Raw genomic sequence first — 288358 nt, forward strand, 5'->3', positions numbered from 1 at the left:
TTATAATAAAACATGATTTTCTGAAGTACTACCTCATGGAAGGCAGTTGTAGTAATATTTTTTTCTCTTTTTCTCTCTGTTCCTCATCCTATTGTATTTTAAAATAAAAATTGTCCTTGATAAATTCTGGAAACTTGTTCCTTCCTGTCCATACTCTCTGGTTCTCTTTTAGGGTGAAGATTTATGGAGATTTAAAATTAAAAACAAACAGACAAACAAAAAACCCCCCACAGAAAAGAAATATTCTGAATTCACTATTAGTGTGGAATTGTTACGTCAATGTGTGCTGCTCCTAGCTGCCCTCTGTCATTGAGTCTGACTCTTAGTTGTGCATCTCAGAGCAGGTGGGTGGTCTCTGAGATCTCTGATGTACGTCACAGTTGACTAAAGCCAAAGTGAGTGGTAGAGAGTGGCTGGAAACAGTCTGAAAAGCTAAAATAATTAAAGTTAATGTTTGTGACACATATTTTATTAGGATGTTCAGAATCACAGTGTTCTTTTAAGTCACTTTGAATGTCTGATAAGACTGTCCGACAGAATTACTATTCAATATTCTTCCTGTTTACTTATGTTGTAGGTTGTGCATTACAAGAATATGCTTGTGTTTTGGGCCCTCTAGGACTAGGGCTCTATGATTATGAGTGTTTATTGCATATGAGCTCATTGGCTTCCATTAGATAACAATATGGGCTGAATTAGCATTATTACACTGATGTGACTTAGTTCATCATTCATCGTTTTGCCTCCTCATTCTATTGCGGATGTTCCGGTACTTTTGTGCCAAGTGGAGGTTCCTAACTGGTTACTAGGGTAAAATATGCCCCTATGCAAAACTTTAGGCCCTGATCCAACAATATTTATGCATGGTCTTGAATTCAATAGGACTACTCACATATATGTTTGTAGAATCAGGGCTTTAAAAACTGAATTTATGCTAATGATGGGGCCTTCCTGTGAAGATAAGTGTGCTGCTTTCTTAAATCTGTAGCCAGACAGCTAGATGTAGGGATCTGAGGAAGATTCTAGGCAGAAGCTTTACAATGAAAACAGAGAGATTAAGGGAGAGAGAGTCTCTGTGGTAATACCAGTATTGCCAGCCCCAAGTGTTCAAAAATCATGCATCAGCCCCCTGAAAAATTATGAGATTGGCTTGAAATTCATGATTTTTTTTTTTTTTAAACATTACATTTGGGTTCTTTCATTCACCTTCTGTTTTTGAGCCCTTAGAGTTCATGAGAATGCTTTTCTCCAGAATCACAAGGAATAAAAATTTTATTATTATTTTTTTTTTTAAAGAGAAAGCAGAGATTCTCTCATAATCACATGATTCCAGAAGCAAGGGCCATAAGACAAAAGCACCAAATATCAAAAGACTTGCAACAAGATTATGAGATATGGCAACCTTTATTCTAATACAATTATTGTTCTGTGTTAACAGAAAGAACGTATGCTTCTGTGCTTCTTTGTCATTGTCACATGATACTATCCCTGCAAGTACTTCTTTTGTTTTGTGAGCATGAGTTGCAAGCGATCATGTTGCTATAAGTATTTTCTCACATTTATCCATCAAATCCCAGTTATGGCCCCAATCCAGCAAAATTGTGTATTCATAGTCAACTTTACACACTGTGAGTAGTATCCCATTGAAATCAAGGGGACTACTCAGAGTGTGTGTAAAGTTAAGTTTGTGCATAAATCTTTGCAGGACTCAAATATTTATTTAATGGACTAAAATAGAGTCTTTTCAGTGTTATAAAAATGCATGAAGGGGTACATTCTGTCCTCTATACACATATCAACTGGAAGCAAGGACAACTCCATGGGACCCTAAGGGATGCTTCAGAAAAAAGCACAAGGAAAAGCTGTCATAAGGAAGGGGAGTATTAGCATAAATAGTCACCCATAATGACTGCAGGCTCTGGGCTGCAGTGACATTTGCTCTTATTGCTTGCTCTCCCTTTCTCTACAGAATGGGGGACCTCTTTATAACTGTGACTGCTCTGGCCAGATTCAGTTACGCTACCCCCTTCTGCATTAGCCGATGGTCAAAGTAGATTGAAAGAGGAGGGAGAGCACTCCCTGCACCAGCCAAGGAGGAGGGAGACGTTGCAGGAACACGTAGGGTGACCAGATGTCCTGATTTTATAGGGACAGTCCCGATATTCAGGGCTTTTTCTTATAAAGGTGCCTATTACCTCTAACCCCCATCCCGACTTTTCACACTTGCTATCTGGTCACCTTAGGAACACTGCTTGCCCAAGCCAGGGAAAGAGGAGCTCTCTCTTATTTTTAGCAGAAGAAGGGGGACCTTGCTTCCCCCTTTCCTCCTACTTTTACCCATCTCAGTGTAGAAACAGCCCCCAATGTGTGGTGGTCCTGCCCCTTCTTCACTACTGGGCCAAAGTGGTGCGATTCCATGGGAGTCTGTAACTGCAGGAAGGAGAAGAGGAAGGATTTCCCCCATAACCTCTTTATTTCCCCTAAAGGAACTGAGCCATAAAAGTTCCCCTCCCCCTAAACGATATCCCTATAAAAATACAATGTATAAAATAAATTCTAGTCCTGACTTCCATGGGGCTCGGTGCAGGTGCAGGAGTCATCCTATATGGACTCAGGCAACAGGACTGGGCTCAGTGACTGGAGCCACAGAAACTCTTTGCCATTGAGGTTAGGCGGAGCCTCAGTCTGGAATAATTCTCTCAAAATAAGAACATAAGAATGGCTATTCTGGGTCTGACCAATGATCCATCTAACCCAGTATCCTATTTTCCAACAGTGGCTGATGTCAGATGCTTCAGAGGGAATGAACAGAACAGGCAATTTATTGAGTTATCCATCTCCTGTTATCCAGTTCAAATATCTGGCCATCAGGGGTTAGGGACATCCAGAGCATGGGGTTGTTTTCCTGACCATCTTGGTTAATGGCCATTGATGGACATATCCTCCGTGAATTTATCAAATTCTTTTTCGAGCCCAGTTATAACTTTGGCCTTCACAACATCCCCTGGCAATGAGTCCCACAGGTTGACTGTGCATTGTGTGAAGAAGTACTTCCTTTTGTTCATTTTAAACCTGCTGCCTATTAATTTCATCGGGTGACCCCCGGTTCCTGTATTATATGAAGGGGAACTATATATAGAGAACTTTCTCCATACCAATCATAATTGTATAGATCTTTATCATAGGACCCCTTCCCACCCCTTTTGCCCCCCGCATCCTGACTACATGCTATTGGGATTGGTTTTCCCACCCCAGAGTGAGCAAATGACAGATCATTAGTCAGTTTGTGTCATAATCTAAAAGTGACAGCGAGATTTTTAAAAAAAATTTAATTTCTTCTTTCATCTTTCCCTCCTTTCCTTTCTTCATCCTTTCTGAAGGTCTTTGTTGGATTAACAGATGAGCTTCTTGTACTCTCTTAAACTTTTTCATTGTGTAACCCTTGGCTTAGGGGGGAAAAGAGCTGCAGGGAAATTGTGGTTCACTTAAGGTGACCTCACTGGGCTTTTACAATTAACAACTGAATGCACCAGTTGCTTTAAATAGATTGACTACCGTCATTCATAACTATAACAAAAGGTAACTAAACTGTTTAACATTTGCTGGAGTTTAAGTGTTGAACTATTTGAAATTTATTGATGAGAGTTTGGGCTGAAATCATTCTCTAATTCACTCACATTTGTTCCTAGATTTTAATTCACATTTAAGATCATTAACACAGAATGTTTAGACCAGCCACTTTAACCAGCTTTCACAGTTGTAACTGTTTTTAATTGTAACTGGGTGGTTTCACTCCTTTTTCATTGAGCTTCCTATATTTCTGCATTTATTTGCAAATATTGTGGCAGCCTAATGAGTTTGAAGAAGTTTGCAGATGTGTTTCCAGTCTAATTTTGTTTGAAAAATATCAAGGGGAATCTAATGAATAGAAGTCTTGATTTTAAATTATTACATGTAGGAAAGAAAAGTGACAGACTATCATGGGAGAAGATGATGAAACAAGTCTAAGAATCAGAAAAATGGATTTTTGGAGATTTAAAAACTATTTAGATAATGAAAAACTGCTAGGCACCCATACCTGGTAATGAACCAGGTGTAACTCTAGCTATGGACCAGATTGTGATCCCCTTCCCTCACAGTTAGGCAGAAGCCCACTTTATCTGATCACTAACATGCATTCAAGGATTTCATTGTGGCTCTCAATATTTACATATAGGTAAAAATATCAGAACCTGGCCCAGTCTGTGGCTACTTTTTATCACTATATGGAAAATGACTGCCAGCAGCTGGGACTGGATAACAGGAGGCGGATCACTGAAAAAACTTCGCTGTATCTGTTCATTCCCTCTGAAGCACTTGGCCCCAGCTACTGATAGAAGATGGGATATTGGGTTAGATGGACCACTGGTCTCACCCAATATGGCCATTCATATGTTTTTTATGAAACAGCTGGTGTTTCCTTTCAAGAGCAGAACAAATGGGAACTTTGTGATCTTCTCTGGCTGCTTGTCTGTATGTGGATGGAGTTTCTGATGTTGTTTTCTCTTTATAAAGCCGTGCATTGTTTGGGATTTGGTAACCTGGGAGGCTGCCTCTGTTTTCAGATGATACTATTCAATTGTGATTCGTGGAAGAGCTTGAAATAAAGCCCTAGGGGATTGCGTGTAGGGCATTCTTCATGAAGGCTCCTCATTTTAGGAACTTCTTTTTGCCCTTGGTCTACCACAGCTTAGATTTTTTAACTTTCTGGGCTCATTCTCCAGCATTCAGGGATGGAATATCTGGATATCTAAATATTTAGATGGTTCGTGGGACACCTGTGTGCTATACTACCTTTATGGTCATGGTACGAGCACACATTTGCATTGTGATATTGTGCAGGCAGTCAGTTATGCCATTATATGACAATAGTTTTCATTGTATTGATATTAACTTGTTCCCTATCGTTTAAATTTGCTAAAGTGCTAGAATCTGGGATACGCATTTGGTCAGAAATCAAGTGAAACAAATAAGTCCTGGGAAACAGCCTCTGCCATCAAAGCTCCTTTCACTCCAGCCTCTGAACAACCCATATCTTGGAGAATGTTACATTTCCTAAAGTGAAAATTTTCCTAAACAGAGGTCATTTTTTACCATGAACACACATTTCAAATGAATTGATTTTAACAAACGAGAAAAGCAGAAGGTCTAGATTTAAATGCACAATGTAGGAAGATGCTGCCATGAAATCTGTAGTTCAATCTGTTTATTATCCTAAATAAAGAATGGATTTCTAGTAATGGATTGTCAATTTTAAACCATGCTATGTGTTATTAAACAAACATGAGTAGATTCTTGTCAACTACACATGACTATTTTGCTGCATAACTCCCTTTCCTCCCACCTTTTTTCTGTTGGCACCTATTAGCTATTGGCTGCAAGTTTTAACTAGAAAACACATGTATTCTAAATTAGGGTAATTGCCACCATTGACTACTGTGATTGGAGAGGAACTGAAAGGTTTCATACTTTTGCCAAGGAAAATATCTATTTTTATTGTAATGTTTGTTATGCAAGCAGGGCAGTAGTCTTTAATATTGCATTGAGCAATATTTTTAATTGAAGCTGGCTCACTTCTATAGTATCTTCTTGTTACAGGACAGATGGACCCTGCAAGTCAGAGGTTAAAATCATGGAAAAAGCAGGCAGTAATTACACTTGTTAGCATTTCCCTAGGGTAACTGATATTAGCCTACCACAGGTAATTGACTGCCAGAAGTGCCTCTTCTCAGATGGTGGATTTATAAAATCAGCAAAAAGAGGGCTGGGAACTTGTGAGGGTACATCAGGTGTGTGTAAGTGCACAATAATTAGAGTAAACTGAAACAGGACAGGTATACTGTGGGAGATAAGACAGAGAAAGGAGGAGGTATCTTTCTCTCCCTCTCTTATCACAGGAAGTGGAAGTGTGCTGCTTTGTATTTTAATTCACTGGAGTGAAGATATTTATCTTTCGGTTACAGCAAAGGCCTGGGAGTCAAGGGGTCAGTGTTTTATTTTTGGTTCTGCCCTCTCTGATTGTAACCTCTGTGCTTTGGTTTCTCTGCTTATTTAAGTGTTTAATTAATATAGGTAAAGTGCTTTGAAGCCCTTGGATAAAAGGTGTAAAGTAACTTTACCACGAAGTATGGTGAACTGTAGGAAGTGCAAGCATTTTTGTTTCTGTTTTGGAGATTGACTGAGACAAGGTTTCATGTTATATAAAGGATCAAAATGGACTATGCAGAGTTCTTTTGTACTGTTGGTGAAATCTATACATGTACAGTAGAACATCAGGGTTATGAACACCAGAGTTATGAACTGACTGGTCAACTACAGACCACATGTGGAAATGGAAGTATGCAATCAGGCAGCAGAGACAAAAATAAAAGGCAAATATTGTATGGCACAGTACTGTGTTAAATTCAAACTACTAAAAAAGTAAAGGGAAAGTTTAAAAAAAAAAAATTGACAAGGTAAGGAAACTGTTTCTGTGCTTGTTTTATTTAAATTAAGATGGTTAAAAGCAGCATTTTTCTTCGGGATAGTAAAGTTTCAAAGCTGTATTAAGTCAGCATTCAGTTGTAAACTGCTGAAAGAACCATAACGCTTTGTTTAGAGTTACGAACATTTCAGAGTTAGGAATAACCTCCATTCCCATGCTGTTCCTAACTCTGAGGTTCTACTATATGTAGGTCCTTATACCTCACTGTTCATGGCAACATCTAAGTGGTCTGGTAACCTCTCCTCACAATGACTGGCCCATGCTCTATGTGCTAGTGGGTACTTCCAAAGTGACTGAATACTCCACATGTACGCTGAATCTCAATACCAAGGCTAACCAAATATAACACAGTGTTTCTGGAAGACGATACTGCTGGGGATTACTCCCTCCCAAAATATGCCATTATCACAGCAAGCAAAGGCCATCAGTATCACAATATGGATCCAATTCACATTCCTTGGGCCAAAAAGGGATATCTGTGAATGTTATAAAACTGATTCAGGTAGAGAACACTACATACTAGTTGCTTGACTTAGGATAGGGGGTAGAAAATAGAGTCTGATTAGGGGCAAACTTTAAAAAAACTCTAAAGTGCTGATAAGTATACAAGTCTGGATTCTTTATCCAAAGTTTTGAACTACTGTATTCAGAACTCATCTGTAATATTAGGAAACTCTGCAAAAACAGCCTCTCTTGCTATATGCTGAACTTCTGCCAATCCCACTTGGAAACCAGAAGTGAAAAAAACCCTTATCTGATAATTTCAGAACATAAAATGTTATTTTAATTCAACTCCAAATATATGTGAAGCCATTAAATGTCTCAGGGCCTATTGGAAAATTTTTCCACCTAATTGAAAGGAAAATTGGGATGATTTTCCTGCCTCTAATGAAATCCACTTCATCTGCAGATACTTCTAAACCCCTTTAATTGAATTGAATTTTTCCTGGGGCTCAAAAAATATTTGTTTATGAAGAATTTTTTGCTTTTGGATGGACCAGATTTCAGTAAGTCGCAGGTATTTTCCAAAGTATCCAAGGAGAGGATGCCCCTAGATATTCTGTCTCTCCATAATCTCTTCACCCCACTCTCTTTAAATTATGACAAGTTAAATACTATAATATCTATATATTCATTATATTAGTCAAGAATGAAGAAGTAGGAACCCTTCTGGAAAAACACCATTTGTTTGCCCTGTGTGCAGTCTCTTCCCTTGGGGACGATCATAGGGGGAAAAAAGTTGTATAAATAAAGAAGCAAATATTTATGTTGGAACTTATGTACATAGCAATTGTTCTACTGGATCGGACTAGTGGTCCATATAACAGTGTCCGTAACAGATTCTTCCAAGGAAGAGGCAACAATTCCCAGAGTAAAGAATTACAAAATAACTTCCCCAACCAAGAAGCTTCTTCCTAAACTCATCAGTTAGTGATTGGTCCATACCCTGAAGCAAGAAGGTTTATATCCCAATATTTTTAATCCTATTTAATGTAACTGTGTGGATGATTTCATTATCCATGTAAGTGTTTAATCCTTTTAAGTCCTCAATTTCCTTTCTGCAATAACCTATACACATCTAGTAGACAGAGTTTATCACAGCTTGAAAGGCAGAAGGGAACTTCTGGGGAAGTGTCTTTTTTATATAGAGATTTGACCCTTATTTTTCCTTAAATTTGTGCATTCCCAAAAGGGATTTATTTGACAGAGTGAAATAAATTTGAGGTCTTTTGTCTCCTTTTTGTTTCTTTTCATTCTTCTCTCTTTAGATCCTCTCACATTTTGAGAAGTGGCATGTCATTATAAAGTTCAGAGCCCTTTTCCCCTAGGCACACTGTTAGACTGAAGTGCATCCAGCTTTTCAGAGCTACACTAAAATAGCGAAAAATTGTTTAGAGTCAGGACTTAAATTAACAGTTTCCCTTATTCAGTTTCCAGTGCCCAAAATAAACAAAGCAATGATGCTTCAAAAGTTAGAGACTGGCAAAATATCAAGCATATCTAACTAATCCTTCCCCCCTCAAATCTGTTTCCTAGTACAAACTCCTGAGGTGGTTTGACCATCTCCCTTTATATTATCCTGGGAGAATTACTTGACTCTTGACAGCTGGCTCAGCCATACTCTTCTGACAATCCCTGCAATTAAAGCAGGCAGATAAGGGTTCACATCATCAGATGGTGTAAATCAGCATAGCTAAATTTAACCTATTGGAACTATGCTGATTTGCACTAGCTGAGAATCTAGCCTATGGTGTTTACATGAGTTAGAGTGTTAACTCTCTCTCTGCCAAATCCTAGATAGGGTCTAAAGTTCAGTTACCTTTCTTTGAGCACGCTAATAGCTCCTCTTTGTTTTTGCAGTGATACAAAATACTATTGGATGGCACATTTCTCCTTGCATATTGCACACTAATTACAATTTTTCTTCCAATTTAATCCTTCCTCTACAGCTAGATGTTTGTATCTCAAGGTATGTTTAAATATCTCAATGGATATTATTGTTAACTAGATTACTTGAATTTTAAAGTATGCAAACACATTCATCCAAATTATCAACTGCAGAATTGAGGTTTCAGAACAGATTATTTTATCTTTCAGGAGCAGAAAAGTTGTGTCCTGAATAGCATCTGGTATATAAAAATACCCCCAAAAAACCTTATGAACAAAAATATTTACTCTTTAAACTATATAGACTGTGCTAGCTTTACCTACTGTGACTTTAATTTAAAAGGCATAGAAAAAAGGGAGCACAAATGATGGTTCCATGTGGAATTTAATCCACAGTATTTGCATGTTTCTAACACTTGAAGAAGATTCCCTTGACTCTCATTCCTCTAAATTCATTTTATGATATTCAAGAGGAGGCAGGGCTTTTTTGGTTAAGACACAGGAATGAGAGTTAAGAGAATATATTCATGGCTTTGTTACAGACTTCCTATGTGACCTTGAGAACATCAGTCAAGGCCTCATCAAACTGTGATAAACCTCTTTACCATTGACTTTAATGAGAGGCAGTTTGAGCTGCTTACATTGAACAGACACGCCATAAAAATGTCATAATGGGATTTTTGTCTTGTAATTTGATGGAAACCAGTGAAAAGAATATTTTGTCTAATGGCCAGCACTGCAAACCCAACCTGAAACCCAAAAGACAAGCTTGTTTCTTTTTGGTTTGTGTACAATCACCACGAATAAAGATTTTTGCATTGGAACTTTAGTTACCAATTCTGCTACCGATAAGCAAACTAGAATGAAAGTGTCATCACTCTCCAAGATCTGGCGTTAGAGGGCTAATCGGAGCAAAACATTTAGCTCTCTCACTAAGTAACTGATGTGGTTTGGAATGCACACTGGGAATATACAAGTGAGAATTGAGGGCTGGAGGACATAACTGCATATTGCATAACTGTAAAATGCTTCAGGATCACTGATTAGAAAGAGGTAGGGCCAGAATTTTCCGAAGGGCACAGCACCCAGAGTCCAGGCCAGGTTTTTGAAAGAGCTCATCTCCCAATGAGGCCTCAAAATAAGTTGCCAGATTTCCCAAAGAGCTCAGCATGTTGGGTGCTGAGCACTTTTGGGATCTGGCTAGAATTGTCACAAGTGGACTAATGGAGCTGCTGTTACATGTTGAGCAATCAGAAATCCGGCCCTGACCTCTTCTGATCTCTTTCTCTCCATTCATATGCTCAGTATTGTATTCTTGTTTATGCGTAATAACACCTTCCCATTCCTGCCATATGTTGATCAGTGAGCAGATGGTCGGAGAGTCAGAAGCTTGGTCCTTGTGTGGTCCCTTTTCAGCACTCTGACGCAGAGATCATAACGATGGTTTCACTGGCCTTCTGAGGATTCCCTTGGTGTATAAGAAATCCCCAGATGTTGTACCCTCCTGCTTAGAGCAGAGGCTGAAGAAAAGGAGGCTAGGTCAGAGTGCTGCTGTGCTTTGGTGAACCCTGATTGCCAGAATGGCCCCTTGGGTCATACACAGCGGGGTACAACTTAGAACAGCACTGACAAATTTGTTAGGGGCAGAATTGGCACCTACCCTGTCCTAGGATGGGGCGTAAAGCCACCTCTACCACCTCATAACCTCTGGAGGAGCATTCAGTGAGCCTTGGCTGGACTGGAGGATCTGGCGCAGAGAAAGGCTTGTGACTCAGAAGGGCACTGTTTAACATTCACTTTGCCAGGAGTAAATGGTGGCCCTAGGGCTCAGATCTTCAAAGGAATGTAGGTGCAAACTACCCTAGAAATCAATGGGGCTTATGTGCCTAAATACTTTTGAGGATTTGGGCCAAGGTGAAAGGCATAGGATGGCCCAGTATTTCTAAACTAGCTGTAAACATTATGGTCCAACCAATGGCTAATATTCCTCATGGCAATGAAATCCTAACTATTTGTTTCCATGGCAAAATAAATAACCAGAAATCTGCCCTTAAAGAACACTTTGCTCTCTGAAAAGATATGATACTAGACCTGATCCTCATTACCTTTAAAAATTGCTGAAGGAATGACTATGTTCAATTAGTATTCTTGATGCACTTCACCACACAATTCTTAACCTTCTCCTCCCCCCACCCCTGCATTTAAATACTCAGCTCAGTGGACAGATATTTTTGGTTCTAATCTAGGCCCCCAAATACATTCTTATATCACAACAGAATCTGTGCAATAAATAAACTGTTGCACTGAGGAGAATCTAAATTATTAAGTAGTGCCTATTTGTCTTGGTTAGTGTGGGGATTTTTTTCTATGCCTTGCTGGCTGAGACAAAAACTCTGAAATATTATGTTATTAGGACAGGACTTGGTTTCCTGAACAGCCCACGTAATTAATTCATCTAGCTGAGCTGTGGATGTGTATGGTCTCTGTGTTTTTAGGATACTTGAAGTAACAAAAGACAACTAGCCGTTGGTTACTTCTCACACTGAATCAGCCTTGTTTTGCAAGTAGAAATGAACATAAAACAGAAACAGTGTGATCTATGCAGTACTTCAGTGTGAGTAAGTGAATAGCATCAGAGGGTCACAGAAATTCATGGAACACAAGATGGACTTAAACTCTTTTGACTTCTTGTTGCTGTGGTTTTCTTTTTTGTCATCAAGTAAGACTTATTATTGGCACCATTATTAGTGCAATAATAATAATAGCCTGATTGTTATTTTAGGTTTTGTCAAGGTGCTTGGAGTGAAATCCTGGCCCTATTGACATCAATCGCAAAACTCACATTGAATTAAATGGGACCAGGATTTCACCCGTACAGCCTGAGATGCACAGGGAACATAGAGTCATAGAAATGTAGATCTAGAAAGGACAGTGATAGTCCTACGTCAGTGCAAGGGACTGGACTAGACGATCTAAGTATTATCTAGACCATCCCTGACAGGTGTTTGTCTAACTTGTTCTTAAAAACCTCCAGTGACCAAGATTCCACACCCTCCCTAGGTAATTTGTTCCAGTGCTTAACTACCTTGACAGTTGGGAAGTTTTTTCTAATGTTCAACCTAAATTTCCCTTGCTGCAATTTTAGCCCATCACTTCTTGTCCTGTCTTCAGTAGTTAAGGGAGAATAATTTGTCACCCTCCTCTTTATAACAGTCTTGTATGCACTAGTAAACTGCTATCATGCGCTCCTCGGTCTTCTGTTCCCCAGACTAAACAAACCCATTTTTTAACATCTTTCCTCATGATAACATGATGAGGAGGAGGGACCATATTCTAGTGTAAGGACCCTGCAGTTGTGGTGTGTGTGGAAGCTAAAGATAAGGCATAATCTATCTCAAGGGCCTAGCAGCTAAGCCTGTGCTATAGGTTTCAGCTCACTCTCCCTGGCCCAGTTCTGCATCTACTAACCAGTTCATATGCCCCTCTCACACCCAGTTGTACCCCATTTGGAGTACAGGCTGCTGCTAGACCAACACGCAAGTGCTTTGCAGGCAAATTCGTGTTTTGACTTCTTGTATAAAGTAAGATTTCTTCAGTTTTAAAAAGTCCTCTTCAAGCAAACCCCAAATTCCCAGCTGAGTTTCATGTCATTTCGCATTCAAACCATGCAAAGCTGTACATTTTAACAGAAACACACACAAATTGGGCCAGATTTGCCTAAAACTGGGCCCATTTGAAAACGTTAGAAAACATCTTTAGATGGATAAAACCTGATTTTCAGATTTGTAATGAAATAGGAGATGTGGTGAATTTCACATGGTTTGTGGTGTGTTTGCAGTCATGTTTCACAGACAAAGGGAAAAGCCCTGATCTTTTTCCGCTGAAATCAATGGGAGTTTTGCCACTGACTTCAATGGGAAGCGGTATGGCCACAAGATTTGGAACAAGTCCATGGACCAATTTTAAGGCAGGCAGTTCTGACCTGGATTTTGAAATAAATAGGAAGACAGTGAAGGTGTCTTGCAACAGGGCTGTGATAAGAAAATGAACAGACATCACCTTTGATTATCATGGAATTAGCCACAATTAATTGCAATTTCATTGAGAAACACATTGCATTTCCCGTTTATCTCAGTGAGGAATGTGTGTAAAATCACAGCTGCAGCAAACTATTTGTGAGCCTCTGGGGGCCCTTCCCAAATGTAATGAGTTGGGTTATGTGCCCTGTACAAGGCTGGTAGTAATATCAAGCTTTCTAAGAGCGGGAAGTGATAGAGGAGCACAGGAATTAAGATGGTAATTGACTTCAGAGTAAAAGTGCAGCACTGCCATCTAGTTCAGAGTGTGTTTTTCTCCCTGATGTGAGCAGGTTGTGTGGACCATTGAGCCAGAGAGATACAGACCGAGCTGAAAGCTTCATAAATTAACAGCTCCAGTATTTGGATCCAGCTGAACACAGCTCAGCAGAGATGAGGGGTGAGCGGAAGGGCAAAAGTGGCTGTATTCTGCCTAGCACTCCTCTGATTCTCAGACTGTCTGAAGAGGCTGGTGTGGTGCCCAGCATAAACTGAGCTGCTCCAGTCTAATGTATATCAGCTTGGAACAGCCCCCGAGTGGTCATTACATTAGCTAGGGCTCACTAGAGTGGAGCAGCGCCCTGGTCATGCCCCCACCCTGATGGACACAGTCGGGGGCCTGGATGAGGATGGCCTACAGTTGGTTGTCGGTCATGTGGGGATTACCCATGCCAGAAGAATCCTCAGCTGGCCAGTTAAGGCAGCCATATATCCCCTGTGTGCCACCAATATGCCACTATCTGGTCTGTAATGTTAGTATTTTAAGTATAAAGCTTTGGGAAAGGTGGGGAGGAGAATGAAGGTGGTGCTAAGAGCAGCCTCCATGGCTGCGGGGAAAGGATTTACCCCCATCTGCTTTTTTCTTGGAGCTTTTCTTTTCTCATGTTGTTTATGAGAGCGGCAAAAGGCAGGGCAGGAGGATCGTGCCTTTTCTTGGGACTTTTATTGCCTTTTCACCAAAACCCTGTTCCGGTACCATTTAATGAGTGCTACTGAGTCCAAGCAGCAGGTCATCCTTGGAAGGACACAGAGCATGAAGCTGGAAATGTAAAGAGAGAGATTTCTGATTCTGCAAACTGAGATAGTTCCAAACAGTCTGTGGATGGAATCTTGGCCCCATTGAAGTCAATTGGGGTTTTCCCACTGATTTTAGTAGGACTCAGATTTCACCCTGTATTAGCACTTCATTAAAAAAAATCAATTAAATGATACTGCTGGCACGTGGCTAGACAGGGCAATTCTGTGGTACAATAGGCACAATGGCACAAAAAGGATGTGATTTTTCTTATTCTTGTTTTCTTTAGTTTTGATTTTTCTCTTCTTCTATTGCTATTATTCTATTGTTATCTAAGTGTAGCTGAGATGATGATCTGGCTCACTGACTTTAAAACTGCACTGGCTTGCATGTTTATGCTTAGACAGTACTTAATTATGGGACTAGCATGGGACCCTTGAGGAATTTCCTAAAAGGCAACCTTAATTAATGTCACCCGCTGTATGGAAATGTGTACGCCCCTGGCAATGTAGGGGAATGATACTGAATGATGACAACGTCCTCATCCTCGCAAGTATAATAGCTCTTGATCTCTCCTATTTCAGCCCATTAAGGCGTTGAACCCGAGCGGTAACATGGCTGAATTGCAATGCATCTGCTTGCCCCCATAAATTATGTCTCCTGTTCTAATACTTGTGTTTGTAGGAAGATGCTAGTAAACATTCTTACCGAATAACACATACACTAAGTGCACTGCTAGGATCTCCTGTGGTAAGCTAAGGTCTCTTTGATTTTTAAAAAGTCCTAATCAGAATAACTGAGCATCTGACAGTTTTCAGGTGGTATTTCATCAAAATTAACGCAACCCAAATGTCGCTTCTGCACTTACTCCTCAAAATAAAAAAGGCTGGCCATGCAGGGGGCAAATGCCGGATGCGGTGTGGGTCGCCTCTTTTTGGAGGTGCGCCGGCTCGCCGCCTTTGCACCAGCCATGAGTGCCGGAAGCTTCCTAGAAGTGTGGGGGAGGGGGCCCACTGGTGCCCGGTCCATAGCCCCATCTGCGCTTTGCCCTGAGGTTCCTTCCCACTGTGTCTCTTCCCCGCTGCCTGTCCCTGGCATGGCTTTCTGTCTCAGCCCACCCACAGGCGCATCTCTGGGCTGTCCACAGCACAGCGCTTGACCAGGCGGGGAGCCCGGGGCAGGACACTTCACTCATTTGGAGCCCAGCGTTCCTCGGCGGTGGGAACCGAATGCGCCACCCTCCGCGCTGCAAGGGGAAGGGGTGGCAGCCATGGAGCTCCTGCCTCCTGAAGGCCAGCTCCACCTTAACCCGAGTTCCCTGGGCAGCCACACCCCCAAGTCGCCCTGCCTCCCCGGCTGCAGCCCAGGCCTTTCCCTTTCCCCCTCTGGGGCCTCACCGGGTGCGAGCGGAAGGAAAGAACGGGACTGATCCCTGGGAGGCATGATGAGGGAGGAATAAGCCCTGGGAGGGGCAGTAAGGGGACTGGGGGGCAGTGATGAGCCCTGCAGCACAGCGTAAGGCTGGGGCCAGGCAAAGGAGCAAGGGGGCCTTGGGAGGAAGTGGGAGTGAGGGTGGGACCTTGGGGGAAGAGGCCTCACAGGGGTGGGACTTCGCAGGGGGTTGGTGCCAGTGGCCTCTCCACTTCTAGGGAGCTTCCGGCGCTATGTTGACTCCCCAAAGGAAAGATTCACATGCCGCCTAAGGGCATATTTGCCTATTTTACCAGCTTTAGGAAAGCTACTCCTACGTCGTTTACACTTAAACAATTTATCAACGTTACCCACAATCCTACTGGTAATGGAGCAATGGGTGTTTTCTGTTCCTCTGACTGCAGTTATATTAGCAGTGTGAATCCTTTTAAGCAGTGGGATTGCTGAAAGAGGCCATTCACACAGGGAAAATTGCTAGAAACTAGAATTGTGTGAATAACTGCTCTTTCAGTTCACTGGCTGAACTGCAGAGGGAAAATAAAATTCATTTTGGGGTAAGCAAAATGTTTCACTTCATTTTTGAGTTTGACCTTTTTCTTTTTAATTGAAGTAAAATTTGAAAGAAAAAGTCATCCTGAATAAAAAAAAAATCAAAATGTAGAAAATGTGGAGACAAAACATTCCCCCTCCCCCCCCCTTTTTTTTTAACCTAAGACATTTCAGGAATTTAGCATGAACATAAAATGTTTTGGTGGACCTGAATCTGCATTTTTTGTTGGGAAAAAAGATAAAGCCAAAAATATCACCCCATTCTACTTGTAACACCCTGAACTTCTGCTAAGCTCCCCATCGCAAACCCAAGGGATCTTTGCAGCAGTTCTAAGAACCTACGTCTTGCTAGAAAGGATCTATTACTTTTTTCAGACCCTTTCTAACTACACTAGAACGAGGACTGTGAACATACAGCTGGAGTTAGAACCTTAGATATTATTACACAGGCTGATTTTGTCTGCTTCCTCTGGTATCCTTTGGTATGATCAGCAATTCACTTTGTCTTTGGCTGCTGAGGGAAACTCATCCACAGTTTCTTAGTCACAAGATATATATTTTTTACTGAGAATGCTCAACAATTTCTAGCTCTTCTCTTTCACAGCCCTGTTAATCACTATTCCTGCTTCACTATGCAAATCTGCCATATAATATAGAAATTCCCTGCACTTCTGCTCTTCTTTTCGCTTATCCCTTAAGATGGACTCTGCCGCATTTGATACTGATAATCAGACAGAGATTGAGGCAGACTTAGCAATGGATTTCCCCATTTTGCAGATGGATCCTTTGAGTGTTTATTCTAACATAAGCGCTGCTACCACCCAAACTCATTTGTTGTTTGGGAGCGGCCCTGTTAAGCTCCCGATCCCCCAAAGTCTTATGCATGTGCTTTGTATACTGAGTCAGTATGTAGTCAGTGGGTCTACTTTCAGTGCATAAATTTAAATACACGTATTGAAGGATTTCCACTATATAAGCTGAAATGAAGCAAACCTCTAGCCAAACTGTGCTAAATTTTTTCTCTGCTGGTAAGTAGCTTTCTCTGGATATTTTACACTTCCTTCCTTTTCTTTAAGCTACATTCAAAAATTGGTCCTAGGCCTGGTTATGGAACCAATTAATATTGCAAATAAGTCAAATAATACTGGAGTCATTCATTGAAATGACCTTCTGGTCACACTAGTTAAGAAGCTGTTCATTCCTGCTTAGGCTTGGCATACACTAGACACATTTGCATGTACAGTAATATCAAATGGAGAGAGGGACATTTTAGGACATTTTTATACTGGCAAAAGCCCTAGTGAGGACCCAGTTATTTTTGCCAGTATAGCTTTTTTTTTCATCTGGGGAAATGATGTAATGATATAAGCTATATTGGCCAGCTGCATAACTACACTGGCAAACCCTTTCTAGTGTAGACAAGACTTTCCTCTGCTTCATGAGTGTGGCATGGATTTGTATTGAATAGCATTTCTCTACAACGTACAGAATGGACCAGATTCTGCGTCAAGTGAAGTCAAGAGCAAAACTTGTATTGACTTCATTGGGTTTGGAAGCAGCTCTTTGCTTGCCCCCTTTGTAGCTTACCAGTGTGAAAAATACTGTGGAAACTTACATCTGGAAAAGCTTTACAACAAAGTTGAATCTGAATTGTAAGCTCTCAGCAGTGGCTTTTAAATCACCTTTGTAGGGATGCAGCAAACTGTGAAAACATAGAGATTTCTGTATAGCTGTTCTTGGGAGCTATAGTGTTTCATGAGTTATAGCAAAGTCTTTTATAAAGTGGAACGTTCATAATGGACTCTAGTGGAGCTCTGAGACAGAGGCTAGTAGCATTATAATGCCCTTCAGAGGTTCATACTAAGTAATTAGGGGCCTGATCCTGCAGTCCTTATTCAGTCAGACTGCTCACATGAGGAAGGGCTTCCAGACTGGACCCCTGGTTACTTTTGAAGCACAATATCATTGTTTGCTTTATTGACATGAATTCCATGGAGTTACTTTCCGACTAGGAACTCACTGAGCGCAAGTGTATCTCAACAAATAGGGAAGTTTAAAAAGGAATAAGAAAAAAAAAGAAAAGAAGTTGGAACCATCAGGTTATACTTTTAAAACAAATACATATTTTTGGCCAAAAATTCTTAAGCCTAAACTATGTTGAGCACTCAAAGTAAGTTAAGCACCCCAAAACGTAGGCAAAAGCGTGTCATATTGTAAATGTAGGTCTTGTGTGCCTTACTTATAGGAGGAGATCCATTATTCACTATTATGTAATATTTATTTTTCAGTGGCACCCTCAGGCCTCAGTCAGGATTAGGGCCCCATGGTGGTGAGCACTGCACTAACAGTCGGAGTTATTCGATACAATAGGAGTAAGGCAAAATCTTGAAGGGACAAACGCTGTTTTCACTGCTTGGGTTTCATTCAGGGGCACTCTCTGAGGTACTAGAGTTGTTGGAAGTGCTTTGTGTGACAAGTTGTGTTCAGAATCAATGTCCTTGCTAGCTGGTGGAGGCCAGTTGGAAAATCCTGGGCCCATTGCGGTGAACTGTCAACATTTTTATGAAGGAAAGCAGATTGCCTGCATCTCTTAAAGAAACATCTGTGTGGGTACTGCTCAAAAAACATCCCTTGACACTAATAATCAACTATTACCCTGCATCTCATCTTCTGTTTTCAGTTAAGATTATCGAACAGCTTGTGGCAAGACAGCTTTTAGATATCTAACTGCCTCAGATGTCCTGAAAACTTGTCAATCTGGATTCTAGTTTGAGTATGGAATGGAGCGTGTGCTGGTTGCATTATTGGTTCACCTCTTTCTGACGATATCTGAAGAACAGATATCCATAACTGCACAAGGCACAAAGCAATGGGGCATAGAGGATTTGCCCTCCAATAATTTGGAATATTTTTCAATATTGTTGTAGAGATCTTTGTATGGACTCTGTGTGGATCTACCTATGGCTAACCGTAATTGGCACACAGTCAAATGTAACATCTGATCACGTAAGGATGAGATCAAGTCTAGTATTCTGTGTGTCAGATCACATCACTGCTCAGGAGACAGATTTTATCATTACAAACTAAATACCAGAGCAGCACTTTTTTGATTTGTTTAGCATGAGAATAACATGAAAATTATTGTAAATGGAATTTAACCATTTGGCAGTACAACCATCTTTATTGGTAGCTTCAGGCTAGTGATACTTTTTCTTGTTGATATATATGCTATTCAAGGCAAAAATGTCTGAAGTAATATGTTTGTAAATGTATGGCTATAAAGCAGTTGTCTTCAAACTGCATCCTCTGGCTTTGTAGGACACTGGCTGAGATCCCCCTTAATACAGTATGTTTCACCCTTTTCTAAACAGATTTGAGTCGTAAAGAGCTTTGTTCTAACAGGCCTTACTTAAAATGCCATGTCAATAATATTTATTGTTATTGCTACCAGCATTATTCATGCCATAATATTATCCTTACTTTAGACAGTTTGTAATCCTAAATACCACATTCACATCTAGGCAGAGATAACTGCCTATGAAAAGGTTTGCATACAAATTGCTCACGGCTGGCACAGAATACATATGTTTTAAACAAAACCATTTAATTCTTGCGATAATAGTTATTCTTAGCTTTAAAATCTAACTGTTTAAAAGACAGAGTTCATTATATTAATTACAATTTCTTGGTGCCTAATTACATTGGTGGCAAAATCAGCCTGCATAGAATACTTAACAGTTTAAATTTTATCAGATGCTGCTACAAAATGTGGTGATTTAAATTGCTTCATTTTTAAACACAATGCAAAGATGGTATGTGCCAATCTTAGCTCTTCTCTGTCTTTCCTTTTGTCAAACAATTGATTTTTCATATTGTTTTTAAGTCTACTAGTACAATAGGTAATTCATCATCACAGTGAGATATAAACTCGAGTAGCCTCCAAAAAATAATTGAATTTTGCAGAAATTCTCTAAGGAGGTAAAAAATCCATAACATCCATTAAATTCTTTGTAATTTGTAAAAGCATTCTGAAATATAACTGTCTTTAAACCTTTAGATACTGAATCTAGTAGGAATACTTTGGCCTTTTGTTAATTTACATTTGATCAATTGTAGCTAAACAATTTATAACAAAAAATATTAATACAGATATCAGTGTCACTTATGAATCTTCTTTTTCTCCCATTGCAATTGTCCATATGCAAGAGATTCTGGCCTTCACCCTCCACTAAATCTAGTATTGGCAAACAAAATGGTGAACAGTTTGTAGCTATCAGTGTTGGGACAGCTGGTTTGGCCCTGGAGTAGTTTAGAGTTTTCCCAACGTCCATTGTTTAGAGCATCTCCAAGGTTGCTGTAAACTGTGCCTGCCAGGCTTTGATCCCCAGGGTCATTCTGTGCACCAGGGATTGTTGGAATGCAGTGCTTGCTAGCTATGCCTACTTCCTGTTGTCAAAGCTTCCAGTGGTGGGAGAAGTACAGCAGCCATCTTTATACTAGTGGAACTCTCACCCATGCAAGAGAAATGCTCAGCGGGAGTGATCCAAACAATTTTCAGCTTCCATGTCTTAGGGGAATGGCAAAATGGACCGGAATGTGATTCTAGAATAAGCCCTGTATCTTTAGGTAGATTTAGTGGAGATACAATAAATATTGTGGAGGAGATTTTCCAAGGCAGAGATGGGAGTTAAGCAGCCAACTCCCATTGACTTTGTGCCTTTAAAATTCTGCTCTGATATCTACAGTGCTCGACTTTATCATCACGTTTGGAGACGGATGGAGATTCATTTTAATGTTAACACATATCAATAAGATTTTCAGGGAGAGTGGTCAAGTATTGAGTTTACCTTGCTGAGAAAACTTTCTATCATCCAGAGATATGTCAGCCTCCTATGGCTCATGATGACAACCAGCTCACAATGATTAGGAAACAAATCAGCTTTTCTGCAAAATGGTCTTGCAGCCGTGTGGTTTTTTTTTTTTTTTTTTTTTAAAGAGCAAACAGATACTGCGATAATTTATTGCAATCTGATTTTTTTTAAAAGCAGACTACCATGCTGTAAAGAAATTTATCATGTCAAATGAAGCCATAACATGACAAGATGAATCATTTAATATATCAATTAATGCCACTTTGTGTAATATTGCACCCAAACTGTAAAAATGGTATCAGCCACTAATATTTTTTTTCCAGACACCATTGTTTGCCAGTTTCAGGTCTTGTAAATCTATTCTATCCTTGGTCCCCCCCTGAATTCAGCACTTAGAATAGCTTTTAGTTTTACCTCATTCTTTTCTTATGATGAACAATCATTTTGTCAGTGTTAGCAAGAGGACATTTGGAAAGAAACAAAGAAAAATACTCCAGAGGGGTTGCCGTGTTAGTCTGTATAAAGCAAAAATGAGAGTCCTGTAGCACTTTAAAGACTAACAAATTTAATTTCTGCTGAATCCCTTCCTGTTTAATAAGCATCCATATCCAGCATTAGCAACGGAATGGCGTCTGCTAAATCTGTAAACAAAGTGAAATAATTTAGCTCTGGTTCAGGTCATTTAAAATCCTTTCCCTAGACTCCAGTTGTGTGGTTCTTCATGTCACTCAGTGTGTGAACTGTCACAAAGAGTAGGAAAAAAATGAAAGCAGAGCGGGGAAAGGCGACATCCTTACAGGGTTTGTGTTATTACCATTGCTAGGGAAACCCCTTCATTTCTTGTTCATCTTGAAAACAACCATCTCATGTGCAATTTAACCCCAGGCTGTTTCATCTTGCGTGTGCACATGCGTGTACAGAAATGGGTGCCTCTCCATACTTAATCACACGAGTCAGAAGCCAAAGCCTCAAAATAAAATGTATTGTTCTTCCTATGAGTGAGATACAATATAATAGAGTTCTGTCTCATGTTACTGTCATTTTATTGCCTTACAATATGGGGGAGGGGGAAGCCTTGTGACTTCAAAACTGCAAAAATGATCTTTCCATAACACCAGGCAATACGTGTGCATGGTTGGAGTCCAATAAATTTCACAGCATCCTAATCTGAATATTCTCTGCTTCTACTTCAGACTGTAAATGCATTTTTAAAAGGGCTGAAGACAGGGGGGAATAGTGATTTATATTGATTTGCTTGGGATGACCTAACATGACCCACCCATGACTTCACTTTGCTTGGTAATAGATGAGTACTGTGGTTTATCCCAAACTCATGAAAATAAATAGCATAATGTAAATGTTTCGGACCACGTTCCTTGCAGCAACCCACAGCAGATTAATGTTAACTGCATTGCAATGTGTTCTTTTTTTTTCTTTTTTTTTTTTGCAGTGTCTCCTTGCAACTTCAACTCTTGAATATATGCAAGTATTTATGTTACCCTGAGAGAGTGAAAGATATGGATAGACAGAAGAGGCCAGATTGTTCCTGACTCTTGGGAGGGAGCATGGGGAGGGGAGGCACCAGGATCCTTTTGCTGTATTTCCCCAGCCCCTTGCAAGATACTTGCAAGGGCCAGGGATAATTGCTTGAAGGAATGCAAGGGCTCCTTTCTCCGTGTGCACCTATATGTGCAAATCAACATAGAGGAAGTTTGGAGGGGTGGAAAGCAGGGGTCCAGATGTGGAGAGGAGTGCCAGCTGCACCATTTGAAGGGATGCCAGTGAGATCAGAGAGAGACTGATTTTGCCCAGGAGTGTTGTTCAGGCATGCATGTCACATGTCTTATGTTTCTGTACATGCACATCTCTTGACACCTCATGACATACACTTCTATGGTATTATGTAAATAATAACACTATCAGTAATATATAGTGATTGCTAAAGTGATCAGCAGCTCCTGAGTCCAAATGTATATAGAAAAGCTGTATGTTCTTCTACTTGGGTTATATGATGATCAAGGAGATGATTATCTCTAGTGCATTTCCCAAAGACTGAGAGGCAGGAAAGAGAAGAGCAATCAGTGTGTTGCAGTATAGGGGGATGGGAGTGTCATAAAAGGGATAAGGCATAGAAAATGTTATTGCAATCTAAAGCAAAGATAGTACATTTCCCAGAATACCAGTGCAGCTGCCAAACCCTTCCATGTCTGTGAGGTCAAATGCAGTAGTACTAGCTCTGCCTCTTTCACGTCTGTGCAGGCAACTTGCTCCTGCTAGTTTGTTCCGCCAGGCTCCATACACCCATGTCCTTCAAGGACACACACACACGCCATTTTTTTACTCTTACTTTTATAGTAAATTCAAGTGGCTTGCAAACATTTTTGGCTTTAAATAATGGGTCACCAACCCACAAAAGGTTGTGAATTACTCTTCCAAAGCCCATTAAAGTCAGTGGAATTATCCTAATTCACCTATCTGGGCATTGGAACAGCCTCCTATTCCTTTTCACTTCCCTCTACCTCTTTTTGTTCTCTGATCAGGTTGTTTGGTTTTGTTTTAGTTCCTTTCAGTTCCTTCCAACTCAGCTCCTTACTTCTACCACCCCTGCTTAGCAGTCACAACCTCACGCTGCTGGAATACTACAGAGGTACTTCAGACTAGTGAAGCAGGCACTGCTTCTGTTGTAGTTCATTCAGCACTGCACAGTATGGCATTTGCAGTGGTTTTATCGGTCCTAGGAGAGAAGTGTTACAGAAAAATACTCAGTGCTGAAAGCAGATACATAGAAGCGAGCAAGGGACAGAATTTTAACATCTGTGATGGATAAAGTGTTAGAAAACTATTCTATTTTTCATTTCCTCTTAATTTTCTCTTTGCATGCCTAAATCTGAGTGCATCTGTATGTCCATAATATCTGCACTTTGTGTGTTTTAATGGCTGCACTAATGTAAGTTACACAACGAGCTCTGCAACTTTGTTCTTTGCAAATCCTTATCTGAAATTGCTAACTTTGGTCCATGTCCATGAATTAGTTATCTGAAATGCACCTCAGCTCTAGTATATCACTGAAATTAGCATACAATGTTTATTGGTTTCAGCTCACCCTATCTCACTGCTGAAGACCTTGCCACTGTTATTCATGCCTTTGCTGCCTCTCGAATGGATTATTGCAAAGCGCTCTCATTGGGACAAGGCTTGAAGACCACTCAGAAGCTTTAGCTAGTACAGTATATGGCAGTCCATTTATGTGATAGAGTGGCTCTGTATCAATACAGTATATCTGTTTTCCACACATTGCACTGTTTTGTCCATTAGCTTCTGGTTTCTATTAGTTTCTATTCCACAACTAGTTTCTAGTTTCTATTCCACATGCTAACTTTAATCTGCAAAACCCTATGTGATCTGAGGCCAGGCTATATTGGAGTACATTTTCTCCCTAATGACCTAGCAACAGGTACGCACAGGTGAGCCATGTTGCTGACACTCTCTGGTTGTGTATTTTTTATATTTGGTCAGGACTTTTGGTTCAATTTTTGCTCTCGCCAGTATAAGTCTGGAGTAACTCCACCAGGTCAATGTAACCATACTGATTTACACAGGTGTGTCTAACAGCAGAGTTTTCTACAGTGAGTGCAGGAAACCTTAGTGTGCAACAACCCCCTTCTCACAGCCCATCAGGGCCCACATATGTTAGCATTCAGGGCATGCCACAGACTTTATTTCTATGGCCAGGCTTTTGCCTGATGGGTCTGAATTAAGGCACCATCTTCCCCTTTCCTACTTTTCCTACTTCTTTCCTGGAGAGTAAGAAAGGTTTATTATTGAAATGGACCCTGAAAGGGCCATTATTAGCTCTTCAACAATGGCTGAGCTGCTGCAGGTTTGGGTAGAAGTTCCCCTAATCCTGCTGCCTCCAGATGCCACACTCCCTGCCTGAGTGATCGACCCATTTTTGAGAACCATCCTTCCAGCTGCCATGGAAGTCTCCCAGTCTCCACTGACCCGAGCCTGTGTGATACATCATGGTGATAATACATAAGCAACACCCCTGCTTCATACTTAGTACATATTTTATTTTATTTAAGTGAACATATAAAGTTTCATAAACACCCCAGCCTTGTAGAGATGCTCAATCTTTACTGCGAGCTGAGCTCCAACCCCGTCCCCTGTGCCTGTTCGTCTCCCTGTTGTACCTTGTTAAAATCCTAGATTGTGAGCATTCCAGGGCAGGAAATGTCTTTTAGCTTTACTGTATAATGCGTAATACAATGAGGCCTCGCTCCCTGAGTAAGGACTCTAACTGCTATTACCATAGTGTAGTTCTGCTACATGCCTGTAACCTCGCCTGCCAATGCCTCTCAGTCTCTTCTGGCTGGGCCACCCAATGTGTCAAGAGGGTCATTCAATCTCTGTCCTCTATGCTCCTGCTCAGACAACAAGACCAGTTAGTGTTTAATTATGATGTCCCTGCCCACTAGAAGCTAGCCTGAGACCATCAACTCATTTCACAAAGGCCACTGAACAATTACTCTATGGTAATAAATTTCACCCACCATTGAATAGGGCGTGATTTGAACTGGTGACCTGGCAGAGAAAAGTTCTATACCACTAATAATCACCTGCACTATTCAGTTCCACTGTGATTACATTTTTAGCCAGTGGTACTCTCCTCTTTGATAAATCTAAGACTCTTCTCTTTTGCTGCCCTAAAATTTTAAGTCACTGTCTTGTCCCACTCCCATTTTCTAACAGTATTTCACATTACCTTATGTGCATTATGAGGGCAGGGGTTGTTTTCCTCTAACTCATTATCTATTGGCCATTGTTGAAAGAAGGATATAGGATTTCATAGACCAATGAACTGGTGAGGTATGTCCAATCCTATTTTCCTATCTCCAAATGTGCACAGGATTCCAGCTTAAGTTACTTTATTGTTGCCACCTATTTGTATTGTCAGTATTTTTGAAGAGACATCATACTCTCCATTTCCTAATGATTTTTGTATATTCAGAGCATATGTTTTCCGTACTTCACTTTTTTCCCATTTCAGAAAAATAACTATGATCCAGGGTTACAAATTATTATTTAAATTGAAACACTAGAAAAAAGAGACATTCTGCAGCAAAGAAATAATGGGACAAAATCTCAGCTGGTGAACAGCTCTGTATAATTTTATCTTCTGTGAAGCAGAGAAAAGGGAGTGTTTAGGACTATCCTTGAAGTAGGCTCACTTCTGCTGGTCCAGAATTCTGCCTTTTTTTTTTTTTTTTTTGATATGCAGACTGAGAACAATCTCTTGTTCCAAAGACCTGTTCATAAATCCTGCATCCTGGTCCTCATGTAAACAGTCTGTTGATTCAGTGCAATCAAAACCACACACACACACACACACACACACAATCTTTTGCATCATTTCTGCATCTGGACTAATAAATGGCAACTGCAGTTAATGCAGATAAATGTAGAACAATGAATCTTGGAACAAAGGGGGGAAAATAGCGCATCTGCTAAAAGGAAAGATGCTGCTGAATACTGATTAGGAAAGAGATCTGGTAGTTGTGGAAAATCTCTAAAGCATTCAGCTTAATGTGCAACTGTAGTGAAAAGGGCAAACAGAATGCTGGATTGTATTGCTAGAGGAGGGCAGTATAAATCAAAGCAGCCGGCATTGTTACTATAAGACATCATTTTGACATTACCTAAAGAAATATACTTTATTTGCCAGTGGTCACTATAGCTTCAGAAGAACATATTTGCTTCGGGAGGTGGTTTGCTGTGTGTAACCAAAATACCATCTTCTGCAATTTAAGATAACATAGGTAACAAGACAGAAGATTTCAGCTCCTTAAGAAGAAGTAAAACCTATAACCTGACTAGACAGATGCTTCGCTTCCCACACAGAATGGTGTATAGCATGACCTCAGTTCCATTTGCAAAAGGGTGGGGGAGGGGAGTGGGAAGAAATGGACACATCATCTAAAGCTTAGTTTTGATTCAGATTAAAAAATAAATGTTTTGGCCAAAAGCTTATTTCACACTAGTTCAAGCAATGGTTAAGTGAGTTATTGATAACAAGAAAGCAAACAAGAGAGAAAGATGTAATTGCAAGTGAAGGAAAGGGGCAGCCATAATGGGCTCTGTGGTTTTCTATTGTTAAAAAGCATTTCAGTTTTGCTATGTTTTAATCTTACAAGATTTCCACAAGGAGCAGAAGAGAATTCACATAAAAATTAGTTTTATAGAAGAACCCACAGAAGCTTTTACAGATTGTGTTCTGTCAGCATTTTCATTATGAATTCTTACTTTCAAAAGTTTATAACTCAACCATAATAAATTACTACCAGCTAAAAAACTGGTATGTAAGCTTCTTATCTAGAAGAAAGTCATATGACCAGCATTTATAAAGATGTGTGAAATAATTCTTAAATTTTAATTTAAAATAGCAGAGTGTAAATTTGCATCATCCCTTATGAATGGTTAAAATCTCATTGCATTTTCCTATAAAATCCAGCTATATCCAGGAGAATAACCAGATCTAATAAATTTTACTCTTAAATCCAAACTTTAAGTCCCAGGGAAATTTTTCTATATAATGAAAGACTCGTTTTTTCCCCATAGCCGGCATTAAGCTCCAGTTAAATGGAAGCTAAAAGGCACATCAAAAATCATATGTGTATTTCCATACACTGCACTGAATAATTTTCCTCATTCCAGTCAAAATATTAGATGCCATTTACACTAGAGATGTGAAAACCTAGGCAGCTCTCTTTATGGGGATATGTTTCTGTGCATTTTATTTTTTAGTTCAATTCGCTTTGGTTTACACTCTGTGAGTTACACTCCACCCAACCCCCAAAACCCTGTCACCACTATTTAGTATCCTCACAAATCCCCCAGGTTCTCATGAGACTAGGTCAAGGTTTTTAAACCTTCATGGCTCAGGGCATAAACCAACCTCTAATTAATGGAGGTTGGAAAGACACTTTCTCTATGGGCAGGTTATTTCATAATTGCCTACTGCAAGGTTATGTGCACCTTCCTCTGAAGCATCTGGTATTGGCCAATTTCAGAGTCAGAATGCTGGACTAGATGATCTACTTCTCTGATCAAGTATGGGAATCCTACATTCATTAGCCTTAATAATTATCCATAAACCATCCTATGCCTTTTATTGATTTATCTAGGCATTTACATGGTAGAGAGGCAGCATAGCCTTCTGGATAGAGCACTGGATTGGACCTCAAGAAAGTTGGGTTCTATTCCCAGCTTTGCCACTGGCTTGCTGGGTGACCTTAGGCATGTCAGTTCATGCCCCATGTCTCAGTTGCCCCATCTGTAAAATGTAGATGATGCTTACCTCCTTTGTAAAACACTCTGGGCACTGTTATATAGAATCTTCACCACCATAATGTCTGACCACCTGTACCTGGGCTAGATTTCAAGTTAGCGACAATCAGTTTACTATTGTGAGGCTTCCAGTTTCATAACAAAGAATTGGTTCAGCTCTAATTACAAACCATATATGTTCAGCTCTGGTTCAATTGCTTCAGCTCTAGCTACAAATCACATACACAGACGTGTAATAAGGAAGTTTCCCATACTACAAAAGTATATACTGTGAAATAAATATCAAATGCTTTTGTTTGGACAGAGGTCCATTTTCACAGTCTTGGCTGCCGGGTCTCAATGGAACTTTATCATTTCCCCTAGTTCTCATTCTGCAATGTAGTTCTGGTTTAGGATCAGATTCAGAAACGACATTTTCAGATTGTGAGTACCTGTCATATCAATATACTGGTGTCCATAGGCTGACTATGGCTACAGGTATATCTACACTGGAGCTGGAAGGTTTAACTTCAAGTAGAAGGTGTAAGCCCAAGCAGACATACCCGCACTAGCTCTGATGGAGCTAGCGTGCTAACAGACGGAAGTGTAGCTGTGGCCGTGCGAGCGGCAGCATGGACTAGCCACCCCAAGTGCATGCCTGGAGTGTTGGACGGGATTGTGTTTGGGGATGCTCACCCATCCTGCCACTTGTGCCTCCATGGCCACACCGCTCTTTTTCTTTTTTGGCACGCTGGCTTGATCACAGCTAGGACAGGGATGTGCACTTGAGTTGGAAATTACACCCCCAGCTCCAGTTTAGACATACCCTAAGAGAGATCTGCTCTGCTTTTGTACGCTTCCCTTCAGCTGTGCCCAAGTCAGTATGGGACGTTTCCACCTGGTGTTGTGAATTGGCAACAAAAGTTGTATTGTTAACAGTCAGAACGGAATCCTTTAAAATAGAAGAGCTTCCATTTCTTGAGGCCGGTATTGTGAGACAGATGCTCAACTGGTGTAGCTCCATTGACTCCAGGTGAGTATTTCAGACTTAGCTGAAGTCATTCTTTGTTTGTTCACTGTCCTCCTGGGTGCCTGTATCTTCTTTAAATACAATTAACGTATAGAGTATTTTGTTACTATTGTATTATCATAGCACCTAGCAGCCCTAGTTTTGTAGATGCTACTTTTCTTAAGCATCTATTTCCATATCCCTCATGTTCTTCCAGAGTGTTTCAGATGCTGCCACTTATCAAGCTGGCAGTTCCAAGTGCCATGAATTCTGTGTTTTCCTTTTCCATTTCTTATTTATTTCCCTACTGGAGTTCACTATTTATTTACATAACACCAACAATATAGCAGGTATTTTACAGACAACTAGTAATGAAAGATTCCCAATGATTTTACACTCGAATTAGACAATATACAAACACAGGAATGGGAAGATAGGTTATAGAGGTGACATCACATACGATCATCCATAAGATGTACATGTCAACTTCGATAAAGTACAGAGGAGGGACATCCTGCAGTAGATTCAGCATTTGTGGTATTATGCATGTTGCCTCTCTAAGACCATCATAGTTTTGCACTTATACCTAAGGCCAGGATACAACCAATTTATGTAATCCTAAGAGATGAATATGAGTGTGAGCAGCCAAGGGAAAATCTGTGTTCATCAAGTGTATTTACTGAAGATGGATTCCCCAGTGGGAACATCACAGCAGCTGCCATCCTCAGTTTGCTTGCCCCTAGTTAAAGGGATATGGCATCACTAATCCAAGTTTAATATGGATTAATTCTCAATTAAAATCTACCTTTCATGTCCATCTGAAATCAGTGGCAAAACCCAACCCTGGTCAAGACCTGCAAAGGAGAACAGGCTACATGCAAATTTCTCAGCAAGAGGTAATGCCAGCAAATTCTCCCCAGATGCCAACTGCCCACCCTGACTACCTCAATTTCCTGCCCCAATTTCCAAATCATATGTATTATTCTGTAGTTTTACTGTGCTTCAGGTCAAATAACAACAAGAATAAATTAGATGGAATGTGGTATACACTGAACAGTTTTCAATATAACAGTATTTTAATAATCAGGCAAGTCATTCATGTATAGTTATGATAAATTGCTTTGCTACTAGGTAATATAAACTTTAACAAGTATGATGAATATTTCTGCTTGGCCAAGAAAGCTGAAGTAGTGGAAACTGTTTAAATATGTGCATCAGAATGAATGAAAATGAAAAAGCTGGAATTATTCCAAAAGTAGCTTAGCAGTTTTATATATAAAATCACAAAATGGTTTTATAGGTAAATGGTTTAAAAAACATACCTGATGAAAGGAAATGATGACAAATGGTTTTGTATCCAAAGGCAACGGAGGCCAAGATATTAAAAAGTGACTAGTTATTTGGGGGGACCTTAATTTTTGGGTGTCAAGCTTGAGGTACTTTGAAATTGCCTGATTTTGAACAATCAACTTCTGAAAATCAGGCCCCTGAATCGTGCTTCCAGTTGAGAACCACCCCAAGTTACCCGCACCCCAAATTACTATTCACTTCTGAAAATCTTGGCCAGAACAACAGAATGGATAGAAAAAGAATAATTAAAGAAAATGGGTCTGAGTCCCCCCTCATTCATACTGAAGTAAAGCAGGAATAACTCCACCGAGGTCAACAAATGGTGTAAGTGAGGGGAGAATTATGTTCTGTTATTAAGGTATTTCACCTCTAATAAGAGGAATCAAATGTAGGAGTAATAGCTTTTCAAAAGTCCACTTGAATATTAATTGTCAAGATTGTGGGCGCATGAAGAACTATGACAAATTAAATACTTAGGGAATCTCTGCTCATCAAAATACTGTACATTCTTACTCTGATTGTGCATTTGTTGTGCATCCAAAATGCCCACTAAAGTCAAAGGGAGCTTTTGTGCAAAAGGGGTTTGAGACTCGGACTTGGTTCCTCACATAACTGTTGCAGAAATATAGTGGGATTAAAAAGCGCATGGTTACTAAAACCAAGGTTTCTCATCTTAGACTTTTAGACTGATACTTTTTTAAGTTAGGGGCCAGTGCAGTGATTTGTTTGAAGGAGACTGTACTGCTATGTAGATAAAAACATCATCCATCTCTGAAAGAAAGCTCCTTCTATGACAGGAGCACATATTGTCCCCAATGAATGTTGGCATAGAGGAGTGTATTGTAGTGATATCCATGTAGGATGAGATTTTCAAAGGAGCCTAGCAAGTTAGCTGCACAGCTCCCACTGATAGCCAATGGCAGTTGGGAACATAGCGTAATGAGGCCCTGACCCATGATTGGGACCTCTAGTCACCACGATAATACAGATAATTAATAATAATCATTAATAACTTCCTTAGGCCCCTCTGGAAATCCCAGCTGTGATTAACTACACAGCCATGTGATTAAAAAGTAGAATCATGTGCTCAACTGAAGAACTGTGTGTTAAATTGTATTTATCGTGAACCTTTGACCATCTTATACATGCTATGCCCATAATCAACCTCTGACTTTTAACTTTCCAAACCTCTAAGCAGCTTCAAAGCAGTTGTTTTGCTTTGCTTTTTAGACAACAACTTGCATATTTCCCTTCTTCTCACCCACTCCCTCCCGCCCATCTGTGATATTCTCCTCCGTATGTGAAGAAACCACTTATCTAGCTGGGATCACACAATAACATTGATCCCTGTCCCTATCTCCTCCAACCACTGTGATGCCTCAGCTTCCTCCCTCCACGGCTGGAATGCTCTGTACCCTGACGAGAGGGTGGTGGATGAATTCCCAGCCTCTGCCTTGTGACTGCTTTATGCATCTGCAACCGTGTAAAGGAGGCTTAGCAGGGGTTGAGAATCTGGCCCTCTGTGTTATTGTGTGGTCCAACTAGATGAACATAATGGTCCCTTCCGGTCTTATAATCTATGAATCTATATTTTTCCTTCAAGTTATTAAATTCATCCCCTAGAACTTGTTTTCATTGTGAAACAAAGAACTACCTGGTTCTATGGACTGATTTGTCACAAATTCTGCCAGTGTTTTACCGCTGGAAACAACCCATTTGTCACATTTCAAACAAAATCTTTGAGTTCTTCGCTCGGTCTGTGCCAGCCACTTTACTGACAAAGAGGAAAAGTGCTACAAGAAGTAACATCCCAGTTACCACCCATTTGACCAATGTAGCTCTGGAAACCCTTCCCATTCCTTTCCAGAGCTCCTGAAATAGCTGCTCAGTAAAGCCTGCTTCCAGGCGGTGAAGAATTAGGATTGATTTCTGCACATACGGATTCACCTATAATTGAGGGATATCTCACTGACGGCAGAATTAAGATGATTATCCGGAGCAAAGAAATGTTCTTTTTTTTTTTTTGCCATTCAGTCATCCATCCATATGAAACCTGTCCACATATAATTATTATTTGAATTAGCATAACAACTGAAATCAGGGTGTCATCGTGATAGCCACTGTTTAGACCCATAGTATGAAACAGTCCCTGCCCAAAGAGCTTATTTGCTAACTGGAAAAGACAGACAAATGTTGAGAACAGAAATAGAGGTGAAGAGAGATGAAATAACTTGCCTGAAGTCACACAGCAGGTCAGACGCAAAGTTAGGAATAAAACACAAGTGTACTGACTCCTTAGGCCTGTGCTCTATCCATTGGACCCCACTGTCTCTCTAACCAATAGAACACTGATCTCTCCCCCCCCGGTAATCTAAAATATGCCCCATCTCTATGTTGTCTTTAAAGAGTTTGCTTTGGGGGTTACAGTTAGTGAATAGTCAGTGGATGAATAATGAAAATCTTTTTTAAAAAATAGATACAGATTTGCAGACTTTGTGCTTAGGAAAGGTGCTAACAAAGCTCTTATTTTGCTGAATAATGCTGTCTCTTGAACAGTGGCGAGGTGAAATCCCACAATGCAAACGCAAATTAAAAGAAAGCTTTTCCCATCATTTATTTGGCTATTTGAAAGCTTTACAGTAAATGGAGTTTTACTATGCTACATTTACATAAGCTCCTTATGTGAGACAATACCATTGTTATTTTCTACATACATTATCTGTGGCATTTTCTTCCCTATGTTTAAATTTGGATTCACATTTGAGTGTGATAAAAAGATTCAAAATTAAGCTGTTACTATGTTAACTACAGTACCTTGTTTCAATTAGGCATTCAGGCATTATAATAATCCTTATTCAAAGACTATTCTACTATGTAAATGTGTGATTATAAGAAAGAACATCTCTACCCCCATAATAACATGTTATACTCCCAATATTTTCATGTAATACCCTCCAGTCTATTAGCACCAACTTCCAGTTTTACCCCAGCTAAATCCCTCAAATGTAACACTCTGATAGAATCAAGGGCAGTCATGAATATTTCAATACAATTATTTCTCAGTTAAATGTTAGTTACCTTTACTGTTGTCAACAGCACCAGAAGTGTGAAAGTCAATATGAGGAACAGGTTAGAACCAGGATCTAGAATGTAATTCAAGCAATGTTGTGCCTTTGTGGCTAGCTTTATTTTATCAATATTCTGTTGTGCACACACACACAACACAAGCCTACTATAAACATGAGAAGTTTACTGAAACTTAACACTGGTTTCTTTGGCTATTTTGGTTTAACATTGATCAATAACAGGCCCACACAAAATACATAAAAAAATCTTTAAGTAAACTGGACTGCTGCTTAATTTTCAAGTCCAAGCCCTGGTTTATGGGGCAAACAATCTTTTCACTGGAGAAGGGAGCCCTATATCACCTTCCCTTCTCTCTGACTGGTTAAAAGCAGCTCCTAAGTGGTACACTTGTAACTCATATTAGGAGAAAGTGAGTCTTTGTCTACCTCTATTGGCTATTCCACACGTATTGAAAACTGCTTCTCGCTCTAGGAATTCGTCATGTAGATCAGGTATTAATTGCTCATACCACTAGTGGTGGCTGGCTAGGGTTCAAATCCTGTTGTTGACCCAGGCAGGATCAATTATATGTTTACACATTTTGTGGCTCTAACAGGGAACATGCCCCTCTATAAGCTAGGAGACTTTGGGCCATCCAGGACTGTTCAATTAATCGTGATACAGATAGGGTTAGCTGCCTCTCAGCCTGAGGAGGTGGGACGAATGAGGTCCAGTGTTAGTATGGTGAACACCTGGGCCTCATAAACAGGCTTGGATAACACAGTTAGGAAGAGGAAGCTGTAGAGAGAAGAAGGCTGCTGCAGGGAAAGGACCTGTAGGGTTCTGTGGGAGACACAGAGGGAAGGTTTGTAAGAAGTATGAGCTTCCTGGAGAGGAGGCAGAAGGAAACCTGCTAGGAAGAAAAAAACCTCCAGGGAGAAATGTTGAGAGGTAGTGGTCAGCTTAAGGAACAAAGACTGACTCTGCAGATACTGGAGTAGGAGCAAAGAACGGGGAACTTCAGGGTAGCCCAGGATGGGGAAGAAAACTGTTTAGATGTTTATTTGGATTTTCAGTTGGACTTCTGTTACCCTGGAAGGGGACTGACCTGAAAGGGTGACCTAGGCAGAGGGCCGGGCCACGGAAAATGCAGACTGCTGCAGAACCAGACTGATTAACAATAGCAAGTAGTAGACTGGAAGAATTGTGGCTCGAAGGGTTGCTCTGGTAATGAGTTCCCTCTATTAGAGTGCCCCTTATTTCTCCCACTGGTCGATGTCCCCAGTGCTCCAGAGAACTGGGGCATTGTCAGACCTCACAAAAATATGGGGTTTCTCAGGGTTGTCCCGCTTTGACACCCACAACTCTCTGCCCTGGTTGAAGGGGAACGTCTACATTCAAAGCCACTGGGTGCAAAAGGTTCGGCCTGTTGGCCCCTTTGTAGATGAAGACAGAGAAGTGGACAAACCAAACCTGACTGGTGGTGAGCCCTGCTTTAGCCATTTGAAATGTTGGGAGGTATGCATTGTAAACACTGGGGGCTCTTAATAGAGAAGAAGTTTGGGCAGCTAATGCTGTCTTAGCTCCTTAGGCTGCTGCTACACCAGACTGAATCTCTTGTCTTCCTGAGCCTGTAGAAACATTGAGGCTGAAATAAAAGAGCCAGGAAAAGTGGTGCCCAGTAAGAGGTGTTTACTGGGAAATCTGCGGGAGGAGGTGGAACTGGAGCCCAAACTCTTTTTCTGATTGGATGTCATCTCCTTGATGCATAGCAAAGGAAACACCTATTTTCCACATTGGTTCCAGCTAAGCCATAGAAATGTCCTCATAGTTCATGCAATCCCTTAAACAAATAGACATGTAAAAAATAGAACAGTGTACATGTAAAAAAAAACCCTAACCTTATCTCTGCTGTCCTCACCCTCCGACAACTGTGTTTTCTCTTCCTGGCTTTTGCTCTTTCCCTCAGTACTCATTTGCCTCAGCTCAGTCTATTTTTATTCATCCTCTTACTGCAAGACACCGGCTGCTGAAAACTGATTTTTGCAATTAGAACAATCTTGCTCTTGCATAGTCATCTTTTCTCCCAGGTGCAGGCTGCCTTGTGAAATTAGCTTTGAACATAACTGGTCCTCCAGTTCAGTTCCGATTAGGTTAGGGTAGCGCTGCTTTTCAGGAGCAAACACGAGATTGCACTGCTGAAAAATATGGTCAGGTTTTCCTTCTCAGACTAGGGACAAAAAAGGCAGTGGCAGATTTGAAAATATTGGATTCCACTGATCCTGCACTGAAATTCAAACCCTATTATTACTATAAGGTACAGTCTCTTTGTCTTAGGGTTTTATATTGCTGCCCATCACCACAGCATCTTAGACCTCAATTTACAAAAGTGCTTAGATGCCCGAGTCCTGTACTTAGGCTCCACTGCAATCCACAAACCTCTGCATCCCCCCCAAACCCTGTAGGCACCTAAACTCATGCAGCATCTATAGGTATGTCTACACTGCAATAAAAGACCTGTGGCAGCGTGTCTGAGAGCCAAGGTCAACTGACAGGCTCACACAGCGAGGCTAAACATAGCAGTGTAGACATTAATGTTTATGCTGGAACCTGGACTATGAGAACCTCCCCTGTCATGGAGTTTCAGAGCATGGGCTCCAGCCCCTGCCTAAAACGTCTACACTGCTATTTTTAGCCCCACAGCATGAGCCCATGTCAATTGGCTTTTATTGCAGAGTCGACATATGCTAAGTTTTCAGGGTAAAAATTCCCTTGGTGCCTAAGCTTCTGCCTCTTGGCATCTCCATTGGCTGCCTCATTCTAGATGGCCAGATGCATATCTGCCACCTAAGCCCCCAGCTAGGTGTTCGCCCACCTATCTCACATGGCATGTTCACAGGTCACCTACTGGATTGGATCCCATTCTATATCTGGCAAGATCAGGTGCTGCTGCCACCAGCGGCTTGTAACTTTTAGCTCAGCGGTTAGCATGCTCAGTTGAGATAGGGGAGACCCAAGTTCAAGTCCACCTTCAGACCAAGGGGGAGAAAGGATTTGAGCAGAGATCTTCTTCCTTTCAGAAGCGTGCCCTAACCATGGGCCAATGGGATAGTCAGATGTGAGGCTTCCTTAATCTCTTTCCTGTTGAAGCTTTGGATACATACCTAAAGAGTGATTGGAAAGCAGGGATTAGACCCTGGATCTCCTACCTCAGTGCCCTAACCACTGCACTATAGAGTCAGTCTCATGCTCTCTGGTCCAATGACTTATAGGGCAGGCTAGACTATCTGATAACTCAGTGGTTAGCGCCCTCTCCTGAGATGTGTAAGGCCCTTGTTCAAATCCTTTCTCCCCCTCTAGCAGAGGGGGGAATTGAACCTGGCTCTCCCACATCCCTGGCAAGTGTTTTAATCAGTGGACTAAAAGTTATAAGGTGGATGGCATTGTCACCATCCTGTCCTCCTGCCAGATTTAGAATGCAACCGACTCTAGCAGGTGACCTCTGAGCATGCCTAACGAATGGGGTCCTGTATGTGAGAGAGGCGGGCACCAAACTTCTTCTCACCAGAAACGACGTAGGTGCCTAAGCTGCTTGACCCTAGCAGGGGAGTTCCCAGTCGTGGATTGCTCTCAGAGGTAGGCACCTCCCTCCAGCCCAGACTTAGACACTTATTGAGAGATGCGGACTTAGCATACATCTCCCATTGGCTAGCTTAGGAAGTTCCCAACCTAGTATGCTGCCTTTTGTGGATCACAATCTAAGGTGTCTCTCTCCCCCCATTCATTGTATAGGGAACGGAGGCACCTAACTCAGGCTTTGTGGATGGGTGGTGTTCCTGTGATTTTCTAGACCCCTAATAGTTAGGCCTTATGATGCTGAGCATTGCAATACCTCCGTCCCTTTTTGGATCCAGGCATGTGACTGTCACATACATTAAATAGCAACAGTGAAATCCCTACTGATCTTCATGGAATCCCTGGCGTTTCTCCCTTTTGGGGGGTCAAACCTGCTTGGGGCAGGGTTTTAATTCTTAAGAATTTATTAATTTCCTCTTTTTAGGGTGTAGGAGGGCTAGGTTAGGTTAGGGATAGAAGGGGGTGTCAGGGCTGTGAGTATCATTTTTATGATTCAAAAGCTTTTTCTATCTTTGTATTCCCAGGAACCCACTAAATTACCAGCCTTTTGGAGATGCCTGGGCTTGCTTCTCAATCACTAAGACAGTCACTGATGCCTGAATTACATGTCTAATGAACATAGGGCTGATCTATTTGGTAGATCCCCCAAACTGGGAACAGCTCATAGGCCAGACTGTGAACCCCTTACTCCTGAGCAGCTACTTGCATGAGTAGTCCCACCGACTTCAACGTGGCCAAGCAGGAGGGAATGGGTATATAGAAGTGTATTTCCAGGTGTCATAAAGCTGGCATAGCAAGAACTACATCACTGCTTCCTGGTTCCCCTGGTTGTAGGAATGCTCATGGTTTCCTGGGGCCAGGAGGAAGCATTAGAAGCCCCAAGACTGCTCCAGCGTGTACCCTGAGGATTGGGAGCATGTGGTAGAAATGTGGCAGAAAACCACCTGTGTATGTGTGTGTGTTGTCCCCGGAGTTCAGACACACCTGAGGAGCTAGCCTTAAACAATTTTTACCAACCATAGTTCTCCAGAGCCCTGCGTGAGTTGAAGTCCCCGTCTCAGACCAATTCGTCATGGAGAAGTGTTCACATAACAAAACCACCCCCAGAGCTGACACTAATTGGCACACCGATTAGCAATCTCTGCAGAGAGGCTGAGGATTTAATTGGTCTGGAGGATGAATTACAGGCATTCTCACTTTACTAAAGTTGTGCGAGGATCATTAGCAGGATGGTGCTGGACAGCTTGTCCTGCCTCTGCTGTGCTGTACCTATGGAGTGATAGTGGACTTCAGGGCCACAAAACTGATTTATCATGCTGTGGTCACTTGAAGGTGGCTACTCCAGCTACCCTCCCGACGCCCAGTCTCACCCTCCCCATTACTCATTGTGCTTCTCATTCTCACCTCCCTCTTTTCTTCCTTCTACTCTACCTCTTTCCCCAGTCTCCCTCCTCCTTAACCACTCCACTATGTTACTTCAGTGATCCCTTTCTTTCTTGTACCCTGAATGCATCCCCACAAAAGAGACAGAAAAGAAACACCCACTAAAGCTACATTCAAACAATATGTAAAAATCAAATATATTTTAAAAAGACCTGGAGCTACTCATGGGCCTTCACCACCTTGAACCCTTTGTATGTTGTCTCTCTTTCTCTCTCCCCCCCACTCTTTGTATGATATTTGTCTTTTTTTAGAGTATATGCAGTGTAATTATAGCCATGGCGGTCCCAGAATATTAGAGAGACAAGGTGGGTGAGGTAATATCTTTTATTGGACCAATTTCTGTTAGCATGAGAGAAAAACTCTAGATTATAAACTTCGGGACAAGCACTGTGTTTTCCTAAACTCCTGTACAGTGCATAGAATAATGGAGCCCTAATGGACACTGAGGTCTATGGTCATCACTGCAATATAACTGATAATAATAATAACAGTTTTGTGTGTAAAATGAAATCCATTTAAACTGGCACTTGAAAAATTCAGTCTGTTCTTGGACATATTTCAATGGATATTCTTTTCCCTCTTAAAACAAAAGGGATGTGCTCATTAAGAAAACATAGGCCTGATTCTGATCACACTTGTCCCAGTTTTATACAGGTCTAATTTCAGTGGAGTTATTCCTGATTGACACCAGTACCTGTGACACAGAATCAGGCACAGTCTCTTTTTTTTTTCCAGCTTCACTTTGCCCTTTTAGGGATCTGCAATTCCTGGAGGAGAGTATTTTATGCAGTTCAGGTGAAAAGGGCTTTGCTAATTAAGGACCCTTATTCATCGTCACTCCTACATGAGATAAAGTCGGCACTAGTAAAACAATTAATCTTATTCACTATCTGCGTCACAATCCAAGCTACTAAACTCATCAGAATAAATACCCATAATCATTCCTTATCCACTTCATCACAATTCAAACCATATTTTGCTCTCACTTGCCTTTCAATATCATGCACTCTGAATGCACTTCATGAATTTCTCTATTGCATTGCAGAACTCATCACAATGGCTTGCATACATCTCAGCTGAGGAGGAGCTTTGTCAGTCCAGACAGTTACTGGAAATTTATGGCCTTTCACGTTTCTTCCTGGTAACTTTGTCTTCTCCTGCACACTAGAGGTAATACTTTCCTGGGGACCTTTTCTTGGGGAAGGCAGGTTGACCTACAATTGGGATACCTTGATTAACAGCACATCCTCAGATCTGAATACTTTCTGTAAATCAATATAACAGGGAAAATATAGTATTATTTAATCTGTATCAATATTGTAATATTCATGGCTGTTGTACTGAAATAACATATGCTGCGAAGATATTTTAAGGAGATAGCACCTGATAGTTATGTTCATTCCATTTCTATTATTAGACAGTGTAATGGATAGTTCTTTGTTCATATTTACAGATGCTCATAAGATCTTTCTGACATGTTCAACTTGACTTACAAAAATATTCAAAATCAGCCTTGGTTTGAACATTCAGAAACCCATAGTGGTTCATTGTTAGAACGTCTGTGTTTCCAGAAAGTGTCCATTGATGCTTTTTACAAACTCATTGCTCTATCTTGAAACCCACAAACATTTTGAGGCTCCAGGTTACTGGTGAATTTTAAGTTCAAATGATGTTCACTGCTGAGAGAACACCTAGGTCTAATCAGATGGTATTTTCCCATGTGATTATTAGTCCACTTCTCATCCCAGTAAAGAAGAGAATTCCATGCTAACCTGTATGAACCAATGAGAACACTCATAACTCCATTTCTTGTTTAGAAGTTTCCAGTGAAAACTTTTGAACTTCAGGATGTCAGAACCAGTTCTGACACTAGCAATTTTCTCACCCATTTCTCATTAAAAATCAGAAACATTGACATCTTTCATATTCATTATCAACTACTCAAATGTGTAAGGTACATTGGTATCTCTGCTATTTATATATATGTACACATTCTATCTAGAATATAAGTATGGAACAAAACTTTTATCTGACTCAGAGGGCTTAAAACAAAACGATTTTAATAAACAACAATAATACTAATCTATAAATCTAATTTGAATATGATTGTTCAGTTATGTATCCTCTTGATTGGTATGTAAATCAAATAAAACATGCAACCAACACTTCCATACAGACACAAACACACACACACTGATTGTATTATTAGATACATATTTACAATGATCTATTCCACCCAAACTAAAGTAAAATGAAATATAAACAAACTCATTTGATTCTTTGGGTTGCTTGGTCTAACTGTTCTCAATTGCTTTCTTAGAGCCCATTGACATAAACACAAACACTCTCCTGGGCATCAAGGAGGCTCTATGTGCAGCAAAAAGAGACCATCATTTTAATCAATATGTGAGCCTAACTACCTGCATGGTATGAGGAGAGAAAGTAGAGCTATATTCCATGAACTGATCTCTTACTTCTATTATGTTCAATGGCATGGGGACCTTATGGACCAGTGAATTGGGACTTAGGACTTCTGCCACTGACCTACTGTATGCTTTTGGGCAAATCACTTCACCCCATGCCCCTTCCCCCCCCCCCTCCTATGTTTTGTCCATCTTGCTTATTTAGACTGTCAGCTTTCAAGGAAGGAACTGTCTCTGTAAGGGAATGTCTACACTATGAGCTAGGGGCCTGATTCCTAGCCATACTCATGCTAGCGATCATCGGTGCTAGCGTTCTAAAACTAGTTATGTAGCCATGGTAGCACAGGCGGCGGCAACAGTGTCACAGGCTAGCTGCCCTGCGTACACACCTGCCCTATGGGTACATACCTACGATGGCTAGCCCCTGCCGCTGCTTGTCACTGTCCATGCTACCATGGCTGCACTACTATTTGGATGATGGTAGCCAGATGACAGCTGGCTCGAGTAGGTCTATGCACGCTGGGAATCCTGTGCAGAAATAAAATACAAGATTATCACAGTGCTGGAATAAAATCTTTCTGAGAACTGCAATCTATTCTCGTTCTCTTTAGACTGAAAGCTTCCCAGGGTAGGACCATATCTTCTTCTGTGTCTTCAACAGTACCAAATAAACTGTCAATTAGTAACAAATAAAATAATTAATCATTAATGACTGGATGGATGCCAGAGATGTTTGTGGACAGTTCCCGGTTTAGAGCAAGTTGATGAGGTTGGCACAGCAACTTTTGTAAATCTAGTCCCTTAATGAGTACATTAGTGGCATGAGTGGCATGAGTAGCATTAAAAGACTGAAACACAGTGCCAGATGTTAGCCAAGGCATTGATCTTCCACTGAGTTTAGTGCAGCTTTGTGCAGGCACTGGGTCCATCAGGATGCAGCAGTTCCAGGGTCGAGGCCCATCCCTGCATCTGTTCAGAGCCCCAGCGACACTGATGCACATTTGCAGATTTATTTGCAGTTGATAACCTTTGTATTCTGACTCCCTGTCTTCAGACGTTTGGGTTTGAGACCTGTGTCTAGTTAAGCTTAGTAATGGAAGTACCACTGCACTTGTAGATACCCAAACCTTAACATACTCAAACAAGCTGCAATTTTATATACAGTAATCTATCCCTCTGTCTCTCCATCCTTCCCCCTTTCTCCCTTGGATAAACAGGTTATCTTGCAGAGGGTTCTTTTTTAATGACTAGTACCTATTTCTCTATGGCTTCAGTCTTACTGCAATTGCTGCATTTAACATCCCCGTCTCTGTATTTTCACTTGAATCCAATCTCTTGGGAATCAGGGTTGAAAACAAAGTCATCCATCTTCTACAAATATACAAGATTATATCTACTGACTGCAGTGAGGAGAGAAACTGTGATGCTTTCTGCAAAATGGGAGGATAATATAACCACCAAACCCTGCAGGAGGTTGTGATCATATGGGGGAAACCAAAATACTTAATGATTCTGTATTTTATCTGTGCTCTGAAAATATTCTAACCACCACATGTTAAAACCAAAGCTCTTTGACATATTTAAGCACATTGTGGCAAGAGAATCACATAAGACTTGCACAGGATGTTTATTCCAAGAAAGGTAAAAGGAATAAGAAATAGTAAGGATGACCACACAGCTTTGTACATGAGAGAGAGTATAACCCATCTATAGACAATTCCTTTTAGGAAAGATCCCTATTTTATGTTGGTACTCACTGTCACTAGTGCAGAGTTATGGCTTCCTTGCATTCCTGTCCAGAGTTTGAATGTTGGCATGGGGATTCCTTTCTTTATTGGTCATACAATGGATGTGTGCAATTCATCAAGTGTGGAACATATGCTAGGCTGTGTTCACAGACCTTTTAAGAGGTTGGTTTTGTCAGCAATCATAATGAATACCGTGCAGAGGAACTTGTACCCGAATGTAGATGTACTATTTCTTTCTTGTCATTACATCGCTATTCATTTTTCTTATAAAATACATTTAACTCATAAATGAAGCAAGACATTTTAAAAGTATACAGTCCATTGTGCCATTCACTACAGTAATATATTTTACAAAAGCACTGTCAGGGTAATACATATAAGCACAGCAAAAAAGCAGTTCACAGTAGGATTGAGAGAGCAATTTCAATGAAATTAGAAAAGCCATTGGAAAAGTCTATAGGGCAAACCCTCACATGGTGTAAATTATTAGAGCTACATTGACTTTGAAGAGAATTCATTGGCGCTATGATCAGTTAGACCGGCTGAGGATCTGCCCCATAGCTTTAAAGCACTATGGAATATAGCTCATCCATGAAAGCCCAAATGCTGTTGGATTTTACAGTTATTTCTCTCAATTTCTCTCAGATATCACTGTCAAACCCAGCACCAAAGGAAAACATCTCATCCAACTAGTCTGCATACACAGGAGATGCTTCAGACCTACATCTTTTTAATACTGGTCATTGCACAAAATCCACTATCAGTGCTACAGGAATCTGCTTTGTTCATAGATTATAAAGGCAGAAGGAACCATTGCATTCATCCAATCTGACTTCCTGTGTAACATGAGCCATAGGACTTTTCTGAATTAATTCCTGTTTCAGCTAGAAAAACATCCAATCTTGATTTGAAAATTGCCAGTGATGGAAAATCCGCCTTGGTAAATTGTTCCAGTGGCTAATTACCCTCACTGTTAAAAATGTGCACCTTATTTCTAGCCTAAATATATCTAACTTCAAATTCTAGCCATTGGGTCTTGTTATATCTTTGTCTGCTAGACTGAAGAGCACTTTTATTATCGAAATTCTAGTCTCAAATAGGTACTTTCAGACTGTGATCAAATATCACCTTGCCCCACTGTTTCCCAAATGGTAGGTCCTGACCCACCAGTGGGCCATGGGAAGCATCTAGGTGATTCTCTCCATGTCACCCCCTGCCCTGTGCATGCCCTGGAAGCATTCCCCCTGCACTCTCACTTCTGCTGGTCCAGTGCAGCAGGCAGTGGGGTGCAGAGTAGGATCCAGGCAGCAGCACAGAGGAAGTAGATGGAACTAGTGAGCAAACAGCAGCCTGGTAGCAATCATGGCCCAACGGGGCGGAGAGAGGGGCCCACTGAGGCTACAGGAGGGGGCAGGGCTGGGAGAGCAAGAGCAAGGAGGCTAGAGGAAGCCAAGCAAGAGTCTTGGTAGCTGGGTTTGGGGAGGGTGGGAGAGGAGAGTAGGGAGCTAGAGAGAGAGGAGCGGGGGCTGGAGTTACTACAAAATTAATATTGCCGTCACATAGTTACAGAATTTTAAAAATAGCAGTTATATAAATGTTCACACACACACTATAGATGTAATGGCGGATCCCCAAAATAGACATAATGCAGTTAGTGGGTCACTTTTAGTAAAAAGTTTGGGAACCACTGCCTTACCCTTCTCTATGTTATGCTCCTTGGGTTTTCAATAGAAGCCATGAGTTCCAATCCTTTGTGTTCCTTGTTTTTGTGTCTCTTCAATGAACCCTCTGCAATTTTTAAAAATATCCTTCTTGAACTGTGGACACCAGAACCAGACACTGTATTCCAGCAACAGTTCAGCTGTGCCAAATACAGAGGTAATATGACCTCTCTAATCAGACTCGATATTCCCCTCTTTATACATCCAAGGACTGAACTAGCCCCTTTGTCCACAACTTCATACATAGAGCTCATGTTCAGCTGATTACCCATAAAGACCCCAAGTCTTTTGCAGAATTACTGCTTCCTAGGATAGACTCCCCCATTCTGTTAGTATTGCCTCTATTCTTTTTTCCAAGGTGTATGGCTTTCCATTTGGCTGTACGGACATGCATATTGTTTGTTTGCATCCAGTTTACCACGCAATCCAGATCACTCCGGATTAATGACCTGCCTTCTTAACTATGTACCACTCTTCCAATCTTTCTGTCATCTGCAGTAATGATTTTATGTTTTCACCAGATTATTGATAAAAATGTTAAATAACATGGGGCCAGGAGCCAATTTCTGTGGGACCCCACTAAAAACTGCTGAGTGGCAGATTCAGAACCTGTACTGCGACTAACAGATGTAATTTCTGGCAGGGGCACATCATTTGGCATCTGCTTTCAGCCTCTCCAGCTAAGTTTTGTTAATTTAGCTTTAAGGAATTTCTCTGGGCTCCAAAAATATTAATTTAGAATTGTATTTTGGTAAAATCTCCTGGGTAAGGAATTGGAAATATACTTGACTTTTTGCTAAGTTTTCCCAGTTATTCATAGTTCTTCTCTTTCTCTGGAGTCTAATGTTCAGAGGAGACTGAAAAGAGCTAAGCCATTTATATGTGTTCTTTGCTATATGAGAACTGCCAATATTTTTTTAAAGTAATCCTTTATTGGAGAGCAAGTTACTGTGCACTGTTGCTTCCCTACTTGTGTTAATAACATTGCATGGCTGTTGATACTTTGGACTGTGTGACAGACATTTCATACTTAGTATGTAGATATTTGAAGTCTGCCAGTTTCCTGAAGATTATTAGGTCTTTTTTTTTTCCCCCTACAACTTTATCTACCCAGTAGGCTTGGAAAGTGATCTGAAATTTAATTGGAAAGTGTGGGTTGTTCCAGGTTGTATCTAGAAACAAGTTGTCTAGATAGAAATTGGCAATGTTCTTGACATGCTGGAAATTACCATAAGATATGGAGGTCAGGAAGAAAAGTCAAGTGAATGCAAGAGTTCCAAATGGTTCAGTCAACATCCTATCTATTCTTATCCAAACTGGGATATAGCTAGTTTTAAAAAATAACAAGCCACTTTGTGAGAGGGTAGGTGTGGAAAACTAAATGGTTAGGTGATCACATTTGTCCAGATGGCTATGGTGGGTTTTGTTTTGTTTTTTTGTATTTATTTTATTTTTTTCATCACATCTTATGAGATCAGTGAAGTTGTTTCATTTCCTGTAGAAAAACAAAACAATAATTATCTTGATCAGTTGTCTGTAAAGCTGATCGGGGGCCTCCACTAGCAATAATTCAAGATTATATGTTCCTTTTTATAATTGTGACACTACTCAGCATTGACAATGATAGCTGAAATCATCTTTGTATATTGGTTTTTTATTATGATGTGATCTAGATGCAAGTAATTCTGAGTGGAACTCTGTGCCCACCATTTTCTACCAAATATATAAATCCTTTGTGTATATAGAAGGGTAGACATGGGTATTGCCCTGTATAGGTTGGGCTTTTTGGATGTATCCATTAAATTGAATTATTCCAACTGATTAAGAATCCCAAATATAGAGGAAAAGGGATCATTTGAATCCAGTAAAAATGTAATTAAAGAGCCTGGATCATTTTGTAGAAGGAAAACACCACCTCCTTAGAAGATTGACCTTAAATTCTGTTTACCTGATGGAGATGCTTTTAATTTTTGGCTGCTGTCTTCTTCACAAGGGTGATGTCATAATACCAATCATTAATACTGATGCAAGTGGGGAAATTTTCTACCCATGGTAAGAAAACTGGACCGAATCCAAATTTTCTTAACACTTAAATTGAATAATGTTGTTTGATCCTGTCAAAGGCATCTTCTGCATCAAAAAACAAAGCTATAGCTGGAGGCTGGGATTTTCAAAGAGCCTAAAGGAGAAAGGCACCCAAACCCTATTGAAATTTAATCAGAGTTGGAAGCCTAATCCCCTTAAGCCCCTTTGAGTATCTCAGCCAAAATGCCTAACTGTTGTACCTGGTCCATTGAATATTTTTCACGTGTTGCTCTCTGCAAGCCTTTGTTTTACAACCCCCACCTGGACACCACATATAAATATAGGAGTAACCTCCATAAGTTGTGTCCCTTTCATTTTGTCTGGTGTCTAACCTTTCAGGTTCAGGAGGAAGATGCACTGTAAATCTCCACAGCTCTGCCCTTTTTTTATCTTTCTTATAAGTAAGATCAATGCCATACTCATGTCATGAGACAGGATTCCTTTCTGATAAATGTCCTTGATCACTTTTTTCAGGATTAGTACCAGCTGTGCTTGGAATATTTTAGCAAAAACCGCTCTAAAGGCACTTTCACATGGAGTTTTTCCTGCACAGACCTCTGGTACAGCTTTGTCAGTCTCCTGAAATGGTTTAGACCTGTCCAGCTGATACATCTGATCTTCCTGAGACTGCGTATTAATATCAAGTTTATTCATGAGGGTCAAACCTACTCAATGTTTGGAAGTGCTATTTAATGAAATAGTAAAAAAAAGGTAAGAAATCGATGGCTGTTTTAACTATAGTGGTTTGAAAACTCTTAATCACTGGAAAGGCCAGGTAATAATCCGTGTGTATGTATTTCTGCTCTCTTGTTGCAGATGGGAGCACTGAGTGTAGACTGCAGCCATGCCACCTGAAGTTGTCTGTTTTCCCCCACAAGGCAGCATTTGGATCATTAGTTGTAAGAGAAGATCCTTAAGGTACTGAGGGAAGTGGTGTTGAGGGTATACTAGTTGTACTAATGGCCCATCATGATGCTGCCTTTGAATAAGACTTTTAAACAAGGTTCTGACTTCATGTCGTTATGACATATCCTGTGGCACTTTTTCACAAGACTAAGAACCCGGGTGTCCTAGCCCGATTCCCAGATGGGGATTATTTTCTGCCTTTGGACAATTCCCCAGTGATGTCAGTTAGATAAAAGAAAAAAGAGAGAAAGTGAAAAACACCTTACATAGAATAATGTGGTCCTGTTAATGTTTTTGCGTCAGAGGTGGTTGCACTTCTGTGGTGGTTGAAGCAGTGTTATATTTTTGTTCCAATGCACACCGTCAGTTTATAAAGCTCTTAGGAATCCATTTTGATGACAGATACTATTTTAATGTAAGATCATTCTGTAGTTTCATAACGGAACACCATCTTTTTCAAAACTCCGCTTCTTATCTTTATCATACAGGAATTTTATTTTAACTTTCAAGTACAGTTCCCTACATTTTAGTTCTGTTTTGTTTGTATTTTTAAAAAGAGAGTGGATTCATCTAGGGCCAGATCCAGTTCCTATTACAATAAGTGGAATGTTTCCATTTACTTCATGGTAGATTGGATCAGGCCTCCTGAACGCCATATGATATTAATAATCAATGTTAAATGTAGAGCTTTATCAATTCTTGCATCACCTGATAAAGGGTTTGAGATACAACATTCACAGTTATCCCCTTGAAATAAGCAACTTTTCTTAACAGGAATCTTACAGGTACCAAATATTATTCAATAGTATTTACCAACAGATATTTATGATTCTCCACTATTATTATGAATAATTATTATGAAACTCTACAATGGTATGCACAATGTTGGTTTGAGGCTCCAGAATAGGATAGTAGACTAATTCACCTTGGCTGTTTCTATCAAATTAGTATTATCATCATCATTTTACATTTTAAATTGCATTTTGTGTTATATGTTAAGTCCTGTAGCTTTATTAATTATGCTTTGCTTTCAGATTCTAATTTTGAGTATTTTGCATTCTAAGCAGCAAGGAGTGAGTGAACTATAATGTTAATGATCTGTTCTTAGCCATGTAATGATAGTAGAATTTGGATCTGAAAGGAGTGTTCTCAGACTGATCTAATTGGCCTGATCACTCTGAAAAAGTGCTGTACTTAATTGGCCGTCTGTACTAGAATCTTCCTATCAAACAATATAATATGCCAATATTATGTTAAAATGCTGTATCTTACACTATATTTGTGCACATGCATCACATTAGAAAAATATTGGTTTAGTGTTGTGATTTCAGTATGAGTACTGTATTACTTGGCCATCAGGTTACAAGTTTTGTATTCTATTGGCACTATTCACACTGCTGTTTTGTTAAAGGTATGAAAGCTTTCGGGGGGTCTGTAGTTTGACTGTCCAAATTGGTCTTAGAATGGAACCAAATAAGCATACAGAATTCGGGTAATTTTTTTTTTTTTTTTTAATTTCAGAAAAAAATCTGCCTGACTTCATTGAAGTTATAAAATAGCAACAGAGAACAAAACCTTTTTCAAATTAGTGTGTGTGTGTGTGTGTGTGTGTTCAACTGATGTTACTTCATACTGGCTTTTCTTTATAAAGTGAACCTGGCCCATTCTCAGACATATGAATGGACACACTCTGTTCTGGCGCACAGGCCCTAGGAACCTGTATTTCCATTTCAGACCCATGTTCTGTAGTTCCATGCTAAAAGCTGGCAAACGCCAACTAGATAACTGGGCAATGCACCAAAAGAGGAAGGCGTCTAGGGCAGAGAGACTAACTACACTGAGGCAGCAAGTCTACCCTTTTAACACATGCATGTACTTGGAACCCATGCTGTGGAGTTACTGTACTGTAAAATCTCGTATTGAAGTGTTTTGTTGGGAATGTCACTCTTACTCAGTACAACACCCTCCGGGAATGTTAAAGGTCTCACTTAACTTCCCTCAAAAACAAGTAATGTAACATAATGTAAATTACTACTGGAGACTATTGTATTAATGCAGAGAAGATCCTTATAGACAATCCTAGTATCATTTCACCAAGTTTTCTGAGAAAATGAATTTTACCTGAGACATACGTCTTCTAATTAAAGGAGAACAATCAGCTTAAAAGTCACACTTCTTTCTACCTGCTCTTGTTACAAGTGACACCAAGGATCATTGTAACTGAAAGAGATGACAACAACAAATAATTGTTTCTTTTTCGTAAATGTCTTTATGCATTGGACAATACTTTATGCAACTTCATTTAGCCAATTTCAAGGCTTCCCCTGTACAATCAGTTAGTTAGCTTTTTTTCTATTATTTGTGTGGGTTTTTCATAAGAGATGAAACATTTTTAAAAGTAGGAGAATGTGACTGTAAAATCACAGAAAATTGGCAACTAGACTCTGGTAGATGTAGTGTCACCTGAAACTACTTTTAATTCATTTGAAAATTGACTAGATTTCAAGCTGATGGTGTCCCTATAAGTACAAATCTAATTTTTTAGTCAAAGTCAATAAATAGGACTAGAACTTATGTTTGTTAGCTTCCCCAAAAGAGCATTGGATTTGTCAGATAGATCAGAGCATTGGTACATGTACATCTACAGTAGCAAAGCCCTCTTGTTACGCACCTAGTCAGTTGTGCAATCCTATACTCGGTGGTTAAAAAAACAACCCTTCATGACCCCCACAAGTAATCAATTTATGCCCTGAAGCATGAGATTTGATTACCTTTGTTATTATCTTAGCTTGCATGGCTACAAATGTTATTAGCTGTCATAAAATTATCCAGCCTTTAAAAAAAAACCTATAGTTTTAAAAAGCTGCAGTGTTTGACTCAATGACCTCCGAAGACTGAATTCCAAGGGTTGATTGTAAATGTGTACAATGGTATGTCATTTTATTTGTTTCAAATTTGCTGTCCTTTAGTCTCATTGACTTTGCCCTTGTTCTTATTATGAAGCAGGAAGTAAGCAGTTTTCATTATGCCCTACTGTAACTTTCAATATCTTAATCAAGACCCTTATAACTTTCTGCCTTTCAAAGATAAAGATGAATGCTTTACAGTAGTATGCATATTTATTTTTTAAAAGGACTAATAAGATGCGTACCAATCATTACCTTGTTCTCTTTGCCCTGTGTGGTACCACTTTCCTTGTTTCTCCATCTGTGCTTTCTCTTTTAAGATTAAAAGCTCTTAGGGTCTGAAGATAGGTCTTCCTATGTGTTTAGAGACTTCCTAGAAGATTTTGGGAGCTTCTATAATATTTTTAATAATTTGAAATGGTATAATGGCTACAACTGAACTGCATTTTCATTGGTTACACTCAATTCTCTAATTCATGCGGATACTCTGAAATGCTGGTCTGAAATCCAATTTCCACAAAAAAGTCATTCTCATAAAACGTTTGTAGCCATGATGTTATTTAAGCTAGCCAATAAACTTCTCAATCACCACAATGTGATTCTCAGAAATGTTGCTTTTGGGAGTAATACTTTTAGGAATTACTTCAAATTATGGCTATATTACCCGTACCAAAGTGCATTTCACTGTTGGCATTCCTACCTACTCATACACTGAAATGTTTCTGAGGTGGTTTGCACTCAGAGATACAGAATCTTTCTTAACAACCGTATATGGTAGTTGTGTGTGTATTGAGGATTATGAGCAGAACGATTCTTCCTCCAAAGAAGACATTATCCAGCTCTTCTTTTGTCCCAAGTACCCATCACTCACACTGGACACTTGATGATTCAGGTTCAAACCTCTGGCCCTCCCATACGACTTTGAAATGGCCTTTTTGAATGATGGATATTACTTTCATGTAATAAGTTACATTTTATAATAAAGTTAGATATAACTCGACCCTCTAGAGCTCCAGGTATCTTTGGTGAAACCTTGAGCTAAATCATCCAACCTTTTATTCTGGCATTTGATTTGGGAAGATAATACATTATTTGATGTGCATTTTTAAAATTTAACCAATAACCAAAAATTCAGCACCTCTGAAAATCTAGCCATTTTTATTTAGGTGTGTAGTATGAATTTAAGAGTCTACATTAGGTTTGACAGATTTGGCCAGTGTGCCTATCAGTGTCTGTCTAGCTAAATGGATAATATTTTGAAGCACATCTTTTATTTTCAGGCAAGCAAGTCAGGGAGAGGGAAGCTAGCTCTTTAGAGGTACCCCACATTGTTGAACTGTCTTTGTGTTCCTCATGTATCTTTCTTTTCCTCACATATTAAGAATAATTTGAGTGCATGTAGCATTTGTTCAATTTCATTATCCACTGAAGTCTGAAGCATGATGGAATGTGTCTATTTAAACCACATCCAAGAGAAACTGTGGCCTCTAAATAGAAAAGTTTTCGCTGGTTTCTTATCTTATTTTTAATAACGATGTATTTAGCATTATAATTGTAAGCCAATTATTTAGTTAGCTGAAGTATTCTTGATTTCCCGCCCCCATCTGTTTTTTTTTTTTTTTTTTTTTACTGGTAAGTGAAACATAATCTGACCCCAGAAAAGTAAGCAAAGGAGTCAGTCTTCTCAGTGTAACTGGGAGTGAACACAGAAAATCTGAGGCTGAATTAACCAGACATGAAATTGAAGCTCTGAGGACTCAGAGAATCTGCCTGCTCCTGCTTTCTACATGAGGAGAGGGTTGGGTAAAGGGTATGGGCTGCTATTTGACTCCTACACTGATACTGGCCCATGTGGATTCAGAGCCCATTCATTGGTCAGAGCCTTAACACTGAGAGTAAAATGCTTTGCTAACATGTCCATTGATCCATTCACATTACTTTGCAGAGGTTTCTTGTGCACAAAGGTATGGAGAACCACTGCATGAGGCTTTGGAGGACAATGCCATATGAATGCAACATTTTCACTGTGAAGTCTTGATCCAGTGTCCACTTAAGTGAATGGAATGACTCCTGTTTCCTTTACTGGGCTTTGGGAAAGGCCGTAACTGCAGGGAAATCCAGGAACTCAATACTGTGATTTTTACAAGCAACCGAAACTTAGTCCCTTTGCACCGTGGTCTGTTCCCCCCTCTGCATATGGTTGTAAATTCTGACAACCTTATAGCACAGGTTTGCTGAGTTACAGTTACTGAGAAAATTCTGACTGTATATTGGTTGATTTTTACATGATTGAAAGGCAAACCATAGCACTGACTCAGTATAGATTTTTGTGTTCAATTTCCTTATGCAGAACACATATATTAAATTATAGCACCATCTTTCTTATTAAATTGCAGAATTTCTCTCCTACGACCTCACTTGCTTTATAACATCTTTGCCTAAACCTACGTGCCATTTTATTCACTTCCTATCTAAAAATAATCTCACCTAAACTATTTTGCCTGAGGTGAACAATGATGTTCCCCTGGCATGTCAACAATTTCTAATTGTTACTCTTTTAAAAATCTTTAACCCCAGTAGCAATAATCCCCCTGAGTGCTAGCACCCCAGGGTTAATGTGCATTTATGATCATTTTTGTTCATCGCATCAGGTCAGACAAAGCTGGGTAGTGAAGCAGGAAACTCCAAGAGAAGTTGAAGCACTCACGAAATCCCTTCTCCCGTTTCTTGAGTAAAGTCTTTAAGATTCACATGGTTGACAGATTGGTGATAGTGTGTCACCTGCCTACCTAACACAGGAGAAAATTCTGTGTTCCTCTGTGGAATAATCAGGTTATTAAAGGAAAACACACCGAGGTAAAAGCCAACCTTTCCAGTCGTTCAGTGTGCTCCAGAGATTCCAAATGCTCATTAATTCAAAAGGAGTTAATTTGGCTACGTGGGCAAAAGAAAGAGATGAGGGGGCAGCGTAGGAAAATGAGGCTGGAAGGCGTCTCAAATGATGTGGGATTAATTAATGAATCAGAACAATCCAATTTAACTAATTTGCTGCGTTAATAATGGCTTACAGCACCTGCCTCGGACGTGGGGGGCTGTGAAGTTCTCTCTCTGATGGACGGTGGAGATTGAACTACCAGAAAGGAGCGTGGTGGTTTGTTCAGTCCCAGTGATTGAATTAACTTGGGGCGTGGGCGCCCCACTGTGTCCCGTGGGATTTCAGTCCATCAGTTGAAGAGTCGTGCCAGTACCCCCCAGTTCAGCCCTTATTTTCCTTGTCTGGATCGGTGTCCCTTTTCTCCCAGTTGTGCAAACGGCAGCTTTCCGCCCTGCCCTCCGTTGGCCCGCTGGCTGCAGAGGGAAGGAGCCGCTTCCAGCCAACAAGGTGCCACTTCGCCCCCGTCTCCTCCCAGAGCGCTCCCGCAGGGGATTTCCCCGGCCACCCCCAGTCTCAGGAGCGTCTGTGCGGCTTGGGCCCTGAACTGGGCGTGGGTCGCTTTCAGCCCCTGATTCTCAGAGGGGAGGGGGGGGGTCCCTCCGCCCCAGCCCTGCGCCCTGCCCGGGCGGGAGGTGGGGCGCGCCGGGCGCTCCCGGGAGGCGGCAGTGGAGCGCCTGGACATGCCGGGACGGCACCCTGCGCTCCTCGCCCTCCGCCAGCGGGGGGGAGGCGGAGGCAGCTAGCCGCCGCCCGCCCGGGGAGCCGCCGCCAAGGAAGAGCCGCCCCCCCGCTTCCCCAGCGCTAGAGCCGGGGGAACCCCGCCCCGCCCCGCCTCGCTCCGCATCCCGCCCGCCGCTACGCTGGAAGGGACCCCCCCACCCCCAGGTAGGGTGAGCGCCCCACGCAGCCCGCGGCTCCTTCCCCGCCTCCAGGGGCTGCCCTCCCGCTGATCCGGAGGGCGGGCTCCAGCAGGTGGGGAGCTCCCCACCGGCCCTAGGGACCCGGCGGGGGGGGGGGGTTGCACGCTGCATCCCCCGCCTCTCCGGCCCCACCTTGCCGCCGGGTCAGGTGGACGGCAGGGTTTGCAAAGCCGGGTTTGCTGCTGCCCCAGCTCCCTCCGGGGTGGGGGGAGAAGCCCGCAGCCTCCCGCGGCTGCAGGAGGGGGCGTGGGCTGGGGAAATTGCAGGCTGCCACCTTCCCCCGCCTGGCTGGATTTGGGGGGGGGGTGCGATCTGCCCGGCCATCCCCAGAGCCGCCGCCGGTGTGTGTGTGTGTGTGTGTGTGCGCGTGAAGCGGGGAGCGACTGGGGAGGTTTCGGGGCTCGTTGCCATGGTTCCCGGGAAGCGCCGCCGAAGGAGATATTGATGCCAGTCACGGAGGGAGCCTCCTTCCTCTCAGTGCCTTTCCCCTTTTCGGCGGGGGAAGGCGAGGTGATCGATTGGGAGCGCCGGGACGCGGCGGCCGGGGAGCTGCTGCCCAGGGAGCGCGGCGCCAGCCGGACTCTGCGCCTGGCCCCTGCGAGGAAACTCCGGGATCTCCCCAGAGAGCCCCAAAAAAAACCCCCAAGCCAACCCCCTCCCTGAAGTGAGACCAGCAAGCCCAGGCTCTGAGGTACTGGTGGGTAGGGGTGTGGTTGGGTGGGGGTAGATGGTGGAAAGAGGGGTGGGGGTGTGTGTGTGTGTGGGGGGGGGGTGGTTGGTCTTTTTCTTTTTTAGGAGGTTAAGACCAGTTGGTCTTTTGTTGTTTGTTTTTTTCCCCCTTGCGAACAAGCTGATCTGTCCAGGGGAAACATCAGATCCGATACACGGGGAAGGCAAGACGACAGGGGGAAGCTGAGGCAGACACGCTGAGGCTGGGGGTTTAAAGAGCTCGAAAAGCAGCTGATTGCATGAAACGTGTGTGTGTGTGTGTGTGTGTGTGTGTGTGTGTGTGTGTGTCAAAGCAGGCGCTCCCAGCTGCAGAGCGGCGGGGCTGGAGTTAAACCCGGAACAGTGTCCTCGCTTTTCTCCGCTTTGAAATAGATGTGGCCGGTAGCTGGATGCAAACTGCAAACGCTTTAAGGGTCGGCGTCGCCTTTGCAAAGTAATGAGGGACTTCAGATCAGTGCAGCTGAGCTGGGTTAGAAGGGCTGGGCTGGGCTCTGGAATCTGTTTGCTCTTTGCTTTAGTTCGGAGTGTGGCTCTAGGATGGAGATCATCACTTCTCATCTTTTGGGGGGCAAGAAGCTAGCTAGCTCCTTCTCTTTACGCATTTTCTGGGGCACAGGTGTTTTGAAATGGTCTGTCCCTACTGGTCAGGCAGTTTGATGGGTTTTTTAAACGTACATGCTGTAGATACCATGGAAAGCAATAAACTGTTGCCCAGCTAAAGTTTGCACTGCAGTGCAGTTGAGTGCAGTGATCTGCAAAACACAAGGGGAAACTTTGAGAAGAATAGTAGGTGAAGAAGAGAAGAGGTGTTTTGTGTGTATATCCATGTTTGCAAACACACAAAGCTTGAGATGATTGTTAGTTTGAGGATTGTTTCTTTTGAATTTCACATTGCTTTGTGAAACTTCAAATGTGCAAAACCTTTCATTTCAGTTTGCTATAGGGATATATTTTCTTATCCTTTTGGAGGCAGGTTTCATTTTTTCAATAGTCATCTCTTTTTCTTACAAATATTAAACATCTTTCTCTAGAGTTGTGTAATTCATCGTTGCAGTAAAATGTAGCTGAATTCACCAAAAGTAGGGAGATGTGCAAGAACCTATAGGCATTCATGATGTATGGTAGTTTATTAAGTGAATTGAACAATGAGACTATCATTGATCAAAAGATGCATCTGATTATTATAGCTTTAATAGCCACGAAGTTTTGTTCAATAAATGCTTCCACTTCCATTTTCTGATTGCATAATTTCAGTAGGTTTCTATGCAATGGAGTAGAATAAATTGACACACAACTCACACAAGCCTTTGCACCAGGAAACAGAAGTTGCCTTTTCACACATAGCTCATAATTAATATTATTTGGTCCAAGTTTTTGACATGACATGTTTTAGACAGGTAAGTTGCAAAATCATGTCTGAAAATGCCGTACATTTTTATACATCATTAACCGATGCATACATGGCTTTTTATACATTCTCAGTACTACTAACTAGAAGTAGTTTAGTCTCATACCTACTGTTTGGAAATTTCACAAGTGATTTGACAAGTTTTATTTTGTTTAACTCTGGAGTGCTATTTTATCTGATGAAGTTAAATTACCTTGTAGAAAGTAAGTGCTAATGAAATAGTATTTGGAAGAACCTCATAAACACCACAGAGCCCTTCTGAAGAAATGTTATGAATTCACCCCTAATATTAGCCAAAGAGAAAAATAGTGTCTTATACATTAAAAAAATCTTCCCTAAAATGAATAGTCTGTATTTTTCTTTAAAAAGATGGTGACCAGATTTGGAAACATTGATGTCATAGCTTTATTGGAGCTGTTCATATGATCAGTGTCACATTATAACCCATGATCCTTTGCATGAAGATTGTATTTACTTGACAAAATTTTGTTACTGTGATATATTATTGATCTCCTAACATGACCTTTTTGTAGTTTCTTCAAAATTACTGGATGATTGCTCTTAGGAAAGCAAATTGTTTTTAATGGAATGGAAAATGCTTGTGAACCAACCTTCTGCACTACTTACTCAAAACAGGATCCTTTTGTTGTCAATGGGAGTTTTGCTTGAGTAAGTTGATTACAAGACCAGATCCTATGATGACGAGCAAGGCATGAGACAAAATAATTTATGCAAGAGATGCAATAGAGAAAATAACTGCAGGGTTTGCATGAAAATTCTGGGAAATGTCCATGACCAAAACATTGTAAGCAAATTGGTCTTGTAGAAGTTTTATCATAAATATATGAACAGCTTTTACATTAACCTTTTGAAAGTGATAATACAGCACAACAGTTTAAACACTCAAAATATGAGGAATTGAATTCTGAACCAGAGACTGAAACAAGACAATAAGGATGCTGTATCTTCAATATGTGCATTTTGATTACAGTTTTAGCCTTAACTCTCTGACTTTGTCTATAGAGAATGTAATTACTATGGGCATTTACTGTGTGCCACATTTATAATTAAACTTAATGAGTGAAGGCATAATAATCCATCCCTTTATTTCAGAAAGCCTAGAGATAAGCATTCCTTTAAATGAAAGATTATATTATTCACAGCATTTTATGTCTACCTAGTGTGGTTTGGACTGCAGCCATTTTGTTTGCCATTAAAAATGTAATTTATCACATCTCACTGGGAAAAAAATCAACAAAAGCTAGCTGTAAATTACATATAGTGATTTTGTGGACAATTGTTTGCATGATAAGGAAGCTTGCTTTCTCATTTTCCCAGTGGGAGAGGATAGTGACTATTTTAGCAGTGCTAATTACTCCATTTTATCTTGCATGTGTTACAATGTAGTTAGTTAATTAAAGCTTTGCCCATTAGTAGTATGTTAAGAATAATGAATTAACATATCACATTTCATCAAAAGAACATCTAAGTTTATCTTTTAAGAATGAAAGTGTTGTTGTGTCGCAGGAAGTCTCTGTGGCTTTCCCAAGGAACAAATTTGTTGGAATTCCTTAGCATGGTGCTTCAGAGCCTGATGAATGACTTGAATTGATCACAAACAAGTGACACCAGAACTATTGGTTGCTTAGCAACCCAACATGATTCCACAATTTTCTTCTGGTATTTGTCCAGTAAACTAGAAAATTCTGTTTTGTTAAAGAACATCTTTTGCCAGTACAAAAGCCACACCATAACTAATTCAGATTATATGTTACTAGAGCCGATGTGCATTGCTCTGGTATGGTAGCTGGACAGCAGAAAGTATAAGAAAAAGGGGAAAGGGATAAAAAAAGATTTACTACAATTGTTAGTTGGAAACAATTTGATATTCTTGGTGTTTTGTAATAAGTTGCAATTAAATATTTGTCCTTTCTCAGTCAGACATCTGTTGGAAGGAAACCATCAGTGGGAAGCGTAATCCCAACAAAGAAACTCATCCACTGAATGTTTTTGTCGTGCCGTCTTGAAATGTGAGGTCCTGCTAGGTCATGTTGAGTTACATCATACTTCATTATGAGTAAATGGAACATAATATGGAACATGCAGTTTGATGATTATATGAATTATATCACAGCAGTCTGGCACATCCTGTAGATCATATGACTGGAGACCTTTGCAGGGTAGTTCCCAGTAGCAGAAATTGGTTTCCTCAGATGCATTTTGTGTATTGCTTTGTCCAAAGGAAACAATACATTTAGGACTCAGCAAAGTGGAAGAAAGATAAACGTAGACAGTCTATATTACAGCAGGTGACAAAGATATAACTTATTCTTTTAAAATGCATTATGCAGTTAACTTTCCTATCAACATCTAACAATGACGCTATAATATAGTTCTTCTCAGTAACATTCAGGATCTGGGCCAATATTTGTGAAGAGAGTCTTTTAAGACCATATCCCGCTATTGTGTTTGTTTTTTGTGGTATACAAAATTCCCATAATTCTAACTGGATTTCCTGCATCTGGAATAATGGTGAGATGTGGCCTTATATTCCAGATGGATAATTCCTTCACATGGAATGCAGAAAATTGCTTTGTGTACCATTTTAAAATAGATCAGAACTGATTTTTGTGAATTCAAAACAAAAGGTGGGATTCAATGTAAAACTAAAGTTTAGATTTTGATTGAAGAGAAGTCAGGAAATTCAGGGTGAAAAGGTTGCCACAAAAATATTTCTGTCCCCTTAAATGCACTGATATATGACCCGATTCTGGCTGTCTTATGTGCTTATGCACACCCTGTCAGCCAATGCATGGATGCTAGGCGTAGTATTAATAACAGTGTTGAGAATTTGTTATTTGAATGTATTATACTCTCCCCATAATTCTGTTCACATATGTAAAGCATCCCATAATACTTTGCATTAGCTGCAGTAAGCTTAGGAGTAAATAGTAAAATCAGTCAGGATCAGGACAGGAAGAGATAAGGAGTTATTCTCACAGGCCAGTATTGGAATATCCCAAAGGAAAAGGACAAGATATATGAATGTTCTAGCCTGGTACAAACCTAGGAGGTGCCCTCATGTACCTTGGTACTAGGAATGCATGGGTTCATAATGAAGAGATAAGGGGTACACCATGGTACCCAGGGGTGCTGGAACAATTTGCATAGTTCAATACTGATAGCCATTGCACCAATTGGTAAACCCTGTGTATGATGGAAACCACTTCATGGCAGGGAGGGCGGCAACACCCTTAGTTCCAGCACCTGTGATGGTACCAAAAAACCAGGTGGAAAGCTAATTGGTTAAGTCTAGTTTCAGGTGTCACACCCAGTGACACCCTTTTCCTTGTAAACAGACTGGATATAAAAAGATAGCTTAGGGGTGTAACTTTGAAAGCACACCTTCTGTGTAAGGCAAATGTAACAACATTGCATATGCAACAGCATCCTGGAGACTGGTATTGATTTGAACCTTTTCTCTGTACTATAATATTATTATTGGCTTATCGTAATAATTCTGACTGATATTATTTGGTCTCTTGAATATATTTCATAATGAACCCAAGCAATCGACTATTCAGTTTATCAACAATGCCAAAATCATGTGGTTTGCGGTAGAATGCTGGGCAGAAGCTTTCTGTTCAGATTTGGGCTCCAATCAAAACCTCTGGAGTGATCTGTCCACATGTGGTCCCTGGCTGGAATCATGAAGAGATTTTCCAGGGTGGAGCTTAGGGGTTTAGGACGGTAGTTCTCACATCTGTGTGAGTATGTGATATCAATGTGAATTGCACATCCCCAGCATTTATCTATGTACTTCTGTAGCTCTCATCACGGTGGATTTCGAGCACTTCTGCTCATCATTCTTGCTCCTAGTAAAAATATTCCATGTGGTTAGAGTCAGGGATGATGGTGGCTACAATAATGTTGCTTTTGTTAGATTGGAAGCTTTTGCGGGGTGGGATTGTCTTTTTGTTCTATGTTTGTACAGCACCTAGCACAATGTGGTCCTTGTCCATGACGGGCTTATGGACACTTCCACAGTATAAATAACATTAATATCCACTTGTTTTGCGTCCACTTCCATGATGAACTAGAATCTGATCCCAGCATGCATAAAGAAGAATTAATAAAGCTATTCTTGCTGGAGATTATTACAAATTGTGCACATATGGTCATGTTTCCAAACCACGGAGATGTACACATAGCAAGAAACTTTGGACTGGATCATGGCATCATTCTGCTGTTAGCTCTCCCGTTAAGGTCAGTGGGAGTTTCAGAGGTAGACTGACAGATCTGAACTCTGCAAAATAAAATAGTGGTTAAAAATAACTTTTAAAAAAGCTGTTGTAACAACCCAAAGCCCCAAAACAGTGAAAAATCACAAGACCCCAGTTCATAACAGTCTTATGTGGATGGATATGGATACTTTAGCCCATTAAGACTCCATATCTTTATTGTTAAGGGAAAACAAAAGACCTTCTTTGACATGATAGTTGCATCTGTAGAGCTTTCCTTGTTAATGTAGGGAACTTCTGTTTATTTCCCCATCCCTGGAACAAGCCTTATCCCTCATGTGGTATAACTGTGCTTGGTCAGAAAGCATTTAATGTCCTTGTCAAGAACCTGATGCAGCCAAATGGAGTAGGTGGGGTAATGGAATTTGGTCTGCCAAAGAGGGTAGCGTAGAATGTCTAATATGTCATTTTGTGACCACCGAAGAGCAAAGCATTTTTACACAGTCCCCTGAGAAATTAAGAATAGCCCCAGTAGCTAAAGTAGTAAAGGAAGGTACGATGCAACTTAAGGTATTTAGCCCTTATTGTTAATGACGGGGATGGTTGGAGCATTGGTAGACAGGAATCGGAGCTCAGCATCAGAGCCGGTGCCAGAGCCTAGAGACTTAGCCCATGGTCAGAACCAGGTTACCTGGAGTGAGGCAACACAGGAGCAGGGCTGGCAACAAATAGGCAGAGGAGCTATGGTAGCCATAGGCAAATGCTTTGAGTAGCTGCTGAATGGCAGCTTAAGAGCTTCCACGGTGGTTGGAAGAGTCAGTAGATTAGCTCTTTAGAGTTGCCAACTTTCTAATTGCTGAAAACCGAACACCTCTGCCCTGCCCTGCCCTTCCCTTGAGGCCCTCCCTGTCCCCGCCTCCCCATCGCTCACTCTTTACCTCCCCCCTTTTTCTCATTCCCCCAGGACTCACCTGCTACCTGCAGAGCCGGATTGGGAGGAGCTGATGCAGAGCCTGCCTGCTTGCCCAATTGAAGCACAGCAGAGCACAGCAAGGATCAGTCCCTGGAGTGAGGGGTTGGGGTGGGGAAATCTGGGCATAGTGGGCTCCATCAGGCTGAGGGGTGAGAAGAGCAGCAACTGCTAAGCAGAGCTGTTCCTCCTGGCTCCAGCAGCAGCTGCTGCTCTTCCCAGGCCCCCCCCCCCCCCCCCCCCCCCCGTGGCGGAGGCCGGTTACCAGATATTACCAGACTTTTAGCTGACCAGACACTGCCAGGTTCCCGGTTTTCAACCTGATGTTCCAGCTGAAAACTGGACATGGGGCAACCCTACAAGCAGTGCATCCAATATGGCGGCCTGTTGCACTCCTTAGGTGACCCGGGAAACAGTTCTGCTGCAGCCCTCATTCCTGCCACTTATTTAGGAAAAGTACTACTTATATTCTAGAAAAAGCCCATTACAAGCAGTTAACGTTAGTGCTGTCTTGACATTTGAGCATCATTTAAGGTTTGATTTTTTTTTTTCTTCCCCCCCTATGAAGCTGAGGCGCCAAGAAACAGAATTTTTGTCTTGCTCTTTTTTTGCAGCTGGTTTGTGCATGCACTTACATCGACATGTCTTATTTATGTATGCAGTGGCAGTCATTGCCTGTGTATGTTAGGCGAATTCACGTGGTAAAAAATGGTGCCGAATCCAGGTTATGCCTGTTTATTTTCTTTGCTTCCTCCAGGTAACTGTACCAAATATTCAATGTAGTTAGAAATACAACTGACTTTTATGGTGTGTTAATATTTGTTGAGGATTATTTTGCCCTGTAGGTGTGGCTTCCAAATGTTTGTTTCCCTTTCTCCACCCCACTCGCTATGCACAGTGGATTGAGTTTGAAACTGGTGTGTGTGGGGGGGGAGCCATAAATTATAAATGGTCTCTGCCAGATGAGCATTAGTCTTATGTTTATATCATTATACAGTGTTAGTTGTTCTAATGTTGATCAGTGTCACTCATGTAGGCCCCAATCCTGCAAGCTGTTCCATCCAGCAGACCCTCACAAAGCTTCATGGAAGTCACTAGGGTTTTGCGCAGATGGAGACAGAATCAGGCTTTAGTTTAGAAGCCGTTTTAGGCCTGTGAATAGTACGTTGACTCCATTGTTGTTGTTCATGTGAATTTCTTTGTGTTCATGATACTTTTAGGCTAAATGATGAGATGCAGAATTTTCTCATTCTCCCAGCATATTGAATTAGCTGAATAATTTGCTAATCATGGCTAAATCATGTATTTGAAAAATGTCTTTTTTTGAATACACTATTGGATAAAGCTTAGCTTTCATTATTTGCCCAGTGCAACTCTGGACCACCTCCAGAGAGTGAATTCTACCAGGGCAGGGCATGTGAATAATATTGCTCTTATATGAGAGCCATGTTGTTGTCTGTCCTGAGGTGTACAGACGCCATGTGTCCCATCTGCTTAAGAGTTAAAAGGGAGATGAACTGCCCCCTCAGCTGGAGCTGATTGGTGGCCCTACCACAGCTGAGGAGGCTACAGGTCAGAAGGGAGTGGTGATGGCCAGAGAGGCTGAGGAACCACAGAAAGCAGGCTACTTCAGCAGTGGACTGGCAGGAAGCTCTCTAGGTAGCTGGACTCTAGAAAAAGAGAATTATGGAATATGTGTCTGGGAAACAGCTGACAAGAGAGGTATGGTGGAAAGCAATAAGGGCTTGGGAAAAACCTGTTCTAACAGCTTCACACAGGGTCTCTGGACTGGGACCGAGTTGGCGGTGGACCTGGCTTCCCCTACCAATCCAGCAGAGGGGTTAGTGAAGCCTGAAGAACAAAGGGGGCTGAACTCTAGACAGAGCTAGTCTCAGGGTGGAGACTGTTGGCCCTTTGCTAGGGTTACCAGCCTCCTGACCCACCAGACTTTTTACTGCCCCAGGAAGGGAGAAACTATTAATTATCCTGCCGGAGGGCTGGTGTTATAGGGAGAACCAGACAAGGGCCTAGACAGCAATTGGCTGAACATAGGGGGAACAATCTGCTCAACTGTGAGGGGGCACTGGTGGCTGAAAAAAGCCCCAGATACCTTTGCATTAGGAGTCTCAAACTTTCAGAATGTTCCCTGGCATTCAGTCTGTGGGCTCTTCTTACCACCTGGTGAAAAACCAGCCCTCGGGGCTTCTGGCAGGTACCTCCAAATAGCTGCATTCCGTGCAGAAGTCAGGCCAGTGTGGAGGAATTCCCCAATAGCTCTTTCTGTCTAGGTTTGTGAGAAAGAAAAGTGGAAAATGAGAGCTATAGCTTTGTTATGGCCTTTTCAGACAACCTGCCGCCTACTCCTCCTCCTTCTCCTCCAATGTCTCTTTGCTGGGGAATTCTGAATAGTAAAGGAGGAAGAAATTCCTCTGATCCATGGGCTTTCACATCTCTGCAGCTGAGGCTCCCTTTTGATCGGCCTTTTATTGACTGCTCGGATAGTCCCTTCTGTAGCTGCTGGCTCTTGCTCCTGCCTCTGGGAGCAGGAGGCTACATAAGGGTCACATATTTATGGAATAAGTTCACTTGTAACCATTAATCTTGGTTAGAGGTGGCAAAATTTTTGGCTTTTGGGGGACATAATGATTCCATGTTCAAGGTCTGCATTTCAGTGCTAGGCTGCTGCTAAGCCTCACTGGCCTCTTGGATAAGAAGTAGATGTGCACATAGCATGGAAATGCAAGACCAAATTCTTGAAGATTTGGGCTTTTGGGGTAAAATGCAAGACAGATGAGATTTTTTTTTCAAAAGCTCGTAAATGACTTAGGAACACCAGTTCCATTGACTTTCAATAGCTTTCTATTGGACTGGTGCTTTCTAAATTCGCACCCCAAAGTGTCTATAATTAGCAACAATCATTAAAAGCTAGTTGGCTCAGCATACATGTTCCACAAGTCAAATCCTACAATCTCTACTCAGGCTAGAATTCCAGTCAAAGTCAGTGAGGTTATTCTTGTAAGACTACTTCAGTGAGTTGCAGGATTGGGCCAACCTCCCTTTCACTCTGCTTCTTCCTCCCCCTGACTCCCCAACTGTATCTCTCCCATCCCTCTTGCAGTTTGATATAAGACTTTCTCTGTCAGACTTCTCAGCTAGTTAATACATAAGAAGTGGCCTCAAATGCTGCATGTTGTGCTTCCACGGCACTTTAAGAGAGAAAAAGAGCTAGTCTCCTGGGGTGTATTCCCACAGCTGGAAAGTGCACTTTTTAAAATGCATCATGTAGTTTGTCTCGAGCACATTGCATTGTTACAGGTCTGCTGCATCTTTGAAACAACACTTCACCTTGGGTTGCTCTTGCAATTACCATATCTAGCTACCCAAAGGTGTTGGAAATAAGGTTCTCTTTAATGAAGAATTGGCCTGTTCGCCTGAGTGAGGAGAGCAGGATTTGGCACTCAGAGGGCTGAACAAAAATGTGGGTTTTTTAAAGCTAAATGTATTGAGTAAATCGATGGCTAAGTTACAGATGCTAATCGAACAGATACTTTTACCTTCTCAATCTTTCAGGTAGCTTGCTGCTGATAAGAATTAGCACCTGTAAAATTCTTCAAGGATTTATTATTGACCGCTCTGGTCTAAGACATTTACCACTGTCCTATCTAAATGTGGCATGACAGTTAAACAGAATGCTCAATGTTCTCACAACTTCCTTGTTCCCGTTGCATGTTTGGATAAGTCTGTATTTTCTCTCCTCTAGGACCCTGCTTCAGCAAGGTATTTGAGCACGTGAGTAATCTTTTTGATTTGATCAGGACTACTCATGTACTGAAAGTTATGCCTGTATGTGTACCTTGCTGAATTAGGGTCTAGTTCTTTTCTTTTAGCTTTCTGCTTCATTCCTTCATATCTTTCCAGTAGTGAGTTGGTCCTTCATTTGGACTTGAAAATGGTCCAAACTATGCTTCATCTGATCTTTTCTGGTAAAATGAAGTTCTGATACTGAAAATACTCTACTCCCTGTGCCCAGATCACTTCTCCTGAGTCAGTCTAGCTGAAGTGTCCATCAGGAGCATCACTGCTTTCGCATCTACGGAATTTAGAGGTGGGGGAAATAATCCTTTAAAAGTCATTCATTTAAATTGCAACTAAAACTAATTATGGACAGATGGGGAAAAAATTAACTGGATGCTTGTTCCAAGTTCCGTAGTAATGCAGAATAAGTTTATTTTATCAGACATTTAGGGGACATGGAGTTGCTGAAGTAGTATAGGTATGGTAGGCATAATGTAACAGTGGCTTATCTATATGACTTATTACACATTGCAACTAAAGATCCACACTGAAACACGCACAGCTGCGGAGCTGTAAAATTGCTGGGTGGGACAGCCTGAGCTCTGGGAAGCCGTGATGGGGCGGGGCCCATAGCTTGAGCTCCAGCCTGAGCTCAAACGTCAACACAGCAATTTTTAGCGCTACAGCCTGAGCATTGCGAACCTAAGTCTGCTGACCAGGGCCAGCCGTGGCGGTGCCGTGGGTCCTTTATTCCAGCGTACAGCTACCTTAAGGGTGAAATCCTGGCCTCATTGAGTCAATAGTCAACCTCCCATGATCACTGAGATGAGGACTTCGCCCCAAGAGCAGTAACAAAATATAACTTACAACCTGAGCAGTTTGGAAAAATAAACATCATGGTCCAGATCCTCAGCTGGTATAAATCACTATAGCACCATTTAAGTTGATTGATTTGAGCCACACTTATCTACACCCTTCAGGGATCTGCCCAGTTATATCATGGGCACTACATTAGTCTCATCACATCTGAAAGCATTTTGTTCATGCTGCATTTGGATTCTTATTATCAACTGTCTTGTTTTTTTTTTTAAAATACTTGTAATGTCTATTTTATTGGGGTTTAAACTTGCATCCTATTTTGACTGAAAATAAAAAAAAAAAACCTAGAAGGGAATAATGTGCAGTTTTTTTACTGAGTCAGATGAGTAACCACACTGCTGTTGTGTGACCCATAAAAACGGTACTGATTAAATCACGCTCTCCTGAGTTTTACAAAGCCAGGTCCCATACCAGTATTCACAAGACTCTCAATGAAATCAACAGAAGCTCCTCAAATGGAGGCTTTACTACATTTGTGGCAAGCACACATTTCCATCCACTGATTGAGTCAGTTTTCACTCAAAATCCCGGATTTAGGTAAAAGTCTATTATCCCCTGATTATACTATTGGATCCCAACATCCCTGCTGTCTGTATCTGGATAGCCTGCTACTAGAGATTCTACATGCCCTGCTGGTAGGTGCTTTTATGATGATACCTACCCCAAACAGAGCGCACCTACTGGGAGACACTGTAATTGGAATGCTGAGCTTCATCTCCTGTTACATCCCAGTGAACTGCTGGAAATCAAAATCAAAGTTTTAATAAAGAAGTATAAATCCTGTATATACTAGTACTCGCAAAAAGCAACATGTGAAGTCCAGTCCTGCAGCCACTTAAATCAAGGGGATCTCTTTGATTTACTTCAGTGAGAGCATGTAAGCCTTGTATCTAATTATTTTATTAGTAGAGCAGGTTTTCATTGTCAGTATTTCAGATTGCTGCTTCATTACTATGTAGCGAAAACCTTGTGTAATTCCAACTACACATCAAGATAAAAATTTAATTCTCTGTGTATCATAAATATCTGTGGATGTATTTGACGGGGAGGAGGGCAAACGAACATCGTGTTCAGCACTCTTCTCAGGACTGACCTTCTGTATCAGAAAATATTGAAAGATCTATGTTTTCAGAAGGCAAGTGACAGCCTAAATAAAAAAATGTCTACTAGGATCCTGCCTTCCTCCAAAATGTATGCTAAGCATTCTTGTAACAGGGCACGGTGTGACCAAATATTTTAGCCTTGTACTACCATAGAAAGGACTAATTTTTTTGTTCTGTCATTTACAGCATTCATTATTGGAATAAACAATGCACATGAAACTCCTTTAATGCAAGGTGTTTGGCCATCTGTGGTTTTATGCATCTTTCAACCGAAAACTCCAAACTTAAAGTTATCCTGAGAAAGAGGATAGTTCCGGGAAGATTTTAGATACACAAACTAAAATTCAGTGCATTAAAACTCATGCATTCATGTGCAACTGTTTGTTTTCTTTTCCCGTCTGAGTCAGATAGTGTCAATAAGTCAACTGTGAGTCCTGTGTAAATAAGTAGCATAAGCCAAGTTCATTTCAGGGTTCAGGGCTGCACACTGGTGGCACGGTTCTAATCCTCCATCTCAATATTTTATTCTTTTGGGAGAGGATGATGCACTGCCATTTCAGGATCACTGAGAGTTGCTACTTGTGTCAGATTTCATGAGAGCTATTCGTGTGTCACGCTCAGAGCAGTTCAAGGCTGATATTTTTAAAAGTGCTGAACATTGGCCTAATTCAACTCCCGTTCAAGTCATTAGGAGTTTCAACATTGAGACCAATAAGAGTCCTTAGGCCAAAGTTGAGTGCTTATGAAAATCCCACTCCTAACACTAGACTCTCTACTAGTATCAGCTTTCCCATACAACCTCCGGTGGTTGCCCTCTTTGCATTTGCTAGCGTTTCTAGCTATCATGTTCGAGAGTTTCTGCAGTTAGTATTTACTGCTAGAAGAACTCTGAGGAGAGTGACAACAGCTGGGGTAAGAGAATGTAAGTGGTGGAGCTGGGATGAGTTAGAGGTGATCAGTGAAAGAAGTAATATCAAAGGGTTAGAATAATGGAAAGGGAAAGGGCAGGAAGAAACGGAAGATGTGTAGAGGAAAGGAAAAAGAGAGGTAGAAACAAAGAAAGAATAAGTAAGTGTATGGCAGCTGGAATGGCGGCACCTCCTGTCAGTACTATATGGAAAATAGTCCCTTTGGTAAAGCTAGTTCTGGCACTGGGAAAAGGCAAGAGTGCTGGAGGAGCCTGGATCATCTGTTTCATGCTAAGCAAAAGCATCAGGGCAATTCTGGACTTTGTTGATGATGATGGATAGTATCCTAGTTTGACAAACTTCTGAAATGCATCCCATGTAAGTTTTTAAAAACATATTTGTTTAACTTCTGTATTCTACTATGTGTGAGAGAAGGCAGCAGAATTAAAATTGCTTGCACATGATGTAAAGGGAGGGTTGCATCATATTATGAACTCAAGGGCATGACACACATTGCCTAGAACATACTGTAAGGGGAGGGTTGTATCATACTGTGAACTGAAGGGCATGACACACACTGCCTGAAATGTGACACATGTTGCTTTTTCTGCTGTGCTCTGTCACTGCTGATTCTGGTGTGCCCTTCATTCTACTGACAGAAATGCTATGTACCATGAAATATTACAACCTCTTCCTGATTTTTTTTTCATAATGTGACTTCTTGAAGTCACTAAGAATGATTTGCTGAGGAACCCAGAAAGGAAATCCATGCTGTTTCATCTATATTTCGTCTGTGGCATAGGTTTATCTGGGTCCAATTATGAAATAATTTCACACAAACAGTAAAACCTTGACTTGTTTTTGGCAGAAGCATAACTGTGCTTCAGATAATGATAGTCTCAGATGGGGGATCATTATGTTTAAATTGCTAAAGAGCTGTTTCCGTGTTTGGAAACCAGACTGTAAGAAAAGAAAATGCTAAGGTGAAGACACCCGGTACAGGTCCAGTTACTGGTTCAATCGTTGTACTTTCCCCGCATAGGCAGTTGCCCAGAAAGTGATACAGATTTCTTAAAGGACTTAGTCAGTGCTGGTTCTGTAGAAGTTCTTCTACCCAGATTGTGGACATGGATATCTAGACATTTTTTCACATGTACTTTTATCTTCATTTGAGGAGAACATCATTGCAAATGCTTACTTATTCTTACAGCAGCTATGCAGAGAAAAACAGCTAGAACCTTTCGTTTCTCATAAACCTTAAACATAGCAATTAGTATTATTATTTTTTTTTTAAGTGTATAGAATGATTTGGCCAATATCCCTTCTCTCAGACCCAGCCCTCTTACAGGTTACAGCATCTAAGCCTGCTTGGAAGCTGTTGCTTAGGGCAAAGTTGCACTACCAAGATTTAAACTCATTACATTGTAAAGTTCTTTGGGAACATAGAGAGGTAGGAATTTCCATAATCGATTTGACTAATGGAGCATCTGACCCACTGTCCTAATTCTGATCATAACCAATACCAGGACTCAAAAACAGTGTAAATTCCTCATATTGGACAGTCATGCAATAACATGCCTATGGAGGAATTTTCTCCTTAACTTCAACCACTTCGCTGTTGGTGTACATCCTTAGCATTGGTTTTTGAAATGTGAGTAGAACTCTTTTACATTTTTATCCTAGCTAGAGAGGGTGTATTGATTATCCATATAAAGGTCTAATTCTTTCTGAACTGTTATGCTCTTTGTCTCAGTAATGTTTTGTGGCAGTGAATGCCGTGGGTTAATTATTGTGAATTTCTTTTCCTGCTTTAACATTTGCTATCTTTTAATTTAACTGTGTAAACAGAATTCCCATGTGACCTTGTCTATATCATTCATTGTTTTATATCAGTGATATCAACATCAATCGTGTGACCTCTTTAAGGCTTTTCTTTCTAAACTAATGGTCCTAATCCTTTTTGTTTGCCTCTTACAGAAATCTTTGCTACTGTCATGTTTTGCTGTGTTCTCTAGTCCTTTTCTATGTCTGCTCTATCATTATGGAGGTAAGGTGAGCACAGCTGAACTCAGGATTCCAAGCGAGGGCCTATCATCAGTACATATAATACCATAATAACCCTTTTTATTCTTCTCTAACTCTTTCTTCATGCAGCCTATTAGCTTATTTGCTTTCTGGCCCCGCAGTGCACATTGAACGGATACTTTACATAAAAGTATAGGTTTTGCTGTCTAAAAAAATCAGTGCTTCTTCTGTATTGCTGGCCTTCTGGGGAACCCCATGCTGTTGGGCGAACTAATCTTTTAGAAATAAAATGCAGTCGTTCACATAATTGCCAGTAATACATTGAAAGTATAATAAAAGGTCTGACTGATATTTCTGAAGGTAAAATTTAAGAAATTTCAATCCTAGAAATAGTGGCTTTGAGCCATTGAGTCTTGTAGGTTCATCTCACCCTACGTACAATTGAATCTACTACCGTCCTCTAAAATCCTCATATTTTAGAATATAAATCAACCTCTAACTAATGGGGGGTTGGGAAGAAATTTCCCCCTAGCAGATTATTTCGTAACTGCCTTCTTCAAGGTTTCTTACACTTTCCTCTGGAGCAGATAGTAATGGCCAACATTAAAGACTGGATTCTGGATTAGATGGACCACTGATGTCATAAAATACAGCAGTTTCTATATTAGATTACTATTTGTTAAGTAGCCTAACAATTACATGTGTGTGGCTCTTTTGGTTGGAAGTACGCTAGTTCCCAGAAGAAGAAAAGTAGCTGGAAAACAGAAGCAATGCATGAGAAACTTTGGTGTGGTGACACTGAGTGCCACAAAGCCTGAGTTAGTTGCCTAAGCTCATTGTGAAATAGGTGAGATGGGTGCCTCAGAATGGGATTCACAAAAGCCCCAGCGCACAAGGCGGCTCCCGGACTAAGGTAGCAAATGGGAGATGTAAACTGAGGGGTGTGTGCTAGGCCCTGCCGCGCTCTCCAAGTGAGTACTGGGAGCCCCATTGCTTGGGCTGAAAAACCCTCTCTTGGCTGTAAGCACCAATGCAATTTTTGCAAAATGCACTGTGTGTGTGTGGGAAGCAGTTAGGAACCTCCCTCATGAGCAATGTTTAGGGTATTCATCGGGGTTGAGGGAGATGCCTGGTTCAAGGCTTCACTCCATCTGAGTGGGAGAAGGGATTTGAACAGGGATCTGTGACCTCTCAGGTGAGTGCCCTAATCACCGGGCTATAGGATATTCTGAGATGAAGTGCCTTCTGTCTCTTAGTTCAAGTTGTTCCACTGCAGCTAAATAATCTTTTTTTTTTTTTTTTAGTGGAGCATGGGGACTGGATTCTGGGTCTCCCAATTGCCAGCTGAGTGTGCGAACTAGCAGACTACAGTGTCATTCTCTCTCTCTCTTTTGCTATCTCTCTTCCCCCCCATCCCCTGATGATGCTTTCATATTTAGCCACACAACAATAACTTCGCAGAAGGGGTGGAGAAAGCACTCCTCCCCACCCCTCCACTCCCCCTGCCCCAATCAGAATATCCTGTAGCTCAGTGGTTACGAGAGGTGGCAGAGCCCTGTTGAAATCCCTTTGCCCACTCAGGTGGAGGAGGGATTTGAACACATGGGGGGCTCCCAGAGCCCTGGTGAATAGCTTAACTAGTGGCCTAAAAAGTTATGAAGGAAAGCTGCCTTCTCCTGCTGCTATATAAGCTCACCTCTGGGGGTTTGATCTAGTAGGTGAGATCTGAGCATACATACTGGATCAGGCATCGTGGGCGAGTTAGGCAGAGGCTTGTCCCTTTGTTTGTGCTTTGCTATGAGGCGTAGACATCTGGAGGCCTGCTCCGAGGAAGAAACACAAGAGCTCAGGGAAACTTTGCAGCAGATATTTAGGCACGGAGCAAGCTGAGGCGCCAATAGGATTGGGTGCGTCTGGGCAGGAGTTTTGTGAATCCCACTGGGCCTGATTCTGGGATTTAGGCACCTAAGTCCTTTTGTGAATTTAGTCCACCGTTTATATATTTTTCCAAATTTTTGGGCAATGTGCAATGGCTTGGCTTTTGCCTCAAATATTACCTTATCTTCCTGGAAAGTAATCAGAGTACTGGCAGAATCCCACATGACTGAAAGGAAAACAAACCAAAAAAATGAAGAAACCTGATATGGGAGCATATCAGATTTTTAGATCTAATCCGGGTGTGTGTGGTTTTTATACTTTAAATAAATAAATAAATTGCTAGTCCTTCTATCTTGTACAGAAACACTATGAAGTGCTGGAAGACTACCACACCGATTTTGGCATTGTTGGCTGATAAATCCCTTCTGACCATCAGTATAACGAAGTGGTTCAGTTCTGCTCAGTCTCTTGGATTGCTTCCTTTTGGATTTTTCATCTCCATAAGAGGAACTGTGCAAAGAGAGAGCTCCTGCATTTGGCAGTGGAGGCTCATTGTGGCAGATGTTATGACTCAGACTAGACACACTGAGATTCAAGCTGCCTTTTTTCAGAAGCGGCTTGCCCCCAGGCATGTTCTGACAGGGAGGATATGATTTCAAATTAGAAAGTAAATGTGAAGGGCTAGAAACCATAGCCACAAATTGCAGAGATTTCTCAGCGTGACTCAAGGAGAAAAGTCTTTTGCTTCTGATCATTTTCTGTAGTGGCAGGGTATTGCTGCTGCTGTGTGATTGTGAGCATTAGAACTAGTAGTTTATTGCTCCGCTACTGCCTTTTGAACACAATTTCCCCTCTGATCTGAAAGCCAATATTATTTAGACCACAAGAGAGTCAGTGTTTATCAGTGCACTGCCCCCTCTCCATCCCACTGTTGATAATTTTATTTAAACCACTCACTGATTTGGCTACTTTCATTAAAATTTCTTGTTGAAATGGTGAATATAGTGGAAATTTTTGATTTACTCAAATTAGATCCTTAGAGGTATTTGGGAACAAATGGAGTGCACAGAACTAGAAATTCCAAGAAATATAGTGGGGAAGAATCAGAAGAGCTTCAAAACTGTATGGGGCTCAGGGTGAAGAAATTAAAGAGCGAGTGAGAGACCCAGTAAGATGATGTCAGAGTCTGAGGGCTGCACAGTGCTTCTGTTGACCCACCGTGTTAGCTAGAGTGGGAACCCAGTTGTAAGCTACTTGGTAAATTCTGCTCACTTGTTGTGGCAGACATGGCTTGTTAATGATGTGAGAGGCTGGTGTGATTCTTTGGTCAGAGGGAACTAGTGTGAGGAAGGGAAGTCCTGTTAGGTTTGTGGAAAGAGGTTTGTGGAGGAAGATTAGACTGAGGTTTATGTTCTATTAATATTGTTTCTTAACAATTAAGCCAAACACAGGAAGGAAGTAGGCTTGACATTTCATAGGATGTATAGCCTTTATTTGGAGCAGGCTCAAAGGCTACCTGTTCACAGATTCAAAGACACAGAAGAGCCTGCTCCCTCTGCCCTGTCTTTATTATTATTATCTGATATCAGTGGCCAGTGTTGGACTTCTTCACCCTAACGTTTCAGGTATTTCATAAGAAGTGGAATCTTTCCAAAAGAATATGAGAATTCTCCTCCTGTCTAGAAACAGCTGAAAGAAGAAACCTGAAAGTTGACAAAGAATCACCCAGAAACAGGTGACCTAGACTGACCTGATCAAAATAAAAGAGCAAAGTGTGTCAAAACCTGGATTCATAGTAGCTTATCAACAATGTACAGGTTTCTGTAGATCAGGATTGTGACTAGTGATAGAATTTTTTTTCCCTATATCTTTTTTCACATTAGAGATTTATAACACCATTTAAAACACAGGAATATTTTTAATCAGGGCAAAGAATCTTGCCTAGTAATGTAAGTTCCATCAGAGGTTCTCTCTGGAAAACTTTCCATGTGACATAATGAGGGTATTGTCAATATCAAGACGATTTTACCTTTCTGGTTTGAGAGATGCAGTGTGCATAAGAATTCTTGTCCAGTTAGGTTTTTCCTTATCTTAGGCAAATTTAAGAACACCAGTGCCAGCTTTGTTAGCTATCAGCTTTCACCTGTGACAAGTCCACCTATTAAAATTAGAACTTGTTTAAAAAAAAAAAAACATTTTCAGAAGTTGGAGTTGTTTCACAGGATTCAAAATAGACCTATTTTATTTCTGTGAAATCTTTTAATCCACATTTTTATATCTTATATAAATGGTTATTGAAGTGTTACATTAGGTAAAAATGGGTTTCAGTATATGGAAAGTTTCAAAAACTGTTTTCAGTGGAAAAACAAAAATTATGTGAAAAATCTTACATAAAACGGAAAATGCTTAAAAACTTCAGTTTTTCATGAATTTTTTTTTTTTTTTTTTGATAAAAGAACATTTTTCAGTGAGAACACATCTTGTTTGAATAATTTTGACTACCTCTAGTTATATTTTGTGCATCTATCTTGGATATTATTATGCTTTAGAGAATAGCTTTAAAACCTCCGTTATATATCATAATAGACATTGTTTATTAGTTCTATTGCTATGGCACCTGAAATCCACAATCAGAGATAAGGACGCCATTATAGTAGGGACTATACAAAACTGTAAAACATGAATGGCTTCTGCTACTGAGAGCTCACAGTCTAGAATTTTAAGAGGCAACAAAACAGAGAAATAAGGAGGGAGACAAGGCAACAGTAAGGTTGGTTATGTTTTCATGAGAAGCTGTCTCCCACTGGTTTGAGTTTTACTTTTTCCCACTCTTGCAACTTTATTATGTCTTGTAATACCAAATGTTTTTCGTAAAGCCCTAAGAAATGAGTGATTATGTGATAAAATCAGCTTTTGTTTTTTTAAAAAAGTCAGATTCTAGCCCTCATAAGGAAGAGCACAGTCTGAAAACATGAACCCTCAAGGCAAAGAAGCCAAATAAAAAGAACCCAACCCTATTACTTGACCTAAAGATTATTGAGGCCAGACTGGATTTTTGAATATTTGGATTTGACAATACTGAAGTAGTCCTACATGCCAATAGTGACGCTTGAGCACGCACAGGGTAAATGGATGGTGGTTTGGCTATAACTGTAGCCTCAGCAGTTCCCAAGTCGGTATTCTGTACTTGAAGTGGCAGAGAGGCTCTTGACAGCTGACAAAAAGGAAAAGCAAGAACTCACAGGGATAGAGCAAGTCCCCAAAGCTAGAAAGTCTAGTAGGCTTAGCACTAGCACCTTTCCTATTCTTTTGCACTCTGGTGAGGGCATTGTACTCTTGCTTTTTGAGGTTAGACTCCAGGATGTATTTTTGATTCACTCCCACCCTCTGTCACATAGGCCCACACTCCTATTATGACCTTCCCTGTCCTTCATGCTTCTTACCAGCCTTCCTTCCATCCTTTTCCTTGTTTTTCTTCTTTGTCTCCCCTTTCAGTATCCCTTATCCTGTTCATTTTATTCCCAATCCTTTGCTTCTTTAAATGTATCCCCTTCCTGCCTTTCTCCTCAAATTATGTTCTAGGACACATCCCCCAACAAACAAAAATAAATAAAAACCGTGGAACCACCTGATGTTTGCCAATCACCACTGTGATCACTTTGCTTTTGTAGGGTTTCCCTTTCCACCATTTTTCTGTGTGTCCTATTTTAGGGCCTTTTTTAGAGAGATACTTAAGCATGTGTGTAGTCCGATTGACTTCCAAATGGAAAAGAGAGCGTGTTGTTAGATTCAGTGGGACTATTCATGTGCTTAAAGTTAGGCACGTGCTTAGATACTTTGCTGAATCAAGGCATTTTATATTCAGTTCTTCAAACAGGTGCTGTGTCTTGCTATGTGTTTGTATAATACCCATTGCCGTAAATTCCTAATCTCGATCAAGGCCTTTTAATGCTACAGTGGTACAAATAATAAATATTAATAAGAACAATCTTGGCCAAATACTGATTTCATTTACACTGCAGTAGCTTTGACTTGAGTGGTGTAATATCGACTTACACTAATGTGAGATCACATTCTGACTCTTTGAAGTCACTGGAACTGAAGTGAGGATCAGAACCTCTATTTTTTATCCATTATTTACAATTTCCTATTATCTGACTCTGGCTATTCACCCTTAGGGAGACATGGTGTTCTATTTCCTTTGTGTCACTATCTTTCCCCTTCTTTTCTAAACAGAGGTGCAGGATAAGAAAGGCATTAAAGAGGGAGCTTTAACCCTTCATAGGCCTGCTGTCCTAGGGGAGTATGGAGATTAAAGAATAAAAGTGCTCTAGGAGATTGTCACTCGGCTAATGACGATGCTAGCCTATGGCATTCAGGAATGATATGACTGATACTTAGCAGGGGTTGTGAACCAATTAGTCTCCTGGAATAACACTTGGTCCATTGGGTGAGAATGTTAAGAATATTTATAGGACAGGGGATAGTCCTATCATCAGAAATATAGAGAACCTCTTAAGAATAGGATGTCCAAATTATCTAATGATAAGAAGATGTGGTTAACAGATAAACAGATGTTTGCCTGTGTAACTCTTAAGATTTGGAGATTATATTTGAATTCTCTGTCTATTTCCAAGGATCATGAAATCAATTAGAATCAATTAAAACACATTTGAGTCTGTTGTTATATTGAAAACTGACTTCAACTGAAACACGCGTCCTAGGTATGTACTGCATTCTAACATGAGGCCAGCAGGGCTGGGTGCTTACAACAGGTCTGAATTTGACCCAGGGTGTCTACAATTCTCCTGTTGTCACTTCTGGTTGCCCTGCTATGGAATGCCAGCCTTTTTCAGAAGCACTTTTCCTCTGTTAGTAAGATATCTCTTACAGGTTTGTCTAATTAGCATGACGGTAATAACCATCATAGCCCAGATTCTGATATTATTATTCACATTAAGTAGCCACTTAATCTATGAGTTGTTCCATTAGCTCTACAAGGACTGCTCATGAAGTAAGTACTATTTAACATCAGTAAGGATATCACTAGCTGATCCAATTTAATGAATAAAGAGAAGAGTGCATAGCAAACCTTCCACCGATATGTATGACCGGAGGAAAATGGAGTACTCGGTCATATAAACAGATATCCCTAATAGGTGTATAGGTCTTTTTTTATACCATTTCATCACTATTGTAAAGGGACAGAATCATTTTATTTTATTTGTAACCCCCAAAAATCCAAGACATCGCTTAATAAAATTTTATTAGAAAGATAATATGAAAATAAAGAGCATAAGGCTTAAACTGACTAGCCTTTCAAACCTTCAGAGTACTGCTTGCTTTAATTTCAGAGGTTTAGTGTTTGCATTTTTTTAGAGACGTTTCAAACAGAAGCAAATGAAAATGTGGGATTTTGTTCTACTATTTCTGATATTATCACTACAGTACAATCAGTATATTCTGCTCCATTATTTTACAGCACATAGTCAACTTGAAATACAGCCATTTTGAAGGTAAGCCTGCAAAAGATTCATTTTAACACCTGTTTTGAAAATTAAATTTTGAGCCAGGGCATTTCTTGCGCATGGCATGCTGTATCTATTCACGTATCGATGTATGCAAGAAATTAGAACCTTTGAAAATATAAATGACAGATTATGATGTGGGCAACTGATTTTTGTCCTGGTGCATTATGCTCTTTGTGCTGCTGCACTGTCAAATGCTGCTCTGACTGGTAAATGCTGTTCTTTTTAGTATGCACATGGTATTTCTGATGGATCATATATATACTGAAAATGGCATACTGTCTTTTTGATCTGAGAAGCACCATACTGATTGGTGCTGATAATTGTTTTAATAGCTTTTTGTTCATGTGTGTATGAGATATAACATTGTGGCAGTTAAATGGGGTAAAATGTTCTTTTCAAGAAGAAGAACCAAGTCTGTATAGACTCTCCAGGGATCTCATTAAAGTGCTCTCTCCTTAATATAGTGTACTGCAATAACAGCTATCAGAATCCCCACAGTGTGGTTTTTTGATAGGTTAGTTTACACAGAATTAATTGTCTAATTTTGCCAGCAACCAGTGCAGTGAACATTGATTTTTGCATTAGCCTTATGTGTTGCTCTTGTGAATTCTGCTTCCTGTTTTTAAGGTAGTCTTAGCTCTCAATTCTCATTAATATAATTTTGTCAGAACATGTATTGCATGTGAGGCATGATTTATTCATACTATTTATTTTTTTCTTCCTATGTATCAGAAGAAATTGGCTAATTTAGAGGATTCTTGCATAAATGCATGAAAAACATCATTTGCAAAAGACCCTTTGCAGAAAAACAAATTCAGACTTTCATGGGCTTATGTGGCTTTGGTGCTATGGAGCCTAATGTTGATCCAGGAATCAACACAATTGATTTCCCTTGTTGTGAAAGTTCAGTTTCCTGTATTTGTTTTCTGTAATGTTGTAGAAGATGAGAATCTCCAGAAAAACAGAAATCCCCAAAAGAGCAATAGAACCCCATGCTGCAGTCAGGCATTGCATAGAAGTGCAGAGGAATCTAGCTAGATTATTGGATATGGTGGGAATTTGGATGAAGAAAGATTGCAAGTGTGGGCTCATGAAGTAGAATCATGGAATTCTAATTTTGCATGTTGTTATAGACTTTAATTCCACTTCACCATTGGCATCTAACTATACCCAGGAAGGGTTCCACTACTAATGACCATCATAAGGCACAAACAGCTGCGTATAGTGTATAGTGATTCACCTCTGAAAACACAGCTTTGTTTGTAGACTTTACAGGCCGCATCTTCAGCTGCTGTAAACTGGTGTAACTCCATTGGAGTCAGCAGTGTGAAAGTATGTCTTCCCTGACTGCAGCAAATTTGCCACTGTCCAATCGATTTATCCGGATCGATTGAGTGGAAGTGAAGACCCGCTCAATCAATTCGGAAATTGATTTAATAAAACCACCTCCCCAAAAAGCGTAGCGCTGCATTGATGGGTACGCATTTCCCATCATTGGAGCCTAGCGGAGACGGCGCAGAGAAGGGAATTTAGGAAGTCAACGTAAGTTACGCAAGCTACTCTATGTAGCTTGCGTAACTCCCGTCAACTGCTGCCGAATTTGCTTGTCAGTGTAGACCAGGCCTGAGTTGCTGTCCAGGCTGAATTAAGAAGGATGTGTGGAGTCTAAGGTATGTCTGCACTTTATATTCATTATGGAGGCATATGGAGTGCATCCAATGCATGCCTCCCTAGTACAATGTAAACTCACACCTGAACCTTCAAGAAAAGACTCGGGCAGCGTGACCATTGTCACATTCCTGGAATACCAGACATCCTGGTGCTTCCGGGAATAGCGTGACCCTGTCCTGCAGGCATGACCTGCCCCTTGCATGCATGATGCATGTGAGGTCACACCATGTGGGAGGGGGTGCTATTTTGAAGACTGTACAGTGCCATCCTGCTCCTGTTGGCGTAACCTCTCATGCACAGTGTGTGAGAGATCATGATGGTGGGGGTGGGGTGGTGCAGTCTCCATTATGGTGTCCTCTGTGTGATACACATCTTGTTTTGTCTCCATACCAGATGGGGGATGAACGTTACAGAAACAGGATTATTCAAATGAGTGGCCTGCCTAGGTAGGGGAAGGCAGTGGACCTGCTGCCAGAGCCCTGCCTTGCTGTTTCCCCCCCACCAGAGCCTTTCACTGATGCACATAGCTACACACTACAGTGAGGAGGTTGCATGCTTCTCACTGCAACATGTAGCTACATGGCCCATACATACTGCTGCCAGTGGTAGACATAGCTTAAGAGTGAATCACAGTGCCCTGAAAGTCAATCTTTCTTAAAGGGAGACTTCAGGATATCTTTAACATGATAATGAATAGGGCATCTGATCACAAGCATTGGGAGAGAGCTGGACTGGAGATGGGCTGGATGCTCTGAAGCGGGGGCTAAATAATAGGCAGAGATTGAACATCACTGTGGAGTGTGTTGGAGGAAAGATCCTAGGTTGCCCAAGTACTTATCAGATCAGTGTGGTGGGAGATGGAGGGAAGTATTCACTGTTATAGAATTCCTCTGACGTCAGCAGTGACTATTTTAAAAATGTCTCCTGTCTCCATATGATGTGGTAGGGGTGGGCAGTATGAGGACTTGTGCAAAAGAGGAAGGTAGATTCTCATCGAGGAGGTGTAGAGTGAGAGGCAGAGCTTGCTTTGTTAAAGGAGGACAGGAGTCATGGGCAAGGTGAGGATAATTTACCTACTACTAGAATAGGATTAAATGACCTAGGATTTGAAAATAGATAGCTAAAGCGGTTGAAGTTTTTAGATGAGGGTTGGGTCAGGTGCTAATAATGGCCAAGTGATCGGGCAGTTAGGCATGTTTTATATTAAAATAATAATAATTAATCAAATCCAAGTATAGAATTAACAAGATGTATCCATCACAATCCTGATCATCTTGCTTATATGTTACAAGTCCTTCTATCTTTCATCTATCTTTTTTACTTAAACATTTTCCGGGGTAAGGATCATGCCTTTCTCTGTAGAAAGTGCTTAGCACATTTTAGGCCCTATTGTAATTCAGGTGTCTGTATGGTCTAGTGGCTAGGGAGCAGGAGTGGGAGTCAAAAGATCTGATACCACTGCCCTGTAGTCTAATCAAGCAAGTAACTTCACTTCTCTGTGTTTCTATTCCTTGTCTCACACATTCTGTCAAATCAATTTAGTCTGTAAGCCCCTTCCTTGCCGAGTCATCTGTTAATATAGCACAGTGGGGTGTAGAGCTCCTAGCTGCTATGGTAATACAATAATAATAAGTGTATGTTGCTTAGCACATTGGAGTTCTCATCTCAGCTGGTATCTTTTTTAGGTGCTACCACAATATGCATAATAATATAATAGGTTTTTTCCATATCTAAACTCTAGGGGTGAAATCCTGACCCCATGTAAGTCAATGGGGTGAGGATTTCACCCCACGATTTTATACAGATTAACATTTAATTGTCTAAAATAAAATGTAAAGAATAATTAACAGTGTGATATGCAACTGCTTGTAGTTTGATGCATAATAGAACTGAGTACAAGTGATATGTCACCTTGTGAGTAGGCAAAATGGTCTTAATGGATTAATATGAGTGTAGGTAGAAACAAAGTATGAAAACCAAGTTTGAGATGAATTCTGGACAATAGATATCAAAATAAGAGTCCATATGGCTTCTAACATCTACCATATGGTTTTAAGTTAAGGATTAAACTGGATTAACTTTGGGAATCATAACAAAACCAAAACCACACAAGGCAAGTTTCTGTTTTGTTGAACTGGGATTAGTGTTCCACAGACAAATATGAGCGGTATTAAAATTAACTTTGCATCCTCTTCTGGTTTGTTGTCAAATGGACATTTGGAACCTGTTACAAAATGGTTTTAATTCTGCCAGAAATATAATGTGAAAGTCAAAAGGATAAGGTGTCATGTAGTATGCAGCTTCCATACACTAAGATCCATGAATCACTTCTTTCAAACTGGGCACTGAGTATAGAGTTGATCAGTTCGAATCAAAACATTGAGGGCTGGATTCTCAGCCTGATGTGTTCCACTAATTGGAGTGAGGGAAATAGATGAGTACGCTTGAATAAGTAATTGCCTCAGTGGTCAAAGGACGTGTCCCCAAATGTGCAATAATTAACATAGAAAATAGAAAAATGAACAACAATAGTTTTAGTTAATAGTGTCAGATCATGTTTGGTCCTAAAACCACATTTAGCTTTGTTTGTTCTGTTCTGTAATAGCATAAATACAGCTCTGTAATACCATGGCTTTTTGCTAGATCTTTTTATGCGTTGTGATAGGCCAGGCTACTGATTCTCTATTCTTTCATGTTCTTTATGTTCTCTTTTGTTTTTATGTTACCATGAAGTGGTCTTACGTATGCATTAAACAAGAGATTACTTCAATATAATATGATCAAAGGAGATGGAGGAACACAGGGTCACGAAGAATATATGTAGAGCTCTGGAAGAATGATAAGTTGAGTTTAAAAGCTTCGCAGGCTGATTAATTCCATTCTTAAGTCGCCCTCTTAGAAGATCCTGGTGCCCCCAATAGGCAACAATCTTCTTTTGAATCTTTCACTAGGAGGTTGCCTGGGAGAACTGCTGCTGTTACCATAGTTCGGGGCCTAAAGAGGCCACCCTGAAGGTCAGCCCCGGAGAGATTTTCTCAAAGAGTTTATTGATTCTACTGGATGTCTGAGTTGAAAAAGACTGCTCCCTCCCAGATCTGCTACTGATACCAGGGTCTCCGAGCACTGCCAGCATAGAACACAGTAGCGAAAAGCATAAGTGTAGGGAAAGATGTCCAAAAAAAAAAACAAAAAAAAACTGTAACTGAGTCATACAGACAGTGAAAACTCCAGTCTCTTTCCTTTACAATTTACAGTGAGTGCCATTTTAGCGACTGCTCCATGAAGACAGAAAACGTTTTCTTATTTTATGGAGGTTGGAAATGGACTATATTAGCAGGAAAACTGGGCAGAGTAAAGACTTAGGGTCAGATCTTCAGTTGGAGTAAATTGGCGAGCTCCATGGACTGTAATGGAGCAATGCTGATCTATACTAGCTGAGGATTTGGACATGATTTTTTCATACATTTTTGGTAATGTGTGGAACAAAACCCGTGTGCAACGGCGCTGACGAGGTGCGCAGATTTGTTGTGTGTGTAATCCCATGGATTGTACACAAAAATGAAGCATACATATTTTGTCCACCTAATTGGTCTGAAATTTGGCCTTGTAAACGGCCAAAAGGCTATAGGGAGCAGTTAACACACTGAACGTTCATCTGGATGTTTTTCTCAACCCTTCTATTGATGATATTACCACTTCTCCCATTCTGTTGATGTCTCTATTGGAATCATTTAAAAAAAATGGCGCATTTCATGGTTTAGGGAGATATTTGTTGGTTGTATCTTTTTTGACTTGTAGGCATTTTTATAGCTCAGTAAAACTGAGCTGAAATGAAACCTGCACATGAAATGGGGTTGTTTCAGAGGGAAAAAGATTATTTGGATAATAACTCAGTCGATCTGTTTATTTAGTTAAAAAGAACAACAAAAGAATTAAGATCTGTGTTATTGACAGTACATCTGTTTTTTTAAATAGCTCAGGACACCACATTTTTTTCTTTCAGCTATTTTGGCTTTTCCTAGAGTAACTATATTTTTAAAGCTGTCACACACCCTCCATAATTTCTTTGTGATGTGAGGGAATTGTAATGAGTGAATAATAATGAATACATTATTCAGTATCTATACATATCTGTTTGAGTAATTGATTTTATCATAATTTGCTATATTTCCCTATGTCAGTCCAAATGTGTGTGCAATATAATTAAAAAATAAATTCATTGAAGTAATGTTTTATTAAACTGTAGCCATTCATTCAAGAACAACTTCCTTTTTATCATGTTATTCTAATGAACCCCTTGCTTTTGAAGTTTGTTAAATATGCATGTGTGCCATTCTTTCTCTTTCACTTTCTGCTTTTGCAGTGAGGTGAAGACGGGTATCTGACTAAAGAGTGGAGATCTTTTTCCTGCATCAATGACTCTTTGATACAGTGGAATCCAGTTATGAGAACCAATTTGGGCATCTTCCATTTTGATAGTTAAATCTGTATTATGTTACAATGGGCAGATCCACTGCACTTACCAAATCAGGTTTCTGAAAAGAAGAAAAATTTCCATTTTGCAGAGTCAAAGTTCAAAGAGGCATGTCAGTGTCATGGCAGGTTGATTGGGTTTTAATTGGCCTTAACTGGCATTTCCACTGGTTGTGGTATTCTTTACCGGCAGTTGAGTGACTCTTAAAAATGTATGGGGTTTTAATTGCCTTTGGAGCATTCTACATTCTACAAACTCAAAATAATAACTTCCAAATTGTTCCTTACAACTGAATGCCCTGTGATCAAGACAGGTGATTGGAAATCACATTGCTTTCCAAAGAACTAGTGCTAATCTGAATCATTAGTCTTTCCTCAGTTGGGTTGGGAGATTTTGACCAGATTCTGTATTCTGGGAAGACGTTTTACCAGTTTGTGATCCTGTAGAATGATTGTACCAGTAGAAGAAGATAGGGTTTGGAGTTTTTTGTTTTTTGTTTTTGGTCTATAAAGCCCTAGTCCAACAAAATATTTAACAGTGTGTTGAATTTTAAGCATAAGAGAAATTCCATATTTAAAGTTAAGAATTTGCTTAAATGCTTTGCTGGATTGGGGCCTATATATAAAATATGTATGCACCCCTGTGCTGAAATATGAAGAGTAAATATTATGTTTGCAGTTGTAAAGGAAAATATAATGCCACACACTGGCCTGCTGCTTCAAGGATTTTTAAATGACCCCTTTCTCATCACTTTCATTCTATTCTATCCCCCAACTGTTCAAAAGCTACAAAGCTGAAAGGTTCCTCTTTACCAAATATCACATTGTGTGATAGTAAAACTCCATGGGCATATCTTGTTATAAATAAGAAAGGATCTGATTGCCACATCAGGCTTAGAGCTGGGCAAATGATTCATAACAAACAATTTATTCAATGCATTTCACCTCTTTCTGTTTGCAGATTATCCATGAACAAATGAAAAAAAAAATTTATTCTTCTGATTTGTAATTGTCCTCATAGGGTAATTCTTGATCTATAAATCACTTGCCAGCAGTGTTTTGGAAATATTCTCAATTCACACTAACTACATAACTTACATGTTAAGGTTTCTTTGGCCTGATATTATTTGTGTAACTGACCAACAACAGCATTAATTGACAATTGCATATTCCAGTGTAAATTTGCAGCTCAGCATTGAAAATTTTCAGTAGGCAGTGATACCATTTGGAATGAACTTTTAGTAAAATATTCAAAATTCAGTCTTAAAATTAACTTTACGGAAGTCCTTGAACTAGCAAAAGTTATTCCTTCACTAGAAACGCCACACACAGTGAACGTGAAAGGGATGCTGACACAGTGAAAGTAAGTTAGTTGTACAACTTGAGTCATAAATATGAGGAATCTTTTTATTATATTATTCTACCAGATCTAGTAAGATGATAGTTTGATAAATACAGTACTGTAAATGGAAGAAGGGAAGGTCCTTTAATAATTCTATATAATAAGCTTGAAGTAGTTATCATATGAATTACTTTTATGTTGTAGACATAGAAAAGGACAGCCTCGAACTCATACAGTTCTGCTTAGTTGTTTTTAAAGAAATAGGAAAAGTTAGAGATCCAGTGCCTCAGTAAATTGGTATAGTTCCACTGAAGTCCAATGGAGTTATGCTGTTTTATGCCAGCTAAGGATCAGGCCCAGAATATTTATCCATAACTGTTTTTAGAGGATTGTGGTGAATAATAACCGCACCTAACATAAAGTCATAGCGTACAGCATCATGTGACTCTATATTACCAGTCCAGAGGGAATCTCCTTTTGATATATAAAAGAAAATACATACCATTCAATTTCCATATGCTTTATGTTCCAAAGAGTCCAAGGAAAGGCAGTAGCAAAGCAATAACAGTAGAAATTACTTAAGGTTGGTATGATATTAAAAGCAAATGGAAGTGTGCCGTATACCACAGGGACTCTAAATGCAAAATCATTCTAACTAATAAGCAGATACTAAGTGTGCCAAATCTTACCCTAAGGTATACCCAGGCAATCCTCATGCTGTCAATTGTGCTTACTGACTTTTATTGACTATCAGGATTTATTGACCCAGGAGGTAAATATTGACAGAGGTGATTCTGACCATTCAGAATTTTCCTCAAGAGACAATAAATCTTGGTGTTCGCTGAAATTTAAAGTCAATATATGTACATGTGTCATAGAATTAGGTTTAACTGATGATCATTTACCATAATCATTAAATATTGTTACATATAGGGCATGAATTTATTTGCCCAAACCTAATTGACATGAAAACAATACTCCACATGTATCTAGCAAGTAAGAAGCCTAAGTGACCATATGCATGTGTATTAATTGCACCTGATTTCCTTCTGGTATGTGACAGAACAGCTTTTAGTATCATGTTTCTGCATGGTAGAATGGGTTATGTAGCATATAGAGGTAATAATCCCTTTTTTCTGATTATCGGCCAGTGTCATTCTGCATTGTCTTATTTTATTGGTACTATAAACCAGAGATATGGAAATTGGTAAATTAAACTATGTATTGCTATTTCTGCTTATACAGCAAAGTTGAACATTTCAAGATTCTCTTCAGTTTTAATAATGCTCTGGACAGAAGTAAGAGGAAGATTTTAGATACTTAGCTGCTTTGGGTTTTTTTGCCATGGTTGTTAGAAGTTACTACATTTTAAATTATTCTCACTATTTGTTACATATCAGAGTTTTCAATATTTATCAACTTTCAGTTCAATTTAGGTAAGAGTAAGTTGGTGATTTGTACAATCAGGGGAGGGTAGTTTGTTGAAAATAGGAATTTCTGTCCCATAAAAAGTTCTGCTATTTCTTTATTTGTTTTCATCCTGAATTGAGACAAAAAAGAAATTTCAAAATTTTTCATGGAACAGAAAGTTCCAAAAAACATAAATTGGAAAATATTGAAATGAAACATTTCAACATTTTTGATGGAAATGAAAGTTTCCAACATTCCTTAATTCAAACATTTCGCTTCCACTTGTTGAAACAAGTTGAAATGTTTTGTTTAGGCTTGGTTTAACATTAAACTGTATCCATCTGAGCTATTAGGGACGCCTCATGGGAGATATAGTTCAGGTGTCCCATGCCATCATTCTCCTCTGTTGTCAGAGCTCCCTGGTCAGACTACATCTCCCATGAGGCTCTCATGGGAGTCCTGGAATGAACCACACTGGTTGAACCAGAGGGCAGACCTCAGTGCATCATCGGATATGTAGTCCAGTCTGGGAGTCTGGCGCATACAGGAGATTGGGGATGTGGGGTACTGCGGCTGCTCAAGCAGAGAGATTGATGCTGGACTGATCTAAAACACAATATTTTGTTTGGATGAAAATGGAAACATTTCAACAGAATAGAAATTTTCCCACAGAAAATTTCAAATTTTTCAGAATCTACAATTTCTGTTGAAAAACCATTACAACAGAATATTCCCAACTAGCTCTTCTGGAGTGATGTAGAAGAGAATATTTCGCCCCGGGAATAAATTAAAAATAAATGGGGCTTGGATAGAATCCTACAAAATGGTTCTTTATTTACCAAGGAGCCTTCAACAACAAATGAAATAGCCAATTCTACTCTTAAATATGCCCTGGATTCATATGCACTTGCTATATGACTTTGAACCACAGACTTCATTTTCCGACTCCAGTCAATGCTAATTGATTAGCAAGCAACTGTTTCAAATTGCTTTTATTTTGAACCCTTTTTTCTGAAAACGTTTTACAGAAACATCACAACACTTGCATACAGCAATATGAGCACAATGTGGTCACAATTTCATAAGACTACTGTATCTAAGTTAAGTCTGTGACTTTGAGAGAGCTTCTTATCATATTTGTACTGTTACAGTTTAATGGAAAATGAAAGAAGACAAAAATTGAATTCAACTGAAAGCAAATCTACTGATATTTGGACCAGATTCTGCTCATCTTGACATGAATGGCCAAACCCTGCATTGAAAGAAAGACCATTAAAAAGAAATAGCTTTTTTTACTATGAAGTATATTTTTTCAATACTCTTCACTTTGTACAAAAGTGGCATGACAAATGTATAAATGCATTTTAGCAGTGGACTTGCAATTATGAATTATAATCCATCACTATTTTTACTTTGCACGTCAACTAAAATGGATGTGTTCATTTTTCATTGTTATAAAGTTAGCTCTACCCGACTCTTTAAAGATTAAATAATCACCATTAAAAATGTGAAAACCTTTGCTATTGGGTTAGCAGCTGTCACCACTGCAGTTATATCATGTCTTGCATTCATAATATACATGGATGATGATTATTTCTAAAACCTTGGCTTCATGTTTTTCTTTTAAGGGTTTGAGCCTCTTTTCCTTTTTTTCTCTCCACTTAATCATTTTACGGCTTTTGAATTAGACTGTAGACCTAATCACAAAATGCTCTCCAGTTCATTTCTCTTACATTGAATCCAAAACACCACTAAAATGCTTTATTTCAAGGACATTGACTTTTGAAGGGACTATGGTTTATTCAGGTGACGCTGCACTGTTTACCAAGTTGGTTCATAAATTGTTTCCTACTATGACAAACCCTCACACAAAAAATTTTCTATATTAATATGCAGATTTCAGGCTCATTCCATTATAACTCTTACTAGAATCAAACCCAAGTAAGAACTGCAGGATTTGGTTCTTCATCCTCCTGTAATACATAGAGCAGTGGCAAAAGATTCTACGGTCTCCCCTATAGGACGTACTCTGGTCTCAGAAGATTGGGTGTGAGGACCCAGATGTACCAGGCCGTGTGAGTGAGTTGCTTACAGGAGTGGTTTACTGCAGCCGAAGCAGCAGACTGATTTTACCATTGGCAACCACTCCCCATTTCATACCTTGATCCTTTGTTAACGCTTCAGTGCCAAAGCCTATTCACCATTTTCTTCAATAATATAAGGCAACGTTGTACGTGGCCTCCTGTGTGCAAAGCTGAGAGGGAGGGAGGGAGGGTAGAACTTCTCCCTCTATTCAGTCCTGGGAGCACCCATTGCCCCAAAAGGCCGGGAAGGAGGCAGGGCCATGTCTCCTCCTAGTTTCCTCCATAGCCAGCGGAATAGAGATGGCACATAGGGGCATTATTGCTCCAAATGTGTGGTCAGGCATTTCCAGAGCTTATCTGCTCCTGGTGCTCTTTCAGGGACAATGCCATTCTGGACCACCCCCAAAGTAACGTTGGGCCTGTCAGGAACAATGTAACCCATAACAATGATGGCAGAGGCCTTGGAATGTTAGCATTTTGTGGGAGGAGCTCACAGATGTGAGTAAGAATATGGGAATACAACATTCCACAGCAGACCAAATTCAAACAACATTTAAATGTTCTGCTTCCCTTTGGCATAATGTAATGTATCTCTGTGCCCCTCTGTGGTACACTGAAACACTGAAGAGTCAAGGTGGTAGAGAGCCAGTAACACAGATCTATTGTCATCTGTCATGTGGCTTAGGGAAAGGGAGTGTGGCCAGAGCAGTGTTGCATTCCAACTGGAATTGCCCCTTGTGAGCACAGGTGGCTAGATTTAAGTTAGAGATTGGGCTGCTCTAAGATAGACCAGAGGACCCCCCCCCCCAGCTCACTCAAAAATAGGGGAAACACAAAGATGGCTTAAAGCCACCTTTGTCCCCCTCCTTTTCTAATTTCTGCATCAGGCATAACTTGGCTGGAACAGAGAATCACACTCAATGAGTAAGCAGCTGAAATGAATAAAACCCTCAAATGCACAGTCTCCCACTTGGAAATCAACCTAATCCCTGTAGCCCTTTGGAAAATTGGAAGATATGAAGCAATTCTAGCAATAATAATAATTTAATAAAAAGGTGCAATTGCAAAGCAGGGAGCAAAAGTAGCAGCGTGAATCCAGTTAGTGTCTGTCTCTCTCACACACAAACACACCCCTTAGACTAGAGAGTGTTTATTTCCTGTTTTTATTTAATCCCTGCAGATCTAAAAGAGAGGTGTATTTCACCACTTAAAATATATATTCTAGTCACAGCAAACTTTGAACAACAGCTACAGTTAAAACTTAAGCTTTTTTTCTCTCTTTAGCAACTAGGGTTCAAACAGCAAGACAAGTTTTCAGCACAGTTCCGCAGACATTCTATTCTGTCAAGGAATAGATTGTTCCAGTAATACTGCTCTTTCTAATACCACCCTAAATGCAATCAGTTGGATTTTGCAGCTGCAAATTCATTTAAGCTCTGAATCAGCCACATGGCTACTGATACACACAATGGACACTTATAATAATAACTGTCCTTTCTCCATTTAAGAAATCATAAGCTCATCACACCAAGTCTCACAAATCACCTCCTTTAGCCCTCAGTAAAATAGGCACTTGACTTTTAAACTCAAGCAGATTTTATTTAGATATTTATGCATTTCCCTTAGCAGGAGAAAACAGCAGCCTGTCTGTGCCTGCTCTGTAACCCTCGCCCCCAGGAATAACAATGGCGCCTTTCTGTGGAAAGCATCATTCCACACTGAATAGTCTCAGAAGTAGATCACAGAATAACATTTCTACATTCAGATGACAAAAGAGACACGGGGAAGCATGATTCAGTTTGTGCTGCAGACAGGTGTACTCTTGTAGACAGTACATTCCTTGCAATGTTTCCAGGAACTCATCTCATCTTCCCAATGAACAGTATAATACACAGTCCCATATTCCGTCAAGTGCTACTAGATTCACAGAGAGGTTGAAGTGGGCGAGTGGTAGAGCATGTGGAGTAGGAATGGTCCCTTGACGGCTAATGATACCTGAGGATACCTTAAAATGGACACCCTTGTAAAATCTTTGGGCCAAATTCTTAGTTGGTGTAAATTGGAGCAGCTCTATTGAAATCAATGGAGCTATGCTGGTTTACATCAATGGATAATTATGTCCCTTTTTAACGTTAAACATATTTAGAACCTAAGCTCTTCTAAGGGACTATCTCATATTCTGTGTGTGTAAAAAGGCTAACATAATGGGATCCAATCTCAGATGGCCCGTAGGCACTACATGGTGGTAATAAATATACCCTTATGGAATTGACTACCAATTTCACATATCTTGTGCCTCTAAATCTCCCATTGCTATATGTGTTGAGTTTTTTGGAGGTACGGAGGAATGCAGGATCAGGCCCAAAGTCGCATTCATTTCCCGAGGCTGTGAAAGTAAACTCAGTGTATTGTAACAATAGAGAAGCACTTGACTGATTTGCCATGGTGGCTCTGGCCTCTGCATGTGGGTACCTTACACAAATTAAAAAGAATCAGAACATTAAGCAAAAGCCATTTAGCATAATACTTGCTGATCTAATACAATAAAATAATGGATATATTTTCTACTGTATTATAAACTCGTATACTGTCATACATTGAACTTAATTTTATATTAATGATGATGATGATCCCCTTTTAGGAACATCATTGAAGGTGATTAAGCATAATAACTATACTAATATCCAGAGTAAATTTAGACTCCTATACTCTGATTCTCCACTGCCTTTTATCTTGAATAGTCACTTATGCCTAAGCAAAGAGCGTGCCTATTGTTGCCATTCTCATATTTTTAAACCCGCTTTGTACAGGTGTGAATGGCTTTGTATCGCTTATGACCTTCTCTGTGATGTCTCTGCTGGATTAAACAGCATATTGGGGGCATGGAGGCAAGGGTCCACCCACTCCCTGTCCCTACCCAGCCATCTAATGGGATGGTAAATATAGTCTCTTTACAGACTACTCTCCACCCTGGGAGCAGGTGAGCAATGCAAGTGGCCCAAGCAAGGAAGTAAGGAAGCTCATTACACCCCCTTACTCCCTCCACATCTGGAACTTATACAACATAACTGAGTTAGGGCCTAACCCTTCATAGCCCTGCATCTTGGGTGGCCATTTAAACCTATGGGGCATGGTAGAATGCTACTGAATTACATCGGACTACACAGAGTGCAAAGCAGCGGGGATGCAGGCCCTGAGGTTCTACCCCTGCACTGGTGGCTACAATGGAGATGAGGCCACTATAATCTCCAGGGAACTGATAAGGAGTGAAGACTATGTTAAGAGCACGATGCTTAGATTGGCTCCGTCTGGCACGTCTTTTGTCATCACTTGGGTTTTTTACATTTTAATTGTATGTCATTTGGCATAGAGGGGACCGCATCCTCACCTGCTGTGAAATGATATAGTTTATTGTTTTCAATAAGCAGGAGCAGATGGTTCAAGGTGGAAAGCAGGGTTCTAGGTGTGAGTTTTTTATAAAAGGGAAATGATGGGCTCTCCTACCTGTGCCTCTGGTGGAATCTCGGCTGGTATAAGTTTGTCATGAAGCGGGTAGTCATTTTCCTAAACCTACCTTGGCTGCCTGCATTATCTCTTTAATAAAATAATTTACTTCAGTCCTATTACCTGTTAACCTTCTTATTTCCAGCACATTCAGTTAAGGCCTGCCTTCAGCTAAAGTGAATACTCCTGCAGAGTTCCTTCATATTGTGCTCTGCCCCTCTTCTGCCTGCCTCTCTATGCTCTTGTCACGGGTGGCTCTGAGTTAAAGGTTGATTGGTAGGTCCAGGTGCTCCTTATTTAAATATGAAGGAAGCAGAGGATTTGTAAAGATGACTATGTTTTATGTTTGTTTTGTTTTTTAATGATGGGCTCCTATCTGGCATTTCAGTTACTTTCCTATGTGAGTTACAAGTAAGGTTAAAAAAAAACAAAACAAAACAAAAAAACCCACAACCCTTAACAGATTCAAGCAAGCAGCTGAAACCAGCAAGCTGGGGTGTTAATCTGCAGTGTACTTGCATGCTGTGCCCTAAGTTGCCATATGGACCCTCCTATTGCACACTGAAAGTTCTGTAGCATGCTTTGACATACTCCTGTTTCTAACAGCAGTACATCATGGCAAACTGCAGAACTATTAATGTGCAGTAGTGTGCTGCAGACTGAGCCCAGCTTTCCAGGTACTAAGTCTTCACGTATAGGGCTTCTGTACAACTCAGTACATTGTGTCTGAGCAGGATTTCATTCTTCATTTGAAGCAAAGACTGATGTATGTGTTCTGTGTATGATGATTATTTTTTTTTTAAACTTCTATTGACTATAAGGGGAGTTGGATCAAGCTCTTAAATAACAAGGCAACGGATTGATTTTCAGGGCTTTGAACTAAAATCCACAATGCATCTGGAAATATCAAAATTGTGTACTCAGTCAGGAATCTAAAATGCCCTAAGTGAGGCCAGATAGACGGACAGACAGACAGACATACATTCTCTCTCTCACACTCTCTCACACACACACCTCAATGAGGTGTGTATGTATGTACCTAGAATTTGGCCATTCATATCAAAGGAGTTAAGCGCCATTTAAAAATGTAGCCATCAGTTTGAAGTGTGCTGGAGGTTGAGGGGTGGAATTTGTCTGTGGGGAAATAACAGTCTGCTGTAGCTCTACTGAATAAGACCAGATAAAGAGATTATCGAATAGTGCCAAGGAAGAAAATAGGTTAGCTGAATTTCCCTTTATCACTTTTTTTCCCTAAAGCTATTTCATTGAATATCTTGTCACTCATGCAAAGATTCTTGATAGTAAATCACTTGTAAAGGTGACCTGCACAGGAAAAAAAACCATGGAATTATGTCCTCCTTTTGCTCCTTATGGTATATAGAAATAAGGTCTGAAATGTATATTATTCTCCCTGATTAAAATACGGGATCTGGGAGAGGTGGTTTTAAGCCACTTTACTCTCCCCTATTCCAGGATCCAGCACAAATTAGAGCAGCCCGAGGGTGAAAAGCAGTGGTTAACATGACCTAAGGTGTGAAATATCCTTTCACAAAGAACCCAGTAGTATAAATGCTAAGGGATAGGCAAAACAGCAAAGAAATATGGGGTGTGTGTGTGTGTGTGTGTGTGTGTGTGTGTGTGTGTGTGTGTGTGTGTGTGTGTGTGTGTGTGTGTGTGTGTGTGTGAGAGAGAGAGAGAGAGAGACACACACACACACACACACACACACATGAAAAGGTTGATCACTGAAGATGTATTTTGAAATGGAGAGAACATGACTGAAGAAAATAGTAAGAAATATTCCCTAATTTTTTTCTTGATCATATACTTTTTCCATAGCATCTTTTATCTGTTATTTTAAATGGAACACCTTTCAAAGCCTGCTCCAGATTACTGAACTAAAGTAGAACAGACAGGAACAATATAATTTTGATACCTTGTCATAGTCAGAAGATCATAGGTCTCCCAAACCATTATTTTTTACCCTGTTTGAAGTCTAGATATCTTAAACAGTTATGTAGATTGAAAGATAGAAGCATGAAAAAGGGAATTCTACCTTGGGGTGACTGACATGAATCTTCCCTAAAAATACACCTTTCTAGCAATATCAGAAAGATTGAGAGAGGTTTCCTATTTGGAATAACTGTAACAAATAGAGAATAGATGCCTCACAGTCTGGATTTCTTCACAGTTTGTATGACTACAGTGGGTGTTGGATGAATAGCAGAAACCATTTTTTGCCAAAATGCATGTAGTTTCATTACTGGGTTCAGTCACCTCTCAGGGACCTACTAAGGGAATTCAGTGAGACTACAGTGGACTAGATGATTTAACAGGTCTTTTCCATCTCTACCTGCTAAGCTTCTTGGGATCATACTCAGTGTTTCATAATATTGTTCAGGCTACCTGTTGTGATGGTGTGAAAGAAAAAGAAAAATGACTTTTTTCATCCAAAGCTTTGGAATGTATTATTGCTGTTTAGTATGATGACTTGTTATCTGTATTGCAAAAGTATCTCTAGGTTTGCATGAAAGCTGAGGCTCCATTGTGACAACTCTGTTCCAAAGAGCTTGCAATTTAAGTAGAAAAGGCAGATGAACAGCGATAAAGGGAAACAGATGCACAAAAAAGTACTTGCCCAAAGGTCACAGAGCAGGTCAGAGTCAGAGCCAAGAGTAGAATCCAGGTCTCCTGACTCTCTCTCCACTGGACCATGTTACCACTCTTATTGTAACATGGAAAATCGGCCTTCCTTTCTAGTTAAATGGAGGGGAAAAGAGGATGATCTCAGAAACAAACTCTGTGATCTGATGAAATGGGACAAGAACAAAGAAGTTCTATCGCTACAAAAGCTATGTCTACATATAGACAAAGACATATTCTTAGTTGTGGGGTTGCTTGTTGAAGTCCTTTTTATTATTCAAATTACAACTGTGTGTTTGTCCCTAGATGCAGTAAAGTGGGGAGAATGATCCAGATTTAAAACTGCAGATTGCAGCAGGAGTCGATGAAGGAGCTGAATTCACTGGTTAGAAAATCTTTCTTTTAAATAAAGATTTGTGTCTTGCACATATTTAGTTAATATTTATTTCTGGAGCATACCAAACACATGGTTCTAAGTTCATTAAAACAACTTGCCTTTGACATTTTCTGTACTTGTGTGTGTGTGAGATATATATACATTTTTTTCTTGCATACATAGCATATAATTTTTAAATGATTGGAAAACACTTACAGCCTGAAAGCTGTATCATTTGAGAATAAAAAGTTTTGTGCTTCCAAAATCTAGTTTAAAAGTTTATTAATCAAACAAGTCACAGCTACCTTTGTAAGACTGTAACGAAGTCAGGACGTCTAGCCTATTATGGCATCTAGTTTGTCAAGGGATAGGGGTTTTCCCTGAAAACCAAATTTTGCAGTCTGATTGATCGACTGAACCCTATAGTGATTTGGTGTAACTCTTCTATTTTGGTTACTTCAATGAAAGTCTGCAGTTCTCTCCTTGTGCTCTGCTTATGGTTGTTATGTAGACAAATGAGTGACATGTACATTATTCCAAACATTTGAGAAGACTGGATCTGAAGTGGTGGCTCTAGGATTTTACAAAGGACTCCTGAGGCATGCTGAAAGGGGAAAGAGTCAAAAGCATGCCCTTAGTGATGGCATTGCCAACAACTGTCGTTTAATGAAAGAGGGTCCTGAGGAGACGGAATTGTTTATCTGTCCTAGGCTTTTCTAGGATACCCCCATTATCATAGGATTTAAGCACCTAGGAATCCTTAATATAGCTAGATATGCCACTTAGGAAAGCATTTATGCTGCCAAAAGGTGTTTTTCTTCCTTAGCCTTGAATTTAATTGTATATTTTTGTGTTAGGGTTTATATTATGACTAATTAAATAACATAAAAAGAAAAAGTTAGGCTTAAATTTTCAATATGTGGATACTTAACCGTGCAGCTCCTGTTCACCTTAATGGGATCCATGTGGCAAAATCCTCTCATATCGTGCTGATGATTTACCCCTTAACTTTCTTTGAAATGCCATTTATGAGATTTTCTTTATTCAACTCCCCAGCCTTCGCTAATGCAAACAATAACACAGAGAGAATGAGGACTAAGAACTCTATTCTTATCTATATTATCTGCTTTGAAGCTCACTTTCCCTATTTTAGTGAACAGCAAAATACCACATATATTGGTAATATGCACTTTGTCAGACATTGCTTTGTCATTTTAAAAAGAAACAAATGTTCATCATTTGATTCAGCCCATTGGCAAACCTTTGATGTTCTCTCCAACAAATAAATGTCAAGTAATATGATAAGTTAAAGATATCCCTTTAGGTTAAAAGTCCCAAATAATCATAGTAGATATAGGACCAAGCTGTGGAGGTCATTTGAGACGCTCTCTGAATCTGGACTTCCACGAAGGTTAGGTATGTTCCAATTCTGTATTTTGATTGAGATCAGTATTTAAAAAAAAAAAAAAAAAGGTTCATTTTCTTTGTTTTTTTTGGGGTGTAAATTAGCTTGCAAACTAGCTCTCATTCATGACTAGCCACCTGGAGAAGTCAGTATGTTAAGGTTGTCCATAATTTAGTTATACATGAATGAAGAGAATGAAAAAGTTATTCAGTCTTTATGATGGTAAAATATATTTATTCCTCCTGATGTAACTCAAATGTGTGAATGGATTTTTCTAAAATGTTGACAGAATGTTCACCATGAGACAGAAATCCAATCTAGAATGCTTCAAATGATCAAGAGAAAAATACTTACAAAGTTGGAGCAGGTGACATGAGGAAAGAATTCAGAGTGTAACCTTAACTGTAGTTTTTGATGTTACAAAAGCTGTAATGTTAGGTAACATTTGCAATACCTAACTTTATTGTCCATGTACCCAGTTATACACCTGGGTCTAACTCATTAACTTGGTTTAGTTTTCCTTTTATTCAGAGTTCATGACGCTAATCTCTTTCAAAAGGTAATGGTTAATAAACATTTGTAGTTGTCAGCTTTTAATATTCATTTATGTTCTTTCTAATTCAGGGTATAATTCAGGTAACTGTATTCGTGGATATGAAATATTGATATGTCCTTTTCTACATGCTAAAGAAAGCAAACAACTGGTCTAAGAAAGTGAGTAGCTCTGGTCTTGGGAAATATGGCTCATGTATTCACCCTTGCTCCTCCAACTGATATAGGACAAATTGAGCTTCAATACCCTGCGTAAGGGTCATAATAACTATAATAGCAAATGAAATAAGGCATTAAGAGAGAAAATCCTTTAGCCGGATCTGCACGGTAATATGTATCACATGGGCTAAAGACCTTAAGTGATGCATTCAGGATTCTTCCACACTTGAAAATCTGCTAAAATCCAAATAGGTATTTAATGATGATGCCTCAAGGACAGTAGTGAAATGACTAGGGCTGTTTAGTGTTTGCAGCCTAAGAGGCGGCTCTCTGATCAAACAAATCAGTCTTCATTATAGTCCCAGGTATTGAGCTATCTGACTACATGCTGGAGAAAAATAGATTTTTCAATCCACTGCCATGGTCTATCCTCAGCTACATGAACACAATGGGGATGCACCTGTGGGTATGAAGGAATCTGATAAAATTTAACTGTTCCAACGTACAGGGATATCTTCACAAACTTGGATTTGAACACAAGGATGTCCAAGACAGAAGCATTATCCCCTTTGGGTGAAATTCATATCTGCACAAGATCATGGCCATACCCTCCCTCCAACAGCTGCACAATGGCGATCATACAATTTACTGTCCTAAAAGATGGCATGGTGAATGCACTCCTCAGGGAGACAAAACACCTCCCAAACTACCTTTGGAGTAGCACAAGTATGAATTACAACTGTCCAGGGCTGTGTCCTCATTGTACAGACTGGCCTGAAATGTGTGGCTGAAGTGGTACATAAGGCCTTGTGTAGGTCATATGAACAAGGTGAATTTCACCCTTAGCAATCAGAGCTGTTGGGGCAAAATTTTCAAAAGCAGGTAAGTTGCATTTTCAAAAGTGATCTAGGCTTTAGAGAGGCTCTGGGACTTTAGGCACCTTTGAAAATTTTACCCTTAGGTTCTTAAGTGACTTAGGTGCTTCTGAAAATTTTACCTATTGTCAGGAGTCGTGTGAGTGGAGATGTTTGTCTACATTAGAAATCATTAGGGAAATCATTGTTTTTAGGTTAAATATGCAAGAACCTTGGATTTCATATACAGAATACAGGGGAAATGTGTCTTTTTACCATTCACTTTATGTACTCATTCCCACTTATACTTGTTGACCTTTCACATACGTACTTGCAAACAAGTGTTTGTGCTTTCACAGTAGATGTATGCACAACTACCCACCCGGCGTGTGCAAGTATTAAGCTTTGCATGTGCAAAATCTGAAAGCAAAAGAAATGTTGAGGGTATGTTTTTGGAGGAACTTTGAAAATGTGGCCCATTGGGCTGCTTTTTAGAGCAAAATGCCCTTTAATGACAAATGAGACCAACAAGAGGAAAACATAAAAGATTTGCCTATCAATGAATTGCCTCAGCCAAGGACTATAGCCAATGGCAAATTGTGTAAGTTTGAACATAACATTTCAAGAGCATTGTACTGGGACAAGGGGCATTACACTGATCAGCATTCTAGAGGCTTCACACTCTAGGACAAGGCTATAGTTGGATTGTAAAGTAACATAATATGTGGCCTGGTTTATTTCTAGCAAACATGACAGAGTGCAAGCAAATAGCTGTTACATCCTTTCATAACCTGGATCGACCCACTTCCCCAACATACAGCCTGAATTTGGCGCATTCTTTTATTTGATACACAACTGCTGCAAAGGTAAATTGTTGAATGAATTGAATGAGTGAAGTGCTCTTTTGAACTACCCAACTGTTACGGAACAGATAATGTCCGTGCAAGTTTCCTTCACATTGCTCCAGAAAGTCTAGCCTGAACAGACTACTGAGGACATTTCAGACCTCCATTCAGCTTTTGGCCTCTATGCTGAGAATTTGAACAAAGGCATCAGCCAGCACCAATTGCGGTAATGAATTTTTGAGCTGAGGCAACCAGCTGTCCACTAGGAACTGGATGAAGATTTCAAACATCCTCCACCAAGCAGCTCTCAATCACTACGAACCTGAGCTGAGTTTGAACTGATGACCTTGAGGAGAGAGACTCTTTATCCCATTACCAATCTCCTGAGCCATCAAGTTTTTAATATGGCATATAAAATCAATTTTCAAATGGCATTTATATGATTATTTTTATTAATAATAATCATTGTGACATATTTCATAATTAGGGTACATAATGGGTGCAAATTTTTAACAGTCTGAGTAATTAACAGTGGAAACAACTTATCATGGGTCTTTGTGGATTCTTCATGGTGGACAATTTTTTAAATCAGGATTGGATGTTTTGTTTAAAATATATGCTCTAGGAATTACTGTGAGAAAGTTCTGTGGCCTAAGTTATACAGGATGATCACAATGGTCCATTCTGGCCTTGGAACCTATGAAAGAATAGCATTTTTGTGTTTTTTCCCCACACATCTGCTACAGTCCTATAGAGAGCTATACCAGGTAGATACATAAAGAGACACAGAGTAGATTGCTAATATACTGTAAATCAAATACATAGAAAGATGTTAGTGAAATAACAAAAATATATGAAACAAATACTCTTAAAGCTTCTATGTTGTTTTCAATAAATTGAAACCTGGAATCCTATTTTGATACTGAAATAAGCATGTCTCTAAATACCCATATGGGAATGTTGAATATATTGGAGTTAACCAAGAAAAAATCAGTAAGAATATGCAACACAGCAATACAAATCACCAGGGGAAAATTCGATGAAGAAAGCAAATTATATATCCCACCACTGGTATGGCTTTTTGCCCTAAGGAAATCCAGAGCAGGCCATGCTAATGGAAAATTCCAAAGAACTGCAGTTTATAACTATGCCAATTTTTTTTTTTTTAAGAAAATCAATTTTTAGAAAAAAAGTTATTGAGTTGAATGAGTCTTTAAGCACTCAAACCCCTAGCAAAAAAGCAAACAAAATGGTGTATATATAACAAAGTTTTAATGAAATAGGAAAGGCTACCGAGTAGATAAAATACTCGTGGGGCAAGTAGCTGATCAAACAGTGACTATAATAAATCAAAGCCCCTGATCAAAGTCTAATACATCCTCCCACAAATGACCCAATGGTAGAAGTGTATGAACATCAAAGTTCAGTACCTTTGCACCAAACAAAAGAGAGGAGTATAAATGAAATGTATATGTATACACACACACATCAAAGTAGCCTTTGAAAAATACATATTACTCTTGCTTATGTGTATTACATACAAGGGGATGAAAATAGAGACGAAACTTGTTGTTTTCTTATGTTTTTTTTAATGTTTGAATGTGAATCTCAGGAAAATGAGACTGGCAATATTGACTTAGGAAATACATTTTGTAAACAGGTGCTGAGCAAACTCAAGCGAAGGGCAGTAATAATAAATCTCTGATCTGAGCTGCAAAACACCTACCACATTACAAACCTGGCACTATGTTGAGCAGAGATAGCCAGTTGTGTTTTGTTTTGTGCTTATTTTTTTTATGCTATGTTTTGCACTAGAGACATTGCTGATGAGGCCACCAAGATTTTGTTTCCTGCTCTTTCTGACTTCAGGCATATTTCAGCCCAACTTTTAATGAGCTCAAAGCTAGTCAAATGCATTAGCTTACCGCCTCCTATCAACCTTATAATGAAACTTGTTTTAATCAAAGTGGTGAGGATGGAAGCTGCTAATTAACTTGATCAAAACAGCTCATTATGAGGCCTTGGGTCTTTAAAGAAATGAGTTTATGAAGGAATGTTTCCACTTCTGAAAAAATACGCAGATATACAACCCTCCCCTTGTCCTCTGAGAAACTCTTATAAGGGCCCTTGCTGTACATGAAAAACACACCTATATTTCTCCTCTTGTGACTGTCAGTCTCTGTTGTGTATATTCAGTCACAAATTAGAGTTTGTGCTCTGCTCTGTGCTGATGTACAATGGAACTGGAACGCATACGGGGTTCAGTAAGTGCAGAATTTGGTCCTTCATGGTTTAAAAAGATCAGATGCTGCTGCTCTTTTATGTTGTCTTCTATTAGCACCATAACTTTTTGTAGACTCTGCATTGGTCTGATCTACCCTAATGATAAGCAAGCCAGAGCCAGCAGAGAAAGACACAGAGCATCTCAACAATAGCTTCATGGTCACAATCCATGGGGCTGATGTATGGGGATGCTAACTAATGCAAACATGCTCCCTGTGCCAATTACCAACTGTCTGTAGGTCCTTCCTTGCCTTCTCCCTTGTGGAAGTCATGTGGGGCTGGAAGAAACCCTTTTGAGGTGCCTCAGATGGAGAGTGAAGAGAGAAAGTAGGGGTGAGGAACAAGGTGACACCAGTGATTGTGTGTGGGGGGTTGGATGGAAAGTGGGCAGAGGGTCACTGTGACGTCCCTTCATTTTACTGGGGGCTTGAGAAATTCCTTAATCCAGCTGAAATCTCCTGTTGGCCAGCATTGACATTTAACTCAGAAGTGTCTAGGGGAAGTTGACTTTTCATATGATCTCCCACAGTATTCTTATCAGCAAGTTAAAGAAGTATGGATTGGATGAATGGACTATAAGGTGGCTAGAAAGCTGGCTAGATCATCGGGCTCAACTATTAGTGATCAATGGCTTGATGTCTAGTTGGCAGCTGGTAACAAGCAGAGTGCCCCAGGATTTGGTCCTGGGGCTAGTTTTGTTCAACATCTTCATTAATGATCTGGAGGGTTGGGTGGATTGCACCCTCAGCAAGGTTGCAGATGACAGTAAGCTGGGGGGAGTGGTAGATGTGCTGGAGGGCAGGGATAGGATACAGAGTGACCTAGACAAATAAGAGGATTGGTCCAAAAGAAATCTGATGAGAAATCAACAAGAACAAGTGCAGAATCTTGCATTTAAGACGGAAGAATCCCATACACTGCTGCATACTGGGAACTGACTGGCTAGGCAGCAATTCTGCAGAAAAGGACATGGGGATGGACAAGAAGCTGGATATGAGTCAACAGTGTGCCCTTCTTGCCAAGAAGGCTAATGGCTTATTCGGCTGCATTAGTAGGAGCATTGCCAGCAGATCGCGGGAAGTGATTATTCCCCTCTATTCGGCACTGGTGAGGCCTTATTTGGAGTATTGTGTCCAGTTTTGGGCCTCCCATTACAGGAAGGATGTGGACAAATTGGAAAGAGTTCAGCAGAAGGCAGCAAAAATGATTATGGAGCACATGACTTATGAGGAGAGGCTGAGGAAACTAGACTTGTTTAGCCTGCAGAAGAGAAGCGTGAAGGGGGAATTGACAGCAGCCTTTAACTACCTGAAAGGGGGTTCCAGGGAGGATGGAACTAGGCTGTTTTCAGTGGTAGTAGATGGCAGAACTAGTAACAATGGTCTCAAGTTTCAGTGGGGGAGGTCTAGGTTGGATGTTAGAAAAACATTTTTCATGAGGAGGGTGGAATCTCCTTAGAGACTTTTTAGGGGCGGCTTGACAAAGCCCTGGCTGGGATGATTTAGTTGGGGTTGGTTATGCTTTGAGCAGGGGGTTGGACTAGATGACCTCCTGAGGTCCCTTCCAACCCTAATCTTCTATGATTCTATGACTATCAGTCAAATGCGGTGACTTTCCCCTAGCTCCGGGGTGTTGGGGTGGCTCTGTGCATTTACTAGGCCTTCTTAATTGCCTTTGGTGGCAAAGGCAAAAGGCAGCATTCAAGGGCTGTGTAACCACTTCGCAGCAGCACTGAATAGGGAAGCCCTCCCACCCCCAAGATTGCCATTGTGCTCTGTGGCAATGGAATTAGGCTATTCTGTGGAACTCCAGAGGGCTCTGTTCCATGGAGCAGAGAAGAGGCAGGAATTCACTCTTATTGCTGTATTTGCACTTCCTTCCTAGAACAACTGTGGTTTTTCTCAGTTGGTATCATACATGTTTTTTCTGCCTGAATTTATGTTGAATAAAATAGAAAATTTTAACCAGTAAATTGACAGAAAGGGAGGAGACGTAGTTTATTTTTCTGTATAGCTGTGTCCATCTACTTATATATTAGTGCTGACCAAACATTTTTGATGAATGTTTTTGTACAAAAACTGCTTTTCAATCAAAACGTCACACAGGAGCTCTGTGGCAAAAGCAGGGATAGAATCCAATTTTCCAGGGCAGCATTCAATTGTCTTATCCATGAGAATGTCCTTTCTTCCTGCAGTCCCTGCCTTATTCACTACAAAATCTTCCAGCTTCTGCAACAACGAGGCAGAGGACCTACTGGCAATGCGTGCCTTCAGTACAGAACCCGAATTCACCCCCAGATCAGGCTGTTCCTATGCACTGAATGAGTTAGGGGCCCTGTGGGGAGAAAAGCAGCATGTGATCATGTAATCTTAGCTTGACATTCCAGTTTTGGAGGGGGTACAAATTCTTCTGGCTGTTTTTCCCAAGTTCAACCCCGTCTGTCCCATCCTCTCCAACTGGCTCTGGCCCCATCCTATCTCTTCCCCACCTGGGCTCCTTGTCCCAGTCTCCACTTCCCAGTGTCCTTGCCCAGCCTTCCTCCCTGCACCAACTCCCAGACCTAGTTTCCTTGCCCAACCAGACCCACCCCGCTTGCCAGCCAACCTCAGTGTCCTTCCTCCAACTCCCATTCACAGTTTCTCTCCCCTGCTCCCCACAATCTCACCAGACTCCTCAATCCAATCTATTCCCCTCTTCTCTCCCAACCGTTCTAGTTCAACCTCATCGGAGTCAAATGCAGAGGGGACAAATCTCCTCCCACTGCTGCCTGACCACCAGCAAGGGGGACATTGAGTGTCAGGAGACACAGGCTTCATGCTCTCGGTTCTGGTGCCAGGCCCCTGCACACCTTGTTAAATTAATAGGAAAAGTTATTTGGGTCCCCATAGTCCTGGGCTGGCACACGCTCAGTAGCTCTGTTGAGATGGGGCATGTAGTCGGGTCAGCAGTAGGAGCTGTGAGGGGACGGAGATACTCAGTTGCTGTATGGGGATGGTGCATTCACTGTAGTCAGTATTAGGAGCTGTGAGAAGTTAGAACATGCCTAGAGGATGGAATCTTCAAAGCTTTTAGCTGTAAAGCTCCAGCAAGTCTCTGCTGAGCAAGTGTGAATGGCTATTTTTCAAATGCTTATAACTTGACTGAATTTGGTTGGATTTTCATGGGGACAGCACAAGGCACATCCCTGACACAAAGGTCACACCCCTGACTAGTTTTCCAGTCTCTGTTCCAAAACACGGGTGTGCATTTCAAAGAAAAAGTTGTACAAATTTTCAACATGGGCAAAACAACATTTTTTCCCTAGTTTTGTTCTTTACAATGATTGACCATTTTTGGCTGAAATTTTCTAATAATAACAATAATTAATCAGCTGCAGGTAGACAGGCAGCATGGAAAATTTCAATTGAAACTGTTACTTTTGCAAAGTATAAGCAACTGAAAACAGGGTCTTATATTGGGAAGGGCCATGTGTGTCTGCATGCGCACGCGCGCATATGAAATAGATGGGGCTGATAGCACCACCTATAAAGTTTGCCTGATACTTCCCATTGCGTGTGTGTGTGTGTGTGTGTGTGTGTGTGTGTGTGTGTGTGTGTGTGTGTGTGTGAGAGAGAGAGAAATAAAAAATAAACACCTCTTATCCATTGCTTAAGTATTGCATTGGATTGTAAATATTTGTGTTGAGTTTGTAAATCTGTCCTTAAGTAGAAAAATAAAGGAAAGAGGTTTGTACAATTAGGAAGTAATGAAGAGCCATTAAAAGTAACTATTACTAAAAAGCAAGAAAGGGAATGCTTGGAAAATGTGAACATTTACATATACAAATTGGCTGATCTGGATGATTTGCATCTTATGGCATTAAGGGAATTAACTAATGAATTTACCATTGACAATTATTTTAGCTAAATCCTGAGGCCAATTTATGCAACTCTTACTCAAGTTAAAGTCTGACTGAAGACATCTTCAGAAGATTGTTTAAAGGTATGCTCTAATTTATCTCAAGATTTGCCTGTTTTTTTCCCAAAATTATGGTCAAGTGGTGAATTGTTAAAATGGTGGTTTGAGAAATGAGTCAACTGCAGTCTGAAAAATGGGATACTATAATTTTCTGTGAATTATGTTAATAACAAACAATTAGGAAAGAGATGTAGATAAGAAATTTGATATATGAGGAGAAACGCTTTGTAAATTAAATTTATTATTTTCAATATTTTCCATTGGGCATCAGTAGCTTTTTAATCTTTAATGTATGGAAAATTGTTTTGTTTTCTGATAGTTTTGAAAACCCATTCTGACTGCCTGATCCATTTTTGATTGAATTAGCTGAACTGACATTTTCCAGAAATGAACAAACAAAACGCTGCATCAATCTGACTGTGTTGATACAGAAACTGTCTATAATTTCAGCCCCTGTGCACTGTAGTTATCCTGGATTGTAACAGTATGTCAGCTCTTGTTAGTATCAGTCCTCAGTTTTTCCTTTTGAATCACTTGAGCTTTATAAAAGTGCTCCTGACTCCATGTATAGCAAATTAAATGGGGATTTTATCCAAAAATTATGTGGCTTAAAGTCTGTATAAGTAGACTTTTATTTTTCTCAGTCATTTTATGGTTCATTGTTTCCACATAGATTTTTTCCCTGCCCCAATAGTTAGTTTTTACAGAAATAATAATAATCTGTAGATAGACACAGACAATGGTTTTACTGACTTGTGGTAATTGTGACTACGGTATATGAATAAAAAAAAAAAACCTAGATGCAAAAATTCACATCCTGTGTATACACACAAAACCATGTGTATACACTCCTGTATCAGTTCATCTTTTAATTGGATGAAGCTAAATTAAAACATCCCATTCATAAACCAAAATAATTGTCAACACGCAAACTTGTACTGGTTTCACTAAAAAAAAAAACACTTTAAAGTGGTGTAAGCTTGTATGTCAAAAAGACCCAAATAAGTCCCAATAATTCTAATAAAATGCCCTAAAAGAAAATGTCTATTCACATGCAGCATGTGTTCTGAGACTCACTGTCTTTGGAAAAACAGAGAATCCTGTGGCACCTCTCGCTGTTTTGCCAAAAACAGACTCCTGTGGCACCTTAAAGACTAATAAATTTATTCGATGAAGTGGGTTTCTGCCCACGAAAGTGTTTGCCCAAATAAATTTGTTAGTCTTTAAGATGCCACAGGAGTCTGTTTTTGGCAAAACAGCGAGAGTAACATGGCTTCTCCTCTGGAACTCATCAACATGCAACGTCTTTGGAAAGCAAACATAGCATGTTCATCTGTACAGTTAAATATTATCATTTGTACAGAAATGGCCCTACACTTGGCATCTAGGGGCCAGTCAGACAAAGCTGCCCCACTGAAGACGATAGGAGTTCTGTGCAAGGAGGATTTGTCCCTTAGAATCTGTCCCAGTATCCCTTGCACACTCAAAGCTCCCATTGGTTACACAGATATTTCTGGGTGCACAAATAATGCAGATTGAGGCATTTCGGATTTACCTCTCTGCTTCCCCACACGGAGAAGAAAAGTGAAATATGTAGGTTCAAGAGACAGCAGGAAAGTGTGGGATAAGGCAATTGTTTTCCTGTTCCCTTATCCTCTGACCTTTATAAGAATTCTGCTTTTCACATTGGGCTAGTGACCCAGGTGAAGCGCCTCAGAGATCCAGAATGCCTGGAGTAAAGTGGGTCCCAGATGGATGGAGACTGCTCTTTCATTGCTGCACTCTGTCATGGATCGCAGTTTATTCCACCACCTCACGTGCATAGGGAAGTAGAGCTATGACCTTGACTTTTACATGCCCCTCTTTGTCCTTTATGGGACGTCAGAATGCCCAGGTGAGGAAGGACATAGGAGCCCCTGTGTTCTCCTGAGAATAGGAACTACAGCTGTGCCTGGTCATTTATGCGAACGTGAAGGTTGGGGATGGGGCAGACTCCTTATACTCTTCCACCCGCCCCAACTTCTCACTGCTCATCTGCACTGAATAGGAGTTAGGTACCTAACCTGCTTAGGCACGCTTGTAAATTCCACTAGGCACATACTTGTCTCTTTAGATGCCTAAATACCTTTGTAAATCTAGCCCTCAGGCATTTGGGCTCCTAAGTCTAAATGAAAGTCTGGGGGGAGTCTTTCTCAAGCTCTCCTGTTGAAGCTGTTCCACTGTGTATGAAATACTTAAATACTCATTGGAGTAGGGGCTTGAACAGAAAAGCTTGAGGAACATTTCCCCCGAATACCCTATAGCTCAGAGCACTCCTGGGAGGTGAGAAACCTGGCTTCAAGCTTCTACTCCACCTCAGGGACTTGGAGGAAATTGAACTTGGGTCTCCTGTCTTCTAGGTGAGTGCTCTAACCACTGGACTATTGGGTATAAGGGATGGGCCTCAATTTTTTGTGAGAAAAGACTGACCTGGCTTTGACACCTAACTCCTGGAAAGGGCTCATTGCTATGAGTCCTAAATGGAGGGAGACGCCTTCTGTTAGATGCATTATTCCCTTTCAGGGTGGATCTTAGGTGCATTTCCTACTGTAGTGTAGGCAGCTCCATGATCAGTGTGCTGGCTTCTGTGAATCCCATTCTTAGGTACGTAATTCTTTCCATGCATCGTACAGGGAGCCTGGGAGCCTAATTCAGGATTGTGGATTCCCCTAGATGGCAAGGTGCCTAAAAGTTAAGGGTCGCAACACTGTGTCTGAGACACCTTTGTGAATCTAGCCTCTTAATGCCTAAGGATCTTTTGAAAATGGGATTTATGTTCCTACGTTATCTTCCATTGTTGTTTGCAGTGTTGTAGCTGTGGTCGTCCCAAGATTTGAGAGAAACATTGTGGGTGAAGTAATATCTTTTATTGGACCAACTTCCATTGGCATGAGAGACAAGCTTTCGAGCTACACAAAACTCTTTTTTCAAGTCTGACCTGAAGCTTGAAACCTGCTTTATTTCACCAAAAAGTTGGTCCAATAAAAGATATTTTCTCACCCACCTTGTCTCACTTTTAAGACAGGCATTTTTTTGAAAATTGTCATAATTCTCATATATCTCTTTTAAAAAATTGCTTCCTGCCAGCCTAGATTCTCATTCTTTACATTCTCATATTCTTTATGTGAAAGAATCATGGCTTGTTTGCATTTGAGGTTTGTTCATTAATTTGGTGATTTTACTGCATGAAAAGGTGACAGTCCTCCTTGAATGATAAAATAGGATTACTGAGTGGATAGAGAAAATGAACTCTGAGAGATATCTTCCTCTGCTTATTTCTTCAGTCTTATCCTATGACAAAAGAATGTGTTTCTATACACTCTTCTGCTGGGGTTAGTTTTATGGGGTACCAGTTATTTTTAGGTTGAGATCTCTTGGGGAATGATAGCTTGAAAGAGTGAGCCCCTAATAAAAGTGGTTTGAACACACCACCTTCCCCTCCAGAGTCGTCGTGGTTTGGTCCTGCCACACAGAGCATAGTGAAAATAAAGCTTTGTAACCATTTAATGGCAGAAGTTAGTTAGTATGATTTATCTAGTATATTGAAAGGGAAAGCCCAATTTCCATATAAATACATTAGAAGTGAATTATTTCCTTATATACCTGTATTAAGAGTGAGCCCTAAGTGATGGTACCTCATTAAATTGAAGGGTTTGGATACTATTATGATTCCTCCAGCTAGAATAGGTGGGCTTTTTTTAAAGGGTGGGTTTCTGTAAACTGCTGCATAACATTTAAAAGTACCTGACAGATACTCCAGGTATTCTTGCATGTGATCAGGGTTTTTACCTTGCTAAATTTAGAGATGGGACTGTTGGAAAGCCCTGAGATGTGAGAATATAAAGATGGTACAAAGGAGATGTATGTATAGGCTAAGAACTCAGAAGAGGCTGCTGTGAAATGAATAATTTCTGGTAACCAGTCATGACAGTCTCCAGTGTCTGGAAATCACTACTAAACTATTCTCTCTGTCGTCATAAGAGAAATCTTGGCTCACTGCTAGTGGTCAGAAACACACCCACTAATAAGGCATGCAACATTGTATCCCAAATGTGCAGTACTGGAAAACAAAGGCATACTGTTTCTGCTCATAATCTGTTGTTTGAATATTAACGAACAAATAGGAGCCTACGAGCATGATGCCTATGAAACTTCTCATAGTAGGCAAGCATTACTTTACCACTAAGTGATTTCTGGTTAATGATTACGTCTAAAATTTGAGTCAGTCTTTGTTGCTGGAAGCTGGCTCTGGATGAACTAGTTGGGGAGGTATACCCTTTGAAGAATGCTTTCTGACGATAGTATAAAAAGTGCATAGTCTTTCGCTTCCTCTTAAATTTTTAAAGGTGGCACCATAAAATCATGCAAGTTAGAGATGGGAAACACCTAGCTGATCATCTAGGCAATAGGTCTGCCCTTGTGGGATTGTTCTTTACAGTGTGTTGATTTTTCTTTACATTTCTGTAATTCATATTTATGTAAAACATTATCAATAATATCTCTTGGTTCTGATTTAGACATAAAGTAGAGCAATTGCAGGCTGTAGGAGCCCTCAACATAATTAATAATGCAGTCCAACTAACACATACAAGCAGCCCAACTTTCTCCATACCACAGCAGCCCTTTTAAGCAAAACTAAAATGTCCCTATCAGAGCACTCCCCACAAAGGAATCCCCTGAAATAAAAATCCACGTCCCACAAGAAGCCCCCAGCCTTTCACAACCATCCGTGCAGCTACATTTAGTGTGCTAGCCCGAGCCACTCTAGTGTGAGTCTGTCTACTTGGGCTGGGAGACTCGCTCCCAGCTGCACGTAGACACATGCTTGGGGCCTGCTCTAACTCCCATTGAAGTTATTTCTGTTGATATCAGTGAAAGTTGAATAAGATCCATAGGGTTTAATGGATCAAAACCATCCCCTTAAACTCCACTGGGAAACTGAAGAGAAGCCCATGAAGATTCTGGAGAATCATGTACTCATGGCAAGACACACCACTTACCAGGCAAACTGCCACCTTCTGCACTAGCTTCAGTTTCTAAGCTGAATCAAAATGCAGCCCCAAGTAGCACTACACGAGGGATGTCTCCAGTACCCCCATTGCAGTTTATGTAGACATCCCTGAGCTAACTTTAATCTAGCTGGCTTGGATGTCAGAGCAGTGAAGTTTCGGCAGCACATGTTTCAGTCCAGGCTGTACAAACCCGCTTGGAACTCTGGTTAATTAATTACAGGGGGGGCGGGGAGGAGAGTGAATCCATGATGAAGTTTGCACTGCTGTAGCGTCACAGCTCCAGTACCTGAGTTAGCTAGATTAAAGCTAGTTTAGGTATGTGTCCATGTGCTGCAATCAGACCCTCGGTCAAGAAAGAGAGTAGATTCGAATTTAATTTACTAAATTATAAAGCTTTACTTCTAATATGAAAAAAAGCTAAATCAAATCAGTTTCATTGGTATTAATCAACTGGCTTCAGAGGAGTTACTCTGGATATTCACTGTGGAAATGGAGAACATAATCTGGCTCTCTGTTTTTAATAAAGTATTGTGTTTGATGTCTTGTCAATCTTCCCAACTGTGCTCTATTATAAATTACCATCATAACTGAAAATAGTTTCTTTCCGTGGTTTTATTTATTAGGAATTTGCTGCCTTTTGGTAGACCATAGAAGTAACGATTTGAAGGTACAATGGGTAGGTGGGCTGTTAAAAAGGTTTTGGTTCAAAGGGACCTGGAAATAGAGCTTTCAAGCTCACTTCTACTTGTATTGAGTTTTGCCATTGACGTCACCAGAAGTGGGATTGGTCCTTTCATTACTCTTTAAAATGAATTTTCTAACAAACTACTTTAATAAAGCTTGTAGTACAGTTCTTATTACTACAGAGGAATCGAGAGGCACAAAGATGGTAATATTAAGAAAGTGCTTCCAAAACTTTTCTCATTTGTTGCACAGTATACCACTTATTAACAAGTGAAACCAGCTTTAGTTGCCAGTCATTATTAAATGCTTTCTTTAGCAAATGGGCTTGAAGACAAGCATAGTCATTCATCTTCCTCTATAATGCTAATGCTTTTGGCATATTTTTTGTTGTTCCAATGTAGAACTGTAGCCAGTGGACTCCCTGCAGTTTACTGACAATTTGTAGACCTGAAACTTTATTTTATGCAAAAAGTATTAAAACTGAGACGGGGGGGGGGGGTGGAGGCTAGGATGGGATTGTTCAGCACTAGACTGAATTTGAGCTTAAATGTCTCTTCAGTCTGGTCCATTTTGTGTTCATAGTCATTGTGACACTTTGAAAACAACTAAGCTGTCTTTTTAGAGTAGGGAATTTGAATGAATAAACCTGTGTTCACTCCCATTGAAGTCAATGGCCAAAGTCTGATTGCCTTCAGTGGAAGCAAGATGGTGCCCTGAGGAAGCACATAAATATTGTTCCCATATTCTATAAAATATATTAAAAAGATTCACTGCTCAGCCAAAGTAATAAAAACTGGAGAATATGGTTAAAGAGGAAAGGTTAAAGAAATTGAATTTATGTAGGGGTTATTTTTTGTGTGTGGAAGGGTGAAAGATATTTTCACTTCATGCTAGTAATGACACAAGGAGTACAGAGCTTAGGTTATAAGAGGACCAATTAATGTCCTGAATTCAGTTGTTTGAGACATCTTAGAGATGACCTTTAAAGATTGTATATGGGATAGCAAGAAACAAAGATTGGTCTTGGGTAACTTATGCATCTCCCCACCCCATAGTCTGAACCTCTTGGATATAAGATTATATCATGCAATTTTTAATGTGAATCAAACTCTGACCTGGAAAACACAGGTTCATGGCACCCAATTCTTCAAGGACCAATAACAATATAAAATATTTCCCTGGACATACATCATATCCTAGTCCATTAAAAGCTAGTAACCAGATGCTATGGGTATGGCTTGATAAATGTTTACAGATCAATATTTTCTGACTTCCTCAATCTATACTCCGGCTAAATTCCATCCTGAAATTTAAGACACTGTGAGTGTGGCAGCAATGGCTCAATCAGTGGTCTTCACACACTTTATGACATCATCTAGTCATTACAGCTAGAGACAGAGACTCAGGAGAGTTGAGTTCTAACATTGCCTCTTTCAATGATTTGCTGTTTGACTTTGCACAAGTTACCTGACTTCTCTGGACCACATTCATTTCTGAATTCAAGTCTGCGGCAGTTGCACCCACCTAAGCCCTCTCTCTGTTTCCATCTCCAAAAAAGAGAATGGTGCGCACAGAGTGTTGAGTATAATCTGATTCAGATTCAGCGGGGGATGGGCCTCATGCAGTTCAGTATTTAGAAGTGTCATGCTCTGCCAGTTTTGATTGAGCTGGGTTTCAGTAAACTGTACTAGTGGACCAGTAGTTCCAGATTGCAGTGCAGCTACTAACAGAAACTCTCCCAGAAGACTGTACCAAGAACAGGTAATGGGGTGCTGTGACTAGTGCAGGGAGAGGAAAATTTGTGGAAAGAGGGGTTCAGGACAGGCCTGATTCTTTATAGAGATTTATTTTAATAGCAAAGACAGAAACCAGCTGTGCTGCCTGGTCTGGGATTTCATTATGAAATGTTAATTGTTCTGTTGCTCTGGTGTAACTGAGGATACTCTTTTAGAGTAAGGGCAGCTGGCCTTTGGAACAGTTTGCATAATGAGGTGCTTTGGACAAACTCAGCAGTGTTCAGGTCAGGATTTGATATTTACTCTATATGGAAAAGTGCATGTTTTCTACTTGACAAATGAAGTTGGACTGGATGACCCGACAGGTGCACAGTCTCCAACCCTATGAAAGATTCTTTTGAATTTTCAAAGTTTGGCATTAAGAAACATCTCTCTTACAAAACATACCAACTGAGGATAGTGTCGCAGTTTGTAATTAACCCCAAATGGCTGTTTTGCTAGTGGAGATCACTAGAGTGCAGCTTGCTCAAACCACACCTCCTTTTGCACCAACCCAACACACATCCTACACTGTGGGGCATGGCTTGGGAATCAATGTGTGGCCCTCCTTCTTTCTTTGATCTTTTCTATTCTATCCAGTCCCCGTGACACCCATAGTTGCATATTTTGCACCACCCCTATTAGAGGATCAGTGTTCTTGTATCAAGATGGAAATTTTGGATTTCTGCGTGATCACAATGGGGTGTGTGCACCTCCTGCTATGTCTTCTTTGATGGCTTGCTCTCTTGTGTGTATGTGACATACTGATACTTAGTAGGATTCGTGAAAATGCATATACCTTGTCTGGTCTCCGTAGCTGAACAGGCAGATAGAGCAGAGGGAAAGTGAAACATGCTGTTGGGCTAAAACAAAGCCTAAGTTTATACCTATGAAGCTAATCAATACCCTTTAGTTGTGCAAATATATATAGTATCACATTTCCTGAGGCTGTTTCTTTGTTTGTTCCTTTAATTTTTGCATTATAGGGATGGAATTAGTCAAAGCTTTGATCTTACAGGAGGAAGCCGACAAAAAAGACCAGAACCAAGTTTTTCCCGGAGTGGCTAGTGATATTGAATGGCTCAAAATTTGGGTGCTCAACGTGAGATGCCTTAATGGGGGCTGATTTTCAGACAGTGGTGAGCCACCCACACTGTGAAAAGCAGATCACTTTAAAATGTTTCTAGATGGGGAACCCTAAAATTCAGGAAACCAAACTTACTAGTCAGTTTTGGAAACTTTAGCTTAGTTCCTCCCATGAACAACACACATGACCAAGTATTTGCAGGATTATGCACCTAATGTGCTAAGAGCTGGCAAGTGTGACACATTCACGCCAGTTTTGACTGACAGTGCTTTTTACTTCATTGCTTCCTTGTGAGTGGAGCCAGCTTCCGTATTTCATTTCAATATGTGGAGATAGTAGCAGATTGAGGCAATATTTTTGTGGCTGCTTCTCACTGCTTTTTTGGCTTCTGGGCCACATTGAAGGAGCGGTTATTGAATTTTCAGTTTGATGATGTGCAGTGATGTATTTTTGCTTGATATATTTAATCTATTATTTTTTCCTTTACACTACAGCAAAAACAAGATTAACCCAGTTATAAGAACTTCCAGATTTTGTAATAACACCAAACAGCTTTAGGTATGGTCTCTTGAGATTCTTTACTGAGCTCTCAGGCAAACCACAGATAAATCAATTAGAGTCTTTCCACTGACTTGAGTGGACTTTGGATCAAGCCATGTACGTATGAATAAATAATAATAATAGATATATTTGCTAAAGGGGTTGTTTTCATTGGTAGCCTACTAGATACATGTAAAATCTTAAAAAACAAAACAAAACCCAAACCCCCTCCCTTCTCCCCCTCCCCCCTGCATTTTATGCCTGCTCTTTAAAAAAAAAAAAAAAAAAAAAAAAAAAAACATACCAAAAAAAGTCTGTGGAGGGGGAGGGGTGAATTACACTATTTAGTCATGATCAGGGCAAGATATGATTCCAGCATGATTCTTAGTTAACTGGTTCCAGCACTCTGAGTTTTAGTGGCACCACAGTCAACAGCTTTTGAGTTCAGTTCTCAAAGGAAGCTGACCACTGCTAATTAACATGTAAATAACAAACAAACAAAACCACCCCAATCAATTTGGTGTAGAGGAGGGGCTTGTGGGAAAAGTCAGATAGAACTTAGAGATGAAATCAGTGGGGATCTGTAGAAATTGCTCTCAAAACCTCTAGGATTTAAGAGCATGATATTCTTTCTTTAGGATATAATTTAATAAAATTATTATTTAAGGCTTTTCCATAATGGTACTACTAAAAGTTAAAGATAAAAAACATTTGATGACCTCTTATCAAAACCTGTAAAACCCATTGGATGCTAGGAATAATGTCCTACATATGTAGCACCCTTCATCCACGTGCATCCCAAAGCACTTTACAACTGTGTGCAGAAATCACTTCACTCCCCATTGAAATGCAGCCCAAGGATTGGTGAAACCTATTAGTTGCTCAAATGCACACAGCAGCGTTGAACAAGATGAGGAAGATACGTTATCTGCTGCACTTGAATTGTCAAAGGAGAGGCGTAGGTATAAAGAAACTTCAAACTGGTGTTATACTCCACTTCTGATAATGCCATGTGTTTTCTAACAATTAGTGGTAATTAAGCTGTTGGTGTTTTACATCTCACCCCACCTGAGACGCTTCCAGAAGCACATTGTAACACCAAGTTGAGATATAAGTTCAGGGTAACTGCATCTCTGCTCCCCTCCGTGGCTCAGCAAGGGCACTCATTCTCATGCTTCCAGCTCCCCAGCTATTGCCTTTCTGGGTGGGGATCTGTGTGTGTCTCCCTTCTGATGGGATAGTTCCAGGCTGCACAATTCTCTGCCTTCAAGGTGGTGTTCCCAGCTTAGACAGGTTGACAAGGATACCTGCTTGCTTTCTCTTCAGAGATAACAGGTGTAATTGTGAGAGGAATAAGGTACCTCACAGCAATTCCTATGCAACCCTACTTTATTCTTAAAGTAAAAACATTATAGAGAAAACATATTAAAATGATTAAAAAAAAAACCACAACCCTACACACATACTAATAAGCTTACCAGAGTTAACTCTAACGCTAACATGACAGGAGCAGTCCTTCAAACCCCCACTCAGAGGGGATACCTTGTGAATAACAAGCACACGCATAACATAACAGCTATGGGCACCCGCATGGCCCCACAATATGCCAACATTTTTATGGCTGACCTAGAACACCGCTTCCTCAAAACTCGTCCCCAAGCACCTCTCTTTTACCTACGCTACATTGATGACATTTTCACAATCTGGACCCACGGGAAAGAGTCCCTTGACGAATTCCCCTGGGATTTCAATAATTTCCACCCCACCATCAACCTCAGCCTGGACCAGTCCACACAAGAATCCACTTCCTGGACACTACAATACAAATAAAGGAAGGTCACATTAATACTACCCTATACTGTAAACCAACTGACCACAATTTACATATCTTCATGCCTCCAGCTTTCACCCTGGACACATTACACAATCCATTGTCTACAGCCAAGCCTTAAGATACAACCAGATTTGCTCCGATCCCTCAGACGGAGACAAACACCTTCAGGATCTCCATAAAACATTCTTAAAACTACAATACCCACCTGGAGAGGTGAAGAAACAAATTGACAGAGCCAGACGGGTACCCAGAAGTCACCTACTACAGGACAGACCCAACAAAGGAAACAACAGAACCCCACTGGCCACCACCTACAGTCCCCAGCTAAAATCTCTCCAACACATCATTAAGGATCTACAACCTATCCTAGCAGATTATCCCTCACTCGCTCAAGCTGTGGGAGGCAGACCTATCCTTGCTTACAGACAGCCCCCCAACCTGAAGCAAATACTCACAGCAAGCGTATACCATACAACAAGAACACTAACCCAGGAACCTATCCCTGCAACAAATCCCGTTGCCAGCTCTGCCCACACCGACTCTAGTGACACCATCACAGGTCCTAACCACATCAGCCACACCATCAGGAGCTCATTCACCTGCACATCTACTAATGTAATATATGCCATCATGTGCCAGCAATGCCCCTCTGCCATGTACATTGGCCAAACCGATCTGTAACAACACAAAAGAATAAATGGACACAAATCAGACATAAAAAATTGTAACATCCATAAACCAGTCGGAGAGCACTTCAATCTCCCAGGACACTCTTTAGCTGACTTGAAAGTTGCCATACTTCTTTAAAAAAAAACTTCAAAAACAGACTTAAAAGAGAAACTGCACAGCTGGAACTCATATTCAAACTTGACACAATCAAACTGGGTCTAAATGGGGACTTGGAATGGTTATCTCATTACAAGAAGTAATTGTCACTGTTCACACATTCTCACCTCCTAATCAATGGTTGTGAATAGGCCGCAACTACTCTAACTGAATGGACTTTGCTTATACATACTTTCCCCATTGTTGTTCCTTACCCTTGGATGTGTATATATATACCTCCTATCTGATTTCTATTCCTTACATCTGACGAAGTGGGTTACAGCCCATGAAAGTTTATGCCTGCAGAAATTAAATTTGTTAGTCATTAAAGTGCTACAAGACTCTCGTTGTTTTTGCTGTATACAGACTAACAAGGCTACCCCTCTGGAACTTATAACCTTTTATGTAGTTCATGGGTCTTTGATCTGGAGTTCACCTGGTCCTGGGATTAGCAGACAATGGCTTTTCCTCCCCAGGTGGTAGCCTGAAAAGGGAGTTGAAGTGGGTCATTTGCATTCCCTGTGAATACCACTTCACAGGTATTGTTCCAAAAAGTCCTTTAAAGTTCCTACTACCTTCCAGAGATTGCATTAGTTGGTCTCCTACAGAAGATACATACAGACAATGTATTACACAATTGCATTTTGAATGCAATTGGGCTGCGAAGATGTTCAGTACAGTTCATTTAGGATACTGTAAGTTATTGTCAGTCTGTCCCAATAGGATCCATGGTAAATCAGCTGGTGGAGTGACACCTACTAAATCAACATCAACACTTCTATCGGCATCCTCGGTTTTGCTTGTGGGTGACCCATCAAAATATCAACCAGAACCCATCATTCTTAAGTTATTAAATCTGATTATAAGATGCAAGTCTAAGTGGATATGGCTTTATCTTCAAGCTATCAAGCTTTTTAGGTGGAGTGTAATACAGGATGGGAAATAGACAGTATGGTTTTTGATATCTGCTAATAGATATGTTTGAATAGAAAAACAGTGGAGTATTTTGTTCAAGACTCTTATTTGGCCCTGACTTAAGGAGAGAAAGGAGGAATCTCCACAGCAATTGTAGAATTCTTTATATTTTCAGTTATTAAATTACATGTATCTCTGAAAATATATATTTTCAACTTCCCTGTTTCACAGCCTGGAATTCTGATATTTATACAGAAGATCCCTTTACATTTTTCAGATGTATTTATACCATAGTATTAACTGAGTAATTTTTCCCTTGCAAATTACAAGCAGAGCAAATTGCCTCAAATAAATTCTTCTTTGTGGAAAACCCATTCAGTGGTGTGTCAGGGCCTTAGTCTCAAGATAAAAATGGTCTTTTCTAAAAGTTAGATGTCAGTAGATTTTCATGTTTTATGATAACTGAAAGCAAAATCAGCAATTATAATTTCACTTTTAACTAGAAAAACTGAATAGAGAGAGGAAAACCTAAGAACATTTATGCACAAAATACTCTGCATTATTTGGTTAGTTTGGGCAAAAGAAGTGTCTGACCAGACCTCTACTCCTCTGAAGAGAAGCCAGATCTTTGGATCATGTCTTCTCCAATACTTTCTGGACCTCCCTATCCAATCCTATGGACCGCCCCCGCAATCATTATTTATTTCCTGATTTCTTCCCGCCTCTCACCCTGCCATGAATCTTTCTCTCAAAGTTAAAGTTCAGTACCATCTCAGACCAACTCCTTATTCTCTTTCTGCTTTTGGCTTTGTAAGATTGGAGACCCAAGACACAACGGCCAGCCCCTGATGCCAGGTGGGAAATCTTGGGTACTCTGGGGATTTCCTTGTGTCTCAAGAAGCTGGGATGTCAGAGTTCTGTGACTGGTGTTCATACCCCTCCTGAGTGCGTATATTAAATGGTGTGGTGTGTAAAATGTGAGTTGGTATACAGTTTGATATTAGAAAGAAGAGGCATGCTTGTGGCAATGGATTTTGGTTGAGAGATGGGTTCTGTGTACACTGGGGTCACATTTGGATCCCCAGCAGGTGCAGGGATTGAGAGAACTCTGTTGGGGAAGGAAGAAATGAAGTGGTTTCTGCAGGTTCTGAGGTTTGGCTAAGATTTGAATAAATCAACCAAAATTTTCATGTTTCTTTTAATCTGCCAGCAGCAATTTTAATCACTAGACATTATAAATGATCTTTGATCTTCCCGCGTAGTCCATGTAGCATTTCTCTAGTCCTGTTCTGGGGAGTACTTATTCCTGGTAGTTTGGGATTGCAAATTTCTGTGACAATTTCAGCAGGAAGCCTCGCATCCTATCTAGGAGAATAATCACCTCTTTCTCTGCATTATTACCATTTTGATATGCAGTATCGCTATGTGAAGTCAAACTTACTAGATGTAAGGCATAATGCAACATTCTAGCACAACGAGGCGCCAGGATGACATTCATTTTTCTCCTGCAACATTCAGACCAATATAAATATGAGATTACAGATACAGATCGACAGACGAGCCTGTGATCAGTTTTCTTTGTGTTTCCCTTTTAGGCAGGGGAATTGCATAACTTAATTAATGTGAGTAATACTAATTATTTTGGATCTGTCAGTGCACATATAATGATGAATAATGCAGAGACCACTTTGACACTAAATATTTATTTTTTTATTTTTTGCTTCCTTTGCCAGAAAAATCTGACTTGAATTCTTGTGACATTCGATGACACGTATAAACCTAGATACCCTAATTGCTTCTTATTTTAATAGCACTTCTAGAAAATACTGAATTGTGTATATTTCTCGGTGGAAAAGTAGTTCAGTCAGTTTTCTAGTTTTTCTATATGTTTAATGATATGCTGACATTTCTCTGTGGAGACAACAAGATGCAAATTGTGAGATGCTTCTTTAAAATCCTATACCCAGGCATATATGTGTGTGCATGCTAATGGCATGATCCTGCACTACTGGATCAATGGGAGCCTTTCCATTTACTTCCATGAAAATAGGATCAGGCCACACAGCTAAGGAAATGCCACAAAAAATTCTGTGACGAGTCAGTTGATTTAATAAATTACTTTGCTTCACTTTCCATGAATGGTGAGGTGATTGGATTTTCTTTGCATGACTGCTTGCAGAAAGTAAATTTTAAGCTTGCAGGTGTGGGTATTCACACTTGGTATATTTTATAAGGGATGCGGACAGTGCTTGGCACAACAGGGTTCTCAGATCCTCACCAGAAACCTACACACACAGTCAATTAAACATGGAATCAGACAGAAGAGTTACAATCACATAGGTTCCTCACAGTTCTTTACATATTCAGGAAGTACAGTAACTGGCTGCCTTACTGCCCCCAAAGAGAAGCTGGGATGTTTAGTCTTGATTACCGAGGGAAATGGGCTCCTAAACTCCTCAGTGGAACATTGACATTGAGCCAGCTAAGCAACCCAGACAAGACTGTGTTTTGCAGTGACTAGGACCATGCTCTCACAAAGTGCCAGATCCTCAGCTGATGTAAAGTGGTATAGTTCTAGTAGTTATAATGGCACCATGACAATTTATACTAGGTAAGGATCTAATCTCCCGTTGCTTGTGTGAAAGTGTGGTGATTTTGGGGATCTGTCTGTACAATTTATGAATTCTGGTTAATATTATGAAGTTACTAGGAAGTTATTGTTCTGAAAATTGCTGTATTGCTGAATGTCCTCTGTAAACATAGAATCCACCATTGCTTGAGTGATCTAGGACCAGCCACTCTATCCTGGCCCAGCTGGCTGGAAGTAGGCCACAGGGTGCATCACCTGCTGCTGATTCCTGATGTCAGAACAATTCTTTGGTGACAGCTGCAGGTAGGCAAAATGTAGAAGAGCCCTGAGGCTGCTCTAAGTTTTACCATGAGCCAAACTGGTAGCCTGAAGGATTGGGGAGAGCACAAAGGTAGTTGGAAGATATATTTGCTCACCCTCTGAGCTGTGAAGGCCTGTGTCAATGAGACACAGCCATGTATGCTAAATTTTTCAACAGTATCATCTGATTTTGCATACCTCAGCTTTTTGGTTGCCCAAGTGGAAACATTCAAAATCAGATTAAATCATTTTGAAAATTTTATTTCAGTGACTAACCCAAGGCCCAATAACCCAGTGTCAAGATGAATACTGGATGTCTTTCACGCGTAGAACATCAGACAAATCTGATGTAAGGTAGGAGTTATCAGTACCATCCCAAAAACTTTTGGTATACAATTAAATCATGTTGCACTGAGTATGTATGAATACTTATATTTCAATGGTTTGAAAATTTACTATCAAACTGACAAAAGCAGCATATTTTAGAAAAATTCAGCACTTTGTCTCTGAAAAGTAGATCTGTAATTCATACTTCATGGGGTAAAATGGCAAAGAAAGTAAACTTATAGCTAGACATCCAATTAAAAATCCAGCTAGACCCACATCCATTTAAAACCAAACAAATAATATATAATTTATTTATTTTATTTATTGTTTTAAATGGATGTGGGTCTAGCTGGATTTGTAACATTATTCTACCAAGGACTTTATTATATGTTAATAAATTCCTTTTTGTCTCTGTTAGTGATTTCGTAAACTAGAAGTTTACTTTCTTTGCGTTCTTTTTACGAGGTATGAATTACAGATCTACTTTTCAGAGACAGTGCTGAATTTTCTCAAAAACATGCTGCTTTTGTCAGCTTGACAATGAATTTTCAAATCACTGAAACAAAAATATTCATTCCTATTAGATAGATAAATGCAATATCTATCTATCTATCTATCTATCTCAAAAAGAGATGAAGGCCTCAATCCTGTGTAACGTCTGGTAGTTTTACTGGTGTAAGGACTGCAGACCTAGGTTTAATTAGCATAAAAATGTTAATTAAGAAGCTTTTCTAAGAGCAAAATAAAGATTTAAGCATTAAGATATGTGATGCAACCAATTTTAAAAGAAACATTAAGAACATTTTATGCAATAGCCAAAAAACAGACATTGACTCAATAGTCTGTTAACACAAATAAAATAAATTACTAGGGATTAGAGACCAGTTTAGTAGGTATAAAATCCAAATGTAGAAAGCTTTAACTATTTAGCCAGCCTTCTTGAATTCTGTTATCACTATGTCTTTTACTCATCATGCCTGTCTTCTCTGTTGAAGCAATGAGACTCGCAAGGGACATCTTTGGCCAAATTAGTCCATAATCTCTGGTAATGCTCTCTCTAGAGGGTCTTATTGCTAAATGCTCTTGCATTAATGGTATATGCAAAATAGATCTGCACTCCCAGGTTATGCCACATAATAAATGATCAAGAACGATAACTGAAGAGAAGTACAGTACCATAAAACCTTGATTATCTCAACGACAATTACTAAAATTCTTGCTGAACTGAAATTCATTTGCATAATACCAGGTTTGCTTATCTGCACAGCCTCTTTTTTTTTTTTTTTTTTTTTGAATGGCTCTTTGGATCAGGTCCATGACACGTTATTTTTGTTGCTGGGATCTGGGCAGGGGTGGGAGGGCAAAGAAAAGGCTCAAGAATAGAAGAACAACAAAAATCTTTCAGCTCTGATAATCAAGCAGAGTGGTGGCAGGGGGGTGGAAAGGCAGTGAGGAGTTGCTGCGTTACTCAGGTTCCCATAAAGCTATTCACTGTGCACCACAGAGTGATATCCTTACTCACCTTTGGTAGTACCTTTCTCCATGAATCAGCCTATTGACTTCAATGGGAATTAACAAAGAATAAGGTCCAGGTCAGTGTGAGTATCACCACGTGGCTCTGAGGAAGAATACGTGAGGTCAGGGAGAGTGGAGCGTCTGCCATTCCCACTGGTTTTCTGCACTTTCCTCCACTCTCCTCAGCAGAGTGGCTCCTTCAGAAATAAGAACCCCCAAGACTTTCTGCTAAGCAGTGTCCTGCAACCTGTGGATTCATAGTCCTCCCTTAGCAACAATAACTATTAATAGCCTGAGCAGATGGTCACGTACATCTAGTTCTAAAATGTTTTTTGATAAGCACTCCCAGCCGTGCTTGCTGTAATACGGGCCCAGTCCAAATTAAGGGCTGCTGCAAGCTAGGCAGTTTCAGAAGTTACTCCATGTTTCGTGCCCACAGAATGCTGCGCCATCATCATTCCACAGTTGCTTCTTTACCAAGAGTATACAATCCACTGTCCCACGTGGATGGATGCTGGCTTCTGGGGAAGTGGGAATGATCTGAGGTACCACTTCACATGCTGGAAATAAATGGTAAGCTATATTGCTCTCTTTTCCAGGAAAATTCACATTACTGTATATTCTTAATTCTTCTACTTATTGCTTCGAAATCAGTACTTTCTTCTACAGACCCATTCTTTTACAGGTCACAAAAGGAACATAGACATCAACCAGCCTCTCCTTAAATCTCCTTGTAGTGTTAACTGCCTGTTACAAGGATGATCCCATGATGTACATATGCCAAAATTTTAACAAATGGTTGAAATTTTATCCTTTTATTTGAATATTAAAGGACCAGGTTTTTCAGAAATGGTAGGTTCACATGATGAAATTCATGATGTCTATACACCACTTCAGTTCCATAGAAGCCATCAAATAATGCTGAAATGGAACTTGCCATTATTATTATTATTATTATTATTTGTTGTTTATTTACAACAGTACCTAAGTATCCCATTTGAAATCATGACTTCATTATACTGGACACTCTATATACACAGAGGGTATGTCTGTGCTGCAGCTAAGATTTGTAATTCAGAGTTTGAATAGATGTATATAGACATCTTGAATAGACATCGGCTCGGTCAGTAGCATGGTCACAGCAGTTCAGGCTGTGATGTCGGAGTACATCCCTAATATCTTGAATGTGATTGTATGTGATTTTACTCACTTGGCTAGCTCGAGCCACCACCTGCGCTGCAATGGCCACACTGCTATTTTTAGTGTGCTGCTTTGATCAGAGCTAGCATGTGTACATTTACCCAAGCCTGGAATTAAACCTCCCCATTTCAGTGTAGTCATACCCATAATAAGAGACAGGATATATCCTGAAGAGCAACCAATTGGAACATATAAAACAGGCAAAGGATGGGAGAAAGGGGTACAACATACAAGCAGAAGATTGGAAACTGAGGCACTAGGAGATAAAGAACTTCCCAAGATCACATAGGAATTTTGTGTCAGAGCAGAGAATTGAATTCAGCCTTCCTAAATCCCAGACTATACCTTAGCCACACTGGTAAAATCTTAAAAAGCACCCAAGTGACTTAGGAAACTAAATACTATTGAAGGCCAAGGGAACATAAGACTCCTGAGTCACTTAAGTACTTTTGAAAATTTTACCCAAGATCATCCTTCTCTGTACTAGTTTTCAGCACATGAGCAAATTTCACTCAGAAAGCACAGGAAATTGTGCACCCATTTATTTGTATATGCAATTATGATGATTATACATGTATAATTGAATAATTGCACTTGAAAAATGACCATCGCTGGGTGCTTATACACACAGTTGCTCAGTCCAAGAAGAACATTTGTTTAGGTCCAATTTACAACCTTTTTCCTTGCACACTGCTTAGTGATTAGGAATTATTAGGCAAATTTCCTGTTTCATTATAGACGGTGTAATAAAACATGAAATGGATTGGAAATAATGAATATTTAACTTCCTAGCTCATATTAAAAATTCCTATTAATATCAGTTAGGTATTAATATGCAGTAACTTGAAAACCCCCCCTCTATGCTCCACATTTCTCCAACTTTGGTTCAAAAGTTTAAGGTACGATGGGCGTCACTTTGGTTCATTCAGTCCTCTAATTTCTCATCAAAGTCGTATGTAGACATACATATGCTTGTGTATGATCATATATTTACTGCACACAATTAGAGTTCTACATGGAGAAGACTGTCATGTAGTTGCCCAGGCCGCCTCTAGCAGGGCTGCTCCCTACAGTATATCCTTGAGAACTATGTCCAGCCTAAATTTAAATGACTTATGTGATGGCCAGCAGCAATTCTGGTGACAACTGAATGTGAACAGACAACCTGGCATAGCAGAACATATTGTAGTTTGTATGTGCATACGTAACCAATTTGTCAGTGTGTACTACGTGAGAGGGCTGTGTTGTGTATTAACCAGTGGGTTAAACGTATATACAGATGGGGTAGGAGTGGTAGTGGCATTGGATGGGGAAGATAGTGCGGTGGCATAATGACTTTCCAGTCCTGGTGTTCACACCCTTTGATTATCTATGAACAGTTATCTCATTCCTGCATTCCTTAATAACTATATTTTATTTAACTTTTTATCTTAAATCCTTCTTTCCAGATTGTTAATGTTGTTTAATTTAAAGTATCCATGTGTGCTTCTAGCTGAGTGCATAGGGAACACAGACTGCCACATTGTGTCAGATATGACACGGTAAATGTCAGTACAAAGTGATTTACTCTACAAAGTACAGTCAAATGCCACCTACAGTTTTGTGGCATGTTTCCACAAGATATAAGCAAAAACCATATAAATACATACATCAGTCTTACTCAGTTCTGTAATAGCCTTTCTCAGAACGTCGTCATAAGCAGTTCTTGGCTATTTGAGAGTAAAATAGCATGATTGTTTATTTCCTGTGCTGTCTCATCTTGTGTTATATATGTTCTTAGTTACGCTGGTGCAAATCAGCAGTAACTCCATTGCAATCAGTCACATTACGCTGAAGTAAACCCTGTGTTCATGAGAGGACGATCAGGTGCATAAACTGAGGGTTATTTCCCATGGATAGTCAAATAAAAGGCAAAATCTTAAAGTTCTTGTTCAGTTTCATTTACCCTTTCTCCAGCATTAGTTCAGGGGAAGTTTTGCTAGAGCTAGGGCTGAATAAAAACTGAAGTCTTCACTTGACTTCATGATTTGATCCAAAGACAAAAGGTTGGTGAAAAAATTATCCATTGATACTACGTAATAAATAATTAAACATTAATGCCAGAAGACTTTTGATTTGCATGCTATATTTTCATTTCATTTTTGAGACATCATAAGGATTCTGCTTGCATTCAAGCCTGCTTGTCATGCAAGTTATAAACTTTGGAACTTGGACCTTCAGCTGCAGCAAGCTGAGGAGAGGGATAAGTAAAGTTAGGACTATGTCACCTCTGCATCCCCCCCAACCCTAAGGCCGGCCAAGGATTGGCTGGAGCATCATGCACTCTAGCTCCGCCCTAACATGTCTCCTCCCTGCCTATCTCTGGCCTCCATACACACTTGTATGAAGGGTGTGGGTTGAGCCTGCTATTCTAGCTTTACACCACCTGTGTAATTCCCTTATGCTAGGGGAGTCTCCTGATGTCCCTTTAGGTCACCTTTCCATCCATTTTGCACTGCTAGGTGCAGTGGATCTGAGGATCCAGCTCTGAATAAACAAGGGGCATGTTACTTTTCAAATTGTCAATGTAAATGCAACTCATTGGCCTGGAACTACAATGTTATAAGCATTGGTCTTAGAGCATTTTTTTTTTTTTGGCCACTTTCTTTTTAAGTGTATCTGAACTTCCCTTTCCTCATGTCTAAGTAAAAGAGAATTTTTTATTAGTTTTTTTTATCTCTTTTTTATGTGTAGGGAGACTACACATATTGCTTCCTGCAGTGAAATATTTCACTACTGTAGAGCAAACTAACCATTAGGTTTTGTACAATGGCTTAGCTGTGGTACTGCAGACACTTCACTAGGAAGTTGATTGCTTTATTCCAAAGGTCTGACTTGTTTCTCTGCATACTAGTATATCAAGTGGTAAAATTAATTAAGTTGTCACTATTGATATATCCTTAGACTTTTCCTTTTTGTAGAATGAAGGATATTTTCTTTCCAAGTAAATTGATGATCCACAGATGTCTGCATTTTTTAGCATAGAGCAGAAGCAGCAAATACTATTCAGCATAGCGTTTACTGCCACGTGTAGTGCTGTTGACCACATATATTGGCTTCAGTGGAACTACTCATGGTAGTAAGCATTATGTGTGGTGCTAAGCTGTAATAATAGTACTGGTTGAAATAAGTTATATCATTTGATGGAAAAAATATAATCAAGTATTAAGTTAAAGGTTCTCAGAGATGGAAAGTCAATATTAAATTTATTCTGACATTGATAAGATTAAGCATGTGATTACATACATACAATGGAGGCACGATAGCAGCTCCATAATTAAGTCTGAGTCTAGCATTTTTGTTTGGAATTTTTGAAACTCATCTCAGTTATCACCAAACATTTCTTTTTGTAAAAGAATCAAACTGTGAAGAGTACTCTTTGCATTGTCTATAAAGTTTTAAAGGGTTTAAATATTGACAATGAAATATAATCACAGGAAAATACCTATTTCTGAGATTGGAGGGCACAGTGTCACTTTGTTTTGTAACCCTTTTGTAACAGAAAGGTAATGCACAGAGCATTAAACTTTACTATGTTACCCTAAGACACTCGGGACCCCACCTTTACCCCAACCCGTAGGTCTCATGTCATAACCTGGCTAAGGCACCTTCACCCTTTCCCAATCCATAGGGCTCCGGGGAAAAGGCACCTACTTTCAATCCAATTCACACTCTGGGGGTCCGGGTCACCTATTTCCAGTCCGTAGGGCTCTGGGCGTAACCTGGTTAATTTAAGTACCCACCCTTTCCCAATTTGTAGGTCTCTGGGCATAATCATCTGTGGACTTGCAGAGTATTTTAACAGTGAAGGAGCCTTACACAGTAATATCCTTATTCTCTATTAACAATTACCAAAACAGAATACATCCGCTAAGCATACAATGCTCACCCCTCCCAATAATGAAGACAAACTTCTCCTGGTGGCCAGTCAGGATTAGATCATGTGGGGACTCAAGCTTCTGCAGATGGCAGGGATTTGAGGTCTGGCAGCTCTGATCTTGGGCTGTGTCCTGGAGTTAGGATCCAAAGAACTTCCTTTGGGACCTCAGTTTATCATTTTAAACTAAAGTTCTATAAAACACCAATCCTTGTCCTTAAAAAATAGTTCTTTAGCCAATCATATCCCATAACCTTAGTTGGTTTAAATACTGCACAATTAGTTTTGCAACTGATAGGAACAATAAAGGAACCAGAGAGAAATCATTCAGATAAACAGTAAAGAAGTGGGAACCATAAGACAAAAAAATACAGAAGTGTAGATTTTACAGCCACTACTGTTGATAAGTAATTCCTTGCCAGACAGAATGCTATTAAACAAAGTTATCTTTAAACATCTTGAGATCTGTTTCTTTATCTGATGGTGGTAGGTACTATTAGGGCAGTAGCACCTTCTTAACAGCCTGATGTTACATTGTTTGATGTAATTTAGATGGGGATGTGAAGATGTGACCACATGCTTCTTGGCTTATGGCTGCTCTCTTTCCTAATATGGCTGCTGTTGCTTAGATAACAAATAAGGCCTCAGACCTTACAGCTATGCTTCAGAAAGCTGAACTGTGTGTCAGACTGACTTTGAAAACTTTTACATTGATAATGAATGAAATATGTTGTTGAGGTTCTTATCCAAAGTAATAACAAACTCTTCCAACACAATTTCAAACACTATTAAAATTTAACTTATGACTTTTGAATATTTACTCTCATTCAGACTCTTATTTTTGCTACCATGGTGCCATGTTAAGTCATATCTAGCCAGGCTGTTGTGGTATTTAATGGGTTAAATAAGAAAAAAGTGAGTACACAAAGCTCCTTTTTTCTCTCCCTCTCTTTCTCTCTTTGTGTGTGTGTACACTAAATACTTTGAAGAGAACAGGGCCCATGTTTAATTTATGAAGATGACGTCTTTCAAATACTAAATTCCTCTGTCTTTTATCTAATCAAGCATCTTCTTTTCAGAGCTTTGTGTATTTCATAGCTCATTATTGTAAATTGCATTAACTGTTGCAAACTACTGTAAGACTGAGGTTTGATAATTAACTTTTGTGCATAAATATAGACTATAAGATGGTTTGACTTATTCACTTCATTGTATTGTTTTGAAAGAACTTGTCTATTGTATCACTTAAAGAAATCCATCCTCTACATCTTTCTCTTTCATGGTTTCTCACTTTGAATCCTACTTGCATCCTTGTAATCGATACAGATTTGGGTATTCTGTTGAAGAGCAAGTGAATTACCTTATACTCTGTGTAGTATATCAGAGGTAAAATAGTTATTGCTTCTTTACAGTGTTGGTGAGAGCTGGATCAGGAAGAGTGAAATTTCAAGAAATTGCAGGGAAGAACCAAAGTAGAAATGTTACTAAGCAGTGGCTCCTGCTATGGGAAAACATAAAGAAATCACATAAGTATCTGAATTGGTGCCTCTCTCCTCATCCAAAGGTTAAGAATCCTAATTTCTTCATTAGATCCTTCCTCCCTGTTAAAATCTAGTCTCCCCGCATACGTTTAGCTGGGAGCTACCTTCAGGGGAGGTACCTTATGAAGATGTCTGGGGGAGATATAGAAGACTACCAGTGTATCAGGTTACCCTTTTCTGTGATATTCAGGAATGGATGGTTGGCCCACTCTCCTCCTCCATGTTTAGGGTATCCTTATGACTCGGGTTTCTTTCAATCCAAAGCTCTTGGTAACTTTACCCTGGACAAGGTGGTGTCAGGAAATAAATCAATGGAGACACGGCCATCCGACTGATAAATGGCTGGCACAAAGAGTACAACACAAGAGTGCTCTCACTTAAAGCTATACATGTCTGCTACAGATTAGTAAAACACTCCCAACTCTCAATAATTACCGAAGTTAGGTGTGGCTGTCGAGTGGTACAGCGGTGGCCATCTGATCAGCCCGTTTTTCAGATGCTGTTGGGGACCTCATACTCTGTCCATGAAGTGATCCCACTAGTCCAAACCCTTCCCCCCTTATTTATCCTTGTTAGTAGAAAATAACACGCCAATAAAAAGCGAAGTAAGAGGTTTCTTCAGCTCACTAATTAGCCATATATCTTCCTGCAGAGTTTGCATGCCTTGAGGCCCCGACAAACACATCCCAGAAGGCAAATATAGATAAGCTGCTTATTTTTCTCCTAAAACACAGACCCCAGCACATTGAATGGAGACTTCATCAGGAAGGGGGCTCAGGGTCATGCAAAAGTTAAGCAAGAGGCTCCTTTCCCATGGTTACCCAGGTCCTGTTTCCTCCTGGCTTACTCATGCTAAGCTGCACGGGCTTGCAAAAAGATCTACTAGTTTGGCTGCTGTTAGCAACAAGTCCGGTCTGTCAAAATCTCCCTATACACCACCCCGCAGCCAAGTAGATTTTCTTTCTAATTTTCAAACCTTTTTAAGTCCACTTGTTTGTGCTTGGGTGTCCTCAGCATGGTTGTCCTACAATTCTTCAAAGGCAGCCTCAGGAAATAATGGCTTTGATCCAGCTAAACTGACTGCAATATTTTTGGGCTCAGATGCCCAACGAGGACTGATTCATAGATTTCAAAGCTAGACGGGACCATTGTGATCATCTATTCTTACCTCCTCTACAACAAAATCCATGGAACTTCCTCAAAATAATTCCTAGGGCATGTCTTTTAGAAAAACATCCAATCTTGATTTAAAAATTTTCAGGGATGGAGTATCCGCCATGACCCTTGGAAGCTGGTTCAATGCTTAATTACTCCCACTGTTAGAAATGTACACCTTATTTCCAATCTGAATTTGTCTAGTTTCAACTTCCAGCTCTTGGATCATGTTATACCTTTTTCTGATTGACTGAAGAGCCTATTATTAAATATTTGTTCCCCATGAAAGTACTTACATACTATAAACAAGTCACCCCATAACCTTCCCTTTGTTAAATTAAATAGATTGATCTCTTTGAAGCTATCATATGTTTTCTAATCCTCTAATCATTCCCATGGCTCTACCCAATTTATAAACATTCTTCTTGAATTGTAGTCACTGGAACTGGAGGCACTATTCCAGAATCAGTTGCACTGATGCCAAATACAGAGGTAAAAATAACCTCTCTGCTCCTACTTGAGATTTCCCCTATTTATGCAGCCTTGGCATCCCTAAGTTCTTAGATGGGGAATATCCCTGAAGTAATATCTGGCTGACTTAATAACAATAATATCTGAGCTCTTTTGGTAAATTTCCTATTAACTCATCCCTGATGGTAAGTCACCAAGATAGATATTAGTATTGTCCTAGATAATTGTCTCCGTAGTAATATAATAAATAAATACAGAGGGCACCCCCTTTTTTATATGAGCCAGACTGCTACACATGCATCAGTTTAACAGATATTTCAATCCTTTTCCTTTAAATCCATCTTCATACCAGTGAAGATACTTTAGTTTTGAAAACACAACTTGTATGCCCCAAGCCTTCAGAAAGACTTTTCCCCCCTCCAGTCCTCATGCCCAGTGCTACCTTATTTCAGCTCTAAGGAAGAATTGCAACATTTTAGACATAACACTGAGTCTTTTATTCTACTAACATTCCTGAAAACAGTCCAGGAAGAAAATTTGAACTTGTGAGAAGATCCAAAGAGACTGCAGTGTTTTGCTTGTATTCAAATGCCACTGATTGCTGGCATCAAATGTTTAATTCTTTATATTATCTGTGTTTTCTATCGTAGCTTGGTCATGGGAATACGTGATTGGGACGTTGTTTGTTGCAGTTCACTTTGCAGTCAGTTATCTTATATCATTTGCAAAACACACACAAAATCTGTAACTCTAAATGCCCACATCTAACATTCCATCAGCTAGAATTAAAACCTTTTTGATCTGAAGGTGTAAGTAGAGTTTCTTTTAGTCTGAAGCAGGATACCAGGACATTGGGAGGCTAGAAACGAGGAAGAAAATGCAGTGAAATAGAGAGATGGCTTTGGAGGAAATACAGTTTTCCTTATTCAAATAAAGTTCCTTGCTCAGTGTTAGAGGAAAGTGACTCTTCTGTCAGGGTTTTCTTGAATAAGAGTCCTACAAGGAACATGAATGACGGGGAACGTAGAAACATGTAGCTTGATAAAGCACAGTAAGGCTATGTCTACACTATGATCTAGGGGTGTGATTCTCCTGCTTGTGTACACATTCTCAAGCTAGCTGGTAGTACCGGCAGATACATGGCTGACCTTGTCAACTACATAGCCACTGGTTTCAGGTAGGTTTGCATTTGGCATGGTTCAGCCATGCCTCTGCTGCCATTACCCTTGTTACTGTAGTACACCTCTATTTATACTTGCGCTAGCTCAATGAGAACTAGCATGAGTATGTGTACAGGAACAAGGCAACCACACCCCAGCATGTAATGTAGATATAGCCTTACTCTACATGGATGCATTGAAGCATCAACATAACTGGCTATCAGACAAGCTAATTTATTCAAAAATTACATGCCTGTGCATACATAAACAGCAGATAAAGATAAGCAATTTCTCATATCTTTGATTTGTAATGGGCTTACATTCCGGAAACAGTGGAATAATGCAGAATAAGATATGAAGAATTAGATGTATAATATGAAGAATTAGGTTTAAATGGCAGCTGGATTAATACAATCTCATGATCACTTCTGTCGTTTACTAAAGTTTATGCTCTGCGTTTTGAAGAATCTCAAAACCAGGCAACAGCCCTCGTTACAGATCATGTTGAGATAGTGGTGAAAACAAAAGATGGATTTATTACAGTGAAAAAGAAAAGCAACAAAGAACGTTTTTCTTTGAAGTCAACATTCTCTTCTGCTTTTAAGGCACTTGACTGGAGGCTAGTGGCACAACACCAAAGGTTGTGTTCCTTTGTTTTTGTTTTGTTTTGTGTCTGTGTGCAGGCCACAACATTAGAATGCAAAAGTCTCTTTATAATTAAAATATTGAAAACAAGTAATTCAAAATGTTTATGCCACTGCTCCCTAGATGTAGTTAGAGAGGCAGTCACAAGTAACCAAAGGCATGAAACCATGCTTGCCTTTTCCCCCCCTCTCACATAAAAGTCTAACTAGTCCAAATCAAGCTTCCTTCTAAGAAGGAAACAGAAGTGTGGGGGAATTTCCCAATCCCCTTTGAGCAAATGGAGCACTTGCAGCACCTCACTGGTGCACAGGAAAACAATTAATCATTTAAACAGCACCCCACAGAGACAAGATTTCTGTAGTTCTCAAGGGATCAGCTGATGGCAGGGATTAGTGGGGGAGCTATTTTCTTTTTTTAGATGAATGTAGCTGTGTTTATTTCTATATATTTAATATAGGTCATGGGGGCAAGAGGATTGGATAGGCAGTTTATTCAATGATGAGACAAATTATAATAAATGAACAAAAACATCCAAGAATCACCTATTTCAAACACAGGTCAATAATATAATAGTAAGAGCTTTACTAGTCAATGGCTATCTTCATCCAGTCCTGCAAACTCCCAATGGATTTGTTGTTGAGTCTTTGGTGAAGATACCTTGCAAGGGGGGAGAGGAGGAAGGGAGGTTGTTTTGTTTTTTCTTGTCAAAATTGCCATCCTCTTGGACTGGAATGTCAGGAACTTGGAATTTCATCAAAGAAGGTTTCAACGTTTTGAAAACCGTACAAGGTTGTTCTGAGGACAGCCGCACATTGAATCGTATATCTTTGTTTTTTTTTAAAAGCAGGCTATGCTTTTCCCTGACATGTCAGAGTTTCTCCTCACTGTACCCAAACTGCTAAAAGGAAGTTCATATTCACCATTTAGATAAGAAGAAATCAGTGAAATATTATCTAATCAGGGTAGAACAGTTTAAGAAATCCCATACTATGTTGGTGCTCTAGCAGGAGCTGCTAATGAGATAAAGAACTGTAAGCAGGTGGGAGGCAAACACATAGAAATTAGCCCTTTATTTCACATTATATTTTTGTCCTGTGGTGGGAGAAAAAAAAATGCTTCCATTTTTATGAGCAGTCTTCTCCCTTGAACAGGCCATGACATGTGTGAGCTTAGATGTGTCTACTCTAGATTCTTCAATTTCTTTGAACTTTTGTATATTGATTTTATCTTTTCAGTTATAGTTTAGTTTATCTCCATTATAGCAGTTGCCTGTTACATGAGGGCAAGGGCTAGGTGGCAAAATGCATTAGTGCCCTACCCATTTTATCTTGAAAGCTGAGATCAAGCCTTAATTTTATTCACAAATGAAAATGAAGCTGTTTATTTCTCTCACTCACACACACACACCCCCTTTGAGTTGATTGGCTGTCTCTAATACCCTAGAGCTGTGCTAGCATGCCTGTGCAATGACTTTGTGTGTATGCCTAAAGGCGGCACTGTTAGTCCTTTCACTTTAGTAAGCAGCACAAGATTAAGAAATAAAAATAAAATTGTATTCATTCTATAACTTGGCATTAGATTTGTTGCACATTCTGAATTAAATATGCCTTGTGATTGTCCATCCTGTATTAGCTGGCTAAGCGTATGTTGTAGCCACCATTTTTTCCCAAAGATTAATTTGTATTTTACCACTGATTGTAAAACACCAAGACTTTTCTTGGCTACTCTCCCACTAAATCTAGTCAGAGTTTTATATCAGTGAGGACTAAGACAGTCTTCATAATTGGGCAGGGCTAAAATATGGAGGCTTATTCCTAAAGAATGCATATTTTCTGGAGAGTTTGTATGCAGTGCTTGATTTGTGCCAGGGCTTGCCAAGGCTGAGCCCCGGCACCTCTAGGCGTGGCAATTCATAATCCCGGCACCTCTGGACTTGCTGCATCAGTTATGAATGTAAAAACATTGATTGAACTCCAGCACCTCTTTCATTACAAATTAAGCACTGTTTATATGACTTCAGAATAATTCCTAATAAAAAGAGTAGAATCTTCTTTATGAAGCCAGCCAGTGCACAAGTCAAAAAGGGCTTGGCGAAAGTGTGTGCGTGTGTGTGTGCGTGCACGCACTTCGATGCTATGGTAATGGATGCTGGTATAGAATCCAAAGATAAACAGAGATGTTAATAAGATGTGATTACTGGAAAGGAGGGAAAGGATGGTCTAGTGGTTGAGGAGGGTTGTATTAATTCGGAAAATAATTCAGAAATATATGGGCCCAAAGAGTCAGAGGTGTTAATTTGATCCTCTCACTGTCCAGCTTTAAACAGTGCTAAATGAGGTTCAGAGTTTGATATACAGAGACCTCAGCCTTCTTGGTACTATGGCAAATACACCAGTAAAGCATCTTTTTAAGCTTGTTTAAAGATACAGAAAAAAGAAAAACAGTTAAAGCATTTGAAATGTAAAAGGATCAAGGAAGGCTTTCATTTAAACAAGAGGCCTTGTTCCCTTTCCCTTTAACTGACGAGAGTTTTTTAAAAAGCAACCCTTCCCTTGTCTGACAATCCATTAAGATGGTATCAAAGATGGTAATATTTGTCCTTCTGGGGAAAAGTGAAGAAGTTAGTTGAGATGCGTAGCACAGTCATTATTGCTGCTGTTACAGACCAATCCCGTTTCCTTGGAGAAAAAACAAGACAAGTACACACAAAAGGGGAAGGAAAACAGCAAAGGGGAAATGCAGCTCCTATTTTTGGTGTTGACTTTCACTTGCACTTACTGCTGGAAAAACACAGACACAGCACGTATTTGTTATCAGCTACTCCAAGATCTGGCAAACTTGTGCCAGCATTGGGCTTCTGTTTCAGGTGGGGTCGGGAGAGGGGCATGGCAGAGCTCTTTAATGGACATTAAAGAAGTAATGCAATGTACAGCAGCCCAGCAGCTGCCCTGGGTCACATCAAGGCCAACCTGGCTCTGAGAAACAGCTTCCTGAGGCTCCGACCAGTCCTCTGTGACAACTGGCATTCTAGTGCAGGAGACAATCTGCCCCAATATCACTATGTTAAATCTGGAATACATTGCTTTCTGTCTCATTTTAATTTTTCCTTACTGCACATCATTGAAGGCCAGTGTCAGAGATCCCAAAATGCTTTCTCAACTGACTTGATAAACGACATGCAGTTTGTAGGAAATAACTTTACCCAATACTGAGGGGCAGCCCCCTCTGAGGCTGAAATGCAGAAGCTGCTTTAACAGCACTTTGCCGTGCCTATAGATCTAACCAAATAGATCGTTAATGAGATCCTCCTGATTGCTCTGGATTCATGAAGCTATTCTTTAGAGTAATACTTCTAAAACCAACATTTGCTGCATATAAAACCTTCCAAACCCATTCTGTTTCCTTAATATTTTGACAGCAGATGAACATACAGTAGCTTTTGGCTTATGCTTTGTCACAATGATTGTCAGGGAGCTTAATGAGCTTTGTGCCAGACCAATAGCTTTAGTAACATATGTCTCCAGGAAAAAAAAAGAATCTGACTCCTGCTGGCTGGCCATGTAGTACTTCTCAGCAGGAAAGCAGTATCTCCTTGCTTAGCCTATACATTTAACCTTTAAAGGTTTCAAGCCACCTATTTCAAGCTAGGACTCAATGATCCTTGAATTGAGCTAGTCCATTTAAAAACCTGTTCTGTACTGAAGAAAAACTGGAAGTGATTTCTAATGCAAATTGCATGACGTGAGTAAACTGCCTCTTTTTAAAATTAATTTGAACAGTGTTTTCTTGCATTCATTAACGAGTTCCCTTAAATTAGCAGGTTCTGAAATCAGCATTTTGAAAACTGCCCCTTTTAAAAAAAAAAAAAAAAAAAAAACCCAAAACCTCATGAAAATGCATTCCTGCTCCTTGTATCTTTCACAAAGAACAATTAGTAGATTACATGGTAAGTAATTTCAAGGCAGAACAATTACTCTACAGGTTTGCAATATACAGTGATGTGCTATGTGATCATTGTTGTAATTTAAACTGGATTGTTTCCCTGAGATGTAGTAATTGCAGATTAAGTGATATATAATTTAGTGAGCTACATGCTAATTCTAGAATATTATGAAATCTTCTGACTGTGTAATTACTATAAAATTTTACTTGACTTTACCACATAATGTTAGTGCCATATGCATTGTGATAATGCATAGATATTTGAGCCTAATGCAATGAAGTAATGCACAATGCTTACAGAAGAAAACTGCCGAGCAATGAAACATTAATGTTCTCTTCCTGCAAAAATAAGCATTTTTAATCAATGAGAAATGGGAAGCTATGTTAATGGGGCTTTTCTTGACATTTTCTAAGGTTTTGTACATAAGTGTTTATTCAATCTCCTGCTGATTCTTTGTTTTGTAGTAGTTGTTTCATACATACAATTTACTTCTCCTTCTCCAAACATTGATGATGTTACAGTCAGTGTGTCACCAGTCTGAATAGCAATTTTCCCAACAAGGTTGAGTAAGCTGCGGGGAGGATGGCAGTAAGAGCACATGATTGACACATATTTTAAGCATTTTTGTGCCTTAGGATCAGTAAAACATGAACTGGAAAACCTGTTCCAATGAATAGTATGCAGGCTTGCGGCCATCCCACTTCATGCTGTGATTGTGTCAGCTTTAGGTGCTAAGTGACCTTGGAGTTGGTACCTGGGTGGCAGACCTATGAAGATAACCTAGGAGTTTCATCAAGTGATTTTGTGATTCACTAGGTGGCATTCTTCCCTGTGAGTCCGTTCTGAACCAGTGCTCCAGTGAGAAGTTTGGGGCAAAGAAAAAACTATCTTTCTGATGAAACTTAAAACCAAGGTCCTAACTAGTTGTAATTAAGGAACACATGACACTTTTTGTAAATATGGTAGTTAATACGAAAGCTCTGGCCAAATTCCAGCACAGGTCGATATCAGTTGGCTAAATTATTCTTCTCTCCTTGTCCTATCTTGTGAAGTATTGCTCTGTGCTGCTAATCAGTTGTCATGTTTAGATTTCATTCCTTGATGATGTGATTCCCTGTGTATAGCTTAAAGATACGTTTTTAACATGTGCTAACCTCCTTTACAATGAAAGGTGATCTACAATTTTATTGTTATTTCTATGGCAAGTCTGTTAAGTCTAATAAGTATTTGTCTTAATATTTAATAGTGTTTGTCTAACAACAATATTAGTCTAAAATTATTAATTAAATACATATATTTATTAAAAATATTAGTCTTAATATTTGTCTAAATGAATGTTAAGTGGATTAATGCTAATAAATGGAACAGTATATTATTTTCATTACTCGCTTATTCTGTGTTCATTCTGAAGAATGGTTTGATACCTGATGACACTTACTTGGGGGGAGATGGTAGCTGGTTTTGATGCAACAATACAATTTTCCCATGGCAGCACTGGATCAGACTCTACTCTCACAGTGGTGGCAATTAGGAGTACCTACTTGGAAATCAAAGGAGATGGGCTGATATAAACCTAGAGTACTTGAGAGCAGAATCTGTTCTTTGTGTGTGAATTTTGTACACCTTTGTATTTTTCACATATCCTGCTTGCTACAAGTCAGCCTTTCTTGCTAAAATAATTATATACTAGATCCCTCAATTTGGAGAGCTTAAACCTGAGCAAAAAGCTCAGCTGAATGAAACAGTCTGCTGCAGTGCTCTGCTTCAATGAGCCTTCCTTCTCTTTGGCTCCTGGAAGACTTCTGCAGCTGTGTTTTCCCTCCTTTTTCGTTTCCTTTTAGTTCAACTCCGAATGACTCTCATTGCCCCTTTCCCTCCAAGTGGCTTACCTGCTGTTCTGGCCTCACTGCTTCTCCTCTCCCCTACTCAGTCTGTACAACCCCATGCTGCTAAACTTATCTGCCTCTCCTGCCATTTTGACCATTTCAGCCATCTCCTGGGATCTGTTTACTAGCTCCCTATCTTTCCACATCTAATTAAAGCTGCTTCAAAGGCCTCCAGAGTAGAAGCCACCTCCGTGGTCTTTGCTGTCATTTCTCCTGGCTGCCTCTTTTCCTCCCAGTCTTCTCTTCCTTCACCTCATTTTCCCACTCTGAATCATGCACTCATTAATGCTGCTCCATTGCTCGGGAATACCTCCCATACTTCATCCTCTTTTCCCACTTTCTGATTCCTCCGTTAAATGGCATTGTAGGTTGTTAGTGATCTCTTAGTTTCCATATCCAGTCATTTTACCAGCAAAAAGAACAAAAACTAAAACACAAGAAAACATCCTAACTGTCCATCCTGCAGGCAGTCTGGGCTCTACGAGATAAGATAGGGTCCTTCCTTCTTTCTCCCATGCTATCAGCAGGAATGAAGACTCTGAAGGCCAAACGAGGACCCCGTTGACACCTGGTAAATCCAGATTCCTTCAGAGGTATAACTGCATGGAACATTGTAAACAGTTCTGTTGATGCATGAGGTAGAATAGAATCTAAAGCTCAGTCATCTGTCGTTGTGTTAGGTCTGTAGGCCTACCAGGAACACAAGAAAGTGCAAGCCTATATTTGTCTATAAGTTAAACAGATACGATTTTGAGTACACACAGTGCACCAATCTGTTGAGTAAGAGTGAGGTATTTCTGCTTAGTCACTTGTCAGGAGTCGAGCCACGCTTGAAATCCACTTCTCCTAGGAATTCTTCCTCTCTTGTTCCTCTCACATGTCCTCATCTCCATACCATCCTGTACCTGAACTGTTGTTTCTCCACATATTGTCTTGAATTCTTTGTCTGGCCTATTTTATTTTGTAAGTTACTGGGGAGAAGGAACACATCTTACTAAGTTTGTGAAGGGCTGTGAACATTTACAGTGCTGAAGAAATGATTTGTGATAATAATTAGTAAAGTTCAATTATATAAGTGGCATTTATCATTATTAAATTCAGACAAATTTTGTTTCTTCTCCTTTGTGTTGATAGGTTTCTCTGGTTGCAGCTGGCACATTGTATATCTTAAGAGAGCCCTTTAATGCAAAACCAGAGGGTACTTAACGGACCTGTTATCTTCACAAGAACAAATACTGTTTGTGAGGAAGATGGGGATTGGGGGTGGGGGGGCGGGGGGAGGAGAGGAGAGGAGGAAGAGAGAGAGAGAGAGAGAGAGCACCCCGCACAGCAGCAAATATTTAATTAAAAATGCTGCCTGGACTGAGGAGTCATGGCAGCAGCTGCTTAAACAGAGATTTATCCTTTAAATAACTTCAGTTAAATAAAAGGAGGGGAAAAAAAGGAGTATAGATAGAAAAGCTCAAAGGACAGAAAAACCTCCATTACAGCCTGGCCCTCATGCCCATGTGACAATGTCTCAAGCAGTCAGTGACTCTTTTTTTTTTTTTTCCTGCCAACTGCCTTTGTTCCATATTGGAAAGTGGGTCCCTGGGCTGTAGGGAGAGAGCTGCGTGCTGTGGTGAACGGCAGGCTGTGTTCTCTGTTGTGTAATACTTATGTACAAAAAAACATCCATTTGTTAAGTACAAGCTCTTGTTGCTTTAATGTGCACAGCAACACTCCTTTATGTCTTCTTATAACTCACTCAGTGTATCTGATGCTCGGAGTATTTCTGAGTATTCAAAGCCACTCCCCTTAACTCTCTTGGAAACCAAATGGAACAGAGAGAGCGCTTCATGTTTTACAGCACGTGCTAATCACCTTGCAGGATATGTCTTGGATTGGAAGTTTGCAATCATGCAGTCTGATCCTTTGAGGAGCTGAGCCCCCCCTTCCCCCCTCCAGCACTTTTGAGGACAACAAGAATTGTTGGCACTCAACACTTCTCAAGATTAGAGAGAAATCCAAGGTCTATTTGTCTCAAGTTGGTTTTTTTATCATGTTTTTGTTTTCTTCCCTGGCATTAGGTTCTCTGAATGTCTGACTGTCAGAGCCTGGGCCTTGGGCAGTCATGGGGCAGGAGCGATGCCTGGTGGCTATAACGGGAGTCAGACAGATAGGAATTGGAGCCTAGTGTCAGAGGTGGAGTCAGAGGCCAGAACCAAGGGTCAGAGATGAAGTCAGGAATCAGAGCCACGGCTCCAAGCCGGAGTCAGAGGCCAGATTTCAGAGTTAGATGTCAGGAACCGGAGCCAAAGCTCAAACCTGGACTATATGGAGTGAAGCAAGGCAGGAGCAGGCCTGGAAATAAGCAGGCACAAGAGCTATTGCAGCTATGGGCAAATGCTTTACACAGATGCCACACTACTGGTGCTGCTGGGCTGAAGAGCTGGTCTGCTGAGTCTCCCCGCCAATCAGGCAGGGTAGCCAATCAAGCAGTCTGCTGCAGGCCAACTGAGCTCATTAGGGTGCTCAGAGACTGGATCTGCTGCGGGCCCCGATTCCTGACACTGACAGTGCTCCAGAGTTTCTCCATTCACTCTCCCTCCTTCCATTTCAGTGCACACTGCATATTAAGGACACCATCATGCACATGTAAGCTCCTGGTAACATCCATGTAACATTAGCATAGGGTACAACCTAAGGACTAGATTTAAAGTTTTGGAAAAGTCCTGAGGAAGGGGGTGTGGAGTATATACCCTTCTGAGGGTATACCTACACTAAAAGCAGTATAGTGACACAGCTTAGTTTCTGCATAGTGGAGAAACTTACCACAGCGATGGAGGGGTTTTTTCCATTGCTATAGTAAATCTACCCTCTTGAGAGGCAATAGCTAGGTAGATTGACAGATGAATTTTTCCATTGACCTAGCAGTGTCTCTGCCGGGGCCTAGGTTGGCTTAACTACATCTCTTGGGTATGAATGTTTCACACCCCTGAGTGATGTACCTGCATCAACCTAAATTTTAGGTGTAGACTAAGCCTGACTCAATTTCATCCCTGCTTTCTCCTTGGGCCTGGGAGACAAGAGTTTACTGCCGGCCCATAGCAGCACCAATCCTCCATGCCAGCCAGTAGGAGAGTAGAGTTGTGGCTCTGCCAAGTCCCGTCCCATTCTCTTCCCCTCCCAACTGATCCGATCCATGGAGCGGGTAAGCGTGTGAGTAACCCTGTGTATTTCAGAGAGCTTCTGGATTCAATAACTAGGTAGTCTGCATTTAGTCTGAGTCAGACTCTAGTAGTAAATGTAATAAATATCTGAAAATACTGTGTGCATTTATATTTATATATACACCCACCTATACAGGTTAGCAGCACCTGAAAGTAAATCAGTCACTGAAAATGTTTCACTTTCCAACCCTTAGTGGAGGGAGTGAATGAATAGCGATCCAATCAAATTATTTATTTAGAGAAGTAGAATTACAAAGTCATTTTCCTTTCTCTGAAAGATACTGTTTCCATATTGCATGGAAGTCAACCAGATTTCTTCAGCTGAATTGATTGATATCTGATACAGTACTCTGAGGGTAAAGGCATTAATGCAGAGCAGTGTTGGTGGTAGTGGGTAAATCACTGGGACTTAGAGTAAGTTTTGGAAGACACCGTCCTCATTACAGCATTAAACAAATAAAATAAAATAAACCTAAACAAAGAGTTACTGCTGCTCATGTTCAGAACTAATTATCATCTTATCAGATATTCAATTCCCCTGAAAGTTTCAATACAAATTATTTCCATTAGCACCAGCTATTGAAACAAGATGACGACCTGATAAATTGTAATATTATGTTACTTAATAGAATATCTCAGACTCTTTCTTTAAGATAATATACACTCTGCTCTGGTGAGATGTCAGCTGAAAAGTTGGACCATAATGCTTGCTCATATACCTCCTCTGAGATCATAATGGCTCCAAATGAAGATAAGTGCAATATAATGAAGTGTCACTCCCATTATGTATGTTTTTTCCCCCCTTTCTTATCCTTTATTTTAAAGTTTTAAAGTTGCTCTTTGATTTAGAGAAAAAAGCTGTTAGGAATCGAACTTACGACCACAAGCAAGGAAATGCTAAAGCTGAGAATCCATCTTTCATTCAGTACAATATTACATGTATGTATTAAAGGTTTCTTACCTAAGGAGTTCAAATTGACTGGGCAAACTCACCCAAATTCTGCATGTTTTTACCCAAGGTAAAATTCCTTCTATTTTAGTATATTGCAGATCCACTGAGATGAATGGGAGATCTACCCAGAAAAGTGAACTGGAATCTCTGAATTGGGATCTGACATGCTATGCGGAGGTGGGGGGAAGGGATGGTTGATGGGGGAGAAGGAGGGGATGCTGGCTTGGCGTTGCTCCTCATTCAGGCTAAATTCATTAGGATTAGCCTAAATACGAAATGAATAAGGAGGGCGGTATTTGGCTCAGTGTGATGTCTAAAATTTAACTTACACCCTTAAAATAATTTTCATATTATTTCTGTGGTTAAGTGATTAATTTTCACTTGATTTCTCTGAGTAATCCCTTATGTCTCTTGTAGTGTAAGAAATGTTGGAAGCTTAATGGGTTTGACTTATCAGGAAATGCAAGCACTCTAAGAACCTCCATGAAACTGGAAAAGCTAATTTTTCATTACGTAGGGAGGGGGGAAAATATCAGAGAAAAGCAGTGAATACACAAGACTCTGCTGTCAAGAAATCTTCCATTGTCATGAGTGAGTGAGTGCAATTTAAATTAGATCCACATGGTGTCTTGGTGGATTTCACAGCACTATCTTTAGATACAAGAATAGAATCAGTAAAAGTGGAGATTTGTGCCAGTTTTTGATGTTAAGATCTGCTTTGTTTTAAGATTTCAGAATTAGAAACAGCCAGCATTTTCCTCTCAAAACGCTTGGGGACTAGCTTGCTTATAAATATATTTGATTGTGTCTGTGTGGGAGAAATATTGTGAAAGCTACTTTCTTATTACAAGACAATAAACTCAGACTTGAGACTCCGAGATAAAAGGCAACAAACAAAAATCTGCCATCACCAGAGTGATGCACCTTCCAAATGAGTCTGCCTTCTTGAATTAAATCAGAAACAACTAATATCCAATGGATCACATGGGAACAATAGCTATATTCTACTGTTTATAGAGGAAATTCATTTGTAATTAAATACCTTTTTCTCCTACAGTCAGTGTCATCTAGTTGCAAGTGCAGGGAACTCTCGAGTGAACACAAGCCCCATGCTGTGAAAATCACTACACAGAATGGAAACCTCATTGATGTACAATGGTTACCACTGGAGTCAAATGATTTTCACAGCATCAGAATTGCTCCCATACTGAGAGTTGCTATGTTTTTAAATGGAGAGCTTACGTATTGGGCTTTGCTATTTTATTTTTCTCATTTACTACCTGATAAAGTACAACATTCGTCTTGTGATGAACTTACAATGGGTAACTTATACGAATATGGGAGGAGAATGTGTGCTATTTTAAACCAGTCTTTATACTGAATGAACAATTACAAATGATTCCAGTCCTGCAAGGAGCTATGCGCAGGCAGACCCTTTTCACTACATTGTGAAGACACTGGAACATTTAATGGCTCTGCCTGGTGAACATCTTGTAGGGTATGGGTCTTAATGACTAAAACAAACTGTTTGTGGCAGCTTAAATCCTGATCCTCTTACTCATGCACAACTCCGAATAAAGCAGGGTGATACTTCAATATAATACATTTATTTTAAAATTTAGAAAGGTTGAATTGTCATAATTTAATGCAACTAAATGTACTGTGTTTTAAAGCAGAGAGACTGGGGAGGTAAGGAGGAAACAATAAGAGAAAATGCCATTGACAGAAATTCATTTTCAGATCATGACAGTTTGCATCAGTTTCATTTGGGAAAATCCGTTGTTAACCATTTCAGTTAAAAACCAAACTGCAAACTGCTTTTATTGTCTTTGTGTGCTGTTGACACTCCGTCCATCAGGCCCTGTTGATACTTTACTTTGTATTATACTTCACGGTTGACCTATGAGATAAAATGCTAATCGCTGTTGAAAATTTCAATTAACATAAAACTAGTTTCAGCCAGAAATATTGTCAGCTCACTTCTTTGATGTCGTAATGTAAGTCAAAAAGTAATGGCAACATATATGTTTTTAAAGGCCTAATGTGCTCTCAGTTATACCCACAAAGCTCTAATTAAGGCTACCTTGATATCACTGAAGGCACAATTTGACTGTCCATTATTTGTAGGCTTGTGAAAAAGCCAGGTTCATAATACTCCTTTTCTATGGTGTTTTTCAAACAGAATTAAAAACTCAGTGCTCGTAACTTTAAATGTAATGGGTCAAATTCTTCTCTGGTGAGTTCCACTGATTTCAATAGAGTTACACCAAAAATGAACGTCTCTCAGGTTTTTTTTTTACAACAGTGTGATACAACATACATGCTGTGTATGGTATAATTAATTTACACCTGAAAATTATGTTTGTAATCATGCATATATTTGGCATGGAGTAATTTTTTTATAACAACTTGGATAAGTACAGACAAAATATGTATTGTGCCTCTATATTTACAGTTACTGAACAGTGTTCTTTATTTGAACTGGCTTAAGGTACCATAACATAAGTGTTAATTAGCTGACTACAAATCAGCTGCATACATATCTTTCAGAAGCTGAAACAGATACAAGGGTATTTACTCAATGACTCAATTGATTTAAAAGGCACTACTTAGTTACTTAAATTTATGCACACGCTTAAGTATCTTTCTGAATCGGTGTTTCTAATATCAGCCACAGGGAGAATTTGGCTGCAAATTATTACTATATTTCAGTATAATCTTAATAGCTTGGATATCTACCTATTTAAGTCATTTACTATCTGGTCTACTGTGTCATAACTAATGCTAAGTGAAATATTCACTATGAACACTTTATTATATTTAACCATTATTTCTGTGTGTGAATAGTCCAAATACAGATCATGATTTCCACGTGTTTGTTCATTGTTTTAAATTATTCAGGGAATTTTCTATGTTGACATGTTTAAGTGAATGAATTGGATGTGTACTGTTAGCTGAGTGTATAGCTTCTACTAGTTGATGTTTCAAATTCAAGCTATTGTGACTGGACCCAGTAAGTCGCACGGTATGCTTCTGATCCATGATAGCATGAGTGTTACTGTTAGAATTAGGTTTCCAGTATGAATGTCAATGATTGAAAATTTGACATGTGCTTTCAGTGAATGTGCAATACATGGTTAAAATGGACTGCTTTTGTCAAACGTTCCTGTGCCCAAACTTGTTCACAAGAATATTCATGGCAAGTAAACGTAAAAGTGGGGGGATGTATTTAAAATCAAATTGAACGAGTAATTATGAATTATTCTTAGCTGTATTGACCCAGATCTAAAAATAATACACATACCATTATGGTATTGGTCAAGAAGAATGAGAGACCCAATTTTCTTTATAAACTTACCATTTCATCAGTGATCATGTGTCATCTGTTACCAGGAATGCTGATTAGTGCTGCGGTTTTTAAGGACACAAGATCCCATTGACTTAAGAGGAGTGAGCCTGGCATCACTGAAGAAGAGAGCACGCTGAAAAATAAGGGGATGATTTACCACTGAAGGGGTAGTTTAAACTACAGGAAAAAAATTCCAAGCCTGTGTCATTTAAAACTTAATCCAAACCCAAGTAAAATTGATATAAAGAACTGTAGTGGGGTTTGGATCAGGCCTGTAAACTGTAACCAGTTATTTTGGCAAAACCAAAGATTTCATGCTCTTTTGGAACATGCACCTGTAGTTGCTAATGAGGAGAATGCATGGTCCATTACTATAAATGTGAAACCAGTCCATTAGTGATAGTTAGAAGTCACGTTTTCTGAGTCATTTATTTAGTTTTCAATCACCAACGGTGTATGAAAGGCCTTAAAAAATAGGGCCCTTGTATGTTGGAATTTAGCAGTGCAGTGATTCAACTCATAGATGTGCAAAGCAAGTTAAATCACAGATGCTGTCAGAGACTATGCAATCATAAGGGCAGAACAATGATCATAGGAAAATATTAACCACTGTAGGCCGCTTTTAAGCAGATTGAAAGCATAAATTGCAGTATACTGCCAGCCTTTAATGAGACTGCCTTTTAGGATTATGTGCAATGAAGAGATTAAAATGCACAGCAACAAGTCACAAACATACGCAAACATCTTCATTACATAGTCTATGACTATCAGCAAGATATTTATAATTTTTCTCTTAGTGACTTGAGATGAGGAGAGGCAGTCACCGCTTGGAAAAACGTCAGGAGTGGTATGTGACATTCCCTGAAGTAACTAGTGAACACTCTATTGAAAGGCACTGAATTTGCCATGGTAAAATTATAACGGTTTATGGACATAGGCCCAAATTGTCAATCCAGTCTTAACCAGGCCTTCATTTTTGTGCCTGCAGTTTGACCGCCACAAAAGTTGATTGGCACAGATATCTAAGAACGAGATGTGCAAATGAGATGGGTGGCTAATGTTAGGCTCCTACATCCATATTTAGGCATCTCAATAGATGGCCAGATCTTCAAAAGTTCTGGGGTCTTTGCCCACTGAAGTCAATACAAAGCGCTTACTTACGTGTAAATTGCGTAACCAGTGCCTCTGAATTGTGAGTGTAATAAAACAGGGTTTGGACATCAGGCTCTCTGAATTTAAAGTGCAGTTCTGCTTTGAAAAGTGAACAGAGTAAAATGGCACAGAAGGCCCCAACAACGTCTATACATGCTGTAGAAGTTCAAATTTACCCTCTCCATGTAGTTTGACTTTACTGGTAACTGATATAATAATTAATAAAATCTAAGCCATCACAAACCTCACCATCTTCCGTTCCAAATGCAGGGCATGTTTTGAGTTTGCCTTTTCTAACATAAACGCATAGCAACATATATAATGAAAAAAAAGAAAAAGACTCCAGTGAACAAACTTCTCTCCCTTGGGAGAGGAAGGGAGAACAAACAGTGCATGATAGATATTAGTCACCTCACTTAATGCACTACTGGAAAGTGCTTAGCTACTACAGTCACAAGCATGGTACAAGAACATATACAGAATAAGAGAGAACAGAATAGCCTAAGCTTTTTCTCCAATCTGACAAGCCCTAAGGTTTTCTACATGATCTCCCTATTTCGGGTAAGAGGCCACTGTGCACGGCTCAAGTATCCTGTTGGAATTAATGAGCTACACTTGCCACACTGAGTCATCAAGAATTTACAGAAATATAGGATACTTTGGGGGATAAAGTAGCAGACAGAGATTTAGGAGATCTTTTTTCATTTCCCAGGTCTGCTACAGACTTCCTGTGTGACTCCAGGCATGTCTCTTAATCTGTCTGTGCCTTTGTTTGCCATATGCAAAACGGGGATAGTAATATCTCCTTTCTTTCACGCTTTGTCTATTTACATTGTAAACTCTTTGGGGAGGAACCACTCTTAAATGGGAAAGTTCCTCAATGACTTAAAAGAGCTTTGGATCAGACCTAGATGGGCTACACCTAAATCCATCTGGAAGCCGAAGCTAGTGAGGAATGTGGCAGCTGTCTTTGTAAGCAGTGTTTCTTGCTGTAAATAAGTGACAGTGGTGTTCTGGGATTTGCATAGGTTGTGTCTACTGGCTGCTGGTAGAGGGTAAAGTGTTTGTGTTGACTTATAAAGCTCCAAATGGCTTGGGACTTTCATACATTTGAGACCTTCTCTCCCTCCATGACACTTTACTTGAGTTAAGATCAGCAAGAGGACTTGGGCTGAGCCGCTTCTTGTATAAAAGAGACGGTTGCTGTCAAAGGATTTTCTAAGAGACACTCTTCCTTCTGGAATGCTGTCTCTCCTTGGTCCAAAGATCCCAGAGTCATTGACTGTCTGGGTATGTTGCAAAGCCTGTCTGTTTAAGTGGCCATTGGTGGAGGGAGGGCAAAGGCAGCTGATAGGGGGATTCCTCTCAAATGGGAATTTGTAGTGAGGTTGAGTGTTTTAAGTCATGCAGGTCTGGTGAGTAGCACTTTAAGGTCAAGATTTTCAAAAGAGACTAGTGGTGCCTCAACCTTTTAGTGCTGAATCTGACACAACTAAAATTTTCCATTAAGTGCCGGACATCCACTCTGTGAAAACTAGCTCCCTTTATGACATTTCAGTCTAGGCACCCGGAATCCCTAGTCATTTCTGAAAACCTTCACCTACATGAGTAAATTAAATTACATCCATCTTTTAATTAAAGCAAATGTTCTGCTCCTCTGTCCACATCTTCGTTTCAGTTATATTTATCGGACTTTTACATAGCTTTCCCAATATTTGTCTAGCTCCTCATTTATACTTTAAAGGCATAAGTTCTGAAAGAACTGGCTGAGGAGTTTGCTGGATCATTAATATTGATGTTCAATAAGATTTGGAACACTGGGGAAGTGCCAGAAGTCTGGAAGAAAGCTGATGTTGTGTCAATTCTGTAAGATACGGGATGACCTGGGTAATTACAGGCATGCCAGTCTGAAATTGGTCCCAGGAGAGATAATAGAGCAGGTGATATAAGACTTGATTAATAAATAATTCAAGAAGGGTAATATAATTTAATACCAATCAACATGGGTTTATGGAAAATAACTTGCTATTTTTTGTATGAGATTACAAGTTTGGTTGATAAAAGTAATAGTGTTGATGTAATATACCTAGACTTCTGTAAGGCATTTGACTTAATACCGCATGATATATTGATTAAAAAACTAGAAAGATATAAAATTAGCATGGCATACATTAAATGGATTAAAAGTTAGCTAAATGATTGATCTCAAAATGTAATTGTAAACAGGGAATCGACATCGAACTGGTGTGTTTCTAGTAAGGTCCTGCCAGGATCGGTTCTTGGCCCTACACTATTTAACATTTGTATAAATTACCTGAAAAAAACCATAAAATCATCACTGATAAAATCTTCAAAATACACAAAAATAGGGGAAGTGGTAAATAATGACGAGCACAGGTCACTGATACAGAGCAATCTGGTTTGTTTGGTAAGCTGGGTTCAAGCAAACAATATGTGTTTTATTAGGGCTAAATGTAAATGTATATATCTAGGAAGCAAGCAAGTAGGCCATACTTAGACACTCTATTCTGAGAAGAAGTGAGTCTGAAAAGGATTTGGAGGTTGTGATAGTTAGTCTGCTGAACATAAGCTCCCTCTGCGACACAGTGGCCAAAATAACTAGTGTTATCATCGGATGCATAAACAGGGTAATCTTGCATAGGAGTAGAGAGGTTATTTTGCTGATGTATTTGGAACTGGTGCAATTGATGCTAGAATGCTGTGTCCTGTTCTGGTGTCCACAATTCAAAAAGGATGTTCATAAATTGGAGAGAAGAGTTATGAGAATGACCAAAGGATTAGAAAGGATTATGGTGATAGACTTAAGGAGCTAAATCTAGTTATTTTAACAAAGAGAAGGTTAAAGGGTGACTTGATGATATTCTATAAGTACCTACATGGGAACACATATTTAATAATGGCTCTTCAGTGTAGCAGAGAAAGGTATAACATGATCCAATGGCTGGAAGTTGAAGTCAGACAAATTCAGACTGGAAATAAGGTGTACAGTTAAGGCACACTTAATTCTAGGAATGACCGAGAGTATCCTTGGAGCTTATGGAAATACGTTCTGTTGCTCTCTTGCTTGGTCTGTGTTTCTAATGTAGAGGAATATTTTAAGCTCAACTAGCATTTACACCATGAATTGTTTTCAGAAGACTGGCAATATCCAAAATAGGCATTGGGTGCTGTGTCAAGTGAACATTCCCTGCCATTGGGATGCCAAAAAGCTTTTAGGGGAAATACTCCCTATGACATTGACAGTGGAAGCAAAATAAAATAAGAGTCCACATGGAATTTACCTCCCACCCTTGCCAAATATATTTAAAAAAAAAAAAAAATTAAAGCTACAGAATACAATCAAATCCACTCAGCTGCCGCATTACAATGCAGCCAGTGCCTCACAAGCATAAATCTCTGTCTGTCTCTGAGCTAATGGGAGCTCATCAGTGAACACAGGAGATCTCACCTGCTCACTGCATGGAAAAATGGCAGGTTAATTACCTACACATACTCAGTGGGTGTCTCTGTTCCAAAAGGCCCCTTTGGGTGTCCTCTGCTAATTGTGGCACTGGGCACAAAGTCTAACATTTTATTTTTAGTTACTCAGACTCACTAGAGGGACTGGCAAGGGAGGAGAGAAGTAGGCCTGTGGAGCAGTTACTGTGGAGACCAATACTTTTTGAATAGAGGTCATACTAGTGCGTCCCCCCCTGCATCATGGTGCTTAAATATACTTGTTCCAAGCAGCTGGTGTGTGAACCAGTGAGGAGCAAATCTTGCCCAGCGGAAATATCCAAACTTCTTGATTTATTGAGATTATTCAAACCACTTGGATTGTCTTCAAGACCAGACTCATCTCCCTCCCTTCCACACAACTGGCTTCACCCAAGAGATCTTCTCTGTGTCACTGTTGCAGGAAACTCACTCCTCCCCCAGCCTGCTCGCCAAACATGAGCCGCTGTCCCTGTTATTGGTTCTCAGCTAATCTCAGTCCAGGAATCATGCAGAGAAGGGGCAAAGGTGATTGGGGTGGAACCAACATTGTATAGTGAGTGGCAAAGGTCAGTTGAGAGGCAGAACAAGTGGCAGTGCAAAGGGCAGGGAGTGTGAGGCAATTAGTCCATTTTGATGGGTGGAGTGGGGCAGAGGGATACCTCAGGCACTTCCTGAGGGGAATAGTGGAGAGAATGGGAGGCAAAGGAGCTCTTTTGTTAAAATGAGGAATAGAACAAGAGTTAAACGGCTGGGGGTGGGCATCGGCTTGTAGATGCAAGCCTTGGAGAGGGAACATTTGCTCTTAATTCATTCTCAGAGGTTGTTCAAATCTGGTGTGCTCTGGGACTATTCTCCTTGAACACGTGGGGTTTGGGTTAAATGGTAGTCAGTGTCCTATAGAGGGGATCCCAAAGTTGAGGTGGTCACAAAGATATACCCAAAAGATATGAAAAGGAAGCTATATACATTTATATAGTTAGAGCTAGCCACAGCGTGGGCAGGAGCTGTATGTGATTTCCCAGCACAGCTGTGTCACTGTATTTGCCGTAACTGAAATTCAACACTAGACTTCTTTCAAGCGGAGACTGCTACTGTTTTGTGGTGTGGACGAATGTTGGCTGAAGCAGTATTTTTATCTCTTCTGTCTATTGCCGTGTCTTCTAAAGATTAAAGATATCCCATTAAGCCTCTGTGCTATATAGTCCCCTTATCTTTCCACATATTATATAATTAAATAATCAACTTCCTTCCTTTCTAAAACCCAAAAGCTGCTGCTTTTTTTTTTTTTTTTTGGTGAGTTATTCTGCCATCTCATAATTGGGGCCTGAAGGCTGTACTTTCTAATTACCAATGACTTCTTATGTAAAAACCTTTTAACATATAAGTTACTGGTAAGTTAAATCTGAACCTAGCTAACGAAAAGGTCAACTCTGATATTAACCATTAGTAGGCTTTAAGAATCCAGTAGTTTAATATTTGCTGTACTGTACAGAACTTACTCAGAGACCTTACTCAGACCCTTAAATATTTTAAGAGGAAACAAAATTGCTGGGACTGATGATGTATGTAGCTGTACACTATAATTTTATTTGGTAGCTGTAGAAGAGTAATCTGAGTTTTTTGGCTGTCATTCTTAGTATTTATGAGCTATTTTAATACAGTAATTACATGTCGTCAAAATTGCTCACTAGGTTTAGGAGAAAAATGGAAATTTAATATTTTCTCTCCTGTTTGATTGCCCAATATTTTTACTGCATGCTTCTGGAAGGAGTCATATGCAATACAGATATCTGACACTGCATGGTTCCTTAATAAAACTGGTATGTTGAAAGATTTGTTCACTGTTAGGTAAAGGGCATCTCATTAAACAAACAAATGAGCTGCCCTTAAAGCAATCAGTATTTACTATTAACTGAACAGCATAATAAGCAATGAATTGCAGGTAAGAAACTATGGATAATTATCTGAAGTGAATTCAAAAAAATTATCTGCTTTAAGCCTCAGGCTGAGAAAAGAGAAAATAAAGAGAGATGCAGAAAAGAAGATAAGGCATAGCATATATATAATTCATACATATAGCCTTCATATTATTTTCTTGTGAAGAAAAGTAGTTCTTGTGGATTTAGCCCTTTTGCTGTTGTAACACAATGGGTTTCTCTTCCTCCAAATCAGCCCCATCACTGCAGACTCCTGAATAAAACGCATCATAAGGACAAAGACTAGCATGATACCACTTTGACAAGAGCTGATTTCCAAGGCAAGGATTTAGGGCTGATCTAGCTACCAGTGATTTGAACTGTTAATTTTACCAACTCCTAGATTTTGCAAATCCTTGCTTGGCACATAGCAGACAGCATGAGATTGCTGTACTTTGGCACAAGTATGACCAAAACCCTGCATAGAGCTGCCAAGTTTTGTGCAGCTAAATGTGGGATATGTTATGCAAATTACATAGTGAGCTAACCTGCACATTTACAGATAATTTGCATACGACATAATCTTTGGTTTATAATCCATATGTTCTGCCCCAAGTTTTGGTGGAGGTAAGACACTGCTGCATAAAACTTGTGGGTAAATTGGAGGGTTTCTAAGGTGTTCTGTGACCTGGAGGTTGTCAGGGATTGTTAAATTAGGTGGATGGATGCTGGAGTGTCTAAGTTGGTGGGTGCTAGAAAGTAGATGGGAGGGGCTGATGATGTCTAGGTGCCTTCCAGCTTAGTTCTGGGTCTGAGACATGACAGGGCTGCCTGCTGTGTGACATCCATGCAAATTGTCTAATACTTGGCAGCCCTGCCTACGTGTCAGCTTCAGTAAGGTTAATCGTTTGTCCCCTCACTAAGCAGACATGTCCTAACCTCCCTCCTTGACCCTACCTTACTGTCCCGAGCTGTGCAAGAGGGGCTGCTAGTAGGTAACTGAGCAGAGTCAAACTCTTCACCCCTAAAGAGAACCGCACACAGGGCTAGGTCATCACTTTGTAATCTGCCTTGAGCAAAGGGCAAGGTAATTGTATCACCTCAGGTGCAGCCTGGGAAGCCTTTTGTTACTTGGAGAGTCCCAACCTGCCTTCTTGTCTTCCCCCACCTGCTCTGGGGAAGAAGTAAAGCAACCTGTTCTAGGCCTCCACCCAGCATGTTGGCTTAGGTGCATGAGCCAGCACACTGGAGAGGGGATGGAGCCAAGGCTTTGCCTGTTCCTAAGCCACTCTGACCCCTCCCCACAGCCCGTGCAGGGGTGTGAGGAAGTGCCATCTTTACTTCCCTTTCCCTGCAACCCATGGTGTGGGTAGCTCCCCTGCGAGGGGACACTTTATGCTCCTTTACTCCCTTGTGTAGGTGCATATAGAGAGCGACAGTCTATCCCAGTGTACTACTTCCTGTGTGTCTCAGCCCAGGAGGGTGTGATAAGTCTTGAGACGCTGACGTGCCCAAACTGAAAGCAGAATTGAGTTTACAAAGGATGGGAAGCAGTTTGATCATAGTAGTTCTATAAAAATCACACACAGCACAACTAAAATAAAGTCACTGTTACTCTGCCTGTTGCTGTGTTACACTTATCACTTCTCTGGAGTATCTTGCCAAACACTTATCACTAGGTAAATACTCCTGAAATATGCTGCTGTTTAATTTAGGGCTCAGCTGAGTTTTACCTCAGAAAACAAAACAAAAATGACAACAGGCTCAACACAAATGCAATTGGCGATTGCCTCAAGAAAGTGTAGCATCATCCATCTCAATCTGTTCACTAGGTCCCAATGCCGGTGCAGCCTTCTGAATTAGTATTCAGAACAGGGAAAGAGAGAGAGAGGATGAACTAAAGCAACAAACTAATTACAGTAGTCTGCAGAGACAAGTCATGCCACATCATGTGATAAAAGATCATGTTTCCACTCTGAACATTTGTCTCTTTCTCTCTGTTTCTCTATAAAAAGAAGTATGGGTGGGCTAATGAGTTAGGTAAAGGAAGCCACCTAAACCATAGCATCTTCCTTGAATTTAACGTGAAACTCTATTAGGTTTGATTCAATTCAGACAAAGGGACACCTCTTTTCCATGTCTCCCTCCCACCATGCTACCTCAGCTATTCTTTCTGCAACTCTGGCTCCTTTATTTTTGAATGCTCTCCCAAATGCCACCGAGTTTGTCAATATGGGTGCTGGATCTCGAGAGCTCTATTGCAAAAGTTGGACTTTGCTACCAGTAATGTACACTCTGCAAGCAACTCTCCAGTCAGATGTTGGTTAGCATTGTGACAAAGTCAGACCAGAAAGTTACCAGAGTGGTCCTATTGGGTACTGGGACGTGTATATAGCAGAAGGCCCCTCCCCCAGCCTAAGGGGAGAAGCAACTAGGACCGGAACTGAAATAAATATGGGGGGCAACAAATGAAAAAAACCTGGAACAGATGTGGGGGCCAAAGCATCAAAACTAGGGAACCTGAAGGGATGACAAGCAGAGAACCCGAGGCAGTACCCGTAGCTCCTCAAAGGTGTCTAGGGAGCCAGTGGACACAGCCCAGGGAAACTCTGCGTGGATGCATGAGCAAAGAGAGGAATGGAAACAGGCCCCACAATTGCAGAGCACCCCCTCAGCCAACATCCTCTCCTGGATGTAGATGGCCACTTTGACCATCATCAGGAGGAGGTTGACGCGGCGGTCCCCTGAGTTTGTGGGGCCACAGATGGGGTGTGTAAAAATCAGGAGATCTAAGGAAACGTGCAGCTAGAACTTCGGGAGAAGGTTCTGGAGGAGACAAAGAGGGACTGCTTGGCGCACTGCAAGTAGACATGCGCCAGGGTCTCCCTCGCACTGCAAAAGGGACAGGTAACTGGGATAGGGGTGAACCACTCCAGGTACATACCCATGCTCGTGGTTCCATGAAGAAAGGCAGATCTATCAACTCTAAAATGGTCAAGGCCCTTTTCCCCATGAGCTGAAACCTAGTGACACCTGAGTCCAATTAAGGGCAGCCTGTGACCTTTAAAAATCCCTCTTTTGTTGCGAGAGAGAGGGAGGAGAAATCAGAGACAAGCTGCAGCTGGGAGAAAAGGCTTTTCCTTGATGTAAGGCTGCTTTCCTGCCTAAAAGGGGAGTCCAACGAGCTAACCGACTGTTTGGGGGAGTACTGGCATCCAGAGGCCGGCATAACAAGGCAACACTCCACAGATGGGGCAGGGAAAGGTATTTGCTATTTGTCTTATGAACATATTTCTGTTTGTTTGGCTTTAGAGTACTTCTTGGGCTTACCCTGGGCCCACCTTGTAAATATTAAAAATAAACCTGAGTGAGGAATAAAAACTCTCTGGAGGGGGACTGATTTAGTCCAATCTCCCTCAAGCCCTCCAGTGCCAGAGGGTGAAATGCTGAGCCTGATGAGGCAAAGGAGGTACCTTGTCACAGCATAAACTGCAGTTCCTCTGACCACCGAAGTTTTATGCAGGGCAGACATTAGCTATAAATAGCCCTGATAAAGGTTTTGTTTATTGCCTGTAAGCACAAGTCAGACAACAATGAGCAGTACAGGGAATAGAGGGGAACCCGATATTGTGCTGGGCAGCCATCAAGTTTCTGTCACCTAAGAAAGGACTATATACCTTGTACATGCAAGATATTTAATGATGTGGTATGATATAAAAGGTTTTATCATACTGAGTTTGGGATGTCTGTATTACTTACAAGTGGAAAGCCTGGAATTAACTGTATAGGTTAGCTCAGACAAATGTTGATAAAACCTTCATACTTCACACCAGCACGTGTTCTATATGCACCATACAAGGTCCAAGGGGAAAATCTATATAGAAAATTCTAGAATTTTTTTTTTAATGCATCTCTTTTCTTCGCCTGTAAAGACAGGCACCCTTACTACAACAAGTCCAACTGTACCAAGAAGAGAGATGGAAAATAATAAGCCTGATTTTCCTCACACTTATCCAGGTGTAGGTGAAGATTAACTCATTTGAAGTCAGTGGAATTACACTGGTTTTACACTAATATAAGTGAGAGGAAAACCAGAAATAACACATTTTATATACCTCTAAAATATAGCTAGAATACCTTTCTGTGCATAAAAATGTCAAACTACAACTTTCAATATTTTGGAGCCTTCCAGACCTAAAGACTGGTGCTATCGGTCCTAATAGAAAAATGGAAATCTCTTCTTTCTGCTGATTTAAAGATTCCATTTGTAGCTGCATAGACAATGAGCAATCAGATCTTAGGCACGCAAACACAAGACTTAATATTTCTCAGGCTGAACTAAAGCCACTGTAATCTGAGGTAAATTTTCACATTTGAGAGAAGAAATAGACATTTTTGTGGCAGGTTGATTTAAAATACAGTGGCTTGTTGAAGTTTCTCAGAGGTTTGGAATATTTGAATAGCTCCCTGGAAAGACCAGTTGGTGGATATAATATAAACCCTTGTCGTATAAATATTGAAAAGTGGCAGTGCTTCAGTCCTGCTGGAGTGCACTTTTTTGGGGGAGCCAGAGCAGCATTTTACAGCAATTCTGGTACTTGTGTTCTGGCACTTCTCCAGCACAGCGCTCACATCCTCTGAAAAGTGGAGCTGTCCTGAGGAAGTGCGAGACTGGGATTTTGGCATTGAGGTTTGTCAGTTGGCCTCTTCTTTGTCTCTCCCATACTACTGATAAATTGGAGAGTTCTTAAAGATTGTTATTTGAGGTGCGAAATGTAGCACTTCTAGTTTGCAGGGGTCTCTTGCAAATCTTGTTTCCACTTTCATTTTAACAGCGTTCAAACTCCTTGACTTTCACTTCCAGATTCCCCTCCCCCGGCAAATCTCTAACTAGAACTCAGTGAAAATCTCTACCTTCCACCTGGCTTTGAGTCAGAACCTTACAAAACTGCTGAATTCTCCACAATTTCCACCCTGTTATGAACCAATGGCTGGTGTTACCTGCCCACAAGCATTGCAAATGAGTCAGCTGTTCCCCTTTTCTCTCCTGGGCTCTTTAGGGCTGACTGGTTGGCTTCTTTGACTACGTTCTCTCTTTGGGTAAGGGAGGAAGCAGATTAAGCCAGCTTCTTCCACATAAAGGAAACCGCTGCAGGGGAAATAGTCTGCCTGTCTCTCCTGTCATTTGGCAGTTGGCTGCTGGTGGCCTCACTACTGCTAACCCTGAGCTGGCTTTTACCTCATTCTTGATCATCTCTTGTCTGAAAATTGTCCTGTCTAGGTAATGTTGACATTTGATATCTGGCGTATAGTGGAGATTGGCACCCTATAAATATCAGAGAGAGAGAGACAGATAGAGAGCTAGAAAACATATCTGCCTTGTGTTCGTTAATATTTAATTGACAAACCGCAAGTACTGCTGACAACCAGAATTTTCTGTACACTTGCATTTTTAGAACTCTCTCTTTTTACTCCTCTGTGAATAGCAGTTAAATGTTCATCACGGATGAAAATGTTCTCCTTTTGGCAGGCTACTGATATTTTTGCCTTGTAACATATAATCCTAAAATGTATAATGGGGATGTAAAACTTGCATATGGTAGTACTGGGATTATGGAAGGAAAAGCAGAGGTTTCATATGCTGGTCCTTATTAATGAACCAAATTTGTTTAAATCTCCAGTTTTAAGCATAAAAGAAAGATAAAGAACATATGAGATTTACAAACAGGGTCACTGGAGTACAGAATCTCTCTCCTTAGATCTGTTACACTGCTTTCCAGCGAGCACTCTTCTCAATTAGAAAAATGTATGAACTGGAATGATTACAAATATACCCATCCCTGATCTTAAACTCAAAGCAAAAAAGCAATCTGATTTCTGTGGTATAATTAATTTGCTTATATTTCTTTTGTTGCTATAGTTTTATTATACTACCTTTCAGAAGCAAAGGGGGAAATGTACAAGTTAATACATCTTTAATACACTTACATTTTCTCTTTAGCTCTGAACCCTTGAGTGTTGCTTTAATTTACTAACCTCAGTAGAGCCGAGTTCATATTGTGAGCTAATATGACTCTTTCTCCTCTTTGCTAGATTTACAAGTTCACATCCTTACGTCTGATTTGAACTGAAGGTGAGAGAGAAACAAAACACTCTTTCATTCTATTTGGACTCCCTGTTTACAGAAGAGGAATGGAGACACTATTAAGCACAAAAAGGATCAACATATGTCTGCTTTTCTTTGTATTACATTTGGCAGCAGCTGTTGAAATACCGTTATCAGGTGAGTTGTAGCTGTTTACTGTACAGTCTGCTTTCTCCCCCCTTTTGTTAGGAGAATTGTCCCACCAATTATGCAGAAAAAGGGAACAAACCTGGCCTTTTTCTAGGCATTCAGGCCCTGATCCCATGGATATTTAAGGGCCTCACTCCCATTGACTTCAATGGGAGTTAGGCATCTAAATTCCTTTTGGGGATCGGGGCCTCAGACACTACAGACATGAAGGTCTAGTTTCTAAATATGTTAGGCTCAGCTATAACTTTAAGGGACTGGCCCACTTTAGGGCATGCCCCACACAGACCTCTGCAAGAACTCTGAGTGACACCCTGCCTCCCAGCAATCCCAACTGCAATGGAAGAGTGTACTTCCTGGGGGTTGCAGCACATACTCCAGTCCATGGCTGGCTAGCTCTACATAGCAGTGCAGGGAGGCAGTACCCCTCCTTCTTTTATAGGTGGCTAGCACCAGTGGATACCCAGGAGCAGTCCTTGCCCTCAACTGCATTTGTAGCCAAGGATGGGACAGGCTCCCTGTGCATCCACCTAAATGTAAATACCAACTCTGGGGAACCATCTGTCCCTTAATTTGTTTGAATGAAGCACTTTATATTTTAATAGAAAGGAATTATGTCTGAATATTTATAAGCTAGTGGGTAAGGGTAGACACAGTATAGAAGCAAGGGGTTCAATACCATATGGTGCAGCAAGACACCTCATTTTGTTTGAGCTTTGAGCTTCCTGGCCTGTTCAACTTAAAAGTGAAACCAGAGAACGTGCTAATTGTTATACACAACAAGAAGGAAAATGTGGTGATCTGTTATCCCCAATTATAGCGCAGAACATTCTGGTGTGTGTGTCTCTGTTGCTCCGAGATTCTCAATATTTTAATTATTGTGGAATATAAGTCAGTGAAGCAGCATTGTTTTGCTGTGTGCATTGTAATGATGCACATTCATGCCATGGATGAATGAAAACAGTGTGGTCCATCCGTAATGGACCAAATGCTGGAGATGATTTACCATGTAGAGGATATGTGAATAGTTTAAAACACCCCAGATTATTAACTTTACCCCCTCCCTAATTTAGTAAATTCAGGCAAATGTGAAACAGATTAATGTTCTAGCAAGCAAGGTGAGTCACAGCTCAGCATTTCTAATTGCAATAAAAATATATGTAATATTAATGGCTACAGGCTAGTGTGTTGCAATGTTCAGAAACGTCACTAATGAAATGGATGGCATGCTCTTGGAAGTGTATAATCATGCATATTGTATTTTATTGAAAAGCACAAGTATTTTGCACATATTTGATTTATTTGCAGATTTGCCTCCAGCTTGACTCATCAGTAGTGAGGGGGAAAAGTATCTTCTTCTTGTCACCTGGCTTTAAGAAAAATCATTCACAAACTCACAGAAGTCAAATCAGAGCTCAGTCCAGTCATGAGCATTAGAAATTCAGACTCTACGTTTGCTATCTTTAGTTTATGTTGTAATAGAGACCACAGTCTCTTCTGACTCTGAGGCAGAGCCACACAGGGACGTGGAAGCAGGAGCACCATCTACATTGCAAGCTCTAGATGCATTATGCTTTCAGACTGGAAAACAAGTTATGATGCCTTAGAGGGGAAAACAAACTCAGGAATGGCAGGGCAGAATCTTTTCTGCTCATGAAGACTCCAACGTTGTTCTTCAGGAGTCTGATCCAAAGCCCGTTGAGACCAACGGAAAAAACACTGACTTCAGGGGACTTTGGATCAAGCTCTAAGTGAGCAGCAATGCACAAGAAGGGTAGGACAAGAGCCGTATAATTACTCCCTCCTATTACACTCCCTCCATGTCCTGGAGTACTGTAGCCAACTGCTGTCCAACCACCCTTTTGGTGTTGAGACGTCTGAAGCACTGATTTCAGAATGCTGAGTGTTTTCATGTTCAGGAGAATATTTATAAAGGTACATCTGAAGTGTTTGCAGGGATAATGTATTGGGGCTGGCAACCTTGTTCTGAACTGTGCTTACTATTGTTTAAATACTACTTTATCTAATCCAATGTCCTCTCTCTCTGTTCAGTTGCACAAGTTCCAACAATTACAGAGCAATCTATGACCCAAGTTGCATACCCGTTTGATGAAGACTTTACAATTAAATGTGAAGCTAAAGGAAATCCACAACCCATGTAAGAGTTTCTTTAAAGTAGAAGAGTAATCACAAGTTGGTTTTCCTTTTCTACCTGTGATTGCCGTTGCCTAAACATTGTTCTTACTTGGCAGGGAAAAGGAGAATTGATGCATACCAATCTGCTCATAATCTTGAGGACAGGTTAAGCTTTGTTGTTTCCCAGTAGGCCACCAAATTTTGTTGCTTCATCTCCCACTCCTTCCATGAATAGAGATTAACGTGCCTTTTCTTGTTTGGAAATGTTTCATTTCTCAAGTATGGGTTAAATTTACCCCCAGACTTACACAAGGCTGGCTCAGCTGTATTACAAAACATATGAGGTGTGTAATGACAATCAAAGGGTATCAGCTTTCTATTTGCTTTTTGCACTGCTTAGCCGCCTATCCCCCATGAAAATACCAAACTCATTAAATGTGAAGCTAAAGGAAATCCACAACCCACGTAAGAGTTTCTTTAAAGTAGAGGAGTAATTAGAAGTTTGTTTGTACCAAGTACCAAGAGTTCACATTTACATTCAATTTGTATGTGCTTAATATCACAATAGTTTTCTCAAATATAAGCACGGGATAATATTTTGCATCAAATATTTTAATATAAATTTAGGGTTGTTTTTTTTTTGTAATAGAACACTCTCTGTGAAATTCCACCAGGAGGATTGTTTGTTCAGCATGGATTAAATTATTTATTAGTTAGCTGGAGCTGTGTGTGTGTGTAATGGTAGAGTTTTCATATTCATTACTCCACAAAGTAAACCAAGTTTAAAACTTGGTGTTTAAGGGGAAAAAAAAAAAAAAAGACAATTGTCATTTCAAAATTAATGAGGACAGTCGTTTTCAAGATGGTTCTGACTGGAGCTGTGCAGTATGTTAACAACTTGCCTTGTTTCATGTTTTGTTACTAACCGAAAGGTCAGCCTAGGTTCACTAAAACGTTTGCCAAGGTTTGCTAACCTTCTGAATAGTGCAGGTCAGATAACAGAATTGCTATTCACCAAGACATTCTGAAAGTTTACATTTTTTCTCATTCAGAATGGAGCAAAAAGCCAATGTTTCCCACAAAATAAAATTCCAAAAAACTTTGATGTGGGACCATCAACTTTTTTTGTTTCAATAAATGTGAAAACATACTATAGAATATTAAATATATATATATACACAATATTTTAATATTATATAAAAATCAAAAGAAAACTAACTGAAATTATAAAGTGGAAACTAAATATTTTTACTTTCTCAAAATGAAATGTTTCAACATTATTAAAACAAAACAAGAAAGTCGAGAGCCAACAATTTCTTCAAAATCAGTGCATTCCTGCAAAATGTTTAGATTTCAACAAAACTGCGTTTTCCAATGAAAAACTGTTGAATTGGGAATTTTTTGATCAGCTTTACTTCTGAATGTCTCTGGCCCAGTTTTAAGCCATCTTGGACTGAGTTATGTGTAAATTAGGTTATTAAAGCTATGGATTTGTCTCAAAATCACACTCAAATTGAGGTTTGTGTCAAAACTAAAGGGCACTTGAAACGTTTCATATTTATTTATCAAAACTAAGGGAAACTCAGTGGTTTCAACTAAATTTCTCAAGGGTACAAATGTACACGAGCCGGAACCAGTGAAATTGTTTGTTTGTATAGACAACTCCCAATGAACAGCACCAAGTTTCCCATAGACTTGGTTCTAATCCAAATTCTGTAGTTCCTTTCATTGTGGCCACTACTTTCAGACCATGACTTTCATTTATTGTCCTTGCCTTCAGCACTGGATTAATATTTTGTGTCACAGTCAGTTTTCTGAAAGTAGCCCAATAGGAGATTTGTGCCCAATAGCTAAAGTTATCTACATTTCTCTTGAGGCCCAATTCGACACCATGAAAGTCAAAGAGATTTTTGCCATTCATTGGGTCCTTGATTACCATTATGCTTATACTACAGCACATTATTTTCCAAGTCCTTATGTTTCATGTTTGTATTACCTTTCAGTTTTAATTGGACTAAAGATGAGAAACCATTCAATCTACTATCTGACCACAGGATAATTACATCACAAAATTCAGGAACATTTGTGATCCAAAATAAAGGGAACATAGCTGATTTCCAGGGGAAATATCATTGTTATGCTTCAAATGAACTAGGAACTGCCATGTCAGAAGAAATAGAACTAATAGTTCCAAGTAAGTTTCTAAAATGAAATGTTGTTGTTGTTTTTCTTTTTGTTAGTAAATTGCATAGGTCAATTGCTCAACCACACTTTGGTTCATTATTTCTGTATGAAATATACTCAGGAGACCAAATAACAAATGTCAGTCAGGTTTATTAATATTGTACAGGAAAAAGATTCAATACGATGCCAGTCTCCGAAGAACAGTCCTGTGCAGCAATGTTACATTCACTTTACGCAGAAAGGGTGTTCTCCAAGTTACACATTTCAGCTGGTATTTATATGATTTTACAAGCTACACATTTCTTTTCACGTCACTAAAATCCAACCCATTAGTTTCTTCCAATTCCCTAATTGTTGTTCTGTTCCTTCCTTAGCTTTGTTTTGGATAATAACATTCCAGGTTTTGATCTGTGAAGGTACTTCCCTAGCATGTACTAAGACATAAAACAAATGTATCTTGATTTTGACAAGTTTCCTATCTGCTTGTGCCAAATGCTTACTTCAGCAAATACAAGGTGTTAAGGGATACCTAACAAAAGTGAACAGGATTATGGTATAGGCCAGTTTATGCTGTATCACTGTTACAATATTTGAGATTAATGTTATTGGTGCTTAATGCATACTTTATATATATATATAGCCAGTATATACAAGTCAACATTTTAATGGAGGAAGAAAGTATAAGATGCTATCTTAGTAGAACAAAAGTGTAAATTGTTGTCGTCCACTGCATGATATAGTATATATTTATACTTGTGTGCCATGGTGATATCAGCATCAAAAGTGAAAGCTATAGTTATTAATTTTCAGAATGTCATAGTGTCCTCCATATCTCTTAGTCCTGAGAACCTTCAAGGTTTTTCTCTGTTTAGCCACAATATCCTCAACTCCTTGTGTTCTAGAAATTATTATCCTTCTAGCCAAGACTTCCTGTGGAGCTAAGTTTGCCACACTTGAGTCTGTTTGACAGGCACTTTTCAGTGCAGGATTCTGACATTTTAAAGTGTCATCACATTGTGTCCAGGTACCACCTTGTTGGAACATAATGACATTGTGTCAAACTGTTTTCACTTTAGATGTACTGTCCCAATGTGATGACTTTTCACAAGTCTCACAATTGATTTCAGACTTTGTGAATGGCAGATCACTTCAAAAAACCACCTACTATCTGGGAATCCTGGTGTGGATGGTAGTCCAGCATATCCCTAGCCACTTCGTAATCATGCCAGGGGCTTGCTATTAAGTCACTTCTGTCCCCCTCACAGACTCACAAAGTTTCTTCCACAGCTTTCCCACCTCCTGTTTTCTAGGAAGTAATAACCAAAATCTGAGTAAATAGCATGGAAGTTCAAGACATTACAACTGAACCATCAGCAACTTCTACATTTTCTAGTACAAATACTAAAGAACATCCCCAAAACACTTTAATTTAAAAGAACGGGGTAAATTATGTACATATTTTCACAGCTATATTAATTTGAAGAACATTTATTGTGTACTGATGCTTGCTGAATATCATTCACCATGCTTTATCTCCAGAGAATAAGCCAGCAGGGCTATTAGTTACAAGCTTTTTAATAGCATCCTCAGGAGAATTGAGTGTTCAGTGGCAGAAAATGATTTGCTTTGCCTTGACTATTATTTCCCTACTGAGGCTATGAAAATAAACACCCTTTTAATGCCTTTTCTTTGCATTTTTCCTAAAACTGATAGCAGTTTTTTGTTTGTTTAAAACTGCAGTTTTGCTCATTCATTGCCACCAGACAAAGTACGTTGCATTTCTATAACTTCCTCTTATTAAAGTATTCCAAAGCACTTGACAGACATAGGGCCAATGGGTCCCCCCCTGAGATCTGCATTTGGTGGAAGTCCTCCACACACTGACTTCAGCCTTTGCACCAGAAGGGAGTGGTCACCTATCTCCATGGCATATCTCTGACCATTCAAGTGCAGAGGTAACAGGCAATGGGAAACATGCATCATCCTTCTACCAACCCTGAAGGAAAGTTTGTGCAACCTAAGGCTTTGTCTATTTTTTCTGGCAACCTCCCTCTGTGCCATGGAACATCTCCTAAGAAGTGTTCTAGAGGCAGCCATAAACAGGGGAAACCCTGACAACCTGGCTTCATTGGAGCTATGCTGTCAGAGAAGCTTAGAAGAGTCTGGGAAGGAGACCTAGATCCAGCACAGAGGGTCCATGTAAATTGTTCTGTGTTGGGGCAGATCACCCACGATACACAGGGGGCGGAACCTCATGATCTTTCTGTGGGGACAAAATGTATATTTCTCTCTGTCTGGATCTCTATCTGTGATTTTATAGTGCTGCCCATAACCATAATACCTGAGCACCTTCCACATAAAATCAGTAGCAATAGTGAAGTCCCTAATGGACTTTGTGGCGTCTCTGGCATTTCTTCCTTTTCAGGGAGATATTTTTTCTGATGGAATACTCTGAAATAAAATCCATGAGCAGAATCTCCCAGGGTTTCCTTTCTATGGACCAGCTTCTATGGATTTTTTTTTTTCTTGAGAGGTGTGCTGTATACAATAATTAGCCAGTTAAGCCTCATGATACCTGTCAACGAAGGTCAGGTGTTTATATAGGAATTACCTCACTCACCACGGAAGTTGCAGCTGACTGAAGGGGTGTAACTCATCAGCACTCCGCAGCAGTTTAAGACAGAAAGTTGAAGCGAATGTCATGGTGTGAGTTAAAATGACCTAGTCATTACTGGAAGGGACACAGTAGTTGTTTAATGTCACCCAACAGTTTTGGGCAGGATGAAAAGAGCAACATTGCCATTTTAAGCTCGAGGCAGAACACAATTATTCACTGTGGAATCTGGCCAGGGCACTGGGGTTAATACCGATACTCAAGGAAAAATGCCTGGGGCCCAAAGTGGTCAGGACCTTAGTTTTATGTCCCTTCTAAAGTATGTCACCCCCAGCAATACAAAGGCTTCTGATATTCTGGCGATCCGTTGATCCTGATTCCAAAGGAAGGGCTACTTAAATATTCAAAAACAGAACACTCTGCTTAATCGATGCCTGTTTTTTGGATTTTTGGAGCCTATAGTTGAGGCGGGAAATGTTATTTACCAAGCCATATGGATAGCTTGATATGTGCTGGATGGACAAGCATTGCAATCTATCTACACCAGAAGTAGATTTCCATTCCCATTATTGTATTGAACCAGACTGACCAAAAACTATAGCAGAGTGGTTCTCAAATAGTGATTCAAGTTATGGAGCAATTCTGGGTGCTCTAGGCTTCAAGTAGATTAGTTTCTTGCCAGCTGTAGCCTGGTCAAGGAATCTTAGGTTTCCAGAGGATTTTCTTTTTAGCCAACTAAATCCAATTAAACGAAACACCTTTCTTCAGCTGCACAACTGCTTCAGATACAGAGTGTGTTTATTTAACAGAAAAAGGGAGGGGGGGGGGGGAATTCACTGAAAAATACTGTGGAAATTTTAGCTAAATTTTGGTTGAAATTCCAGAAGTTTCCAGCCAGCATGTAATTGTGTCTGACTTTCAGTCATTTTTATTGGTGGAAGTTAGAGCATGACCACATTTACACTGAACATGGAGGGATAGCAAACACATAGAAGTGTAAAACTAAACTGGAAATTAATCTGGAGACTTTAGAAATATCGAGACTACAGGAATAGAGGAGTTTCAGTGTTTATAAATGTAAATCCTATGCAGCGGGAGAAGAAATAAATAGCACAGATACAATATGGAGGGATTTAACCAAGCTTTACATCTATATCTTAAAGCATGTTTATTTTTATTTCATTTTTGTGACATTCTCCTAGTATTACTTTTCCATTTAAGCAGGCCTATATTTATAAACTAGATTAGGATTCCTTGATTAGTACAAGTGGACCTGATTTTCTAGAGTCCTGAGCACCTACCACCCATATTCAAATCAGTCAGAGCTGGTGGTGCATTAAACCTCTAAATAAAGCCAGTATTGCACAATCTGAAATTGTTTGTTAATCACTGCTACAGAAGAATTTGGAATGAATTAATTCTAGAGTAAACATTAATCCAGCTAGTACTGGTACATGTGAGATCACCGTATGCATTCGTGATGATAATGTGGAGGATGGCAATGCTCTGGCAACTGTATTCAAGTTAAAGGTGAACTATTTGATGAGTCATTATACCCATTAAAGTAAAAAGATCAACAAGTCAGACCAGGTAATGCTGTTTTGCATAAATTATGTTAAGCGAGCAATTGTACAAGTATGCTTCAGCAGGGGGTCTGAAAGGAAAGCAAAGTTGCTACTGACAAGTAGGACAAAAGAATTTATACTCTGGTCGTTTCAAGAAAGCAATGGAAATGGCAGCAGAAATGATCATTACATTTCATTTCATTTAAATAAGGACAACACCGCATCTTTTTTATGCATGCTGATTTAAAAAAAACAGAATCTCAATGCATCTTTATCTAAGCATGTGTGAATGTTTAGTCTCTGTATACGGTTAAATGGAAAAAAAAAAAAAAAAAAAGGCAGTGCAAATTACTATATAGTGCAACACATAATAAATGCCAATGAAAAGAAAGGATGCAGACAACAACCCCTGTACTATTGAACTTAGGAATCTGTTACTTTAATTTTTGAATGTGCCCAATGTCAGAAGGAGAAACTGCAGTAGGATTAGAAATTTAAACCTAGTATTTAATTGATCACAAGGTAACGCTGCCTCCTTGATGAAAAGTACACAAGATCCATTTTCAATATATTTAAAGTTACTTTCCTCAAAACATTAAAATGAGAGGATGAAAATATAGCATGAAAATAAACTGACCAAGAAATAATTTCATTGAGAGTATCTCACATTATTGATTGCACAGTCCACCAGGAAAGCAAAGCCTGTATCTAACATATGAAAAGGCTCGTGGATGTATATACTGTATTCTGTGGTAAAGAGACTCAAAGGATTCTTGAATTGATCTAAAATAACAGCATTAAAGCACTTTACAAAAGTGGATGAGCAATATTATCCCCATTTTATAGATAAGAAAACAAAACGGCTAAGTGATGGAGCAAAGTCACACAGCAGGTCGGGCATGAGTCAGGAATAGTACCCAGTCCAGTGCCCTATTCTATTGGTCATCCAGTTTACCAACTAATTCATTGTGATTATTCTGACCATCCCCAAGTCATTTATGGAGATAAAAATGCCCCCCTTCTTGGGAAAGGGTAGTAGAGGAAACCTTCCATGTAAACAAGGCCTGGCATCTATCCCATCGTAAGATGCCTTCCTAGATTGACAGTCAGCTATTACATTATTCTGTTTAGTGTGGGAATTAGAAAGCATTCCATAAATAAGCAATATCGTCCTTTATAAACAGTTCAGAGACTATAATGAGAATTACTGATTTAACTGCAAGCTTCACAAGCCAGAACCGAAATTGATACACTGAGACAAATCTCAGGCTATATCCAAGCTCAGAATAGCACCGGTGGAAGGAAGTTTTAAGTCACATATATGTCCCTCTGGTTTGCTGGCCACTGGGTTGATCCCTGGCATAAAGAAAATCAACCTTAGCGCCACTCTACTTACTGATGGTGATCGATGGCCAATGAATGCTCTTGGTATTGGGGATTGCCAGAGAATAGAGATCTCCTGCCCATTGTTCCTTTTGTCTAGTCTTGAATAGGAACTGCCACAACAGTGTGTGCTTTCTCTCTGACTAACATGCTTTACAACAGTCTTCTGGTGCAAAGTGGGTATAAGCCTGGTGGAGTCAGCCAATGAATTATTCCTTCTACATAGGGAATATATTATATTCCTGCATAGGTCTCATTCATTGGCTGTATTGAATCTGAGAATCTCCTCAATGCATGCTTCTCCAGCAAAGCTTCCCAATGCTAACTTTCCAGACTCGCCACTGGCTTCAAATGCAAAAACCGAACAATGGGCCTGTCTGATTCTCTTCTTATACTGGAGAATGTTAATGGAGTTATAGCTATGTAAAACCAATGTAAGAGAGTAGAATCAGGTACCTTAGTTACTTCCTTCTCTAAACAGTGGGACAAATTCTGCTATCAGTTACACTGAGGATATGTCTACACCATGGGACCTATGTCAGCATAGCTATGCCAGCATAGCCCTGGGTTTAGAAACAGCCTGCATCAACAGAAGGGTGGTGTGATTTTGTTTGTTTGTTTGTTTTGTTTTGGTCTTGGAACACCACTTCCCTGAACAATATTAACTACGTCAACAGAAGCACTCTTCTGTCAACATAGCTGCTCCTATGCTGGAGATTTTGTCAGCACTGCTATGTCACTAAGTATTTTGGTTTTTTCACACCTGTGACTGACAAAACCATGCTAATATAACTTTAAGTGTATCCCAAACCTGAGTAAATCTGGACTAATCCCACTAAAGTCTGGAGTGTAGTGAAGTGAAGCTATGTAACTTCAGTTTTATACTGGCCCAGTATCTATACTAAAAACACAAATTAATATTAGCATAATATTACATAATTCCCCCTTCCTCTTCATTTTTCACTGAGAGTTTGAATTTTCTGAACATGGGAAAATAGGAGAAGGGATCCACAAAACATTTGCTGAATTTTTCCTCTCCCCCGTCCTATTAATCGACGGTATTTCAAAACATTCAACTCTGATTGTGAGTTTTTCAGTAGCGTGTGGTCGTTAAATTGTAAATCAGTCCAGGGATTGGATAAACCCAGGTTCATGACAGAGAGGACACTGACAACAGCATTCTGTCACTGTCTGGGACATCATCAGTCATAAGCAGAGAACTTGGGCACAGGTCAATATAATTTTGATCCTGATGTGTCCCATAGTTTAATGACACTGTGGTATTAGAGAACTCAAGATATTACTTTGGCGGGAGTTAAAAACCTGTCACGAGGAACCTTTCTCAAGACAGTTCTGTGGGTATTATATATCACAGTGAGCTTTGGGAAATGGCTTCATAAGAAGCAGAATCCAGCAATTTTTCATCTTGTGGCTCTTTTTTTCCTGCCAATGTATTGTCTGTGCCTTGATAGGATCCATCTGCTGGCATTTCAACAGGTCATTCTGAGGCCCATTATGTAAGTTGGTTTTTCTCCTGTGGAATGAAAACGTGAGATAAGGTACCTGGAGCTATCCAAGATTATCTGGCCCTGCTCTTTATATCCATGTGTGGGGAGTTGCATGTAAGATTGACATGACCTTTTTGGAAGATGTCATGGCAAATTGATTGATTGATTTTCAAATTTCAGATGGTCTATGTGCTGTATGGATAACTCTATGCAATTTCAAAATCTACCATCAAGCAGTACATCTTGCATAGAGCTCAGTACCACTTCCCAGCCTAGCACAATTATTATAGATTCTGTGATCAGCCACAAATTAGTAGCAATTGATTACATAATATTCAAGAATTAAGATGATGAATACGGGGGAAAAGTGACACATGTATATGCACTAATGAGTGATATGGCAGGGCTTGTTCCTTAGGTAATGTTATGCTCAGAGGTGCTAATGGCTGTATAGATTGCAGAGCTGGTTGGGATGATGGATGTACTAAGCACCTTCTGTTCAGGGGAAATGTGGGGACCATTCAATACCCATTGGTGTACTGATAACTGAAACAATGGAAACCAATGCCTAGAGTCTGCACCAATACGGCAAGCGTAGGCAGTGGTCTGGCCATGCTCTCTAAAGCTGATAACACAGAGGCAGGTCAGGATTGAATAGGGGTGTGTGCGTTTGCTTGCACCAGCACTGGTAGTGTGACTGAGAAAAAGCTAGAAGAGAGCTTCTGGGTTAAGTGCTGGCTGAAAAAAGACTTGGAACTGTGAGCAAAGAAACTCTCCCTCTTGTTGTTTTCTTCCTGTCTTCAAGGAAACAGGACTTTGTAAATAAACAAGATTGCATCAAAGAAAAAACTGACTATCAATAGTTTCTTCTAACAAAAACAACCCAAAGTGTCCCAAACTTGACTAGGTGCTTTGTAACAATATCATTAGCTTTTGGGGTTTTTAATAACTCTCCTAACACAGAGTGTAGGAAAATTTCACCTTCCAGCCAGTCAGACAGATTGGGCCTCAGCAAGAGAATCAATTGGAAGCTGATCTAAATTTCAAGCTAGTATGCTTGCCTGGCAGGTTGGCTCAGGAACTGGAATTGTCACTGGGTGTACCTGCCAGGACTTGAGGAGCGAGGAAGCGTACTGTAGTATTCCCTGTATCATCCTTCATGAAGTGGGTGAGATTCATAGGATCTTCATTTTATTGCTTGTTAGGGACCCTTCTCTATTTATAAAATGGAGATTTTAACAAGTGTTAATATCTGTCCAGAGAAGACTGGTAAGTCTAATTTCTCATGATCCATGGTAGGTGTGAGAACATTCCTTCCATTTTATCTTACGGCACAGAGAAATATCTTCCCTGTGGTCAGTGGTATCCATACACAATTCTTACTCGAGCAGTCAACATCATGTTGTAATTGGTCCAGTTCGGACTAACTAGTGTCACCCCAGAAGGAGATTTAAGAAGAAACTGCAACTCAGAAACACTTCTCAGAGTCACAATGTGCAGATCTGCTGGTTTGCAGAATCCATACCCTTCTCTCCCCTTATCTCCCCAGCCACTTACTGATGGTGGCATGAGAACTATCAGGCACACAGCCCCAGTTTTCCCCTCTGCACCCAAGCTTAAGATGCAGGTAGGTCCTGCATCCTGCTTCCCTAGGCAGCTACACAGACCACAGTCACAATCTATCACTTAATATTTGTATACAAAATCCCCAATAATCATTCAGTTCCTTAACTGTAACCTACTTCTAGACCAAGGGCCAGATCCTCAGCTGGTGTCAATCACCACAGTTCCATTGACGTCCATTGATGTGGGGTTATACTGATTTACATCAGTTGAGGATCTGCCACAGATGAGCTTTGACATTTAAAAGTGTTATAACATGCATTTGCTCTGCACTGGAGTTCACACCACTGACTTGTATGCAAAGCTGGCACTTTTTTGTGTTTTCCATTGGCTCTTGATAGCCATGATTACTTCATTCTTTTCACTATTGCTTAATTATGTCTTGAACTGACAGAATTGCAACTCACACCAGTTTTAACTTGCCTTGAATGTCAGCAGGAGTCAGTGCCTGCCCTAAAACAGTCTCAACTTGGTTTGTTTCAAGAGTGGTTCCATTTCACAAAAGAATTTGTTTGTTGAGTCCTGAGCTGTGGTGTCCCTATGCTCATTCCAGGATCAAATCCTGCTCACCTTACTTTTGGATGTAGTACCTTTACCAGTGGGGCTGCTCACATGAGACTGGCAAACAAGATACTTGGTTTCTAATGAAACACTGTTTACAGCTGGGGTGGTTGCTTTTCCTGTCCTTTATACACAGTCCCTGTGGGTTTTCTTTGACTTCAGTGAATGTTGGTCATTGGATCAGGTCCTAAACTACTTGATCAGCTGGTCTTTATTTAAGGGTGAGATCCATTAGCCCTTGGTCATGTGAGTCAAAAGGACTACTTATGTGCACAAAGACATCAAGATCAGACCATAAACATATAGACTATGTAGAATCAATCTGCAGCTCTGCCACACCTGAGAGAGGGAAGCAAAGATGACACTAAGCTACCTTTCCACCTCTTCTAATTCTGGGGCTGACCGAGAGCCACATCAACCCCTGGCACAAGTTATAGCAGCAGCCGAAAGGCTGCTCTAACTTGCATTGCCTTATAGTTCTCTGGGAGCCATTATGCCAGCGAGGACCATCAAACCACAGTCCTGCCCTCTCTAGCCTCCAACATGCCCCCTGATTGGTGGAGGATAGAAGAGGAGTGTGTACTAAGATGGGTTGATATAGAGACATACATGCAGATTTTATGCCAGACTTTCTCTTAACATCACCATTACTTTGCTTTCTGTTACACCAATTCCTTTGTTTGTACTTTGTGAATTACAAACTCTATTGCTGGGAACTTCTCGTGTTGCTCTTTAAAAAAAAAAAAAAAAAAAAAAAAAACCCTACCCAATTTTTGTTTATATGTACAAAATAATAATAGTTAATACAGAAAACACAAGGAAGGATATGGGGTAGATGAGCTGTTAGGACAAAAGGGGTCAAAGGATAAGAAAATGAAAGAAACTGTTTGTTTTTGTCATAGGTGTACCAAAATTCCCGAAAGAAATAATTGAGCCTAGGGAAGTAGAGCATGGTGATTCTGTGGTTTTGCACTGCAATCCTCCCAGAGGAATTCCACCTTTACATATCTATTGGATGAATATGGGTAAGTAACGTTCGGTAACACAACATGTAACAGGACTTTCTTAGAATGCCTATCAAGACACACACATAGATAATCAGAACATTCAGTTACAGTAAAGAAGATAAAATATACCAATAATTTACCATCTTGCTTCAGAGCACAAGCCAACCATTAATTGGCAAGCTTAAGAAGTAACTTCCTCTCGTCAGGTTGTTGCATAATTGGCTATTTTAAGGATTCAGTCACATTCTTCTTTAAATGTCTAAGATGAAATTTAGACACCATAGAAGTCAGTGGCAAACTCCCATTGACTGGTGGGACTCAGATTTCACCCCTAGTACTTGTCAAAGACAGGATTCCAAACTATACAGACAACTGCTCTGATCCTACATTTGGCTGGTTTGAGACTGAGACAACACAACCTTAGCATGGTCTAGCAGTTCCATACTATAAGGTTTAGTTACAGGGAAGATATGTTTGGGTTCTGCACAGTGGAAACCATAAAATCAAGGCACCCATGGCAGTGTTATAAGACTTTGTAGCACTGAAACTTGCTGAGATTTTTCATTGCATCATCCCCTACTAATTACAGAATTAAAGTACATGAACGAAACTGGATTTCCAGAGAATTCATGGTGTGTCTGTAGAAATTTTACCTAGGGGCTTATTTCACAAGCTTCCATTCCCATGGCTGTATAAGGATACAGAGATTATGATTATGTCATGCCTCCTGCCTCTTTTCCATCAAAGTTATATTCTTCACCTGAAAGCAAACATATGACAGGAAGTGTAAATAGTCATACTGGGGGATGGTTGGGTATCATTACCATATCATAATTGTTTTTTTCTTGCTAGATTTACAACACATTCCACAAGATCAAAGGGTCTCCATGAGCCTTAAGGGGGATCTCTACTTTGCAAATGTGGAAGAAAATGACAGTCGAAGCGACTATTGTTGCTTTGCAGCATTTCCAAGGCTGAGAACAATCGTACAGAAAATGCCAATGACACTGATAGTTACACGTAGTAAGTTTCTTAAATTTTTTTGTAACTCCGTACTTATCTCTGAATGAAAATGTGTGCCATGTGTCTAATGTGATTCTCTCTGAAGAAAAGACATGTTAATATTATAGACTCATAGGGCTGGAAGGGACCTGGAGAGGTCATCTAGTCCAGTCCCCTGCACTCATGGCAGGACTCAGTAATATCTAGACCATCCCTGACAGGTGTTTGTCTAACCTGCTCTTCAAAATCTCCAATGATAGAGATTCCACAACCTCCTTTGGCAATTTATTGCAGTTATTAACCACCTTGACAGTTAGGAAGTTTTTCCTAATGTCCAACCTAAACCTTCCTTGCTGCAGTTTAAGCCCATTGCTTCTTGTCCTGTCCTCAGAGGTTAAGAAGAACAATTTTCTCTCTCCTCCTTGTAACAACTTTTTATGTACTTGAAAGCTGTTATCATGTGTCGTCCGTCCGTCCCGTCCCGGCCCCCCCCCCCCTCCCCCCGTCTTCTCATCTCCAGGCTAAACAAACCCAGTTCTTTCAGTCTTGCCTCATAGGTCATGTTTTCTAGACCTTTAATCATTTTTGTTGCTCTCCTCTGGAGTTTCTCCAATTTGTCCACATCTTTCCTGAAATGTGGCACCCAGAACTGGACACAGTACTTCAATTGAGGCCTAATCCAGCGCAGAGTAGAACGGAAGAATTACTACTCGTGTCTGACTTACAACACTCCTGCAAATACATCCCAGAATCGTTCGCCTTTTTTGAAACAGCATTACACTGGTGATTCATATTTAGCTTGTGGTCCACTATGACCCCCAGATTCCTTTCTGCAATTTGCTTCCCAATTTGCTTAATACGAATTTCAAAGTAATGACTTCCTAGGCAGTCATTTCCCATTTTGTACATGTGCAACTGATTATTCCTTCTTAAGTGGAGTACTTTGCATTTGTCCTTATTGAATTTCAACCTATTTACCTCAGACCAATTCTCCAGTTTGTCCAGATCATTCTGAATTATAATTCTATCCTCCAAAGCACTTGCAACACTTCCCAGGTTGGTATCTTCCACAAACTTAATACATGTACTCATTATACCATTATCTAAATAACTGATGAAAATATTGAATAGAATCAGATCCAGAACTGATCCCTGCAGAACCCTACTCGTTATGCCCTTCCGGTATGACTGTGAACCATTGGAAACTACTCTCTGGGAATGATTTTCCAACAAGTTTTGCACCCACCTTATAGTAGCTCCATCTAGGCTGCATTTCCCTAGTTTGTTTAAGATAAAGTCATGCTGGACAGTATCAAAAACCTTACTGTAATCAACACATACCACATCCCCTATCCACATACTTATACCTTCCTATCCACAAGGCTTGTTACCCTGTCAAAGAAAGCTATTAGGTTGGTTTGACATGATTTGTTCTTGACAAATCCATGCTACTGTTAATTATTATCTTATTATCTTCTAGATGTTTGCAAATTGATTGTTTAATTATTTGCTCCATTATCTTTCCAGGTACAGAAGTTAAGCTGACTGGTATGTAATTCCCCGGGTTGTCCTTATTTCCCTTTTTGAAGATGGGCACTATATTTGCCCTTTTCCAGTCTTCTGGAATCTCTCCTGTCTTCCAAGACTTTTCAAAGATAATCGCTAATGGCTCAGATATCTCCTCAGTCAGTTCCTTGAGTAGTCTAGGTTGCATTTCATCAGGCCCTGGTGACTTGAAGGCATCTAACTTGTCTAAGTAATTTTTAACTTGTTCTTTCCCTATCTTAGCTTCTGATCCTGCCTCATTTTCACTGTCATTCACTATGTTAGATGTTCAATTGCCACCAACCTTCTTGGTGAAAACCGAAACAAAGAAGTCATTTAGCACCCTTGCCATTTCCGCATTTTCTGTTATTGTTTCCTCCCCCTCATTGAGTAATGAGCCTACCCTGTCTTTGGTCTTCCTCTTGCTTCTAATGTATTTGTAGAATGTTTTCTTGTTACCCTTTATGTCTCTAGCTAGTTTAATCTCATTTTGTGCCTTGGCCTTTCTAATTTTGTGCCTGCATATTTGTGTTATTTGTTTATATTCATCCTTTGTAATTTGACCTAGTTTCCACTTTTTGTAGGACTCTTTTTTGACTTTTAGATCACTTATGATATCCTGGTTAAGCCAGGGGGGTCTCTTGCCATATTTCCTATCTTTCTTACACAATGGGATACTTTGCTCTTGTGCCTTATGCTTATTCCTGCATTATTAGTTTTACTCTAAGGGCTAGATCCAACTGATAAAAAGTTTCTGCAGCTGTGGGGAACAGGCAGTCAATCCTTCCTCAGTGACTGCCATGTAGGAAATGTACTGCTATTCTAGAGCAAGAGGAAATCTTGTTTGCATGGCTGTCTCTAGTAAGAAGTAAAAAAACACAGAGTAATTGAGCATAGTAATGGCCTGAAAGGATCTTTGCATTTCCTGACAGAAAGGGCAACTAAGAGACATGGAGCTATTTCCTTTCTGAGTTGTGCTTTGTAGCTACCCAGTCTTTTGCAGATTAAAAGGACACAAGCAACTTCGAATCTAGTCAGTTTCCAAAAATGAGAAAAAGGTAGTTTCAGTACCTGCACCTGAGCCACTGCTAATTTCATGGTTCACATTTCATAATCACATTTTCCTATATATTTATTTTTTCTGATTCTTTATTCTGTATCAAAGTTCAAACCAAACAACAAAGGAAAGAAACTGACAGAATGTATAGGAAACGGTGAGATTGATTTAATTCAAAAGTACAAAGAAGGAAAGAAAGAAAAGAAAAACAGAGAAAATATGGTAGGCCACATTCTCAGCCAGTGGTAATCAAAGTGTCATTGAACTCAGTGGAGCTATGACAGTTTGCACCAGTTGAAGATCTTTCCCATTTTTCTTGATTCATTCAGCTGGAGTAATTTCAAGTGTCAGTTGCAACAGTAATATGTTAAAAAAATCAGTTGAGTGTATATTTTATTTTAGGCTGGCGATGCTCTTTAAGTCACCCTTCTGGTTTCAATATCTGACTTTTTGCAGTTTTAATTTCCTAAAAAATCAAGGTTATTTTCTTCCCACTTGAATGCCTCAATATTTAACTTACAAGTCATATATTTTCTTGTTCGAATAAAAAGATAAAGAATGAATAATACTAAATTCATATATTTATAATGCTTGGCTAATCCATGTTGAGGTCTCAGCTGGAGTACAGTGTCCAGTTCTTGAAGAACAATCTGGACAAATGAGAGAGAGTCCGAAGGACAGCAACAAAAATCATAAAAGGTTTAGAAAACCAGACGGATGAGAAAAGATAAAAGAGACCTGGGCATGTTTAGTACTGAGAAAAGAAGACTGAGAAGGGATAACAGTCTTCAATTATGTTCAGGGCTGTTATAAAGAGGACCGTAATCAATTTTTCTCTATATCCACTAAAAGCAGGACAAGTAGTCATCGGTATAATCTGAAGCAAGGGAGATTTAGGTTAGATAGTAGAAAAATTTTTTCTACCTATAAGGATAGTTAAGTACTGGACTAGGCTTCCAAGGGAAGGTGGTAGAATCCCCGTCACTGGAAGTTTTGAAGAATAAGTTAGACAAAAACCTGTCAGGATGGTCTAAGTAAGCTTGATCCTGTCTCAGCAAAGGGGGCTGGACTAGATGACCTTTCAAGGTCCCTTCCAACCATACATTTCTATGATTCTATGGTTCAGGATATTAATTGAAGTAAAATATCAGAACTAGATATTGTATTCTATAGATGTTTAAATGTCTCCAGTCACACACAGATAGATTAGAGGGCTTCCTCCTGCAGGGTTTGGAACACCCCGGCATCAATGCAGCAAACCACTTAACTACATGCACATGACTGCAGAAGCCAATGGGACTGTGTATGTGCTCAAAGTGAAACACATGCTTAAGTGCTTTGTTGGGTCGGGACCAGAGTGCCCCTACTGAGGCATTGTGTCAGAGAGCAAGAAGAAGACAGGTAAAATAAGAAAGGGGAAAAGATTAAAGAAAGAAAGAATGAATGCTTTTAATGAATGCTAGGGACATACCAATCTTATACTATAAACTCTGATAAAATCACTTTCTTGTGAATCTTTTCCTGAATGTTACATCTTTTTAATATTTTCTTTATACATACGGAAATTCATTGTCTATGTTGATTTGCATTATGTTATTTTGATTGTTTTATATAAAATATGTTTACATTTCCTTTAAGAAAGAACTTTTGTTTGGTTTTTGACCTTTTAATTTGTATCAACTATTCTGTTTGCATTTGGTTTTCATTTTTGTTTATTTCAGTTAAACATACTAATGACTCAAGCTCACCTAACACTGCTGTAACTAAGGGTGAGTTGAATGTACCTGATTGTTTCTTTGCCTTTGAGTTCACAATGAGAATATTCCATGTATTGGGTAATCTAAAATTTTAGTAAAATAGTCTATCAATTGAGATGAAATACTGTTATTGCTTAGGAAAATCTTTTAATATGTTTGCTGTGTATTAGCAGTATTTACTCAGTCTTTACTACCTGGACTGAGATCTGAAGGATTTTTAACACTACTGCAGCTCTCTTACTTTGTGAACAAAGAGTAAAGAGAAGTGGTCCTGGCCAATAGAAACTATTTATCAGAATTGCAGTTTTGCTGATCAAGAAAGTGATTTCCAGGGGAGGAGCTCCAAGCCGGTTGGGAAAAATATCATGAAGGAACTATGGTGACCAGACAGTGTTAGAAAATGCTACTGATGTTTAATGTAACCATAACAGCAGATGTAGATAAGGATTGATAAGGGGTATAGCTAACAGAATATATCTGGATCCTCAGCCCAAATACTAGAACTTGTTGAAAGATTTTAGATGAATGTTTTCTGTTGGAAAATGCTATTTTGATAAAACTGAAATTCATGAAATGGATCAATTTTGAAGAAATTTTGTTTTGTTTTTTTTAAAAAGGAGAAAGCTGTTAAAATGTTTAAATGTCCTGTTTTTATTTTTTGAGTTAAGTTTTTGTTTTTGAAATTTACTTCATTTTTTTCAAATTGAACAATAAAGGGTCAGTAGCAAAAAGAAAGGGTTTTAGTTTGGTGAAACAAAATGTTTCAAGAGACTCAAAATGACTTGGGGGGGGCTATTTCACTTTGTGAAAAATTTCAAAATTATGTTTTTTTGTTCCAATATGGGTAAAAAAAATTTTTTTTCATGAGATGGAACATCTATTTTCCACTCAGTCCTACTAAATATCTTACTTACCTCTTGATAACCGTGTTTGGGGGAAATATATTTTAAAATTGTCTATGATTTTCAAAACTAACTAGTGATTTTGAGTGCCTCAGTTCATGGAGTGCTCAACTTACAACACCTGAGAGGGACTCGATTTTTCAGAGGACTAGTGCTCAACAGTTTCTGAAAATCAGGTCCTTTTTTGGTGTCTCATGCTGGGCGCCCAGTAGTGCTATTCATGTCTGAAAATCTTGGCACATGTGGGCAAACATTTGTGTACAGCACATGTACTCACTGGTATGTATAGACAGACACAAAGTAACTAAAAAGGGGGAGAAGAATGAATAAAACTGGCTTATAAGATAGAAATGATGTTACCAAATTATCCGTAAATCTCTTTTCTTGAAGAATCAGTAAACATTTGAATGACACGTGGGTTATTAATTATTATTGAATAGCCATTTAACAATATAAATTGCTAAAATTGTCAAAGAAACAATTGATTTTTTGTTGACAATCTAAAGTAAATGGTTATCTGAAACCAGGTTCAGTAAAAAGAAGTTTTGTAATGATCAGTGTCTTGCTTTAAAGCTGTATTCCCAAATGCATTTCTGAGTTATTGTAAGTTCTGCAACTGTAGAGGGAAGGAGAATTCTAAGGTTCAGGCAAAGAAGAGCTGAGATTTAGATGATGATGGGAAGTCAGTGAAGAGGAAAGGTATTAGGAATACTTTTCCAGATGGCGAGAACAGACAAAGCAAAGACTCATTCACCACCATTGGTCAGTGAGTGTTGGGGGACGACGGGGGTGGAGATAAGGAGGCAGAGAGGAGGCAAGTGCTAGCTAAGCAGATGTAGCAGGCATGGGACTAGAAATAAGGTTCATGAGAGAGGCTAGAGAAAATCCATGGTAGAGTTTTTCAAGGCCTGGCTGGAAATTCTGAACTGATTCTTAAAATTGCCTGGGAGCCAGGGAAGTGGTTTGAGGATGAGGAACACTTCTTAGGGCATGTGAGGTGGGTAGCCAAATTCTTCTTAGGCTGGTGTCTGGAGAGATGGGGCCTGGGTTTTAGTGTGGAGGGAAGAGAAGAAGAGATGCAGCAGAGCTGGAACAGGGCATCTGGCCCAGCCACCCTGTCACCCAGCTTCTCTCCGGCTTCCAAACACTCACTCCCATACCTACTCTCCTTTAGGATGGTTTATTCTCTTAACACAGGCAAGTAAAACAACAGAGAACAGTCTTTTAACCCATTCCTTTTCTCTCAGGCTTCAGAGCCACCTCTCGCAGTAGTCTCTGCTGCTCCTGCTCCTAGCAGCATTCCAGTTCTAGTCAGCTCTGCTCCCTTCCTGAAGCAGTAGCCCAGCGCTGCTTCCCTGAGCCCTGGACCCTTTGCTCCTGGGACTCATCACAGCAATTAGCTGCACTCCACCATGGCGTCCCTTCCCCAGGCCTGGCCTGTCCCAATCGCTCCCTTCCACCTCCTATTTTCTGCCCTCTGGTAATGGAATGGGCTCACCTGCTCTGACCCAAGAGAGCTGGATCCAGTTCTGCTCACTGGGACCAGCTACCTTGTGACACATCCCTTCACACTATATCACTTGGGAGCCATGCTGGTGAAACTGCAGCTCTGGCCCCTTTAAGAATGCCCTCCCCCAACCTGCAACATCATCAGCAACCAGGAGCCTCTTGCACTAGCATAATTCAGGACTAGCTTCCCCTTGCATATCTTATGGGTAGGGCTGCCTCTTTAAGACACCAAAAATAGCAGCCAAAGAAAGAAGCCCCCATTATAGTAGGGCTCTAGTCTAGCTACACCCCACCCCTGAAAGTTAACCCTCGTTAAACAAGTTAACAATCTGCATAAGGGTTTGCAGGTTCAGGGCCCTGGTTTTGAGGAAGAGAAGGTTCTAATTGTATTGCTGTTACTATAGTTGTGTTTTGCATATAAGTAAAGATCACCAATATAAATATAAAGAAAATGAATGCATGAATATTCCAAAAATCTTCTGACCGAGGCAATGTTTTTAGCATTGGTTAGAGGGTAGAGGATGATCCAGGGACATATGTAATCATCTTATTGCACAAGGACTGAGCCTTTTCTTTTCTCCCTTTTAGCTAATTTTATCAAGGAAAGAAAACCCAAAATGCTGATACCACCCGAATCTTCTGGTAGCAGCTCATCAGTTGCTGTCATCAAAGGGGGTGTTCTACTACTTGAATGCGTTGCTGAAGGGCTGTGAGTACTGCACCCCCTTAACAACCTTCTGAAATAAAGTTAGATTAAAAGGAAGCACCTTTAAAAATTCTCCAATTAATTATATAATTTTTCATCAAATCTTTATGCAGTTTCTCTTTAAACAAATTGTACTTATTGAAAACTAGCACAGAGGTACAATGGAGAAAGTTTCATGTTGGTGAGTGAGTAATGTACAGGTTATAGACAAGTGTAACTAAAATCAGCATTTATCATAGTAACTGGGATATCTCAGTTATTTCCCCGTACTGTGATAACTGGTTTTGCTGATGCCCCAGTATGGTGACCATTGAAAATTATTATTCTTTTGAGTGCATTAGGATCTGATTCAACTTCCACAGTTTGGACGCCAGAAAAACTGTGTTTTTCTTTTCTAGTTTGGCCAGTTCAGAGTATTAATTAAGTATCAATAAATTACTGAGCTTTTCCACCTTCAATGAGATTACAGCACAATTTCTCGATCACCATCATACAAGGATTCATGCTTTCCATCATGCCCGTTCAGAAACAAGCCCAACCATCAAGTAAACTAACAGGGGCATTTGAATCAGAGTTTTTGGTTTGGCCCATGATAAAGATAAGGGGCCATCTCCAGAATCAGGTATAAATTCATATTTGGGAGTCTTTAGGTTTTAGTTTGGGCCAATTTCAATGCATGGATGCAGGTATAGCTAATCCCTAGGCATAGCCCTCTGTGTTGAATGGAAATCTCAAACCCCATTATTATTAGTATTGATAATACCATAGTTCCAAAGAGCCTTGGTCCTGGACCAATACACCATTGTGCTAGTCACTGTACAAAAAGACCGTCCCTGTCCCAAAGAATTTATAATCTAAGACAAGAGGAAACAAATGGATACAGACAAGCAGTTGGGGGGTAGCATCTTTCTTATTGTCAGACACTCAGGATAGAAAATGAATGGGGAATGGGAAAGTCTAAGCAGACATGGATGGAAGTGCAATCAAGATGTTCATGATGTGGTGCTTATCTGTGAGTTCTCCTCTAAGTCCTGGTTCCTGCTAGCGGGCAAGGGTAACTTGGGAGCAATATAGCAGTACTTTCATCAACACAGGATCAGGTTTACCTATGCCCTCTGTCCTGATCACAACTTTTTACCTTGTACTTATGTGTGCAACTTTCTATCCTGAAAGACTTGCCATGGGAAAACTAGGTAAAGTTTAAAAGCTCTCCAACCATTAAACCTTACAGAGAAAAAACATTTGCTCCAGGGTGATATGTGTTAGAGCTCTCTGTTGAATGGATGTTTAAATCATCATGTTTACAACCTGTACTGTTGAACTCTGTGTGCTCACTGTGTGCTCCCTGTGGTTAGCAGATAAATGATCCATATTAAAGCATGTGCAATTATCTCCCGCTATAAACCTTAAAATCAGGGTGTTTATCTGCCTGAGCAAACATGTTCAGAGCATCTTGTTTGGCCGTGCTTGTTTTGAAAGGGCATCATTCACCCTTTGAATAGACAAGATTATGACTCTGCAATTGGTTGCCATTTTCTGAGAGCAAGCGAACAACTCGTCTCTGTTGGATTCACTCCAAGTAACTGTAATGGGTTTTGTTCCTTTTTGCAATACATCCATGTCTAGTTCACTGCCACCTGTGCCTGTGAACTTCCTTTTTATCAATTAGATGGATTTAAAAAAAATGTATGTGTAAATGGTATGCTCAGGAACGTAAGGAACTGATCACCTTGGTTGAAGCGAGGACAGTATGAGGACTTGTTCTGCAAATTTCCTTGTAGACCTTTCCCAAAGTACTATAATTAAAGCAGGTAGAAGAAAGGAAAGTATACGTCATGAAAATGTTCAAAAGGAATGAAATTACATTTCATTCAAATTTTTTAAAGATACCTTTCATTTTTTTCTACCAAAAAAAATTGAAATGAAATTTAAAATAAAATCATTTCTTTTTGGAAGGGAGAAAAAATTACTTTTATTTTCTTAACATTTTTTACACTTGGGGCGAGAGTGAATTACAAAAAGTGAGTGTGTGTGCACACGCGCGCACAGGATTGTCCCCACTGAAACAAAATTAATTTTTTTTAAAATCAAAATTTTTCATTTCTAAATTTTACGTCAAAACGTGAACATATTAGGCCAAAATGAAAAAAAAATGTTGTGATTGAAAAAGTATTTTCCTTTGGGGAAAAAATTGGAAAATTTTCAACTGACTCTAACTATATTCCTCCAGCCTACCTCCCCTGCTAGTTCATTCTCCAGCTGTTCTGTGAAGTGAGCAAATGTCAATGAGGAAATCAATTGGCTAGGTTGAGCCAAGTATCAAACTTCGAAGACCACTATCAGTCAATCAAAAAATAATTAACGACAATAAATATATTGCCACTTTGTGACCTCTGAAGGTTTTTATCCTGATCTTGAAAATGGCACGCAACCTCCTCTACACGGTACAAAGATATAAACTGATGTTGATGAAATGTAAAGGGTTTCATATGTCAGTGTTTCAGCACAATATCAGGGATGAGCTCTCTTGCAGAAAATATGACACTTGCACTATTATACATGCTGTTCATAAAAGAACATAATTTCTTAGTACCTGGGGTTTTGAGTAACTTGTGTCTGGGCATTTTGCCATCTTAACAGATGGACACAAGAGTAAGCAGATATGACACTGTATATATGCATCATGTAATGGTGCTGGGGTCAGGAAACCCAGCTGGGAATGTTCAGACAGCAATCTGTCCTGAACTTCTGTGCTTCTGGTACTGAGTGCACCCCTAACTTTCTAAAAATATAAAGTAGCTTTTCCAGCCATCTGTGGCGTGCGGTTAGCCCTGTCTAATCAAGCAGAGTACAGAGCAGAGTTATTTTAATGAAGTCTTTACCCCCCTTGTCTGTGTGCAAGGAGTCCCTATGGAACAGGACAAAACAAGCTAGTACCTCTACTACAGTTCATGCCAATATGTTTACAAGGTATGCAAACCTGCTTCATGGACTGCTTTGGCTAAGAAGGATTTATTGTGCACAGGTCCCTTTTAACCAACAGGTGGTACAAGCAATGGACAATGTCAAATCTCCAGACAAGATGTTTTAATGAGTAAAATGGGCAGCTATGCACACAAAGGAGAGCCATCGGGAGAATTCTGAAAATGTGATCTTACAAATGGAAAAGTATAAACTCTAGCACTCGGTTAGTGAAATGTTACAGGTTACTTTTTTTTTTTTAAACTCATCCTCTTCTTTCTTTTTCTCCTAGCCCAACTCCCCATCTTAACTGGACCAAAACTGTTGGAGACAGAGCAGTGACAGAAAGTTTTGGAAAGGTTTTGAAGATAGAACAAGTATCTGCAAAAGATGAAGGAATTTACGAGTGCACAGCAAGCAATTCGCTGGGGAGAGCAAAACATGAGTTTCAAGTTCACGTGGAAGGTGCCATGTATATTTTAATGGGTTTTAGATTCTGAATAATAAACACAACGGGTGTCAGAATCTCTGCTAGTGTAAATCAACATAATTCCATTGAAGTCCATGGAGCTACACTAATTTACACCAGCCAAGGATCTGGCCCTATGATTTTATATTTGCACTGTGTAGCATTACATTTCATGTTAAAAAAAAAATTTTTTTTCACAAACCATGACATTTTTTAGCATGGGAAGCAAAAATGGTAATATATGCAAAACAGCAATATAAAATATGAAGATATGCTTTAGTCAAGTATAGGTTAATGGATTAAATTCCGTGGCCTGTGTTATGCAGGACGTCAGGCTAGTTAATCTAATGTTCCCTTTTGGCCTTAAAATCTATGAAACTATGAGAGATGTAATTTATTTATTTTTTAAATATGGGAAATATAGCAATTTTGATCAGCTCTCTCACTCTTTATTAAAACATAACTCCCAATCTGTAGAGTAAGGTCTGTCTGATAAATCCAAAGCATCTTGCATGGAAAACAGAAATTAGAAGAAACAATCTGAGCCTCAGTAATGGGAACATAACATAGTCATAGAGAGTAATCTCTCTGTTTTTAATTATATTTGCCACCATTTGAAATGTATCAGTGATTTCTCATTTAGATTACTGCAATTTCTTTGCCTCACTCCCCTCCAGGTTGCTCAAAATACCACGGCTGAACGATCTTCTTTATTTCCTACCACTATGACACTCTGGTCTTTTCTCTGGCTTCTTCCACACTGTATTGAAACTTCTCAGCTTTGCTTGCAGTATTGTGCTGCTGCCTATATTTCTGCCACTGTGGTACACTCCAATATACATCTTTTATTCTGCTTAGCTTTATGATCTCTTGGCTTCATCGTCTTCAGAACCAAAAGTCTACTTTCACATAGCCCACTTGTCTGGAACCACTCCTTCCTCTCTGGTGCACCTACTGACATCATTGTTCTTTTTAATCCCTCATCCATGCCTATTTCATCATTAATCTTCATTGGAGCATTTTCCTTTGACACTCTCATCCCTAAATGAACTTACTTTGGGTCATCAAGTGGGATGTAGTGTCCAGGATCTCCAGCCTCAAAAGCACAGGCATAAAGAAATAACTTCATTACCTGGTAGAAGTAGCAGAAGGTGACATGACACTTACATCTAGACAGTGTCTTGCATGACAAACCTTCACAGAGTATATAATATTAATAAAGTACTCACAAAGTTAACATAACATGAAAGCATAAGTGACTAACTCTGACTGCAAAAGCAAACAGGCTTCCCAAGAACTAGGGAACTCACTATCTACTTACCTTTTCTCACTCGCTCTATTCTGTAACACTTACTAATCTTTCTTTCAGCAATTATTGACATCTTTACACATTACTGTTATCATTATTACTGTACCATCTGTGTATGTTAGCCTGGGGGCTTATCTGACTTTAGATCTGCAGACTGTATCATTTCTTCAGCAAAGGCTACAGACACCAGCTCCTGCCATCACAAATTGCTGTCTCCAGTCCTTCACTAAAATAATACGTTGTTGAAAAATTGCTTTATTAGTGTCACCTGGACTTACTCTGGATGGATCTTTGCCCTCTAGTGTTTGGACCACTTGAAGGTTTTCATGAATCTGCTCCAAGAGTTTGGCTAAGTGACCTGAATCTTTCCAGTCAGGGCCTAGATGCTCATGCTTTTAGATCAAGATGTTTGGGGTTCTATCCACAGGGCCAGTGACACCCACCCCCATCCTGCCCAGGCGAATCGTGTTACATGAGCATCACCATTTAGGTCTCTCAGTGTATTTTCTGGATTTACTTTAGGCTGAGACCACTGTCAACTCTTAACAAACCATAATTAATAATAAAGCATAATGCCTTCCTTTGCTTTTGCAAGGCAATAATAATATGATAATAGCCTCTAGGTACACACATCAAGAATCAGGGCACCATTGTGTAAGGCACGGTGCGTACCCAGGGGAAAAAAAGGAAGCTCAGGAACAGACTTGTCAGGTGCAAACCAAGAACTAGAGGCTTGTAGCCTCTTTGAAGTTCCTTGACAACCTGTTTTGCTTGCAATCAGTGCTATGACAAGATGTACCATTTGGATGAGACAGACAAATGGTGATGAGTGGAGGACAAGGAAATAGTTAACGAAGCAAACTATCATACAATAAGCAGAAGTCTCAGCTCACCACATACCTAGCCACTGGCAGCTTGTAGTGTTTTGTAGGCATCATGGCGGAGGTTCATTCTTATTATAGTGATTTGTATCATGTCACATAACATAACACATCCCATTAGCACTCTCAGTTACTTCAGTGTAACTGCTTTGAAATCAATGGAGCTTGCACTGGTTTGTTTCTGCATCTTCCTGTCCATTATTCTTTTACTGGTAAAGGAAACTGAGGGATGAAACAAGCCAATGTAATATCGTACAATAGGCATCCCACAAACCGGGTGGGTTAGGTTACAATGCAAAATATTCCAATTATAAATCAAAAGTGGAAAACCATCTAGGATTTAAAAAAAAAAAAAAAAAGAACCTGTAGTTACACAGAGGATGAGTAACAGAGTGAATTTGCAGATAAACGCCCCTTCTTCAGAATCAGCAGGGCAATCCGGCCTTAGGACCATGCAGTGTGCAACTTTGCAACTTCAGTGTGCAACTTCAGGAACAGAGTAGGAACCAGAGTGTGAAAGTCACAATGTGATTTCTGCTTCCCATTGCTACAGGTCAAAGTGGTGTGCACCATCCCCATTTCTGCTGCAGGTTTTTTCTGCCTGTGTGCTTTGGGAGGCTGAGGGGGTGGAGCCAAGGCTGAAGGGGTGGAGCCTGATCAGCATGGGGAGTAGCAGCCTGCTACAGTTTCTCTTTCTGCCTCCATCCCTGTGAAAGCTCCAGAGATGGGGATAGCCCATGCAGGCGCATGGCACACAGCAGTGCTCACAATTGCCCACACAGAACAGAGTACAACATTTAGCGATGTCCATCACTCGATAATGTTACTATTTCTGCCATGCTAATGTAGCTGCTGTTTTGGATAAGACACCCGAAATAGCTATGGAAGAAAGATACTGAAACAAAATTGAAAGACTCAGTGAAAACATTTTTCACTTGCAGTGAGTAAAAATACTCCACTTTGCTGAGAGAAATGTGTTCATACACTATGAAGCCATCCACATCTGCCAGCTGCTCGATTTTAATCTTCACTTCCCCATCTCTCTTCACTCCTCTGTAGGCAGGACACCAGAGGATGAACGCTGCATTTTTCCGTTAATGTTGGAGCAGCGTTTTGTCATATTATATAACTGATCCTGCTCGGTCATTTATCTTATTTTGTAGAATATTATTTATTTTTCTTCCTGAAAGTGGGGAGGAATGGGACACCTGGGCATGGGGAGTTTTCAAATGTTCTTGTCATGGAAGTTGCTGACTCTTAGAAATCATTCCAGATGGTACGGAATGTCTCTATGGTAGCTGAATATTTTAACAATCTGGTCATGGTTTTCTTGACTGTAAAAATTGCGGGAGCTTGAAAAAGTAAAATACAAGGGAAATAACATTAATTAAGTCATTCAGTATGTTGACCACAAATCTCTACAGGGAAAAAACCTTTGTAACGAATTATTGTTTCTGTTCATTAACCACCAAGTCCCAAAAAACTTAAAACCACTATCGCCATGTAAAGAATGTTTTGTATAAGAGCTATTAAACCTCTCTCCCATGCATATAACTAATGCAGGTTGATGTCACTAATAGGAATTCCATCTATTTTTTAAAAAGTCATGACTTCAAACACTATTATTTATAGAATGTAATCCCCCCCAAACTTAAAATGATTATAACCTTTGAAGCTTTTAACTAGCACAGGCCTGGCATCATAACCTTGATCATGGTTGGGGTGCCTAGGCTTTATTGTACTAATAATAGTAATTAATAATAAGGTCATAATTTTCCAAGAAAGACACACCAATTGTAATCAGAACCCCCAAATTCACAGCCCTGTTAAGAGGGGTGAATGGCCCATGGAGGTGGTTTCCTTTACTCATCTTGCTCACACATATAGACAATTTCCAATAAATGTGGAATTTTGTAGATACAAGGGATGCATGTTCATAGTTTGATGCTGTATCCATTGCATTTTATATATTAATAGGCAGCATAGCACTTCTTCCTAGTAGAGAAGGGATTATCTAGTGTATTTATGGTGTGGACTACATTTTAATACTGAGATCATCTAATGGACACCTGTAGATTCACAACATCAGTGAGGCAATTCTAGCAGTTTGTTACAGCTGGTCTGTGCAAGAGGCAGAGCTTTGGCTGGTTCCATACTGTGGAACAAACTCCCATAAGAACCAAGCACCATCACAGACCTCCCCACCTTCTGCTCCAAGTGCAAGGTGTGCTACTTTGACCTTCTCTAATGTGAACACATAGTGGTGTTTACATATTTAAGAAAGAAAAGGAAAACCCTGCCAAAACAAACACTACACTACACCCTCAATACTTCTCTGAGGCAGAGAATGGGAACACAAACCACAAATGATATGAATCATGTCTCTGAATGCACTACTGGAAGGGGCTCAGATGCTACAGTGATGTAAGTAGGATAAGAACCTGGATAGGATAGAATAGAAGAATATAATATAATTTTAGATAAGCATGGACTTCTTGTTTTTCACTTTCATTCCTTAGCTGTTGAACAATTACTGCTCCCATGAAAATACTCTACAATACAAAACAAATTAATTTTTTATGGAAGCTCTTATAGAAATGATCTACTGGTCCACACCAGAATCAATTATAATATGTTCCTGTAAATACAAGCTATGGTTCTTGGTTCCAACATATTTAGGCTTGGAAAGGTTAGATTTTTTAATCAGTAAATGTCAATAAACATTGATTTCACCATACACACTCAAATCAACAAACAAAAAATTTCCATGGATAATAATCTAAATTTACAGATAGGCAAAGTAAGGAAAATGCTGCTTGGGAACTTACTTGAGTTTGATTTAGGGATATTTACTTTATATATTTTGACATGTGATGTTAACCATTAGCGTGTTAATGGATATAAATATTTAACTCTTTGAATCTCAACCTTTACTGCCATTAAATAATTATCGTCTGACCCTTCTCCACAATTTCCTGCAACTATGAAATTTTAAATTGTTTAAAATGCTTAAAACCCATAATTTTGCATGGCTGTGAAAATTTAAATAAATACAAATAAAAATGCTTAAAATTAACATTGAGATTATCTGTCAAAATTATAAAAGAATAAAAATTAAATTCAGCCTGACCTAAATATGAGATAGAGAAGGTAGGTCACACAAGGTAATATCTTTTATTGGACCAAATTCTGTTGGTGGAAGTACAAGCTTTTAAGCTTCACAGAGCTCTTCCTTCAGTGAGAGGAAGGTAAACAGAATATCTAAGATAAATACAAATAGAGATTGACTGTTAAGCGTAAGGGATTCACACACACTATAGGAGACCATTTGTACCCTCCACCAACAGAAGTTGGTCCAATAAAGATATTACCTCACCTACTCTCTCACTCTCATATTATGGGACTGATTTGGCTACAACAATACAGCCTAAATATGCTATACTGATAATATCTGGAGATATATTAGTAGTAAACAGTGCTTTTAATCTTCAAAATCTTTTACAAACATTTACTAATTAACTCTCATGCCACCCTGCATTATCCCATTTTTTTCATATGGCAAAATGGACTTGCCCAAGGCCAGAGACAGAGGCAGTGCCAGATCTGGGATTAGAAATCAGAAGATAGTCTTGTGCTTAGACCAAGCCCCTCTTTCTCATAGGGTCAAAGTAGGTCAAAAACAAAGAAAAATATAAAAACAGCATTGCAGGGAGGTTCAAACAGTAGATTTGAGACCAGAAGGGTGCACATCAAAACAGTTTCATGAGGATTTGTGTAAACACTTTCAAATTGTCTATGTTCACTTCTCTCCCCTAAGTTTGTATTTTTTGACTGAGGTTCAAACTCCTCCTATGTTTATGAATAACATACGGTGGTTGCAAGAATTACTCCTGCAGAGTAACCTAGTGTTTACTTCCTGTTCTAAGAACAAGGAAATATGGCAGTATAGCACAATATGTCTGGCACCACCATGTGGGCAACTTTTAACACTGTTGACTTTTTAGTAGTGACTGCTCTATCTTTGACCATAGGGCCTGATCCAATAGAAAGACTTCTGTTTACTTCAATGACCTTTGGATCAGGCCCTGGGATCTTTAATTTATCTTGACTTTAGCAAAACTTTTGATACAGTCTCCCACAGTATTTTTACCAGCAAGTTAAAGAAGTATGGGTTGCATGAATGGACTATAAAATTGATAGAGAACTGGCTAGATCATCAGGCTCAACAGGTAGTGATCAATGGCTTGATGTCTAGCTGGCAGCCGGTCACAAGCGGAGTGTCCCAGGGGTTAGTGCTGGGGCTGGTTTTGTTCAACATCTTCATTAATGATCTGGAGGGTGGGGTAGATTGCAATCTCAGCAAGTTTGCAGATGACACTAAGCTAGGGGGAGTGGTAGATACCCCGGATGGTAGGGATCGTATACAGAGTGACCTAGACAAATTGGAGGATTGGGCCAAAAGAAATCTGATGAGGTTCTACGAGGACAAGTGCAGAGTCCTACACTTAGGACAGAAGAATCCCATGCACAGCTACAGACTGGGGACCGACGAGCTAGGCAGCAGTTCTGCAGAAAAGGACCTGGGGGTTACAGTGGATAAGAAGCTGGATATGAGTCAGCAGTGTGCCCTGGTTGACAAGAAGGCTAATAGCATATTGGGCTGCATTAGTAGGAGCATTGCCAGCAGAGCGAGGGAAGTGATCATTCCCCTCTGTTCGGCATTGGTGAGGTTGCATTTGGAGTATTGTGTCCAGTTTTGGGCCCCCCACTACAGAAAGGATGTGGACAAGTTGGAGAGAGTCCAGCAGAGGGCAACAAAAATGATTAGGGGGCTGGAGCACATGACTTATGAGGAGAGACTGAGGGAACTAGGTTTGTTTAGTCTGCAAAAGAGAAGAATGAGGGTGGATTTGATAGCAGCCTTTAACTACCTGAAAGGGGGTTCCAGGGAGGATGGAGCTAGGCTGTTCTCAATGGTGGCAGATGACAGAACAAGGAGCAATGGTCTCAAGTTGCAGGGGGGGGGGGGGGGTCTGGTTGGATATTAGGAAAAAGTTTTTCACTGGGAGGGTGGTGAAGCACTGGAATGGGTTACCTAGGGAGGCGGTGGAATCTCCATCTTTAGAGTTCTTTAAGATGCGGCTTGACAAAGCCCTGTCTTTGGATGATTTAGCTGAGGTTAGTCCTGCTTTGAGCAGGTGTTGGACTAGATGACCTCCTGAGGTCCCTTCCAACTCTAATCTTCTATGATTCTATGATCCTAGTTGTCTGACTATTGTGAGGAATATGCAAAGTGTCAAACAACACAGGAAACCTCTCTGTCCCATACAAAGAGACAAGTGTGGGTGCAGCCCCTGCATTCCTTGAGTCTCCAAAATATTCTTAACACTGCAGATTCATCGGAGAGGAAAGACCAGCTACCATTGAAGTCAATGGAAGTCACATGGTCACATCCAAGGGGAGGATTTGGATTGAATAGACACTTTTCATTTTGGTTGCATTGCTTAAATGTCTGTGCTTCATTTCAGAATCAACGGTTCTTATTTAAGGGTCTTTCTGAAAATATCAAGCCAAGCAACCTTGCCATTTTCACCAGCCTTCCAGTCCCCAAACATTTAGCTTTACACTTACAGCTGGGCGTTTTCATGCAAACACATGTCCACTTCCCAGAGCCTCTCCTTGGCATTTAATTCTGACAAACACTGTCTGAACAATGGAGAATGAGGTACATAGTATTTTAATTTCCCTGTTAGAGTCAAATCAAAATAAAATAAGACAATATGTTTATCTTTTAAGAGAGAACCTGCTCTGCAATAGTTGACCGAGTGTGCCATCTGCTGGAAGACGTTAATGATAGCAACATCTTCATGCACTATTATTCCTTCTAGTTGTAACGTCTGCTGAAATGTTATTTTCCTTCTTAACAGAACCTCCTCGATGGATAAAGAAGCCGGAAAGTGGTGTCTACAGCATAGGGTCAAATGCTTTGTTATTGTGCGAAGTTATTGGTAACCCTGACCCAACAATAAAGTGGAAACTTAATGGGATGCCTATTGATAGTAAGTACAGAGTGCAGAATAGTTTTCTCTGACAGCTGGACAAGATTATTATATACTGTACGCCCAGTGCAAAAGTGGTACCTGGATCCAAATGCATCATATGGTAGTTGGTGTGTCTGGTTTAGCCAATGCAAATACTTCATAGTGATAACTAAGGGAGTATAATTAAAGCAACAATAATATGGAAGCTATAACTGGATTGACCCCCATAATTTAAAACCTATGGCCAATCAGTGTATTTTTCTCATCTTTAAGAACATGCATCATAATCTTATAATATTGGTGCCCTACTAGGACTCATTGACTCACTTTGTGATCTTGCACAAAGATAAATCAGAACGTGGCTGAAGAGTAAAGGCTCTGCTCCCTCCTACTTTTGCTGTGGCACTACCTGCCTGAATAGGAGTGGGGAAGGGCTAGACCATCTCTCTCTCTCTCTCTCTCTCTGTGTCACAGACACATCTGAACCAGCCAGCACAGCTGTATATTGAACCCCTTCTAATGAATTTTAGCTAAGAAAATCAGAATTCTTCCTGGGGTCCCAATCTGCAGCGTGGACCCTCCATTCCCACTCCAAGGTTCTCAGGGCACTTTCTAGCCCATCATACTGTATACAGCTGTGAAGAACATAGAGTACGGCTGAAATGCAAAGTTGCTTAGGGGATTTGGACACACAATTTCCATTCTTTTTATTGAGAACTGGGTAGTCGGATGCCCTAGGTGCTTTTGAATATCTGCACATACATATACAAAATATAATCCATGTTATTTCTGTCATAGGTAAAATGTGTCTGTAGATGAACATTTTTTTACTGCAAGCCAAACTATCCAAAACACTTCTTTTTCTTCATGAGAATGCTGACATGCACAATGCTTTACAGCAGCTTTCTGGCATTGGGAAACTGTATCTTAATACTGAATATGCAACCTGCCCTGTTGGCTTGGGAACAGTTCAGAAATGCTCTATGAACTCATAAAAGTAATAATCATTCCTCATCCTACTGATATGGTTTGATTCCTTTCAGAAATAAACTATAGGGGCAGAGTCTCTGCTGGGGAGATCAGCATTACCAACCTACAACTGCAGGACAGCGCAGTGTATCAGTGTGAGGCAACTAACAAGCATGGCACCATCCTTGCTACTGCCAATGTGAATGTTTTAAGTAAGTACTCCTACACCATTAGATTGTTTATGGAAAGAATGCTGCCAAGGCGCCCAATCCTGCTACCTCCTCACTTCTTGAGGATAAATCATAGGCATAAAGGTTTGCATGATCAGGCCCACAGTTGTTAGTGGTTTGGTTTTACCTAAGCTGGCAGTTGTTCGATGACTTTCGCAATTAACATCGGGATTCTGACAAGTTCATTGTCACTTTGCATTGGTCCAAAATTTGAAGAGATGCTATTTATTATGCAATCTGATGCAAAGAGCGTTGTATCATAGCATGATATTATGTGTTTGGTGTAATCACACAATGACTCTATTTTAAGAATTGTGCCTAGCTCAAAGACTTCTATTAAATAAAACAATAACTGATTGTTGAGTTGAGACCGATAGTGGGGAACCTGGATTGTGCCTTAACTGTACAATTATATTATTACATAGACCATTAATCTGGAGCTGCAGTTTTTATTATCAATTTGTTATTTTAAGAAACAATCATAATGCTGGGAATTGCCTCAGTGGAAGAAGTCTGCCGGAGGCAGCAGAACCAGTGTAGTTTTCTCATTCAGACCAAGATTTCTGTAGCATGCAGTCCCTTCATGTCATAGAACTAACCTCCTTTTGTCTTTCACAACAGCCTTTCTTGTTGTGTTTACACTGTAGGGCTTGAGGGGGAAGCCATGGACTAACAACAGAGAAGGAGCACGGTATAAAAAGAGAGCATGGCAGAGAATTTCCCATTAAGTAGATACACCAGCTATTGACCCTTCTGAGCTAGTGGCAGTAGCTGTCAAAGCATCTGAGATTAGTTGTGCAGAGCAGTGGGAGGACGGCTATATGGTCCAGAGATGGAATGATTCTTCTTCGACTGATGGTCCCAATTGTATTACACTGAGGGTTACATGCATGTGCCATGTTCCTGGAGCTGGAGATTTTCAGATAGTAGTGTCTGTCAGTCTGTGCATGCGCACTTGCATCGCCTCATGGTTTCGCCCAAGGTGATAAAGGGCGGGATAGATCGCCTGCATCTTCAGTACCTCCACACCACAGCATGGTCTGAGTTGGAGCTTCTCATTTTCTCTTGTCTTTGGCTACGGCTACACTGACTGCAGTAAAGTCGCCGCCATCAGATGGATTTCTCTGGATCGACTGAGCAGTCAGTGAAGACCCGCTCAGTCGATCCAGAAATCGATGTACTAAGACCACCTTCGTAAGTGGCGTAGCGCTGCGTTGACAGGAACATGGTTCCCGTCGGCGTAGTGCAGTGAAGACAGCGCGCAGAAGAGAAGCAGAGAAGTTGATGGGAGTTACACAAGTTTTTTGCGTAGCTTGCGTAACTCCTGTCGCCTGCCACCGAATCTTGGAGGTAAGTGCAGACAGGGTCTTTGTGACACACTTGATTGTTTCATTCTGGCCTCACCAGGTCCGGTTTCCTCTGCTTCTCCACATGTTGAAACATCCCCCACTCCTGCTCCTGACATTTCTGGAACTGATCACACAACACAACAGCAGACTCAGACGCCCCGATCCACAGGCACTTCACCTGACAGTCAGGTTTTTGGATGGACACCTCTGCTAGCACAAGAATGTTTGTCGGCAGTAAGAGATGTCCTCTCCAGTAGCAGGAAGGAGTCCACAAGATGATCCTACTGAGCTTAAATGTTCAAGTTTCACCTCCTGGGCCCAAAACAAAGGTCTTGCTTCTGAGGCTGTGGGAATCCCAATGCTTTTGGACTATTTCCTCTATCTGAAGGCCTCTGGGTACACACTGCGGCTATTAGCGCTTTCCACCTTCCAGTAGAGGGACATTTGGTTTTCACCCACCCTTTGACTGCCCGATTCTGCAAGGGCCTTTTATAGAACCTCATCCTAGTTCTCTCTAATGAACTCTCCCTTTGAACCCCTGGCCTCCTACGCCCTTTCCCTTCTGTCCATGAAGGTTGCCTTCCTAGTGGCTATCACCTCTGCAAGGAGGATTGGCAAACTGGGAGCCATGATGGCAAACCCCCGTTTCATCACGTTTCATAAGGATAAAGTTTCACTGAGCTTGCATCCGAAATTTCTACCAAAAGTGGTTTCCCACGTCCACCTCAACCAACCATACATCTGCCAACCTTCTCTCCCAAACCACATGCCTCAAATGAGGAATGTCCCCCGATGTTCGTAGGGCCCTAGCCTTTTTTACCTACAAAGGATGAAGTCCTTCCAGAAATCTCCTAGACTATTCATTCCCATAGTGCAGAGAATTAAAGGACAGGCCATTTCCCCCCAGAGAATCACAAAGTGGGTCTCAGGGTGCATTACACTCTGCTATCATCTATCAGGATAGTCCCCACCAGATGGGATATGGGCCCATTTCACGAGAGCGCAAGCATCAGCTACCACTGTGCTCCATGACATTCCCCTTGTGAACATATAGAAAGCAGCCATGTGGAGTCCAGTGCACACCTTCTCTGATCATTATGCTCTAATGCATGGTTGTGCAATTGATGCCTCATTCAGCGCAGTGGTCCTCTGTTCCAAGGATCCATCATCTTTCTCGCACCCTCCTCCTAGCTAAGTGCTGTTTGTTGTTCCACTGAGAGTGGAATAACAATAGGGACCATCACTTGAAGAAGAAGGAAAAGTTACTTACCTATAACTGGAGGTTCTTCGAGATGTGTGGTCCCTATCTGTATTCTGATCCTACCCTCCTTCCCCTCTGCTGTGGATCTGGTAGATCTGTAGTGGAAAAGGAACTGAAGATGCGGTTGATCTGCCCCACCCTTTATCACCCTGAGTGAAACTGCAAGGCAATTCAAGGGTGGATGCGCAGACCAATAGATATTACTACTTTGAAAAGCTCTGGCTCTGGGCGCATGGTGCATGCACATAACTCTTAGTAGAATACAGATAGGGAGCGTACATCTCGAAGAACCTCCAGTTACAGGTGAATAACCGCCCCGTCCCCATTGTGCAATTCCCTCTTGCACCAGCCCAGTTACTGGAAATCATTGTGGAGCTGTGAGGGAAGGGACTGGAAAGAATATCTGAGAAAAAATGTGTTTGCTTCTAACTCCAAAGCACAACATAGATGATTTACATTCTGTTTTGCAGATATTGCTCCATTAGTTCTAACATCAGACGGTGAAGACTATGCCACAGTTGTTAGTTACAATGCTTTCTTGCACTGTCAAGTTTTTGCTTCACCTCCTGAAATCATTATTTGGTAAGCCATTGATAACTGTTTGCCTGCTGCTCATTTTAAATGACTGGCTTTATATTAAGCATGCTATCTGGCTATACAAACAGATTGAAACTTTTCACAGTCATCCTGTTTGAGTTAAACTGAATAACGAATAATTAATAAGATAATGTCAGTATGGTGGACTTAAACAAGCCTTTTATCCAAGGATCTCAAAGCACTCTGCAGTAGAAAAGTTTCTCAAACCTCTGAGAAATATATTGTAATATCCAATAGACTGGTAAACTGAGACATGGTGTGGCTAAAGTGACTTGCTCAGAGCTATTCAGCCACTCAGGAGCATAGCTAGGAACAAAATGAAGAAGGCTTTTTGTTAGTCCTTTACAATAAGTGCTAGACCTAACTTTCTCTCGTGTGAAAGTCTGCCTCCAAGACTCTTGAAAATAATTGGTAATCATTATTCTACTGTTAGGATGAGGGATGACAGCACAATGCCACTCGAAGGTGAGCGTTACACTATATATAAAAATGGAACCTTGGAGATCAAAGAGACAAAGAAGGAAGATTCTGGGTCGTACACTTGTTGGGTGACAAATTCGGTTGGAAAAAGTGCAATCACTGCCAATCTGGGTATCAGAGGTAACTCTTCATTTTATGAATAGACACATCTTTGAAACATGTAAAGGCCTTAGAGAAAATGTATTCCAAAACAGAAGTATATTCAGCTTCTTGTAGTTGCTTGAAAAATTATCACATGATTTATGGATAATACTTGATTCGGAAGGACCCAGACCAGCAAAAGAAGAAGCATCACATGTGGATGATGCAAGGAACAACTGTGCAAGGTTCAATGCAAGATATGTGCAAGAATCAATATAAGGTATTCACTCTTGCATACTTTGTGCATGATCCTTCCCCCATGAATGGGTGATTTTCACATTGTCCTGGACTTTGCAAAAAGAACGACAAGACACAAGGAATGTGGTTTAACTAGGTCACAACTTTATTAACTAACATCTGGCAATAACTTGTCCGTGCAGATCAAACTTCCTTCCTTCTGTAATCCATAACACCTGGAGGAGGACTGCCCTCAGCCAATCCCCTTCCACACTATTAACCTTGTCCCAGCAGCATTGCTGTGACCCTACCACCTCCCCCTCTTTCGAGAGTTGAGGGCATGTGAACTGGGCCCTTGCTCTACCAGACATTAGGAACCTCCCAATCCATTCCCCACTTCTTTAGGGGTCTGTCTTCTCCTAATTCCACTCTCAGTTCTGATTTGTCAGAGGACTGGATCCCCTAGTGAATGAGTACCTGCACTGGGCACCTGCTGAGTTGTAGCAACATGAATGATACTGTTGCTACCCCCTCAGATTAGTGCAGGATCCAAATTTTGAGGCCTTGCTGTGGGCATCATGCTAGAAGCCTTTTTAAGGTTAGGAAGGAATTTTTTCCATATTCCCATATGAGCTTGAGCGGTGTGTGTGGGGGGGGCGTGTTTCACTTCCTCTCAGCAGCCCAGAGACTCAGTGGGTGCTCTGGGTTTGTAATGCTTGGCTTTTGGGATAATTATAGCATTCTAGTAATGTGTGTTACCTTCAAATTACTGATATATTCTCAGCTTTAACTCCATTTTAACACTGTTGTTGTTGTTGGTTTTTTTGGTCTTGAAATGGATGGTGAGATTGGACAGGTACAGTTGAGAACATTATCTAAAATCAATGAATTGCACATGTTACAGAGGTTTTAGTGTAGCCTGCAGAACTACTAATGATGCATGAGTAGGAAAGACCCCAGTTTGACCCTCAGAGCCAAAGATGAATTTGCAAGTTTGTAGTTAGGGGGCGAAAAAAGAAAACAAAAACCCTTCCTTTTACTTGTCAGCTGGACACATTTGTTTTGAAATTAATGAGACTGTAAACATGGAAACATGCAATGAAATTTTAATGAAGCTACTTTTCACTGTATGCAGTCAATTGCTTTTTGTTACTTATTCTTCTGTTTCTTCATTCAGATTGATTTTAAAATAACAAATTTGATTGTGACATTTTTTCCCCATTTGACTTTAATTAGCTTGTAATTTTCTCTGGGTTGTTGCCAAAGTCTATTTGAAATGGCATTAGGCATAAAAGTCATAGTCAAGTTTTTCTATCTCATTTATTTCTTCATGTACCATAACAGACCATTAGCTAGGATGTTCACCTGTGATATTTTCCTATAAACTTCTGATTGGCTGTATGATCCTCTTTGATATGAATTAAACTCACAGAAAAATGCTTTTACAGTAAACTAAATGCTACCACAGCTCGAAATCAAAAATATTCCGCCTTGATTTGACTAGTATGTAGAAAAATTACAGTATATTGTTCCTATGATTTTCTGCATTTGAATTTCTTGGTGAAAATGTAGTACAATCGCCTGTATATTGCTAATCAGAATGTTTCTGTGATTAACCAGATGCTACAAAACTTGTTGTTGCTCCTGAGAACCCACAAGTGTTGAAATCACATTCTGTTTTATTGAAATGTCAGTCTGAATATGACTCACACTTGAAACAGAGTTTTAAATTATCCTGGAGGAAAGATGGAGATGAGCTGCAAATCAACAGCACAGAAGATAGCAGGTAATCTTGAAAAAAAAAATCTCTTCCTGTTTTGACTCTGAAACAATACTGTGTTATGTGTAGCATGGTTAATTTTGTTTCCTGGGGATAGGATTTTTTTTATGACTTTAAACCAAATCTGTGCGTATCACAGCTGTTCGTGCAGCACGTTTTTGTGAATGCACCTGTGTTCTTTCAAATATGTTGAAGCTTTGATTTTTTTGAATGAAGATTCCCAGGTAGGCCTATATTTACTTGCTATGCTGTGATGCAGTATGTCTCATTAGGCAGGTACACTGCACAATGAAGTACCAAACTTGGCTGCCTGTGCTTAAACCAAGGGTGAAATGCTGGATCCACTGAATCCAATAAGAGTTTTATCAGTGAAGCCAGCATTTCATCCCACTTGGGTGCCAAATGCACAGCAAGAGTGAAAAACTTGAGTTTAAATAATACACATTGAAAGCAGTGTGCTTCTGCGTGGGTGTGTTCTAAGTGAAAGCAGGGCTGAATTTTGCTCCCCTTATAGCTTTACCATTGAATTTAATAGGACTAAGTTCAGGCCCTTTACACTCTCTGGGGATCTGACTCTGTGCTCTAAATTATTACAAAATACAAATCAGATTCTAAAGTACAGTGTATAAATATATCTGCAACTAAGACACAATTTTAAATAACAGACATACGCTACCACTGTATTATTCCAAATGTGTTGTCAAATGCGTGCGTGAACAGGCTTTCGGGAGGGAAATGTGTATCAGTAATATGCTTCACTTCCAATTCTCTCTCTCATGCTTATGTAATTTCTTTTTTGTCCCAAAGGATAATTACTGAAATGGATACATTGTTCATATCAAGTGTGACATTAGAGGATCAAGGTGTTTACACCTGTGTGGCTAGTACATCTCTGGACAGTGTCACAGCTGAAACACAATTAATTATCCTTGGTAAGTAATTTTTTTCCCCCTGGTTTGCAGGCTACATCCAAAAATGCAAACAGTGTAGTGATTCTGACTAGTTTTTCTGCACCCTCAGTTCAATTTATAGAACATCAGTGGCCTGATTTTCACATATGCAGAGCACCTGCAACATCTATTAACTTCAGTTAGGGTTATGCTTTCTCAGCATCTCTGAAAATATGGCCTCAAAGGCACAATATTTGATATAACAACATATAATAATGTCCTTGTTGAGATATTCGAGACCAGGCAGTGCCATTCATCATTTTCTCTTGTGCAAGAAGCAATCACACCAGCTGTAGGAGCAATTGAAGGCTGGAAGTTGTAGTTGCATCGGTGAAAGAGTTCTGCTGTCACTTTGAAGTCTCAGTGGGAGGATGCCTTCACTTCAGCTTCCCCAGAGATCTCCGGCATGCAGCCTAGCCACTTAGACTGTGTTGGTTCCAGAATATGGTCTTACAGGGGCCACCCATGAGAACCTACCAGTTTTGACATAGATATATACATAAGTCTACTTTGCTATTTGAATAAATCCTAGGCACCCCTTCAGTTATGATTGGCGTTGCTTTTCTGAAAATATAATGAGCCAGATTTATTTTGTTATAGGAACTCATATATTCCCTACTACCATAGTATCTGAGTGCCTTACAATTTTTAATGTAATTATCCCCAGAAAACCCCCTGTGAGGTAAGGAAGTACTATTATCTATGTACTAGTCAATTACTAAGAGTTATTGTCTTATTTACTATGGCTAACAGAGTCCTTTAGTTCAAACATTTGAAACTCATGCTTAAAGATCCTGAGGTCGCTGGTTCAATCCTTGCTGCTGACAGCTTTGGGCCGGCAGCAGGCTCCTCTATCTCTATATGTGGCCCAGCCATCACTAGAAGGGGATAGAGCACCATACAGAATGGGTGTAGTTACACACCCATTTTACAGAAAGGGAACGAAGGGCTTGTGTACACGTGCGATGCTACAGCAGCACAGCTGCAATGACACTACTTATGCCAACAGGAGAGGTTCTCCCATCAGTGTAGTTAATCCACCTCCCTGAGAGGTGGCAGCTGGGTTGATGATGTGGGTTTTTCATACACTGAGTGACATAGCTAGCTTGACCTAACTTTTTAGTCTAGACCAGGCCTAAGGCACAGGGAGACAATATGATTTGCCTAAGGTCACACAGGAAGTTAGTGGCAGAGATGAGACTTGAACCTAGTTCTCCCAAGTTCCAGGCTGACATGGTAACCACTGGATCAGTCTTTTTTTCCCTGACACTGCTATGGACTGCATGCTGCTCTGCCCCAGTGAAGCTGTTTTGAAGTCATGGGTAGGTGAACTGGTGCACTGAGATGTAATCTATTGCAGAATCAGATCCTAACTATTTATCCAATAAAATTGGATATTAACAAGAATGTTATTTTAAGGGCATGTTTTTGTTTTGTTTTAATTTCATCCATTTATTTTCTTGGCAGAGGCTGCAGCAGGACTTAAATCACTCACCTTCAGGGTTTTATATATTTACTTTATGCTTTAATAGTAAATGCTGGTTTAAAATAAAAAATAAACTAACATCGTGACATGCAGTGTATTTACAGTACTGAACTTTTATACTACTGTATAATTCAAGATGTTTGTTAACTCTTTATACACCACTTTTGAAAATTCCATGAAGAGTTATATTCCCTTTTAAAATGTGACCTGCTTGGGAGAAAAAATGGTCTTGGTCTTTTTTTGTTTCTTTATGATATATAGAAAAAGCCAGAGAGAATTTTAAAAGAAAATCTGTGCTTTTCAACTTAAAAGTTCAAGCCTTCTCTGTGCTTGAACAATCTGTGGTGACTAGAGACCTAAAAGCGCAAGACACCACAATTTAAGCAATTGAGAGTGGAAGGAATTTTTAGTTGGACTGTTTAAAACTGTTTGGTTTTGTCAATACCTATCAATGAATAATGGAAATACTGGAGAGCACCTTTTTTAAGAAATAGAAGCTCTCTGTCCCTCCAAATAAGAACTCACAATATACATGCTGTGAGACCCTAAGAGGGGCACCAGCAAAACTCAGAGAGACCAGACTTGGTGTTTCTGATATTTCAAAAGTGTAATACAATTGGTGATGAAAGGAGGGGTGTGGTAAGAATCTTTCCAGCATTCTTTGTACATCAGAAGCAAGTTAAGAAGGCATAAGCTTACTTTTTAAAAAAATCCTTTAATTTATTTTACAAAAATGCAGTGTCAGTCTTGTTTGTTAGTCGTGTTTTTTCTGTGTGAAGTTCTCGTTTTAGCCAGTTATACAGGTGACCTGACTGAGGCAAAAGGAGTTTGAAGTCTTGCTCAAGGCCTCAAAGCCCCACTCATTAATCTGTATAATTCCTATATCACATAGATTAAAGTGATTCCACAAGATGGAACCATTTCCACTGTGAGGTCTGAAGAAAATGTTCATAATGAACATAGTTTTATTTTTAACATGAATTTTTGGATCTGTTTGCTGAGTTTCTTTGGATTTCAATATTATTTAATGAAACAAACTTTGAGGCAGGAGGGCCAGGCAGTGGCAGGAGGGTCATCCTATTTGATTCTCAGACGTGCCCGCCCACTGCTAAAGACCCTTCCCCAGCCTAAGGGGAGGTGTCACTGGGCCCAGGACTCAATTGATTTCAGGGGACAACTAATGAAAAAACAGGAATGAGCATGGGGGTCAAATGGAGGAAACTGGAAGGGGACACCAAGCAGAGAACAGCTTCCACTGTTCCTTGAAGGTGTCTAGGGAGCCAGCAGATGCTGCCCAGAGGAACTCTGCCCAGATGCATGAACAAATAGAGGAATGGAAATAGGCCCATAGTTGCAGAGCACCTTCCCCTCCCTCCCCCCGCCAACCAACCTCTCCCTGGACTTGTAGATGGCCAGTTTGGCCAGGGATAGGAGGAGGTTGATGAGGAAGTCCCATGACTTTGTGTGGCCATGGATAGGGCAGGAGGGTCATAAAAGGGAGATATATAAGCCCCAGAATGGTCAGGGCCTTGTTCCCTGTAGACTGAGCAGGGGTTACTACAGGTTAATTAGGAGCACCTGAGGCCAATTAAGGCCCAGCTAGAGTCCTGTTTAAAAAAAACAACAACCCTGCTCCAGCCTGATGGGGAGAGAGTAAGGAGAGCTGGCAGTAGTGTGGGAGGAGCGTTGCAGTCAACCAGAGAAGAGCCATGAGAAAGGTCCAAGAGATCAGAGGGGGAAATAGTCCAGGGGAAAGACGTGCAGCTGCAAGCAGTGTCAGGAGTGCATAGCTGCTATTCATAAGGCCCCTGGGCTGGGGCCCAAAGTAGAGGGCAGGCCCAGGTCCCTTCTCTCCCCCCTCACTGTGCACTACAGAGCCACCAATGCCCAGAAACAAGGGCAACAGGCAGTGCCCCGACCTGCCACACAAGAGAAAAGTGCAGGACCCACCATAGCGAAGCAGGCAATTTGCCACAAAACATACCACAGTACTGGTGCAATGAGGAACTGCTCTTTTTCATCAGGCCAGATACATTTCATTTCCTAAACGACTTCCGTAAAACGGATGGCAAAATTGACAAAGCAAGTCTCAATAACTGACGAAGATAAACAGCTGTCAGTCTGAATGTTCCTGTATTAAAAGCATTCACCGTAGGATAGGAATGTCCACAAATATATGTTGTCCCAAACCATATATCGTCTTTACTGTCTCTTATAAACTTATTGAGAAACACAAGGTCATTCTGCAAAAATGTCTGTCCTTCCATGCTGTTGTCCTGCTCTGCTGCTGGCTAATCCATCTCTGTATGTGCTGAATTAAAACTTTACAAGCCAGATTCTAAACTCTTATATAGAGAGACTGATATGTAGCTCTGAAAATCAGCTCAGGCACAGACAGTGCATATGATGGTGCTGTAACTGGGGCTGGAATGACCTTGCTGAGGACTTAAAATTCATCATCTTCATGACTCCAAGCTGAGAGATCTAGACAGGTTCTTAAAGCACGCCGACCACCATGGCATCTGAGCACCCAACTGAATTTTGTCCTAGTCTCTAGAGAAATAATTAACTGAAAAGATGGGTGATGAACTTTCTGCTCCCACTCACATAACATAGTCCTAGACTAGGAATCCACCAGGGATAATGAATGTTCTCCTCCCACTAATATGGTAGGGGTTTAATATCTTGTAGAGTTGACTTCTCTTCCATTAGACCACAGAAAATCCAAGTGAAGCAAATGCAGCTTTCTGTTAAAATCAGCACTGAGATGCATTAATTGTTATATAGACTTTATATTGATTAAGAAAAAATAAATCTATTGTACTAGATATTACAACGAGAGTACATGGAGATCTCCCTGAAAATGAGCATAGCAATTATAATGAAGACCATAAAATCAGAGGATTTACTTTGTGTTTGTGTAATAAGGGAGTTTTACCATTGACTTCAGTTGGAGCAGTTAGACCAATGCATAGCACTGTTGACATCCCACCCTGAATACAGATAACTCACTTTCTTTCTGATGTTTCCTCTTTATTTCTTAGATGTTCCTGACACACCAGAAGAGCTACTTCTCTCAGAAAAACAGAACAGAAGTGTTAGATTATCCTGGAAAGCTGGAAGCAGTCACAACAGTCCCATTTATGGTATGAAGGATTTTAGTAACATAGTCTTGCATTTTTTGGAGTTACAGTGTGTCATTACAATTAGAATAAACAAACAGTGCTCATAGTGGTACTTAACTTTGTCATAAATTTGTTTTCTTCCATGCTTGCCATTGTATTTATAAGGGGCTTTAATTCAGAGATATTATCTCTCTCATTTTTGTTTTTCCCCTTCCAGAGTCCATTGTAGAATTTGAAGCAAATCGATGGGAGCCTGGGAAATGGCAGGAACTCACTAGAATCCCAGGGAACAAGACAACTGTTGTTTTATCGTTGGCCCCTTATATAAATTACCAGTTCCGTGTTATATCCGTTAACGCTGTTGGAAGAAGTCAGCCTAGCGCAGCTTCAGCACGCTATGAAACACCTCCCGCTGGTACATACTGTCATCTAGTTTCCTATTTATTTTCTAGAATAACATTCAATCCGGTTTGTTCCATCAGGGTTTGAAATCAGACAGAAGAGCTTTCAGCCCAGTTAAGTGATCTAGGGCCAGATTTTCATACCTTTGCGGACACTAAACAACCTATTGAGTTGGACACTGTAGGTAACTTATTTCATGAGTGGTCCCACTGAAGCCAAATGAGGCTCTGTGAAGATGCAGTTATACTCAACAGTCACCGAAAGAGAGAGGTCAGAGCTGTGACCCACGCTAGACAGAAGAGTAGGTACCCTTGCAAAGGGGAGCATATGCCACACATTTGCCAGTGGTGGCATAGCAGCAGTGCTCTCCTGCATCCACTGAAGCCGTGGAGGACAGCATATTAAGTCAGGCACGATGGTCCAGGGGCTCCAGCTGTTCTGTGCCTTAAAGTCATGATATAGCCCTTTGCATACAAGCGATTGCTAGATGGGATCTTTAGCAAGATTTACCTTGAGCCTCCCTGCAACTCTGAACTCGTCACAACTCTTCATTCACAACACATTTCTCCTTGTAACACAAAATGACTGGTTCCTGAAAGTACTTTTATAGGCCAGCTGTTCAGCTTTGCATAGGAATTTGCATTGCCCCAGCTTTATTTTTGTTGGGTTTTTTTGTGTTTTTTTACTTATGTCGTCTCAGCTTCTTCCACAGCTTTTCAGCTCGGTGCCTCATACTAATGATATACCTTCTGTTTTTTCCATTCCCGACAGAATGATCCCCCTACATCTGGTGCTCTGAAATCCAAAACGTCATAGTTTAGAGATATCGGCTAACACTAACCAAGAAGGCTGCTCAAGATTAAACCATATTAAATATATGTTTGTTCACTAACCCTCTGTTGTGTCCAGTAATTCTGTTTAATCAAGGGTTCTTTATTTGCATATTGGTTAGTTGCAACAAAGCCAAATAATTCCAAGTAAGGAAATTAGCATGGCACTTTTCAGATCTACCTGGTTGCTTTGTAACCATGTAGGGCAGAGGGGGCGAGGGGAAAAGAAGGAATTAATAAAGGACAGATGATGTAAACTAATTTTATTGGCTTTACTGTTATAGCTCCAGACAAAAACCCAGAAAACATCCGAGTTGAAGCTTCTGAACCAAATGAAATGGTTATGAAATGGGAGGTAATTTTTAAAGTTCCTATCAGTGATACAGAATGTGAAATAGTTCCTCCTTCCAAGTTGCAGCTCCTGAAGCATGAGTGAAGTTATCAGGGTCATGTGAAAAGAGTTTCTTCCTGCTATCTGTCTTGTGGGCACCATTAGTAAACTCCATGGGTGAAATCCAAGGACCACTGAAGTCAAAGGCACAGCTCCCATTCACGTTAATGGGACCAGGATTTCTTTCCTTCCCCTACGGTTCAAAAATACACTTTGACATCTAGGTAACAAATGCTATGGAAAAATGTAAGAAGTCCTGTAATACACTAGTGTACCGTGAGGAGAATAAATCCTGTATGTAGCACACAGAGCAGAGGCTGGAGAAGGTTATTAATGGAAATGTCAAAGGACTCTGTAAAAGTGTTGAGGACAAAGTTCTAGGTGTCCAGACTGTCTGGAATTTATAAGCCATTTGTTGAGAGGGCTATATTTTCTCTTTAGTTCCAAACAAGTTTTAATAATTGTACCAGGAATGTATTTTGTGTAATTGGAATAAAATACCTTTTGTGTTGGATTTAGAAAGATTATTTTCCACTCTGATTCTAGCAGAAAAGGTCAACACAAATTTTCACAACCTGAATTTACATTTTAGGTTAAGTGTAGCCCAGAAGTGAATTGACTTTTGACTATTGACTTTTACTTGAATGTGAAACTCCCTTCTACAAAATATTCCATCGTCAGTGAGAACAATTCTATTTTTATAAGCAGTTGCATAGAGACAGCTCCCAACACAGACAGCACATATTGTTATTAATTATTTGTACTGCTAGTGAGACATAATTTCTGACCAAAAATCTTACAATCTATAATTCAGTCCTAGCACAACAAGTAAAGGTAAGAATGGAGTGGGATTGGATAGGGTTAGATGAATAAGAACATACACAGATTCTATTGGTTCATTTAGACTATTTTTGTGAATAGATATTTTTATCTAGTTTGCTTCTTGTAGGCTTCACAGCCGATATTCTATGCCTGCAACATATTAAATGCCTTCTTTCCAGCAGACAACGGCCAGAGATACGCACACTGATTCTGTAAAATGATGTTAATCTGCCTAGTTTGGATTAACAGACCAGATGAGCATTAGCAATAGGATTTTCAGCCAAGGCTTTGCTGCATTAAGCAAGATCAAAATAATAGTCGAGTAGTGCTGAAATTTAACTCTTAACTGGAAATTATTTTCCAGCAGTAAATTTTACTTTCTCATTTTCTTTATATTGTGTCAGTAAACAATCAATTTTCAAAAGCACTGTTCAGATTTTAGTCACAGGGATTTACAAAATTAAGTCCCTGTGCAGTACTTTGGCAATGAAGTGGTCAAAGCTTAAATAATGATGATCATTTTCATTAGTCAATTGTTACTATACCTTATGAGAAATTCATAATCAATGACAATTCAATTAATTCAATTAATTAATGCAATTAATTAAATATTAATTAAATTAAGTTAATTTATGATGTGATCCAACAAATATTTTAAATATAGAATTCATCTGATTTGTTGGCTTGATGCCATAGTGGTTTTTTTTAATGCTTCTTGTGTATGGAAAAGTATGTTGATTGAACTGTTATCATATTTGTTGATTACAATTACATTCTAAAAGTAGTTAGACTTATAAAAAACATTCTTCAAATCTAGATCTGGGCAAAATTTTTTGCACAAGCCTTTTTTTTTTTTTTATGGCGAACAATACAAATTTGGCAATAATGAAATATTAAATAAATTCCTGTTAATTTTGCCCAATTGTTTTGGTCAAAAAGATAACTTAAAAAAATTCTGAAAATAAATTAAATGTTTTGATTTGACTTTTTCAATATGAAACATTTTGATTTTTTAGGTCAAAATGAATTTTCCTTTAAAAATGGTCAACATTGAAATATTTGAATTTGTTCAACCTGAAATGAATTTTTTTCAACTTTCCAATTTGCCAAAAATTAAAAAAAAGAAATTGTTATTGGTTGCCACAAACATTTAAAAAAAATATTTTGGAAGTGCCAGGGAACCAAAAAAAATTCCATGTTATTTTCCCAGCTCTATTCAAATCCAACCCATTTTGGTAATGTTGGTTTGAAACCACATGATGGCTATTTGGTGCTCTGTGTCAATGGTTCTCAACCTATTTACCATTGTGGGCTGCATATGCAGCTGTCTAAGTGGACACATATATCCACACAATATATATACTACCTGTATGGCCCTGAGGATGTCACGTGGGCCGCAGCTGTGTGCTGATGGGGCTACAGGTTGAGACCACTGGTCTATATGAAATGAGTCTACTAAACTGGATTATCAGATCCAGTTTGCAGGTATGCACATCATAAGGTCCATAACTCGTAGCCATATTGGCAGTCTTCATAATGAAGAACTATGACTAATCTGATTGATAGGCCTCCACCACTACCCCATCATTTATTCACCCCTTCAGTTACTCTCCACCATAATAACTGAAGTAAATGGCAGCCTTTCCACTGATTTTAAAGGCTGCTAGATCAGACCCTATATGGGCAAGGAGATGGAACTATTCTATCAATAAGGGCTAACACCCCAGCTTCTTGATGAAAAATGGCTTGGTTTTTTTAATGAAAATTCTCTGTGAAATTTTTCATCTTTTCCTAAATTTTCTGATTTCTCAATTATAAAACTGTCAAACCCTGAAAAAAAAATGCTATAAAAATTAAAAAGTTTTTATGCAAAACAAATTGAACCTTTTCTTTCTAAAATTTCTACAGAAAAGCCATTTCATTTTCTAATCAGCCCTACTTGACACCATGTTATAGATTCATTTTTGCCTTGTATCATCACAAAGAAGTTTCTCAACCAAGCAATACAAAAAATAGTAGCATACAAATTACCCATTAAGTGTCCAAATCTAGCTGGGCAGAGTGTTGTGTGATTAGTGCATATTTAAGATTTTACAGAGCAATCTAAATTTTAATGACCCAACTTGCTGTGCCATATAAATATTAGAGATAATATGGGTTTTACTGATAATAAAGATTACATATATTTGTTACCATAAAACTAAGAAAACTTGGAGCAAAACTGGTTAGTTCATTCAGTATGTGGAATGATATGCTTTAGTAATTAACCTGTTTTAAATCCAGCCATTATTCCCCCATGTCATTCTCAAAATCATAATACTTTTCCTATAGCCATCTTAAAAGTAACATGATGGGGAAGGTTATTTTTTTCTCTCCAAATATGATAGTGTATGGCTTCAAAATTATTCACCCCTTAAGCTGCAATTTTATGATTATAGCAACAAAGCAGCTCAGTATCTCTTTGACTCCTTTTGTAGCCATTGAAACCCATGGAGCAAAATGGACCAGGACTGGAGTACAAAGTCAGCTGGCGACAGCAGGGGGTAGAGACTGACTGGAATGAGGAAACTGTGAAAAAACATTCCTTGACATTGAAGAACACTCCTACCTTTGTGCCTTATGAGATCAAAATCCAAGCTGTAAACAATTTTGGATCTGGTCCTGAACCAAATGTTACCACTGGATATTCAGGGGAGGACAGTAAGTAACTGAAACAATTTTGTAAAAATATACAGTGTAGATGATTCTTACATTGTGATATAAGTGGATAACTAGCAATTATTAGATAGCTCACACTAAAAATGCTAAAATGTCACGACTGATCAGCATGATGGAATACTAAAAGAAACAGAAGCTTTTGGTGTCAGTTTTCGTATTATGAATTTTAGTCTTCAATACCAAAAAGGTCAGTTATGCTTGCATATACAAAAAGGCGTGTACAATTGCTTGCCTAGGTGGTGCACCTAATGATGGCTCCAGTGCAACAAAGAATGTATAATGTTAAGTCCTTTAATAGTCCCACTGACTTCAGAAGATCTATTTACATGCTTAAAATTAAGCATGTGCTGAAGAAGTATTTTGCTGGACTGGGGCCTAAGCCATTCACCTCAAACTAGAGAAAGTAAAATACTCTACAAATAGATGCACATATTCAGTTTGTGGACATTTTAGAATTAAAACAGATCATGCAGCTTTTGCATGCCAAAAAGAAGGCAGCATACTGCAAAAATAAGTGAAGTATGCTCCTTCAGTGCACCCCATAGGTGCAGAGTATCGAAAAGGGCAAGAAAGAGGATGGCTATCGCTCCTTGACACCAGTTTGTTTAATGGAGTCTGTTCCACTAGGAAAAACAGGGGCACTATCTTTAAGGATGGAGCAATATGTATAATCCAGCCTGACCACTGGGCATTTTGAGGAATGTATCAACACTAGAGTTGCACTGGTTTCAAAGTACTATCACAGCCCTGCATGTACAGTATGTGCCTCAGTATATTTTACATTCCATATTGTGAGCAAAATTTTGTCCATGATACGAACACACCTCTCCTTTCTGCATCATGCGAGAAATAAAGTGTTTTCTCAAGAAATTACCTTGACAATCATCCCTTTCAAACTGGATTTATTTGTGCTGCTCCTCATAAGTACCACACCAATATTCCACTCAGTATTATTATTATCCACTCGTTATTATCCACTCAAGTATTAATGCTTTATGAAAACTACTCTTACAATTGCGAGACACACAGTCCCTGATTTTTAAAAGGGTCCCAACTAGGACTCTAATTGTGCAGGTGTAACGAGGATCCGGTTTTGTTCCTTTGATAACTGGAGGCCACTTTTCAAAGTGAGGTCCACCATGTATGTACTGTGTCTTTCTTCTTAATTAACTGCATTGATACTAGCAATCAGCACTCGTACCACAGTGGTCTTTTCATTGATTTGAAGCCCATAAGGGACTGTTATGATGTTTGTTTGCCGCAGTTTCACACATAAGCACGTCTAATATATCAGCAAAAGCCTGTGATAGCAACAGTTTACCTGTACCTGCCAATCCCTCGCTCCACAGTGCTCGTTAGTAATCATGTTCCTCCAGTGAACCCTAATGTAAAAGTGACGGTACTAGTGCTGGGTCACGGCTGATGGAGTTAATACAAACATGCTTCTGGTTACTGTAGCATTGTGGAAATCCCTGCTACAATATCTAGAATATTGGACAATAGTCTTTCTAATTCCCCCTGATGCTATATCATAATTTTTTCTCCCCTCTGTTGTTTATAAATGTATTTATAAAAGACATTGGGAGGATTTTCCTTCCCCTAGCTGCAATAATGAAAAGCCAAGACTTCCTTCAGTAGGCATCCCAGTTAAGCAACAGCAGCAACAAATCTTTTTAGGATTTAGGGATTTAAATCAATGAGGGAGTAAACATCACTATAGCCAGCTAGCGTGGGGAGCCAAGATTCCCTGATAGGAATGACAAATGCCTAACGCATTAGTCATTAGCAGCAGGGGCTGAGGACTGCTGGCAAGCAAGGGTCAGAAGGGTCTACAAATCGTACATCTTTCAGATTTTGCAGATTAATCTTCTTTAAAGTCGAGCAGTTTTCATCCCATGTCTGAAAGCTTCAAGTTATTTTCCTAACAGCAAAATAGATGGACAGCTTGAATGGCCTACAAAAAGCCTGCAAGAGATTAGCCAACTGAGACAACTGTTTATTTTATTACTTATTCAAATAGATAAATAAACCAAAATCCATCTTTAATCCATCATGCTGCAGACTAGCCATTGCTAAACATCTTATAGATGTTACTCCTGCCTTTCTACTGTGACTCCCTCCTGACACAAACATAGTCTATGCCTAGCCCCTGACTCAAAAATATGGACATTATATTATACAAAGAAAGAAACCCTTCAATAAGGTTTTGTTTAAGGATTCCCGTGAATGACCTGTTCTAAGTAGAAGAGTTATTAATGTTTGAAAAGTAGGTATTTTACATGGGCAATGATTTTTTTCATTTTTCACTTTTCTGGTAGTCTGTTAATTTAAGATCCTGACCCTGTAAACACTTCCTACTGGAATTTCAATGAGACTATTCATGGTAATAAACAATACACATCCCCTACTCCCCAATAGTGAGTGCAGGGTTAGGGACACGTGGTTTTTCACGATCACCATATTAACACCGGACAGCACATGATATGGTAGATAGTGAAAGTAAGTAAAAAGGGAGATTGCTTTGTGTGTGTTCAGTTTCACTTGCAATGTGCTCACTATGGACCTGATCCTGTATTCACTGATGTCAGTTAAAAGACTCCATTTGACTTCAATGGGCACTGAGTCTGGGTCTAGTTAATTCAGGCATTGGCGTAGATTTCTCGATGTTCTGTGGTGATTAATACCCTACTGTTTAACCAGTTGATTTAGTTGTAAAAGTAAATTGCTTACAAAAAGAACTCTGATTGCCTTTTTGAATGAGGCATTAGTCACAATTTTTTTTTATCCTTACTGATACAAATATGATGGCCACCATTGAGAATTGAACTGGGGAAATCTTCAGACCTAAAAGCACGAGTCTCTATAATTTGAGCCTGGCTGGGTAGCTGGGGGAATACTATGATCTTGGCTATGCTTGCCCATCTTTGCCATAGCATGTAGGGTACATGTAACTACACAGCACTGTAAAAGGCAGGCTACATCCACACTCACTGCAGTGTGTAGCTGCACATGGCAATGAAATGCTCTGACAGTGGAGAGGCAGCATGGAAGGACTCCGGAGACATGCCGGAGAATTTCTCCACTATCTTCTTCATTGTCAGAGACATTCCCCACTGTCAGAATCTTTCACTGTGACCGGGAAAGGACTTCCCACAGCTGGAGCCCTTCTCTGGCATCAGGGAGGCTGCGGGACACCACACTGCTAAAAATAGCAGTATAGACATGGAAGGCACTGCTTCGGCTTGTAGAGAGCCATGTAGGGCATACGCCCCAGGGTTCAGGCATGTAGGATACTCTACTCTACTGACCTAATCAGTGCTTCACCATCTAGCTGGGCATGCACTGTCTGTACTCTACAAGCTGCCATAAGTATAGATCTACTGTATGAAAATAAATCCTAGCGAGTATCTACCTAGTGAGTAACACCTACATATTTACAGTTCCAGATGCTGCTCCTTCAAGTGTAATGGTGGAAGTGATGAATAGTACACTGGTTAAAGCGATCTGGTCCAGTATTCCAAGAGATAGAGTTCGTGGACACTTAAAAGGATATAAGGTTGTCATCATTTCTTCTTTAAATAATCAGATGTCTTATCATACTGTGTTAAATTAATCCTATCTAAGTTTGAAGCAATTGTTGTGAGGTTGGGAGAAATCAATGCAGTGTTCATCCCCATAGAACTTAATCTGTTACAGAATTGCCCTTCTCAATACAGGTCATTTGGTGGAAAACAAGGAGTGTACTGGATGGAAAACAACATCACCCAGACAAACACTTCATAACATTTACAGGAGACAGAAATTATGGAATGATTCCTGGTCTAGAGCCATTTAGTGAATTTCACTTAACTGTTTTGGCATTCAATGCAAAAGGAGCTGGACCTGAAAGCTCTCCAACCATATTCCAAACTCCAGAAGGAGGTAAGGAAAATTAAAATATGGGGATAGAGGAAGTTAAAAAGCCATCTTCCTTGAAACTAGACCAATTAATTTTACTAAGAACTCTGTGTGATTCAATATTATTATGTTGGCATAAAAAACGTGTTTCATACAATTATCCAATAGAAGGGTCCAAGTCTATGGAATAAATGGGAGTTAACAAGGCTGAGGACTCACGGGAGGTGTTCGTCAAGCATCTTGCTGGATCAGGCTCTAAGCATCTAGCACATGTTGACTAAGAATGGAGAACAGTACATATTGGGTGAAGTTATATGCCATACTAAAAGGAATGTATGGAGACTGAACTGCTAAGATACAATCTACGTTCAGTAAAACTAAGCTAATTCCTGTGTTTTCCAGTCCCTGAACAGCCACATTTTCTAAGAATACTAAGCTTTGATAAGGATTCTGTCACTTTGTCATGGGGCCTTCCCAGAAAACCAAATGGCTTTCTTACTGGCTACGTTTTGCAATACCAGATAAGTAAGTACATGTTCTACTTTGATGTATACTTTTAGCAAATAGATTGTTTAAATCAAACATTATTTTAATATAAAGTTATTTAAAACAGACACTAACCTAAAACTAATTCTTTTTAATTTAAGTAACAATTTTTTCAGCACAGAAACAATGTTCCAAAATTATAGATGTTAGTTTAGCCTGCTAGGGGGCAGGCCAATTCCATTTTCCAGAGAAAGGTTTCCAGCATGTTCTTTTTCTGTCTAGATAAGCTCACAATGCAATCATGATACATTCAAAGACTCACAGATTAATCAAATCATGTAATAAATGTTTTCAAATTCCCAGATGACAGTTAGCCCAATAGCTAAGTAGTGCTGAGAAAATTCATAGCTGTTTTTAGAAATGCACCTGACTTCAAAGAAGAAATAATTTTTTATGATAATACATGAATTATGTGCATAGGATATGGCTTAGAATCATTAAACACGCATAGTTGGTACAGCTGGGCAAATAATGCAGAACTTTTTTGTGAATATTTGTTCAGAATGTTTAATGATTTTACTGCAGGAAATGCTCTTCCCATGTTGTAAAACCATACATTTAGATTCAGGGTAGATTTAGACTTACTACTGAGTCATGCTATCAGGTGGGTGCAATGAGGTGTCACCAGGATATCAAGGACGTAGAAATGTTTCTTTGAGGCCAGAAGATGCTGAGAAGATAGAACAGATATTGTGCTGGAGCAGCCAAGCTCAGGGAGAAAAGCCTATATTGCATTACTGATTATGAGTTACTGGGACAGCCAAACACTGGGAGTCAGTTTGGATGCTAATTCAATGTATTCTATTGAGGACGGAGGGAGTAGGCATACAACTCACATTGTCAAAGAACTTGTTTGTTGTGAACTTTTTACACAGCATTGATACTTATTAAGGCAACTGCACTCTAACTTTTGTAGGGAGTGGTGGTTGGATGCTCTCCGGTTTTGGAAGGACCAGGTCTGAGTGTCTGAGGGGACATTCCTTATGCAGCAGCCAGCTACTAAACTTCCTGCAAGCACACCATAAACTTGCATCCTGGCTGCAGGCTCACCAAGGTTAAAAACCTAGGCTGATGTTTGGGAGTAAAATGAAAATCCAAAACCAGTTTCAATTAGTGTACATTTAGGATTCTAGACAAACGTTTTGCATAGCCCTAAAAGTTAAGCCTTTCTCTTTTTCAGTAACTAGACCTACAGGGTAACAGAACATTTTATACTATCATAATACCCAATCATGGAGTCGATTGATTTAGACATGTTAAATTCCATGTGAAGACTCACAAATGTATCAGGATAGTAAGATACACATTCATTTAAAGTATCATCCTTCCTACTTATTGTAAACTGCATCTTTTCCATCAGCTTTCTTGCACATTTACATTTCGGTAACCTTTAGCTGCTGTGCCTGATTGAACACTATTGTTTGTCTTTCAGTAAATGAGACAGATGAGATTGGAGCACTGAACGACATCAATATTACAAACCCTTCGACTTTCAGCTGGCGGTTTTCAAATCTGAGCTCCAGCACCAAGTATAAATTTTATGTGAGGGCCTGTACTATAAAAGGCTGTGGAAAACCAATCACAGAAGAAGGACTAACAATAACAGAAGGGAGTAAGTTAATAGGAGGTATAATTTAATGACAAGAATTTGTAACAATAATCGAAAATCCGCTGTGAATGTTCCAGCTTTGACATTAAAGGAAATGGTTTGTGTTTAACTTTGCTTAGTCTTAGCCTAAAAGTTGTTTGAACTTTTAAATGTAGGAACCCACACACACACACACACACACACACACACAGAGGTTTAGCTATTCTATATCACTATACAACTGCTGCAACCAACCAGTCAGCTCAGCTGATTTTATCAAAACTAGCAGTCTGCCTTCAGTAACCACCAACAGGAAGTTGGAGAACAACAAAAACTTGTCTTCAGTACTACTATAGGGCCAAATTCTGCCCTTGAATGGACATTTTGGATTCTGAGAGATATTAATGGAAGCCGTGTGTTCTCATTTGAAAGCAGAATTTGAGAATCCCACAAGTCAAGATTAATATAAGGCTAACAGTAGTGCACTTGCTCCATACATAGCATTATTTTCCCATAAACTAATAGTAGCCAATAGTGAAATACATTTGTAGGCTACTTTCTGTCTTCCTAAAGTCTTAACGTTCACTGATTTAAAAGAAAATTAAAAGAACGAGCCAGTCTGTCTCATGCAGCTGAAATGAAATAAAATAAAATAAAATACACTGTGCTCAGCAACTCTGAAAGTTCTACCGTACCAATGAACGAGTTCCTAGATATTTATCAACAATAATTGCTGTTGACATACCACAGCAAAGGACAAAGAGAATGTGATAAGCAGAAATGGCTTGGCTTCATCATTTTTAACACTGATAACATACTGTAACCATGTTGATACAGAAAGTCCTTGCCATTATCTTAACTGATTTTCACCTTGCAGTTTCTTCAGGGCCTGAAGCCATAGCACAGTTCTGGCAAAAAAAGATTCCTAATCCAGTTAATGTATCAAGCCTGATTTCAGGATCTAGTCATTAAGAAGCGTTTAAGACCCCATCTGTGAAACAGAGATGTCCCATCTCATTTTGTCCTTTTCCACATGATTTAATCCTTAATATCCTTAATTAATGTTTGTGAATAAAGACCTGATTGTGCATAAGATGCCTCTTAGTTGCCTTCCAGATCCATGCATGGATCTAAAGACAAATTTCCCACTTTGGCCTCCCATACAGAATGTCAAAGATTGCCTGCCCGATGGTGAAATCAGCAGCTCACGTAATTACATCTCTCTCACACTTGCACTCTCTCCCACTCATTTCAGAAACTCTCCCATCATACTAGTAGTCTGTGAGAAATGATTTCCAGGAATAAGCCTACCCAGACCAGAGTATCACATCCAAATCTGGGTCCAGTTAATTCCACACATAAACTTATTCCCCTGCTCATCAAATCATTCAGGAAAGCTCTTATGATGCCAGTACATGCCAACACATAAAATATCCTATTATTCCCCCTTTGTAGCTCATGTGGACTCCCATCCACTGTTTGAGTGATAATGCAGTCATCAAAACTGCTTGCATGATAATGCTGTCCTCCAAGACCCAATACCTATTAGGTAAGGTTTTCTACCACAGATGAGTTCTTATTTCATTTAAGCAAGCAGACTTACCTTTGGCTATGCTAGTCTGCCACAGTCTTTGCCTTAGGTAACTGACTGTGGTGTGTTTCTATATTGCTCATAAGGCTGAAGCAATGCCTTTTCATTGATCTAAATCAAGCCTCTCATACAAGCCATATGTCCTCCACACTCACTGTACCATGCAGCTATTTCAGGGCCATACAGAATCTGGTACTATATTAATAAGAGGCCTCTATTCCCAGCATCCTTTCTGTACCCCCTATTTCTTATACTAGTAAGGGAAGTGTGTCTTTTTGCTGGAAGGATAACGAGAGTTCTGTGGCACTTTAAAGACTAACAAATTTAATATTTGCAGACATAAGCTTTCGAGAGACTTAGCTCTCTTCTTCAGATGCAGTAATACAGAAAATAGGTAACACAGAGGTATCGTATAGGTATCCAGGTGCATTGATGGAATTAATTGGTAAATTGAAAAAAGATAATTTTAGACATCCGATTAAAATGGGTTAGAGTTTTGTCTTTGGCAACATCATTTTAAAAATATATGTTTAACATTCTGTTATTTTTGAGCCCACAAAAATACGGTGCTATTCATTAGGTGTTTAGTCTTGTCTTCTTTGCTGAGATCAGTAGTCCTAGATTTGATCATTTAGATGTTGTTACTAATTTGCACAACCCTGTGTAACACTCTAGGTTTTATAAGTATCTTTGTTAGTACGCTGTCAGTAACATATGGCTATGAAACATGATGAATAGAAATTTTGACGTTTCATTTTTCCATGTTTTATCTCTTTTCTTTCAAAAGATTTTGTTTCGACAGCAATAGCAGCAAGGGATTCTACTGAAAGTAAGAGTGGCAGATTGCACATCAAATAGCGTAATCTTTGTACACTGTAAGGGTCCTATTCTGCTGTTACTGTTGTGCCCCATGCCACAAATTTTTTAAGTAATTTATATGAGAGTCACTTGACTGTACCAACGTCCATCCCCAGATACAGTTCTGCAGTTTGCATTGAAATCCCATGGGAGTTTAGTGTAATTATCTGAAGGCTAAATTGGTCCAGACTCCTTTAAATTATACAAAATCTGTATCCTTTGGCTGAAGAAATCACACACATTTCTGTGATTTTTCTCATTTTTTTTGAGGTGAGGAATGGAGGCTGTGCAAATACAAAGAAGGTAGGAAACTGATAACATTGTAACTGTCTCCGTTAAACACGTTACACAGTTTCTTAAAAAATGGAGAGTTTTCAAAAGTCAAGGCATATGAGTTAAAGTTGCCCAGGTTTAAAGTAGCAGATTTAAAGTGTGGTTCTATGACATTATAGGCTCTGTTCTTTTGTTTTGTTTTTTTGTCTCTCATTGATTCCCGTATTCAATGTGCTCCATTTAAAAAAAAAAAAAAAAACCTCTCTATCTGTTTTAGGGCTTCTATAGCTCCCATTATTCTAGTATATCCAGCTGTCACCAACTGCATCGTGGGCTTTGTAAAATGCACTGTCCCAGGGAAGTACAGCTGTTTAGGTGGGTTGTGGATATGGATTCAGTAATGTTTGACTCCTGACTTATTTGGCTTGATTTATTAATATTAACCTGAATTAACTCTAATTAACCTGAAAATTCAGGTACAAATGGAAAAAATGGAATTTATGCATTTTAACCTCAGGGAGTAGGTTGTGCAGTTTATTTCACTGTGAGGGGTAGCAGAACCCAAAGCTGCTTCATACAACAGTTCCATGGTGGCTTCCTGCATCACAACATGTGGGGAAGTGGGAAATGAGCAGCTGGCTCAGGGGCAGGAGAATCTGCTGTGCTGAACCACCTCTTCATACCTCGGTGGGCTGGAGCAGCTTTCTGCAGTCAGTGCATGTCCTGGGGTGAGGAGTGGGGGAGAATTTCCCATCAGCCCAGAGCCTTGCTTGAGTCAGAAGGAGCCATTTCTCCATAGTCCCTTTCAGAGGAAAACCATGTTTTAATACATGCATCTAGGGTCAAATCTAGCATTCTTGAGGTCTATAAGGAGCAAGCCTCAAATATAAGCCCCATTCATACCATGACCCTAACACCAGTAGTACTAATAACGAAATTCAGTAAGTAATACACATTCCCTAGAGGGGAAGAATTCTTAAATCAGCATTCTAATTGAAGTGAATATTTCATGGCAAAAATCCATTTCAGATACTGAGGGAGAACAGTGGATTTTGCACAGGCAATTTATAAAACACTGTGCAAAACCTGTGGCTACTGAGTTGCATAGAAGAGTCATGGGGAACCACAGAGAACACTCTGTTTTCATGAAAGCTCAGAATACAGCCCTTCATGACTAAAAAGTAATCTTTTTGAGTTACCATGGGTTCTTGAGTTTCTGTTTCAGATACCGAGAGAAATTATTATTCCATCAGTCCTGATAGAGTTGGAGTTTTGGGGTTATTTTTTTAGATATATAGCAGGGATAATTTTTGTTAGAGAATTTTTACTAAATTATTGCATCTCTGTAACAGTTGCATTACATTGCTAAATACATTTTAAAAGGTTTAAAGTTTCAAAGTTAAATTATATTTTCAGTTTGATGTTAAAATTAATTATTGGAGATTAGCAAATTGTGATTTAGGATCAGCACTCTTTTCTCTGCTCTGAAATGATAACTATGAATCCTGCTGTAGAATTTAGAGATTGAGCATTGTTTAGCTTTTAGCTTTTGTTTTTTTATCTTTAGAGAGAGTTGATTAAATATTGTGGGTTTATCTCAGATTAACTCCAGGAAAGCATGTGTGCTGTCTGTGTTTAGAAAATGATTATTACTTCTAACTTTTTCATGCAGGTAGCATTTCTCAAACTACCTCTTAGTTGACTAAAATCCCCCCAAAACATTGCCATGAGATAATCTGATGATCAATATTGCTAAACATGTAATTAGCCACCTGAAATATAACACAAAATAAATAACTTTAATACATATTTTAAATTGACAGAGAAACACCTAAAAACCCCAGAAATAAATCCGCCTCTGCAGGGCCCAAGCATAATTTTTTCGGACCCAGTACAAACTTGTAACATGGGCCCCTCCCACACACATACCCATGGGGATTGCCTCAGGGCCCTAGTAAAGTGTACCCTTTCCCACCCAATGTGGGGGCCCTGCCCCTTTGATATTCTGGCATCTGAATCCACAATCTTTGTTGCCAAATCTCATAGTTTCCAGGGCTACCAGCATTTTGCAGCATTGCCAAGATACAGAATTGCATATGTTACAATAATTATAGTACATACAAAAATTCAAGTGTTTATGAAAAATCCATGCATAGGAAACAGTAACTATTGCTGTAATTTTGAAAGGAGCCTAAGGAAGTTGCATATTCCAATCTCATTATAATTCAGGGATAATTTGACACCTCCTTCCCTTGGGCGTCTATTAAAATCCCAGCCTGAGAGAATTAACCTTTATGACATCTCTCAAGATCATAATAGTAACCTGTCGTAACATGAAGGATGATCCTACTCAATTCTCTTTTGCCATTGGACATTCTGAAAGACTAAAAACACAGTTTTCTTAACTATATAGAATAACATCCTAACAGAAAGAATCATTTCTTCAGCTACAACCAATCTGGTTGACTAGCCTCCACCACTGCTCCGTCATTTATACAACTTCTCAGTCAGCCTCATCTACCACAACAAAACGTCTGCCCTCTCAAGCCACTCCACTGACCTGCACAATGTACTGGAGCAACTCTGCAAGCCCTGGTGGTACATAAGAGCTTTCCTGAGCCGGGGCATTGGTGATCACCTATTGCCATTCTAAGCATCACAAGCATCACCTAGTGAATCCTTGCTACAGTTAAATATTATCCCACCTGTTACAGCCTATAAAGTTGTGCCCGGGAGCAAAAGCTAAACAGAAATGATAGTAAGACAAAATGAGCTAGTCTGTCTTCTGTGCTGTGTCCAAAAGTCCAATAACCCAAAAGTCAAGGTAGATGGCCAGGATCGCTAGCTAAGCAGGATGGCCTACTAATTTTCATCTAATAGATTCTAAGGATGTGAGGTTAATTGTAAACTACCCATTAAAAAAGATTCCTCCCCATCAGCACAAACTTCCTCCTGCCCTACAACAGCCCAGAAGGTAGAGTGTAATTATGATGCATATTTATAACCATTCAGTGGAGAAAAACTGATGAAAGTGTAGTTTAACTTTCCATTTATTTCAAGCAGATGTATTTAGACAGGTACTGTTATAAATGAAAATATTACCTACAGTTATAATTCAACTGCAAGATTGCCAATCTTTTTTTAAAAAATAAGTGAGTTTTATAACAGATATGCTAACTTTTGGAGAACTAGAAGTACAGTAAGTCTTTAGGGGAGGTTTATCTTGTTTTCTCGTTATTCCATAAGCTTTAATAAAAAAGTATGTTCCATTGTTTTCATAAATCTCGAAACCCAGCAGAATATTATAAAATTGAAGCTCTGTGTTTAATGTTCATGTGAATCCTGTGATATGGTTGAGCAATAGGAGTGGGGAGATGAGAAATGCTGGTGGTATATTTCTATTACTAAAGCTTTTTCCTGTATTGTAGATAAAAACCTAACCTAACTGCTTTCTGTTTTCTGAAGCTAATTTCTGCAGCTCACTGACCTTTCAGTATATTGAGTAAACATTTCCTTACCAATATCTCTTTGCTTCCCCCTGCCCACCAATTCTACACTAATTTTTCTATTCCTTCTACCAACCGTCCCCCAGTCACAAGTTATTTATTTTCTTTGGGTATTGTTCAGTATTTGATTTTATAATGCAGACCAGATTTACATGGAAAGAAATCACAAAATCCCCACTGGATTCCTATGTTACGTTTCAGGATACAGAAAATCCTTTATACAACGTTGTGATGCCAAATATCAAGTGTCCTACAGAAATCAAGGTGTAAAACTTTGTTCCTAACAGGCCAGCCTAAAAAGGCAATCCCTGATTCAGCAAAAGACGTAAGCACTTGCTTAACTTTAAATATGTGAATCATGGCATTAAAGAAATTGACTTTAATGGGACAACTCATGTTTACAGTTAAGCACAAGCTTAAGTGCTTTGCTTTCTCAAGATCTCAGTGAGTAGAACTACAAGATCAGACTTATGCTGTATACAAACTGGAATATATATGACATGTCTGATTGACATGTTGAAGTGTTTTATGCCATTTATTGACCAACAGGATTAACGTTCACATAGAAGAACTTTATTTCTTATTACTTTATGGATGGCATTTCATTTAAATACATTGTTCTGACATCCTGCTTTTAGAAAATGTAATTAAAATTTACCTGTAATGTCTTGTTGCTTAATTTGCAGTTTGATTAAAAATTATAGCTCAGGTCTATGTAGTTCACTTTGTAAAACCAACCACTAGATGGATTAAGTTTTATGCTAATACACTGTGCTTCACCATCAGCATTATTCCAACTGAACATGTTCTCTCTGATTCCCAGTGGTCTACTAATTGAACGGCTTATTTTATATATGTGTACTTGCCTTGGAACACTTATCATTTACAGCTCCTTTAACCATGTCTATTCCATTCTTAATCTCTTTTTTTTTTCCCCTTCAGCTCTCAACCAAGGGCTAACCATGCAAAGCTTTTTGTTTGCTTGCTTCCCAGTTTCAGTAGTAATTAGCATTGCTTTACCATCAGTATTATAAGCACAAATTGGTCAAGCAGTTTATGAGCTATGATGTATGTATGAATAAACATAAGATCTTTTTCTTTAGATGACTCTAGAATGTTGACCGGTTAAATTAAGCAAATGAAGCAACTAAACAGAATTAAAAAGGCATATGTTTTATTGCTTTCCTCCAAACTTTGGTGTCTAACCTTAGACGTGGGCGCTGTTCTGCCGAGGCCTATTTGAAAACCCATTGACATCAATGAGCGCCTTTCCATAGACTTTAATGGACTTTGGATCAGGCCCTAAATGTGGTTGCTGTTTTATGTTCCTTGTGTAATTTTAGCAAAAGTTACTGTTTAAAATCCAGAAACGGGAACAGTTATGATTTATTAGTATGACTTATACTATACCATATCTGGGATGGAGGCAAACTCTGCTGGCCTCACTCAAGTATCCCATAGGCACAGAGAAGTGAAGTGACTTGACATAATCTCATAGGGATCCATCTGCAGAGTCTAGAATAGAACCATAGTCTTCTGACTCCCAGTCCTGTGCTCTAACCATTGGATAATGCTGCCTTTCCATTCATTTTAAAGGGACTGCTCATGTGAGTAAGCAGTTCTGAATTTGGTCCTATGATAAGGCCCTTCATGTTGTGAATAACAGTTGCTTCATTTTGCAATTAGCATGAAATTTATTTTTAAAGCATACATAATAAACCACTTATCCTGCAATTCTTAATTCAGATAAAACATCTATTCATAACAATGAGAGTTTTGAAAGCAAAAGGACTGAAGACTGACTTTTTTGGAAAACCACAGAAAAAAATGTATTGCAAATATTTTTCATATAAATAAATACCAGTTAGAACATTTAAAGATTGTATATGAAAATCCATTTAAAAGAAAATATCAGGTATATCTAAATGAGAGGTTTGCTTATAGCTTCAGTACAAATGTGAAATAAATGGGGACGTGGAGATTTATTGTCTAAGGAAAAATTGAGTATAAATACCAATGTAATTGTTCCTATGAGAGATGTAATAATCTGTTTCAGGATAATATGAGCCTCTGTCCTGTCCCTTTGTTCCCTGTCAATGGGAGATAGATCAAACCAAAGATTGTGTAAACAAACCAAGGCCATATTCAGTTTTTTTTTTAAATGTAAGCATTCATTAGTTAAAGCAGATCTATAATACTACATGTCATTCCATCAATATTTACTTTCATCCTGCAAACTGTAAGAAACCCTTCATAAATCTCAGGATTATTTCAGTTAGACACTGATCAAAGAGCAAATACAGAAAATGCTTTTCTACTTTATTTTCTTATCTACCTTTAAAAACAAGACAAACTATCCAAAGGCAAATGTTAAACATATCCATGTATGCTGTATTACTATCCCTTGTTATTTAGATCATTTGTAACTGTGCATTTCAGAGTCCTGCTATTCAATGAATAGAATTAATCAATGTGATTTGACTATGTGCATTTCGTAGGTAAAGGGATCGGGAAGATTTCAGAAGCAGTAAAACCCACCCAAAAGTTTCACCCCATTGAGGCACTTGAGCCTGGAACTGAATATACAGTTCGTCTAGTGACTAAGAATTGGGTTGATAACAATAGCATTTTTGAAGATGTAATTGAGACAAGGGAGAGAGGTGAGAAATTAAACCCTTTAGGGTGATAAATCCATTGTGATAAAGCAAGATTATTTTATTTTTAATTTTAAAGAAATAATGACATCATATATTACGTTGTGCAATGAAAGTATAACATAGTTAGATACTGAAACCTTTAGCCTCTTTTTGCCATTGACTTCAATAGGAGCAGAAATGAGTCCATAGTGTTAAATTCAGCCTTGTATTTTACCTTCCTATTAGTAAATAATGACAGACTTTTCCAATACGTATTATTTACAGGTCTTAGCTACTATGTCACTTTAATAGGGTAGGTGCTGTTACGTTTTACATCTTAAATGTGGCTAGCTGAGCAGTTTGCATGTATCCTAAACACTTTTAACTCTATTTCTGTCGCAAAACTGCTTGCATGAGAGGCTTATCAATATTCTGTCCAACTTTTCTATTTGACATTAATCCTCTAAATCAAATACTCCTTTGGAATTACTTATATATATTGTGTTGCAGACACTTTATTTCCCTTAAATGTGAACATTGTTCCCCGTACCTATTATTTCTGTCCTGGTTTTTGGATTTTTTTAAAAATTGAAAATGCTAGACTGAAATCAATAAAGTAGTAAGTAGCGATAGTTTGGTTCAATTCGGGTTCAGTTCAGAAAACATTAAATGCTCTTTTCATGGTTTGGATATTTTGTTTTCCTCTCGTTAAATATTTTTACTTCTCTCCTTTTACAAAGCTTATGCTGGCATTTATGAGGGAATTTCCACCCAAGGCTGGTTTATTGGCCTGATGTGTGCCGTCGCTTTGCTTACCTTATTGCTGCTAACTATGTGCTTTGTCAAAAGAAACAAAGGAGGAAAATACTCAGGTAAATGACACGGTTCCTTTTTGAGATATTTATATAATAGCAGTCATTCTTCACACGAATAACCTCTTATGTAAGTGGAAATACCTCCATTTTTTGCCTTCCGTCCCCAAAGGCTGAACTTATACAAACTGAAATAAACAATTCGTATTTGCAGCTTTCAATAAACATAACATTGAGCAAATGTAAATCGACATGAGCAAATCTGTACTCGACAGATGAGATTCTGTGCGCCACGTGTAAGCGGTGCTGCACAAAGCACTTACCCCATGGGAGGAGGGGTTCTGATGGCTTTACGCCACCTTTGAACCTTCCGGATCCTGAGCTGCTCCGGGATCCCTCTGTGTAACTGAGATGAGCAGTATCCTCCCCATGCTGCCCTTCGTGCTGCAGTGGTGCCCAGAATCTCCATGGTGCTGCACGATGGGGGTCTTTGGGAAGCAGATTTATGGCTGCTCTCTACTAATTGCACTGGGGTATCTCCAAAGCAGCACCAGGGGTTTTAGGGAGCTTTTACACCACTCTGGCCCTTTTATGTGGTGAAAGTGGGGATCTCACCCAAAGGATCTTCACATTCCTGGTCAATTTTTTTGCTCTCTTCTCAATCTTATCACTGGTTAACATCTGAATAACTTTTCTCTGCTTAGAAAGACCGGGGGTTTTATGCCCCCAAGAGACCCTGTGAGTTTCATTGTTTTCATTAGTGAAGCCATTTTACATGTGATTCAGAAAGCAGCTTCTAACAGTGAAGGTCTAGGCCCTGGTCCTGTACCACTGAAGTGAGTGGGGGCACCAAGTTGATCCTCATATTAATAGACGGTCACTTTTCAACCAAGGTCTCACACATGGAAATTTTGAGATTATATTTCGGCAGATCCACCCAGTTGTTAATAATTTGATATCAGTTGTGACTCCTTAAATGTTCTTTGACTAGATCTAGTCCTTGCATTGCTTGAATTGTTTGAGCTGCATAATTAGAAATCTCTGTTCAATTTTTCTCCATATTTCATATTCCAAATACAACAATGGGAATACTAGACATGTGATAAGAGACATGGAAATGAATATTAAGGGTCATGGAAGTTGTAGTATGAGACACTACAATAATTTTAATTATTCCCACAGGCTGTACAATTAAAATGCTACTTGGTGCCCCTTACTCAGGTAGGGTCATAGTTCAGCCCTATATGTTGTTGTTTCACAGTAGTGGTGGTAATATATTTATGATTTCATTGACCACTGTACAGAGGGCCATGCTAACAGACCCAGTTGCAGGACTGGGACATTATTCCCCTTTATTTGGCATTGGTGAGGCTGCATTTGGACTATTGTGTCCAGTTTTGGGCCCCCAACTACAAAAAGGATGTGGACAAGTTGGAGAGAGTCCAGCGGAGGGCAACAAAAATGATTAGGGGGCTGAAGCACAGGACTTGTGAGGAGAGGCTGAGAGAACTAGGGTTGTTTAGTCTGCAAAAGAGAAGAATGAGGGGGGATTTGATAGCAGCCTTTAACTACCTGAAAGGGGGTCCCAGGGAGCATTTAGGCTGTTCTCAATGGTAGTAGATGACAGAACAAGGGGCAATGGTCTCAAGTTGAAGTGGGGGAGGTCTAGGTTGGATATTAGGAAAAAGTTTTTCACTAGGAGGGTGGTGAAGCACTGGAATGGGTTACCTAGGGAGGTGGTGGAATCTCCATCTTTAGAGGTTTTTAAGCTGAGGCTTGACAAAGCCCTGTCTTTATATGATTTAGCTGAGGTTAGTCCTGCTTTGAGCAGGGAGTTGAACTAGATGACCTCCTGACGTCCCTTCCAACGATAATTTTCCTTGATTCTATAACTTGTACACAGACGTGTCAGATTTTTATAAAGGTTCTTAGGTACCTTTCAGTGGAGGTTTGGTACCAAAATTTCTTAAAATATCTTGCCCATATTGACTAGAGCTGCAGATGTTCATTGGACTCAGAGCTTCTCATTAGCCTTTTTTGCATGTGTAGTTACCCGTTTTGTGTACCTAGTTATGATAATTGTGTCCCCACAGTTTTTTCCCAGATCTAACCACAATTACTCTAACCAGGATAAAAGTAATAGAGGCTGTAATATGCCGCTCTGTAGAGCATGTTGATCCTGAGCTGAAATCAGGAAGAAATTTTCCACATGGTATGGTACTGCACAATTAGCTGCGTTACATAGATTTTACACCTTCCTCTGAAACATCCCACATTACCCTCTCATAGAGACAGGATACTTGACTAGATGCACCTTTGCATCTTTTTTTCCACTATGGCAAATTGTATGTTCATATTCCAACTAAATAATGTCATAATGACAAATACATTATACTTCCAGATATAGCCTGAATTGCGCAGGAAAGAAATGTCTTAGTAAAAGAAATTGTAGGAGCTGCATTTTCAAAGCACTGTAGAAGGATTTACCTGCAAAACTCTGACTATAGTCCTTGGGAATTTAGGCAGCTACCCCATTCTACACCTCTTGAAAACATACAGTTCTGTGCAATGCAAAACACCTAGCTAAGGGTATTGCTCTCCATCTGTTGATAATGATTGCAGTTTTCGCACAGAACCTGCCAAAAATAAAAAAATAATATATGAAACTCAAGCGTAGTGAACAGATCTATTCTTTCTTTTATTTGTACAGTGAAAGAAAAGGAGGATTTGCATCCAGATCCTGAAGCTCAATCAATAAAAGATGAGATCTTTGGGGAATATAGGTAAATATGATCTACTATATCAGATTTTTTTTTCAGTATCTTCACAAGTATTTATTTGATGTTTATTGTAGCATGCAAATAACACTATTTTTTCATTTTCAAAGCAAACCCCAGGGGAGTGGATGATAATATGAATGTAAAGATATATCCAGAACACTTTAATCCACCCGAGTTATGACATAGGTAAATTTTGATGGAGTTAGCCCTGTTTTTCCATCTGTTTCTTATTTAGCACCTTTATATATATATATTGAATTGTTTATACTGGGCCTGATCCAAAGTCCACTGAAGTCAATGGAAGGACTCATTGATTCCAATGGGGTTTTGATTGGGCCCTTAGTAACTTGAAGGTTGTTTATTCTGCAAAAAAACAAAAACAAAAAAGCAAACCAGAAAATGGCAAATAAATATTAGTACAGTAGCTTCTGTATAAGAAGTAAAATAATTACACTTGGCTGTATTCAAGACAAATCAGGCTGATTAATTACATTGTGTATTTACATTATGTATGAAAACTACATCCTTGTATGAGCCATATTGGAATACTGGTTATCTAGGTTTCAAAACACAAAAGTTGCTGGCTAAATCCAGTATGTATACTAGATAATTTTCAAAGGATAAGGGTTTTTTCTGCATAATTTCATCTTTATTTAATTTTTAATGCCTTCTAATGGGACAGATTTTTAGAAAGGTAAGTATGTCATGTGGTTAGTAACTTTCACCCCCCAACTCCAGCTTGTATTTTCTAGAAATACAAATAATGTATATACGGGAAAAGAGAGAGAAATATTTTGTATACTAATTAAGAAGAGACAAACTTTGGGGCCAGATACTGATGACCTTATTCAAGCAACATTACTAATAATGTCAGTAATAGTTTGAGCTAAGTAAGGATGGCACAATTAAACTTTTTATGTTACTAGCTTAGAAGCTCAATCTTGGCCCAACAATATGGAAATTCCTTGCAGCATCTACATCCACTTTCCATTTTTCTTTGGTTATTTTTTTCATGATAGATGAAAACATACTCAAGATATCTTTTATATCCCCTGATTCTAATGACCTTGAGTCCCACTGAAGTCAATAAGGTGGGACTGCTTGACGTAAACTAACAGGTTAGTATCTTTTGAGCAACCAACAAAATAGCACCTCCTATGAAGTGCCTACCACCTTCAACACCCACTGAAGTCAATTGCAATCAAAAGTGCTGATCACATCTTGGAGGAGACATTTAACACTTCAGATCATTCATCTGAGAGGAACAAATGCAGAGCCTAATGCCTAATCTGAATATCTGGGTTTGGGACAGTCCAATGGCTGTGGCAGCCTCTATATACCATTTATCTGGAAAAAGAGTGAGAAGACAGTTGGGCTGATGGGACTGCCTGGGCTCCTGGAGCTGCAGTGTGAGGCGATGGCCAGCAGGAAGTGCCATTGCGCTCACAGCTGGAGAGGTAGTGAGGTGAAGTTGTGCACAGGTCACCCAATTTTTATGTGCAACCATGGTAAATCAGATTCATTAGCTGGTTCTCTAATCGGATTCTCTGTCTTGACCATTTTGTGTTTGGATACATATGCACATAAGGTTATTTACTTCAAATCATCATTGGACATGAGCTTCTTTTTAGGAAACAGATATCCTATAGGCCCACATAGACATATTCTGCTGTCAGTTTCCTCATTGTAAAGCCAGTGGAAATCCATTGATTTAGTGAAGTTAGTAGTTTTACACTGGCATAAATGAGAGCAGAATATGTCCCAGTTGCCCAATGGGTCTCAGGGATGCCAGTTAAACATGTAACATCTTGTCTTTGACTAAAAATGCTATTGCTTCTTTGCCCATTTCTAATAGCATAACAATTTTTAGTAATCTTACTTATATCTTGTGGCAGATGAGAAAATTCTGTGATAAACTCCCAGCTTTGTTAAGACAGGAAATGCTGGGCTTTCCAGAATATACGACATCAGGCTCATTGCAAGATCTCATGAGATTTCCCATGCCATTTCTACTGGAATGTCTTAGTCAGAAGATGTCATTTCCTTTAGGACTTCATTGTTTCCAACCTTTATATTGATAAAAGCCTTGCATAGGTCCCTGTAGTAAATTGCCTCTTTCGAATGCTTCTTAGTAATTAGGTGTTGTGTCTTATTTACTAGTTTTGTCATGCCTAATTAAAAGATTTTAATTAATATAGATTAGCATAAATTTGTTAAAAATAGCTTTGCCAAATAACACTAGGTGCCTTTAACATTTCATTGAATTGTTCCTTTATATACATATGTAAATTCAGAGTTTGAGGCTGGAGATGTAACAATGTAACCAATGTGCAGCGAAGCCATGATGCTGGTAGGATCCACTAGATAAGATCTTATGCTTTTCCATCAAGTCAATACGACTTCCCTCTGATACACATAGGGTTGGCTCCATCATTTTATAAAGACAGAGCTAGTTGAAAAATGGAACAGATCTTTCTTGAAAAATGTTGCAAAATAATTGCCCCCTTTTTTCCTGGAAAAATTGGGATATCTTTCAACCAGCTCTGCTACAAAGGTAATAGCCTAGATCTGTGGGCTACTCAGGGTGCATTTGGCACAAATCCAGAGTCTGGGGACAAAGGTGGCATTAAGACACGTTTGCAGCTCCCTAATCCTGAGGTGTAGCTGAAGAGTGAGCATCCAGCCAACACAAGGATCATATCAGCAGCTGGGGATCAGCCATACACAGAAGTAATCCAGCCACAAACCATACAAGGGAAGGATCAGTTGTGAATTAAATGCAAAGCCAGAGCAGCCAAAAGAAGATTTGGAGAATCTTCCCGAGTAACTCTAGAGAAAAGGAAATGACGGGCTCTTTGTCCTGGTACAAAAGAGTGAGGTTTGTGACTGATATTTCAAAGAAATGACTCAAGAGCCACTCACATTATGGCATGTGCAATAACAGCAATTGCATGTACAGACTGGTGTTTGGGGCACACAACTGTCCACAGTCCTATCTGTTTGTGCTTACAAATTATCCACTTTATGTCATTCTGTGCCCCTGAATGGGTCATCAGCCCTGAAGTCAAAACTGGCACTTCTGGGTCTGAAAGCAAAAGAGATCCAGCTCGGTTACCCAAGGCTGTAGCAGGCTCATCAGCTCCTATTATGTGGCCCAGTTGTCCCCTATTAGGAAGAGAGTGTTACACTGAGTTGATGTGGATTATTATGGAGAAACGGAGATTAGATAGATAGATATGCACAAATATATTTTTATTTATTTGTTACTCAGAATAAATACAAGTGCCCACCCACAGGCTCCCAGCACCATGCTGATCATTTAAAGTTACAAAAGCAAAGTGCTCACTCTTTCTACCAAGCAGCAGGAAACAATAAAATACCAACCCCCTCTACATGTCAGTCTCAATCCACCTACTCCCCTTCAAAGGCCAGGTGAAGCAAATGGACCCTTTGCTTTGGGCAATACAAATGGCTGTTTGCTTTGTAAAATCAGATTCTTTATGCCTCTCTTTAAGGTACAAAATAAAATACAATGATAAACCGCTAGAGCTGATTTTCAGCTTTTCCTCTTTTCCCCTTTCTCTTCTGTTTGTCCCTTCCTCCACCCATGCCTCCATTTTCAATGGCAAAGGAGGAAAAAAAAACTGTTTATAATCCATTCTTTTCAGTAATGTTTGGATTTTTGTTTTATTTTGTTTTTTTGACCTGCTCCATTAAACTCAAAATTACCAAAAATGCAAACAATGTACAGAGCAGTGTGCCTCACATCTATTGACTTGATTTGGAGTCAGGTGAATAGTGTGCTGTGTGCAATGTTCTGAAACTGTATTCCAACTCGAATGTATCTCATTCCCTCTTCCCTCTGTATATCTATTTATTTGATAAAGGAAATGAACAATTACTGTGTTTGTAATACAAAGCTAGATTTTGGGAAGATTTTTCTTTATTTCATAGTGACAGCGATGAGAAGCCACTCAAAGGCAGCCTCCGGTCACTTAACGGAGACATTAAAGCTACGGAAAGTGCTGATAGCTTGGTAGATTATGGAGAAGGGGACCAAGGGATGTTTAATGAAGACGGTTCATTTATTGGCGCTTACACTGGATCTAAGGAAAAAGGATCAGTCGAAAGCACTGGAAGTTCTACAGCAACTTTTCCTCTCCATGCATAAAATATTAATATAAATGATTAATTTCAAATTGCCATATTTATCTTTACTAGTAATCAGCTATTACCATATGTGATCAGAAGTAGGTTGCAGAATGAGTCAGTCAGGACCCCAACTTCCAGCTAATATGGGAATTAGTCACTGCTATCAAAAGATGATTTTTGAGATTCTTCAGTCTTGATTATTGAGGTGTTTTCATTTTCTAAAGAACAGGTGAATAATACTCTCACATACAATATATACCACTCAGTCTGACCAGAACCACAGCTTCTCAGTGTTACATATGTATATAGAAACTTGCTACCCTATATGTTTCTCGATATAACTTTCTCTTTCTTGTATGCTTTGTCACTTTGTATATACATTTACATTGAGTATTCCCTAATATATAATGACCTTAGCATTGTGGAGGTCAGAAGGTAGTTGGGGGGAGGGGTGGGTCAGGGCAGTTACTTTAAAAATTAACACCAAGAAAAAAATATTTGAAAAAAGTAGAGAAATACGTTCCATATATTATTTAATTTTTATGAAGAAAAAGAAAGTCTGTTTAAGTAATTCTAGAATTAGTGGCTAGAGCTGATTGCAATTACTTAGAGATGCAACTTTATTCCAAAAGTAATTTGATCTCAAACTTACTCTCAAAAGAAGCAGGTTCTGATCTGGTATCTATATCTTCTCTCCAGTAGCTGTCACTCTTTCCTCAAACAACTTCAGTTAAACTAGCTTTCTTCTGGCGGAGGTTAATGGGGCTCACCCTACAGCTATTGTATGTGTCAAGGAAGCAGGATAAGGTCTTTAGACTACTAAAAAAGGCTACCTGAATTTGACTCCTAAAATCCTTGAAAGCTGCATTTCTAAGCAAACTGCTTTTTGTCTGCCTTCTGTCTGTATATTTGTATGCTGCCATACATTTCACAAATGCACTGTACATATTATTTGCAGTGGTGTTGTAGCCAAGTTGGTTCCAGGTTACGAGAGACACAAGGTGGGTGAGGTGATATCTTTTTTTTCGTACCAGCTTCTGTTGGTGAATGAGACCAGCTTTTGAGTTACACACAGTTCTTCAGAAGAAGAAGTTGGTCCAATAAAAGATATTACCTCACCCGTATTGTCTCTCTTGTACATATTATGTTAATATTTACACACCTGAAAATACAGCCTGGTTTTAATTTGAAGTGAGAAATGATCCTAGCGTGAGTCTGTAGTGCAATGTAATAATAGAGAGAGAGGCTCTTTTCATTCAAAACTTCAACCAGCAAGCTCAATTTTCAAAATAGAATAAGTTGGGTATAAAACATTCATATTAATTTTTTCCTCTTTCTTTTTTATGATACTTCAAAATCATTATTTCTCTCTCCAAAAAATAAACCCTGAATATTTAGGGTTTTTTAAAATTTTATTTTCACATCCTGAATTTTAAAAAATGGATTACAGTAGAGTTTCTTTTATATATGGTTTACTGAACAAGAATTAAAATTCCCAGGAGAGCTGTTCCTTTCTTTGTTACTCATTTCCATTACAAACTCAGCAAAGCTGCACCGTTCACTTTTTGGCCTATTTATATTTGGGATCCCAATGATTTAAATTTTTTTGTATTTTGAGAAGTTCCTTGCTAACTTCAGTACAGTGCAAATGTTACTTGCAGTTCTACATTGCTCTTTTTAAGTGGTTTTAGCTGCAATTACAATACGTTTCAACAATTGTCAGGAGGCGATTTCTTACTATATAAAGGCTAATTCCTGCAAAATCTTTTATGCACAAGTAGTCCTTAGGCAAATAGATCCATTGATTTCATTGCAAGTACTTCAATGGAAATATTAGTGTAAGTAAAGACTACTCACATGAGTAAGGGTTTGCAGGATCAGATCCAGAATTACAACTTTATGAGCTGCACTGGTGCACGTTGTTAAATAGTTATAACACTGGATTTAATGTTATGCAATAACTAAGGAACCAGATTTTCCAAAGAGCTAAACTCATGCACCTAAAGGAAGGAGCTAAAGTTCAAAAGTGCTTAACAACCATTGTAAACAATGGTTGGGAGCTCAATCCTTTTGAAAACCTGTCCCTAAATCTTTTATCTTAGTTCACACAACCCTTTCTACCATCCGTTTGGAATAAAGGCCAGTGGGACTACTTATATGTGGCTAGTGTGAGCATGATGTGGTCCTCGGTTGAAATGGCTCACCATCCTGTGTTACTAACACATTAGATCCCTAAAATTGGGAGAATTTGACAAATTTCTCATTATTTATACTGGTTGTTTACTTTATACAGTTAATTCAACTGAATCGCTGCAGAGGGACTGGTCATCTTAAAAATAAGATTTTCAGACACAGGCGAGCTGGCAGGAAACTGAAACTTTACACCCTGCCCCCAGTCACATAAGCTGACTTTTTTCAGGACTCCAAGGTCAAATTACCCGTTCCATGCCAGGATGAATGTCTGCTGACGTTAGTGCATGAGAACCTGAAAGTGAAATAGCCTGAGAACCAGCCAGACCTGTGATGACTTTGTTTACAATGTTCACTTTGTTGCTAGTCTGTTTCATTTCAGGGTGCTTTGCACTGGCACATGACTGTAATGTTTGGTGTACAGGGGAAGGTTTCCTTGCTTTCTCAGTTATTTCCCCTGGATGTTAAAAAAAACAAAAAAACAATTGAAATTTTTCTGTTGCCTGGGTTTTGTTAAACATTAAATGTAGTCTCTTCGTCTTATCTCTTCCCATCCTGTAAAGAAACTCTTAATAGGACAGGGAGAACTCCGGGTTAGCCTTACCCAACAGCTGGAGTAATAAGTCCCCAAACACCACTGCTCCCATCCCCAAACTTCTAGCCTTTCTAGTTTGTTCTTTAATGGTCCATTGAGTAGCCAGAACCTCTCCTTTTCTCCCCTACTGATGTGCCAGCTTCTGTAGGTGGCACAGAATCCACAGAGAGAAATGAGATTGGTGGAGGGAGGAAAGGAAGGAAAGGTCCAGGCTAGGGAGTTACAGTGCATTAGGTAAGAGCTCAATTACAGGGGTCTGCCCCCTCCGTCTGCTTCCCATAGCTGCTAAACAACTCCCCAGCGCAAAGGGTTTGGATAGGGGAAAACTTAGCCACTGCCATCTGAAACTTCTAAAGGCTGATCACACGTTAGACATTATATGACACATTAAAAATCAACCAAGATGTGCATTTTTCTTGCAGTTAGAGGCTGTTCAGTTTAACTGGAGTCCTTGTCCCAGAAACATGTATGTTAAACAGACCAAAATTTCAAACCATGTTTGAGGGGCATCCTCTTAGCAATGAATAAACATCCTGTGCTCTCATCTGCAGCTTAGATTTGCTTACAACATTCCTATGATGTGCTACTCATATGTGCCAGTAGGAGTGTTTTTTCTATTGTTTTTTTCTTTTCATTCAGACTCCTAAATCTTCATGTTAGTCTTTCATTATGCCTCAGGGCCTAAAAATCACACTGTCACAGAAAGATGTGCAATGGAATTTTTAAAATGCGCACTGACTTTTTAGAAATCTGCCTAATGAATACTAAACAAATGTCTGAAATTCCCAGAGATTCTTCTCTGTAGCCAGCTCCATTCTCTTTCTCGAGTGATTCTTTTCCAGCAGGGATTTTTTTAAAGGTGCTGTTATGTCTACTGTATATCCTGCAATGTGCAGAAGATTAAAACATGCTTCCAAAAGAGATGTCATTTTAAAAGCAAAACAGCAGAACAGTTTATGCTTTTTGAGCAAAATTTTTCTTTCATTCATCATAGGACAGTTGCATTCATTTCAATGGGTTTTAGTGTAAATGAGAGGAAAATTTTGACACGTTGAATTTAAAGTATTAGCACCATAAATCTACTATCATAATTAATAGAGCAGGTATTTTGAAGTATTTATTACTGTTATTTTGCAGTAGTGCTTGAAATTCCTTTAATCAAATAATATTTTGGAAATCTGTAATGATTTCTTTCATTTGCTTACATACAAAAAAGGTGGGACGAGGTTACCGGATCCATGTGATGGGCCTCAGGAAAATGAAGGGATTACTATGAGCCTGGATCAGTTCTTCTCCCTTTAGAGGATGGGAAGAGATCAGATGAAGAGACTAAATTTAATGTTTACAAAACCCAATGCAATAGAAAAATTTCAATTTTTTTTTTTTTTTTTGGTTTTCTTGCTTCAGGAGATGAGGGAAACTCCTTCCCCATATGGTACTCCTTGGGGAAGCAGAGGTGAAGGGATTTTAGAAGAGACAACAGCTTGGCTCTCTCCCTCCTCACTCCTGTTCTGTTGTCTACTGCTGCTGCTGCTGCTTTGGTGGTGGCATGAGATCAGGATGTTAATGTTAATTCTATTATTACTTTGGCATGCTGTCAACATTTTACTGACAGAAGGGTAATGGTGATTTTCAGAAGCTTATATCTCAGCCACATCTGAATGGAATTTCATGGGACAAAGAAAAGGCACTTTCTCCCTGATGAATTCCAAAGGCCCACTTTAAACAATGGAGGTGATAGAGTTTCTCAAAGAAAAGATTGCAAAATTCTTTTATAATGAAAATTCTTAGGTAACTAAAATATAAGGGGTCACTGGTAATAGGGACTAAATGCTTTACTCATATTAGGTATTCCTGGCTTCCCTAAATAATCCCATTTACTTCAATCGGAGAACTCATGGAGCAGAGCCCACTCAACGTGGGTAAGGATATTGGAATATGGCCCTAGTGTATTAGAGTAATAAATTTGAAAAAGTGCACAATCCATCCCACAAATAAAGCTTGCACAATGTAGTATTCTCATGAAGGAACTCCTCCAATTTAATCTCTGTGAGCTCAAAGGCACAAAATCCAAAGGTGTTTATGCATTTTAAAAACCATATTCCCAACTCTGTGCACTCTCCTACTGACATCAATGAGATTCCACAGGATTGCTACTGGATCCCAATACACTATAAGTGTCTTGGCCATGTGTCTGCTCCCAGTTACGACAATATAAAAGCTCCCACTGCCTTCAACAAGAGCAGAATTAGGTTCTAAATCAGAAAGTTCTTTTGTCCTATGAATAAATCAGTATATAAGGAATGTAGCCTATAGGACTGGAAAGGACTGCCTGTGTCATGGAGTCCGACAACCCCATCATATAACCTTGTTCATAAATTTATTAAAATGAATTAGGCTGTTGAGTATATATAATAGAAAAAGTATATATAACAAGAAATCATACCTTCTGTTGGTCAACATACCTACATAATGCAATGGTTCTATGATTTGTCATTTTGTTATGGCCTGATCGTACAAACCCTTATAAGTACCCCTTATTCAGATGAGTACTCTCATCTCCTATTAACTTAATGGGACAAACCATGTGAGCCAATGATTCTCGTGTAAATAAAAGTTTGCAGGATCAGAATTTTTTTCCAAGTGAATAAATAAAAATGAAGGGGGTGGATCCTTCCAGTACAAAAAGGCTTTTGACAATAATTTTACAAGTAGCTTTAGAAAACAGTGTTAGTTAATTGAGTACTTTTATGCTAATCCTTGTATAAATCGGAAGGGTCATTTCATTGTAGTCTCAATCATGCAGTCATAGTTATACAAATAAATAGGATATTTAGACTATGTTGTACAGAGTGTATCTGTATTATTTTACATAACAACCATGTAAGAAGAGATAAATTGAAGAGAAATCATTGTTAGGGCTTGCTGGCAGAAATTCCATTAACTTGACAAAAGATCATGTCCCCAAAAGCATCTTTTTTAATGTTTAGTGTTTCAGAATAAAGCCTATACATAATGTTTTCCATTTGATCTCCTGACTATTGGTACATGTTTACACTTCAGCACCATATCTTTCATATAAAAGTTTTGAGTATTATATCAAGCTTTGTAATCTGCAGTCGTTTTTCATGCAGGAACCAATATGTGGGTATGAGCCAAAGTATACTGTATTTTTTATTTTACACAAGATATTTTGTTACTTCATATAAAAGATCAAGACAAATGTGGTACTAAGTTCACACCATTACTTTTTTTACTGGATGAATGTTAATGTAAATTTATTAAGGTTTAGAGAAACGTGTTTGTACTGTAGTTGCTGTTTGTATCATGCCTATGTACATGTATGGTTTTAAAAGATATTTTCATTATACATGGAATTCAACTTTGCTAATAAAAGTTTGACTTGATGTACTCTTCAAAAGCCTGACTTGTGATCAACACATTTATTTTTTTGCTCTTAAATTTCTTTTTCAGGAGTTTTGTTTTGATTTTAAATTGAGGCCCGATCCTCAGCTGGAGTCAAGTGATGTAGTTATATTGGCTTCAGAGGAGCAAATTATACCAGCTGAGGACCAGGCCGTAAAAGTCTATTGAATTTACATATTTGAACATATGCATCCAAGCCAGGGAAAACAACAAATGTCTTAACGAGGTAAATACAAAGTCATAACTGCACCTTACGTTTCCTGCACATAGTAGGACATTATAAATGTACTGTAAATACTAGAATTAGGTAAAAGAAAATGTGATTAGTGTTCTCAAAAGCCTTGAAAATGAAGTGACTGAAGTGCCATGTGGTTTGGGGAGATAAAACCCATTCATTCCTAGATTCCAGCACACAAGCCAACATTTCTGTCTTTCCACATTGGGCCTCATTCCTAGAGGTGTTTAATAGCTGCATTTCCCATTGATCTCAGAGGTGAGCTAATCAAAATTGGAGATGCACCTAAACCAGAAAAAAACATATCTATTCACTCCTGTACTTTAATGGGCTCACTTAATTCATAATGCAACCCAGGAATGGCTTCCACAGGCAAAGTATTGAGATTATTAATTGTCACATATATATCTTAATCATTTTCATGTATCAAGTAACCAAAGTTATATGTCCATCAAAGCACTTATAAACTTCACAAAGTGGTGAGCAAAATATTCAGAAATGTAATTTTACCCATCACAGAAATGCGTTCATCTCTAGTATGAAATAATATAGTTGTTTAACAGAACATATCAGACCTACACAAGGAAGAAAAGAATACTTTATCCAGTCAGACCTGGTGGAATAGAGGTAGGCAGAATGCGTCACATTCCACAGTGCTTAAACAAGGTTCACTAGGATCATGCACATGCACAAATATTTCTGTAAATGTTTCCAAAGAAATTTGAATATCGAGTCCACAAGACAGCTAAAAATTCTAACTTACATCTTTGTACCCTTTAATCAGGAAGAAACCTAGATATTCTAAAATCTGAGATCCTTATACAAAGCCAAATAAAATTAATGCTCTTTCTTTGCAAAACAGGACAGGAAGACTTGAATGCCCAAAGTATTTTAGATATTTAGGTATCTCCTAACAAGAGAAATCAGGGAAAATATTCTAAAATTTCCCAGGTCTGATTGTCTCCTGTTCTGAATTACTCCATAAAGTTACCCCCTCCTATTCTTTAAAGATTCAGTGCCCAGTGGTTTCTTCAGATATTCCTTCTCAAAGAGGATAGATTACCCAATCCAAGGACAAATAATTTACTACATGACCTGAAATCTGAGTAGATAATTACACACCTTGAATAGCAAATTCCAAATAGCAGATAGGCAAAAGAGTACTAATTACTAACAGTTGGCAAAAATCTCATTGACTCTAATATTAATGCAAAACCTATTTGTCAAACAATTACAAATAATAAACCAATTAATTAAAAAAATCTGTTCATGAACAATGACAGATCTAATGCCCAAATTTGATTAATAAATTGCTTACAACAAATACTCACTGGCTTTAGTCTCCTGGATAGTCATCATACTATTTTAAGATAGTATTCTACACATGAATCTGTTATGAATTTATTGGTTCGGTGAAAGCAAAATTCTCACTTGTTATTTTTTCCCCACTGGATTTTCAGCTACTTCACTTCAACAGGAGGAATTCAGGAGTTTTCTAACATTTTCCAGCTGCATAAATGCAGAGAGCCTTCAATGCAAATATGAATACAGCTAGGAATATAACAACTGGTGTTGTTAACCTTTCAGGAAGGTATCAAGGACATTCAAAGTTTTGTTATTATTATTCATATTCCAATATAATGAGACTTACACTTTTTTCAATACCATAATAGAGAGGAAAAGCCTTACAATCATGTGCTCCAGTGGAGTGAGAATAAAGATGCAACTGCCACCCTCAGATGCATAAGTTACAGATTTCGATTCACTGCAATCCACCGACGCCATACCTGGAGGTCCTTAGCACAAATTGAAGGAGAAAGGGGAGGAGAAACATATTTTTATTAGCTTTTTTTTTTTTTAAGTTCAGAGTAGACAGAGTGGCAACCTATTAAATTGAATTAGAGCATGATATCTCAATTCCCTCAATGTTCTGTATGGCCAGGCTAAAACAACCTCAACAATCTTATTTCTAATGTTCAGCATATTCTTTCTATTGCTCTGTATTTCAATAAAATTTCACCTCTCCTGGCCACTGCCATTTGCTGATAGTCTTAAAATGAAGCTCATTCTGAAAAACTGTCCATCATGGGATGAAAAATGTCACCAAGCCATTGGGATGGATCCTAGTCTCCCTGAATAGGCAAGCTCCTCAGGTTTTTTAATCAAACTTCAGTTAGTCTTGTGCTGTTCTTGCTTTATACCAATAGCCAGGACCAGAGCTGGAGTAAATGGATCTACATGAATTTACACCAGCTAAGAATCTAGTCCAATAAGCACTCACATGAAGATATGTATACTAATTGAAATCTATGATGAAATTTGTTCCATTTGATTAATAGCCATCATGTGCTATATAATTAAATATATGTGAAATACTTCCTTTGAGTATAAACAGACTGGTGTTTGCTGTGAATCTGATAAAAGACAGAATTTTGAACAGCACCCACTCTCTCCTTCATCTCCCTATGCTTAATACCAGCCAGAAAACAGCAAGGTCTGCTACAGAAATTGTAAAAGTTGCATGCAGTGTTGTAGTTTGCTATAACACCCATTTCATTTCAACTCCAAGCAAAAAAATCATGCATTCAAATGTAGACAGCTATTCAAGGTCAGGAAGGGATTGCCAGAACCAGATCTCAGTTATCTAAGAAAGACAGGAAGAGACGGCCACAGCCACTGATTAAATAAATTCTGTGCTGTAGATATAGCATATATCAAGAAGCAAAGCAATGCAAAATAACTATACAAAGAACAAACACAAAGCACAATGCTAAATAAGATGCTAACCACTTATGCATGTTCTTAACTGTATTCATGTGAGTATTCATTGAATTCACTGGAACTTTTCATATGTTTGTTTGCACAATTGGGGCCTATGTCAGGATTCTCTTCTGTGTATTTTGTTTACATGGACCCATCATAAACAGTCTAGGGTTTATTATTTTCCTCACTTACAATGTAGAAAGCCAGGAAAGGGCAGTGAATGCCAGTGCTGAAATATCATTGAGTGGGGATATAAAAGTCAATTGTAGCAAAGCTATGGAAACAACACGCTTGTGTGGCAAAGGAGCTGGAGATGGAAGTAAGAAGATTCAAGTTAAGAATCTCTTACTCTGCTAAGCAGTTACTCAGACAAGCACCACATTGAAGACAGTGAGATTCCTCGTGTGTCTCATGATCTGGCTCTTAAATAAAAAGCCTGGAGTTTTTCTGTGTGTTCTCCCATGGTTTAATCACACATGGATGGCGTGAGTCCCAACAGTTAACAGATGTTTATATTTATTTTATCTTATTTTGTAGAGTCATATTGGTTTTCTGTAGTTGGGGGGGGAAGGGGTGGCAGATAGGGAACTGTGGGGAGGTGAGTAACCAAATCAAGTGGCTCTTCAGGAAAGAATAACAATGAAAGTCAAGGAAGCTCTGAAGAACTCTGTGTAGCTCAAAAGTTTGTCGCTTTCACCAGCAGCAGTTGGGCCAATAAAAGATATTACCTCACCACCTTGTCTCTCAATTAAACAATCATTCCTATCAGATGCACAAGCTTTAAACACAGCAGCTTTGTGGACTGATGTTCTCTTTTAGTGTGGCTCTCAGGAAACGAAGATGGGGAGATTGTGACTGATCCTGGTGTGCGTGGCAGAGTCAAGGAAGGTGAGGGCATGTGGATGCCTCCTCTTGGCACACCTGTGCAAAGACAGATCATATTTGCATTCAGGCACTGAAGGTAATGAAGGGACTGCTCCCGCCACGCTCCACTACGGGACATGCATCATGCTAAAGGGGATAGGTTGGAATGGAATTAGATTGTATGATAATCTCACCTTCTTGTGCCCGCACTGAAAAGGGAGCAAACGCCACTACAATATAGGGTGGTTCTGCCCGTCCACATCCCCTGTGCACTAAACTCTTTAATTGTGCTTCCTGAGATGCGATCCCTCCTCAAACTATCATTGGGGCCATGCAACTTTTCACCACCCCCTAAATGGTACAACATGACCCTTAAATCACTCACAGCTACAGCTGTTCTCCATGATCAACTCCACATATATATCTCTGTGAAAAAGTAAGTTCCATGGCTTTCTGAAGCCATACAGAGAAGAGCAAGTAGAGATCTAAAGGAAGCTGAAGGACGTCATGTTCGTATCACTGCAGAGACATGGACTGGTGCTCATGTGATGGATTACACATCATTCTCACACCACCATTGAAAACGTTAACATCTTAGCTCTGCAGTGTCTTCAGCCAGAAAAAGAGCTTTATTATTCTCCCTTCAATGCCATCATCATGTATGCAGGCTGTATGTTCAGTTATGCAGGTGGTGTGATATAGTGCTGATATGCAGAACAGAGAAGCAACCCATACCTCCCACAATGACTTGCTAACCCTTACTAGCTCACCCCAGTGGCCTTCATATAGAACCTTTTTCCCCCAGCATGCCTTTCTGGAGATGGCACTTTAAAAATATTGGTGCCAAGTAGCCCGTTAGTGATAATTCTGAAACTAGTTATCATATCTTCCACCTCTTAACACGTGTTATTTTCCCCCTTTCTTATTGCTGAGAAGGCGGCACATGCTCCCAGGAGATATTGTCACTGTCTAGCTACAGGACTGGAGAAGTCTTCTCTTTTGTTAAAAACTAGTCTGTAAAGCTTACATTGCATTATGTTACACAGCCAACATTATGCAATTGTTGCACCATAGTTTATGTGGTCCACCTCTCTGGTACCTCAGAAGACGAAGGGAAGAATTCAGGCAGTGAGAGCAGCATGGGGCAGACTATGTGTAACAAAATGTTTGTTTTTTGTCAACGTAGACCTATTTTGTAATTTGTGGAATGGGAGCAGTGTCATTACATTTCATTGGCCACATTGTTTTCCTGTCTATCTACAATAGTCATATGACCCCCCTACTGTAGTATTTGAACACCACACAATCTTTTGTATATTTATCCTCACAACACCCTGCAAGGTAAGCAAATGCTAGTATCCACATTTCGTAGATGGGCAACTGAGGCACAGAGAAATAGATTCACAAAGGGACTTAGACACTTAACTACCTATTAGATGCTGTGGTGAGGTGGGCCTGTTTGGCCCCATGGGTCTGCACTCCCTACAGCTATGCCAATGGTGTGACTGGGTGGGAGCAGGGGGCCCAGTCCCACCCTCTACCCCACGGACCCTGCAAGGAGTAGCCTCAAACAGCTTAGTCCAGGGCTACTACCTTCCCTGGGTTGCACATCTGTAGCTCCCCCCCAGCTTGTGGTCCTCCTTCAGTCCCTTTGGGGCTGGCATCCTCTGGTCTTGCCTGGACAGGCTCCTTCTTAGCTTCCATGGCTAGGTGCTCTCACCACACCCACACTAACTCCTCCACACGACGCTGCAGCTCAACTCCCTCTCAGCTACCCCCACCTGCCTGGCTGGGGAGGCTTTTAACTGCTGGGGAAAGCTCCTTGATTGGCCCCAGCTGGCCTGATTGGTGTAATTGGCCTAATTGTCCTGGAGTAGCCCCAGCTGGCCTGATTGGCCTAATTGTCCTGGAGTGGCCACAGCTGGATCACCCAGGGAACAAGGATCATACTAGGGCTGATATATATGCCTTCCAGCACCCCCTTATAGCTGTCAGGGCTGGTTATATCACAGTGCCTATGTCCCAGATTTAGGTGCTAGTGGTATACACAAAACCTCTGGTCATCTGCCACTGAATTCTGCAGGAATCCAAATTCACTTGGCACCTACATTTCTACAGTAAAAGTTTTCTAGGCACCTATGATTCTGCTTATCTTTGCTTGGTATTTTAGGCTGTGAACTGTCTCTTGGAGATAGGTACTTAAGGTGTTTCTTGTAAGAAGTTTGGAGATGGAGGAGGACCTCTCTAATAACTTTTAGATCAGTAGTTAAGATACTCCACTGGGGTCTGGTTCAAGTCTCCTTCTCTTCTCCTGGGGGATAAGGAAGTTGAACAGGAATCTGCCACCTCTCAGGTGAGTGCCATAAGCACTGAACTAGTCTCATGTGGGGTTTTGGCAATGTCTCCTGTTGAAGTTGTTCCATTTTGGATAAATAAAGTGTCATTGGAACAGCAGGACTGGATCTTGGGTTTCTCACAACCTGGGTAAGTGATTTGACCATCAGACAATAGATTCATTCTCATGCTTGCTTGCTTTCTGACCCACTAAATCTTTAATGATTTAATCCAAAGTGGAACAGCTTCAACAGGAGAGACTGAGGGAGCCCCATATCAGAATATCCTATGGCCCAGTGGTTAGGTTTCTTCCTTGAGAAGTGACTGAGCTCTATTCAAATCTCTTCTACCCATTAGACAAAGGAGGAGGCGTGAGCAAGATCCCAGGTGAGTACCCTAACTGGTCTAAAAGTTATTAGGGAGACCCTCCTCCATCCCCTTTCCAAGCTTCTTGCAATAAACACCTTAATCACCTATTTCCACTGACGGGTTCATAGCTGAAAATCCAAGAAGAGATATCAAACTCCCTGAGGGGGCAGGATGTAGGGAACTCCTTCCTATTAGAAAGCTTAGGTGGGGTGTTGCCTAGTGTGCTGGCTTTTGTGAATCCCATTTTATTCATCCTCCATTTGTTGCAGGGAGCCTAAGTGCCTAACTCAGGCTTTGTGAGTCCCAGTGATTTTCTGGGTTCTTAAAATGCATACAGTTTGAATTTGGCTCTGTGTGACTCATCCAAGGTCCCACAGGAAAGATGTGGCAGAGCAGAAAGTTGACCCTGGGTCTCTGGAGTGCTAGGCTAGGTCCCTAACCACAGGGCCATCCTTTCTGCTTCAGCTGTTAGGAAGAGTGCATGTGCAAAATTTATTTTAACAAATTTCGGGGGCACTCTTGAATTTCAAGATGGGTTGGTTGCTCTTGGTCACATGAATCACATGGGATTGTGTTGGTTCTGATTCCTTTGTTGGCTGAGCCCAACTCATGTGATCAGGAAAGCCAGCAGAAGGCATTTTGACTCATTTTCACAGATGCACTTCCTAGGGGTTATTCTGAAAATAAATAGAGGGATTCAGTGCTGCTCATTGCAACTCTGTGAGGATGGGATTATTCAGTCCTTGAGCCTCTTAAAGGCCATTCAACTTTGAGGGGCTTTACTTGGCAGCTCTCAAGAAATACTAGAGGTGGGCAAGATCCACCAAACATAGCAGAGGTGTGTACTTATTGCAAGTACTGGGAAAGGTGGGTCTAAGCCTGCCCAGAACTAATTGTCTAGCCCCTCAACTGAGGGGGAGAAATCACTGAACCCAGGCCACAAATGAATTCTTGGGATAACAACTGAAAAAAACCAGGAATGTGTATGAAGTCAAAGATTAAAAATCAGGGAGATAGAAGGGGACACTGAGCAAAGAGACCCTGATAGCATCTACTGCTCCTCAAAGGCATCCATGAGTCAGTGAGGTACTCTGCTTAGAGGCATGATTTAACATGGGACTGGAAAGAGGTCCTGCAGTCACAGTGCGTCCCCTGACCAGCTTCCTCCACCTGGTGTGATGGATGACCATCTTAACCAGTGCCAGAGGAGGTTGATGAGGAGGTCTTGTGACTTGGTAGGGTCACAGAGGTGTGTAAATGAAGAGGTGCAGGGAGAAGTGCAGATGGAATCTCACTAAGAAGTTCTGGAGGAGCCAGAAAAGGGGCTGCGGCCTGGTACATTCTATGTAAACCTGTGCCAGGGTCTCCCTCTTACTGCAGTGTACAGGCATTAGAGGATTCTGTACCATGTGAGATACACACCCTTGCTTATGGCTCCAGGGAGGAGCTGCCAACCACAGGAGGGATATAGGAGGCCACTCTGTCCTTCCCAGCAAGAAGACAATGCCAGGTAAGGATGAAGGAAGATTGTGTGGGGTAGGGGAGTGTGTGGACTAATGGGGTATTAGGTTTAAGCTTTAAAATTCAGTCTTCCTCTATCAATAGATTTAAATGGAGATTTGCAATGTTAAGGCTGGTGCAGTGTGCTTCATTATGTCACTTTCCTGTGTTGGGACTGGTTTGATTCATAATAGGACCTATGGTATAATGGGTCTGAGTAACAGTTTCAAAACCCCGCAAGTGACTTAGGAGACCTTAGTCTTATTGAAAGTGAGTGGGACTGTGATGGGATGTACCAGCCCTTCGTGACCCAGAGAGGCAAAGGTGGGGCCTCCTGGCCTGCCTAGAAAGGCTGCATAGAAGCAACCAATCAAAGCCCAGTGGGCTCAGATAAAAGGAGCTACCTTATGAGGTTGACAACCTACAGGGAGTGCCAGGAGTGGGAGAAAGAGCGTAGTACCGTCCCCAGCTGCCAGAAGGCACTTGGGAGGTGAGCCCCCCATTACAGGGACATAGGCTCCTAAGTCACTTGGGGGCTTTTGACATTTTTACCTTGTGTCTCTTTGTATGTGCAATGATGACTCATGTAACTTACATAACAGGAGATAATACAGGGTCAGTAAGGAGAATTATTAGTGCTTCCACTGTGGTTAGGTTGAACTAATGCACCATGTAACATTTCACGATAAACGCTATTGCTGTTTTATTATTTATGGATATCATGGTAACTCCCAAAGACCTCAATCAGGATCGTATCCCTGTTGTGCTAGGTGGCCTCAAAGCATACAATCCCTGCCCCAAAGAGCTAACCACCAAATACTGCAAGTTGTGTTTAACTAACTGTAGGAAGGGCAGGGGCGGGAGGGCAAGGGTAACAATAATAATACAAGAAGCATCTGATGTATTTTAATCATTTAAAATACAGATCCACTGACACTGACTCTCCTACCTCTGCCCCATAAACCAAATTTCACTAGGTAGCTGGTGTTACAGCAGATGTGGGTCTTGAGAAGGGATCTGAAAGAGGAAATGGTGACTTCTTGAGGGTGGTCATGCCACGTGAGACAGGCAGCAGAGGAGAAAATGTAAGACTGGGAGAGGTGGACAAATATGTGGTTTAGGATCATCATTAGTGAAATGGAAGGAAGTGAGGTGATGTAATAAGAGATAAGAGTGGATAAGGACCCTGTGACGTCACACATCCTACATGGTATAAATTACCATTAGGCAACTACTTTCTATCATGCCATAAGACATGTTGTGTCAGCCACTGTGAAATCATCCAGTGCACATGGAACGATAATCATGTAATCGTCAGCTATTTTCTAGGGGCCAAAACCCAGCTTGGGCTGAATAAGGAGTGCAGGCTTTAGCCCTAATGGATTGCTAAATGTTCTAGAATAAATCTACCTTATTATTTGCATCATGGGGGAAAACATGGTAATAGTATTCCAGAGCTGGTTTCCTAATACACTTCCTTCCTCCCATCTGGAAATTGTAATTCAGTGAATAGAGCACCAGATGAGGAGGCAGGAGGCCTGGGTTCTAGTCCCTGCCCACTTTGACTTGCAAATTACTTTGCCTCTGTGTGCTTCAGTTTACCTATGTGTAAACATGGGATCATAAGGCTGACTCTCACCTTTGTAAAGTGATGTAACTCAGAAATGTTTGCCCAAGCATAGAATGCCTTATATATGTAATAACCTGGATTCAGGGCTCTTCAGGTCTTGGGGTGGGGGAGAATTCTCAATAGAACCAACCCACTCTGGTTCCAAATACATAAATCTGTATCTAATCCCTTCTTTCAAGAAACATGAATCCATGTCATTGAAAGAAAGGCCACGATTCTGCAGGTGTCTTCAGGAAAATAGGCCCTATTGAAATCAATGGAGTTCCACATAGCTGCAGGGTAGGATTGGAGGCAAAAACATTTCTTATGTTACACGCTTAACATGCTTATTCTGAAGATTGCTCTGGTAAAAAAAGTTGAATTTAGAAATGGCTGAAACAGCTTTTCATTAGCAGCTGGTATTCAGCATTATTGAGAGACTGTATTTAATTCGCTGCGGTTAGAGATTATTCACTTCATACCAAGAGAAAAAACTGTGCATCCCTCAGGTGTCCAATTTAGTTCCTCATAAGGGAAGGCAATTAGACTATTTCAGAGCCATCAGTGTTTTCTGCTGTTCATGGATTTGTAAAGTTTGTATCCTGCATTGATTTTATTTGTGCATAAAGAAAAACAAAAACATCTTTTATTAGAGATTTGTCACTGAGAGTCATTTATTGAACAGTAATAGCCCCTTTTTTCCACCTTATAGGAGTCCTAGGAAAATTGGCTATCATTGTGAATGGTTCCAAATCAGTTTTGCTACTGCTGGATACTAATCTTCTATTCAGTTAAGGAAGTCCAGAATTATTTGCTTATTGTCTGTCTCTAGAACCCACTGAGTATAATTGGAAGTGCTGTGTCTCCTGAATCACCTCCCCTTTGAAACAGTACCTCCAATCACTTCTTATTCCATCCCACCCCTCTGTGTCTCCAAAATAGCCCTTGATGCCTCCTCCACACTGCTGATTAATTTCTATTCTCTCCTATTGACTTCACATCAGGAGTCCTCCTCTTGGCTGATTCTTTAGCCTCATTCCACTGAACCCAGTGGGGTTCTGTCTGAATTAACGGGGTCCCTAAACAGTAAGTGTTTTTCTCTCCCTCCTTATTCCTTGTAACCTCCACTTCAGCCTCTTTATTGTAGTCTCTTTATTTGAGCTCACTGGCACGCAAATTCTTCACGGCTTTAGAAGGTGCTGTGGGTCAAAATCATTAGCTGTTCTGAAGTAAAGATATTTCTATGGTTTCTATCTGAGATTCCATATACGTCATGTTATCTCCGGATTCACAGCTTAAATGACGTGCCCTTTACTTTTGACACACAGCAGCCTAGCTGAATCAGGGCAGTCCAGCCCTTCTGTTGGGACGTAGGTTACCCATCTAAACCCATTATTGCTAGATGTGCTGGATTCTGACCAGTTGTAGAGTGACCAGTCTAAACTGCACACCAATAGGTGTGGGAGACCCCTGTGCTGCATTCCATGCAGGTGTTCAGGACATAACCCTGAGCAGGGAAAAGTGCTGTCCATCCAGAGTTTGTGCATCTATTGAGTGGTTAAGATGATTGAATCTGTTGCAAATTCAACATTGGGATAATGAACATTTTAAAGGTAAAAATAGTTTCAGGAGAGAGAGACATTTTATCCCAGTCTGTCTATCTGAATGGGAGAACTTACCTAAACAAAACGTCCTCCATCAAACCCCAACTCCATGATCACATATTAGGAGACAAGGCTTTCGGGGACTCAGGAAAAGCCTCATGTGACCCCTCTTTCAGCAAACATATACAAATAAAGAACCACTTCAGAATCTTTAACTCATGACTCAATATTTTGTACAACACTAATCCTAGCTCATTTTTCCCGGGGAGGTGCAGAGAATCCACCATCTTTGTCCCTGCCAATTGGGGGAGAATCCTTCCTCAATCCTGACTGGGTGATCAATTTCATCTTGTGCATGAGAGCAAGAATAACCATGGTTAATTACCCCTCCACATTCTTTTCTGGAGTTTTGTTTGTTTTAAAAGAAGCTGAATCTCATACTTATAAATCTTCCTCCAAAATAATAGAGGAGATCCCCAGAGAGTTTCATCTAATAGCATAGTTGCATCTTTTCTTTGTCTCGTTAGTCAACACATAGTGGCTGGGCCCTGATAACCTTCCTGCTTGTTATGGTATACAATTAGTTATGAAGCATCTTTGAGTGGGCCAGAAAAAAGGTGTATTTTAGACTAATTTATACCTTTATTCTCCCTTAAGCTTGCTTCAGTGGTGCTACTTATGTGAGTAATGGCAGGGTTGCCAACACACAGTTTTATCACAAATCTCACAATATTAGCTGGTTTTCTTAAATCCCCAGCTTCTGGAGTCTCATGATTACATGAGAATTTCAGATTTCATACTAAAAAGAAGAAAAAAAAAAAACCTCCCTCATGCCTTTAGAGAAAACCCTGAAAGTATGAACTCTAACAGATCAAACTGGAACGCAAATGAAAAAGAACCTAAAACTAACTATTTTTTAAAAAAGTCATGCTGATCTCATGATTTAGGGGGTCCTGACTCATGATTTTTGAATGCTTGGGCTAGAAAATATTGTCAACGTTAGTGAGAGGTTCGAAATCTGGCTCCAATTTTGCAAAACACATTAAATATAAATAGATATACTTTTGCTGGTCTCACTACATGTTTAAATAGCTTTTGCACACCTCTGCTTGCAGATAGCAATGCTTGCTGAATGCTAAAATGCTCTCACATCTCTAATTTAACTTCTCAGCCAAGGAAAAGAAACTTTAAACTTTGACTGGCTCATTTCATCAGCCAGTTTTCAACCCACGCTGTATTTTCAGGTTCTAGACAGCCTGACAAGATATAGTTGAATCTCTTTCTCCTTATGATCAAGATAACCACTAAAATTGATATATTTCACTGCAGTAGAAAATACAGATTAATTCTTGCCATAATCAGCAAGTCTTTACAGAGTAATTGCATACAATTATCTTCTATCTAATGTCAAATTTATTTTAGTAATCGACTGCATAGTCCTGGAGTTAGTGAGACAAACTTTGATTATTGGTTCAATTAGCCTTAAAGCATCATTTCTTTTCTTTTAAAGACACTTTAGTCTCCCAAGTGGTCAAGGAAGTTACCATGAACATTGCTAAATGATGCTCATTTTCTTAGACTGCTTGATAGTTTGATTTTAACTGATTTAATATTTATCTTGATGTGATTTTTGATGTGAACATTGACAAGGGTTGTTGGGCTATTCACCCATCTCTCTTCCTTTAATGAAACTTTCCTTAAGAAAAAGAGGCTGTTGGCTTATTAGAGCAAGGCTTACTGCTGACACAATCATATGAATTTTGAAAAATTAGATCATATGTTAATTGCAGTTTTACTAAATGCTGTCCGCTTCCTACATGTGACATTTTCCATATATAATTTTGCAGAGCAAAGGCTCCAATTTGTCAATGCACTTAGCGTGTGCATAAATGCTCTGCTGAACTATGGCTGAAACCTCCAGCTCTAAGTCCCTGTTCAGACAGTGACTCTGTTTTGCAGGCACTTACTCGTGACAGTAACCTTGTACATGGAATGAGGAGTACCACTAAATTAGCTGATGTAGGTAAAGATACTCGTATGCATAAATGTTTGCAGGATCAGAATGTTCTTGGACCTGATTTAAGGAATGAATTTTAGGCATAAAGAATTACAAGTAAACGGATGAAAGAACAAAAATAAATCACATTTTTAGTCTGGCCAACGCTGGGCCTGATGCGTGAGGCAGACAACGAATCAAGTGCTGGTAAATACCATCGACTCCTGCTGATTTCTCTCTCGTTCACTCTCACACACACACTTTGAGAGAGAGAAAAGGACTTGGCAGTGCTTAGCATTACTTGATTGTGCACTCTGCCTCTCAAGGTCAGGCTCAGCATTGGTAAGACAGTCTTTTCTTCCTCCATTTTGTGTGTCTGCATGTGTGCTCATACACAATGGAGGAAATACAATGGGTAGAGTGAACAGATTTTTCAGCCTTTGCCATTGGATTCATTCTACATGGGATTGAGAAAACAATTAAAAGAAAACCCTAGCATGATACAGGTACTTAGATACTGTAATTTCAAAACTATTTCTTTAAATCAGTTTTTGTCATCAAGTCCTTGCCTTTTTCATGAATTTAATCCTCAAACATCATCGGATTATATTTGTAAACCCACATTTTTTTAAGGTAACTAATGAGCATAGTGTGGCATATCTTTATCTTCCAATTAATCTTTTGCAAAACAAAACATTTCCTCATGATGCAAACCACAATCTTTTTTTAGCTTCTTAGTTTCTGATGCATTAACTGCTTGAAGGTTTTTTCCTGCAAAGGACAGGTAAATGCAACCAAACTATGATTTTTTTATACCTTCATATTTCCTGACATTCATCTTCAGTTCCCACAGGTTGCTTTCCAGTCATCCCAAACCCTTTCTACTCTTTTGCCATGTACAGCAGAAAAGAGAGTTACTGTAGTTACCCTGGAGAAATAGTCATGTGTGAATCTTTTTGGAAAATGCTTCAAGATAATTACAAATACTGATTGGGCCAGGTATACTGCTTGTTCCTGTGTCATTTTATGTAATAACAGCTTGGAAATTCCAAAGATTTAAGGGCATACTGATTATAAGAAATCATTATTATTTTCCTGTGTTTTCTCCACATGGATTAAATGAGACTTTTCCCATCCATAATAAAATGTCTTCTAACTCTCTAGTCTCCGGCTGTTGGGTTTTTAACTGTACCTCAACATCTATTTTCACTGTCTTGGCATTTTTGCTTCCAAATCACATAAGGATTTTGTTATATTTATGAAGTTGGTATGAATTCTTTTTGCAGATTTTCCTCCCTCTGTTGGTAGTTTAACCCATACTTCCCATGCTATCTTTTAAAGGCATGGATCAGAGCTTCCAAAAAAGCTTTTGTACAGAAAAAAATCATGCTTAGCCAGTGTTCCTAGACGATGATTTCTCAACACATTAACAATCAGTAGGGAGGAGTGGGAGATGAATTAACTTTTGATGAGTCGCTGATTGAATCCCCCTGTGGAAAGTAAGAGGACCTGGGCCAGAATCTCTTGTTTGGTTGGTTTGAGCTCTACCACTGACTATTCTACTCTAAAGCCAGTGTAACCAGCCCAGGTAGAATCAATCCCATGTAAGGTGGATTTTCAGAGCCAAAGTAGGGCCTCTTATATCAAACCTTCTCCTTACTACATGCAAAGCAGTGGAAAGGAGTTTGGCATGAAGAAAGTGGCCAAGGTTAAGCTGCTTCTGTGCCACTTAGCAATTTATGATCCCTTGTGGTCAGTTGCAGCAGATATTAATTAGAACAACTCTCAGGCTACTCTAATACAGGGCCGACCCTGCACAGAGTTGTCTCAGGCTTAAGAGAGGAGGGAAAATATCATATGCCCTCTTAGCATGAAACTTCCCTTAACGGGTCTCTTGTGCATATGAGCCATATCCCAGGATCTAAGATGGAAAGAGTTGTGTGTGGAATGTGGAAGATTCTGAGCATTGTTTATGCATGAGAGCCCATATGAAAAGTTCTGCCCTAAGAGATCAGAACCCAGTCCCCCGTCTTTCTCACTGGTCTAACACCAGCGTAATTTAGATGGAAATACTTCTTGATTTACACAATGTGAGCTTAGAATCTGGCCCACTGTCTGTAAGTCACTTCATTGTTATGAACACCCTAAAGGGAAACATGTTTGTTTCTACAAGTAACTTAGAAATCTCAGAGTAAGTATAAAAAACCAAAACTATATTTTAAAGTCAAACAAAGTCAGATGCTTAAACTGAGCCTTCCCTATCGTTCAAAGTAATGATATGAGACGGATGAATTTATACAAGCTGAAATTAGAATTTACATTTCGATTTATACAGCTGACCCATTTCCTGGTAAAAGTATTTTACTGAAAACTAAGTTTTCCCTCTGAGATTTCTAGAGCTGTTTAGATGAATTTTATTTGACAGTGTCATGTCACTTTTATTTTATGACTTCCTTCAAATGAGTTAGAAATAATTTACCTTTGTGCTACCCATTTGTCCTATTTTCATAGGACACCAAATGCTCTTTACACTTTTCATGAAAAGTAAAATGTGATGACTTCAATTTCAAGGTGAATTAGACATGACATAAACCCTAAAGAAATGCATACAATTCACGTAATTTGCACTGCATTTTCATTGTCAAACTGTGCATCTAAGCCCAGGAGGCATGATTTTTTTTCCCCAGTAGGTTTGCTGTTGTTTCTTGTTCACAGTAGGCTTCATGGTCTCTTTACTAGAAGCCAGTAATTCCATCTGAACTAGAAAATTAACAATACTTTATTTCTTTAACTGCTATTGCAAAAAACAGAAGTGAGGCAGTTTCATACTTTCCAATAGTGAAGTGAATATTTTAGCACTAGCTTTTCGAGGTACAGAGTAAAATGGGCCATGAAACACTATCCAGGCACAAGGACAATACCTTCAGCCTTTGCTCTTATTGCATTGCTTCATGTTCCTTATGTTTCTCCAGTGATGATGTTCTTGATGTCCCATTCATCTGCTTCTCTACAGGCATCTCTATGCCTCTTTTTCATGTCACTTTCTACAAATGAAATACTCTTCCTGAGGTCAGGTCCCTCTCACTTAAATACCTCTTGAAAATTCACTTTCTTAATGATCCCTGCATTGAGCAAATTACTATGTAATATTCTTTATGTGACCTCTTTAGTTAGCTCCTCTTCCTTGACTTTAGGAGACAGTGGGGCCCAGTGGAGAGGGCTTTGTTAATCCCTAAGGAGCCCTGGGTTCTGCTCGCAGCCCTTCCAGAGTCACACAATCTCTGTGCCTCACTTTCTGCATCTGCACAGTAAGGATTCTTTCTTCCCTTGTAAAACACTTTAAAATCTACAGGTAAAAAGTACTGTCTGAGATCCAGCTATTGTCCTTTATGATAGAGCTGGTAGAAAAATAGTACATTTTTCTCATGAAACATGTACTGGCAGGGGAGGAGGAAGACAATATTGACCATGTCTATAGGATACATTCAACAAGGAAACCAACCAAGAGACAACCATGATGCACATGTGTCTTAAACTGAATGCCCACATAGAATCATAGAAATGTAGGTCTGGAAGGGACTTCGAGATCATCTAGTCCAGCCCCACATAAAGAGACTGTATACTCTGACCATCCCTGACAGGTGTTTATCTGACCTATTCTTAAAAACCTCCAACCCTCCATCACAATATTTTTCTATCCTTAGAGTCGGTGGTTTTTTCTCCCCCTGCCCTTCCCCCCCCTCCAGTGTCTAACTTAAATTTCCCTTGCTGCAGATTAAGCTGATTCCTACTTGTGCTACCTTCTCTGTACATGGGGAACAATTGATCACTGTCTTCTTTATAACAACCTTCAACATATTTGAAAACTGCTGGCAGGTCCTCCCTCAGTCTCCTTTTCTCAAGACTAAATTCCCAATCTTTCTCCACATATCATTTTTGTCAGTGTCCTCTGGACTCTCTCCAGTTTGTCTTTCTTAGGGTCGTACCCACAACTGGACACAGTACTCCTCGCTGAGGCCTCACCACTGACAAATAGAGCAGGACAGTTTCCTCCTGTGTCTTACATATAACTCTCCTGTGAGTACACTCCAGAATATTCAAGGAGACAGAGATATCAAGAACAAAACTAATCAAGGTACTCAGGAATGTGAAGAAAAGAAATTCTTTTGTTGGCTACACAATATTGTCAGGAGCCTGCATAGTAAACAAGATTTGGAAATGTTCATTTATGAACATAAATTCAACCTAGCTGGCATTACTGAAACCGAGTGGGAAGATTCACATGGTTAGAAGTTTATAATAAGTAATTTTAACATATTTAGGAAGGATCAAAGGGGAGGGGTAGTGGCACTCAAAATGGCATTCTCTTCCTGAGTCACTGAAAACTTGGAAGGTAATAATCTTGAATGCTTATGTATTAATGTCTGACAGATAAAACACAAGATGGAGTAGTAGTCTGTCTACTATAGACCACCAAATCACACTAGAGAACATGATGATGTCTTTTTAAGTACCTATCTATAACTTGTAGGTGGAGAAACACAATCATCTACACTTCTTAGAAATCCCAAGGTTTTAGTACTAACAGCATGAAACATGCAGCATATGTAACATATTGAAGTTCCCCATGATACTTACTGAAATAGGAAATTGTTACATCCAACATGGAAGTATTCTGTATTAGACATCATCTTGGTAGTTAGAGGCACTGACCACAGAACTAAAAGTTGGTGGTTGCTCAGGTGCAAGTGATCTAACTTGATTACTCTGACTCTTTATATTTGTTATGTGCTAACAATCGGAGAGGAATAGAAACAGATTCATTCCTGTTAAAGCACCAACTATATAAAAACATAGTTGGTGCTTTAAAAGGACTAATTTTTCAAATTAGTTTTCAAATTAATTTTCGAAAAGATGAGCCAAATGAAAGACAACACATTTAAAGAGGAAAACATAAATGGTAATTGGGAAGTGTTTAACATTTTTCCTAGATGCACAAAAATTCACAACTGAGAAAGAAGGATATACTGGTTTAAAAAGAGTCTGACCTAAAAGGGAAGTGAAAGCAACATTAAAAAATAAAAATAAATAAAAAATTGGAGAAAAGGGAAGTTTAAAGCATTGAATATAACTTAGAACCTATGAATTATAGAACACTGATAAGGGAAGTATAGGAAGATGCAGTGGCCTTCCTCTGAGCCAGGGCCCGAAGAAGGGCCAAAAGCGCTGGGGTTGGACAGGAAAAGGGCTGGCCGCCCAGTCTGCCCGGCAACCGGGAGGCCAGCTAGTGATAGGTCCTGCCGGCTGACCAATCCAGCACCAGAGGGGTGGCCCCACATAAGAAGCAGGCCCCACAACTCAGAGTAGAAGAAGCTGCCACCGGAGGCAGACGTGCAGCCCCGGGGGCTACAGCTGAAGCCTGAACCGGGCCAGGCTGCTGACCCCAGGAGCGGCCCAAGCGACCAACCGCTAAGGGTTGGATAGGGCCTCCGGGACCCCTAGACTGGCCAAGGCCTACAGGCCCCCAGGACTGGGCCAAGCCCATAGGCCCTAGTGATTGGACTGAGTCCCCTGAGCCGGAGGGCTGGGAGACCGCTCCCCCCCCCCTGAGGCCGGACCTGACCTAGAGGAGCTGCCTGAGGCCGAGCCATCCCCTGAGACAGGACAGGACCTAGAGGAGCTGCCAGAGACTGAGCCATCCCCCGAGCCCTGGGACCTGGAGGAGCTGCCCCTCGCTGAGGAGCTTCCTGCCTTGCCACCTATGGACGCCGAGGGACTGGCGAGCCTGCTGCGGGCGGTCTACCCCAGTGACACCGAGGATCCCACAGATACAGGTACCTGGGGATACGGGGAGGAAGTAGCCCAGGGGCAGCCATAACCGTGGCTGAGACAGGGGCAAGCCCCATCGGCGTGTTGCGGCAGGAGCCCCTTTGACTTAGTGGCAATGCCTTTGCCACTGCTAGGGCTCTGGGCTGGGATGCTGTGGAGTGGGGTGGGCCTGTGTCCCCCTCCCCTTCCCCTTATCCTTGCCACCCAGGGAGTGAGCACCGTCCCCTGCTCTCCTAACTCGAGGACAATGCTTACCAGCCCGCCCTGCCAAGGGCTGGGGCGATAGACTGCTGTTCACCCGCCCTGCCTGAGGGCTGGGGCGATAGACTGATTACTTGCTCACCCTGGCCAGGGGTCGGAGCACTTGATAGATTGCTCACCCGCCCTGCCTGAGCGCCAGCGCCATTGACTGCCGGCTCGCCCGCCCTGCCTGAGGGCCGGTGCACCAGACTCCTAGCTACAGCTAACATTCCCCTTGTAGGAAGGTGCAGTGGCCTTCCTCTGAGCCAACCGTGGGGTCGGACCGGACCCCATGCTACAGGAAGCAAAAGGACATGAGAAATTCAGCAGAGTTGGACAGTACAAAAGTTTAAGTAAATCAGGAACAAAAGGAATCCTAACAATGATATTGTTCCATAACTAGATGGAAATTGTATAATTGTTAATAAGGGAAAAGTGTTCAATAAATATTTTCAGATCTGTTTGGCAGACAACCAGCTGGTGCATTCATGTCATATAATGACAATGAAATGCTTTCCACTCCAACAGTAACTAAGGAGGTTACAAAACAACAGCTACTTTAAGTTAGGCTTTTTAAAATTAGGATGTCTGGCAGCTTAGTTCTCTGGGCCGTTAGTTTGTTTTTTATAAATCCTTGAATCCTGGGGAAGTTTGAATATTGAAAGAAAGCTTTTGCCATGCAGGCATTGATCCAGGTACTTAAAAGCCTGTCAGCCCAACAATCAAACAATATACATTTCGCTATAGTCAAATGTAAGGTCATACATCCTGAAACAAAGAATGTACCCATACTTATAGGATGGGGGACTCTATTCTGGAAAGTAGTGATTCTTTTTTTTTAAAAAGGCTTAGGGTACAAAGGGGAGCTTGCGGAATAATCAGCTGTGCATGAGCTCCTAATATGGTGCAGTGGCTAAATCCTTGGATATATAAACGGGAATGTTGAATAGGAAGGTTATAACCTCTCTATTTGTCACTGATGTGACTGCTACTGGAATACTATGTCCAGTTTTTGTGTCAACAGTTGAAGGGGGATGTTGACAAATAACAATGAGAAATAGATGTAGTCCAATCTAGTTAGCTTAATGAAGTGAAGGATAAGAGGTGATTTGATCAGAAGTACCTACATGGATAACAGAAATTTGATAATAAAAGAACTTTTTGCTTAGCAGACAAAGATATGAAAAGATGTAATGGTTAGAAGTTAGACAAACTTAGAGTAGAAATAAGATGCTTTTTTTTAAAAAAAAAAGTGAGATTGATTAACCATTGGAACAACTTACCAAGGCTTGTGGTAGATTCGCCATCACTGGCAAAGTTTTTAATGAAGATTTAATGTTTTTCTGAAAGATATGTTCTAGGGCAAGCACAGCTATTGGACTTGAAGCAGGAATTAATTCAAAAAGTCCCATGGCTTGAGTTATACAGAAGGTCAGACTAGATGACTACAGTGATCCCTTTGGAGCCTTAAAAAAAAAAACTATGTGACTTTTGGGGCACATTGCGTATTCCAAGACGTTGTTGAAATTCTTTGACCAAACATAGGGTTTCACTTGATGCCCATTGTCGCTAATAACGTTTCTTCAATTGACTTCAGTGGGAGCAGGATTGAACCCATAGTGTTAGGAGGTATTTTTCAGTGCTCTGTGCAAGTGTGAAGTGCCTAAAGCATGTTGCAGAGCAATGGAATAAGACAGTTGCTAGCATAGCAAACTGAAAAATGCACATCAGGGGAAAAAAAGTCAGTGTAATTTGATCTTAGAATTTGCATAGATGTTATGAGTTTGACCTCTGAGGGGACACCTATTGTATTCATTATAACTGTCTAACTAGCCACTTATAGTAGAAGGATATTTTGTCAAGATATTGTGTAAATCTTAGTAAAATCTGTTATGTATTACTCCTCATTAGGGTTTGAAGAATACAAAGGTGTTGTGGGGGTTTACCAAACAGTTAACAATTTAATTTGCAGAACTCTTCCAAAGTTCACAAAGTATTATTTCTCTTAAATTGTTTTCAGAGGGAAAATTTTAACCAAACAAAACCCATATTTTGTCTAATTAAATGGAAACGTGTGTTATGCAAACAAGAATAATTTCTAGCAAGAATCAATGTCTTGCTCTTCTTCTAGGAGTTTCCCATAAATAAAATTAAATAAAGAAATGCAACAGCTAAGAATATCTATTTAACTAGAGTCAAATGGGACTCCAAACTTGAAAGCTTTGAGTTTAGTTCTAAGTTTGCAAGCTGTGATTTTTTTTTCATACACATTATTTGTGTAGCACAATGAGTCCGCCCATATCTCTGTGACAAAATATGGCTCCCAATTCCGCAAACAGTTTTGTATGTGCTTAATTTTACTACCAGGAGTTACTCAGGGTAGGAAAGTTAAGCATGTGCATAAGTGTTTGTGGCATCAGACACCTTATTTTGCTCCAGGCAGCTTTGAGATATCAAAATGATTCGGAATATAAAGGTTTGTTTGTATTTTTTTTTTAAAGGAAAGGGGCTTCATGGTTACATGAGCAAAAAATTTCAAATCTATAAAGCAGAAAACTGAATAAAACCCATTCAGATAAATTACTTCCACTGGCAACATGAACCCACAAGAAATAAGAATATGGGAAGTAAAAATTATGAGACTCAAACAAGGTTCGGGAGCTCGTTTGGAACACCTGTTTCCCCTGCTATGAATATTACTCATGGTAGAGAATTGACTGCTTGTTGTTCTTCAAAATTCCTTAATGGAAAAATTGGTGTAGTGGCATTAATAGTACTGTTCAGAAAAAATTATGTTCTGCGTTTCTTAACAATACTCATCAGAAAGGAAACCAGACAGCCCTGAATGAAGAAGTCAATATTGAATGCGTTCATGTGGTAGGATGTTCACTCAGAGAAAACGGATAATTAAGAGACCACAGAAATTTAGTTCTCAGAGCTCTTCCACCCATGCTGCCTCAACCATATTGCTATTTTTTTTAGGCACTAATGTGAACAGAGCTAGCACATATATGTCTGCGTGTGCTGGGAATTACAGCTCCTAGCTGCTGTATAGACATAACTTTTAAGGACCAAATTTTGGGCCCTCTACTCCATGCTTATTATTCATAGAACTTAAGGTCTGACTGGACCATCTGATCTACTCTGACCTGTATATCACAGGCCACCAACACCACCTGGCACCTGCACATTCAAATCAACAACTGTCATTTAAACCAAAGCATAACAGCCCACAGAATTCAAGGTACATGCCAGATGCAGAGAACAGGAGGGACTTAGGTGCACCAGTGCCCAAGACCTTGCGATGGCAGGGAAATGATTAAGTGAGAGATACCCAGATAATCCTGGCAAGTGACTATACCCACATGCTGCTGAGGAAGGCCAAAAAAAAAAAAAAAATCACCAAGGTCACTCCCAACCTGACTGAGGGGAAAATTCCTTCCTGACCCCACATACGGTTATAGACCCCGAGTCAGACCCTGAACACATGAGCAAGAACCAGTCTGCCAAGCACCTGCTAGAGAGAATCTTCAGTCTCACCTCAGGGCGCTGGCCTTCCCTGTCCAATGTCCAGTCTCTGACCACAACCATCCCTGCTTGCGTCTCTGGTGCTCTTTACACTATAGATCATACCCCCTTAATGCAACCTTGTTCTCCCTTAGCTTTTATGACATCGTCCTCTCTTGGTTCTTTTCCTACCTCGCTGGTTATTCTATTTCCTTCAGTACTCTCACTTCTTCCTCCATTTGTCCCAGAGGACTCTGTCCTTTTCTTGAATAAATGTCGACCATCCAAATACTCATAATGAATAAGTTGGCAGCTCAAATCAGAGCAAACTAAAATTGGAATTTTTATACACTGAAATAGTCACAAATGAAGATTTGATTTATTTATTATTTTTGCTTACTATTTGACCATCTCTAATTATAATTATGCTGCAGCATACAAATTACAGTTTGTCACATCAATTCCTTTCTGTCAGAAATCTATATGTGTTTACTTTATTTAAGAGCACATACTGTAAAGAGACTGGTGGGTATGAGAAATAAAATAACATGAGAGCAAGCAGCAGCTGACAGTAGAATAGGTTTGATAGTCAATGGCATTCTGAAATCTCTGCAAAAAAAAAAGTAGATTTGAATCATGCCACCATTCACTTTTCGCCCGTTGTAAATGTACCAGTATCAAGCAGTGGCATCAATCTACCCTGGCCCACAAATTATAGTAACATTATCACTATACTTCTTAGAGAAAGGTGAAGCAGGTAGGTGAAGTGTAAAAATGAAAGCTTATTTGTTCACAGTAAGTGACACTTATTGAAAAGCAAGCATAAAGCATGGGGGAGAATATAATGACTGCCCACATGAGTAAAATACTTCTGTAACATGGAAACAAAGAAGCAAAAGCTAAATTGGTCTCATAAACCCATTCTACGGGATGACCGCTAGATTCCATGGGGGGAAAAACAAACAAGCTGCTGTGGAAGCATGCTTCACGTATAAAATTAGTTGAGGTAGGGTAAAATACTCAGTCTAAATTCTTTGAATTTTATGATGAGAGATTTTATATGTTGTTGTGCTGAGTTTGAATAGACCAATAGTCTTGACCCTAAGCTATAACACTATGCCCTGTTACACCTACAAAAGCATGTTAGTACACTGAGATCCCTAAGCATATCAGACAGTCATGCTTATACAGTTTTGTGCTTGTAATGTACAGCCTCTGACAGTTTTGACAACTCATTTTCTAATCCCTGCTATGCCCCAGTTTACTTCTTTCTACTCCTGTCCCTAGAAAATATTTGCTTCCAAGAATTCTTATTTCCTGAGCTTTTCCTAGTTTCCTCTTTTTTCTAAAATGTTTTTCTTTTCCTTCCCCAACATATATTTTTACTGACCTTTTTTAATTAGCCCTTGAACTTTTTTTATTTAGTTGGGATGTTTTTAAAGTTATGACAAAGGTTAGTGAAGTTGCTTCTTTAAGAACCTGCAAGTAATACATACCCATTACAAGATTTTTGTAAGAAAGGACATCAACAAACATATGGGGCCTGATTTTGCTCTCATTGACACCAGGTAAATCAGTTGCCATGCACTCAAAGTCCTCAATGGGCCTGAATCTAAGGTCACTTAGATTGGCATTACATCAATGAAATGCCATTGATTTTGGTGGAGTCACTCCTGACTTACAGTGGTGTAAGTGACAGCATAATGAAGCCCAGTGGAGTAAAACTGGTAAGGGGAGCAAAATCACTGTGAGCAACATAATAGTAACAAACTGATTCTTTGTCTGTGTAATTAACATTTCAAGTTGTACTAAAGCTCTCTTGCTCTGTGAGTGTTTTTAAGAAAAAATACCTGGACCATTTTGTTTCATCTGTTAACCATCCAATGTTACCTTTTTAAAGTCTCTAACATTTGTGATCTAAGGCGTGTTTGGTAGCCTGTTTCATTGTATTTCTGTATATTTTTGCCTTCATTCGTGAAACTCTATTCTTTTAATAGGTCTGTTCCTTTCGAAAGTGCAGAATTTGTTTAAAGAGATCAACCGTATTCTCAACAATTAGACTATTTATTGACCTGGAGTTTAAGCCAAGTAATAGCTAAATTTGAGGTTCTGAAGGTAGAACTGTTAAGTCCTGTTCACCGTCTGACACTTGTATTGTCTGCTGCTTCTGCAATTTCTAAGATAAAATGTTGTTTTGCTGTCTTAACGTTTGTAAATGTGCTTTTCACAATTGAGCAAAAAATCAATGAGAAGCTAACATCCAATTTTGGCTGAACATATGGATGTTACTTTTTATACTGTCTCTAATGAAGGCTTCATTGTTATAATATGTACATATTTTGAGTGTAAAGCATTGTCTTTCGTTGGTGTTATTACTAATCTACATTAGTTAGCATGTAACAATGAATTATATGGAGCCATAATTTCATTTCAGAGTTCTAGTGCCCACATGAATCACTTGTGAGCAAAACACCAGAATCCTGATGTGGAATTTTAGTCTCATAACTCAAAGTTGTTTCCTCATGTTTTGCTTACTGTAATACACACCTAAGGAACTTCATGCCAAGTAAACAAATGCAACAAAGATGTGTTGGTGGAAAAGTACATGACTATCAGCAAATGATTTTCAATCATTTATAATAAATTCTCAACTTAATTTTAAAAGATGGACATTTGGGCAGCTATTTAAAAATGTTCATTGTGATTAATCTTTAATTTAGAAGGGCATACATTAAATTCATTAACAATTGTACAGAGAAAATATTAAGGAAGCAAAAACGTATTGCTGCTGAGAGAAATATGCAAGACAGATAGGTACATTGTTGTTCTCTGTATACTAATGTGCTAATCAAAGCTCCAGTGATCCAATGGCACCTTTAGACCTCTTCAAAATCCCTTGGAAGATCTTGGTTGGAAGGGTCAACGTGCCGTTTTGGCCAGGATAGTCCCTTTTTTAAGCCGTGTTGTGTCCATCCTGACTTTTTGCAAGAACAAATGGGACAAATGCCCACTTTTTTTTTTTTTTTAAATAAAAGTGGGATGTGGATGGTGGGGTTGAGCAGTGATACCAGCCCTGTCTGAGGGGAGTGGAGTCAAGGCTTGCTTGGGGGGTGTCAGGCAAGGACCAGGCGAGCAGCGATGCCAGCACCAGCTTTGTGCAGAGCGGCAGGCAGGACTCGAGTGAGCAACGATGCCAGCCCTGCATGGGGGGGCAGCCAGTGCTTGGGCAGGCAACAATGCCAGCCCCGTTCTGAGAGGGTGGGGGGGCACAGGGTTCAGGCACGCCCCTCATGGAGGGGAGGGGCTCAGGCCAGCGGCTCGGGCCAGCCCCGCACAATGTCCTGTTTTCCCTTTGGAAATATGATCACACTAGCCATGCTATTTGATTTCGCTGCAGGACTGGGGCCTGATACCTGCATAGTAAGCACAAAATCAGTCTAGTGTAGCTTTAGACTCGTGTGCTCTTCCACAGGCCCACTCTTTTACATAGAGAGAATTTACTAGCAATATAGTGGGCCAATTTCATATGTCAATGGAGCTCGTCTGTAATTAAAGATGACGAGTATAGTAACAAATTAATCGAACAAAGCATGTGAAGTGACATGGCCATTGTTTCCAATTAATGCACCAAATCATCTGACTCATGGAGAAGGTCTGTCTTTAGTCATGAGGAGGAAAAATAAAGTTAAACTCTAAGATTTAAACCACAGCTTACTGATAGAGATCTTTGTAATGGGAAATCTGGAAGTGCAGTAAATTGTCAGACGCCTCATAATTAGGAGTGAAGTCAGTTTCTAAAATCCATATTAGAACTTGGTCCCAGTCCTACAGGAGCATCACTATATGTACTACTATATGAAAATGGACATACACTTTCCCTATAGTTTAATATAGCCAAGTAATGGTCAACTGATTTCTTCAAATTGATTCTCTCTCATGAAATCTACAAATTATTCTATCATAAGATGCTTTTCAGGCTAAATGCTGTGTTGGCAAGGTCAGCCTATGAATAACACATTTGGCTATCAAAAGTTTAGAAATAGTCTTCTGTACAAAATACTTGAAGACTCAGTGAAATCTGAAGCATTATTATATACATATAATGCTGGTATCTGTAGGATTAAATGACCTGTTTATCACCTCTGTAACTTTGAAATGTTGTCCTATAACGTATTTTAGACCAGTACAGTTCTGTACCATATTTATAATCTCCTGTGTCAATATGACATGAACTCCAACATATGCCATAGGATCTTAATGTATCTCAAAAAAATAGTGTGTCTGGTATAGTCTGAAAATAACTTTAAATTGTAGCACTTCAGGTTAGCAAGCATCCTCTGAAGATATAAAAAGTTTTTATGTGATAAAGTATATTAAGAGACAAGCTTTTGAGGTTACACAGAGCTCGTCTTCAACACAGAGCTTTGAGTAAACTCAACAGCTTGTCTCTTACGTCAACAGACGTTGGTCAAATAAAATATATTACCTCACAGACCTTGTCTCTCTAATAACCCAGGGACCAACATAGCTACAGCAACACTGCAAACAGTATATTAAGTTAATCATCTCAGCTATATTGTTCCCAAGTTTCTTTTTGCCATGTTTGCTTCAGATTTAAGGGAATTTTATGGCATTTCTTATTAGGGGAAAACATATATCAGGGATGCTGGATCAGATACTACATGAATTTTTATGAGAAAAGGCAAGAGTTGAGCTTTCCAGAGGACAATAGAAACGGTTGTACTTCATTTTGTTTTTGTGTACAGTCTCTATGATATATCATAGCAACTTTGTCAATATCACTAAACATCACATAAAAGGTTTTGCCACAAGGACACTGTCAAGTAAGCTTTTTTGGTTGGTTTCTTTAAATGTCTGTCTTCAAATAGAATACGAGAGCCTTTTAAACTGAATGGACCTAATTTCCCACTCCATTATACCAGTGTTATAATGGTGGAATTCTGTAAATTCTTTGGGCCAGAGACAGTCTTTTGGTTTGTGTTTTGTATAGCACCTAACACAAATGGGTCCAGAGCCATGATTATAGCTCCTAGACACTATGATAATACTAATAATATAATATTGATAAAACTAGGGTAATGGCATGCAGAATCAGGCTTGTAATATTTACTTACTAATTTTCTTCTTGGCAAACATTTTTAAACTTTCATTTGGAGCTCAAGCCTATATGATTTAGTTTACCTTGTGTTTTTCTTGTGTGTGTGTGTGTGTGTGTACACAAACACTATTAATTATGTCAGCAAGTCATTGAAAATAATGATCGTCAACTAAAAGAGCATATTCTACTTGAGATGTGGGCCAAACATCTAAATGCTCTCTTTTAATCTGTTTTCTAAAACCAGAAACATGTTCCATATGGCTTAATAGACCAATATTCATTCTGGAGAAAGTCAATAGGTGCATAAATTTTCAAATTCAAATAATGAATGAAAGGTCAAAATCAGATTGATAATAGATCCCGTCTCCATACATAAATCCCAAATTAAACTTCTCATGTTATACGATAAAGTGATTTGAGCTCAAACAGCAAGATGTGCATATGCAATATAAATGTATCTTTATATGTTTCACCAAATGAAACCCTGGGGGCCTGACAAAAAATATTTGCTTAATGAAGATAATCTTCCTGTAAAGCTTGAGCGAAATTGTATTCAAATCATTTGGGAACAGCTGGGGTGGTCTGTTAACATTGATTGCTAAATAAAATTTTCAGCAAATGTTATCCTATTTTTGGATTCACAAAATATTTGAAAATCCATTCCGTTATTTAATAAATCGGTTCAACATTCCATATATTCACAGTATCACAAGCAAATCAGTGGTGGTCTATGGCTTATTTACAATGCAGACATTCTTAATATCCAGTACTTAAACTCCAAAATTGATCCTCCCAAAAGTCTTCTTGTGGGTATAGCATCCATATTTGGTGTTGTATACATATTTTGATTGAATACACACATTCAGGATCAAGAGCATGTATGTATACATATCAAACATATAGTTGAATATCAATACCTGTTATAATTATGCTAACCAGTTTTGAAGTCTCACATATTCATAGGGTTTAAAGGGTCTAAAAAAGAATACATGAAAGTGTAGATCTAGTACTCATGAAATATTTTCAGTGTTTCTCCAGACTTTCACCTTCTGTATTCTCAAGACAAGAAATTGACTGACTAGTAAAGTGGATTTATTTTTGAGTAAGACTTGGTTCCTATACAAAATTTTAGAAAAGGAAGTGACATAAATTTTCTTCTCCAGTTAAAACAACATGAGGAGTTTAGGAAGAATGGAAACGCCCCCAGGTGAAATCTCATCCCCAATGAAATCAAGAGCAAAACTCCTATTGACATTGATGGGCCCAGGATTTGACCTCCAAAATTATAACTGAAAAGGTCACTGAGATTCACATCCAGGCTTTTTTTTTGTGAAAAAAGCCCCTTGGTATCTGAACTGAATACATGTGATTTGAGACTACTGTGTTTGACATCTCATCTGAAGAGCTCTGTACCTATTTCTTTTAGTATGGACGAGTCCTTCCTCAAAATATCAGCACACTGGTCTCAAGTGATACTCTTGAGAAGCCAAAAGCCAAGATTGAACAGCTTTTTATCTTTAGTGCAAAAGAGGCACAGATTCCAAAATATGTTTCTGATCCTTTTAGCAACTCCTTCACAGCTAAATAAGTCTATTTCTGTTTGAAATACAGAAAGATTATCACCCTGCTGATTTTGTTTTCATTTAGCTCTTCTCTACTGAACTTTCCTGGGAGCTGGCAGTGAATCCATGTTCAATCAAACTGATCGGGGTATTTTGGGCATGACTTTTCAGACGCAGCATGAAATACAGATGTTAATTTAACTTTATATGACAGAGCTTCTTGTTTGGCATATTCTCTAAAGATTATCTGCAGAATCCTTAAGGGCCCTTTGGATAGCTTGGAAATATCAACACTATATGTATTTTTCATTATTTTCCTGCTGCTTCTGTAATGTTTCCAAAGTGTCAGGGCTCAGTTACAAAAGGAGCCTAGAACGTCATTGAGGAGGGGAAAGAAATAGTGCTGAAACACTGGTTCTCCAAAGTGAAATTAAAATAGATTTAAATTAATTGCTGAATTAATTTTAAAATGCGCTCAACAATAATTTGTTAATCTGTTCTGTTTACAATCATTTTAGCACAAATGTCACCAAAAACAATTTTCTGTGGTGTTGAGTAGCTTTGCATTAATGATTGCACCCCACCTCGTGCCTTTTACATTATTTATAATGTCTTTCACAAGTTATTTGGCTTTGAATAACTTGTAAAGAGGTGGGGGAGGGGGAAAGCGACAGTGTATGACCCGATAAGTAATATGCGTAGTTTGTATTTATTTATCCTTACGAGTATATATTCAGTGTCTTGCTCCTTTTTATCTCAGCTGCAGGCTTTGTATTCCTGCTCAGTGGGATGAACTATCAAGGCAAAAGCCTTATTCATTTACTGATTCAGGGTGCTGCCTCAGAGTATCAAGTCCTGCAAATATGGGTAAAACTTAAAGGCTTTAATCCTTGAACTGTCAATTTTCATTGTGTTACTGCCAGATGGCAGTGGTGGAGGTAGACTCAAAATACAAATGTTGCAAGTGCTGCTCATGGGGCTTTCTTGAGATGTGTTGATGAGTGCACATACTGCCAACTGTTTTAAGAACACTGGGCCAGATTCTGATCTCTCTTACACCAGTGTAAACGAGGAGTAACTTCACTGACTTCAGTGGAATTACACCCGTGTTAAATTTCTTCCCATTAGTTTCAGGAAGAAAAGTCAGAGTGATCATAAGAAAAAATGTTTTTAGCAGCAACTCTTGCAATTTGCACTCATCACTAAATGACCTAATTTAAAAGAACATATTGTTTTATTAACATGTGTAAGAGCTGAATAAATTGGGGTCAGTCAAAGAAGCAGGACATTTTAGGAAGCCCTCTGCTGTGAAGAAGCAAATTTAAAGGTCTGAAGTTTTTCAACAGAGATAATCTTTTAAAATTTTCTCCATCAGTTTTCTACACACACCAATTTCAGTTTTATAACACCTCGCTGTGCTAGTCTTGCAGGAAACTTGCCTATCTTGCAGAGCCTTGCATGAATAATTCATGTAAGTATCATGCTGAATCTCTTTGGAGAAAGTGTTTAATAAGATTCTTCCAAACAATCCAAAAAATAACTTTGTCTGTCTTTGGTTTTCTCTCTCTCTCTCGGAAGGTTTTGTGCAATTCAATGTAACTGAAAAACAAAACATATGGTAGACCCTTCTACCTTTTGTTTGCTAGGCTGAAGTATAATGATGAGGCTTCTTAATTGGGGTCAGAATCTCGGATCTGTCAGATTTGAACATGCAGGCAGAAGTTTAAGAAACTAGGTACAATTCCTATTTAGCTTCTTTTGTTAGTGTAATCTTTTGGATTATACTAAACAGCAATGGAAAAGACAGCAGACAAAGATAGAGAAGCAGCATTTCCACAATCCTGCTGCAGACTGAAAATACTACAAAGCTCCAGTAAAATGCTGTTGCTCTTAAAATTTCCCAGATGTAAGGTGTCCCAGTCATTTTTGCATGGTCAAACTTGCAATAGCCCATGAATGTTTCATGTAGCTGCCATCTGAGATTCCCTCTAAAGAGAGCGAGCGAGAGAGAGAGAGAGTTCCTTTGGCAGCTTTTAAAGATTTATAAGCTAATAAAACATCCATGGGGGTTTGTCCCTGTTAAAAGGAAGTTTTTAATGCTACTGCAGAGGCTGTTGGGATTCCCCCTCTCTGAGGGAATGCAAGTTGATAGCTGGAAGTCTCTCAGGACAATGCAGGTGGGGTGTGTGTGTGTGTGTGTGTGTGTGTGTGTGTGTGTGTGAGATTTCTTTTAGGCTTTCGTTTCAGGGACACCTCACTTTTCACTTGGAAGCACTTTTCCAATACAAATAAAAAACAAAAGCAGTCGATTCAGTAAGGTGGAGTGTTTCATCGACCTAGATGGTGTTCCCAAGAGCACTTCTCAGTGTGAATTTGGCAGCCGTATAATTGGAGTTACAAATGCTCTGCACAAGTCTTAAAGGAGGCAGAAGCGAATGTCTGCAGTAGGTTTGTTTGCTATGAAGAAGAATGTCTCACAAAAATAATATATCTTGGTAAATACTTTGTCTGATAACAATGACAAGAATACACTGGGGCAGAGCCTCGGTGTAGTTTGACCACTTTGTGCCACTCCATTGGCATAATTTGGCCCTAAATTTAAATTAACAAGCTCAGAGAGGATCAACCCAGCACATGCGTGATCATTCAGTATTGTAAAGCTGACATAGGATTTTGTGGGCTAATCCTGCAGAAATGCGGAAAAGGATGCCTGGCCAGAGCACCTCTAAACCATGTTGGCTCTGTGCTGTGTGTTTTGCTCCCTATGATCATTCAAGGCTGGGTGTGAGTTAGAGAAGCCCCCAGAATTCTCTAACTCAAAAAAGGGGGACTCGGTCATGCACAGAGCAGTGCCACAATTACGGCAGTGCAAAGATTATTTTTAAAAAAGCTTTGCCCCGCATAGTTTGACTTGTTTTATACAGGCTCGATTCTTAGGTGGTGTCAACCAGCATGGCTCCATGACTTCAATAGAGCTTCAGTTAAAGCCTCAGTGGAGGATTTGGCGTGTGTGTGTGGGGGGGGGAGGGGGGCATCTGTGGGGATCTGGCCTATTTACAAACATGTGGCTTGACAAAGTTGAAGACTCTGACATTCATTATCACTGAAACATCTTCCTTCACCAATATTGCTCTCTACGGTGCCTTCCAGGGAGCTCATTCAAGACTATATGAGTCTTCTGAGGTTTGCTATATATGTGAAGTAGTCTTCATAATCCGACTCTGAGAGTTGAACTCCTTAAACTAGTTAGTGTTTTTCCACTTGTCATTTAGATTAAATTAATATTGTAATTGCTTTCTCCAGAGACACTATAACTGCATGCAGTCTCATTTATGGAAAGAAATATGGATGATGGGTGACTAATGCTGCTTAGTTAGGCCTTTCTAATAAAGATGGTATATGTCAATCCTTTCTCTGTCAGACAGAGAAACAACTCCTGATTTCATTCAGTCTATTCCTTCAGGGGATTCTGTCTTGGAGATTGCTATAATAGGCAGCATTATGGGTTTTGACTTCTTTGGCAGATTTCGCCCTTTCCTTTGCAAAGAGCCTTCCAATTTTCAGATACCCTCTCTAAGGGACCACACATTATGCCCTAGAAGCAAAAGAGAACTAGAACTTCTTGGAAGAACTTTGACCACAACATTCCTGGTCCACATTCCTTAGCCTGATAATTAAGAATCAAAAGCACACAAAATCCTGGAGCCTCAGCCAGTGTAAATCAGCCTTGCTGCATTGAAATCAATAAAACAACATGGATTTCAGCTGAGCATCTAGCCCTCTAATTCAGAGAACTTAGATAAGAGTTGGAGCTATCTGTTTGTCTACCTATGAATTGAGCTAAACATGTTCTCTGCCATTTGTCAGTTTTTTTCAATCAGTGCTCTTATTACTGACAGATGAATTTGAAAATTCAAATAAAATATTGTGAGAAATATTCTGCCAGGTCAAGATTCTGATACTTAGAACAATCTCGGTTTTCAGTTTTAGGGGGAAAAATATATTAGAACTGGGATTTGCTGCAGAAGCCTCTGGTGATATTACCCAGGGTACAATCTGGACAGATGGAGAGCTGGGGTCCCCTCAATTCTCCAGTCTGAGGTGCCTCTTACACTGCTTTGCCTTGAAAGCAACCACTCCTGGTTCACCCAGCCTGCACCATATAAATCACTCCCAGCTATGTTGTAAGAGTGCTACAGCCAGCCGCTCATAGCAACTGTAGGGCAACACCAGCAAATTCCCAGTCCCAGACTTTCTCTCAGAAATGTATGTTTTGTACTGTCCAGCAGCCTTCTGGACAATACAAGCGCCTATAAAGTCTGTCATTTTATTAATAGAAAATGATATGCACAAATCCTGTTATCTCAAATGGAGTTTCCCAAGCACACACTGGTTTAGATTAAAAAAAAGGAAACAAGTTTATTAACTACAAAGAGATTTTAAGTGTTTATAAGTAATGAGGCTTAAAAGTCAGAATTGGTTACAAAGAAATAAAAAGTAAAATGCAGCTAATAGCTAACTTAACAAGCTTAATGAATGAAAAGGAAAAATTTCTCTCACTACATGCTTACTGGCTAAATTCCTCTCAGCCAGCAACCCACACCCCACAGTTCGGTGTTTACTGTCCTTCAGGTGTCATTGATGCTATGGGTGGAGAGAAAGGGAGAAGTAGTTTGGGGCACAACTGTTCCTCTTTCTTATAGTGCTTTTTCTTTGAAAAACACCTCCAGCTGAGGTTCAGGAGACAAGATCTTGTGCGATGGGAACCTCCATCTGTTTCCAAAATGTAGATTTCTCACTCTCACCCTTTTCCTGAGGAAGAATGGCCACTTAACCAGGTGATAGTCCATTTGATTTTTGTTGACACCCGGCTGAGGCATCAGTTTGCCTTTTTGTCTTTGAGAAACTGGTTTGTGCCTGCTTTTCTAAACACGGAATGTTTATACAGTAATGTTATACAGTAGAATCTTTATACAATGTTGCCACACATATTTTACCAGGACAATAATGATCAGCAATTTGAGTTTTCAAATGATACCACACAAGGCATACTTTGTACAAAATCCAGTATACTTTTATAAAAAGGATGAACATAGGGATACAGACTGTCACACCCCTCTCCTGGCAAACACGTATTTTTGTCCCCCATCCTCCTTCCCGTCATGTGAGTAAACGTGCTATTGGATATTCAGAATAAGTAAATAAAAACAACAACAAAAATCTGTTCTCCAACTTGGCCAGGTCGTGAACTTCATTTTAATGGTTAAACTCTTGTGTTTAAAAAGGCATTTGGAAGGGGCAACAGAAAACCTGAAATGTGAACTCATTTGATCCAAATCCCCCCCCCCCCCCCCCCCCGATTTATTCCAATCTGGCCTCCCGCTCCCCCCCACAGAATGGCCTACAGACATATCTGCAAAGTGAAACTCATGTCATTTCCCTCCCCAATGAGCAGCTCCTCCAGGGAAGGTGTGGGTGTGGGTGTGGGTGTGTGTGGGGGGGAATCCATCTGGCCTTCATATTTTCTGGTTTGTTTTATGCAGATTTGGATTCTCAATCTAACTCCTCTCTCCTCCCCTGCTCCTTTTCTCATTCTATCAGTGCTTCTGCCTTCTGCAGTTGCAGTGAAGAGACTGATTACCGCCAGTCCTGCCCCAGGCTCACCTCGCAGGTTCCTGCAGCAAGCAAAATTCACATTCCAAATGAGCTAGCTCCCCCTGAAACAATCTGCTCATTCTGAACATTGTATTTATTCCAGCATTGCTAGATTGTTAGTTGCCTTCCAGGTTATAAAAGTTTGGATTTCAGGCCAGCCCAGAAATGTGAATTTCATCTCTTCTCCTTTCCCTCAAAACTATATTTAGTTCTCATTTGCATGGTGACTTTTCAGCTTGTGATGGAGAGCTGTGCCTGACTTTAAAAATCTGCACTTACTCTTCAGTAAGACTGCTCACATCAGTAAAATCTGGGCCCCAAGTCTGTAGTCTGAATGAGGGTATGCAGAAAAACAGCTGCAAACCAGCAGAAATATATACTAATTGTTTTAAGGTGACATCCTGGGTCCCCTGAAGTCAATGACAAAACTATTTGACTTTGGTGAACCCAGGATTTCACTCCTGGTGTTTTAGACTGTTATGCAGTTAAAATACTGCCTCTCAGAATCTTATCCAAAAAATCCTAGGCTACAGAGACCATAAAACGCTCTTACAGTTCAGTCCCTGCAAGTCCCTACGAAGCACCCACACATTGAAAACCCCTGTGATGCATACAAGATGACATTGGAGGCTGGATGGTGTGATACCTCTCTTTGACATTTTCTGCGCACGAGTGGCAAGATGGAATCCTTTAAGCCAAACTTCTCACTCAAGACTAGAACTGTGTGAGTAACTGATTTTCTGGTTCACTGGCAATTTGGGGTCAATGTTTTGGGTCAACCCCAAACCAAAAGCGGTTTGAAGTTCTTGATGAACTGAAGAGTTGGAAATATTCACTTAGGGGGCAATCAAAACATTTTGCCTGAGCTGAAATAAAACATTGTGTCTTGATTCCAGGCATTTTTAACTTTTTAAAAATTAAATAAAAGCAAATGAAATTTGGAAACAAAGGGCTAGTTTCAAAAAACCCAGAAGGAGGATCTGCTTCTTCCCTTATACCCAATAGCTCAGAGTTTCGTGCACTTACCTGGGATCCTGGAGAGAGAGGTTCAAATTCCTGTACTGGGCAGGAACTTTAACCTAGGTTTCCCATATCCGAGGCAGTACCCTAATCACTAAGTTATGGAGTTGGTCTTGGCTCAGTCTCTTCTCTTTGAAGCTGTTCCACTGTGTATAAATCAGTCATTGGAGCAGGGACTGGAACCTGGGTGTCCCCCCCCTCACCCTGATGAGTCCCTGAAGCACCAGCCTTTTGTCATTCTCACCGTTTCTAGGGCCCAGTGAATATTTAAATATGTCATACAAAGTGGAACAGCTTCAAGAGGAGAGCTTGAAGGACACCTACCCCAGAATACTCAATAACTTGGTGATTAAAGCATTCATCGGGGTACAGAAAATTTGCATTCAAGTCTCTGCTTTAGAGGAGGGATTCAAAGCTGGGTCTCTCACATCTTAAGTCCTAACCACTGGGCTACTGGGTGTAAAGTGGAGGGGGGAACTTCTCCTCAGCTTTGTGAATGTAGCCTCAGGTTTCTGCTTTTATTTTTTGACTGAAACAATTTGCTGAAACATTCTTGAAGTCACAGGATGTTTTGGCTGACCCAAATCTGCATTTACTGGCCAAAAAAAAATGCTTTGACCAAAAATTTCATCCAGCTCTACTCCAGACCCCTTCCTTACCCCTTCTCATTTGGGTCTCACATCTGCTGTCTCAATCTCCACTCCTCCTTTGGCCTAATCAGAAGCTTCATTTTGAGAGTGGGATAACGTGAGACATTGTATCACAAGTCTTAGTAATAGCCCCAATATGTAACATCATCTAAATTCCTTTTGCCCACTAATACTGTAGTTCTTTCTCCAAAAAGGAATTATTTTGGCAATATTAATTCTGCATATACTGAGACCTGTTTCCTGTTCATGATTCTAGATGTTCAGTGATGGCTTTTTCTTAATGGGTGCATCTTTAGGCATAGGCTGGTTATGTATCCCCCATATTTGTTTCAGGCTAGGGTGACGATTGTGATTTTTGGGGTGAAATTTCACTAAAGGAAGAAGTCTCTTGGCTAGAAAACTGTATATTCCCGCATCCCATATTGAGGAGCATATGGGAACCTAACTAGTTGCTTTACAAATTCCTGCACTAGTAAGGGGTTTTGGACTGGGAGGCTGAAAGGAATGAGTGATAGAGAAAGGTCATTGACGCTAGCTCTGATGATATAAGTAGCAGTGTAGCCACAATAGCATAGGTAGCAGCAGCAGAAGCACAACTGTGCTGTGCTGAGTACATAACCACTGTTTCCAGGTGGATTTGTACCTGGCATCTGTGCTGATGCTGCCACAGCTACATTGCTATTTATACTCTGTGTGCACAATCAGGGGAATCACACTCCTACCTTGTGGCGCAGACATAGTCTAAGGGGTGAAAGGGTGCCCCACAATGATACCTTTTAGGCCCATCTACTTCCGAAAGAGTACACATCCCTCAAATCTACAGCAATGGAGCCACTGAGCTATTAGCTGTTCGGGGGCAGGGCTCTCGCTCTCTTGTATGTGTTTCCCCCTCCCCGTACCTCCCCGCCCTACCTCAAAATCTTTGAAAGGTCTATTTCTTTTATTCTCATATTCTCAACCAAAAAAAAAAAATGTTGACACCTCAATTTTTAACAAACTGGAAGTCTTGCTAACTGATCAGCCCTAATTATTATTAGCAATAGAAATTAGGTCACATCCCATATATTTTCTAAATAGATCATAGGAGCTTGTCTGTAAATTCTGTTAACAAGTGGTAGGATTTATGTGCTTCTGGACCAGGCCCGGCACCACAGATTTATGGCAGCACTTTTTTGCAGTATGCTGCTGTTTTACAATTAGAGAGATGTCTGTACTAAGAATATCTCCTACCTATGTCTACCCATGGCAAACTTCTTTTCTCTCTTTATGTCGAGCAGTACCTTGCCAGTGGTAACTTTGTGCTTAAATATTAGTTCCTGAAGGCAACACTTCCAGAGGAGAGACTTTCAATACCACTGAAGCAGCCATTTCATGTAGGGAAGTAGGAAAACTTGTGAGGAGGTGGCGCTTTTAGAAGTACCAGTCAGCATAGAGACAGCAGAGGGAGAAAAGAATGTGGCTTATAGAAAGTGATGAGATGTTACCTCTATGTTCACAGGTAACTGAGTCTCCCTGGGGATTCTCAAGATCTATTCTAACCTTGGAGAGACATTGGCCATTTCATTCAAGCACAGTACTGCACAACTCAGTTTCTCTCTTTGGGCCAAGAAGGCAAAACTGAACGCAATTTTTAGCTATCAATAATTGTAATTAAAAAGAAATTCTTGTATCAGCTTCAAAATTATATCTAGTTCAGGGACAAGATTTGGAGAAAATTAATGGAGTGGCATTAAAAACATCTTCTGCTTATTGTTGAAAGCATAGATTCCCATGCCTCACATGCATAAACAATTAGGATTCTTCTCTAAACATTGTCTCAGTGAACTATTTGTATTATACCGCAATAATGTTGAGAGGCCCCATGAAGTCTCAGAGGTTGTGTTAGGTGTCACACACATGTAGACAAAGATAATGTCCTGCCCTAAAAAACTTACCATGTTTTGCACATTTTATGTATATTTGCATACTATTTTAAATTATTATAATCAGATTAAGTAATTGTCAGCTGTCCTCCTCTGCCCCTCAAGCTAACCATCGTTAATTGTTTGATTATTGGGCAAGCACTGCAAACATTCATTTATGATGTATGCATCTAGAGTTTAATATAGAAGAAAATAGACAGACCTGCTAGAAATACTGTACACATGAAGCTAGCTGGAGAATAGAAATATTAATGAATAACGTGAACATGAGCCCATTCTCCATCCTCTAGCTAAATTTGAAGATTAAATACCTTTGGGGATAGCCAGGAATATTCAACAGACCGTGTGTAAAGGACTCTGCTTTGAACATTGTAATATGTTACTGATATCATAGCAAAATGGATTATGTGGCTTCATGCTACAGGACTTTGGGACACTCTAAAATGAAATGATGCATCGTCAGTAAAGATATGCCAGTCCAAAACACCCACCCAGAGCCCAACTACTTTGGAAATGTTTTTATCACTAATATCCATAGAAAATTTCCATAGAAAATCTCCATAGAAACTCTCCATAGAGAGTTGAAAGTCCAAGTTGAATTTACTCATCAGTAATACAGCTTCCAATATTTATTTAAAAAAAATTCTCCCTGAAAAATAATAATTCATTAATAATCTCTCTCTGTTGTCATCTATGCCACATTTGACAGTGCTGGTCACATTTGTGTGCTCCATGTGGTCCGCTGTGCTGGAAGTTTAAACTAACAATAAATAGAAACTAAATAATATAAAAAGAATCCTAAAATAACATTTTTTTAAAAAAAACAAACAATCAACCCTGCTAACACCAGGTTTTAAAAATCTTTCTGGAGCAATTGCCCCATCCTTGCAAGCAATATCTGAGCTTATGCTATTGCCCTTCTCATATTAGTTCCAATTTCTCCTCTCTTAACTCTTCCAGTTTCTTGCATCTCTTTCTATTTTTGGATAATAAAGCCTTGCCCCAACAGCTGACTTCGCTGGGGCTCTATTTGGACTCAGCATGTGCTGTTAGTTGCAGGATTTGGACCAATTTGCTCTTCATTACATTACCTCTAGCTGAGATAGTATTTATTGTCAGGCTGCATCTAAAGGATTAGATGCCATAGTACCTAAGGATACCTGAATGTTCTCTACAGAAAATCTCCCACCAATGTTACCACTATATTTGAGCTAAACAATATCAACTGTATAATGCTTAATGGGGACAAAATTAGAAATGTGGGAAGCCAATCCTGTAAAGAAGTGATTCCTAAACTTTTTAATAAGGCGACCCACCACAACTTAATTTCAGCTTTTTTTTTTTTTCCCCCGACCCACTCCAGATCCAAATTCGTGGCTGGGGCCACAAAATCATAAGCCAGCGTCCTCCTTTAATGCTGCCACTGCCTTCTTAGCATCCTTCCAAGGAGGCACAGATCATCCACAGCAGCACCCTTACCCCTGCACCACAGCCCGAATTTTGGCCTGGTGCAGTGGAGTGTCACTGGTGGCAGAGAGCTTAGAGAGCGAGCTCACCATGAACAGCAGTTGTCCTGTGGGGCTGGACCTGGCTCCCTGCTTTGGGGGTTGCATGTGGTTGCAGTGCCACTTAGGTTTGGCCTGGCTACCCCTCTGTCATGACAGAGTAGCAGTTTGGCCAAAACTGAGTGGAGTTGAACCCCTGTGCGCCAGGTCACAATATCTGGAGCAGGGAGCTGGGCCCAGTCCTCTGGGACAGAAACCACTGCTGTGCGGACACTGCGGGGCAGACTTCCTCTCCCTCTGCCCCCACAACCTATCTACAATGTGCCCACAACCCACCGGTTGGTTCATGACCAGCTCTTTAGGAAACACTCCTTTAAAGTTTTGCATTTCATTTAGATTTTGTGTCGGTCACGAATAAAAGGAGATATACAGTTACCTTCTAACTGAGTTATTGATCATTTATTTCTGTATATGGGACACGGGTGTTACTGTCCTTACTTTATTCACTTTGGGCTTGAGTCTGTCAGCCATTCTCACCTTGAACGGTACCTTACTTCATGAGTAAACCGACTGTAATCAAATAGGATTGTTTGCAAAGTAAGGAACGCCTCATGATGAGCAAAGGTATCAGAAACTGACCTCTTAGCTTTGATTTCATTTCCCCATACATACCCCTAAAATACTAAGATTGCATCTTTTATTTATTACACAGAGAGAAAAACAAACAATTTCTTATGATGAGGCAACAAGCAGAAGAGCCTTTGCTGCTGCCATAAACTCAGCCATAATACTTGTAATGTGTAAAGAGCTGTTTTCTCCTTCCTTTCTTCTTAGTTAACAATCTCTGTATATAGCACTGACCCTAAACTTGTCTGTAATCTGTAGCTCTGCCAAAGAATATGGCATTCAGGGTTAAAAATGTATGAGATTTCTTTCTCTAACCTTAAAATTATGCCCGCTCAGACCGTGTTTGGGATTGTGAGCCAGTTGCTGTACTAAATGAGCACAAAGACCTTGTGTGAAGTTTAATCTAACAAATGATCAGTAGAGGGCACTGATCTAACATTGGAAGGAATAAACTCAGCATGTCATCTTATCTAAAATGTTGTCTAAAAGGATCCTAGATTAATCTGTTAATATCCTCATTTTTTTCTCTCTCTCTATCTACATTAATTGCCAAAGCAGTGACAACTTTTCCAGTACATTATACTAGCACTTAGCAGCACTGATATAGATACGGTTACTAGCTAATTAATTAAAAAAACCCTCTAGAATCTCAAGAATTCATAATGTTGAATATGAAAACATATGCATACTGTATGGACGTAGGCTGCATCTTATCCTAGACTACATGCAATTTACAATATTTTATATACTGAAAACACAGTGAGTTGGAGAGGTCATTTGTGACTAATTTCCACTTGCTTTTTTCTTATGCAGTTTTGTTTTTAAAACATATTCTCCACACTCTTTGTTTATCTCCCAAAGGTGTTTTCTCCCAAGGGTCCAAATTAAAAACATCACTAAATGTTAGCACTGTACTTAAATGTGTTAAACTTGTGGTCAATAAGCCTCTAAATAAAATGATGATTGGATCTTAGCAGAGGTAGCAATCGTAAACAGAGCCTGTGATGAGGTGGGGGAATCTGACTACGCAGAGCTCAGGAATTCTGGTTGATATTGGGAACATTCTGTGTGCCTGTGTCATTTTGAATGTGAAGCTTGTTTGGAGTAAACTCCATTTTGAATGTGGAGCTTGTTTGGAGTAAACTCCATTTTGAATGTGGAGCTTGTTTGCCTCTTCTGCTGTCTTTTGCCTCCACACTGAGGTGAAGCCCACAGGAAAAGTTCTCGCACCTAACATAGGGCTGACAATGGAGGGTTATTAAGCTTTAGTAATTGTCCATACAAATGAAGCAGCCTTAGATAAAGAGATGATTGCCACCAGGGCAAGGCAGTTTTTCAAGTCTGAGCTCCAGGGGGGAAGGGAAGTAATTAAGCAACGTATTACAAGGGATGAATTTGGATCACCTGCCAAGGATGACCAAAGGGTCGCCTGGCAAAGGGGATGGGAAGTTATAAAACAGAGATGTTCTTACCTGCCATGTTGGGGAAAGAACAGAAGGACACTGACTATCCGAGACACTCGTTGATTTAAAGGACAAGCCATGAGAAGCGTAACCAGGAAATACTAGAAGATTCTGATCTAATCCCAAAGAATTTTCCAGAGTGATGAGGAAACTGGCAGGGAAATGCATATAGGTATATTGCTATTTTTTGTCTGGAATTGCATGTCTTTTGTGCTATCGAAAGTAAGGAGTAAATGTGTTTAGAAACCTTGCAATGCCTGTGTGTGTTGTGCGATGTGATGCACCTGCCATATGTCCCTGAAGAGGTGAACTGTAAATCCAGACTGCCCAAGAGCCTGGAGGTTACAGAGAGGTTATGCTTAATTTACAGGTAAATCTAGGAGGTCAGCACTGGTCCTGGGGGGCTAGGGAAACTGGGTTGTGAGACTCCAGTTCTGTGAAAGGGTAACAACCATCCAGCCTGCTTAGGAAGTGTGCCAGAGAGGTCAAGGAATACAGAGTGCTACAGCCTACACAGACCAAAGGAAATTTAAGAGCCCATGGGTCCAGTATGGTGGTACATAAACAGCATCCTGGTGAGAAACCAGCGGACTCTGCCTTACCAGGGCCGTCTGATAGAGACCTATACAAACAGAGTAAACTGGATGGAGTGGAATGTAAATGGCCTAGCTGAAAAAGTTGGGGCAAAAGAGAATGAAAATATTGAGCATAAGCTACTGTGATTCATTACTAGCCTTTACTTGCATTTCTAACCTAGGTAACACATCTTTGGAACTGCAGCTTGGAATAAATAGTCACAGCTGCAGACAGAGTAAGATAATCTAGTCAGTACAAGCAATAAAGTATCATGGGTCTGGAAAGTGCATTCACAACAAGGGTTCTATAGAATTCCAATCTGAGAGACTGAGAATCTGTTCTAAACTTCTAAAGCCAAACTCTACTGCCATTACATGGTGAAATTTCCCACTAGGGTGAATGGGAAATAAACATACATAATGATTGTAACACTAGCCACTAGAGTTTTTGGAAGGACCCCTCTCAGATGTGATGGAATAGAACCCTTTATAACCTGACTTAGGTGAAATGATTTGATTCAGGAAATAAATATCAGTCCAGTGCCAGCAGTCTGAGTGTCATACCTTTATTAAAAGCACTAAAATTATTGCCGAAAAGAATTACGGTTGGGTAGATATGAGTCTGGTACTGAAATCAAACATTGGCTGGAATATACCCAGCAGGTTCAGGAGTGCTCAGAAGCTAATGTGGAAACCACCATTAAAGAAAGCAGTTTTGTAAATCTGTTGCATTCTGAGGTTAATACCTGAGCCAATTGGCACTCAGGACTGTGGATGGAGAAAGGTTACATAGAGGACCCAAGCAAACATAGCTGCTGACGTGGTTGCGTTTCGGTTACCTGTAATATTATCCCAATTTGTGAAGTCCTTGTGTGTGGTTTAAAAAAAAATCATGTTCTAATTCAGTATATTTTATGGAAATAGAAAGACTGCTGGGAGGACAGTTAGTTAATCCTATGGCTACAGAGTCTTTGAAGGTCACACTTTGTTGTTAGCTAGTTGTTTTAAATTGGAGTTCTGTCTTGATTAATGAAGACATTATGCAAAGCTCAATAAGAAATTTTGCAAATGCCAAGCTCAATGAGAAAAGGGTCTGCAAATCCCTCATCTTATTCAGGTGAGAATGCTGGGGTAGTACAGTGGACTATATGCTTGAGAGTCCTGTGGAAATCCACGAGTTGATTGTTTTATGTGTTGATGTCTCATTTATAACATTTCCTTTCTGAACAGGCAAACTAATGACCGTGAGAGAGGCATTAATGAGTAACAGTGCTACAAATTACCATAGAACGATTCATGGGAAAGACTCTTCTGTTCATTGACAAGGCAGAAGCACTTAGATATGGACTGAGAGATAGCATTTGTTATTTTTAATGGAATAATTTGAGGGGGGGAGGGTACTGTGTTCCAGAAAATGCACTGGATTAGAATGGTCTCTGAAGAAGCTATGAATGTGTTAAACGAAAGAAAGGTAAAACTTTACTCTTGCAGGACATGCGGGGAGGAAATGCCATAGAGTCTTTAAAGTCTGAAGCAGCTAGCAGGACCTAGTTTTTAAGGTCTTTTCTAAAGACAGATTTCAATGTCATGGTACCATATTTAGGTAACATAGAAATATGAAGGGCTGCTCTGTTCTGGTGGGATTTGTACCTCTGGTTCCATGGATCCCAGTTATTTCAGATCCCAGGTATGACAGACAACCTCCAATGAATGGATTGGGTAGCAGAGAAATATACAGCGAATGTTGTGAAAAGTGAACTATTTTTATCCCATCTAACTGAAAATCTTCTCTTATCTGTATAAAAAATAAAAGCACACGGTGGCTGTTGTGTCACTAGAATATCATGGGTCCCTGAATACCATTTCTGCAGATATTCTGCTGAAGAAGCAAAACTAGAAAATTGGATGGAATTCTATTCTGTCTAGGTTCTTATATTATCCTCATCATACAGTCCTCAACATTATAGCTGAGTGCTTTCCCGTTGTTTATTAAGCAATGTGCCTAACATCTGTCATGTGAAGTTTGTTCTTTTCTCAGATCCTTTCCCCAGGGGGAGAATTGTGTGAGCCATGGAGTGTGTTACTCTGATCGGGTTTTGTTTTTGTTTTTGTAATGTACATACTGCTATGTATTTATAGGGTGACCAGACATCCTGATATTAGGGGTTTTGTCTTATTTACACAATTCTGCCCACCCCCTGAAAAAAAAAAAAAGAGCCCCGATTTTTCACACTTGTTGTCTGTTCACTGTATGTGTTTATTTTAGAGAAGGTCTGTTGCAGAAGTGCACTTTGCACATGGAGCAAAACGTGGTGAGGTGTGTATTGCTTCTACAGTTGGGTTGGCTCCCGAGGAAGCTCTGGGTCCTGCATGGAGATCCCCTTTACCCTTATGGTAGAAAGTTCCATTGTGCCCAAGAAATGGAATTGTGCGTCACAGTCCTCATCTCAGAGCTTTAGGTGATCTTTTAGTTGTTCTGGGCCCAGGCCATTGAATGCCTTGAAGATAAGGACTGAGACGTTTAACCTGATATTATTCCAGAAGCAAGTGTAGAGTGGAGGACAGGTTTAATGTGCTCACAGCAGCCTGTGTAATCGAGGAAAAGTGCTGCAGCGTTCTGTATTAGTTGGCGTTAACTATGGGCTGATGACTTTGATTCCAGGTATAGGGCCTTGTTGCTGACTTGATGAGAAGTAACACAACATGTATAACAGAGGCCAGGTCATCCTCCACCAAGATGGGACAGTGTCTCCTAGCAAAGCAGAGTTGATAGAAAGTATTATTCACTGAATTGACGAGTTCTGGGTATGTATTGGTTGAAACGCTGAATTTCCACTCGATAGGAATTTCCAACTTTTTCAAACAAGTTTTCATTCTGATATGGAAAAAAAACTAGACATTTTGAAATTTCCCATGGATGCAAATTCCAAAAAGTTTTTACTTCAGAAAAATGGACCATTTTGTTTAGCTCTTTCTGAAATAAGGTGGAGCAGTTGACTGTCCCTGCCTCTTGGGGACTCAATCCAGGGCTCTCAGGCTCTCTACTGTAAAGCAGGAAACCTAGACCCTGAGACTTCCCTGCTGGTGCCATGGCTTCCATGCTCCTGCCTCTGTGGCAGAGGGCCTGGAAGGCCTGGAATGCCTGATTCTGACCCAGCCCATGTGTTGGGGCTGCCCCAAACTGATGGAACCTGGAAGCTATGGGAAACTGGCAGAAAACAAAGCAGGTTTCTATTGGAATCCTTCTTGTGTTTCCATGGAAGCTTTTTGAAACCAAAACCAAAACATTTCAATTTTGCTGATTTAAAAAAAAATAAAAAGACACCAGAAAATTCCCAACAAGCCTTAGTGTTGTATCTTGAACCAAAGAAGCTGCTTTGTGGCTACAAACTCTTCAAAGTTGCATTTTTCTGCCCATCAGCATAACATTGCATTCAGCATCAATGAACTGATCTTCAGGCATGAGCTGATCCTGTCCACACACTGGGCTATCTTGCTGGTAGGGTATGGTCATATATACTGAAGGGTAAGTAGATCTGTGTGCTATTTGCATACTACTGTCAAACTGGGTTCGTGCTATCTATCAGTTCCCTTAATGGCCGGGTGTAGAAAATAGGCTTATACAGAACTGATTTTTGTGGGACTCCAAAGCAAAGGGTCTAGTGGTGGAAGTGCAGTTTACAATTACTGCTCTCTGGCAGTGTCCCTTCAGGAAGGATTTAAACAAGGAACTGGCAAAAGAAAATTGATGGTGGAAAAATATAGCTTATCTACATGCTGCAGATTTTATTTATTATCACTTTTTTTATACAACTGGCTTCTTTAGAATGGAAAAGTCATCTTTCTTTACCACCCCTACTGTTCTACTGCTGAAAGTGAAGAAGTACTAAAAATAATAGCTTTAGCCTTTAGTTCTGAGTAGAGGGTTTTTTTCCCCTGGGTTTTAAATGAGCCAAGTAAACAGCAACATAGTAGCTTATGTAAAACTAGACCAAGCTGTCTGAAAAGAAGAAAGAAATTCAATAAAGATAACTCTTTCTGTCCTGAAATAAAAAAAAATATATTTGATCCAGTATGTGCTAAGCTTTTCTTTGCTATTCTTGAAAAATATATTTAAAAAATACACCTATAATCAAAGTGCTTCAGTAGCACTTGATGCCGTTATCCTTCCTTTTTTTTTTCCTTTGTTTTCTAACAAAAATTGATATAAAATGTAAGGCTGTGCATTGTTAAAGGTAGAATAACCGACTTCCTATGCACCTCATTTTACAGTTTGCTTTGACACAAAGCAAGAAATAACTGTGCACAACCTTTACTACGATAATTGGATTTTTGCCATCAGGTAAAGCTTGTTACAATTGTATCCTCTGAGAAAAAAATCCACTTTTTAGGTTTAGTTTTATAGAATCCATTTTCTGTAACCTTAAAGGTCTTAAATTCCATTGAGAAATGTGTTATGCAGTGGAGTAGGTCCTTAGCTGGTGTAAATCAATATAGCTCTATTGAACTCAATACAGCAATCTCAATTTACACCAGTGGAGGATTTAGCCCACTGTTTTTGGCTTGTTTATGTTCTGATAGAAAACCAGCCTAATTTTAAGAATAGTTTTCTTTAACTTCACCTTGTTCCCTTCATTGCTTCAACTCTTTCTGAATTTCAAAGGATTTTGATTCTTCATACAGTTTTTCCTAAAGTGAAGCTCCACTAAACTATAAATTATGTAAATCAAAGATACAGTTTAACCACTGAGACCCAGATATTTAAAAGTACGGAAGTGCCTAAAGATGCAGGAGATGCCTAGTGTGATTTTTAAAAAGTTCCTAAGTGCCTAATTCCCATTTGTGAGATTTGTTGTGGCTCCAACCAAATGCCTAGCTGCATCTTAGGTGCCTAAATAACTTTACAACCTGGCCCTAAGGTCCCAATCCAGCAAAGCACTTAAAGCACATACATAACTTTTAAGCATGTGAGTAGTGGTGTTGACTTCACTGGGGTCATGAAATAAATATCTTCAATAAAGACTTTAATGCAACTACTGATCATCATAA

At 39.8% G+C, this 288358-nt stretch overlaps 1 protein-coding gene across 11 annotated transcripts; it reads left to right on the top strand.

Annotated features, from left to right (window-relative positions):
* Positions 1-5902: 5902 nt before the first annotated feature.
* Positions 5903-240353, top strand: CHL1 (cell adhesion molecule L1 like). 11 transcript variants are annotated; one of them, XM_067542581.1, is made up of 31 exons: positions 5903-6023; positions 39729-39853; positions 47477-47578; positions 95228-95306; positions 105298-105376; positions 158885-159074; positions 161136-161241; positions 163223-163413; positions 173560-173682; positions 174517-174687; positions 178990-179037; positions 182025-182145; positions 185396-185568; positions 193690-193821; positions 194847-194984; positions 198083-198194; positions 198643-198809; positions 200628-200793; positions 201595-201719; positions 206268-206369; positions 206566-206763; positions 207865-207935; positions 211271-211493; positions 214952-215067; positions 215228-215432; positions 215811-215933; positions 217387-217566; positions 226269-226430; positions 227147-227278; positions 229929-230001; positions 233953-240353. In XM_067542581.1, exons 6-31 carry the CDS (start codon positions 158984-158986, stop codon positions 234167-234169), a joined length of 3666 nt encoding a protein of 1221 aa, XP_067398682.1. In that variant the 5' UTR covers positions 5903-6023; positions 39729-39853; positions 47477-47578; positions 95228-95306; positions 105298-105376; positions 158885-158983; the 3' UTR covers positions 234170-240353. The 11 variants fall into 11 exon arrangements, with proteins under 11 accessions (XP_067398682.1, XP_067398777.1, XP_067398768.1 ...); XM_067542676.1 differs by lacking the exon at positions 233953-240353 and adding an exon at positions 231894-233927; XM_067542667.1 differs by lacking the exon at positions 233953-240353 and adding an exon at positions 230106-231096.
* Positions 240354-288358: the final 48005 nt, after the last annotated feature.

The sequence above is a fragment of the Emydura macquarii genome, unplaced genomic scaffold (assembly GCF_026122565.2).
Source record: "Emydura macquarii macquarii isolate MOO-44397 ecotype Brisbane River unplaced genomic scaffold, CSIRO-AGI_Emac_v2 contig_71, whole genome shotgun sequence".
Lineage (NCBI taxonomy): Eukaryota > Metazoa > Chordata > Testudines > Chelidae > Emydura > Emydura macquarii.

Coding starts and splice junctions, on each gene's coding strand:
- CHL1 (XM_067542581.1), top strand. CDS start 158,984: ATGGAGACACTATTAAGCACAAAAAGGATCAACATATGTCTGCTTTTC. Junction 198,810..200,627: donor TGCCAATCTGGGTATCAGAG/GTAACTCTTCAT, acceptor GTGATTAACCAG/ATGCTACAAAACTTGTTGTT. Junction 215,934..217,386: donor CGTTTTGCAATACCAGATAA/GTAAGTACATGT, acceptor TTTGTCTTTCAG/TAAATGAGACAGATGAGATT.